Source organism: Maylandia zebra, linkage group LG20, assembly GCF_041146795.1.
Source record: "Maylandia zebra isolate NMK-2024a linkage group LG20, Mzebra_GT3a, whole genome shotgun sequence".
Classification (NCBI taxonomy): domain Eukaryota; kingdom Metazoa; phylum Chordata; class Actinopteri; order Cichliformes; family Cichlidae; genus Maylandia; species Maylandia zebra.
In genome coordinates, this window is record NC_135186.1 from 27,362,654 (window position 1) to 27,620,933 (window position 258,280).

At 38.7% G+C, this 258,280-nt stretch overlaps 16 protein-coding genes across 37 annotated transcripts; 10 read left to right on the forward strand and 6 right to left on the reverse strand.

Moving 5' to 3' along the window:
• Nucleotides 1-10,039: 10,039 nt before the first annotated feature.
• LOC101471538 (immunoglobulin-like and fibronectin type III domain-containing protein 1) lies at nucleotides 10,040-28,955 on the forward strand. 2 transcript variants are annotated; one of them, XM_076878118.1, is made up of 27 exons: nucleotides 10,040-10,171; nucleotides 10,666-10,741; nucleotides 12,018-12,077; nucleotides 14,504-14,626; nucleotides 14,741-14,880; nucleotides 15,008-15,107; nucleotides 15,386-15,428; nucleotides 15,564-15,735; nucleotides 17,025-17,229; nucleotides 17,595-17,867; nucleotides 17,977-18,237; nucleotides 18,676-18,780; nucleotides 18,890-19,042; nucleotides 19,834-19,956; nucleotides 20,123-20,239; nucleotides 20,701-20,825; nucleotides 22,181-22,322; nucleotides 22,456-22,749; nucleotides 22,986-23,282; nucleotides 26,374-26,553; nucleotides 26,686-26,814; nucleotides 26,919-27,227; nucleotides 27,499-27,584; nucleotides 27,691-27,883; nucleotides 27,978-28,274; nucleotides 28,361-28,687; nucleotides 28,796-28,955. In XM_076878118.1, the coding sequence occupies exons 2-27, from the start codon at nucleotides 10,696-10,698 to the stop codon at nucleotides 28,798-28,800; spliced, it is 4,305 nt and encodes a 1,434-aa protein (XP_076734233.1). In that variant the 5' UTR covers nucleotides 10,040-10,171; nucleotides 10,666-10,695; the 3' UTR covers nucleotides 28,801-28,955. The 2 variants fall into 2 exon arrangements, with proteins under 2 accessions (XP_076734233.1, XP_076734234.1); XM_076878119.1 differs by having other exon boundaries at nucleotides 17,028-17,229.
• Nucleotides 28,956-30,480: 1,525 nt separating this feature from the next.
• zgc:66479 (uncharacterized) lies at nucleotides 30,481-36,992 on the forward strand. Of its 2 annotated transcripts, none has more exons than XM_004546264.3 (5): nucleotides 30,481-30,966; nucleotides 32,394-32,881; nucleotides 33,279-33,342; nucleotides 34,294-35,308; nucleotides 35,444-36,992. In XM_004546264.3, coding segments are annotated over exons 1-5 (1,848 nt in total). In that variant the 5' UTR covers nucleotides 30,481-30,687; the 3' UTR covers nucleotides 35,446-36,992. The 2 variants fall into 2 exon arrangements, with proteins under 2 accessions (XP_004546321.2, XP_004546322.2); XM_004546265.3 differs by having other exon boundaries at nucleotides 32,397-32,881.
• A 1,385-nt stretch (nucleotides 36,993-38,377) lies between these two features.
• LOC101471341 (protein phosphatase 1 regulatory subunit 12B) lies at nucleotides 38,378-58,346 on the forward strand. 3 transcript variants are annotated; one of them, XM_076878586.1, is made up of 12 exons: nucleotides 38,378-38,484; nucleotides 39,743-39,833; nucleotides 39,918-40,112; nucleotides 40,231-40,306; nucleotides 41,534-41,643; nucleotides 50,141-50,157; nucleotides 50,270-50,399; nucleotides 51,865-51,969; nucleotides 52,128-52,178; nucleotides 52,312-52,362; nucleotides 54,068-54,135; nucleotides 58,239-58,346. In XM_076878586.1, exons 1-11 carry the CDS (start codon nucleotides 38,465-38,467, stop codon nucleotides 54,104-54,106), a joined length of 885 nt encoding a protein of 294 aa, XP_076734701.1. In that variant the 5' UTR covers nucleotides 38,378-38,464; the 3' UTR covers nucleotides 54,107-54,135; nucleotides 58,239-58,346. The 3 variants fall into 3 exon arrangements, with proteins under 3 accessions (XP_076734701.1, XP_076734700.1, XP_076734699.1); XM_076878584.1 differs by lacking the exon at nucleotides 54,068-54,135 and adding an exon at nucleotides 55,805-56,054 and having other exon boundaries at nucleotides 38,382-38,484; XM_076878585.1 differs by lacking the exon at nucleotides 54,068-54,135 and having other exon boundaries at nucleotides 38,381-38,484.
• A 2,220-nt stretch (nucleotides 58,347-60,566) lies between these two features.
• Nucleotides 60,567-127,163, reverse strand: LOC101470284 (synaptotagmin-2). 5 transcript variants are annotated; one of them, XM_012917803.5, is made up of 11 exons: nucleotides 127,145-127,163; nucleotides 126,860-126,924; nucleotides 93,851-93,920; nucleotides 76,246-76,452; nucleotides 75,751-75,911; nucleotides 70,270-70,407; nucleotides 69,873-70,040; nucleotides 69,187-69,354; nucleotides 68,552-68,669; nucleotides 68,078-68,211; nucleotides 60,567-67,007 (listed from the first exon to the last, which is right to left on the reverse strand). In XM_012917803.5, exons 4-11 carry the CDS (start codon nucleotides 76,436-76,438, stop codon nucleotides 66,792-66,794), a joined length of 1,296 nt encoding a protein of 431 aa, XP_012773257.1. In that variant the 5' UTR covers nucleotides 76,439-76,452; nucleotides 93,851-93,920; nucleotides 126,860-126,924; nucleotides 127,145-127,163; the 3' UTR covers nucleotides 60,567-66,791. The 5 variants fall into 5 exon arrangements, with proteins under 5 accessions (XP_012773257.1, XP_012773260.1, XP_004546325.1 ...); XM_012917806.3 differs by having other exon boundaries at nucleotides 70,270-70,398; nucleotides 127,026-127,151; XM_004546268.4 differs by having other exon boundaries at nucleotides 127,026-127,151.
• Nucleotides 127,164-128,524: 1,361 nt separating this feature from the next.
• On the reverse strand, nucleotides 128,525-131,275 carry oard1 (O-acyl-ADP-ribose deacylase 1). Its single transcript, XM_004546275.5, has 6 exons — nucleotides 130,834-131,275; nucleotides 130,590-130,698; nucleotides 130,315-130,480; nucleotides 129,175-129,233; nucleotides 128,945-129,057; nucleotides 128,525-128,810 (listed from the first exon to the last, which is right to left on the reverse strand). The coding sequence occupies exons 1-6, from the start codon at nucleotides 130,896-130,898 to the stop codon at nucleotides 128,663-128,665; spliced, it is 660 nt and encodes a 219-aa protein (XP_004546332.1). The 5' UTR covers nucleotides 130,899-131,275; the 3' UTR covers nucleotides 128,525-128,662.
• Nucleotides 131,276-131,366: 91 nt separating this feature from the next.
• Nucleotides 131,367-133,086, reverse strand: guca1b (guanylate cyclase activator 1B). The gene is made up of 4 exons (XM_004546276.4): nucleotides 132,624-133,086; nucleotides 132,055-132,204; nucleotides 131,815-131,929; nucleotides 131,367-131,605 (listed from the first exon to the last, which is right to left on the reverse strand). The coding sequence occupies exons 1-4, from the start codon at nucleotides 132,825-132,827 to the stop codon at nucleotides 131,481-131,483; spliced, it is 594 nt and encodes a 197-aa protein (XP_004546333.1). The 5' UTR covers nucleotides 132,828-133,086; the 3' UTR covers nucleotides 131,367-131,480.
• A 1,758-nt stretch (nucleotides 133,087-134,844) lies between these two features.
• Nucleotides 134,845-140,441, reverse strand: LOC101473203 (serine/threonine-protein phosphatase 4 regulatory subunit 2-A). 2 transcript variants are annotated; one of them, XM_012917827.3, is made up of 9 exons: nucleotides 140,303-140,441; nucleotides 139,302-139,383; nucleotides 138,948-139,118; nucleotides 137,789-137,882; nucleotides 137,629-137,666; nucleotides 137,381-137,455; nucleotides 137,069-137,215; nucleotides 136,537-136,823; nucleotides 134,845-136,077 (listed from the first exon to the last, which is right to left on the reverse strand). In XM_012917827.3, coding segments are annotated over exons 2-9 (1,104 nt in total). In that variant the 5' UTR covers nucleotides 139,304-139,383; nucleotides 140,303-140,441; the 3' UTR covers nucleotides 134,845-135,787. The 2 variants fall into 2 exon arrangements, with proteins under 2 accessions (XP_012773281.1, XP_004546335.1); XM_004546278.4 differs by lacking the exon at nucleotides 140,303-140,441 and adding an exon at nucleotides 140,038-140,179.
• Nucleotides 140,442-140,554: 113 nt separating this feature from the next.
• LOC101472902 (eukaryotic translation initiation factor 4E type 3) lies at nucleotides 140,555-144,478 on the forward strand. The gene is made up of 7 exons (XM_004546277.5): nucleotides 140,555-140,721; nucleotides 141,575-141,647; nucleotides 141,948-142,042; nucleotides 142,127-142,187; nucleotides 142,273-142,339; nucleotides 142,463-142,618; nucleotides 142,710-144,478. The coding sequence occupies exons 1-7, from the start codon at nucleotides 140,555-140,557 to the stop codon at nucleotides 142,754-142,756; spliced, it is 666 nt and encodes a 221-aa protein (XP_004546334.2). The 3' UTR covers nucleotides 142,757-144,478.
• Nucleotides 144,479-145,620: 1,142 nt separating this feature from the next.
• On the forward strand, nucleotides 145,621-158,135 carry LOC101473495 (forkhead box protein P1). Of its 3 annotated transcripts, XM_004546279.5 has the most exons (17): nucleotides 145,621-145,777; nucleotides 148,382-148,522; nucleotides 149,733-149,765; nucleotides 151,539-151,676; nucleotides 151,763-151,852; nucleotides 152,589-152,709; nucleotides 152,956-153,061; nucleotides 153,164-153,271; nucleotides 153,544-153,631; nucleotides 153,947-154,024; nucleotides 154,138-154,333; nucleotides 154,495-154,571; nucleotides 154,662-154,763; nucleotides 154,888-155,015; nucleotides 155,855-155,909; nucleotides 156,053-156,216; nucleotides 156,302-158,135. In XM_004546279.5, the coding sequence occupies exons 2-17, from the start codon at nucleotides 148,397-148,399 to the stop codon at nucleotides 156,462-156,464; spliced, it is 1,773 nt and encodes a 590-aa protein (XP_004546336.1). In that variant the 5' UTR covers nucleotides 145,621-145,777; nucleotides 148,382-148,396; the 3' UTR covers nucleotides 156,465-158,135. The 3 variants fall into 3 exon arrangements, with proteins under 3 accessions (XP_004546336.1, XP_012773296.1, XP_076734276.1); XM_012917842.3 differs by lacking the exon at nucleotides 149,733-149,765; XM_076878161.1 differs by lacking the exons at nucleotides 148,382-148,522; nucleotides 149,733-149,765 and having other exon boundaries at nucleotides 145,655-145,777.
• Nucleotides 158,136-160,015: 1,880 nt separating this feature from the next.
• On the forward strand, nucleotides 160,016-166,376 carry LOC101474832 (2-epi-5-epi-valiolone synthase-like). Its single transcript, XM_004546285.3, has 5 exons — nucleotides 160,016-160,209; nucleotides 161,597-162,227; nucleotides 163,411-163,644; nucleotides 163,990-164,242; nucleotides 164,358-166,376. The coding sequence occupies exons 1-5, from the start codon at nucleotides 160,082-160,084 to the stop codon at nucleotides 164,444-164,446; spliced, it is 1,335 nt and encodes a 444-aa protein (XP_004546342.1). The 5' UTR covers nucleotides 160,016-160,081; the 3' UTR covers nucleotides 164,447-166,376.
• Nucleotides 166,377-166,397: 21 nt separating this feature from the next.
• mitfb (microphthalmia-associated transcription factor) lies at nucleotides 166,398-194,615 on the reverse strand. Of its 7 annotated transcripts, none has more exons than XM_023154865.2 (10): nucleotides 194,375-194,615; nucleotides 182,941-183,178; nucleotides 173,752-173,967; nucleotides 173,395-173,490; nucleotides 173,020-173,137; nucleotides 172,605-172,697; nucleotides 172,452-172,505; nucleotides 172,226-172,301; nucleotides 171,159-171,306; nucleotides 166,398-170,652 (listed from the first exon to the last, which is right to left on the reverse strand). In XM_023154865.2, the coding sequence occupies exons 1-10, from the start codon at nucleotides 194,476-194,478 to the stop codon at nucleotides 170,260-170,262; spliced, it is 1,536 nt and encodes a 511-aa protein (XP_023010633.1). In that variant the 5' UTR covers nucleotides 194,479-194,615; the 3' UTR covers nucleotides 166,398-170,259.
• A 5,971-nt stretch (nucleotides 194,616-200,586) lies between these two features.
• On the forward strand, nucleotides 200,587-226,084 carry frmd4bb (FERM domain containing 4Bb). 4 transcript variants are annotated; one of them, XM_004546287.2, is made up of 24 exons: nucleotides 200,587-200,755; nucleotides 214,218-214,283; nucleotides 215,041-215,135; nucleotides 215,261-215,353; nucleotides 215,567-215,651; nucleotides 215,985-216,041; nucleotides 216,133-216,155; nucleotides 216,941-217,024; nucleotides 217,717-217,782; nucleotides 218,051-218,108; nucleotides 218,194-218,280; nucleotides 219,694-219,770; nucleotides 219,988-220,126; nucleotides 220,199-220,340; nucleotides 220,593-220,726; nucleotides 220,882-220,998; nucleotides 221,549-221,777; nucleotides 221,855-221,908; nucleotides 222,005-222,152; nucleotides 222,380-222,547; nucleotides 222,760-223,544; nucleotides 223,987-224,125; nucleotides 224,419-224,538; nucleotides 225,171-226,084. In XM_004546287.2, the coding sequence occupies exons 2-23, from the start codon at nucleotides 214,218-214,220 to the stop codon at nucleotides 224,534-224,536; spliced, it is 2,964 nt and encodes a 987-aa protein (XP_004546344.2). In that variant the 5' UTR covers nucleotides 200,587-200,755; the 3' UTR covers nucleotides 224,537-224,538; nucleotides 225,171-226,084. The 4 variants fall into 4 exon arrangements, with proteins under 4 accessions (XP_004546344.2, XP_004546346.2, XP_004546343.2 ...); XM_004546286.5 differs by lacking the exon at nucleotides 200,587-200,755 and adding an exon at nucleotides 213,033-213,195; XM_004546289.4 differs by lacking the exons at nucleotides 200,587-200,755; nucleotides 222,380-222,547 and adding an exon at nucleotides 213,021-213,195.
• Nucleotides 226,085-226,869: 785 nt separating this feature from the next.
• lmod3 (leiomodin 3 (fetal)) lies at nucleotides 226,870-229,773 on the forward strand. Its single transcript, XM_076878128.1, has 3 exons — nucleotides 226,870-227,411; nucleotides 227,511-229,112; nucleotides 229,307-229,773. Exons 1-3 carry the CDS (start codon nucleotides 227,124-227,126, stop codon nucleotides 229,352-229,354), a joined length of 1,938 nt encoding a protein of 645 aa, XP_076734243.1. The 5' UTR covers nucleotides 226,870-227,123; the 3' UTR covers nucleotides 229,355-229,773.
• Nucleotides 229,774-231,390: 1,617 nt separating this feature from the next.
• On the reverse strand, nucleotides 231,391-235,649 carry LOC101476305 (PRA1 family protein 3). Its single transcript, XM_004546291.6, has 3 exons — nucleotides 235,404-235,649; nucleotides 234,291-234,508; nucleotides 231,391-232,777 (listed from the first exon to the last, which is right to left on the reverse strand). Exons 1-3 carry the CDS (start codon nucleotides 235,583-235,585, stop codon nucleotides 232,602-232,604), a joined length of 576 nt encoding a protein of 191 aa, XP_004546348.1. The 5' UTR covers nucleotides 235,586-235,649; the 3' UTR covers nucleotides 231,391-232,601.
• An 841-nt stretch (nucleotides 235,650-236,490) lies between these two features.
• Nucleotides 236,491-241,504, forward strand: LOC101476589 (NEDD8-activating enzyme E1 catalytic subunit). Of its 2 annotated transcripts, none has more exons than XM_004546292.4 (18): nucleotides 236,491-236,590; nucleotides 236,692-236,730; nucleotides 237,363-237,486; nucleotides 237,636-237,716; nucleotides 237,838-237,920; nucleotides 238,025-238,105; nucleotides 238,214-238,257; nucleotides 238,337-238,401; nucleotides 238,663-238,818; nucleotides 239,496-239,598; nucleotides 239,689-239,799; nucleotides 239,882-239,935; nucleotides 240,282-240,318; nucleotides 240,437-240,518; nucleotides 240,611-240,711; nucleotides 240,796-240,859; nucleotides 240,957-241,011; nucleotides 241,111-241,504. In XM_004546292.4, exons 1-18 carry the CDS (start codon nucleotides 236,571-236,573, stop codon nucleotides 241,197-241,199), a joined length of 1,389 nt encoding a protein of 462 aa, XP_004546349.1. In that variant the 5' UTR covers nucleotides 236,491-236,570; the 3' UTR covers nucleotides 241,200-241,504. The 2 variants fall into 2 exon arrangements, with proteins under 2 accessions (XP_004546349.1, XP_004546350.1); XM_004546293.3 differs by having other exon boundaries at nucleotides 236,556-236,590; nucleotides 236,692-236,753.
• An 850-nt stretch (nucleotides 241,505-242,354) lies between these two features.
• Nucleotides 242,355-251,997, forward strand: LOC101477062 (chemokine-like protein TAFA-4). Its single transcript, XM_004546294.3, has 5 exons — nucleotides 242,355-242,737; nucleotides 243,592-243,716; nucleotides 245,754-245,909; nucleotides 246,140-246,264; nucleotides 248,343-251,997. Exons 2-5 carry the CDS (start codon nucleotides 243,602-243,604, stop codon nucleotides 248,352-248,354), a joined length of 408 nt encoding a protein of 135 aa, XP_004546351.1. The 5' UTR covers nucleotides 242,355-242,737; nucleotides 243,592-243,601; the 3' UTR covers nucleotides 248,355-251,997.
• The last annotated feature ends 6,283 nt before the right edge of the window (nucleotides 251,998-258,280 follow it).

The following is a 258,280-nucleotide window of genomic DNA, read 5'->3' on the forward strand; positions in this document are numbered from 1 at the left end:
CAACATGTAACAGGAAGAAATTCGAGTGAGACAAAACATTTTTTTGAGCATGCCATATATTGGCAACAACACTTAAACTGAAACAGACTGTTTTAAAGCTGATCAAAAGTTTAGGACCAAGTCTCCAAAAAACCCTGTAAACCCCCCAAAACAGAAATCAAAGTCCCAAACATGAACTCAAAAGGTTCTCCGTTGGATTTAGATCAGGGGAACACGCAGGATGGTCCAAAAGAGTGATGTTATTCTCCTGGAAGAAGTCCCTTGACTTGGCCAATGTGTACTGTAGCGTTGTCCTGTTGAAACACCCAGTCATTACCACACAGACGAGAGCCCTCAGTCACGAGGGATGCTCTCTGCAACATCTGGACACAGCCAGTGGCCATTTGACACCCCTGCACCTCCTGAAGCTCCATTGTTCCACTGAAGGAAAATGCACCCCAGAGCATTATGGCACCCCTCCACTGTTGCGCATAGAAATATCTTAGGTGGGATCTGATTGTCATGCCAGTAACATTGGAAACATTGGAAACCTTCTTCCACCTTTCAGTGTCCGATGTTTGGTGTTCTCTTGCAAAGTCCAAACAGTCAGTTCTGTGGCGTTCAAGGAGACAAGGCCTTTGAAGACATTTCTTTTTGAAGCCCTTCAGTCTCAGTTGCCGTCTGATGGTGCAGCAGTCGGCACCAGTAACAGCCTTAATTTGGGTCGAAGATCATCCAGTGTCTTGACGGACAGCCAATTAAATCCACCAGCTCAGTGCTGGTGAATTTTTTTTAGGTCTTCCACTTGACTTTTTGTTCCATAACCCTCAGGATCATTTAAGAAATTCCAAATGACTGACTTACTGCATCCCAACACAGCACATTGGCACGTTGCAAGAGACCCTGCTTATGCAGTTCAACAACCACATTCAAGAAGGGAAGGTTTTTTGACTTGGCCATCATGACAGTGTTACTACCTGACAGAAAATGAACTTAATCTAAATTTTTGAACAGATTTGGCCTTATAAAAGCATGTGGTCCTAAACTTTTGATCAGCTGTAAAACAGCCCGTTTCACTTTAAGGGTTGTTTTCAATAAATTGCATGCTCAAAAAAGTGTTTTGTCTCCCTCCCATTTCTACTTTGTGCATGTTGAAGCTCTACTTGGAACCCTGTTAAGATCCAACCATGCAAAATATGATTTTTTTGCCGTTTTTCAAGTGGTCTTAAAGTTTCGAACTGGACTGTATTAAGGCATATTGGTATAATCCAGCAATATAAATAATAAAGAGAAAATGTTCTATTGAATTTATGTTGTTAACCTCCTAGGACCTGGCATTCACATATGTGGACATCACATTTTGGGTTGTCTAGACCACAATACTAAATGTTGCTCTACAAGGGCCTGATATCCACTAAGGAGGACATTATACTGCCATTGTTCTAACAAAATTTAAAACGAATGTCCTCATACGTGGATATGAGGCCCTTGTAGGGTAAAATCAGGTAAAAAGATAATTCTTTGTTTTTACATCAATCAGGTCCCAATCAGCCCAAATAGCAAAGAGAAATTACAAATGCATGCCATGAAAGAGTTCAGGTCTTAGGAGGTTAAGGAACCTATTTTCCACTTTATTATATGGTGATTGGCACAACATAATAAAATTCTAGCAGGATTACAAGACTGTCTTTTCTCTTGAACAAAATTCTGCTGTAACTGCTTCTTGGGTGGATTTTAGTAATATCCTGGTCCTGGTTAGTACCAGTGTATATATCCTTCGTGTGTACGCTGGTTTTGCCACTGGAGATGGTTTACTCATTAGTCAACACAGAAAACTGCAGACCTCATAGTGTGTATTCACATTTAATGACCCAAATGTAATGACATTTATAACTTTTTTTCCATGCAGCCAATATCTGAGTCACTTTTTTTACTCTGTATTCAAAAAGTCTTTGATTCTGGAATCCTAAGAGATGTGGACAATGAGGAAGCAACTAATTACTGTATTATTTTTGGTGAGTTATTTTTATGGTGAATAGAATGCTGGAAACTAATATAAGTGTCCACAACAATTTTTCAGACACTTCTATGTTTTGATTTGTCTGGTCAGCAGTTCAAGAGTTTAAAATACAACCAAAAAAAAAAAAAAAGAAAGCTTAGCAACAAGCTAACTGGCATATATCCAAAAGAAATTATCTGGATTATATAATTTTATAGTGCATGAAAAGAAAAAGTTTGTTCTTCTTTGTTCACTTTCTTTTTCTTTTGTCTATGCTTTGGTCACAAGCTGTTTATACTGATAGAATATCAACATTGGGTGTATTATGCATTACGTTAACTGCCAATGTGGGTCTAATCTCATGGTCATAAATGCTGTGCAGATGTCATACAACATCAAGAACAGAAGGTAGACGGTGCTTTAAAATTAGGAGGAGCCATGCATAGAGGCAAGCAGCCTTGCATGAATGCATACTGCAGACTCCTAGGGTTAGGGGACAATGGTTCATTTAATTTTGAATTTGAAGTTTTGAGTTAGTTCAGAAAGAAATAGTTAAGGAGGTGATGATACACGATGCTGTAGTAGTTTGATGCTTTCCCATACAAGCAACATTTTGAGGGCCATTTGTCAAGGAGTGTCACTGCATATTAATGTATGTTTCAAAGACCAAAAGCTCCCTGAAAGATGCAATCCCAATCCCTTCCATACATGTATTTATCATCGGTATTGTAATACAGTTAGATAAAACCTATGCAAGTGCTAATAAAATTGACCAATAAGTAATATGAATTCATTAAGCGCAGTAATACTTTTTTAATATTGCATGTCAGAGGGTGGGCATGATTATTGCTCAGCTACAGTCTCCTGAGAACCCTTTTCATTTATCCCACCAAGATAGCCTGGGCATATCATCATATAGTGATTTTCATATCCAGTAAAATGAATCTATTCAGTGGATGGGAAATTCAGGGAAGAAAATTACAGTTTAAATCTCGACACACACACACACACACACACACACACACACACACACACACACACACACACACACACACACACACACACACACAGTACTTATTTATATTTTTATTTTACAGTTTCCCTTGGTAAAACAGAAAATAACTAATAATAACTCCATATTTTTAACTAGTGAAGTAAGAGACATAACCTGAACATGTAGGAAAATGGGCTTTGTCACAACACAATGTCAAGAGGTCAAATGCCAGAAAAACATGGAATTGTCCTTGAGTGCCTAATAACTATACAAATGTTTTGTCACAGCTTTGTCAGAAATTCTTGCTGTAAAAAAGGATTCACTTTGATTCTTCCAAAAGACTGTGACTATAAACCAAGGAAATTTACTGCCATCTTGTGGAATCAATAGTGAAAAAGACATCCCAAATGGCAAGGGAGTCTAATAATCTGAAGTACTGGTCAAATAATTAACCCTGTGGGATACACATCACTCTAAAAACATAAGAAGATGCTTGTAGGAGTTTCATTTAATCACAAGTGACAAAAAGAGATAGCAGCAACCTTGTTTGGCATTAGAACAAACTTTCTAATAGTTAAAACAATACGTTTGACTGTACTTTACTCTTGTTTGCTCCGTCTGAATTTACCTTATTATGTAGAGTGAAGGCTAGAGTTAGACCTGTATTGTAATTAGAATGCTCATATCACAATTTGGACTTAAAAGTAGGTGAAACCAGTTTCATTTTAGTACTTCTAAATAAAATTTGCATAAAAGCAGCTGGAGTCAATCATTACCAAAACTGCCCAGTGATATTCCAACAATCTCAACTGAACAGTGTGGTGAGACCACAAGCTCAGTATTGTCTGCTGTTGAAGACTGTGCCATATTTATGTCAGTCCCAGGCTCTTTAATATCACTGTGGTATGGTGTTGATCCTAGATGGATGAAGACTAAGGCCACCTCTTAGACACATGTTTAAAAATCTTAATATTTTTGCAGAGGGAAACTGCCCTGAATGCCATTCAGGCCAAGTATAAGCTCTCAGTTTTGAACAGCTTTGTTGTGATTGGTCGGATCCTAAGTACATCGATTCAAATGTAGCTTTACTGACGGAGTACACAGGGAACAATCAGAAAGCCGGAGTGTGAGTGTTTAAAGCACACAGATTATTTGTCAGCCGGGGGAATTAATCAAGCTTGGAGCCTTTGGAGCTATGAGTAATGAGGATGGAGATGGGCCACCAGGAAGATGTGATGAGGATTTAGAATGCAATTCATGGCAGGGAAGTACTATCTCAAAAAGATGAAGGCTTTTTCCCGCCTCTTTTTTCGCAAGCAGAGACTTTTAAGTCACATCTTGTTCCTGCTTGACTTATCTCATACAAAAGATTGTGCAAGTTAAATAAATTGTCTTACTACTCCTTCAAGTATATTTAATGACAGGATTAAAATCAAGATGGTAAGACAGTAAAATATTTTGTGTTTTCCCCTGCTGCAAAGCATAAGCCTTTAAGACTTTTACAGTTATATATTATATGGCAGTGTATGTGATGTCCAAGTCATCACTGGCATAAGAGAAATGGTAGATCAGATGATTAACAGTATATAGACCAAAGACAAATGCATACATAATGTATGTGTGTAATGTGTTACAGAATTTGTCTAAGAAACAAATGTTGCATATTCCAGTAGAAAGACAGCATCTTTTTGAAAACATAAAACTTCAAGTTTTATATATAAACCTTTTATACAAATCAACTGGAAAATTATCTTTTCCCTCCTTTTTCAGATTGCACTTCCAACTTCTTTATGGTAATATCTGACTCTAGATATCTCCTGTTTCCATCAACAGGTGATATACTTGATGCAATCAACAATCCATTCAGTTTTTGTGCATGTATTTCTCCACATTTTGCAATTTTTTTGTAAAATGCTCTGAAGAGAAGAAAACCAGATACTTGCGTTAGTTTGATATTCAACATGCAGACAGGATCTGGGTGCTGATCTCACAAGAGATTAGATCTGTTTTACATATGTCAAACCACTGATTTAACTGACACATTAATTTATAACTAAATCACCAGTTACATACTATTCTAGCGTGTTACAAATTCAGCCCTAGATGAAATTCACATGGCTCATAACTGATATATTATTTCTCTAAATTTAGCAAGCCACACTCTATATCTGTGTCCCAATTTTATAAGCATAAGCTTAAATCAAATCAAATTTGAATTTGTTTTCTTTTCTGCTGTGGACACTGGATCGCCTTAGGTTGTTAATCTCATCAAAAATAGCTTTTCATTACTGAGCAAAGATGCCTGGGCTGCTCTGGTCTGACGCCCAGATCTGAGAAACCCAGAATACATGGAACACATTTCATCCACCTTTCTCAACGCCTAAAAATGGCAATATACGCCATCCATATGGCAGCGCCTATTTTCAAGTAAGAACCATATAACATATGTATCACAATCACAGGATCTTCAGCATGTAATGAGTTCAGTGATTTACAGCCATCAGTGGTCAATCAGCACTACAGCGGCCATGTGAACAGCACCTATGTATCAAAGCAATACCAGGTCTTTGAGTCGATTCTTGGTCAGTTCCAATGGTAAAAACAGGATAACATATATTGATTATGATCAAGTGTCAGAGAGTCGAGATAAGATCTATTTAGAGAAACAGTGTTGAGAGGTCATCAATAAAATAGCTACTAATAGTAACTAAAAGACTGACTGGCTCTATTCACCAATGACTTTTTACTTGTTGCACCCATTCAAGCCTTGAGCTTGCCTTAACAATAACATGAAACATTCAGAAACGCATTCAAACCTGAAAGCTCACAATCAGAACCTTGACCAATGACGAAACAAGGATGGCAATAAAAACAGAAGTACCAGGAAAGACATGGAAGAAAAAACATCCACTGAAACCTTGTTAAACCTGTTATTAAAAGTCTGTAAAATTAAACCTACCTAAACGCTTACCCGAAATGTTTACTTACTGCCATAATGGGCTATTGGGAACAGAAATTGCTATTAAAAATGCCATAAATTTATTGCAAGGAAGCACTCATTTCACTGAACCACATAATTTTTTTTGTTTCACATCAAAATTAAATAAAAGCCTGATGTGTCCATTTACTTGTGCGTTTCAGAGATAATAAGAAATCTCCATCACATTTTTACCAACATAAAGTCTGGATTAGGTGCTATCTGATAAATATGGCCCCCAACCACTTCATAAAACAACTCTTTCCAAATGACCACACTCAAAGCCAGGATGGGAAAGCCAACCCTTACAAAGAGGAAAAACAATGCAGTTTAAATAGTATGGATGCATGAATAATATTCATGTATCATTTTTAGAAAAAACAAACAAACACAGGAGTAAGTTATCATTAAGGCCAATGGATTATACCAAAATGTAAATGAGACAAGAAGCTTACTCTTGGGAAACTGTCGGGGCGTTGCCCCACTATCAAACAGTTATCATATAAAATAAAACAAGGAACAAGAAAACAAATTCCATTCACGCTACAAATGTTGCTAGTGTAAGACATTCCTAATACAACTTCTCAGCTCATCTAGTAGTTTCTAGTTTCTCTTCTTTCCTTTTTTTTTTTTTTTTTTATTTACAAATAGATAATTAGACATCCAAGCCATTTAATATTCCTGAAACTGTAAGGCATACATTTGTTTATAAATTTTGCATATCGTTACATCATGTCATTATTGTGGAAAGTAACTATGTTTCTTTGTGAAAGATCCTTTATCATGAAGATGTGAAAGGAAAAAAAAAAAATGTAAACATCACTGGGATAGGTTATTTTACACCAGTTATTATCATTAGAAATAAATTCACTCCTTATTGAAAAGTGACTGACAAGACCTCTGCGTATGTCCTGTTGAGGTTTCCCTCAGAAGAGCTATCTACACTACAGAGAGTCAGGCCAGGCTGTCTAGTTAGCACCTCAGCGGCAGCTTTCTGTGGTTTCCCATGACTGGAATGAAAGCTATGCAGCATGACATTTCATCAATATAAGGAGGGTAGGCTGAGGGGGTTTAATTCCTAATCCAGCTGGTTTATGTGAGCTCCAGAGCCTATTTAGATATATTTGAAGTACTACATGTAGAAGGACAAGCATGACATAATGCTGGCACCAACTGGACCTTGTGCTAGTAGATTCTATGGGTACCAAGAAAGAGACACCAAATGTCTGTGAAGGTTCTCAGTCATCCAGGTCATCGTAGTCAAAGGAGCTTGCAAAGAAAAGCGTCTGGACTTCTTTAAGTTGCTTGAAGACGTTTCACCTCTCAACCGAGAAGCTTCTTGGCCCAGGATGTGAGTGGGCGTTAAGGCGTCTGGGAAGGGATCTCAAAACTGGATTATAGATGGCAGAGAGTTGGTGTCGTAAACCCCCGCCTCTGTTCAAAGATGGTCGCTCACAGTGGACATAGATGGCTTCTTTCACTCCTCTTTCAAACCATCTGTCCTCTCTGTCCAAAATGTGAACATTGGCATCCTCGAAAGAGTGTCCTTTATCCTTAAGATGCAGATGGACTGCTGAGTCTTGTCCTGTGGAGGTGGCTCTTCTGTGTTGTGCCATGCGCTTGTGAAGTGGCTGTTTGGTCTCTCCAATGTAGAGGTCTGAGCATTCCTCGCTGCACTGTACAGCATACTCCACCATTTGACCTTAGAACTGAAGAAGCTTCTCGGATGAGAGGTGAAACGTCTTCAAGCAACTTAAAGAAGTCCAGACGCTTTTCTTTGCAAGCTCCTTTGAGACACCAAATGAATTGCAAAATTGTTTTTCCCCCTATTATTTAATCCCTAGACAGTTTTTAAAGTATCATTTGATTAAATTAGAGGTGGTGGAACTATGAGTTAGGATTTGTTCAACACCAGAATATTTTAAGAACTCAGGGTGCATGTTTTAAGTGGCATCAGTTTTTCTAGAATTTAAATGTGGTGTTTACATAATAAAATATTGAGTTCACTTGTAGATACAGAAGCAACATTTTTGCATGGACTGAGTTAGTACCATAGGTAAGCCAGTGTTGTTTGCTACATCAAAAAGAGTTTATCCTCTATGCAACATTAAGATTAGGATATAACTGGCTTAACTTCTCAAGCTCAGTTATGCATTCGCAGATGTCACTTCATCAGTCTAATCTGGGCTTTGTCAGCCTTGACTACTGTACATACAACCAGCATGCAAATATTTGCACGATAACATAATTATGCTTGGTTTTTGGTAGCAGCACGGGATATTTATTTTCTACTCATGTTTACAGGGTTGTGCAAAAAAAGAAGTCAAGAAGTCAGACTTAAGCAGCAGATGAACAGTACCTGAATGCCATGTCCTTAAAAAATAGAACAGAATCTGGACCTTCTGTTGATCCAGCTACCTTTTGCTGAAGCCTCGTTGGAAATGGTCTCAGTGGGAGATGGTGAATTAAGATTTTCTTTAAGAAAAAGGTGAGGTAGGTTAAACTGCACAAGAACTGAAAATCAGTCACAGCAATCTGTAAAACATGGCAGACACTCTGTCATGGTTTGGGCTGCATTTCATCCAGTGTTGTTGGAGATGTCAAAACTGATGGAATTGTAAATGCAGAAGTACAGTCGGAGAACTATTCCTGAAGATTACTTCAACTAAGAGACAAGACAGCTTGCCTGAGAGAGTTCATACTGTGCTAAAGAATAAAGGTGGTCATTCAACTTTCAATCTGGATAGAATTGTAAAACGTCTGGTTTTACCTTATTAGTGTATTTCCATTTATGTTTGCACGTGTCAAGAAATCACTGTACTTATTTTCCAAGCAAACTATAAAGAAATAGGGAGTGGTCAAGACTTCATATGACTCTGTAAGTATAAATCTTAAAATACAATATGATGGTCAATGTTTCTTCAGTAATTGTTTCTTGAGACAATTATAGTGTACAAGACGACCAACAGGCTAATGAACTGAACAGCACTGCCATGCTGTTAGCGAGTCAAATAAACACATGGGTTTCCATGGAAAGAACATAACAGGAATTAAATATAGTTCCCTCCCATATGAAAATTAGATTAGCAACTGCACAAACAAAGTGTGTTAAATTCAGCTATTGATGTTTACAACCGGCTGGTGTTACATCTGTTTGAGTCATTAATTTCATGCACTGTAAGTTGTCCACATTTCACATTGCACATTAAAGACCCTTATACACAATTTAAATCGTTGTGTGACAAATGCAATGGACATTCTGGTGCTTGACCTTGAGACAATCAGAGTCTTGTTCTTCATTTGATCTTCCCTTTCCAAAGTCACAACTGCTTCAGAGCTATGCTGGGATTATAAATGTCATAACCTTGATTATGTAATATATCGTAACATAAGAAGTACATTGCAGACAAGGGATAAGTACCTTGTTCGCAACATGTGATCTTCACTAATATCCAGACAAGGGTACAGTTCAAAGCGGGATTAAACTGAATATGTTTCAACATTATACCACCTCAAAGTTTAATAAAAAGATATGGCTTTGAGTCACTTTCTTTTCATAGCTTCATAGGCCAAATTAATGCCTGCCTTTACCAGTTACCTGCCAGCCACCACTCAAATGGCAAATTTTATGCAACTCCTAATACAGTATGGTTAAAATCAGCCTGTGATGATAGCTCAAACTGAAATCTGTTTCTTTAAAAAAGCCAGTAAAATACATTTTGAACAATTACTTAACTGGAATTAAAATCCCCACTGATACTTTCACTGTGACAGTTACAGGTGTGTGTATCTGTAAGAATCAGAGACTACACAAACAAAATGAACTCACCAATCATTTTCTTGTCAGCAGCTGTTCTGTGAAAGATGAGTGTGCTGTCATCAGTAATTACCGCAGTGAGAGATAAACTTCACCACTAACTTGTCATTGGTAGCCCTTCCCTCTCGGCTATTCATCCTGCCTTACCTCATCCATTGACCCACCAGCTCCCCCGCTCCCTCCACCCACTCCCTCTTAATAATAACCCACCCGCTCTGAGCATCCATCTGCCTAATCAGAAGAAGCCTCTCTTTGACAGTCACTACCTAGGCACAAGCTTGCAGACAGGAAAATCAAACATTTTACCCCCAAAGGATTTAATATCCAGTGAAAACGAGGAGGCAGCAAGTTTATAACGCATCTATAAACCAGTCTCAGTGGGAGTGAACACAGAGCGGTACACAGGTAAAACACCCTTTTCTCTGTTTGTCTGTTTGAGACTGTGTGTGACCAAAGCTACATCCTGACCACAGGTTAACCTTCACATCTTTATTATATCCAAGTGGATTTCAGTTTATGAACTGACAGAAGCTAAACAAGTTGGGTATTTAGAGGATGCCCTCCAGAGGAGTATTAGGTTTCTACTGAAGAACAGTGGATCAGAGAGATGGTTTTCAATATTTGTTTGTTTTCTTTTATTGTTTGTTTGTTTTGTTTTTTGGCGTGCTTTTATAATATATGCAAAAGCATCATCTTCCTCATAACATAAGCTGTCATCACTTGTAAAGCAATGCCCAGAAAATGTTAACTGGGTATTTTCCCTACAGTATCCCTTAATATAATGCGTTTAGGCTCACGAGTTTAAAGAAATGCACTGGATTATCCTTGCTTATCAAATCAAACATTATGCAAAATAACACTCTACTGTTGCATTAATCATATTCACTTTCTATTTCTAGGTCGCCTTTTGACAGTTAACTCTTGCCAAAATGTGGAAAAGAGGGAAGAGCACGGGGACCACTGCAAACAGACAATGTAAAGGACTACAATTCTTACTACTCTTTCGTTTTGCATTACATGTATGCTTCTTAAGAAGAAAAATATCAATCACTATTAGGCACAATTTGCCGTCATATTCTCTTGGTATTATTTTTGCAATAGATAAAATGTTCCAAGTGTAAGAGATGGCTTTATTGTATCTAAAGAATTAAATATTTGTTGAATTATTTACAAGCTTAATCCTTGCCAGATTTAGGCCCTCACTTCAGCCAGGAATATTCAAGGCTGTGTTGTATTATTAAAAATTCTCCAAAAGCATTATATAGAAGAAAAAATGTATTTTTATATCCTGAGTGAATGCTTTGACAATAAAGTAGGCCTTTGGGGCAAAACTATTTGGCACCGACTATCTGTTATAAAAGCCTACATTAATCTTTGACACAGGCAAACTTAATTACTGTCTCATATATAGCAAACTGTGCACAAGTTAATTAATCACCAAAAGTGGTGGGAAATGAGCTGTCACTAATCCTGCCAAAACATAACATATTGCTACAGTCAAATAAACAATTAAGAAGGTAGAAAACCACCATATGGTGTACCTACTGATAGATTTATGGCTTTAAAAACACTTTGAAATTTGTAAGCAAAATGAGTAATGCTTAGACTTCAAGACAATAATAGAAAAACTAGAGGAAAACCCCTGGACAAGCCCTGCTTAGCACCAAATAACAGACAGACACAATCAGTGAATAGGTGGTGAACATAGGGGAACATTTAGCAGCTAAAGAGCCAGATATTTCCCTCAGGAGTTGGTACAGAACAGAAAGAGAACTGAAGGAAAGCAATTATTGGATTTTCAGGTGGCAAGAAACAAAACTTAAATAATATGTCGATGTTGTGTTCACAACTTTCTTGCACTGTTACCAGGTGGTGTCACATATGAAAACACTGGAACTACCCACAAGCTACATAGAGCAGTTTCTCCGTTAAGTTATAAAATGAACTAAGAATTTAAATTAAGAACTTAAAGACATTTAGCCAGTTAACTAAAAGTCTGTTCTCTAAGGCTTGAAACTGAGGATGAGAAGAAAACATCCCTGGATTAAAGTCACCTGTCTGCTGCCTTTTACTGTAACTCTCTTAGAGTTTTATTCAGGCATTTAAGAGTTTTCCTTTTCCACATTATGCCTTACTATGTCTTCAGCTCCTTTTTACAATTTCATATGTATACCACCTACTGTCCTACAAGCATAAACCAGCATTCCCTCGTGTATTTGAGACTGATCTAATGTAATTTCTTTTCACCCAGGTTTCTCCCTTGTTCATCAATATATTCAGCGTTTTAATGAGGTGTCTGGAAACAAGACAGGTGAAATGAACACTGTTTTATTTTCTGTCGGACAAACTTACTGTTTTTTGAGGTTGCAATGCATTGGAGTGCCGTATCAACATAATACTGAGAAAGAGCCATTATGCTGAATAATGGAAAAAACAATGAATAATACATTAGGCATTACTGAATGCTGTGTCTGTTTGTGACCTGTTTTACCTTTGTATTGATAACCTGAAAAACTACCTTGTCAAAGCAGTGACATGTTTGATTGGGTGGCAGCTCTCCTATTTCTGTCCTTGTCATAATAATCATTAATCCCTGGATTAATGTTGTTCTTTACTGACTCCTGTGTGATCCTTTGTCTTTGAACATTCAAAACCTGATAAAGAAATGTTCAGCTGCCAAGCAGGGAGGCAGAGGATCACAGAATTCATTCATGGCCTGAATTTTAAATGACTGAGTGAATTAGTCCATAGTCTAGTACAGAATGTGAGCTGAAGCTGACATTTGACTGTGAAGAGATTCACACTGCACATTTTTTTTGACGATAAATTGTCTGGGTCACTATTTTATATTGAAATTGCCGAACATACCATATATCAAGCTTTTCTGAATGTTATATACACTTATCAGCCACTTTGTTAGGTACACTTTTCCAACTGCTTGTTCATGCAAATATCTAATCAGTCAATCACATGGCAGCAACTCAATGCAATTAGGCATGTAGACATGGTCACTTCATAAACCAAGCATTGGAATGAGGAAGAAAAGACTGGCCTGAGTATTTCAGAAATTGATGAGCTACTGGGATTTTCTCCACACAACCAGGGTTGTATAGGGTTTACAGAGAATGGTCTGAAAAAGAATATATCCAGTGAGCAGCAGTACTTTTGGTGAAAATGCTTTGTTGATGCCAGAGGTCAAATGAGAATGGCTAGACTGCTTCAAGCCATTGTTACAGCTAAGGTATGTATAAGAATATCTCTGAAGGCAAAAACCATTGCACCTTAAAGCAGATGGGCTACAGCAGCAAGAGGACTACATTGGGTGAAACTCCTGTCAGCTAAGAACAAGAAACTGAGGCTACAAATCAGACTGGCTCATCAACATAGGACAGCTGAAGACGTGCTTCTCCAATGAGACTCGGATGGTACTGTATGTGCTGTGGAGGACATTTTCTTGGCACACTGTGGGCCCTTTAGTATCAACTGAGCATCATTTAAAGGCCACAGCCAATCTGAGAATTCTTGCTGACCATGTCGATCCCACAGCCTCCAGCTTCTAGCAGGATGATGCACCATGTCACAAAGCTCAAGTCATCTCAAACAGATTTCTTGAAAAAAGACAATGAGTTCATCGTATTCAAATGGCCTCCACAGTCACCAGATCCCAGTCCAAAAGAGGAACTCTGGGATATGGTCGAATGGAACCCATATGGAAAAGAAATAGTAAAAACTTATGTGATTACTCATGAAAGTGGCCACTTTCTCATTACTTTCATACATTGTTTTAGTAAGTATCCAAAACATACAAGTTTCATTATATAATTTTTCAAGTATCTTATATCTGTTTTCACTCATATATGCTTTTCACACATGACAGATACAAACTTTATAAGATAGATATATAGATATATAGATAGAGATATATCTCTATCTATATATCTATATATCTCTTTTCCATATGGGAAGATTCACATCATGGATGTTCAATCAACAAATTTGCAGCAATTGTGTGCTGTTATCATATCATTATAGATCCAAGGGTAATGTGTACAGCAGCTTGTTGAATCTATGTCACAAAGAATTAAGTCACTTTTGAAAGCAAAAGAGGATCCACGCTGGAGTTTAAAAGGTTTACCTAATAAAGTGGACAGTGAGGGGAATTCAACATGTAAGATATTTAAATTTTGGATGTTAGTCATGTTAAAGAAAAAAAAAAAAAAAAAAAAAAAAAAAAAAAAAAAAAAAAAGGGTATGGACATTGCCTTCAGCTTTGTGAAACTGGTGTTTTCTAAGAGTTTTTTTTTTTGTCCTAATTACCATGTAAAGTACCATTCTAAAGCAATACACATTTAAGATATCCAAGAAAAACATCATGTTCTTTTTCAAGCGATAGATGTTACCGTGAACCATAGCCGACAGACAAGATTTTGTACTATTCACATCTCCAAAATTAAGGAACATAAATTGATTACCCTACGTGCTACTAGAGCTGGTATAACTTAGAAAAACTGAAAACTAAACCTGGAATCAAAAGCAGTAAGATTTATGCACTGTACTTTCCATTTGCAAAGTTACTGTTGCTGTCAACACACTAATTGTCACTGGGAAAATGTTTGACATTTCTGACATCTGCTGGTAGCAAAAAAGAAATCCGTTTAGTTCAATCAAAACCAGCAAACTCATGATTAATTCTTATGATTAACTCAGTTTCTTATTTTTCCCCCCCATTTTGTTTAGCTGCTATTCGGAAGAGATCTAAGACCTCTGGAGTGATGATCACGCAGTATTTAGTAAACATGCCAGAGGGAAAAAGCACCCCTGATTTCCAGTGTAAACCAGTGGCAGTAACTATTGAGAAAGGTGGGTGCTTTAAATTATAACTGACCATTAAAACTGATCCATTAGTGAAAGATATTGTTGCTTTTGGTTTCAGCAATATCTTTCACATTATTAAACAGAAGACATGTCTTTTAGGAAAATTAGCTGTTTTCAAGGCTGTGGTGACAGGGGATCCAAAACCAGATGTGTCATGGAGAAGAGCTAAGGGAACTCTTTCAGATAAGGAAAAATTTCAGACTAAATATGATGAATTAACTGAGGAGCATATATTAGAGGTGAGTGAATAAATTATTCCACATGATGATCTTGAAGTATTTAGTACTGATACTGTTTTTTTTCTCATGAATGTATTGATCTATAATGTATTTGTATGTGAATTGACACATAAATGAATATTTCCAGATTCACAAAGTGTCTGTTGCAGAAACAGATACATACAAATGCTTTGCTGCAAACGAATATGGAAAAGCTGTCTGCACAACAACATTAACTGTGACTGAGGGTAAGTCTTGCCCATTAAATACTTTTAAAGAGGATTCTGTACTTTCTTTCTTTTAGTGTGCATTTGGAAGAGTTTTTCTATTGGTGGAGTGCTCTTGTAGATTTTAACATTTCTTATTATTTAAGCTTATAATGACAGACACTGAAAAACAAGACAAACACTGTAGGTCTAAGAGCCTAGTTCTGTTATTTTTTTATTACAAAAATGATATAGGACTCAATGTGTTTTTAAACTGGTATTTATTTAAATAAAACTTGAATTTCATTTGCTGTTTTCAGCTTCAACAAATCCAGCAGATTTCAGAAAACTGCTGAAGAAGAGGTAAGAACTGTAACCTATTAAAATACTTTTTAAAAGAGGACATTTCTGCAGGAGTATATAAGGATTAATTCCCTAACTGATCCTTTTTTTTGACAGTTAAATACATTACATTTAATATTTTCCTGTTATCTTCAGTAAAGTAGAGAGAGCAGATGGAGAATCTGATGAAAGGTTCTGGGATGCCATGTTAAAAGCTGACCGGAACGACTATGAGCGCATCTGTTCAGAATTTGGTGTTAAAGACTTACATTTGATTCTCAAGAAACTGGATGAAAAGAAGAAGGAGAAATCACAAAATAAGAGGAAGGTATAAAAACACCCAACTCTCACACTGGATACGATATCTTAATCTCTAAAACTCAGAATTAATAAGTAAATTCTTGAGGTGTCAGTCATGGAGTGCAATTATTATTTGACTCAGCTGCTGATGAAGCACTTTCTGAATACTCACCAAGCTCATACTGTGCATTGCAACAATATGTTGATAGTTCAAATGCAAATATGACATCAGCAGAATAACTATTAACTACACTCAATAGCCACTTTATTAGGTACCTTACTAGTATCAGGTTGGAGCCCATTGTACCCTCTGAATTATTCATGACATAGAATCAACAGCATGCTGCAGACATTCCTCAGAGATTATATAGCATTGGAGTTGCTGCACATTTTTTCGGGCTGCACACCCATGAAACAAAGCTCCCATTCCACCACATCTCAAAGGTTGTCTATTGGATTGACATCAGGTGACTTTGGAGGCCATTTGAGTAAAGTGAATTCACTGTCATGTTCAAGAAACCAGGCTGAGATGATCCGTGCTTTGTGACAAAGCCTGTTATGCTGCTAGAATCAGATGTTAAAAGAGTGGTAAACTGCAGTCATAAAGGTATGGACGTGGTAGGTTGTAGCATTTAAAGAATGGCTCATTTGTACTAAGAGCCCCAAAGTACACCAAGAAAATGCCCCCTTCACACCATTACCGGCCTGAACAACATGAATCAGTGCTCTCATGCTTTGAAAATCTGATCCTATACCATCTGAATACTGCAGCAGAAATTGAGACTCATCAGAAGAAGTAACCTTTTTCCGATTTTCTATTGTTAAACTTTGCATTAACCAAGGGCCAAACATCATTACCTACTAAAGTGAGTGTATACACTTAGCCATAGGCATATATCATCTTTTTAAGTGTTCATATTATTAACTGCATTCCTTTCACTTCTGAGATCTCTTCATTTAGGACCAAAAAAGGAAAAAAAAAAAAAATGCTTGTATTAATTTCCTAAAATAGTAACCAACAATCCAGGTCAGATATCAATTTGCTGATTCCTGTACTGTGTGTAAGTACTGTAAGTAATATACAAAGCAGTAAATGAGTCAGAAATACGCTGGAGCTGTGATTTCAAAACAACTGAAAAATGTTGATAATTTTGACTTTCATTAAAAACGCATAATACATGCAATCATAAAGTTCCGTAGTCCTTGATGAAAGAGTGCTTCCAGCACAGTGTACTTTTCAATTTTTATAGAAGTCGTATCATTATACCACATTGCTATTCATCATGACATGAAGGTTCTTTTTTTCTGTGTACCTAGCAGGATGATATAATTCCCTATGATGAAAATGAAACAGGGAAACACAGTCTAAAGAGTGTTGGAAGGACAACGAATTTCTCTATTGATGGCCTGATGCAAAAGGACACAGAGCTTTGTAAGGGGGATATTCAAGAGGCCAACCTTCGAAATGCAGGGCTGCCTCAAATGGATCCTGAAAAGTTCATACTCCCTGCAGAGTTTAAATGTAGGTTTAAAAACCAGCTATGGCTAGACCTGGAAAAAAAAAAAAAAAAAGAGTCTTCAGAACATAAGCATTTGGGCATTTGCATATTGTTTTTGTTGTACATTCGACTTTAAACAAATGTGCATATGCTAAAGCTTGTAAAAATTTACTGACTAGCCCATAAGCAGACAGTAGCCATTATATTTATCCAGTAACATAACTTTAACAGCTGACACTGAATGTACTGAAGCACACAATCATGTCCAAATAATAGTCTTGCAATGTTCTCTACATTCTCTAATTGAATAGAAGATGACCAACACTGATGATACATATATTATATCAAAAAGAAAATCACATGAATATAATATTTTACTTTTTTGTAGTTTCCAAAGTCGACTTTGTGATCAAAATTCAAGAGATTAAAGCTGAAGAAAGGGAGGATGCTTTGTTTGAGTGTGTCCTGACACACCCGCTACCTAACATCACATGGATGGGCAAAGGCAACATCCTGGAGGATGGAGAAAAATATAATTTAACTATGTCAGACCACAAACTCATCCATAGGCTCCTCATCAAGGACTGCCAGATGCTGGACAAAGGCATCTATTCCGCTGTGGTTGGCAATACATCCTGCAATGCCTGGTTGGTTGTGGAAGGTATCACTGTATAACATTACCTTAACCATTGCTATTTTCATATTATCATCATTATTATTATTACTATTATTATTAGATAACTAATTACGTTGTACTTCTAACTTTTAAGCTGACAGTAATCCTGCACCTGGTGGTGAGAGGAGACCCCGTAAAACTACTGTGGCTCGTGGAGCACGGACTGACATTGAGAAAGTGGCCCAAGAGCAGCAACTAAAAATACAAGGGGAGATGGAGAAGCTCTTGGCAGAAGTAAATGCAAAATACGGAGCAGTACATATAACCGACAAACTATCTTTAGAAGAACTGGCATTAGAAGAACTGACTTTAATCTTAAGCACAGGTGGAAAATACAGTAAAGTTACTGGACAAGGTAAAAACATGTATTTCTGACTCTGCCAGTACCCTCCCTGTCCTTTGGAGCAAAAACTCAACAAAATCTATTATCTCCTTAAAATTAACTCCATTAAACTGTCCTATCACTCCTATCAGTCCCATATTCTGTCTCACCCTTCACGTCTTACCAAAGCATTTCTACTACCAGCACTGCAGTGAATAGGCAGTGTGGCTAAAACTGTGCTGATGATAAAACATGCACGCTTACTGCTACTTATTTCAAAAGATTAACAGAGTGTATTAACTTGTGTCGTTCCTGGCTAATATTTGGTTACCCAACTATAAGCCATGGTATGACATAGTTGCTTACTGGTACTGGTGCAGGCTGGAAATGAAATCTTCTCTGAAAAACAAATATTTTTAAAAGACTTTCGACTTTAAAAAAATCACCTTTTTTTTTATTTCTAACTGGTAGGTGAAAATCAAGAAGATTATTCTGAGGAGACTAAGAACTTCACTGGACATGCAACTAAATCAAAATACTTAAAACAAAGTCGTGACTCAGAAATCAGAGTAATTGGTAAGAAACATACAAAGCAGTACGTGTGTCCATTCCCTTGTTATAGACCGAAAAGTCTAAATATGTAAATAAATATTTTGACCTTTAATCTTGTTTTGTGTCTGTCCAGAGTCAACTGACAAATTTATGGATGCAGACCAGTCTCAAATGCTTACCATTAGTCAACAAGAGCTGGGGGAATCTGATAGAAACAATAACTCCACTGGGTCTGTCAAAAAACAAATGAAAAGAAAGAAAGTCCAATGGAAACAACAAACATCTGGTAAGGGCTGAATGACTGCATGAAAATGCACTATATCTTATTCAAGATTTATACTTATGTGTATTAGATATAAATATGTAGATATAAATTATAAAACACTTTTCAACTGCACTTAAGCACTCAAAGCACTTTATACAGCATGCCCCATTTACCTATTCCCACCCATTCATACAGGCACTTTTTCCTGCACCTGATGTTTTGTACCTAACATTCACACACATTCATAATCTGATTAATACATCAGATCGCAACTTGGAGTTCAGTATGTTACCCATCATGCAGAGTGGAGCAGCCAGGAATCTAAGCATCAACTTTCCTCTTGAGCCACAGCAACCCCAATACACTGATGTACAGATGGAAAAACTGTTTATTGCTTTATTATTGTCAGTTTTTGTGCAATATTGAATTACAAAATGCATTTTCTTTCATTTGTATTTTTTTAATAAAATGTAACCAATATGTATCTGAGACTTTTGTTTCAAACCCTTACAAAGTTTTGGGCCATTTCTATTTGCACTTGTAAATTATAGTCGTGAATTATTATTGTAAAACAGTTTAAGTTTAAGTGATATTGCACCATGAGAATTGCTGTCAAAGCTTCAAATGACACAGTTAGCATAGAAGCTTTATCTTCAATAGTGTAAAAATTCAGAAAGATGTCCCTTAGCACTTTTTAAATTATATTTTTCTTAATTAATCAAAGAAAATAAAATGCAGCAGAACAAAATCAACATCAAAATTATTACTTAAAAATTCACTGGATAAAGTTGTGCATGTAATACCTGACACAGATCCAAAAGAACTAGCAAGTGAAAATGAATCAAGTTGCTATGATGAGGATGAAGACGCTACTGACCAGGACAAGCACACAATTTCTCCAAAGCAAGACCAAAAGCCAAAGGATGCACTCGATGGTAAGGGAGCACAATTAGTGTGGCATTGCAAGGGGAATTTGTATGATTCAATTTCCTCCATGAGGAAACTCAAGGATATATTCCTGGATATATGTTTTGCTTAAAACCATATATGGTATGATTTTGAAAGAACTCTTCTAGCTGAGAGAAGATTTGTGTTTTAAAGGTGAAAGTGCAAGTCTGAAAGACGACATTAGGTGTGACGAGACTGAGGATGAGACTGAATCTTCAACACATATGAGGCGTAAAAGACACGCCCCTCCGATCGAAGATTTGGTGGTTGGTAAGTTGGAGACAAAGAATTCTTCTAAACCAGAAGGGTTTTTCTTTTTTGTTTTTTGATGTTTTTTTTAATTAATAATCTGTTTAACTAAACTGATTAACACTTAAACATGTAAAACTCAATTAGCTGAATTATTCCACTGTATTTCTGTCTTATTAACACAGACATGACTACCTTTACCCGCATAAACATACCTGAACAACATTCTGAACTTGTTGATAGATAGTGAAAGAAACATTAAAGTTTCAGCTATTTATTTGTGGATGGAAAAGAAAAAAATAAAATAAAACTATTATATTAAACTAAACTAAACTGATCTACAGATAGAAAAGACTTGTTGTTGTAAGATTATACATTTATAATTTATTTCATCTACCAATATCCAAAATCCATTAAAGTGTATTGACTGGTGTCACACTTCATGTCCAAGATTTTCCAAAAATCATTTTAACTGTTCTTAGATCCAGGGGTTCAGTTCATCTGTGGTTTGACTGATGTCAGTGCGATCATCAATGAGATCGCTGAGTTAACATGTAAGCTTAGCAGTGAAGACTGTGAAGGAGCCTGGTTCAGAGATGGCAAACAGGTTAGTCAAACAAACATATACATGTTATATTTCTGTTCTGGTACAGTTCTGTGTTCACCCACACACCCAAGTTACTGTGACAGTGGATCAATAAATTGTCATACCATGCCTAACGAATTCATAACTGAGAAAAAAAAGAAAACAGGTCCATTGTAACAGCAACAAAATAATTTTTTTTTTTTTTTAAAGTAGCATTAGGGTCATATGTATTTGGACAGTTACATTTTTTTGGCAAACACTGTGATTGTCCTGAGACTTGTTTAGTTCTTTAGAATTCTGAGATACTGTCCTTGTGTTCAGATTCTTGAGAGCCTCTGAGTACTATATTTATATTTAAAGTTCTTGCTTCTTGTTCATCCCTGTTAGATCCCCTTCTTTTCCAGTCTGTTCTAGTCTTTTCTCTGTCTTTGCATCTCCTGAATGAAGTCAGTTTGTTGCAAGCTCGCTCTTGCAACAAACTGACTAACAAAATGCTGTGCATTGAAGTGCAAACTTTTAGCTTTGCAGTAGCTTTGCCTATAGCCTTTATAGAGGATTAAAGATATTTGGACAATTCACTAACAAGCAGTTTCATAGCCAGATGGAGCTTGTTCCTACATTTTCTGTGACAAATTAAGCATATAAAATATCTGGAGTTGATTTCAAGTGTTAAAGTTGCATTTGACAGGTGCAACAAGGTGCAAACCACTGGTTACGCTGAAGAACAAGAACACCAGATAAGACTGAAAACATCTAAAAGAGTTTAGGTGGGAAACACAGCTTTTGGTGATACCCCTCTAAACTTCAGGATAGGATGGGATATTTATCCAACTATTCTTATATTTTTACCTGTGGTAGTTAATTTTGAGTATCTGAAATAAGCTGACTATATATAAAAAAAAAAACAAAAAAAACAAAAAAAAAACAGTAATTCCAAAACATAATGCAACATTTTGCTGAACCTCTTAAATTAATGATGGAAGTCTCTACTTAAATTACATCTTGATTTAAAATCTACTTTGGTGGTGTACAGAGGCAAAATTACAAACACTGTCAGTGTCCAAATTCTCATGGACCTAACTGTATGTAAATGTAGCACTCTGTCATTCCTCGCTAAAGTTTGATTCCTTATTGATGTATTTTAAATTTTTTAAAAGCTCAAAACTGACATTTAATAAATAAAGAGTGTCATTACTGATGTCTGAAAATCATCACCGGTTTCACTGAACAGCTGTTCATCTTTAATTTACTTCAAATCTTTTGCCAGTGTTCAAGTACTTTAGGCCCATGTGGGAGACACACACAGCTGGACAAGAAGCCCCCTTTGAAAGCCTAATTTTTCTTTACTTTTAACTGTTTGCTCTTTTTCCTATCAGATATTCCAAGATGAAAGTTTCTCCATAACTAAAGATGGGCCAATTCATAAATTGGTCATAAGCAAGTGCACGGAAGAGCACTCTGGAAAATACCGTTTTGAGGCAGATGGCCGTAAAACAGAGGCAATGATAAATGTCAAAGGTTTGAGAACTGCTCATTAAAGCATGACATTTTGCAAACTTTAAATGGAAAATGTACAGACATACTAATAAAGAAATGTTGAAGCAGATCACGGATAACATAATACTTCTCCAACTCCTAAAAACTTCTTTAGATCCTCCCAGGTTTGACCTTGAAGACCTCAGTGCTTTTACTGAGCCAAAGACAGTTAAAGTGGGGCACAATGCCATCTTCAAATTGCATTTTCTTGGACACAAACCCATAAAGATTCAGTGGTTCAGAGAAGGAGAAGAGCTCCAAGATGACAACAATACAAGGATAGAAAAATCTGCAAGCCAAAGCCGGTTGCTTCTGAGCAGATGCCAGAGGAAGGACACAGGAGAGATCAAGATCAAGCTAAAAACTGAACACGGCTTCACTGAGGCACTCTCACGGCTTATTGTGCTTGGTGAGTGAATTATGGACAATGCAGAAGCTGAACAGATAAATATAGGTTTCAAACAGCAGTAAAAATCTTGACTGACATACCCTCATAATATATTTGACAACTGATTTGAAAACTTGTGCAAAGTTGTTTTTCTGTTAAAAAGTCCTGTAATTATTAGTTCTACGTAAATACTGTCTCTATTATGAACATTGTAAATGTATTTCCATACTTTCTATAAAACTTTATTGCCATTTCAGACAAACCAACCCCACCTCTGGGTCCTGCAGAGGTAACAGAGAGCTCAGCTACATGTATTGAATTTAGATGGCGCCCTCCAAAGGATGATGGTGGCTCCCCAGTGATTAACTACATAATGGAGCGTCAGCAAGTGGGGCGAAACACCTGGAAGAAAATAGCGGAAATACCAGGTGTGTCCAGTTACCGAGACACAGGCGTAGAGCGAGGGCGGAAATACTGTTACCGCATCCGAGCAGTGACTGCAGAAGGCACAAGCGAAGTTATGGAAACTGAGGAAATGCAAGCTGGCACACTTGGTAAGCAAAGCTGACTACTCACCAAGCTCAATCACACAGAAATAACAGAATGCAAACTTCATATATTGATTTTTATTGTGGGATTCATTTGTCTTCAACAGAAAAGGAAGCTTTTCATTATGAAATGCCAAATAGACGACCTTGTGACTGCTCACTGTCACCAGTTTTCAAAAAGGTTTAAAAATCTGCCAGTCAAAACTTCAGGTTGCTGACATACAGTTAAAAGCCAAATGTGATCTCCCAATCAGTTTACTTGTAAGATATATACAGTGTATATGTGATGATGGCACATAGGCTACAAAGTGGGTAAACTATACAGTGGGTAACTATAAAACGGTTAAAACAAGCATTCGCTCTCTTATAGCTCACAGCTAAAACATAACACACACACAAACCACTGCACAGCATAATGCAAAGAAAGTACTTACTGTTTGCAGATCTGCTTGAAAAATACTTCAAAGTGTCCCTCTGGACCATCTGTCTGTACAGCTTTGCAGAAATACTGGCTAGACTTGTCATTTTTGACAAGCCTGAAATGGTCCTCACCTGAATCCAGTTATTCTCACCAGCTGTTAAAACTAAGCATTTTTTTTTTAATTTATAAAACATGATCCTGGCAGTGTAGCCACATGACCAGCCTTTTCAGTCCTTTTCAGATTCAAAGTCAAATTCATTTCCACCTTCTAGACCAGGGGCAGGGAATTCCAAGCCTCGAGAGCCGATGTCCTACAGGTTTTAGATGTGTCCTTGATCCAACACAGCTGATTTAAATGGCTAAATTACCTCCTCAACATGTCTTGAAGTTCTCCAGAGGCCTGGTAAAGAACTAATCATTGGATTCAGGCGTGTTGACCCAGGGTGAGTTCTAAAACCTGCAGGACACCAGCTCTTGTGGCCTGGAGTTCCCTACCACTGCTCTACACTGACAGTACACTGTTTATGCTCTTTTTTCTAGATTCTATAAAGTGGGTATGAAGGTGGAATTTAGTTAATGAATCTAAGCATCATCTGCTAAAACTCATCTACAATTCTCTGCTATACTTGATCTAACCTTACTCTGGCCATGAAACCGACCATGAAACCGCAGCCATGGTGCACCAGTCACACACTTTTCCTTACTTTAAATTCACTACACTGCAAAGTATTTTCATACAACCTTTAAAATAACACTTAGTCTGTCTCAATTTCATTTGCAGCATTTCACAATATTAAAAAAAATCCCATGTACTGACCCAAATATCTGATATAAAAACATGACTTAAATGTAAGCTTTACATTTCTACTTTATACAATACAACTGAGCAGTCCTTACCTTTAATCTAACCTCTCTTCTTTCTCTCCTGTCCGGTCTTTCTTATCTTTCTCCATCTCTGAGTGAAGTTAGCTCTCTTTCTTTTCTCTCCCTGTGAAATACAGCAGCCGGACCTTTAGCTAGCAACACACTTTGTTGCTAAACTGCACACAAACAGTTTGTGTGTTTCCTTAGCTTACAGAAACGCTGCATTTGAATTTACCTCCGTCACTCCCTCTATGCTCGCTGATCTTCTGTAGGGCGAGTTAGATGCTTAAGGACCGCAACTTACAGACACCTGCAGCAGTTCCGATGTTTTCACACACAAAAAAGAAAGAAAAATATCCTGACTTTGGCACACGTCATATCTCTTTACGCTACATCCTCTGGTGATTAATAAACAAACTGCCATTGATGTGTTTCTGTGACTGTTTCTGTTTTTACTCTGAAATCGGTTTGATGTTTTTTCGAAATAACAACTCGATCCAAATGCTTTAAAACAAAAGTAACGAGCCTGTTTTGAAAATGTAAGGAGTACAAAGTACAGACACTTAAAAAAGTAGGGAGTTAAAGTAACAAAAAAAAAACCCTACTCAAGTAAAGTACAGATACCTGAAACAGTAACGAAGTATTTGTACTTCTTTACTCCCACCTATGGACTTAAGCTCGCCTGTTTTCTGTATTTCATAGAGGAATTTTAATGACACATGAAGTTATAGCTTAGGCTTTAGCTTAAAACGGATAGCTAAACAAGCATCTGTTTTATCAGTTTCCGGTCCTAAAAGACTCAAGTTTATACTAGTGGAATAATTTAGTGGCATAAGTAGCTTGTATCAATGCAAATGATTTTATAGTTAATTATAGAAAATACAGGCACAGGTACATATAACCAGCCACAACAAATTTTACCAGTGAATTTGTCCCTGTGTGCCGGTGTTCTGGGAATGGAGGCTTGTTTTCCCTCAGAGCAGCCTGGAAAACGCAGGTGTTACAACTGATAACACTAATGACTCTTCGCCTACAGTGTAACAACGAGCTAACAGGACCCTGAAACTGATGCAGCTAATCTAAGCAGCAAACGTCATTATTTAGATCTGCTCTGCCTCTCTGTGGCATGTCCAAAATATGGTTCAAAATGCATCAACCGGTAGGAAAGCGGCGTTACTGCCCCCTACTGTGCTTTACTGGCCATATTCTCCTTTCTTAATGAATCAAGTGATGCGCAGTAAACAACTACTCTTTTCATTATTAACCATTACTTCTGTCTAGGAGGATATGTAGTTGGCTCAGATTACCTGTTTGTGTGTCTGTTTGTTAGTGGTATTACTGAAAAAGTTATGAGGTTTCCATGAAATTTTTTACCAGTGATGGGGCTTGGCACAACTTAACTTTGGGATCCATCTGGATTACAGTCCACAGCCAGGAATTTTTGGGACAGTTTACCACCGAGAGAGAAACCTAGATAGGATGATATACATATATGATATACATATACTGCATTATGAAAATAAGAGACCTTTTTAGCCTTGGAGGAGGTGTGAAGCCTGGTGTTGTAAATGAAATTAACTTATCAATTATCAGTTTAGATGTTAATCATTTCAGCATAGTACACGTTGATAAATGAACATACATAGCTAAAACATTAATGTTTATATGTACAGTTATTGTTTTATCTACATAAATTACAGTGCTCTGATTCAAGGCTGCTTCTTCATTTTGGTCTCAAGTAACAAAAAAGCTTCTTTTTTTTCTGATTGTAACCATTACCAGCACAATCTATTTCGTTTCTGCATTTTTCAGCCTTCCCTGGCCCTCCAGCACCTCCAAAAGTGGCCAGCGCTTTTGATGACTGTATAAATCTTTCATGGGCTCCTCCAAGTAACACGGGAGGTTCACGTATCTTGGGCTATATTTTGGAGAAACGAAAGAAGGGAAGTAATCTCTGGTCTGTTGTCAATGCCAATGATGAGCTCATAAAAGGTGCGTATTTTTTAACTTACCTCAGTTTAATCTGATGGACCTGATGACATTAGAGCATAACAGGACTCTTTTTTGCTGTTGTTTTTCTCCCTTCTTCTCTTTCTGTCTTTCTCCATGTAAACTCTTTTGTAGAAAAGAAATATGCAGTGAAGGATGTTGTTGCGGGTATGGAATATGAATTCAGAGTTACTGCCATAAATCTCTCAGGAGCAGGTGAATTTAGCAGCCCTTCAGAGTTTGTTTTTGCACGAGATCCTAAGAGTAAGTGTTGCAACTATTCTACATGAAACAAAAGACTAAAAAAAAATGTATTAACAAGTATCGCTTAGTCAAAACTTAAATATCTGATGTTTGAACTACACCAGAGCCTCCTGGTAAAGTTATAGGCCTTAAGGTGACAGAAACCTCCTACAACCACTTGGTCCTAACTTGGACAAAACCAGAAGACAAACCAGGCATACAGGATGAAGCAAGAGGGTATTTTGTTGAGATTCGGCAAGCAGATTGCATCGAATGGTCCCGCTGTAATAGTACCCCCATCATCATGACTTCCTTCAGTGTGAAAGGCCTGAAATCCATGGACATGTACTGGGTAAGAGTGATTGCCATTAATGATGGAGGAGAGAGTGAGCCCGAGGAGCTGCCCAACTATGTACTGGCAATGCCTTCACCAGGTATGTCAACAAGTCTTAGATATTTCAGATTCTGTTGGTTTGTTGCTGCTAAGAATGATTTTTTTTTGTTTTAAATAAAACTTTTTACCCCCCCAGAAAATTCACTCGTTCTTGGTAGAATACAACATTTCTGTGATGATTTATCTTTTCTTATATAGTTTTGTTCATTCCAATTACGAACCATGATAAATTACAATATGGTACAAAACCTTTTTTTTTTTTGTTTTTTATTTATTTATTTATTTATTTATTTATTTTGTCACCACTACAGTGAGGCCAAGATTCACAAACAACAAGATGAAGAGTTTCTTTGTTGTGCGGGCAGGAAACTCTGTCAGGATCACAGTCAATTTTGAGGTGAGAATGATATTTCAGTTTTAAAATCAGGCAAACCATGGTTTCGCAAAACGAAACGGGTGAGGCAATAAAAGAAAACGTTGAAGATATTCCTTTTTTTAAACAGGCTTCTCCTCGGCCAGCAATTATCTGGCTAAAGGATAATGTGCCAGTTACAAAGCGGATCACAATCAGTAACTCTGATGGCTCCTCCCAGTTGCTGATTCCTTCTTCTGAGCGCTCTGATTCCGGCATCTACTCCATTTTGGTGAAAAATCTCGTAGGGCAGGAAACATTAAGTGCAGAAGTCAGGGTCACAGGTAAAATAAAACTATAATTGTATACTCGTTTTCTTTTGCAACATCTTTTCGTAACAAAAGCTGATGGATCTGATGAAAGTAAAACTGTTCGCAGATGATCCAAAACCACCTGGACCAGTAGAACTGGAAGAAAATGTGCCTGGTACTGTGACAGTAATCTGGGAACCTTCTCCTGATGAGAAGCGTGATGACCGTCTCCACTACACCGTGTCCAAACTGGACTCTACCAAGCGTTCGTGGGTCACAGTGGCTGACAGGCTCTTCAATAACAAGTTCACAGTCTGCAATATCATGCATGGAAGGGAATATCATTTCCGGGTCTATGCCAAAAATGACATGGGCATATCTGCACCCTCTGAGTCACCAACCTGGGAGGTGGAGAAGAAGAAAGGTGTGTTTGTCATCTCAAACAATCATAAAGTCCAAATACTCACTTTTTAAGAAAAAAATGATAATACTGTGTCTGCTCTTTCATAGAAAAGTTTCTAGTAAGTGTACCAACCATGAAGGACTGTGATTTGCGGTGTGCCCCATCCTTCATTGTTCCACTGAAGCTGCACACTGCACCCAAAGGTTATGAATGCTATATGAGCTGTGCAGTGAAAGGAAACCCCAAACCTCGCATAACATGGTATCGAAATCACATCAGTCTAAACACTAATACCAACTATTACATCTCCAACACCTGTGGAGTTTGCACCATGTTAATCCTCCGTGTGGGTCCCAAAGACATGGGAGAGTACAGCGTCATTGCAGAGAACAGCTTGGGACGAGCCGAATGCTCCACCATCCTTAATGTCAGAGGTGAGAAGAAAATATACTGGCTGTATTTACGGTGAGGGTTAGTTGTTGGGGGGGTGGGGGGGGGTGATAGTAAAGGTCAATAAATCTGTATCTCTTTCTCTCACACAGAGTGAAGACATGGAAGATGCCAGTACGGTGTGAGCAACATTTATTTGAAAGATCAACTGTGTAGCACAGGATGATTGGCAAGATTGTGCTCTTGTTTATTGAATTGGTACTAAAATAAAATAAATAAATAAATACAATTTAAAAAATAATTACATTTGTTTATGGTTCGACAAGGTTTCCTGTTTGTTTTTGGTCATGATTTAAAGAGTCTTGGTTGAGCCCTTAATCCAGTAACCAGCAGAATACCCATCACATATTAGATCAGTTGATGAATCATCTGAACAAATACTTGAGAGTTATTTGTAAAGATGGCTATAATTTATTGCAGGCATACACTTTAAATACTACAGCAGTGGTACAATCAGAACGTTTGTCAAAAAGCCTCGCAAAGAAATGTGTATTGTATTATTTACTACACATATAATCCCCTGATAGGTAACTGTGAGGCAAAATTTCTTTATGTCATATTTTGTAAAATGAATTAATAAAAAAAAATATGATGGAAACGTTTAAGTGGACAGGAAACATGTATATGTATTTATACGTATAAAGGCTAAATTATACCATGGAGCCATGCTCTCAAAAACTGTCATAGCTTTAATACTGTTGGTGAAGATGGCTTTAAGAAAGAAGTGTTTACAGTTAAGTTTTTAGATGTTTAGTGCCATCTTGTGTCAGTACAGAATGTCAACGGATTGGTTGGTGCTGGCTAATAGATTAATACTGTTGTTGTTGTTATCGTCATCATTATTATTAGCTTAATAAACCAGAAACAGAACCAATAACCAATAATAATAAATCAATGAGACTAAAACCAAAAATCATTCTAAGAAGATCATTTTGTAAACTGTCCCTGGCTGCAACAATGCGTTTTATGTTAACAAAAAAAATAGGGATAAAGTAAGTGGTTCCTTGTTGTTGGGCTAACTGCACCGAAACGGAAAATCCACCTGTTAGCGGTAATGTTAGTGTTTGCAAAATACGTTATAAGTGAGAACAGTGTATGTCAATCGTTTTTACTGTTCCCTATAGTTTTTAATTGTCAACCATTATTGAAGGCATATGTTTGGATGGGTGTTTAGTAGCTCTGCTAAGAAAAACAACAAGAATAGTTATTGGGGAAAATGTGAGAGACGGGAAGACAAAAGACAACACGAAGGACAAAAATAAATGTAGAAATGAAGTATCAGCTGAAAAGGAAACATAACATTCAAAAATGGAGCTGAACCTTTAAACTAACGAGGAAGACTGAAACAAAGCAGCAAAGACCAAGAAAATGTTGACATTTTAGAAACTGAAGGTGACCTTTACTGCAAAGGGGAATTTTACAGAGTCAGAGAGTGACACTGAACATGGCCTTTCCAAAGTAACATTTTATATTACACTTTCAATATAAAAGAAAATTAATTGTACTTAATGAATATTTTCTTATGGCACCCTTTTGTTAAATACTAGAGTGAGTCTGGTCCACAGTGGAAACGTGCAGACCTGCCATTTACACTTATGGCTTCTGAAGTAAAAAAAATAGCGCACGGCACTCCATCAGCGGACGTGCAGTGTTTCCATTAGATGACAGTCAACCACCGTGACTCAGGGCTCAGCCACTCCTGATGGCAGCCCGGCCCTCCGCTCCTCCTTGATCTTCCTGAATGGACAACCACGCTACCTACTGTTCACGCCTCCCTCTCACACCTCCCTCACTACTGCTTCGCCAACGACCCGCTGCAGCTTTATTGTGGAGTGATTAACCCGGGCCGATCGGTGCACCACGCAACTTAAAGGATCCATCCGAAGTAAATCACTGCTCACACCACGGCCCAAGCGTGCTTACCCACCGGGTCCTTGAATATCACCTCACTACCTGATTCGGACGTTGTGTCCTTTTTAGCGCAATGACAGCCAAGCACCGGAAAGCGAAAAACAACCACAAACATGAAGATAACATATTCAAAAATGAAGTTATGGAGACAGAAGTTCGCCCTGGAGGGAATAACTACACACTTCTATTGGTTTTATTTCTGATTTTTGTGATTGGAGGTGCCACCGGAGTGTGGTTCTGTTTCCAGCAGTACCAAACTTTAACCTACTTAACAGACAATCTCATGGGCATACAGATGAAGATAGTGAAACTACAATCCTCCCACGAAGAAATGCGACAGTCTGGCAACAAGGTAAGAATATATCCAGTCACCTAAAACTGCAAGCCACCAAAAGCACCAGATGCACTTATTGATAGCCAATATTTATAATGAACAACCAATCTTGTGAACCATATTTTCACGAGATTAGAATAAAAAAAAAAACTCTGTACACACACACACACACACACACACACACACACACACACACACACACACACACACACACACAGAAAAAATAAAATAAAATGCTCCAGCACACGTTGTCAGTTGCAAGTAAGGAAAGTTAGCTGCAGGCCTCTATCAGATTTCCACATGCCAACAGCCTCACTGGAGTGAGTACAAAACGCTGCTATTTCTAACATCCACACAGCTGCTGACGTTTGTAATGAGGATTATTCGTGACCTACAAATGCCTGTACCAATGACTCAAATGTAAAATAGATCTCTTTTAGTCTCTAGGTTCTGTGGAAAATTCTGTATTGTAATACCAGTCAAGAATATGCCCCCAAAGCTGTGCTGAAGATGCTGCCAAAATAATAATAAACAAGGCAGTAATGAGCCAAGGCTAAATTTAGTCTGTGATTTTGATACTGAACACCAGCTCAGAGGCTCTTTGCAGGCAATCTGAAAGACTGTAGAAAAGCAGAGAGAGCGATGTTGTGTGTGTCTGTCTATAAATCTGAAAGGACACACTTTATATAAGAGATAATTATATTTATAGTTAAACACATTACCATGAATGAAATTAACCTGTTATATCACAGTAAATAGTAGTTCATGACTGCCATGTTCAGTATTTTAGTCTTCTTCCATGTGTTTCAAATTCAATTCATGGTATTCCAAGAAGTATTAAGTATATCTGTATTTCCTTCCCTTAAGTATTTCTTCTATTCAGAAAAGACAGGGTTGCAGAAACTTTGCACAAGAACATTTCAGCTAGCTCAGTCTTGTTCGGCAAATATTTTCTGTATGAGTGGTAAATTGTTCTGTCGCTCACAAATGTGAAATGCTTCAGGATGTTGTAAGGAGAAAGCTTAATGAAGAATCCAGAAAAGGTTATAAAGAATGCAAAAAAGACAGTTTTAGCATAACTGCAAATAAATCAAAGATCTGAGGTTCATCTCTGTTAAGTGAGATTTCCTAAATGGCTTGTTCATGATCACGCCTGTTAATGATGAGATTTTGGTGTGGCTACATATTTCCTTCCCCCAAGCATTTGTTATATTATATTATACTATATTATACAGAATCTAAGCAAACAATGCAATGCAAATAAAGGTAAAAGAAAATTAACAAAAAACTGTCCTTGGTGTTTCCGTCCCTTTAATAGTAACAAAATCTTTTCCCAATAAGCATAATTGTTGTCCAGTGACAGTTAAGAGTCTATCAATCATAAAAATAAGTGAGGATAATAGTCCCTTAGCTTGACTCTGTGTCATTCCTGTGTCTTGTTGCAGCAGCATATTTCGGACAACGTGGAGGCCCGACTTAATGCCCTTGAGGAGTCCTATTCACTGGCCCAGAAGCAGGTGGGTATGGCCTTAGCTACAGCCGAACAGCTCAAGACATCAGACCTCCCCGCTCAGGTGCTGTCACTCCACACAGAGATGAAAACCCGCCTGGCAGAGATGCAACAAGCCACAGTGTCTCTGGAGCAACTGAGCCAGCTGCAGACCATGTTGAAAGGAAAGAGTGAGGAGTTTGAAGATGTTAAAATGAAGGTGGAGGTTTTAGCCACACTGACTGGTGAGCTAGCCCAGAAGGTCGACATCTTGACAGGCGGCCTGGAAGAAGCAGAATCTAAGCTGGAGGAGAAAGTTGGAGAGATTGCCACAGTGAGTGCCGCCCTGGATAGACAGGCTGCTGTGATGCTCAGACTGAAGGACCAGCTAGACGCCTACCAGACTCAGTTGAAGGCTAGCGTGGTCGAAATGACTACTGTCAGGTAGGTGGTGGAGTGGGAAAAAGAGCAGTGGAGGAAATAACTTGCCTCCTCTCACCCATGATTTTATGTTGTCTTTGCCAAAGCCCTGTTGGCTGCCACTGTCTGCAACTCTGTGTTACTCTAGACCAGAGTTGGTAGGCCTCTTTATCACACTGTGAGTTTGCCATGATCTATGTAAATATTTCTTTTGTATTCATAAGTTTTAAAGCTGAAAAGTCTTTGAAGCTTACATAACCATCAAGAGAACGTGGCTCACATGCTATTATTGTCATTTGAGCTTTGAAATAGAAGTGTTGTAATAAAACTAGCGGTATGTTTTGTGAGTAAAGCTTCATGAAGGTACAAAATAATGACCACAAGATCATAAGAGAAATTTATTCTGTCTTCTGTCTTTCAGAGAGTTGTTTGAACATGAGCAGTCGCAGTGGCTTCATCAGGCCAGAGTACAGGAACTTAATGTGGTACGTCACAGTCTGGAGGATCAGAACTTAGCAGCCCGTAATAACAAAGAAGCCCATTGGGTGATCTTATTAATTAAATGCAAAATGGAAAAAAATAAAATGGAAAAAAGGTAGCAAATCATGATCTTAGCAGTCAGGTCAAATTAATGTTAAATGGCAAATAAACAGATCAAATGTGAGGGCCCCTGCTGATGTAATATTTTATCTAATTTTGATATTTGTGTGTTAAGCACAACCCTTTTAGTCCTGACAGTCAAATCTATTAAATCATCATTTTGTTTTGCTTTATTCAGTCCGTCTAATAATATTTTTACTTTAAGTTTGTTGATGTTTATTCATATAGTACAGCTGCATGTGACATGTGATATTTACATGATTCTTAAACCTTAAACTTTTTTAAACCTGCCACAAGAACCTGAGAACTCATGATTAGGTAAGAAAAATATGGCCTAATAGCTCTCTAAATAAATCAGTCATTAGAATCAGATTAACCAGGCTAGACCAGATTTATCTTTAAAAGGAAAATAAATAACAACTTGGAATACAATCAGATATCTAGGACTATATGTTAGATTTATTAGTTATTAAATATGTACTGAAAGAACATTTTTAAGCTATCGCATTTAATTAGATTACATTTCAATGGCAGAACATGCTTGACATGGCTTAACACACATGCTGTCACCACACATGGCCTCTTTACTATTTCCGTTCACAGTGTGCCCATTAGGAACCATAATAACATTTTCATCACATTAATTTGAAGAAGCTAATTGCCTGGCATGGATTCCCCAATGGATTTACATCAGCATTTACACTCGTGTGGTGCAGTTTCCTGTTTTGTATGTCAGTTAATCACGTCACATTCACTGAGATACCTACGTAGATGCCTACATAGCTGAATAGTAAATATTTTGCTCCAGTTATTTGATATGACTTTGCTTATCTTAGTCTGTGGCAGAAACGAAACCTGAGACCAAGCCTCTGGAAAAGACAGAGGGAGAAACAATTCCTACAACTGAAGAAGAGGCGGAAACCAAAGAGGAAGAGGAAGCTGCAGGAAGTGAAGAAGAAGAAGAAGAAACACCTGTAGAAGCTGAAAAAAGAGTAGAAACTGTAGAAACTGAAGAAGAAGCCTTGGGCAGTGAACAAAAAGTAGAAAATGTAGAAACTGACGAGGAGGAAGAAGAAGAGGAGGAGGAGGAGGAGGAGGAGGAAGAAGAAGAAGAAGCCTTAGGAACTGAAAAAGTAGAAGACATAGACACTGAAGAAGAGACACCCATAGCAGCTGGAGAGGAAGAGGTAGCTGCACCAGCTGAATCAGAAGAAGAAGAGACTCTTCCCACCGCTGATGAAAAAGTTACATCCACCCAAGAGGAAGAAGAGGCAGAGTCTGATGAGCCAGAAGAACTAAATACACAAGATACAGCTCCTGTTGAAAAGGTGGAGTCTGCGACAGAGGAAACTGTTCCTACACAGCAGGCAGAGGCAGTAGAGGAAGATGATGCAAAACAAGAGAAGTCTGTTACTGTATCAGAAGAAGAGAAGGGACACACAACACTGACAGAAGAGGAGGGACCCAATGCTCAAGAGCAGATGCCTGAAGACGAGAACCGGAAAGGCGATGAAGAGGAGGCACCTGAAAGAGAGAAAGGTGAGGACGACTCAACAGTCCAAGATGAGAGCCTCAAAGCAAGAGATGAGGATGAGACGGTGTTGGAGAAAGAGGAGTCGGAAGACGATGAAAGGGAGAAGTCAGAAGAACACGTACCATCTGGAGAAGAGGAGCAGCTTTGGAAGGCAGTGCTTGAGGCAGAACAACCAGATGTAGAGGAAGAAGTGTCAGAAGTAGAGGACGAACAGCAGGAAGCAGCAGATGAAGAGGAGAACCATGGTGCAGAGGACCCACAGGAGGCTGATGAAGAAGAGGAGTTTTTAGAATTTGATGCTTTGCCAGAAGACAAATGTAAGATTTCACTTTCTTTTTTTTCATAAATAATGACTTGATTATCAATCCAAGTTATTAATTGACTATTCTGCCTTACTAAAATGTGTTTACTGATATATCCATTCTAATATCTTCTTTTTAATGTTTTTACAGAGTGCATACCACCAGGAAGAAATTTCATTCTTTTATGCTATGGACCTATCCATCAAGAAAAACAGGAGCTTTCTCCGACTTCCACCACTGTCTGCAATATAAAAAATACTGTTAGAAAGAGTTATTGATCGCTGTTGTCGAGGTGCATTACTCATTTGCTTTCTGAAAGGCACACCTAATCGAAAATTCCATCAACATGCAGAGCTGAAACCTGTACCTCAAAATCTAACATGGCTCGTTTTTGTAAGGAAATGAGTCATTCAGGGTTTACCTGCCAATAACAGTCTAACAAGCCTTAACCCATCAAATGATTATGTTTTTTAAAGAAAATAAATTCCACTTGTCATAACAATTTACACTATTTTCTACCAAGCTGTTAATGAAATAACAAGAAGCCAGTGCATAAGCTGTGACCTTGAAGCCATAAGTAATACCTGTCTTGGTGACAAAGTGTGCTGCTTTTTGTCACTGCCTGAAATGTATCACGAGAAACAACAATTACAGTTCTGTAATTCATTGTGTCCCTGATGTTGTTTACACAGGGGAAAAAAACTACAAGAAAAATGGTAGAAAATCAATAATATGCAATAACTGAATTAATAAGAGTGTTTTTTTAAAGGTATGGCAAAGTTTATTAAACTTTTTTTTACTCTTTAAAGACATGTTTGTTTTTTAGTGTTTAATAACTAGAGCTGTGCTTGCTCTATAGATTTGGTTATTATCATTTTATTTGCACTTTTTAACTGATTACAATTCCAGCCAGACAGAACACACTGGTGGTATTGTGAGATACAGGGAGGTCAAAAGGTTATTACTCTGTCATTACTCTGCTGCTTTTTAATTAATCATATGTTAATAAATGTTGTGTGTCTTTAACAAACAATCATAGAAAGACTATGCAACTTTAGAAAAAAAGCTTAATGATGCACCTCAGGGACAAAGTGTTCTGCATATGAGGGGTTGGAGCCTGCACTGTGCTTAAGTTACATTTTTAGGACAGCAGAAGTATTCACATGTCATTCAAAGCATCAGTCACACCAACTAGAGAACAAGTTGTCCACAAAGCCAAGAGGCGACTCATTTTATACATCATCTAAAAATATCTTTTGACGAAAGCTTAGCTTTATAATAATGTTGATGTAGTTTTCAGATTTAAGTGTTTTTCTGCAGCACACTGACAGCAAAGATGAATTGAGGGAGGAACAAATGGCGGTATTAACATGTTTAGCAACAGAAACAAAGCAAGAAACATGATTTCAAATAATGTGAGTTTTCCAATAATCAAAAATATTGTTGCTAAAGTGAGTGTAACCTTAGAGCAAAATATTTTAGTATCTCAAATGTCTTTTTTTCTTAATTTTTTTTCAGGAAATTACAAATATGTGTATTCATATTTTACAAATGTGAAATATGTTTCCAAGAAGTGATTTTTACTGTGCATTTTTACAAAAAAACGAAATAAAACGAACCTAGAGCACACTTTTTTTTAAAGGTTGTGTTTATTATCAGTATAACAATTATGTTTGTAAAATAAACTCTGGTTCTTTCACTTCTGTATACTTGATTAATTGCTGTTGTGTCGCCATGGTCGCCAGGAACACCTCAGTCTGTTTATTATCTTAAACAGTTACACATTTTTTTTTATAATTTTGTCTCTGTACACCACAACACAGGAGCCTCTAAAAATGGAATATTATATATGAAAAAGGCTGTAATTCTAAAAGAGTTAATGCAGTACTTTAGTTAAATTACTTGAATTAAAACTAAAAGTTTGCCCTGCAATAACATTTTGATTGTTTGATATAAAACCCATTGTGCAGGTTTACCGAGGAAAAATTCTAATAAATGCCTCATTGTCCAGAAACCTATGAACCTTATTACAATAAGTTATGCTGCTATCAAATATTATCTATGTCCCTAAAACTTAAGTGCATTCTTCTATGCCATATTAGTGCATTAGTTCTTAGTTTTATTAAAAACTTGAGCCTGTTGTACAGTACTGGACGACATTATAATGAGCACTGAAACTTTAGTTATTAACACTAAAAAATTTTACTCTCCTGTGCACTTAAAATAGTTTTACTCCGCTGTATAGAGAAATTATGTATCTTTTTGGTTTTCCAGTTTGCCACAAAATGTAACAAAATTCAGCTGAGCATGCCAGGTGTCACACCTTTCATATTTTGTTAAACATGTTTAATATGTAAGTGTGCTATCTCCGGTGCAGTGTTTAGGTATAAATCTACATATTATGCTTCTTTATACTTTTACTCTTCTAAAGGTTCAGGTGAAATATACCTTTGACCTCATTAAATATTAGTGTTACACAGAAAATTGTAAAAAACAAACAAAAAAAACCCCCAACAACTTTGATATTATCTGATATGCTGTAAAATATAATAAATACATATTTTCCACAAATTTCTGCTCTCATTTAAAGTTTTAAAATGTGTTATATAAATTAAAAAAGGGATTCCAATACTTCCTGTGTCTTGCTTATATCGATATCTATATTCATCTCAGTTTAGCAAACAACCTCAATAGTTATAGAAGCTAAATTTAGCCTTGACTTAACCATAATCGTACATTTAGTTATTAAGTTTCCTATGTGTAGATGGGATAAGGTTTAATCCTGAAGTAAGTGGATAAATAAACTAAGGAATGAATAACTAGATTGGTTAATGCACAATTCTGTTTTCTTTTTAGAATTCAAAGATTCAAATAATCCAGATAAAGAAAGATAATAGTCTCCTTATTTCTTCAAATAAACCGCTAAATGTGTTTGCTGCTCACATGCACAGCTGAAGTATGCATAGACTTGCTTGCATCAGACCTTGGTACATAGGAGCCTAAATTGATTGTGTATGCATCATTCAGGCAGGAAGTGCCCCCATCCCCCTCCTTTTCTCTTCCTCTCTCTCTCTTCACCCTGGCCAGTTAGAGTCCTTTTTTCTCCAGCCTCTCCCTCTCATCCCTGCAGCATTGTCTCAGTTCTTCAGTCTCTGACCTTCCACAGGGACCATGCAAGCATTTGTTAGCAGGTAGGTTTCAGTGGGGGGGCTGAGTCATGCTGGTCTATTCATGGAGTCTTATTTAGCCATTTTCATTTTTAGATTTATCAATCTGTCAAGCGACCATTTTGGCAAGGCTCCAAGGCCTGATGTTTGTTATCTTAATGTAGAGTAACTATGCTACTCTGTGCAGGTGCTGCAGGCCTCTAAGAACTAATGTGATGTGAGCCTTGGGATTGTTGCATAGGGGGCTGAAAATTCATATTTTCCTTTGATCTATTTGATTAGCTTTTAAAAAAATGTACATTAGTAATTACTGTCTTAAGGCTGTTATTCTTGCTAACTTCTCTAGCTGATTAAAAAGAAATTGTTTGAGTATGTTGCCTGAGAGGAATAATTTGCAGTTTTTTCGCTTTTAAGAGTGGGTGGATAAAACTGAAATGCAAAACATGTAATAATACTGGTTTTCCAGCATTCGCCTCTGGAACCCAGTATAGCAGAGATGGCTGCTATACTGGGTTCTAAATTAGTTTGTTCTTGATTATTTTCTTTATCAGTCGGTAGAATTATGCACATTAATGGTATCCAAGTCCTGAACTTTGCATAGACTACATTGTGCTGCTGTGCCGAGCAGCCCATTGAATCTCAGTGAACATTCAGGGTGACTCCACAACTGAAAGATCAATACCAGTAAAAGCATAGCAGAGGCAGTGCTAGCAGTTCAGTGGGTAAAACATGAGCCTCCCCACCGATGCTTGCTCAGCTTTTTATTTGTGTCTACGAAGACAGCCATAGATATCAGGCTTGCATCTTTTCAGAGCATGTTGATTCACTGATTTCCTGTGAAAGTGGGTAGAGTAGAATGCCAGGACAGACAATTAAAAAGTACAGAAGTGTGTTCAGCTATCACAGAAAAGCTGTGTTAGCAGCTTAACATACTTGCTGTTGTAACACTGGGTCACATAAAGGCCACATAATAATGGAATGTTTTTGATTTTATCTTATTATGCCGTGTACAATTAATACTAGACATTTTTACTGAATTTCGGAAGCTTGTGAGTAGATTTTGGATTTGTTAAGGTTTGTAATGCAAATAGTCTATTATTGCTCATATATGTAGCTTTGTTTTGTTAATAATACCTAGATAGTTAGATACTAAATTTAATGTCCCATTTGACTTGATTTGATTTTACATTTTTCAATTTAAAACATTGGTTCTTCATATGTATGACTGTGGCCTCGTGCAGACTAATTACACCTATGCATTTGTGTGTTTTTCCTGACCCAGGTCGTATCTGACCCCTGTCAGGGATGAAGAAGCAGAATCTCAGAGAAAAGCAAAATCTCGCCATGCGAGACAAACTCGCAGGTTAACACAGGTACTGAAATGGTTGACACACGTTTAGATTTTGAAAGATTTAACAACCTGTTCATATATGTGAAGCTGTGTGAATATCCTGCAGGGTATGACTCCGACTGACCTGAAAGAGGCTCAGAAGATCAGCAGCCTGGAAGATGGAAAAAATGAGGATAGCAGCAGACTGGAGGACAGGTCCTGTCTGCGGATGAGCTTAACAGATGATAGAAGAGTTCAGCCTGGAGTTACAGAGTACACAGAAACAACTGATGTCAGTCTAAACTGGAGCCAAATGGATGAGGTTACAAGACAGAATTATTCAGAAATTGTTTTCTGCCTCAGATGTGGCTGATTTGAAGCTTTAGGTGAAATTTATGATTTATCTCTGTATTCTTCTTTATTTTACTCCAAATGTGCAGGAGGGTAACTTTGAAACCAGATTAGAAATCCTGCCTGACCTTCCGCACCGACCTTACTGCAACAGCTCCTTCAGAGGTAAGAAAAACATCCGGATTTCTTTTGATTGTCGTGTTCTGTTGTGCTTCATGATCCATATGTTTTGTTCTGGGTTCCATAAAATATAATACAACAACATCAACAACAAAAAATGTGCTAGCAGGTCACTATGATCCAGACTGTTAGTCCACCCAATGATTTCTGGACAGTTTTGATATTCAGGACTGTTCTTTCAATGTCATTTCAAACATCTTAACAAAAACTGTTGTTTTTTGTTTTTAAGTAAAGATAAGTAAAAATGTACTTTGTAGGTAGTGAAGTATGTGATAAAAGTTACCCTGTAACTACTATCTGTTTAATCAGGCCTCCAGTTGACATTCTTTTGTTATTTATGTTGTTATGGCCTGTATTTATATAGCGCTTTACTAGTCCCTAAGGACCCCAAAGCGCTTTACATATCCAGTCATCCACCCATTCACACACACATTCACACACTGGTGATGGCAAGCTACATTGTAGCCACAGCCACCCTGGAGCGCACTGACAGAGGCAAGGCTGCCGGACACTGGCGCCACCGGGCCCTCTGACCACCACCAGTAGGCAACGGGTGAAGTGTCTTGCCTAAGGACACAACGACCGAGACTGTCCAAGCCGGGGCTCGAACCGGCAACCTTCCAATTACAAGGCGAACTCCCAACTCTTGAGCCACGATCGCCCCTATTTTTATTATTTTTGATTTCTATTTATGATTCTATTTTAACACATGTCTCTATTGATATTAATTATGTTTCTTTCTTTTTTTTACTGTTGTGCAGTGCTGTGTGACTTATATGTTTATAAAAAGCACAATATAAAAAAACTTTACTTACATGGTACAGTAGTACAGTTTGGTAGAAAACCTTTCATGGAAGGCTGGTGTGTGTGTGTGTGTGTGTGTGTGTGTGTGTGTGTGTGTGTGTGTGTGTGTGTGTGTGTGTGTGTGTGTGTGTGTGTGGTTTGGGAGTGGCTGTGCTACAAAATGCAGACACAGAGCACATGAATTGTGTTTTAAAACACTATCAAAGGAATGAAATCACTTTTTTTGGTTTTGAGTTGATAATGTTTAAGAAGTTTTTGAGCTCTGAGAGCTCTGAGAGCTCAGGCTCACGAAGACCTCAATCTGAACATTAGCCTTCAGTTTGTTAATCATACAGCACGTCTTTATTTTCCATTATTAGTATTGATCTAGTATAATAATAAAAACACACACTTCCTTTATATGTCCAGTTGGCGAGAGATGGTGGAGAGATGAAAATCAGAACATTGCAGATTCAGCACAGCTGACTCAACAAAGACGGCCCTGCTTTGACACTGAAGGCTCAGACTACATTGCAAAGGTAGGTGGAAAACATCTAGCCACTTTAATTGTAATAACACACACACACACACACACACGCACACACACACACCAAGAGGCGAATGGTGGTTTCACAAAACATTTTAACCATCTACCACTAGATGGAGTCAAAGGATAATCTAATCTATTTTTCATCCATAGCTTGTTCCAGAGGAGGCCAGTATTTACAAAGCTTTCCTGTGTGATACATTGAAATTTCTTGGGAATGATTTTAAACTTAAAAATGTGATAATCAGTTCTCATGCTTCACAAAATCAAAGTGGTTCTCTTTTTTGGCATTCATGACAATGTATTAAATGCATCACCACTCTAATTTAAATATTGTGTGCAAGTCAATATCTGTTGGCGCCGTTGTTTCATGTTCATATTCTGTTCCTCCCTGACCTGAAAGCTGAGTGTGCTTCAAAGGCAGCTGCGCTCTGATCTCTGATGCAATATTTTAAGAACTACTGCAATCACAAATGTCGAGCATGTGTTCACAGAGTACCGTAACTAGAAGTGCTGGATAATATCTCACAGAAAGATAGTCTGGATAGCCAGCCCCCCACTCTCTTTAAGTCATTTTGATTCTTCACATCACATGGCTGAGGTGTCTCAGCATTCCATACCATATTGGGCAAAACTGAGATGGTCTCTGTTTAATCTTACCCTTGGATTCAGAGTGATTGGCTTTGCTTTCTCCTTTAAATTCTTAACTATTACTGTTCTCCCTCCACCTGCATGCTATCAGTGAAACACCCCTGACAAAAGCACTGACAAATTTAATCACTAATTACTCCTACTGGGTAAAATCTGTCAATTCACTTATTAAGTTTCACTTTAGATAATCTAGCCATCTGAGAAATGGAAGCAAAGGGGACACATAGATGACAAGGCTTTGACTTATACAAGACGGTATCCTGATAATAGATGATTATGAATGTCCTAGGTGTAATACAGTATGAATGGAAAGTGGTGTCCATATGAGCTGACTCCAGGTCAGAGATTTGGCTGTAACCCTGTGCTGGAATCTGAAACAGAGATCTGTCAGTAATACGAGAGTATCTCAGCAGGTACTATATCTGTCTGTGATAATCATACAGAGCAGTGAGGTTTTACCAGAAGCTAGACAGGCTGCCCATCAATAGAGTCGACCTCTGCGTGACTCCATGATTATCGGAACAGATTTTCCGCAGTTCTTTTTATGATTTTTTCCAACAACCGACAAAAAGACAGGTGCAGAGTGAGACAACATAGAGATTCTGGTACTTAAGGGTGACAAGCAGAGATAGCAAGAATGCCGCTTCAAACATACCTCTTTTTATCCTGGAATACATTATGAAATTTGATCTGAGTGGTAGTCCAAACTTAACTTCCACATTTCTGCTATCACTCAGGGGATCTTTGGTAGCCACTTATTTTCTGCTTTACTAAAATGCATGAGCATAGCATCCCATATGGAATATCCTAAAGCTAAGGGTGAGGATCAGACAGAAGGAACTCCAGCTGGGCTAGATTCTCAACACAACTATCCAAAACCAGTGCCAGTGTAGTTTAATGTCTTATTTCCAGAGGGTCTCCAAGTTAGAATGTTTAATGTAAACATACTGCTAGACTACTCTAACTAATACCTAATTCCAATATCAGTTTTGTTAGAACTTACAATCCATGGTATTTGTCCTTAAAATTCAAGCACTGTAAAAGTTAGAGATGCAGGCAATGGTACTTGGGTTGGGAAATTAAGACCTGTTAGATTTCTAGTCTGGGTGACTTTCCAGCCTTAAACCAAAGGCCACAACACATCAGCTTCTCCGCTTCTCTTTGATTCTCCCCTGTGTCTGTGCTCAGTTTCTCGCAGTCCTATCTTGCCTTCTATCTATTTGCCCTGAGCAAGGATGGGGAAGTATAGAGAACCGTGAGGCGCTTGCGTACCTCACTATAAAAGGAAGACAGCAATGAGCCAGCTTGAGCTGACTATGAAATTAAGGGGTTACTGCTGGGTTGTTTAAAGGAACAGTTTGACATTTTGAGAAATACCCGTGTTCATTTTGTTGCCAAGAATTAGGTGAGAAGATTGATACCACCTGTATGGTCAACATGAAGTCAGAGCCAGCGCTGGATTACCTTAGCTTAGCAGGGAAAAGCAGGGAAAACTGTTTGGTTCTGTCCCCGCTGAGCCTCATTAGTTAAAAAATAAATTTTGTTTGTTTAACAACCAGAGAGAAAAGAGATTAACAAAATAAGATGTAACATGTTAATTAGAGAGTTTGAGAGATGCTGGGAGGCAGGTTTAGAATCTTTGAACAGAGCCAGTCGAACAGTTTTTCTCTTATTCGAGCGTTTTTGCTATGCCAAGTTAACAAGCTGCTGGCTGTACCTTCACACAAGTCTGAGAATTCAGTTAGTCTTTTCAAATAACTTCTGACAAGAAAGCCAAAATTTATATTTCCCCAAAAATGTCCAACTATTCTTTAATAAAATGTTGACTTTTTATAAACCTGTCTATCAATAGGCAGGTTTATAAAAATAAAACTAAAATCAATGCGGCTGTGGGCAAAATGAAACAAGATTTCTGTTTCAGGAAGAGGAGATGTGTCACAAGTGCTCTGTGTTAACACTGTGTAGCACTAATACTGGCAACGTCCCCTCTCCATCACACTGTAGGGCGCACAGAGTTACTTGACACTTTACAGTTGTTGATGGCTCCTCAGGTGATACCCAGGTTGACCTACCAGGACACAAATTGCTTCAGCCCCCTCCTGACTCTGGCTTTGTGCTCCACCTCCTCTTATCCCTCTTCACATCGGTGGACAATTTTTAGCCCTCAGTGCCGAGTCTGTCCATAGCAGAGCCTCTGGCAGGCTGCCACAGAAAGCTGCCAAAGCTGAAGAGAGCCGGGAGAAGCAGGGGGCTGGGGGTTGGGGAAGCAGAGGGACCGAGAGGGTGACCAAATAGTGAAAGGAGCAGAAGAGAGAGAGCAGGAGAGGGAGGGAGATGGCAGAGAGTGTATAACTTTGGGGAACTCAGGAAGAGGCAGCAAAGGGAACAAACTTTTTCTCTCTTGTCTTGTTTTGGACTTTTGTGCATTTCATAGCGGACTTCAGTGCTGACAGAGCAGAACAAGGGATACTCATTCGTTTGCTTTCTTCATTGAATTGCTCTTTTTCTTTAGATCTCCAGAGATTGTTTTGTTTTGTGGTTCTTTTTAAAATTTTTATCTGCTTGTTGTTTAACTGCCTGAGATTTGAAGAAGGCGTGACTGCACATTTGAAATCCTTCCAGATTTAGCAGCAACTGTGTCCACTTCTGGGACGTTTGTGGCTGCACTGAAACACCAAACAGACATATAAACACACACACACACACCTGTTGTTGCTGAGGATTCCCCAGGAGCACGGTCATGGACATCTGTGTCCCTGTTGCTTGAGGGAATCTGTGCGTGTGTGCAGCTGTTATCTGGTGGTGGCCTCGGTGAATGTTACAGTAGAAGCTGATCTGCCTGTCCGGGGTAGAGGAGGGAGATGTCATCCTACTACCCACGCACCAAGGACCTGACTCGCACCAGGAAGTCACTGACAGAATCGCCACCATCGTCTCCGTCCCCTACAGAAAAAAACTACAGAGTAAGCTTCATTTCTAGAGCGGTGCACCTTTGCAGGAAAAACTGAATGTGATACTTTTTTGTGATATTGTAGCAATTTTTGGTAATTTATTCCAGTGGCTTTAAATAACTTTAATATCACAACTCTTAGTTTATCTTACTCTTTATTTATCTGTAAAGGGACTTTATAGTATGACCCCTCTGTAAAGTCAAAGAAAGAATAGTATTTTCTGTAGATGTTGATGACTAATCCTTAGACCAGGCTGATTTGTTGATTCATCTAAGACAACTGGACGCATCATTAAGCAGCTTTTTAAGAGTTCGGACAACTAGGTAAAGAATTTGTCAGTTAATTTATTAGATTTTTTTACTTTGAATGATAGATATATATAGATATATATTATAGCAGTATATATGTTTGGACATCTGCTGTTGGGATACTAACAGTTAAACAAAAAACATCATTATATGATCAACAGGCTAATAGTTCATTTACTAATGTGTATTTGCCTAACTCTTCAGACACTTATCACAGCTTATTTGCTGGCTTGTGAAAGCGAGGCAAGTATTTGCTCTGAAGTGCTGAGAGTCTGACCACATTTTCTGGAAAAGACTTTTGGATTCAAGCATTCCTTCTGTAATTTCCTGTTATTTTTTTTCTGCCTAAGTGGCTTATTCTCACGGGCGTAGTTTGACTGTTTATGTCAGTGCATCAGACTGAGCTGAACTCTGTGTGACAGGCACATTTAAAGGGAAAGAAAGAATAGAGTGGGGGAAAAACCAAACACAATGGGATCCTGTCTGTTTGGAAGCACGTACAGTAATGTCACGCAACACTACAGACACACTCATTATTATTGCACTGTTGCCAGCAGCGAATGCCTCTGGTGGATGTTTGGATTCTTTTGCTCGCATTTCAACAAGTGTCACTCTCTCTCTGCCGGGGAAACTCTGGCTTTAATTTTCCATGAAGCCAGCCCAATCTGAATTGGCAGTGTGTTCCTGGGAGAGAAAAAGCCGTGGAGTCAGGTTGATGCAATAATTGTACCAATGTAATATGTGTTACAGCTGTGTGCAGCAGGAAGTCAAAGTCAACAGGAACACATTTGCATTATTGGCAGACACTCAACATTTGGCAGATGTTCACAGTGGTGAAATGTAAGTAAGCACATTAAGCCACGTGCTGTACAGAAGGAAGAATTTAGGATAGCTGAGATAATCAGATCAGATAGTTTCTGCTACTTCTGCTTCATTATGTTTCTGGAAATATGTGCTCTCCATTCCCCCGCATTCAGAAATCATAGCCCACTAGGTTTATTTCAAATTAAAACATGCTTGAATATGCAAACAAGTAATTGCACTAGATCCAAAACACTTTTCCTGTAAAAATCTCTGCAGGTCCACAGAAAGATAAAAAAATTACCTGATGTTCCACGAAAAGCAAAGACTCAAATTAGTCCCCCCATTAATAATTTCACACATTTGCTTTATCGTGTGATGCTATTGTGTGAAGAGATAGGCCACTTGAGTAGGACTCACTAAATGTAATCGTAATACATATGAATTAATGCATCGATAGTAACACATGTCGTAATAGGCAGTAATGTTTCCAAGTACTGTTACTCAAGAAAAAGAACCCATTTCCTCATTTGATTTGGTCATTTTGAAAACAAGGAAGATACTCTTGGTTGCCTGGAGCTCTGAGATGTTGTGTAAAGAGTTAACACTGTAGAGAAGTAGGGAAAGGTGAGTGAATGCGGAAGATTTTTTTTATGAGTTTATGTGTGTGTAGTGTCATTTGCACTGGTGTAGCTCAGATTTTCCTACTGTAGTCAACTAGCCTGCTCTAAAGGAGTGATGCTGTGGCAGAAAGTGGAAAGGAAGAGAAGGCAGTGAGAATGAGTGTGAAGAGTCTGCTAATTATGATTGTCTTGGCTGACGTTAGCATTATCATTTATACGCTCTAGCAGTGAGCTCATGCAGGTGGCTTGCGTGTGTATACTTCTGATGATGTTGATCCAGGCAAGCTAATAAAACTGGAAACGGTTCTGTTTACTGGGTGCCCATGGTAAAGCCAACACTGTTTCTGAGGCTGTTTTCACCAGTCTGACACACTGTTGTTCATCTCCTCCTCCTTCTTCTGCTCTGCCTTGCTAAGTTACATGTGGCACTTCTTCCTCCCTCAATTTTTCCTAACAAGGCAATCAGATTGGTGCAGCTGCCATCACAAGTAGAATTTAAACTATGGCTCATTTTCTGGCTTCAGTTCAATGCGGATGTTATGCGTTTATTGGTCGTATAAGGACTTGCTCATTTTTCCCCAAAAATCTGGCAGTGTAATCCCCACAGGGCCCACTCAAGGTTTAAAGTATTAAGTTTAAAAAAAGCCTAATTTCCCCAATTTCCTAATCCTTTAGTGTGAAATAAGTTTGCGTACAGTTTGGTTCATATCTCCAAAAGCAGGCTTCATGAAAATGTATTCTTACAACCTGCTGCTTAATGAATGATTACACAATCTGATTGAGGAATCTCCTTGCTATTGCACAAAGAGATCAGAGTGAGTGAGAGCTCTTCTTCACTCCATCCTTAGCCCTTTTTCATCTGAGGTCAGGGAGGTCTGTTTTTTCCTGGATAGCTCAGCTGAAGCACATGACCACATAAGGACAGGCAGCAGTGGCTCAGTTATGTAAACACTTGCTGAGGAACAGCTCCTATGATGCTGTGTAAAATCTCCTCTTAACTCACTAAATCTGAATGCAGGAATACCCACTGCTTTTAACATATACTGTTTTTCTAAATCATTCTTTTAACATCTGCTTCTTGTCTCAAACAGCTTAGACCACCACACTTGATGTTTATTGCCAAACATTTCTAAACACAGGTGTTTAAAGATTTCTTTGCCTGGCTGGAGATCAACTCCAAATCTATGAATTTAGGGAAGTTTTACGAGACTGCAGCAGAGATCACGGATCAAGCTGGTCTCACATCATGGCAGCCTCTCTCACTATATTACTTGTTGTTTCCAGTCTGATATGAACAGTGAAAAAAATTTCACATTTATCGGCTGAAGGCAGCAAGTGTTTGTTTAGTTCAGTTTTGTTTAGGGCTCTCAGCAGTCATTTGACAAACTAAGTATGGAGATTAAATATGGGGTGAAATTCCTGGACAGGCCAGTGCAATGCAAGGCTCAGTCAGTATGATAGCTGGTATCGACTATTTGAAAACAACTGAAGACGTATGGGTTTTGTTTTAAGGGTTTCTAGGAGAAAGCTCGTTCTTTCAAAAAAAGAACAAGGCAGCATCCAAATGTGAGGCTTTCTGTCTGACGGCTACAGCTTGGCCCAAACTGGGTCATACAACAGGTCAATGATCCCACACATGCCAACGAATCTGAAACAGAAGCACAGAATCAAGGCGTTTCAATGGCACCGTCACAATCCAGACCTCAAACTGATTGACACAACGCAATGGGACCTTAAAAGTGTTTTGCATAAACAGGTACCGTCCAGCTTCAGTGATCTGAAGCAACGGTGCAAAGAAGACTGGACAAGAACTCCTGCACAACAATGTGAGAGACTAATAAACTCATAGAGAAAACAGTTAGTTCAAGTTACAGCTGCTAAAGGTGATTCTACAAGCTACTGGATCATGAGGCGTACTTAGAACTGCATAGTGTCCCATAGTGTAAACGTTCTTTTTCACATGACTATGAAGTAATGCAGGAAGGCAGTCAATAGCCATAAAAAAATAGGTCCCTTAAAAGGGACATCTCTGAGGTAACGTAATTTCTGAAAACAGAAACCAAATACAGCCAAAGAACAGTATGTATACGCAACTCCTCATGTCGCACAGTGCCCAGGCTGCTTGGTGAAGTGGAAACAAACACAGAATGTGATCACAACAGGCAACTTGGCAGCCACTTAGACTGGGCTAGTCATAGCAGGGACCTGCCAGGACAGTTTGATATCAGACTGTTGTCTGAGGTCAGATGGCAGCCTGTCATGCAAGGAATACTTGACTTCTGATGTCATTATGTCATATTTGTGCTGCAGGCATGCTCATTGCAGCAGCGTATTTCAAAAGATTAAACAGGCTCACCGGGGAGGTTTGACCTCTGCGAACCCTGTCAGAGCAGTGTTGGGGAGAATTGTGTCCTACTTCTACATGCACTTCTTCCATCTGGGACCAAAGGCGTCCGAACATAGTTTATAGTTTATTTATTTATATAGCACATTTAATTACAACAGGAGCGTTGACCAAAGTGCTGTACAAGAATACAACATACCTAATAAAATAACCTGATGTATAGGGGTAAATTATTCCACAGCTTAGGCGCTACGACTGCAAATGCCCAATCGCCTCTATGAACCAGCCTCGACCTTGGTATGGCTAAAAGCAAAAGATCACTTGATCTAAGAGATCTAAAGGGGGTATAAGTCTGCAAGAGGTCAGAGAAATACCCGGGAGCCTGTCCATTCAGGGCTTTGCAAGTCAACAATAAAATTTTAAAATGAATTCTGAAGTGGACAGGAAGCCAATGAAGAGAGGCAAGCACCGGGGAAATGTGTTCACATCTTTTAGTACGTGTCAGAAGACGAGCTGCAGCATTCTGGACCAACTGCAGCCTTGCCAGGCAGGTCTGGCTAACTCCAGCATATAAGGAGTTACAATAGTCCAGCTGGGATGTAATAAAAGCATGAGCCGCATGTTGTGATAATTCAACTGGAAGTTTTGTTTTTGTTCTCTGCTGTCTCAAAATGGAAAATATTTCTCAGCCAAGCCTTTGTTTGGTGATATCAAATGAACAGGACTCGATCTAACCGTGACAGAATATTTTCACAGTGTGATGTTTCCATGCTGCTAGTCAAACTAACATGCCTTATTCCTTGTTTTTCAGCATGACAGAGTGTCAAGGTAAGATTTGGGCTTTTTTCTTCTGTATTACAGAACTGTAACAGGTAAGAGGAAAAAAAACACTGTAAATAAAGCTGCCTTTCAGACTGGCTAAGAGCTGTGTTGCCTCTAGATTTGATTCCATTGGAGAGAGTGCTACAGACAAGTCACTGGGCCGCACCAGCTCATACACACGCAGAGAGGCAAGGCTGGCTGCACTGAATAAACAGGAACAAGACTCCACTGCCAAAGACTATAAGAAGGTAGTAACTCTTTCCTCGGTTTCAAAAACACATTCTAATGTTACTGATTCAAAGCTGCAGTCCTGGATACAATTTGCCTTTATATTTATGCACATTGTATCTATTTGTCCCAGTAATGTAACTGGGCTTTCATGGGATGGGAGTGTCAGAAAGGAACTTCTGACCTGTAATTGTATTTTGCTATTGTAATATTCCCTCTTCAAGTATTTGCAGAAATGAAGGTATGTCTTACTGAGATTGCATCAAACCAGTATATGGAACTATGAACCTGCAATGCCACTATACAGTAAGAGTGGCAATACTGTTGACTTCATGTTGTCATGGCGGGGATTGATGTTGTATTTGTGGAGCGGACCCAAAAACAGACACAGGAGAAATGAGCTGATGATCAAACAAAAAGCGAGCCCTTATGCGGCTGATACAAAAAACTGAAAAACAAGGCGAGGCGAAAGTAAGCTGAAACCTAAACTGGGGCAAAACTAAACTAACTGTGAAAACAATGACGAGAGACAAGAACATGAAACTAAACAGGAACATGTGACAACGTAACTATGAAATAAACCAAACAGGAGCATGAACACGGACTTGAACAGAGGGAGGCAAAAACTCTGTGACTTGACGTGACCTGACATGAAGACAGACAGATGAACCAACAAAGAACAGAGGGAGACAGAGGACTTAAATACACAGGAGGGTAATGAGGGAAGTGGAAACACCTGAGGAGACACAGCTGACAAAAATGATCATGACGCCACAGGGAAAAGTAAAACTAAACACACTGAACATGGAAACACCAGAGCTTTCAAAATAAAACAGGAAACATGGAGAGACTTGAAGATGTAAGGTTTTTGAAGAAGCTAACAGTTCTATATGTACTTTTACTACATTTACTTAAATAGATGTTGACAGGTGATGCTAACCCTAACCATAAACATACGCGAACATTATTATTTTTAAGACCGACAGAGACAGAGACCCCCCTTCCCCCTCCTTGAAATTCGGAGACCATGCCCAAGTCGAAAGTGGCTCCATAGTCTACTGGTTTACACATTTACTGGGAGGAGGCACAAATTCCTTTGGGGTTGCATCAGGAAGGGCATTACAGTTAGTTTACAGTTGTGATAAGCGTTCATCACCATCATCCTTTTAGGTTAAACATAATCAGATATCAACAAAAAATGCACACTCAGTTTGGTCCCGTCACAGTCAGAAACAAAAGAAGTAACGTTGTGTTAGGTTTGGGGTTTTTTGAAAAAGCTTTTGCTATTGTGAAAAAAAACTGTATTTATGTAAATATAACCGATGATCTTACATATTGTTTGAGTTGTGTGGTTCAACTTAAACTGTCTGTTGTTACTCCTTTTATGCTTTGTATCTTCATTAATATTTTGGTTATCAAAATTCAAATACTAAGAATTTCTATAACAAATCTATTCCTATATTTGTCCTTTTCTTAACATTTTAGATGTATGCAGAAGCTTTGCATGAAAATGCAAAACTCAAGTCCAGGTTGCAGGAGAGCAAACAAGAGCTAGCCAAGATACGTTCCCAACTGGAGAAAGTCACTCAGGTACCTTTGGCCCATTCTACAGAAAACTCACATTCATCCCTTCACTTCCTGTGTGCTTGAAGAAAGATTTGACTTTTTACTTCTTCAGTGAAGTCATGATTAAAATTTAAACCAGTTCTTCTAATAAATTTCTCCCAATAACTTTACCCCTGTTTTAGAGACACGACACAATATCTGAAAGATCTTCAGCACTTGAATCAGAAAAAAGGGTAAGTGTCTTAACAACCTCCTTGATAATATTACATATATTTGCATTCTTTCCAATCAGTTTCCTTGTCTACTTCAAATTATAGTCTCATTTTTCCAGTAGAACTTACTTCAGTTTTTTTTCTTCATTTACAGGAAAAACAAACCCTTGAGAAAAGAGTGTCAGACATGGAGGAGGAATTAAAGGTCAGTCCATGCAAAACAGTGTGTACTCACTTAAATGGCATCTATTTTGTCTCAGACACAAGTTGTGCTTAATTTGTCTCATTGATGTTTTCTCCCCAAAAAACATTATAATACTGATAGTCCTTGCCGGTACCTCCAGCCAAGCCCCTTTCACTCATTCTAAATCAAGCACACCTAAAGTATTTTTACAGAGCAGAACACACATATCGCTCACTGCAGAGTTGTGGTTAGCCAGGTGGGTTTGGAGTCAAGGAGAGAGAAGGTTAGTGCTTCAGGCTCATTACCCACAGTGTTCTGCTGGGCCACTTCCTGCCAGGCTAAGGAGGAGCCTGTGCTGCTGCTCCCCTGCTCCACTTATCCCACTGTTGGGGTGAACATTGTGACCTAGTTCCAGCTGAATACCAAACCCTATCCAAGAGCAAAAGACCTGCTTTTGTGAGACATTCCTGTGTTGCTCTGTGTGTATTCTGCCTCACAAAGAAACACAGGGCACAACTACAAAGAGATGTCAGGCCTGAGTAAAAATGGTCTGCAATTTATGTGGAAGCAATTACAAACTACACGATAAGATTATAATTTGATTACTCGAGAGAACCAGCCAGCATAAAATAAACTGTGGAAAAAACTACACAAAACTAGTTCAAGTAAAATGTCAATAAAAACACTCTGCAATGATTTGCAAATCTTGTGAGCCTGTATTTTATTCACAATTGAACAAAGAAAAGATTTCCTATTTCATTAAAAATATTAGCTCGTTTTGAATTTAATGGCAGGAACACATCTCAAGACAATCTGAATGGAGCCAACAAAAGGCTGGAAAATTAAGTGATATTAAAATGAAACAGCTGGTGGAACAATTTGCAAACTAATTAGGCGACAGGTCAGTAACATGATTGTGTAAAAACGAGCATTTTAGAGCGGCAGACGTTCTCAGACGATGGCATTGGTTTACCAACCTGTGTCTGCAAAATGTGTGATTTCAGGTTAATGTTTCTCGACGTTAAAATTACAAAGACTATGAATATCTCACTATCTAAAGTACATAATATCATCAAAAGATTCAGAGAATTTAGAGAAATGTCTTCAATTACTGTCTGTGAACACAGCATGCCATGACTGGAAATGGAATTGGCAGTTTGCACATAGGGAAAGGCATCATCACTGCTGAATAGTACATACAAGTTTTAAAGCAACAATCAGGGAGCCCCTTGCATATTTCAGCAAGACAATGGTAAACGGCCTACTTCCCCTGTTACAACAACAACAACAAGGCTTTGTAGTAAAAACATCCAGGGGCTGAACTGAGCTGCCTGCACTGAAAACATTTGGTGCATCATGGAGCTAAAAATACCCTGGACTGTTGAACAGTTAGAGCCATATATCAGACAAGAATGGAACAGCATTCCTCTCCCAGAAGTCCAACACTGGTCTCCTCAATTCATGTTTATGGACTATTATTAAAAGGAGAAGGGATGCTTTTTTTTCATTAAAGTTGTCTCAGTTCAAACACTGACATGCTTTCCGTGTTCTGTTGTCACTAAAATGTGGGTTATGAGATTTGCAAATCTCTGCATTTTATTCTTATAAAACCCAACTTTTCGGGAATTCGGTTTGCATAACATATGCAGAATTCCAACGTACAACAGCGGCGTGGTATATAAGCAGCAGATGTTTGACCCCCGTATTGTCATGGTTCCTTCAGCAGGATGCCCCACTGCGGTTTCGCTGTGGGTACCAGCCCTGAGGGCAAGCTGTCTCAGGGAAGGGGGGACGGTGAGTGGTTGCTATGATACAGAGGTGTGACTGATACGTACCTATCACCTCACATGTTTCTGTTGTGCCAGAGATTGGGGCATGTTTACACATCTGGACTTTTTATCCTCTCAACAGTAGCTTAGAGCGTAAAAGCTTTGGGAGCACATCACCTCAGAGAACCGCCTTGCACTCTCTCACAAAGTCACTCCTTCACTTTTAGCAAGTATCAGATTCTCCACATGGGGGAGCTGTTTCATTGCTGCCACATAAGTATCAAATTGCACCACCTACTGGAAAGGGAAAATAACAGTAGCCTTTAAGAGGTATATAAATAAATAAAAGATGTTTATGCGGTTATTTAAAAAAATGCAATAAAATAAACAAAATCAATAAACTGCAGTTGTGACACTCAATGACCACAAGTGTCAGAATTCCTGAGCAGGTTACTCTCCGTTCCTATAAATGATACATAACAGCACATCTTCGCCTTTGCTTGCTGTAGTTACTTTTCTTGCAAATAGGGGTGCATTTTGGGTTTTTGGGCTACCCGCCCTGTAGTTCTGCACTTAATTAGCCTTAGTTATGGATTTTTCACATCAACAGCACTGTGTGTCCATCTTCCCTCTTAAAATAATGGGAATGTGGTAATACTCAAAGTGTCAGATTACTCTGCTGGGTTTTACATTCCAAATGGAAAAACTCAATTATTCTTGACAGCCTCTAAACCTAATGAATAGTAACTCTGTAGAAATGATCCCTTAGAACCTGAGAGTGTAGTCAGATCTGATTTAATATCAAACAGCTCAATATTAAAAGAGTGTAATAAGGGATACTGGTCATTATGCATCCTCGGCTCACTGTGTCCTTTTCTTCACCACAGCCAAGGGCACCTTTCCAAAAACTGCGCTGTTTTAATCCAAGAGAATATTTAATGCATGAACTGAAAAGTCCCCAAACCAGGCAGCTTTCATAAATGTGCGCAAGGCGAAGCTGGGTGTCCTCGTTTATATGTCATGCTTTGCCACATTCACCTCCACAAACTTGTCTGTCTGGGTGGCTGAAATGCCACAAGTGCCCTGAATAACGTGTATATGTGTGTGTGTCTGGTCTGCGGTTTACCTTCAGCAATGGTGTCAAACCACAGACAGCTATGTCGAACCACATTGAGGTTTACCTCAAAAAAGTCAGGCCAGGAAGAGGGAGGAAATGAATGATTTCCATTCCTTTGACTTTTATCTGGAGAGGCTCTTGTGCAAAGGCTAAAATATATCAGCGTTCATTATTTTCTCTCTTTTTTTTAGCTTTCTATGAATTTTATTCCATCTTCTTTGCAGTTCTATGAATATAATAATAAGTCAACACCTCACTTCTTCCCAATAAAGCCCACCTTTGATGAGCACAAATCCAAGTTGAACTGGCTTCATAACTTTCCTCGCTTTGTTGCAGCTTATGGTATTTTCTCTCAAAATATCTCTGTTGTGTAAATATTTGTTTATGTAAGTATTTCTGATAAATCCCTCAGCTCTGCTTCTTTGATTTCCCCTGTCTATGCTGCTGTGTGGGTGCATGCCTGTATGAGCGGATATGGCTGCAGTCTCTGTATGAGTATCTCTCTGTGCGACATGGCCTGCTCCCCGCATGCTCTCTCTGTCTGCCCCTCTCTGTATCTCTCTCCTCCTGTACGCAGGCTTTCCCTGCTCTGGCTCAGGTCCAGACCTTGCGGAGAGTGAACGAGTGTCTCCTGGCTGAAAATAGAGCCATGCTTCGCGTCCTCGCCCGCCTCTCTGAGACGGCCTCAATGCCGGAGACAGAGGACCTCTGATCCTCTGAGACCTTTTCCCCCTTCCTCTTCTCCCCTTCCTCAGCCACATAATTTCTACTTCTCTTTCCTTCTGGTGCCTCTACAGCCCCTTCAACCTCTGCTGTGTTCCTCTCAGGCAGGTCTTGCACTCTCTTGATGCTCATGCTTTCCTCCCACCCCTCTCCCCCCCCACACACACACACTGCAATGCATCCTCCTGTGCACTTTTTAAAAAAAAATCTAATCCCCTTTATGGTCTAGACCAACCCTGAAGCCTCCTTTTCTCCAAAACAGTTGTCACAAAGCCTTATTTGAAGTTTAATTTTAGGTAGATTTGTGTGGCATGCTAGAAATGAACACTGTGTTTTAAGCTGCATTTATTTATTTACATAGGAGTTGCCATTTTGCATAAACACCTAGGACTCTGCATCATGAAAAATAGAAGCACCTTGTGAGCACCTTTTATTTTCACAATTAAATATATTCAAGTCCTGCGCAATGTGCTGTGTAATCAATGCAAAGTTGTTTTCCAAGGTAATAGCCACTATTGAATCTTCCAAAGGAAATGAAACGTGTCAGATCATTAGCCTTGAAAATGAACACGTGCTTTGTCACTGGATGAGACAGGGGTGCAAACGTACCAATAATTTTGTATGATTTTGCTAATGAGCAGTGGATGTGAAATTAAAGGTATCATTAGGCATCTTGGGGAAATAAGCCCAATGGCCTTTTTTTGTTTTCTGAGAGTTAGGATCGATTCTACTCTAAAGTCTGTATGCCATATTTTCTGTTGGAAACAAATGGAAATATCTCACCAGCTAATCAAATCAAACCCCAAGAAACACACCCTGCAGTCTGATAATGGTTTAAAGATTTTTAGGGACAACAAAATTAACTTTAGCAAAGATTTGTTAAAGTTATTGCAAAATGTTTCGATTTAATGATTAAATGACTAATATTTGCAGAGCTTGACAAATTATTTGTTTTACTTACAGAAGAAAAAAACAAAGCCATAGTAGACTTGCTATAAATTAGTGTGGAATAACAAGGAAATACTGATTTATTTTCTTGTCCAATGTAGTTACAGTTTGGCATCTAGCCTGCAAGCTCATCACTAGCTACAAATACTGTATTTTTTTATTTCAAATTTGGGGTTAGTGACTAAATATTCATAGAAGGGTCTGCATGTGGAGGCTGGGGTGGTGGAGGGGTCAACACTAGCACTTATATGTAGGAGTAAATAATGGGAAATTTTTCTGCTTAAACAAAATGCCAGATTGTGAGGGTGTAATTATTGGTGCATGACACAAGGAGAGTGAAACACATTTCACTGTATATGATATAGCGCAGGGGTAGGCAACTCCAGGCCTCGAGTGCCGGTGTCCTGCAGATTTTAGATCTCACCCTGGGTCAACACACCTGAATCAAACGATTAGCTCATTACCAGGCCTCTAGAGAACTTCAAGACATGTTGAGGAGGTAATTTAGCCATTTAAATCAGCTGTGTTGGATCAAGGACGCATCTAAAACCTCCAACACCCGCCCTTGAGGCCTGTTGTTGGACACCGCTGCTTTCCTTCATTCTTGGAAATATTTTTCATGCTGTCTAAGCAGGTGTTTAATGAATAATACCACAACTTTTTCATTTCATCTTTTCTACAGATTGAACAGTTTTAAAGGTGCTAACAGGAAAATTGCTTGCCTTTTATTCATTAATGCTTATCTAAATTAACAGCCTGCTGATAATTTATTGGTCATCTCATCTAGCGTATTCCAAAACTATCAAACTATCATTTAATTTTTAACTTACAACATAGGATTGTCAGCACAGTGGGGCTTTCACTCTCACTTTATGGATTAATATTCAACATATTGGGCAGGAACATGTTGACGTAAGATGTCTCTGCTCACTCAACGTGTCCCAGCTAGCGCAGAAGGTTGTTGTTTGTCTCCAGTAGAGGGGAAATACTTTGACAAAGAGGGTGGTTATTTTTAGTCATTGCTTTTCATGAGAGACATGACCTAGATTTGGGGAATTGACCCTCCCTCACTTTCCTTCTCTCTGACTTCATTCTCTGTCACTTTTCACATTCAGGACATACTGTCACTGTCACACCACACTGCATGATCAAGTACTGTAGAGCATGTCCTCATTGCCTGACTTTAAACTTCAGTGAAAGATAACTTTAGTGGTGATTAAAGTTGCAGTGGATAGTCCTGGTTTAAGTCACAAAGATGTCAAGTAACCATTTAAATGACACAGCAAAAGCTGTATATTTCCCTGGTTTTCTAATATTGTTTTCTCCCTCTCTTTTTCTAGGTCTTAACAGAGCTCAAGTCAGACAACCAGAGACTAAAGGATGAAAATGGTGCTCTCATTCGAGTCATCAGCAAACTGTCAAAATAAAAAAAAAGATGTGCGATGCTCCTCTTGTGTGTCTGTGGACGCTCCAACCCTGAAATAGCAGTGTCATTATCCACAAGGTCCCGGGTTTTGACTCGTATCTGAGTTACTGTATGGTGACAGGCTAGTTTGGTTGCATTTTCAGAAACATCCTAGTAATTCCTGTTAGTACTTGTGAAGATCCAAAGAGAAGTGTTGGCAAGCTTCAGTTAATTTTACCATTATTAAAATTAAAGTTTCAACAATTTTTTTTCCTTCATTAGATGTTGTTTGTTTTAGGAATATTTGTCACGTGTATGAAATAGGGACCAGGTGTACTGTTGACATTTCAAATCCAAACTAATGCATCAGATTGCGTGAGGCTACTGTACCTAATAATATGCCATATAACATTTTGACACTTTTACTTTGGTTGTTACTTGTGCACTCCATAATCGTGTTTTAATATGTTTTTTTATTTGAAAGAGAAGACAGTCATTGACTTAGACTGTTTGGAACCGTAGCTTTCTCCTTTATTATGATGTGAGACGTTAAAGACGTTAAAAACTTATCACAAAAACACTTTGACTTGCTTTCACTATAGGCTAAAGATAGTGAAGCATCATAAAATGCATGTTTTGGGGTGTGTTTGCTTCAATTGACAACATTCTCAGGTTTGTCACTCAGCCGTTGCTGCTCGCCACAGTTGAGTGCCTCGCAGATGTGGATTTCCTTGGAAATCTGTGGGTGTTTTTCTACAGTTGCAGGGATGCATGAATGTGATGCACTTGACAAACCTTTGGAAAAACTATCATTCTAATAGATCAGACACAAATTTTAGTCCAATTTTCAGCTTTTTAAAAATTAGCTAATACACATTTGAGTTTAATTTACCTAGTATGCAAAAAAATGTAACATGTATATGTGGGCTTGTTAAAGGAGACTGTACAATAGGCATGAAAGGCTACTTTGTACATGCACATGTTAACAGTGCTGCTGTTATTAGCAGTCCTGTGACACATTCAAAATGGTACACTTTCAGAGGAGATGATATTAATATTTGCCACACTTTCCTTTTTTGTGTTTTCAGCTGCCTTGCTTTTTTAAATGCATGTTCTTCCAAGAGGATATTTTTATTGAGCTAGTATCTCATTTTGAAAACAAATGAATGCCTGAAGAGAGAGACACCCCGAGTGCAAATGAAAATGCCGTATATATTTTGTTTTTTAATAGATATATATTTATTTATTTATGGATGTGTTAGTTTTAATCTTTATATTTTGCCTAGTCAGTTTTGTTTCAGAGGAGTACACTGATTATTTTTTTAGCTGACCCGTTGGCCTTCCTGTCATTAGGCGATTAAAATACAAACACCAGAATTGTGCACTTCCTTGTTATCATTGCTCTGTGAGCCTTCACATTAATTGGGTGGCCTTAAAAATCAGCAAAAGGCAGCGCTGTGAAATATAAACTGTTATCAGCTCTTTTATTCTGCAATGATTTCTCACCATTTTAATAGGTCTGCAGTTGTTCAAAGACTTTGTTGCCAATTTATAAGGCACACCTAGCTTCAGAGCAAGCCTGTACTGCAGGCCTTTTAACAAACCAGAACTTTACCAAGCTTCTGTTTTTGATCTGGTTATTTTTGTAGGCTATATTTACTAGTTCAATATTAGTGATGTCATGTTTTTATTAGTTGCAGTATGAAGGCACTTCTTACTTCTAATGGTTATTTAAGAACTAAACCCACAATGCAACAAAGTGTAGAGATTGTGAGTTTGCTTTAAAATAGGGTTTAATACATCGTGATTTATAAACTCTGCATTTCAGACTAATTTGCATGAAATCTCCTTCTGTGCTGTACGTGGTGTGAAAGACACACCAAGGATTTTGGTATCAGTCTTTTTTTCACTTAATGGTTAAGTTAACCAAGGTCCTCAGTGTTTCTTATATTCCTTAAACCATGTGATGGTTTTGGAGTCCAGCCATGCCACATTACCAGTGTTATGTTTGCTCACATCCACTAATTGAACTATAAATAAGCTACAGTATGATTCTGCTCTCTCTACATGTGCTGTAGATATACTGATTTACCGAGTGATTGTATATTCAACAGTCTGAAATGTTCTGAGTGGTGGCTTAACACAGACACATTACTTAATTCACTCTACTTAATAAATGGTAAAAGGATGAAAATGTTTTGTTTTTGTGACATTAACACACAACGAACAGAGGAAGAGGAACTGGGTATTAAACACAAACAAGTCATGGTAATTAAAAGGCCTTTATTTCCTATTTGTTTTTACAGAACTGTTAACACATATGATAAATTTGTAATAAGTTATTTGGTTCCCTTGATAACTTTATAAGGATCCCCAACGTTTGTCCACATAAGGGTCAAGAGGAGTTTGTGAGCAACGTTTGTGTCCAGTCAAGGGCTAAAGCATGCGATCCACAGTAGGCACAAGTACTGACATGAACACGCGCACCACGACACTAGACACGAAGAAACACGGCTAGAGGACACAACCTGACTGTCCTCTGATGCTTTAAAAGAGGATGAAGAGAAAGAGGTGAAAATAAAAAGGGAAAAGAAGAGTCTTGAGAATACAGTTGCATCAGGGATGAGGGGTGGAGGACTAAGCGCTCAAGAGGGGAGTTTGGTACGCTCCTGCATGTTTGGCAGTATACAGTATGTCCATGTTGTAAACATGAAGGCCGGCATTCTTTACGCCCAGCAAAAGCAGCTTCAGTGGAGAAATCAGTGAGCTTGCTTCCTATTCAGCATCATGAAACCGACGGTACATGGTTGGTTACACGTAAACGAGACAAAGACGCAATGAGAAAGCAAATGTGACAGTTTGGTGGCACATCTCTATATTCTACATTAAAGGCATACATCACAAAAAATTAAATGGCAGAAGAAGTGATTACACATATGCACAAGAATACAAAGGAGAAGTACAGCGAGTAATAGAGGAGACAAGACATCATGTTTCAAAGTGGCGTTTTTACCCGCTGAGAGGCTCCTCGACACATTTTGACAAGGTGGTAAAAGATCTGCTGAACTTTGGATGGTTTCCCTTTTTAAATCCCAGCGTTTGCAGAAAAATCGAATAAAACAAACAAACCACAACTGTGTGATCGGTGCTCTTTCAGCTGTCTGCACAGCTGAAAGAGCACACAGCTTCAGATGCGGATGTGCATAAAGATATTACACAGTTCCACAACCAGTAAGAGAACAGATTCATTTCCAGGTTCAAAACACAACTAAGACTGTTGTTTGACCATTACAGTCAAACGCACAAAGATGCACATTTACAATGAGTAATGTGTCCCATGCATGCAGACCTGTACTGTATATTGTATAATCCAATGCTGTGGTTTTGCACCGTGTCTGCTAAAGGGCATACACCTCGTCTTTTTTTCCCACATACCCAAATACACACAACTACCAGTCCCCCATAGAACTTGTCCAGCGGTCATGCGACTGCAGTGACCCGAGCAGTAAAAGGTACTAAAAAAAACCCAAAAATATATCTCTAAAGTGTGCTATAGGTTTACCTGTAATCACCTTTGCCTCATCATCTGAAGTGTTTGTCACTGCTCTGCGTGTACTGTTATTGTGGCTTTGCAGATTCAAACAGTGGTGATGAGTGAAGGCAACCGTAATCAGGTAGTGGCAGTATTTTTAGAAATGCGCTGAAATTTTGTGTTTAAATTATTCTCAGTGCATCATTTGGTCACAGTCTATAGCGTTAACGGGACAGTGAGTAAAAACTATATTGCATTAGACAATGTGTAGCGTCACACAACACACTGCAGATTGTTACCAGAACAGGTGTGGCAGTTTGACAGATCTGGCAGGATTGAGGTGAACTTAAAGGAATAGTTCCACACTTGGAAAACTTGCTCATGCTCTTGCCTATTATTGATTGGCTGACACCACCCCTGTGTCATTGTTTTTTTTTTTTGCTTTTTTAAGTATAAAGCTCAGCACAAAGACTGGAAAAAGAGGTTGCCTCACTCGAAGTAAGAAAATATGCCTACTAGCACCACTAAAGCTCACAAAGTAACACATAATACCACTGTTTAAAATGTTCAAAGACAGAAAAGAAAAAAAAGGAATAAAACAAACTAGAGGAGTGTTTTTTTGTTCCATCAACAACTGATTTCAGGATGACTAAATAACACAAGCTTCATATTTTAGTGTGGACTGTGGAATCAGTCGTCTTTTCAAACTCTCTGCAAACTGGCAAGTCATTTCCCAAAATGTGAAACTATTTCTTTCGTTTAATTTTACGTGCATGACATCAAAATGATTTTTTCTGCCATGTGCCTGCGAAAATCATAACTCTATGCATAGTTCTATGGGAGGGATTCAGGTTTAAAACTTGGATTCCACTATTAAGTTTCTCAGCTTTTGCTCTCATTTTTGTTGCTTGAGCAGTTTGCTCAAATAAAAAAAATGAAAAGAAATAAAAAGAAAACAACAAAAACAAGGGTAACTTCTTATTAATTGTACATGTAGTCACCAGTACATTCTAAACTCTGCTAAACTGGAAGAAGAGAAACTAGAAGAGTGACCCAGTTTGGTTCATAAATTGCACTCGGCCCAAGTATAGAACACGCTCTCGTATATATATATACATATATATATATATATATATAATTCTTAGCGTTATTATTGAGAATCTATTGTGATGTCATATCTATTATTTATACTATCAAAACAAGGCTAATCACAATACTGGAAAATCAGCTACCTCTATGAAACAAGGACATCAACAGCTCCGAAAGTAGAAAAAGACACACTCACTCTACTAAACTCACAACTGTTCTCAATGCTCACATATACATTAAATGGATTTTTGCCCTCTTGATGAACAAAGACCTCTGAAAGGAATGTAAAAGAGAAACACTGGCCAAGGAAAATGAAGACATGTCAGATTTTTTTCTTCATAAATAAACTCTAGCTACTCAGCTGAGCTCTAAAGAGTTAGTGCTTGAGTTTTATGGCTTTAGTTTTATCTTATTCGTTTATCTTGTATACATGTACACGTATTGTATAATAAACACAGCAAAAGAGACACAGCCGTGAAGTATTTCAGGTCATTTAAATAGAAGAAAAAAGTAAAAACTTCCAAGTAAAGAAGAGACAAAAAGGGATTCCAAGTCATTCGCGTTCACTGGAATGGAACTATTTGTCTTTTGGCCCCAGGAAATGTATTTTCTATAAAGATATGATCCAACAGACATCTTTCTTGGTCAGTGCTGGCAGAAAACTGACTCCTACAATCCACCTACAAATTGCACATTTATTCAGCCTTTTCTAATAAGTTATTTCAGAATCACACTGCGTCAAATCTGCTATTAGAAACTGCTTATATCTTAGACTTGGAGATCCCCTTTCCCAAACATTAAAAACCCTAAATACATTTTTTGAAATAAAAAAAAAAAAGCAATAGCAATTAAAATTCAGAAATGTGTCAAATATTGGCCTTCAGAAAGGTGCTGAAACAAAACAGATGGCAGATAAAAATAAAAATAAAAATTCTGATCATACAGAATTAGATAGCAAGCATGCGGCTACATTTTCATCCTACATGAACTCACACACAGTACTGGACGACACACTTGCTTAAGAATTTCAGGCGTGGAAAGGATCTTATTAGTAATATTATTCTAATATCTGTATGACATTCTCTCCAGTGACCCTCATGGAAAATAAATACACATTTGTTTCATTTTAGAAAATATACAGTGCATCTTTTTTCCCTTCGTCGTGTTATTAAAATGACAAATGACACCCATTTACGTACACGAGATATTTTTGCTTCGTCTCTAAAACATGCTCTTATGTACAGTATTTTGTATAAACATGCAGTATCAACGTGTATGAACTATGTATATAGGCAAAACTACACACCAATGGGTTGCTTGATTGCTTCCGTGTTGCCTTTTCTTTAGTGTTGTTTTCGTTAACTGAAGAAAAGAATGATGGGACGTGAAAAACTCAACTCCTGTCAAAGTTTGAAAGAAAAACCTATGATTTCCAACATTCATTAAATTCCCAAAAAGCTGTGGTAATGTCTAAAAAGCCGACCGCATTTACTTTACATTGACTTATATTGCACGCAGTTAATGGGTAGCTTTTGCCGTTGGTGCTTTCAGACAGCAGGATTTGCTTTTTTTTGTATGTTTTTAAAAAAATTTTATTCATAGCTAGCTCAGCAAGGAAGTTTATTGGGGTCCAAACACTCTACACATATCAGGAGCCTTTTCTGCTTTATTCAGACCTGATGAGTTTGGGCTTTGTTCATTCCCAATATTTCTCTTGAACAGAATATTAATATACAAATATAGAGAGCCAAACTTGTATAGCCAAAATATGCACAATATCATATCATTCTTAGACATCTGTGTTGGGCTTGTCAAGCTGAGGACTGTGGGTATCTCATGTATGATTCAAGCTGCAGGAGACCAGGACTGTAGAAGTTTTTAGACCACAGAAACTTAAAAAAAAGTATTTTTAAGATGTGCCCTGGTTCAGTTTATAGATTTGGACAAAATAAGCTAAAAGGATTTAAAATATCTGCATTTTTAATTTTCAGCAGGACTTTTTACTTTAAATTATTTTTTTACACGACATTTTGGCTCTCTGTACTGGACCTAAAACATTCTGTTAAGAAACGCATTAAACTGAAGGATCTCTCTGTTATTATCAGGTTCATTTATATGAGGAGACCCGTTTGGCATGCCACATGGTGCCACAGAAAAAATTCAATCTCACAACATTTTATCACAGAAAAACTACACAGATCAAAGAACAGTTTTACCACAGAACAGAAAAATACCCGATAGTGCAATTATATTCAACAGTTTGGTAAGCTGTGTATAAAATACACATGGATCAGTGCCTTCTTCCAGACCACACCCTCGCAATCAAGTGAGAAATATAATATCCAAACAATTAAAACGCATACGCAAAAAGCCGAGGCAAAAAAAAAAGCAACAAAAACAACAACAACAAAAAAAGTCAATCACTGTCTTGCTGTCTGTTTGTTTTTCTTTATTACAGCTAGCAGTAACTACTAACGTAAATGATTAAAGCTCTGGTTTCTAAGTGTACTTAAATGTAAGATTTTGATTTAAAGTGCTTAAGGAACAAAAATGTTTGAAGTCAAATAGAAAAAAAGGAACTGAGATAAAAGGAAAAAGAGATTAAAAAAACAGGGGAAAGAAAGAAATGAAGAGAACAACACTGCTAACTGGAAGGCGTCCCTGGTAGTTGAAAATTGCTTATTTTGTTACTTGGAAGGCTTGTCTCCTTTATGACTGTAAGACGGTTATAGGGATTCCTTTGAAGTAAAACCCTTGTGTCAAGTCCATGACTAATGGCAGTAGCACTGAACAAGTGAGATACAGAATCAGAGGCGTTGGGAGGGGAGGTGGTAGACTGCAGGCGGTAATCGACACCTTGTAAATATCATGTCATTGGTGCTTGGAATCAGTCTTTGTTGTACCTGCTCTGATATTTCCACGCTTGTTGTTCCGATGACAGATGCAGCCTTTTTGCACGGTGGAAAAAAAAATATACACAAATACCCTTTTTTACTCCAAATCCATTATTCCCTCCCTCTCCCCTGACACACCACTTTAAGGATAAACTAACACTACTCGTGAGCCTTGGGTCACTCAAAAAGATCTTGAATTGAATATTTTTCTCGTCTACTTGAGTATCAGAATAATAATAACCCGTTTAGAAAAAAAGGCATGGAGTTTCACTTTCCTCTCAGTTTTCCTGAGACGATGGGCGGAAGGGTAACTAATCAAAACGGCAGTGTGTTTGTGGGTAACTGGATATGTGTCTATCCCTACTTTGCTACCCACCTCTAGGAATGTACTTTAAACTAACAGAATCATCTAGTATGATAACTGGCAGGTGTGGAACATGGTGCACAATACACCTAAGGAATGAACCTGCTTGTGTTATTTCTCTATCATATGGCAGTATAAAGCATTTTATTATTAAGCTCTATTCTAAGCAACATGTGTCACTAAAGGGAAAAGATAAGAAGTACAATATGAGTGAATGTTGTATGTTTTATCCCCTCTATGACCAGATTCCCATATAGCACTCTTACCCTTCTTCATATTCTACTATGTATTCTTATAATATAATGGAACCACAACCCCAATACAAAAATAGATCTAAAGGAAATCAACGGAGCATCTGTCCATCCTGTAACTTATCTTCTTTTTTTAGTGGCATGATTTTATATAACATGATGCTTTTTTTAAACTACTCCCTTCATGTCAAATGGTATCAGTGGATCTTTTGAAGGGTGGCAGTGGGGAAGGAAGGAGGAGAAGGAAAAAAATGTGGAGAGGGGAGCAGATGTGCAGTTGGGGTGTTTGTCTGGAATATACACTGGGAAATGATGGGAAATGCATGGGTGGGTAGGTGTGGAGATGGTGTAGGTGGGTTTACTTCTTGGCATTCAGGGCTGCGAGAGCGGCATCCACCTCTTCCTCTGGCTGCAGTGGATGCCACTGGGCAATGGGGCGACGGGGGTTGGCCAGCATGTCGGACCAGTGTTTCAGCCCAGCCCCTGTGGACTTGCTTCCTACCAAGATCTTCCCAATGGCATCATTCTTGCCAATCTTGTCGTAATCCAGCACTGTGATCACAGCTAGGATTTTCTGGGAGAGCAGGAAGAAAGGTTTACAAAATCTGAAGTGGACTGTAGAAATCTGACGTTACTGAAAGATATTTTAATTGGTTACTGGTGTCAGAAGCCTGGGGAGTGTTTATGCTTTCTGCAAAGTATGAGCAATGCTTAGTGTATAGCGTCCTACACACCACAGAAAGTCATCATATACAATGTTTTTGGTGCTAAAGTACATATAACTTCTATTTTATAACACACAGCAACATGTGACAGTCATGAAAAGAACATTTTCATCATAGAGTCACATGACAACTTTCTTTTTCACATGATAAAAATATGTTTACATGGTCAGTGGTCCCTTTGGTCACAAGTGATAATAAATGGGTGTTAGTGTGGTGGTTTTCATTGTTTGAATAAAGTTAGATGAGAATATTGAAATCACTCTTATGTCTGTACATGAAATATAAGATGTCTAGTACCTCCAAAGCTCACTAATCATCACACCGATCCCACTTCTTGTGTACTCTACTTCACAACTACAAGTACCATCATAAATTTCATGAAAGACCTGAAAATTAGAAAGCCTGTGTACACAGGTGGATTTACATACTCACTTAACTGGAAAATACCACATCATGTTCTCATAAAATAAAAGACAATTTGGGATAGTGACAATTTCATATAAATATAACTGCCACACAGTCGTTCGTGGTATGCTTGATCACAGATTACTTGATAGACAACATTTATATAACGCTCGTTAAACAGCATGTGTTGACAGGATGCAGTGTTCATTGGCGTAACTTTGTGCTGAACATTGATGGGGTGGGGGTGGGGTAAATTCCCAGATCCCTGGGTAAATTCCCAGATGATTAAACATGCAACTATTTTGCTGGTAATACCTGAAATGAGTAAAGAAAATCAACAGCCTTTTTATGCAAGATAATTCATAATTTTATTGGGGGGGTTACATTGGTTGGGTCTAAATATTGGGGGGGTCATAACCCCCCTAACCCCCCTGGAAATTACGCCCCTGGCAATGTTACTCTTTCTGCACCTACTAAACGTTAAAGATTTGACAGGACTATTCCGCATCCTTACCTGCATTTGCTCAAGAGGGATCTCAAAGCTGAATGACTCATTGTAATAAGGATTCAAAGTGTTCTTTTTCACTGTCGTCTTCTTCTTCTTCAGCCTCTTTCCATTCTGCAAAAGGTTGATTTTCACATATGGATCTGAAAACAAAAACAGAGGAAAATCACGATAGAGGCTGACAGAAATCCCTCGCACATGCACGCTTTAGTCGCACTGCTTTAATGCACCAACAGATGGGGCCAACGCTGAACCCAGAAGACGTGAGGGTTGCTGCATGGTGACTACTGCAGCATCAGCACGTGAGCAGAGCAGAACCGACCTAATGGCTGTGCTCACATGCTTTCTCCTCCGCACAATGCAGTTTGCTACACCTAAATGTCTCTTTGCTCCAAAGAAATTAATAAGGAATAAAATATTTAAGCTTAGTACAGTACATATATGTATATATAAATAAATAAATATATATATAGAGGAGCCCACCTGACAATCCACCCACATCCATTTTCTTGAGGTTCTTGGCCTCCAGAATACAGATGGTGAGTTTGCCGGCAGTGGGGACATAACGCAGGGAGATGCAAATGTCACCCAGCTTCTCCGGCTGTGAGGACGAGGCAGGAGGAGAGAAAGTTAAAGCAGATCTGAAGCAGAACCTTTTCTTTGCACAAATACAGAAACGGTGTCATTTATATAACATTTTAAGTAAGCATATTCATTAACAATAATTCCTGCTGCCATTACTTTATTTTTAATACTATCTATATAGCTGATGTATCCAAAGTTAATAACATATCAGCAAGAAATAATTCCAGTGGAAAAGAAGCTCTGTAGCGTCACAGCATACATTACTGCTGAGACATAGGAAGAAATACAGAAATGAAATTGTAGCTATGCTATACTGGTTGAAGGAGAACAAAAAGGGAAAGACCAAACTCTTGAATGAGCTGCACAAGAATCCCAGAGGGAAAAAAGTATTTTGTTTTAATTTATGCTTAAAGTGGACTTTTATTAAAGAGCTTTCTTAGAATAGCCTTTTAAATAGGCACCTGTATGGACATACAGCAGGTTTTTAAAGAGTGATATCAGCAGTGTGATAGAGGTAGTAACACTCTTCTTACCTCTTCTTGATCTGCACTGTCCAGGTCTCTCCACTCCTCAATTGGCTTTGCCAAGTCAAGGGTGTTCATGGGTATTTTAATCTCTCCAATGACGTCATGCTTAGAGAAGCGATCAAAGTCATAAACGGACATTACCAGAGTCTTTCCTCCCATCTCTTGGAATGGTATCTGAAAGATAACAACCCATTTACCTATTTTACTAATTTAAGTTTAATTCAACCGGTAGCAATGAGCACACATTTCTAACGGTTTATGACAAAAGATACTTGATGTATAAAGATCAGATAAATCTAGATCAGACCAGTATTGGCTGTTGCCCCTGGCCTGGAGCTCAGAATTGTCTAGCTTCATAACATGCTGCTTCAGCACAGCTGCCTGTCCCTGACTTTGACAAAGTAAAGCTGAGTTGTTTTCAGCACGCAAAGTGCACCAGAGGTGGCCCTCTCCTTTAATTTGATTCTCTACCATATTCTCCTTGTCAGACACCTTCAGTGTGTCTGCTGTTTTTCATCACTGTTGAAAAGAAAGAAGAAACATAGTACCTGCTCAGCTCTAGAGGACAGAAGAGGGAAATTAGAGGAGAAGCTGACTCTTATCAGGACCTGTCCACACATCAAATGACTTGACATTCATGTTGTTTTACTAAGTAATTAATAAAGGCCATTTAGCTTTTGCTAGTAACTTACCTTAAAGGTAAAGGTCTCATTGAATACAGGATTCAGTGTTTTCTTGTGAACCTTTGTGTCAAACTTTTTCTTCTTGTCTGGGAGGACAAAGACTTTCACGTAGGGATCTGAGGTGCCACCGCTGTCCATGGAGAGGAGATCAGCGGCTTGCAGGATTCCCACAGTCAACTAGGGAATAAGAAGTTATGCAGTTAAGGCAGGAAAGGTTGAACTAAAACTAAAAACCCAATTTTGGTTTCATTTTTATTTTGGCAAATCAACTAAGAACTACTACACCAGAAGATGTGCTAAAAAGAACATTTAGCATGTGATGCTTCACACATTAGTAACTACTCACAGGGTCTGCTTTGAGTTCATTTTGACAAGAAAATGTCAAATAAACTACTCAAGCACTTGCCTTGTTCTCTTGGAAGTCATAATCAATTGAGTACTGCAGCTTCCCTAACTTTTCCTTCTCCTTCACTTCCTCTTCTTTTTCATCCCCAGTCAGTCCAGGTTCCACATCATCTTCTTCATCATCGTCATCCTGCGGTTTCTGCAATGACAGAAGGGGGGACGGTGGCAGAAAAAGGAGTGAGATGACGGTTCAGCGGAGCCATCTGTGCTGAACACCAAACCTTGGGTATCAGCAGTCGGGTTAGTCACAGCACCTACCTGCCACTTACCCCCGTGTTACTAGTGCAATCTGCTCATCGATGACCACGGTTGCAACCTGACTTGATTTCACTATTTCTTGGGTGACACCATTTGCTGTTTTTCTTTTTTTTTTGTTTTCATGGGCGCTACGAGTCTTTTAAATCTGCATAAATCAAAGGCAGGGAACTACAAACTGTTGTACAAGTGTTGTTTCAATAGAAGTGTATGTTACGTAAAAGACTGAGAAAGAGGGGCAGAGAGAGATTGAGATTAAGGAGAGAAACAACAGAATAAAAGCAAATAGAAAAGGAGTGAACGAAAAAAACAGGAACAACTTACATTGCAATGCAATCTAGTACAACAGCTCTGCTAAACCCTTGGAAGGTCTCAATTTCACTTCTTAAAGTCACTGTAAAATCTCAAATTAATATGACTCACTTGTGTAGCTACCAGTAATAGTGATATTACAAGGAGTGGACAAAAAAACAGAAACAGAGCAGGGAAGAGGACTTTTACTTTGAAGGAACAGCATCACACAGGTAGCTGCACAAATCCCAAACATGACTCATTTCAAATGAGTCATGTTAAGTTGTTTAAAAAGTCTGAAAAATTGTGATGGCGTATCCCACACAGAGTAACGCTGTATCAGCAACGAAGAGCCAATGTCAAAAGCAAGCACGTTAAAGGATATCATGGGATGCTTTTCAAAAACAAGTTAACATTTATTACAGAGCTGCTGCATTATTGCATTGCAGTGCTAGGTGTCCTTGCTATTTAGTTGGCTCCGTGTACAGTGTTTCCAACAGAGGCTGAGTGTCCTCACTGAGTGAATGTGAAGGACAGCGCTATCAGGCGTAGATGTGATTTGATCAAAGCACTGACGCAGTACTTACTGACACTTCTTGAAAAGCTCTCAAACTTGCTCAAACCGCGGTGATATTGGCAGTCTGGCAATCAGTTTACTGTAAGCCAGACTATATTAATGTCTGGCATCTATCTCCTCCTGACAACCTTAAATCCCATTAATGTGTTTACATTGATATTGTTGTTATGACTTTGCTTCAATTACTGTACTCTGGGCTGACTGCTGTAACTAAGTGAATGATTGAAAGATTTCATAATTTATTCCAGAGTCCAGATTTTCGAGCTGATGCAAATTATTGTCCCACTTAATCACACGCCAGAACAACATTCAGCAGCTTACTGACATTTAACTGCTCCTGAGATAATCAGGGCATGATGAAGAAGATAATTCAAATCTTCTGTTATCGTGCATCTTGCTTTTACATTACACCCAGTGACTCTTCAGGGTCCCATATCTTTAGAGGCGGTCACGACTAATCTAGCAAGAGCAATTTGCTAAGATATGAATCTTAAAGTAAACTTTCATTTTGCTATAAGATACTGGGTAATCTCTCAGCGTGGCCTCCTTTTCTACGGCTCCCCTCCTGAAAAAACACTGACGTCTTCGTGAGATCCAGCTACTTACTGATCTGGAAAAGGAACAGGGCATCCACACAGATAATGCACTACCGCGCACACTCGCTGCACAGCATACTGAACCCCACCATACCCACACGCACGCACGTCCTTAGATGCATACAGCGGCATGTTAGGACCATTCTAAGGGGTACATGATAACTTGAGAATTGGGAGAAAATTCTGTGATTTGTAGAACTGTGCAAAACACTTGAGCCATCCCTCATTTCTTTATATTTTACTTCCAAGGAGTCAGTGTTTCTTGTAATCTTTAAAGTGGTCTTGAGCAATAATTTCCCAGGCATTCTGAGAGCCTTGCAAAGTTTTTCTTTGGATAATTGCTGCCAGTCCAGTCTTTAAACCTGATCATTTTCAGAGGACTGTTTTCTTTTTTGTTTATTAAGCTATTTAACACTGAAGTATGAATCATTTAAGCATAAGAAATACACTTAACACAAGGAATGAACCAGTGTTGTGTCTACACATAACAGACAACTTAACAAAGAACCAATTTTGTCTTGTATCTTTAGGGACTTTGTTACAAGGAGGAAGTTGCAACATCTATTTCTTAAGTTGAGTCTACAAAAAACATAACAGTTTCATAGGCATAAAATAGCATTTTGCACCAACAGGTTATACCCAAAAAGCTATTATCCAAAAACTTGGAATATATCAGGATGGTATGTAGCATTATGCCTGTGGCAGACTGACGACCTGTCCAGCGTGTACCCTCCCTCTCGCCCTAAGACAGCTGGGATAGGCTAAAGCCCCCCCGCAACCCTGACAAGGATAAGTGGAAGAGAATGGATGGATGGATGGTATGTGGTATGACCTTTAGAAATGTGACGAAACTGGACAAGTGGAGAACAAAAGAAGACGTGGCAGGCCTAAAAAAACAGTCTAGCGCAGATCAACCGTATCTGAAAGTCAAGTTCTTAAGAATCAAACTGTGAAATTTCTGAATCATGGATGTTTGAAAATAGCTCAATGCACCTATTTCCCAACTTTCAAAAAAAGGTGGCTCAAGACTTTTGCACAGCACTATAAGTCGTAAAGTTGATTCAATTTTTATGTTAAACAGGAAAAAATGTTCCTGTCAGGGAACCACATCGCCCTGCTCTCCAAGGCTGGAGCGACCTCACCACGCCACATATGTGTAGACATCATATTATTGTGATTATGAGACAAAATTTCTAATCTAAAAAGTTTCTAATCCGGACGCTAAAATTCATTTAATTTTCTCTACTGCAGCCAGCACGTACGGAAGGAGCAGGAGCATTGACCCAACCTTGCAAACTGAAGCTAAGTGGAGGGTTTTTAACCCAAAAAATAAATCTTTTTGTACATTATGGACATAATCTCGTACTTAGAGTATTTTTCCCTCAAAATATTACACTCCATACCCTGGCTCTAGAGTTTTTTATTTTATTTTACCTAGAACGGCCCGAAAATGCTGTTGAACATGCAGACTTACATGCATGCTTCACACCCCCACTCACCCATCTCCCACACACACGCACACACACACACACACACACACACACACACACACACACACACACACACACACACACACACACACACACACACGCACAACCAAATACACTCACATTCTCACACAGTGTCCTACGTGGCATTTTGTATCTTTATTGTTGTAAATGCTTTTCATTCAAGCATGCCAGGCCACACAATGCAGGATCCAAGATTATTTCTGATGGTAAATGTAAATGGTTTATCTTGTGATGTCTTAAGTGTGGTAAAGGTTATGCGTTGATGTTTCATTTAAACGTCGAGGCCCCCAAAAATCTATATTAATGTCTCGAGTGAAATGTACACATCCACTGAGGGATCATGCTGAGAATTAGCAGTTCCTCTCGAACTTTCAGAGGGGGTTCAAAGATAAAGAAATGGTACGTCTGAATGAATGCCCTTTCAACTCCATGGGTTGAAATGTAAGCTCAGTACTGAGTTTTTATTAAGCAGAATGTGTACTAAAGCAGCCGGTTGACTCGTGCGGCATTAGGTTTGGATCGACTAAAATCAGGCTTTTGCATTTGACTGAAGATGTGGGCAAACATTCTGGCCCACCATTTCTCTTCAATGGCACCCAAGTGCTTCGGGGAGAGAGAGGGGATCAATGACTGTCACCTAGTATGTCAGCAGCATGGGTCATCCAGGAAAGTTACTCTCAAGTCAAGTTGTGGCCATTCAATGGTACCTACTGCAAGGGCATATGCTGGTCTTTGTCAAGGGGTACAAACATCTTTATCTGCTGTGGAACTCGGAGCATGTTTGCACAACCTGGGGTACACCATATTTATTTTATAGCTAAGTTAGCAAATCTTTGAAGAGGAATTATTTGTAAGACATCAGTATTTTTGGTCGTGATACACAATAGAGGCCTCTAATAGTGGAAACATGCTCCAAGCTCTCAGTGAGGTAAAGTTTCAGCTAATATTTGACAAATATCCAGCTTACCCCTTGCACATGCATGTTAGTGATCTCTAGTGAGCTGCTCAGTGCACTCATCATTCAAAGGCTCAACCATAGGATGAGTTTCATGTTCATTTCAAACCATAGACAACTTAAACAGATGTCTGTTCTGTTTTTTGTTGTTTTTTATGCCAAAATTGCAATCTCTGGATATACAAGACATAGCATTTAGTGCGGCATATCAGTTCAGTGGGTTTTGCGAAGCAGCTTAATCGCTCCCATGGAGTCCTCAAGCACCCACAGCACCTAAGCTTGCAAAAACTAAGGAAGCCATAGCACTCATTGTCATCATCACTGCAATCCAACCCCTCCAAGCCCAGCCCAGCCCAACCCCACTCCCACCACCGCTCCCACCCTGCCCTGGTCTGTGCTTACACAGAGTGGCCAGAGAGGGGTGCCGCGTGCTATCAGACCTACCGTAGGCAGAGAAGTCCACCACAGTCAAGATACACGGAGCACACATAAGACACAAAGCAGGAAGGAGGAGAGCAGAGACAAAGGAAGAGATTGAACTCACAGCAGACACCAAAGAAGGGTAATCACAGCAAATGTAGTTAGCTACACTGTAGGGACTGAGGAAAATGACAGACGGAGAAGCCCCCTCATTAGCACAATCATATCTTGTGCAGCAAGTCCATTGGAGTTTTAAAATAACATCAATTTTAGATATGTTACTGCACCTCATCAAATTATCAATCATGTTTGTGGAAAAAATAATAATTATAGGCCCAAAACAACACCATTGTACTAACTAGTAATTTAAATAATTACTCTTTCAGGACGAGGAGAAAAACAATGGCTGTTCTGTGTGTTAAAGTCTTGTCATTTTCCACTCAAGTCCCAAAGCATAAGTGAGAGAAAGAGCAACAATAACATTAATGACAAATACATTAAATGAAAAAAAGAAAGAGAAACAAATAAATTAAAAAACATTAACCATGGTGGATAAAGAATGTAATTAACAACTGTGGAGAAAAACTGGGTTAGAAAACATCAAAATTGTAAAGAATCTCTGTTTTCATCTAGCCTAAAATCCAACACAATTCAAACAGGCTAAATTATTTTTAAAGCTACTTGAGCAAAATATGGAAAAATGCTTTTTGTTATTATTTTATTACAATGCCAAACACAACACCCCTAAGCCTTTATATAATAGGCCTATTATTATAGTCATATATAGGTTAAAGACATTTGTTGTTAGCTTTGCTTTATATTCAGTACAATTATAAATTATATCAGGCAGGAAACGTCCTCCTGAGGCAGAACATACCTCTCCACCTTTCAGGTTCTTCATTCCCATGTCACCCTTCCCCTTCTTGCCCTTCTTGTTCTTCTTCTTTTTGAAACAGCACTTCTTGACGATGCAGAAGCAGCATGTTAGAATGAGTAAAGCGGCGACCACAGCGATGGCAATGATGGCCCATGATGGCACTGAGGAGCATATACAGACCAGTGTACAGATGAACCCACACAGAAAAGCTACAAGTAAATACTGTGACATTTGACCGACCAATCATTAAGCCTCCTGTCACGTCCTGAGCCAAATATATTTAGTAAAAGGTGGTAGGTTAGCAATTAGATCTAGTGAAAATTAGATTTCTCTGCCATTAGGAAGAGCAGCCAGTGATCAATACTGAATAAAGACATTAAAGGCCTGCAAATGCCTGCAGCAAAAAGAGAAAATCTAATTCCAAATTCATTGCTTAGAGTTGTATCAATGGGAACTGATGGCTGATCGGATGATTGGGGCTTGCGTGGCACTCACGTGGGATCTTGTCGATTTCATTCAGGAACTTGTTTTTGATCTCGTCAAAGGCATCATTCTTGCTCACTGGTTCGGTGGAGTTGTCTGCCGAGACTAACGCGACCGGCGCTGGAGTCACAGTCAAGGCACTGGCTCCCGTTGGCTTAGCAGCGACCATGGGCGTTGTCTGATGCCTGAACAAGTTCCACTTCATTTAGGCTGCACGTACTGTCCGTGAAAAAAAAGGGGAGGGGTTTATTAGTAGGGAGACCAGACCATTCATGACTTGTTCTCAACCAGCATAATATATTCCACCTGTGTGTCACTACACTGCCAACATTCACAGGTGGGTATTAACAGTTTGACATTAAAGGGTGGAGTCATTTGGCTGATTTTCACATTTTTTGAAGATGTTTGAAAGAAAAAACTACATGAATAAATGCAAAAACACACAAGTTATAATAAAGCATTAATTTACCAGAAAACAATCAGAAAGGCTAAAACAGTGAAATACTTTGTTTGACTTAAAAGATAAAATGGATATATGGATGGAGCTGTCTTATGAAAGTCGTCTAAATCAGCGGTTCCCAACCATTTTTGTGCTACGGACCGGTTTATGTCCGACAATATGGTGTCGCGGATAAATACAACAAAATAAAACCAGTACCAAAAAAGGAAGATTAATTCATAACACACTGGAAAAGACCCAGGGAAACTGAGTTAACGATAAAAACGATTAAAAAATGACGATAAAAAACAATAAAAACCCTGAAAACCATAAATTTCACACCTGGGCCTCAACTCTTGCAGCCTGGTTGGGGACCACTGGTGTAAATGATACAAAAGGTATAGGAGAGGGATAGCTGATGTATTCGATTCATGGTTTTGATATTTACTCCCTTTTGTGACATATAAAAATGTGTTTGTTAGCCACTGAGCCCCAAAAATGTAAATCACCAAATTAAATACAGGTCATGACAGAAACAAAAGATTCATTCACAGAACTTGAACTTATAAACTTCTATGTAGCATTAAGTTGGACCAGTTGGATCTTGGTTTTTACATTTCTAATACTTGGTAAGTCCCAACGCTACTGATTATTTTGAGGAAATATACCTACAAAAAAGCAAAAAAAATGTTATTACGTCTGCTGAAGTATCACTGAGATCAATTTAGCTCCAAACTCTCTCTCTCTCATGCCTCCAGTTAAATATATATGTAGTAGTATGTGCAGAGGCTGCTTTAAAATCCATCTGCTGAATCCAACCAGAAGGAGAAAATTATATTTACAAAATAGTTTTGTGACAGTCGCTTAGAAGCCAGTTTTGATATACTATGCAATGCTGACAAATCAAATGCGAAACTTGAAATCTCCCGAGTGCACACAGTGAGTAGAGAGTGTCTGGTGTCCAGAAGTTAAACCTCTGAAATGAACAATATTTGCATGTATATAGACTTAAGATGTTTCAACTGGGGAAATGAGAAGCTGATCTGTGTGCATGTTTGTCTGTGTGTGTGTTTCTGTGTTTGTGTAACATATGCCAAAGTGAATATTTTAAATCTGACTTTTCTTTTCAAATGTCTGGAGAGGGCCCCGTGTCCGATTGGCGACCTGTCCAGGATATACCCCTCTCGCTCTATGGTAGCTGGGATAGGCTTCCTCTAATATAAGCTGAGAAAGGAGATCTTTGGGTTCCCAGAGAACCTTGGGTAAGGCTCTGTGATTTCATTTCAACTTTGTTCATGACGAGCTCACCAACAATTATATAACTTAACAACCATTAGGTGAATAGTATGGAATTTTTATTTTATTTTTATTTTTTTGCTTTTGTGCTATTTCCAACTCAATTTTTTTAGACATTCTCTTTATTTATCTTGCAGTCAGCCAGTTCATCCACTGTCTGAAACAAGCCACTGTATCTTTTAATTGGCTGCCCCTCACAAATGAAGTATTTGACCTGTGGCTAACAGGGCCGTTTATTGCTCACAGCATTTGTTTGCCTTATATTACTGTATAAGGGATATGCAAACTTTATTACATCATGAAGAGCTAAGAGTAGACAAAAACTAAAACAAAGTGTGTAGATGAGCCTGAATCTTTGGCTCCCAACCATTATTTGTACATAGGTTGACTTTATTATGTGAAACTCTGGTCATGGGTACTAAAGGCATTTGCTGCTGTAGAAGTATACATGACAGTAAAATCATAAGAGATCCATTTTAACCTATTTCATAAAATTCTGATTTGCAAAGACTTTACTTGATCAAGGCACTAACGCTATTTCTAGTCTGATGTTGCTTCCATATGTGCGCCAGCTGTGCCTGACCAGGAGAGATGTTTAACCACACACAGAAACAAAATGAACTACTACTAGCCATTCTCCTGTGGTGTTTCCAGAGGCCAAACAAATGTTCAATCAGAGCTCTTATCTGTTCCAGAAATCACAGAGTGACAAGTGCAGCTGAAATCAGCCTGCCGACAGAGCGATGAGTGATTGGGCAAGACCTTGATTCAGAAAGCAGAACGAGAAGACAAGCATAACAAGAGCAGACTTCTGCTGCTGATTTCATTAAAGTCATGGTGATATGGGGAAAAAGAAGGAATTTCCTATTTCTCAAGTGCCAATTCTCCAGGATGGTGCCAGAGATTCTGCTTCTATTTATTGCTACATATAAATTATTCAAATTGAGGCTGACAGCGGAAAGGATAAGCTTATATTATTCAGGGGCCAGGACCACTTTATACATCCCAAAATATATTATGTAAAATAACTTGTGCTGCTGTTATGCAGACTGATGTTACCAGTGATGAACATCTTGTGAATATATACATAGATGGGGAATTGAACAATTACACAAACATTGTCAGTTATTGAGAAAATTACTGAGGAATGCTTTCATCCATCACACATTTAAAAATGAGTGGGCTGTTCAATGAAACAGCAATCACAAGCCTCACTGTCTCCACTCTCCACTGTATTATGCATTACAGTAGATATTGTAGCGCTGTTAAAGATATCCACTTACATCTGAGGTTTATGGGCAGTTTTTCCTTTTTGTCCCTCACATTTGATCAAGCCAGACCAATCAAATTACTTTTCATGGTTATGTGTACAAGAATTTTATCTCCTCCACACTGAGGACGAACATAGGGGACACAGACTTGTTTTATGACAGACATTAGCCCTGTTTTACAGCTAGCTAAGCCCTTACTACTCGCTCCAATAAAATCAGATAAATAAACCATTTTTATTTTAAAGAATGCCAGCAAACACCAGACAATGCCTTTTAACAAAACTAAGATTTGAGAAAAATATCTCCTTGTGGAGGCTGCACTAAATACCAAATACACACAGTCTCAGGGGTAGAAAACTTAATCTTCTGAATAAAAAACAGGTCATATCAGACATCCAAGCAAATTGACCTTGCAAGGTGCTTGTTCCTTTTCTCTGACTAGATCTAAATATGCATATCCTGAAATAACTTGCAACAATAATGATCCACAATGCCTCGCTATCTAAATAAAGGAACATTTCTTAATGGGGAATTAAGCATACAAAAACAAGACTAAGAGTTACCAGCCATGCTAATAGCTGCATCAGTATGCTGTCATGCTAGCAGCTATGACATTCGCAGACATTCGCTAGCAGGCTAACATGTGCTCAGGGTGATTGGTATCACGTATGACGGTTTTGCAGGTATTTAGTCTAAAACCAAAAAGTTACAGAAGATAAATAAGTCTTCTAAGTCGTTACAATTAATTTTTGTTTAATAAAAATGCAAAGCCACCAATGTGAATCCTCAAGTGGCACTAGAAGTAAAGCTAAGTAATTATAATACATCATCTGGAATGATGAATATCTGCACAATATTTTGTGTATTTTGGAGACTTTAACTGGGTAAGTGAAAACTTTATCTTACTGATAAATGAAAAGTCAAAGGATCCACAAAGTCATTAAAATTCTTCCATTAAGGAGGATAAACATTTGTACCAAGCCTCAGAGTAATCTATCAAATAGTTGTTGGAACTGTTACGCCTCCTCTTCTTTCTGCTCTCGCTGCAGGGTTTCTTTCCACAGCAGTCTGTAGGCAGGAAGAGTTGCTGACATATTATGGGTATGCTTGTGTAGGCCTCCACAACAGCTCAAATAAGCCTGGCCTAACTTTTTTTTTATCTGTCTCCTTTCAAGGATCCACCTTTCATGTATTTTTTAATTTTTAAGAAATGAACTGATAATTGGCATCCTAACCTTTCTATCTCCTGTTTTCTCACTCGATGTGAGCTACAAGATGTTTCTGCCAGCACCAAAGTAGTATACTACCCACCAGGCTGACACTACTAAGAGCCATGTCGAAGTGCAGCTGATAACTACAAAGATCTGCTGTAATCTACCATCATAAATCACTACAGTGCATATATGTAACATATTAACGCAACATTTTCACACTTGTGCAGAGGTTCTAAGCAAGAAAACTAGGAGTCAGACTGGGAAGTTCAGTCCCTGAACCAACAGATTAAACCCTGAAGATAAGTAACAGTAACACTTGCCCCTTGCTCATTATCATCACTGAAAGGCCCTTGAGCAACACACTTAAGCTCCATCTGCTTCAGCGGAAATGTACAGTGACCAGTACATCAGACAGTATTTGTACTGGGCAGCTTCCAGATCTAAATGTGTTTAAGTGTTTGAGAGTTGAACAGGCCCTGAAACAGCAGCAGTTAGGGCCAGGAAAGCCCACCCTGGATGGTATAAATAGCCTTTCCATCCAATATATATTTAATATAAACCATGACTACTGGAACTCTGTGGGAGGTTTAAGCTCCATCTTTCAATGTGCGTCTCATTTCGTTAGAGTTTGAGTCATCAGAATTAGTTAAAACAAAATGGCTCAGCTGCACGGCACACAGCAGCACAGCTATGGGCATGATCCTTCCCTTATCACGAAACACACTGCTCAGAGTTGGATTGAGATCAAGCATATTTAGCTTTCCCATGCAAACAGACTTGGTATATTAACGCCAAGTACAAGCACAGCACTTGTAAGTGGTACGCAAAGGTTAAATATTTGTCTTTCAGTAAAAGGTGGGATAAAATAAAGGTGAAGGCAGGTGGTTTTAATTTAACTAACAATCACTGGAAATGCCAAAGGTTGTTTCTTTCATTAGTAAACAAATTAAAGACTTTTTTAAATGCATTCATCTTTTCAAATGCATTAAATAACTACTTCAATCCTTTAGTTGCAGAAATTAATATGCATCTTGTTGCATTTGGTGTCCTAACCTTTGCATCATATTTAAGAGCACGAACTGCATGTGTTTTATGCTGTAAAATAAATAAGATTAGTAGGTGATATTTAACAAAAAATACTCAAGGCACACTAATGGTTTACCACATCATATGTTGTCTTCATCATCATTAGAGGAAAATATGAGTCACTTAGAAACAGTCCAATACGTCTCCAGGCTTATCACTATTATTACCCTGCACCTGTCAAATCCTAATGATACAATCAGTGTGTCCTCGTGCAAACATAAAAAAAAAAAAAACATCACTAAGAAACATGACTAAGAAATTCTGTGCCCCTATCTGAGGTCATGTGCATGACATTTTGACCATTGTGACATCCTCTCCAGCGATGGGAAACCCCAGGCTGCAGATAAGCCAACTGCAAGCACGGCGACTGTGTTTAGTAAGGGCTTATTAGCAACCAGGTCAGATCTCCGAAAAAACAACCTAAGGAGAGTAAGCTAAAGTCACGCAGCTGTTTCACTGCACAACAACAGGGCAGCCTGAGTAGCAATTAATTAACAATCTGCAGCCAAAGAGCCAGGTCTGTTTTCCCTCTGCGCTGACGCTTTGCCTCTATAGCCTTTCACACAGCTGTCCAATAGTGGCCAAAGTATATCTGTGTGTGTGCAGCAAAATTATAGATCCATCCAGACTTGAATTCAAATGCAGCGCATGGCTTTAAACCCCAGAAACATCATAACATCTACTTTCAAAATGGCTTCTACAAATGAAAAGAAAACTGGTCCCAGGGTCATGTGACTGCAGCCTGGGGCAACAGTCAGGATCAGTGGGGCGGCAAATTAAGTATTGAATACAGTAAAGCACTTTGAAAAGATACAAAGAGAAAGGACAGTAAAGGGTGCTTGGATGTCATTGGCCACCAGACGACCAGGGCCCTAAAAGATACAAAGCAATCTGAATTACTCTGACCCCAGTGAAATCATTCAACCCCCACCGAGGCTCCTACCATCTGTGACATTATGGCTTCTGTCTGGGTGAAGTGCTTGGCCTCATACTGAACTAGCTGTGCATCCCATGCTGCTTCATAGCCCTATAAGCCTTCATAATGTGATTGTTTATACAAGAAGCTACATACATGCAAAGCCTTTCATACTAGACAGACCCTTAAATTTTGCAGAACTGACCCTCATGCAAAATAGTATTTCTTTCACAGACTATCCCTTTGTGATAAGTTGCATGTATGGGTGTGCTCTAATTTTGTACTTTTGCGCTTCATGCTGAGTGACTCTTTCATCTGAATCCCAATGAGCTATTTTAGGTTTGAGCCAAGTTGCGTTAGATATTGAGGATATCGTTTAAAGGGTAATTGTTCAAAGGCATCACGCAAATCTCGAATTCATGATAAACACACTTGAAGACACTGGACGAAGAGAATACTGGCTCAGCTAGCACTGAGTCACAGCTGACCTCTGACTCTCTAGGCTGGATTTCAGCTGAAAATGTGGACTGGAACATTAAGAGAATAAGGAGCATTGTATTTTATTAGATCCATCAGACAGAACAGCACTGTAGTTGGAAAGCTGAGCTGAGATGGTGGAGTTCTTTCAATTAGAGATAATGTGCAGCTTTGTTCCTGAACTCTTGCTACTTTATGGTAATTCACCCCTGCTGAAATGGACTCAGGGCTCCTATAGTCATAATGGGCTCATTTTGGCCAAGTTTTAATAGGATTACAGTGAGGATACTGATAGTTGCCTTGCGTGTTATTTACCAGCAAAGACACAGTGTGGACAAAATCTAAGATTGCAACTCACATGTCACTTTATTAGGTTTACCTTACTAGAACTGGATTGGAACCCTTTCTGAAGGCACTATTTATATTTTAAGTATTCATGTAATATATTAATGTAATATTATTCATGGATAGATTAGACACTCACAAGTCACTTTATTAGATACAGTTTGCTAGAACTATATTCTGACCCATGGGTCATACCAGCCCTAATTTTTCATAGCATAGATTCAACAAGGACATTCAAGGAATGTTGTAAATATTTCTTGGAGATGTTGGTCCATATTGGTCCACATATGATGGCATCACACATTTGCTGCTAATTTTCAGCTGGACATCTATTATGGAAATTTCCCATTTATGTTCAAGAAACCAGTTTGAGATGATTTTTGTGACATGACATCTTACCCTGCTGGATACATTCATTAGAGATGGGTACACTGTGGTTACAAAGGGATGGACATGGTCAGCAATGACAATTATATAGGCTGTGGCATTAAAAGGAATTTCAACTGGTACTGAGGGGCCCAAAGTTCCACCACACCTTTACCTCACCATCAGCCTGAACATGGATACAGAGCAGAGTAGATCGATGTGTTAATGTTGTCTATGCCAATTTCTGACCCTACCATTCAAATGTTGGAGCAGAAATCAATACTTATCAAGCCAGGCAACATTGTGAAAATTGGAGCCTCAGTTTCCAGTTCTTAGTTAACTGGTATGGCACCCACTGTGGTCTCCTGCTCACAGGATAGTTTCTCTTTTTTGGTATTCTCTGTCAACCTTAGAGATGGTAAGGGAAAAATCCAGTAGATCAGCATTTTCTGAAATACTCTGAATCATCCATCTACAAGACACGCCATGTCCAAAGTCACTTTAATCACCTTTCTTCCCCATTCTGAATCTTGGTTTAAACTTCAGCAAGTGGTCCCGGCCATGTCTACATGCCTAAATGCACTGAGTTGCTGCCTTGTGGTTGGTCGATTAGATGTTTATGCAAATGAGTTAGGTGCCCCTAACAAAGTGGGCAGTGAGTGTATATTCATTTGTATATGCAAAAACACAATTACACTGCCACTGGATTACAGTATTAGCAATAGAGTTTCCTGTATTGCTCTACAGTACTTGTAACAACAAGTTTAGCAGGGCTCCATGGGTATATCTTGTAAAGTCTTTCATGTTACTGCATCTCTGGTTCATCACATATAAAGTCCACGATTTCACCAGGCATGCAGAGTCAGATAACTGCTAATTGTATGGCAGAGGCAGATTTCTGCAAGGTAGCCTACTGGAGTTTTAAAGCACTCCCTGTTTTGCAATTGCATGGTAGACAGCCAACAGTCTGACAAAAGCACTTGCAAATCCAAAAACACAGCATGCAGTGTAAAATATGCTTCAGAGCCAGATTCCTCAGTTTATGACCAACAGCCTTCAAACTGCTAGCCACAATAAATGAGTATGCCAAGTGTCTGTCAGATGCTATATTTTATTTAACAGCGAATTGAACAATGAACTCCCCCAACATGGCTCAAACGTCAGTGTTAAACAGCTCTCATATAAGGTGTTTATGTCTCCTTATTTGTGTTAATGTGGCACATGATGGAAGTGGTGTTAGAAAAGCTGCTGTTAAAAAAGTGATGGCAAAGCATACAAAATTTAAATCTGACATTTTTATAACAAAAAAGAAAAACACTTTTAAAAGTGGACAGTAACGCTGTAAACATTACACCAAATCTGCACCGACAAAGAGCAGATTGATTGACATTTACATACTCACTCAGTGACTGATCTGCTATACAGTCAGTGAAACTGCGGTCATCTAGGACAGGATATTTACAGAGACACTAGGACTCTGTGTACAGCTTCAGGGCTGCACGAATACTCTGACTGCAAACATAAACAACACAAGCATCTACAGAAAAAAGTATGACCATCCATCAGCGAGGTCAGCAGGGCACTTACACTTTTATGTCAACAAAATGATGGAAATCCTGCTGATGATGTGAACGCACTGACTGAGATAAGGATGTTAAAAAAAAGGTGTTTTGCAGATCATCTCACTAAAGAGAATTAAAGAAGAGCCTCTTTCTCATCTATCGCATTGTGCACTGATCCAAAGGGTGGTCCAGAGGGCCTCATTTACAAACCTGCTTGGGTAGATAAAACAATGCTTATTCTCACCTGCAGCTGAATGTGATTCAGCTATTATCAGGAGGGATCCTTGAAAAAAGAGGGGGTGGGGGGCGGATGCCAGGGTTTGAATGCTGAGTGAGGAGCTGCGGGGATCATTTACAGCCAGTTGCCATACATTCTCCCTCTCCCCCTCAGCACATCCCCTTTCCCTGTCCCCTGATAGGTCGATTAATCATTCTGTCACAGAGACAGTGACCCAATCTGCATGTAAGGTTGTGCAGAGGAAATGTGACGGAGCAGAGGGCTTCTGCAGCACTGCAGATAGGCCGCATCTAATAACAGTTAAAAAGGGAACATACGCAGGCAGTAAGACTGCTAAACGTAAGGATTTACCCACTATGACTGCTCTGAAGAAGTGGCTTGGCTGAAATAAATAAATAAATAAAATATGCACAGTTATAGATAATGAAAATGAGTATATATAAACCTACCTAGACTAGCATAAAGACTGCAAACAATGTAAATAGCACTTCTTTAAAAGTTTTGGTAGGTCAAAAAAGTAATGCCTCTTTGACGCCAAATCGAAAGTAATGCCTGAGATGCTCAGCTTATGGCCCACAGGTAACATTGGGATCACCAAGTGGCTGACTGGACCACCATTTTCTAATCCACTAAGAAAATTTTACCTAGGAGGTCCCAGCTAAGTCAAGCCAAAGGATTTCCAATTAAAATGCAGTTGATGCTCCTGGATGCAGTAAAAAACCAGACGTATATATCCGAACCAAGACGATATATTCAGTAATTTAATGTAGACCTGCTTGAAACTTAACTGTTCAATGTTCATGTAACTTTTCAGACTACTAATCACTGGGTAAATTCAGAGGTTTTGCTGTAACACTGTTGGTGTTACACAAAACAGTATGATGAAACATGCTGAAAACCACATCACTAATTCTCCAAGTATGCCCCTTCTCTGTGATGTGCTCTCTCTGACCATCGCAAACTGTCTCCTCCAATGAAGCTAAGGGGCCAGAAAAGAAAGCTGCTGGAAATTTCGCCATGACTAGCATGTTTTTTTTTTCTCCCTGTAAAGATTAAAGAGTGGTGAAACTGCCCCGTCAGCACTGCAGGAGGCTGTGACTAGTGACAGTGTCTAACCGTTTAACACTGAATCTCCCTGCCATCTCCTGCCAGCGACACACCATCACATGGGCTTGGGCCAGAACTGGAAAGGCTTGACTCTCACCTGGAGTGAAAAACAAATGGCAACTGAGCAATCATGGTGATAGCTGTGTTAACGTGTCAGAGAGGAAATCACTGACTCATTCTTAGAGTCCAACATGGCTGGCATTATCATTTTAAACAAGCTTTTGCTTGTGGAATACTTTAAGATTCAAGCTTAGGGAGAAAAACAATTTAACCTAAATAAAGCTATGGTAAGTTGGAAAACAACAGTAATATGGGTGCAAGAGGGCACACCCACTCTAGCACTAACACAGGATACAGGCTGCACAGTTAGAATAAGCCTCTTTTCTTTGTGTTCCTCTTTAAGCAGTTCCAGCATTCGGGCACCAGCTGCCTTCTTGGTGGGAGCCAAGAGAAAAAAAGAAATAAGATTGGTGAACTTCAAAGCTTCCTCTCATTTTTCTAGTTATGTATGAGAGACTCTGAGAGTATTTCTTAGTGCGAGAGCCACTGGGAGCAGCTGCCTGAGGTTTGAACTTAATGAGCCTGCCTGAATGTTTTAGAGCTTGACAAAAAAAAAAAGAATCATCAGAGCATGCTCAGTATCACATAGCCTCTTGAATACTCTGCACTCTGCATATTGGACATGTAAATACACAGATAGAGTACCTACAGTTCTGCATGAACATATAATATGATCCCTGACATTCTACAGTGTACTTGTCTACTCGACTTCTTAGAATCGAATGATCATGTGACCATTTCAAATGCAAGCCATTGACTGACTTTGATCATTGTGACACCAGATACTAGGGGAGAAATAGACCTAGTTTAAATCCCAGTATGTTATTCAGAACAAGGCGGAAGAATAAATAATGAATTGATAATTAACAATTCTCTTTGTGCATGATGTAAAAATTGTGTTGTATTTGTAATTTGCTTTCAAAGCAGGATCAAAACTCCTGGCTTTCAAAAACACTGCAAAATAGCACCCTAGCTATTTTTAGTCTATTTGTTAAATAGAATTTTAATTAAATGGAATTTAATGATAACTCTGCTGTGATAATGATAGGCTCAGAATTGCAAGAGTCAGCATTAGGAATTAAGAAGTACACGCAGCTCATTATAGGTTTCGTCCTTGGTACTGTCACCTCAGTGCTGCCTATGCTATATGTCCCATGAGAGGCAGCAGAAAAAAAAGAGCATCCTGCAGCACTTTATGAAATCCCCACCCCTCCCTCTATACTCCTCAGCACAACTGTCAGTCTCTTTTTGTGTCTAACTGCTCAGTCTAAAAAAATAAAGAGTAGTGGAGCTTGTGTCTGTTTTGTTACATTGTGGACAGACCTGGGGTTTGTGTGTGTGTGTGTGTGTGTGTGTGTGTAGTGTGCTTTTTCTGGCTCCACTTGCCTGTTTCTTAGTATTTAGGGAGGTTATGAGAGAAACCGGTGTAGCTAAAGGGGCAAGCACAGCATCTGTCAGCAGGGCAGCCTCCTGGACACTCTCCAGGAAAGAGGTACAACATCCACCAGGCAAGCTAAATGAGCCGTGATCAATGAGAATAATATACAGAGCCAAAGCTACACTCCCCTTCCAAAAAAATTTACGTAACACTACCTGATTTGAAATGATTAATTTCGTGAACTCAAGGTCCTGTGGCTAGATCCCGGGGCAGATAAGGGCCCAGGAACGGTCTGTATTTCTTTTACAAGGAATCGTCTCGGAGTAAAGTTGGGAACACATGCATCGGTAACATGCACACAGCACCTGCGTTATTGTATAAGGAACGAAAAAAGAAATGCTGAAGTTGGACGCTGCAGGTAAAAATCCTCCAATACAGCAGCAACCATCAGCCCGTAACTCTATTCCAGATTCCACGAAGGAAGTGTTCAAGCAGAGCTGAGAAGAGACTTTAAAATACATCCTTACCTAGCACTACCGTAATTCCGTAATCCTGTTCTCCACAACAGGCAAACCCATTCACCAAATAGGCACTTAGGATTAATGCTACAGTGCCTTAATAATGTCCCTCGACTGCTTTCCCATCAGCACCAGAAACTGCAGTCCTCTTCGCACTGTTTCCACTGCAGCAATACTTGTTCTCCTATATACACACACACGCTCTCTCAGTCATTCTAGCTGTGACTACCCCCACCTCTGTTTCTCTCAATCCCCTCCTCCTCTCCCTCTCTTCACTCTTTCTTTCACTGAATGGAACCCCCTCCCCTTCTTTCAGCTCTCCCTTCCCCTCGCTTTCTCTCCATCTTCAATCTCTCTCTCCGTTCCAGCACTCGCTGCTCGGACAGCTGATTTGTGATGCTGCTCACAAGGTGCTGTATGCAGCAATCTGTGCACCGATGCATAAGGGCAATCCAAAAGCAGCCAGATGCTCTACAGTTTGACCGGCATCCATATCCTTATTCCAAAAACCACTGCTGCTGAAGGACTCAATTGGTTTCGGATGTATCCCTCAGCTAACAAGGCTGCAAGTGTTTGAAAAAAACAACAACAAAAAAAAAACGGGGAAATGAAAAGAGGACAGAGGAAAAAAATGATATATTACAGAAGACACCACTATCCAATAATATGCACACACTAAGATGCCTGCTTACCTCAGCAGTAGTTTGCTGCTTTGGCTCTCTTTTCATTTATCTTGTTTATGTTCTTTGACTAACACCCCTGCTACTGTCATAATAAAAGATTTATTCTAGATATTCATACCAACCTAAACCTTATATAAATATATAGATATATAACGTTAAAAACCTTTCCACCATGCTTTACATACTGTAAGCTGTGAAGCTTGATAAATAGAATCTTATCTGTATAATTCTTTGTGTAAATATTGCAAAACCATCGAAATCCACAGCTTTTTTTCCCCTTACAGTGGGCGTTTTATTGGATTAATGAGAAGATGTAATGCACACTTTCACTTGACGCCAGTGGTCAACCAGACAGTTTGGAGCCCTTGGGGCACTGCTGTGTGTCACTGGGAATTATCATCCTCCCCTAAGTGAATCATCCACCTTATTGGCCTGCAATGAGCGCTGGAACCAAAAATCAATAAAGTCTCAATCACTAAAAAGGGAAGGGGTAGGGATAGAGAGGAGGGTGGGTTGCTGCAATTTCAAAACATACATCTGGAAGGGAGGATCGCAATTTGCTCCCTTTCTGTGACATTGCCATTTCTCAGTGCTGGGTCGAGGCCGTAATAGATACTCGCTGTTTTTGAATTAGAAGTGATTTGGTAATTAAAGGGAAGGTAATGGTATTCCAATAAAGTTCACATAAAGAAAAATGAGTAGAGGGCTCTGTACATCTTTGTCCGCTCCATATATCCTCACCTTCCCCTTCCAATTGATGGACAACCTGCTTTATCTCCTAAACCACAGCCACCCCTTTAATAGTTTCTTTAATAACAAATTTTACTAATACCGTTAATGACAGTGGTTCAGTGGTTAGCACTGTCGCTTCACAGCAACAGGGTTTGATCCCAAAGTGCCAGATGGGGCATTTCTTTGTGGAATTTGCATGTCCAGCCTGCACTTTCATGGTTTCCTATCGGCTTCTTTTCAAATTCTAGGTGTGAATGGCCGCGAGTCTCTCTGCTTTAGGCCTGGCAGACCTTTTGCCTTACAACAGGTGCGATATTACAGTTGGATGGATGGATGGATGAATGGGTGGATCTTTAAAAACAGCTAGCAAATGTACAATTTGAGTTTTATTTTTAAAGGCTAATTTACTAACCAGCTGATTTTATGGTTTACAGCAAACTCAAAAAAATGTTTTTGCATCTTTGTTCAGCTGTACACTGATACACAATTGGTATTAGTGAGTTGTTAGAGCAGCAGGAGGGTAATTAAGGAATTGATTCAAAATGACTACAGTGCTCAATCATCAATCCAAGAGTGTGACTCACTAATATGCATGCATGTGTTTATGTCTGTGTCTGTGTGTGTTTAATTAGTAAGGAAGTGAAAGCTGAGGAATAAGCTGTACCAGACCTTGGCTAGACAAAGCACTTGCTATCATGATCTTTTTATTGTTGGTTTTGGCTTTATCTGTGTCTTCTGGTCTTCTGTCAACAACAACAACAACAAAAACTGAAATACGTTCTTAAAAATCACAGAGACACAATCCCTCCCTCTAGTTTTCCGTAGGGTGAAAGTAAAATGACAGCCTTCCTGTCTGCTAATTTACAGACCAGCTCTGCAAATTAACAAATGTGACAATATCCTGCCATCATCGTCGATCTATCTTTTTCACATTATAAGAGATATTTCATAGCCTTGTGCCCTAGTCTGAATCGGTATCTGAAGAGTGCAAACAGCATAATGATATGCTGAAGATTCATAGCATGCTGGATTCACCCGTAGTAAGCAAAAATGGCTTCTCTTCATTGAAATGTGAAACACAGAAGGGTTTTTAGTGGCAAATGTATCAACGCTCTCATCATAATTTGTTTGCTCCCGACTATTGCTGCAGCAGCAGATTCTCAATACAATAATAATCTAGTAATCATCTGCATAATTTCATTGAGTAATAAGTATTAAAAAAAACTCTAACAGACCTTACTTTGAACTAAGCAGGCCAAGTCTCCAGAGAGGTTCAGTGCAACTTAGAATCCATATTTAATAAGGGCTGCGTGTTGTGAAGACTAACTGCACAGAGCTCACAGTCATGTATTAGGAGCTGCTCAGTCAATAACTATAGGCAGCCATTAAAATGCACTACCCAGCCTTCTCTACAAAATCACATGTAGCACCATGTGCTTTTCTGTGCAATATTAAACTCACGTAGCTCCAAAAATGTGACTACATTCAGGAGGAAACCAGAATCTTGCAGTGACTCCGCTACAAACATTCACAACAATCCAAGTACAAATAAAAAAAATGAAAGAAATAGAAAGTGTGAAAACAAATGCTAAAAGAAAAATGCTACAAAAGCTCCCTAATATAACTAATAATTGTGTGTGTCACTGTCTCAAAATGATTTTTTCTGCAGCAGCTACGTCAATAGCAGCTTATCCAAAGTGAGCACATCATTACACCCTTGGCCAGGTCCAGTAGATTTTTTATTTTTCATGTGGATTCCCTATTTGTACGTGTATTTACTGGATTAGGAGTGTGTTTCTGTGTGTGCTTTTGTGTATTGCTTTTCTCTTTAAGTACTAAAATAGAACATCGAAAGGGAAGGGGAAAATAAAAAGCACATAAGGAGAAAGAAACCACGAAGCTTATTTTCTGTGTATGTGAGTAGAAAAAGGAAACATTTCCAGGCAACAATTATAGGTCCTGACACAGCACATACAGCAAATGTGCAAAAACACATGACATCATCTCATATTTATTTTATTAAGCGTAATCTTTGCATTTATGCATGTAGCTTGCATAAAGCGGTTCAGTGTTGTCGCTGTTGCCCTGTCTCCAAATCTTTTTAGTGACTGCTGCCTTCATGTTCTTGTGGTAAATATTTCATGCTGTGGCTAGCAGTCAAGGATTTAAACTGGGGGTTCTGTATCTTTGCTGACATGCGGTGCTGCAGATGTGAGATGAGAGCAACAATGCAACACTTTGTGTTTCATTGTGTTGGCTCATTTTAGATCCGACACAATGAGGGAAACCTCACTGCTAGAGCCATATAGATACATGTGTGCTTCCACGCTGCTGTTAAGAAGAAGCAGGTGAAATGATCAAAGATTAAAGGGGTACTGTAAGGGGGAAAAACATAATTTAGGACTAAAGGACATATTTTGGTAATGTTTGTTTTAAAAAATGGGTCTTTAACAACTCCACAAGTGAGTACATATACTTATCATATCTATTATTATTATAATGATTTGGCAGCTTTAAGTAAAACACAAACAATCTCAAAATCAAACTGATCAAAGTTAATCTTCGCATATATACACCGTTAAAAGGCGATATAAGTTATAATGAATTTCATATCGACCACTGATCACAACTGACAACTATTTTATTACTATTTCATCAAAACAACATCTTTTATCCCATTTTTTAGAACTTACTGGTGCTTTCATTTACATGTTCTCTCACATGTTCTTCTCACAGAATTACCACATGAACTTGAAGGTTTTTTACAGTTTACAAACCAGGTGATCAGCATTTAAATAATGGCATCAATCTTTGTTATTCGCCTATGGTGCCACATTCAATCCTGAAGCTGATCCCCAGCTCTTACTAACTAATTGTGCGCCACTGGTCCCCGGGGTATGAATTCTCATTCAACAGATGAGCTGATCAATATTAATAACAATGAGGCTGACACAGGGCAGTGAGGGCTGAATGACGGCAGATGGATAGAGCCAGTATAGAGGCAGAAGCAAGTAAGCATCTTTCAAGGCGTGGCTGTTACCCGCTGGGGTTTATTAGCTGTCTGTAGCCCCTGCAAGGCTGGAGCTTCCATCACTCATGGAAATGATTCTGATTAATCAGCTGAGTGCTGGAGTGTGCAGGGTATACTGGAGCCGGGCAAATCCTACAGTAAATCATATTTGCTCACAGTGGGCTGCGCCGTCATGCGAACCACGCCTTTCCCGCTCACTACATACTGCAGTGGGCTCCCTCCTCCCTGGCACATGCAAAGATTTTCTAAGAACAGATGGTAGAGCGGGGAAAGCCCGACTCACTTTTCATGCTGACATCTAATGCAGTCCAAAACATGTGATCACACAGGGCTAAAATTCGATTGACATATTTCATAATGCAGCGGTGATTTAATTTTTTTTGGACTTGCTGTGTAGCTCAAACATTCTACCGAAAAGAAATTTGGTGTGAGACAAACGCAGCCGTTCTTCAGAAAGAGTTATTTTCTATCTCTCAAATAATAAAATTCAACAGGACTTTTCTTTCGGGTCAACTACTGTTTCACCCCAAAGCTCTTGAGAATGTTATATTACCAGACAGTTTCAGAGAGCATCCAGCCATAGACAGCCTGCCATGTAGGCCGTGCTTTCAGTGGACAGTAAGGGCACAGAGGCAAGCTGGATTTCTGAAATGACTAGGAGAATGAATGATATTTCTGAAAGTGGAGCTGCAGAGGATGGAATCATGTAACAATGTGCAGTGATCTGTCTCTGCTTAAAAAGAACGGTCACAGCAATGATTCTGGACCGCTCTGCTGAAGTGGAGAAGCTTCTCCTCCCCCTCACTCCCTTCTCTCTTTATCCCTCTGTGAACTTTCCAGCTCACCCCCAACTAATGTAGTCAAATACATAGTATGCCTTTGCTTGTCTTATACTTACAGCCAAAAGCTTGAATCTTGAAAGGTATATCTGGAAGTAATCACAGTGAGAGTGTTGTCAGATGTAAATCCTGTAAGAGAAAGAAAATGGCATTTTTATCCTTGGAGTAAAAGAACAATCTATGAGGAAATGCTCTTGTTTAGTAGTCCATCCATCCATCCATCCACTTCTCCTTTTTCAGGGTCGCGGGGGGCACTGGAGCCTATCCCAGCTGTTATAGGGCGAGAGGCGGGGTACACCCTGGACAGGTCGCCAGTGTGTCGCAGGGCTAACACACAGGGACAGACAACCATTCGCATTCACTTTCGAATCGCACTCATTCACACCTAGTGGCAATTTGGATTATCCAATTAACCTATCCTCACAAGTTGCATGTCTTTGGACGGTGGGAGGAAGCCGGAGTACCCAAAGGGAACCCAAGCAAACACGGGGAGAACATGCAAACTCCACATAGAAAGACCCCGGCCTGATGGTGGAATTGAACTCAGGACCTTCTTGCTGTGCGGCAACAGTGCTAACCATCGTGCCACCGTGCTGCCTTGTTTAGTAGTTTAACAAAAATTCAAACTTGGCAAATTTAAGGTTGATGAAAAACTTTATTCGTCTTTTGGGTGATTTGAAAGCATTTCAAGATAATATATGACATTAAATCCCACTGGGTGAGCACATATTACTAGTGCACATTACAAAATCTTACTCCAGCAAATCATCATCATTTTGTGCCAATAAATACTGATAGCTGCCTGCCTTTTTTTCACACAAACAAGTTGATAAATCTTGTTTTGATCCCCAAAATGGCAGAATGAATGAATTATCCCTGACAGCTATCCGTTGCACACTACTGCTCAGCAGTTATTGAATTAATTCATTTTCATTACCGTAATGGCACTGTAATGACCTAAGTCAACAGAGCTTTGATTTCACAACACAGAAATCGTTGCTTAGTTTGTCTCCAAACCTATGTGCCACAACATCTCTAAGGTGTGGTTTACTATAAAAAAGCATTTACCTTTAAGCATATCAAATCAGATTTCTTGTCAAAAACAAGACAGTTGTTCACCACGACTCTTAGAGCTGGGTTAGACAAATAACAGATTTTAACACAGGCAACATGTCTCCCATTTGTGGAGTGCATTGTTTGCTGAATTTTGTGAAGAAAATCACCTTTGGTACCATCAGTGTCGAAAACAGGAAATGTCTGACATTTCCTTACTTTAAAAATAGTCAAAGGCTACAGGTGTTATTGATAATTTGGGAATTTCACTTATTACTTTTCTGGCCAAGAGTAAGCTGACAAAATCAATAACAGTTTTAGTTCTTTACTCTCTGCACACCCAGAATTGGTTGACTTCATATAAGCTGACAAAAACCTCCAAAAACATTTCTAAAGCTGTTTATCACACTTAATTTTCTTCTTCCTTTTTTTGTAAATCTGCACCAAAAAATGCAGATCAAATGCTAAGCTAAGCTTAGTATCTACGTGCATTTATATTTAGCATATAGACATGAAAGTCACATCAATTCACTTGTCAAAGAAAGCCGAATAAATGTTCCCCCATTACGATGCAGCTCTAAGATCATCTGTTCTTTAGTGATCTTGCAAATCAAACTTTGCTGACAAGAGCAATGATGAACTTCTACAATCAGTCAAATTCCATCTTTATGCTTAAACCTCAGAGGATATTTTATTTGGGGCCCAATTTCCTTCTTCTGTTTTGGCAAAACAATCAATTTCATGACTCAGTGGACTTAATTGCTTTATTGTAATTGTATCATGAAAGACATCCACAGGGAGAGATAACCAACTTCATTTTGTGCACTTCAGTGAAGGAGAACAATCCATACAATTTAAACCTGCCATCACCAAATCCAATTTTATTCTGTGAATTTCATGTATGTTATACATTCATTTGACTTTTCTAAACAGTAAAACTCTCAAGATCGCCACTGAGATCAATTCATCCTTTGGACCTGCTGAGACAAGAAAATCTAACACAGCTACAGTACTGAAAGAGATTTTTTTCTTATGCTGGTGTTTTATGGTGTTGTTTTTTTGTTTTTAATGTGAACACACCCAAGGCAGATGTAGACAACAAGATGGCTGATGAAAAATATCAGGACTACACAAAGGAATAACTTCAAGGTACATGGAAGAATACAGACTTTTTTATCTTTCAGCACAGAGAAATACCCGCAGTCCTCATAGAAACACTGTGAAAGTGTCAAAGTGAGCTGTTTGCAGCTAGCTGAGGGGCACTGGTGACAGTAAGGAGAAAAGCAGTGCTTCGACACTGCTTCACGCTGCAGCTAGAGTCCAAGAAAACAAGCGGCATTTTTTTGTACCCTAAAAAGACAGGTCAAATGACAGAAATGTGACAGAAATGCAGAATGAAAAACAAAAAACAAAAACATTCAATCTAACTGGATCTCAACCTTAAACCTTAACAGAGAAGTTGTTTTTTTGTACTGCATGCTTATATAATACCATAATCCAAAAGAATCTCAGAAATAAATCTCAAAAATAGATTTTACCCTGTAAGGACAAATAGAAAGTAAAATCTCACTCTACATCATAAATTAGCTACCTGACAAGAGAGACAGACCCTGATGTGCAGAATCACAGATACAATCATGTTAAAGGGAATTGCCTCGTGGTGAAAATAATTGGATCCTTCCTCACCTATTTATGCCCTCAAGGGACCAAACTACGCAGAGGAAAAATAACTGAATTTGATAATGACTTGGGGTTTTTTTGCTTCCCATATAAGCCCACATCAGTGAACCATACTGGCAGTGGACTCCTATCAAAATGAACATGACGACCCAAACTGACAAAGGTCAACTATAGTACAGATACCTAGGTAATTGCAATCCGTTTGTTTATCACACTACAACATGGCACAGAATATACATCATCAACTGTTATTTTTGTAGCACATGAACTTGAGTTACAGTTGACTAATTGCTAGATGTGACATGCAAGATACACAAAATACAATAATTCAGTTGCAAGGTGATTGCACAGGCCGCCTGGTGTCTCCAAACAATTGAAGTCTGACTCACACTGCAATCCCACTCAGTCCAATCAATAAAGGTTTGCAAATAATTCTAAACACAGACAGGTTGCCAGCACATTGCAAGCATTCTTCGTTGATCGCTGCAACTCAGCTGCAACGCGTGTCTCAACTCAGCTGGTTGCCAACTTGTATTCTGGATATATTCCTGTACATAAGTAAGTCAGGAAGTCAAAATGTCATTTTTGCTGTTAAATTATGACTTACAGTAACTATGTCGCTATTTGTGGAGGAATTTCTGTTTCAAATTATGAGGTTCTGACTGTACTTCAAACTGATATTAGTAGTTTAATTGATTGGCAGTAATTAATGAGAATTTCTGTTCAGTGTGAACATCTATGTTGACAACAACCAACGTATTATTACCAACTTCCCCCCAATCAGTCGCAAACTGATAACAGACTTTACCACCATGTCCATGGACAAAAGTCACTTTGAAGATGGCAACTAACAGCAAGCAGTCAAAGGTCTGGTCCCCATCTTTAAAGCAACCATTTCAAACAAACCATTTCAAAGGTAATGCAGTTCCAAGTTCATTTCACACAGTTGCAATAACTGTGTTTGTGCTGTGGTCTCCAACCACTTGTTTTTGTTTTCCCAGTGGGAAGTTAGCATTAGCTTGCTGCAGTGCTTACTAAAATACTTCAAAACATATGATAACACTGCAAAATTTCAGGGGCAGGATGACCAATCGGCTATTACATTAAGACAAAATTTTACTTGCGTTAATATTTCATACACCCAGCATCAAAATAGTTGCAAAATTTCCAAATCACGTTGATCAAATCTCACTGATGTCTAACACAAAGAATCCTCTGATTAGTCTTTTTCCCTGGATGATCTCTGTTTGGTAAGGATCACCATGTAGTCCAGCGACAACTGGAAAAGTCAAACAGTATGAAACTACAGAGCCTTCCCATTCTTTATCGAGATTACTGTGCAGCTTTTCAGACAGCACTTGAATTGCTCAGCCCCGAAGGATCCCATGTTTTCTTTTTCTCTCTCAGTCTCTTACTCTCTCTGTCTGTCTCCAAGACACGTGGCTCTCCATGACGGTTGCTACAGGAGACTTTTGGGTGCTCTCAGCTGCCCTGGGTCTCTGAAGCGTAGCATATGAACACTGGAAGATGTGCATGTGTGAGCAAGGAGCTTTCCACGCAGGAGGGATCTGGCCCAAATTTAATCTCTCTATTGTGAGGATGGTGGGTAAGTGAGAGAGAGAGCGAGAGAGAGAGAGAGAGAGAGAGAGAGAGAGAAGGGCCGTGCCTGCTGAAATCCCACTGGCAGTGCTGCAATGCAGGGGTTTAACAGTGAGCCAGAAGGCAGGCAAACACATTAAATAATTGGCCTTTGCATGACACACAAGACACACGAATTTACACATAAACATAAGTGTACACAGATGAATGATCGCACGCATGCATGCTTACAAAAGCCAATTTGATATGAGATAGCTGTGCAAATAGAATTTGACAGGCAGGAAATAATGATATTAATATTATAAAATGATGTCACATTGAGTTTTTAACGTACATTCTCTCTAAGTTCTGTCATTTGCAATTTCTTAAGTATCAGGTTGCATTGGTAATGCAAAGACAGCTAACTGAGATGGAAACTGTTAAAAAGACTGAAATGGTAAATGTTCAGAGCCTTCAGTCTTCAAGTCCATAATTGGAAATAGAAAAAAAGCAATATACATATTTTAAATATTTATAATTATTCATGTGTAGAAAAGTATATACTCTCACAGCCACTTTATTAGGTATACTTTGCTATTACTCGGTTGGACCCCCCTTTTACCTTCAGAACTGCTTCATTATTATTCTTGACATTGATTAAACACAGAATTTCAACAAGGAAACTGAAGGAATGTTGGAAACATTTCTCTGCGATTTCAGTCCATACTGACATGATAGCATCAGATAGATTTGTTGACTGCACATCCATGATGAGAATTTCATGTTCCACCACATCCCAAAGGTGCTTTATCTGACTCAGATCTGGTGACTATGGAGATGATTTTTGTACAGTGAACTCACTGAATGTTCAAGCAACCAGTTTGAAATGATCTAAGCTTTGTGATATGGCGCATTAAACTGCTGGAAGCAGCCACCAAAAGACTGGTAGACTGTGCACACAAAGGGAAGGACATGATTTCAGGCAGGTTGGGTTATTTAAATGAGGGGCTTAAAGCATTCCAAAAAATATTCTGCACACCATTACACCGTTCAACAGCACCCTGAACTACTGATATAAGCCAGAATGGATCCTTGCTTTCATATGGTTTATGTCAAATTCTGACCCTAAAATTTCAGCAAAATTTGGGCTCATCAAAACAGACATTGTTTTCCCGAGTCTTCCATTGTCCAACAATGTTCCTAGCTGACAGGAGTGGAACTCCGTCTGGTCTTCTGTTTCAAGGTTCAATATGTTATGCACTCAGCGATGCTCTTCTGCATACCTTTCTTAAAATTGGTTATTTGAGTTAGTTTTGTCTCCCTATCATCTTGAAGTAGCCTGGCTGTTCACCTCTGAGCTCTAGCAGCTCACTTGATATTTTTTCTTTTTCGGACCGTTGTCTGTAAATCGTAGAAATAATTGTGAAGGAAAATCCCACAAGATCACCATTTTCAGACCACCCCATCTATGAACACCAAATATGCCACTATCAAACCCAGTTACTCATTTTGATACCTGGTTTGAACTACAGCAGGTTGTTGTAGAAGTCTACATGCCTAAATGCATTGAGTTGCTACCATGTGATTGGATGACTAGATATTTTGTTAAGCTCTAGTCAGGTAGTTCTGCTGATCGGAAGATTGGTGGTTCGATCCCTGGCTCCCTCAGTCTGCATGCCAAATATCCCAAGTTGCTCTCCATCCATCGGCGTGTGAATGTTAGTTAGAAAGCACTGAAAAACATAAGAAAGTGCTTGGGCAAATGGGGTGTGTTGTATAAAGTGCTTTGTGTAAAGGAGAGTAAAAAGGTGCTATACAGGAATCAGTACATTTAATAAGCAGTTGAAGAGGCGTCCCAAACAATCATCTTAGGTGTGTTTGTGGTGGTAGGTGATGGTTTATAAAAGCGCATACCTTAAATATTTAGTTCTTTTAAGATTACATGTTTCTGACTAACTGACACTAAAAATAATTGTTAACGTGCACTAATTAAATTTGATTAACACTGGTGCAAAGATATACCTCCAAGATAACAACGAATCATTTATAACACGATTCCTATTAATAAGATGGACAGGAATATCAATTTTAAGGCCCTTAGGAATTTCTATGTTTAGGTTTTCATTCATCAGCTCAGTGGGCACAGTGCACCATTTTTCTGAATATAAAGGAAGGGGTGGAGGCAGCCATGGGCTTCACTTTTAGCCCATACTGTTTCCCAGAGTGTGAGAGGTGAAGAGCGTGATGGGTGGCTGCTTACATGACAGATTGCTGACTGCGGGAGGCTTTTATAGTCAGCAGAAACACAAAATTTGTGACTCCTTGGCTTCTTTATGTTCCCATTCAGTGAGTAGACAAACAGAGAATGATAACATTTTATATCTTTAAAAATATTTGATCTTGAATAAAAAATGGAAGTCAACATTAGTATTTGCAGGATACTCTAAAATAAAATATATTAAACAATGTTTTGTAATTTGTAAACTTACTACACCTGGCAATGTTTTTTTTCTTATTTTTTCCCCTTGGGCAAAGCCTCTGATCTCCTTTTTCTTGATATGCTGTGACCACTGTTGGTTTATCTATAAGCCCACCAAAGCTTTGCTGTCATCATGTCACCCCTCAAGAATTTTAAGGATTAAAAAACAGCTCCCACGGCTCTTCTGACACCAACAGCTTGGTTCAGTTGGGCATTTTGTTGCTAGTGGTAACTTATAGTGGTATAGTTTAACTGATGTTAACACATCCAGCATGTTGTCAGTTCATGAAAACCTTAACATGCGTCTTTTGTTCTATTGCCTAAATACTTTGTTAGATTATTGTCCAAATGTTGTACTAGCGCTGGTATTATAGTTTGTATGATTTGTGTTGTAAAATTTTATTTCCTATCATTAGCTTTCCAGGGGGCTAACAAACCAAGCTAGCAACTATACTTCCTGGACCTAATATTAAGGTACAGTAAAAGCTGAGTTAAGTAAATGTTGAATTAATATTGGGATAATTGCTGTGTTAGGGGCAGAGTTGTCCAGGACCAGTCAGTTTTGTAGTTGTTGTTGTTGTTTTGTTTTTTGTTGATTTATTGTTTTGTCAGAAATTTCTGAACTGAATTCTTAGTTCAATCCTAAACTATGTTTATTGATAAGTGAGAACAGAATTGCAAAATACTTCAAAAAATACTTCAATACATGCTAGAAATAAATGATGTTTATCCAGCAGGATAACAACTCAATCAATTTGTTTGTTGAAGGTGACAGTCAGTTCACTGTATTCAAACGGCCTTCACAGTCACCAGGGCCCTGTTTCAGGAAGCCGGTTTAGAAAACTCAGAGTGAAAAACGATACTCAGGGTTGAGTAACCCCGAACTGTCCAACTCGGAATATTCGGTTTCAGAAAGGCTGATAACAATTAGTTCAGTCAACGCGGAGTTGCTTTAACCCCAAGTGAAGCGCGCGGACGAGGATACATAAAGCCCTGATAAGCGGAGCACAGATTAAGCGAGTCACCATGGAGACGGAGGGAAAGAAGGCGCGGTCAATGTATTTCACAGCGCTTGAGGCCGAAATTCTGATGGCAGCATTATGCCGATAACATGCAAATTTCTCAGAAAAAAAGTAACACAGCCTCAGCTGCAAAACAAAGGGAGCATGCATGGCAAAACATAGCCGACAGAGTCAATGCGTGAGTGTTAATATAAACATTGATCTAGGGATTTCCACCCATTTAACAGGTTATTTTATCATATGTTATTTTATTTGTTATTTTATACATTTTATTTTGTGATGTGATGTGAGCGCAGGTGCAACCCAACAGGCCCCAAACGTGCCTGGCAGCAAGTAAAAATGAAATATAAAAATATAGTCCAAACAGGTAAGGTGTAATTGTATTATGAGCCATAGTGCTTGGTCTGTTTGTCCGATGTAAATCAATTGCAGTTAGAGGCTACATTAATTTTCTGTCTGTAAGCACTTATTGAAATTATCTGAGCACATTACAAGTACATATTTGCTTACTCTGTATGCTCAAATGTGGCCCGTTATAGCCAACAGAAAAAAAGCGGAGGCCCGAAAAACAGGTGGGGGTCCTCCACCACCACCACTCACAGAGGCTGAGCAGTTGGCCCTCAGCCAAAACAGTGGGCGCCCTGTGGCCGAAGGCATCTCTGCGGGGACATCCTCTGAGTCAATAACCCCGCAAGACACAAGTGCCTACATAGGGGGTAAATTCAAAATAATACATGATGTGCATACATCCTTTCTTCACAGTCACCTTTGCAGTGCTACTCATTCATTTGATAAACTCTTTACCATAATGGATTATTTTGTAGTGAAGTTATTTTCCTACTGATTTTGCCTTCCCTCAGTCTTGGTTGTCTTTGAGAGCATAATGACAATGAAGTGTAAGGTGATTGGTATGTTTGTTAATTGCCATTTGGTCCCTTGTAAGTTATAAGTGACCTGTATAAACCTCATATTCTATCAGTTGATGGTGGTGGTGTACTGCATCTGGTGCAGCCTCCTGTTGAGCCAGACCAACATGCAGTTGTGAGTAATACTCCACAGATTATATGAGTTTACAGTAGAACAGCAATGTTGTTAACTTCTTTACTACAGGAAAATAATGAAGAAACATTGACAGCTGTTACAGAGGAGGAAGCAACAGAGACACTTTATGAGGTTTACATCTTTTAATACTTTGTGTACAGGAAACACAGGCGACCAATAAAGCCAGTTGAACAAAAAATCTGTTTATTCTTCTTTCAACATGTTGAGGTGATGGGTCAAAGGAAATGATTGTGACATATGGTGTCTCTGACTGCGCTTCCATCTTGTATGTCCGTGGGAGGGTCAGGATGTTCATGGTTTGGATCACTGCTGATGTTTGGTTCAGAAGGACAGTGTTCTCCTCTAATTGTGGCAATGTTGTGAAGAATCACACATGCCACAATAATGTCACATGCCCTTTCTGGGGTGACCCTGAGTCTTTGCAGGCACTGGAACCGGGCCTTAAGCATTCCGATAGTCATTTCAATTCTGGCTCTTGTCCTGCAATTAGCCAGATTATATCGCTGCTGTGGGCCCGGTTCAGGGTCAGAGTAAGGGGTAAGCAAATAGGGTAAACATGGATACCCCCTATCACCAAGCAAGTAGCCAGTGAACTCTCCTAAGACAGAAGGATACACTTCAGTTCAAATGTCCCTGAAGCAATTGGTCTTTATATATTTTAAAGTATTCTCAACTCACCATGTCCAAATTTTGTGCTCAGTGTACATTCACGGAATATTTATGAGTCATGGACAGAGCCTGGCCACTTGGCTTCCACATTTGTGATAATGTTGGCAGCATCACATATGATCTTCACAGTGCAGAGAACACAAATTAGCATCCATTACTATAATGAAATAATTTGTTAGTTTGAAATGCTACAGGGAACTATGTACCTGCACATTAATGCTGTGGAAAGACTTCCTGTTCACATAGTCTCCTTCATTTACTGAAGGAGCAATGATTGGAATGTGAGTGCCATCTGTACAGCCAATCACGCCTGGGAACCCTGAAAATAAATGTACAATTTAAGTAGTAGTCCAAGTATCACCACATCATAAATTAAGTTTTGGTCATCCTGATACCTGCAATTTTGTGGCATCCCTCTTTGATAAATCTTGTGGGTCTATGACCGGGGAACACAAACGAGTACAGGAGACGTTTCAGTGCAACTGTAACATTCCTGACTGCCCGACAGACGGTAGCCTTGGAAACGTGCTCAGCGTCACCAATATTATACAGAAAGCTCCCGTTTGCAAAAAACCGAAGTGCAATACAAATAATATGTACAGAACTGAGAGGATGTCCACGATGTGTCACATGCGTAATATATGGCCTGAGGATGTTATCCAAATAACTTATAGATTGTGCTGAGAAACGGTAACGTTCACACAGAAAATCATCAGGAAATGATAAAATGTCCAAACGCGCTCTGATCACTCTCTCCCGGCGGAGAGCTCTGCGGAGAATTTGGGCTTCACGATCTACTGGCTCTTCAAGGAAGGGGCACGCCATGTCCGACACTTCCTACTGTCAGGTTTCCGACAAAGGGGCGGAGACAGTCAGGGTTAGTTGTAGTAAACCTGCTAGGGGGCAGGTTAGCTTCACGGAGTGTGTCGTCATAGTGACTCACTGAGGCTTCATCTGAACTCGCTTTGTGAAACCGAAAACCCAGAGTTTTCGTTAACTCAGGGTATACTTACTCAGTTTTTCCACTAAACCGGCTTCCTGAAACAGGGCCCAGCTTTCAATCCAATAGAGCAACTTTGAGATTTGGCACAACAGGAGATCGCCATCGGGGATGTGCAAACAAGAAGTCTGCAGCAACTACGAGAAGCTCCATGTCAAGTCTCAGAGGAATGTTTCCAGCACCTTGTTGAATGCAACAAGATGCTGGAAAGGCGCTTTGTGCAACAAAGAATTAAGCCAGTCCTGAAAGCAAAAGGGGGTCCAACCCTTTGCTAGCAAGGTGTAACTAAAAAAGCGTGTCTACTGTAAATCAAACACTTGTAGGAAAATGTGCTTTCATTTTCTTGACAATTTTTCTCAGATGAAGCTACATCTTTGGTGATTTTATCTCAAAACTATTTGAAATAAGTAAATTTGTCTTGATACATGGAAAAACTATATCTATATGATTTGATTAAAATTATTTTTAAATGAAATGAAGTGCATATATGAGACATCTAACGTTTATGTTTTTACAACAACGACTGCTATTCATGCTGACAAAAGGGGTCATTACCAACCCAGCAACCCACTGCACTCATGGTGTCGTAGCCCTACTAATCTAGCATGAAGTAAGGTGCAACATGAAAAACTGAATTATTGGCATAATGGAACAAAAACAGAAGAACTCAGCATGATATTTTAGTCCATAAAACCAAAACCATTATCTAAAACCAAAACTTTCTGACAAACTACAAGACCGTTAAATAAGTAATCTTGACTAAGCTAGATCTACTTTCACTTTCAAAATGAACATAAAATGCATTTAAAGTCGAGTTGCATGTAGAAAATTTTCAGAATAGGATTAATGCTTATGTTTATAACTGGATGGAGCTATTGCTTGATTTGTGAAGTACTGTATTTAGTCTAAAGGAATATTGATACAAATACCATAAGAGTGATAATAAAAGAATGAATTCAATTTGGGCATAATTTGCGTATGTGAAGAGATCAAAAATAAAAGATGCACATAATTTGAAAATCTGACTTTGACAAAGCTGTTTTGCACTTGTCACTGTTGATCAAACACCCTCATAATTCTGTTAATTCAAGCATTAAATAATTTAAAATGGGTAATACCATCTCAGTAACAAGAAATAATAGCTTGTAAAGCTAATTAAAGACAAACAAGTCTGAAATGAGTGAAATGCTTGAACATAAAAACAATCTGGTTAGGAGATATCTTGTCAGACACAAAGTATATATTACCTTAACCAAGTCTTAATTGCAGGGCACCGTGGTATAATATATGAGGATTCAACATTTCTGATTTGGAATCACAACAACATTTTACAACAATATTATAATGCCTCCATAGCCCATCTCTTGTCTTTGACTGCTGCTGAGTGATTAGTTTTCTGCATAGCTGTAGCACCTACACACATACAAGGATGAAAGAATAACCTAAAGATGTTGCTCTCATTATTGTGGACTGCTCTGCGTTAAGCCAGGTTATATCATATTTAATTTAGATGCATAGGTTGAAAAAAACTGCTGTGGCTACAGATCTATTTCAGTTAAATTTAAAATGGCTGCATCAAATCAATTTCAATGTCCTATCTGGCAGCAGTTAAAAAGTAATTGCTCCATCAACTGCATGACACAACTTAAACATCAACAAGAATGATTCGTTTTTTTGCACCATATTTTTCAGTCCTCAGTTTTTTTAGGAAAACAATGATCTGACTTCACATATTTGAAGCAAGTACTATTTTTCACAAACCCACTGTCCATACATCCTGGCGGAGAGCGCCTACTTTCCTCTGGCTACTAGCTTAATTCAGAGACAAGAACTGTGTTTATGTGAAGAAACAAGGCAATTCGTCATCCAGTCCCAAAGAAATGGTCAACAGCAGGGACAAAATGGCACACAATTCAGATTAATTGTTTCCCTACATATCTGCCCAGCGAATAAAACATAACACTACAGACCACATTAGACAGAAAGAGAGATCACAAATGGCTGAGGAATATAATGAAAAGTATTGATTTTCTTATGTTATTTTAGGTGGAACACCCAACTATAAAACGTTGTGATTTAATTATTGTAATAATTGGTTGACCGTTATGAAAGAGGACAATCTATGGAAAGACAAATGGAAAAAAGGATGAACCACTCAAAAGCCTCCAGACTTCAGTGTCTCTGAATTACGTGCTTCCTGAGAGCAGTGTGACGACAGAAAAACAACAAAGTCCTCAGGGGACCAACAAACTCTTATAAATGTCAAATAGATTTTAGTAATGTGCTCCGCAAGCGCTGATTTCTTTTGGACAAGGCCTTTCAACATAATAAACCATGTTACCTACCAAGGCCCATGTATAGCTGAGGGTACAATCTATACTCCTACAGTTCAGTGGGTCTGAACATGTCTGCAGAAAACCAACACAGCAGTTAACCATTATGTTTATTATATATCCTTTGTGCTTTGATCGTGTCCTATCATATAGGTCCGAAATGCTTGAGACTGAGGAGCATCCTGTTAAAGATCAACATTAAGATGCAGAGATAAACTCGAAACTTGTCAGAGGCAGGCAGATGTGCTTTTTTGCTCCTTGTAATGCGGTCAAAGGTATTGTAGGACAAGGGATAGACAAGCCGCAAGTGGCAAGCAAAGTGGCTGCTCATGGGGATCATTCACCTTCACAGCATCAGTGAACTCCATTACAAGTCAGGACCAACTGTTGGAAACCACTGAGCCATTAGTCAAACACAGATTGAGTTTGACAGCTAACCTCTTATGATGATCTCCTTGCACCACATAAAAACTTTTGTTGCCGCATAATCTAGTTGTTGTACTCAAGGAAGACTCGCTGCACTGCTATAGCTCAGAGCAAAAAGCAGAGAAATATCATTGTAATAATAATAAATGTATGTAGTAGAGACAATCAGAGTATTTGAACCATCTAATAAGCTGAATAAACCATAAAATCCTAAATGATGAAATAAAAAAAGAGATATTCTGTCGCCTGTGACTCAAACACAGTCAGGAAATCCTCTGTATAACAGCATGTTGAATTTAATAAGGCTCACTGCAAGTTGTTTCTTCCCACCATGGTGACTTCTCACTTAAAGTTTTTAATGTACACGTTCTTAAATTAAAACTCCTACATGGGTTTAAACAGTTCAATATAGTCTTGCCCTCCTGTGATGATTTATCCACTTGTGTATTAGAGAGAAATATTACTTACTTTTCAAAACTAATGCCATTACTTTTTTCTCAAAGTCACTGTCTCCACCTGAGCGATGGAAGATCTGACCTAAGAACATTGCAATATTTAACTGAGATCATCTGTAAAGTAGACGGAGTCTTTTTCAATTAAGTGTTCATTAAAAACTAAATTAGGCAATGACCTTTGAAACACAGTTGCAAAGGGAAGAGAAGAGAAAGGTAGACGTGCTCTTATAACATCCGTCACTAATTAAAATAAGAAATTTCAGTGCTGTGCTTCAAGGGTGTCGCTTCCTTCATTCTGTCAATAAAAACAACCAGCAAGACTTAATTACATGACAATGTATATGCTATTAGCATCATATTAACATTCAATTGTCACCTACTAGGTTCTAACCTTTTAAAATGTTTAAGCTACATGCCCTGAGAAAGCTTAAATATCTGGCGTGCTCACCTAAAAGTTGAATTATTCCACCGTAGCATAGCTTATATTTATGACCCATTTATACTTGGTTCATATACTTTGCATTTATTTTTTATTAAGCCCACATTTCTTCGTAATGTAATTAACATGTATTTATGAAAGAATTTTTAACAACAAACACAGAGGAATTCATAGATCAGAAGGCATACATAAGGGATGTGCCTGCAGCCAGACAGTAGCGTATTATCACCTGCCCTCGCATGGCCTCGTAATCTGAGAGCGAGATCAACAATCAATGGAAGGAGAGAAGGAGAAGACAAGACCAATCGATGCCTTTTAGAAACACTATGGTAATTTGCACTTATCAGTTTGGAGCAGCTGACTGCTATGAACTTCAAGGAATTGGATCACCAATAGATAGAAGTTCAATTTGAATCCCCAAAATGTTTTTAACATGTTTGTAATCATGGTATTTTAACTGACTTGTCTTGAAATTGCAGTTCTGTGCAGTACAGTGTGAGTCTGTTGTTGCTGCTTTTTATTCAAGTCAATTCAATTTTAGTTATATAGGGTCTTAGTAACAATCGCCTCAAGGCGCTTTATACTGTTTGGTCATGGCACTACAATCAGACAACCCTGATGAACAACCACCTGGCGACGTTGGAAAGGAAAAACTCCCTTTTAACAGGATGAAACCTCTGTCAAAATCAGGCAAAATCGCCCAGCAGCCTAGGCCTTTTCCAGCATTACTAAGGCATGGGTCTCCCTGATCCAACCCTAACTATAAGCTTTACCAAAAATGAAAGTTTTAAGCCTAATCTTAAAAGAAAATCCAAACTGGGATCTGCTTCCACAGAACCAGCTCCGGGGGCCTGTAAGCTGACGCCTCTGCCTCACATTCTACTTTTAAATATCCTAATAAAAGAAGGCTGCAATCTGAGAGCAAAGTACTCCACTGTGATATGGTACTGTGAGGTCTTTAAGATAAGATGAGGCATAATTATTCAAGACCCTGAATTTGAGGAGAAGAATTTTAAATGTAATTCTACATTTAACAGAGAACCAACGAAGACAAGCCAATATGGGAGAAATATTCATTCTAGACCCTGTCAGTTCACTCGCTGCAACATTTTGGATCACCTGAAGGCTGATACTTTATTATTGGTAAAGTATAATACTATAATAATTGTGGGAAACAATTAAGAATGTCTTTTGACTTGTGGATCTTTGGTCCTAAACTGGACTAATTCAAATTTTGATGGATGACACTGGGATATCTGTGGTCAGGAGGTAGACCTGAGGTAGAGGTAGAACTACTACTTGGAATATTGTTGTTTCGATTCCTGGCTCCTCCAGTCTGCATTCCACAATATTCTTGGGCAAGATACTGAACCCTGAGTTCCTCTCGGTGCATAATCTGAGTGTGAATCCATGTGAATTCTAGATAGAAATCTCTTTTGTGGGTAAGTGGGTGAATGGGACATGTTGTATAAAGCCCTTTGAGTGGCAATATATATATACAGTGGGGCAAAAAAGTATTTAGTCAGCCACCGATTGTGCAAGTTCCCCCACCTAAAATGATGACAGAGGTCAGTAATTTGCACCAGAGGTACACTTCAACTGTGAGAGACAGAATGTGAAAAAAAATCCATGAATCCACATGGTAGGATTTATAAAGAATTTATTCGTAAATCAGGGTGGAAAATAAGTATTTGGTCAATAACAAAAATACAACTCAATACTTTGTAACATAACCTTTGTTGGCAATAACAGAGGTCAAACGTTTACTATAGGTCTTTACCAGGTTTTCACACACAGTAGCTGGTATTTTGGCCCATTCCTCCATGCAGATCTTTTCGAGAGCAGTGATGTTTTGGGGCTGTCGCCGAGCAACACGGACTTTCAACTCCCGCCACAGATTTTCTATGGGGTTGAGGTCTGGAGACTGGCTAGGCCACTCCAGGACCTTCAAATGCTTCTTACGGAGCCACTCCTTTGTTGCCCGGGCGGTGTGTTTTGGATCATTGTCATGTTGGAAGACCCAGCCTCGTTTCATCTTCAAAGTTCTCACTGATGGAAGGAGGTTTTGGCTCAAAATCTCACAATACATGGCCCCATTCATTCTGTCCTTAACACGGATCAGTCGTCCTGTCCCCTTGGCAGAAAAACAGCCCCATAGCATGATGTTTCCACCCCCATGCTTCACAGTAGGTATGGTGTTCTTGGGATGCAACTCAGTATTCTTCGTCCTCCAAACACGACGAGTTGAGTTTATACCAAAAAGTTCTACTTTGGTTTCATCTGACCACATGACATTCTCCCAATCCTCTGCTGTATCATCCATGTGCTCTCTGGCAAACTTCAGACGGGCCTGGACATGCACTGGCTTCAGCAGCGGAACACGTCTGGCACTGCGGGATTTGATTCCCTGCCGTTGTAGTGTGTTACTGATGGTGACCTTTGTTACTTTGGTCCCAGCTCTCTGCAGGTCATTCACCAGGTCCCCCCGTGTGGTTCTGGGATCTTTGCTCACCGTTCTCATGATCATTTTGACCCCACGGGATGAGATCTTGCGTGGAGCCCCAGATCGAGGGAGATTATCAGTGGTCTTGTATGTCTTCCATTTTCTGATGATTGCTCCCACAGTTGATTTTTTCACACCAAGCTGCTTGCCTATTGTAGATTCACTCTTCCCAGTCTGGTGCAGGTCTACAATACTTTTCCTGGTGTCCTTCGAAAGCTCTTTGGTCTTGGCCATGGCGGAGTTTGGAGTCTGACTGTTTGAGGCTGTGGACAGGTGTCTTTTATACAGATGATGAGTTCAAACAGGTGCCATTCATACAGGTAACGAGTGGGGGACAGAAAAGCCTCTTACAGAAGACGTTACAGGTCTGTGAGAGCCAGAGATTTTCCATGTTTGAGGTGACCAAATACTTATTTTCCACCCTGATTTACGAATAAATTCTTTACAAATCCTACCATGTGAATTCATGGATTTTTTTTTCACATTCTGTCTCTCACAGTTGAAGTGTACCTCTGGTGCAAATTACTGACCTCTGTCATCATTTTAAGTGGGGGAATTTGCACAATCGGTGGCTGACTAAATACTTTTTTGCCCCACTGTAGCAATATATAGCAATATATAACAACCAGTCTATTTGCTCATCAAGTCATCAGCCAATGTTATAGCAATCATTTCGAAATAAAAAAAACCAACAACAAAAAAAGCAGTTACCAAAATCATTGGTCTTTAACCTCTTGGCTAAATACATTAAATATTTTTTCAGACATTTCAGTCAGGACTGGACAAACATACAAATTGATGGACAGACTGTAGTATAATTACCTAAAAACAAATCTCTTTTACAAGATATGAAAAAATGACTTCTTTCATAAAGCAAATTACCCAAATACTGTGCTGCAGTAGAACCGTCAGACATTTTTGGCAGTCAGAGTCAGCTGGCAAAAAAAGCCTCAGTACTTTTCAGGCTTGGCAGGTAGATGTTACCACAAGTTGCTTTACTTGTTAGCCAAAATCATCCTGAATTTTCTAAAAAGCCAGAGCTCGCTAACACGGGTGTATTTTATGAGTCCATCAAATTATCCCAGCGTGATGTTGTAATGCTAACAAGGAAGCAAAACAGTTGTGAAAGGGGCTTATTAAATGTCACTTTTGAAACTGCAAACAACAACTGCAGGGCCCAGTGCTGTAGTCATTCCAACTAGAAAACATTAGGGACTAAAAACAGTGATGCAACAAATTTATCCTCTGTCTGAGATGAAGAAACTAATGTTAAAGCATGCTAGTGATTACAAAATGAAATGCATCAAATCCACTTGCAATGTGACTGAGTTCCCTTAAATAAATTAAATCTTGTTGCTTAAATGCCAATTTTACAGGTAGCCTTAGGATTGAATTCAGTCCACAATAAAAACAACCATCATTTCTACCTTTTACTGCTTCCCAACAGATGTTAGCAAATGCCCCAACAATTAAAAACCACAAAGCATTGAAGAAACACATGACACATACCAAATATTTCCACTCGATTGGCAATATTTTAAATCCTACACAGGCATCTGACAGTATTCCATCAATTATTCAGGAGGAGTAAAGACTCACAAAAAGTACTGCACCCCCGGCTATGCAGCAGTAAATCACTGTATAGCACACCATCTGCTGCCTGTCAAAGCCAACGGTTGCTGTGTGCACAGGAGTGTAGTGCAACACTGATTCATAAGTCCAGGGTGATTTCCAGTGCAGGTAAAACAATGCTTTTTCTCTAGATATTTATTATGCCTACGCTTGGTATTAACAAATGATTTCACAATATACACAATATTAGCAGTCTGACCTGAGCTGAAAGCAGTGCAAAAAAGTGCCAACATTTCTCTGGCTGTAAAAGGGTATTAAAAAAAAATATGTCATCAAATATTTATCGCCCACAAGATGGGATTTAAAGATGATTCTCCATCTCGTTGCTGGTTCCTTCACCTTCATTAGTGTTGCAATGCTTAACCTCCTCCTGAGACAAAATATCCCATATTCAGACTTCAATAATGCAACGCCTTCATTCTTAGGGCTGAGGGCTGGCTTGCCTGATGTCTGACTAATCGCTGACAAAGCTATGGCTTCACTGGCTATTTTTGGGCACATAAACAGTGGAGTTTACAACAATATTCCACTACTTTGATATAAACCAACACAAACTATCTTGTTACCAACTGAATCTTTCAAAGTGAGCTTGGTTTCTGTGGCTTCTTCTTTAATTAACTTAATGTCTCCATGTAGTAAAAATAGCATCACTTCCATTAGTTAACTGTCAAAGTGCAATGACTTGGTTTAGTATTAGCTGAGGCTTTCCAAAAACCCCACATATTCAAAAAAATCTGTTGGAAAATGTCTAAAAGAAAACGCCCTGTTGTGAACTGCATTATGTCCCAAACTGAAATGCACAGAGTCAATGCGGTTCTCATTATGTTGTTGATTATCAGTTATTCTGCATGCCAGACTCAATATTCTGTTTTGCCATTCACCCAGTCAAAGAATGACAGTCTAATTATCTGCTGTGTTTACATTTCCCGATGTCTTCATGTAAGACACTGGCTGCATTTCACCCATTCCCTCTCTCTCAGGGAATCCTTTAAAATGTTGATTTAAAGGATTCCCCAAGGCATGTCTGTACATGAAATTACACTGCTTTGAAAAGAATAACACTGCTTTGTGTCTGACATAGTTTTTGCCATAAAAAAAGCCTGGTTAGACATTCCTATTATGGTGCCCATTTCTCCAGTCTTTGAACAGAAAAATCTATGAATATGCAAATGGATTTAAGAATTTGTTTGCAAGATACAAGATGACTCATGTACATGTGCGTGTGTGATGAGCTCTTTAAGCTAAACTAGTTAAGTTGTCACAAATCTTACTAACAGGTCGATGCCTCAAGCTTATAAGTGCCAGCGGAAAAACTGCTCCATTTTCAGCATTAAAACATCCAAGTGAAGCAACATTAACTAGAAGAATTAATGCCCAAAGTTTCCAATGATAAACTTTTACTGTTCAAATTTTATATCTAAATTCTGCTACATTGCTCCCTTTTAGTTAAATTAAGTAATAATGTTTTACTTTTTAGTGTCTGAAACCAAGAGGCAAAATTATGTCTCCCACATTAATTCAGCAATTTATTAAGCAGTGGCCCTCGGAACAGCACTGTACCTCCAAACAGCAGCACTAAATTATTAACTCCACCACATTTAACACATTGCATCATCTCAAAAAAGTGCCACTGGCAGAGCTTAATGTCAACCAATATTTTCATTAAAAATTGATATCTGTGAATGATTTTGGCTTCAAAGAGTTGGAGGAGATCTAATTCCAGCCAGTATGTCCTCAGTGTTTCATGCCTGTCTGATCTGTACTTCCTAATGCCTGTATCTAGACATAAAAACTATGAATTTAAAAGGCTCAGCTAACAGAGACGTGCTTCTTGAAAGGCCAAAACAAACAAAAACTAAACAAAACAACAAGTAGCAGATGCTGTAAAATGCTGCACAACGCAAATGTTTCACAAATCAGCGGTTCAGTTTTGCTCTTCAGTTTTGCTCCAACATTGTGTCCTGAGAATCCCACAAGCGGTGGCAGCTTTACCACGAGCTTTATAAAATCTGCACAATACAAACTGCACAGTTTAACTTCGATTGCAGCTTAACTTTCCAATTTGGATTCACTTCTTCAGTTTGTAATATGAAAATGGTGAGACTGCAAAAATGAAAAGAGCGTTTGTAAAGAGATTCTTCAACTTTTCAGCCACATGCTGGGAACTAGATAAGGAGAAAATGTCAATTTCAGTATATGCATGAATTACTCTGTAATTCACAGTTTCACTTTGCTTTCAGAGTGAGAGCAGCGCAATCAGCTAGTCACCATTAATTTCTCATAGAGCTCAGGCCAGCATGGAGTCAGACAACAGGCTTGACAGCTCAGATAAAGCCAAGCTGAGACGTTAACCACTTTTTGCTAACAACAAACAAATTTCCATAATTTGGTTTCATTTTATATATGTAAGACTTTATAACGTTCAAGACATGATGCGGTTACCCCCACTGTGGGAGTCGGTTCCTTTTTTTTGATGGGGGGCACTTTAATTGATTGTACTTCATTTTTGCTTGCCACTAGAAATTGTACTACCTGTAATGACGATCATGACAGTAAATATTAAGGCAGAAGTATTTAATTTGTCTATTTTTAAAGACAGAGGTAAATTCAGAGCATTCTGCAGTAAACATATGCTTAGACAATAAAATGTAAGTGACGAAAACAACTGATGTCAAACAGTTCAAATATGAATATTTCAGCTCATGTATTTAAGTGCTGTATTGTTGTTCGACTATAAGAAACTTGTGTAGTTATACACAATCAAGGTCCTTTAAAAAAGGAACCTTGATTATAATGATTATGTGAATTACAGGCCGATCTCTAAGCTCCCGTTCCTCTCTAAAATCCTTGAGAAGATAGTTCTTTCACAACTCCAGGCGTACCTGGATGAGAACGACATTAATGATAAATTCCAGTCTGCCTTTAAACCACATCATAGCACCGAAACAGCATTGCTTAGAGACCTTAACGATCTTCTTCTAATTGCTGATACTGGACGCTCTGCGGTCCTAGTTTTATTGGATTTATCCTCGGCCTTCAATACGGTAGATCACAACATCTTATTAGCGAGGCTTGAGCATACTGTAGGCATTAAAGGTGTTACCCTTGACTGGTTTAAATCATATCACTCCAATAGGTCCTTCTTGGTCAACCTGGGCACCTGCTCTTTCTCCGCTGCACCTGTCTGCTGTGGCGTGCCTCAAGGATCTGTGCTGGGCCCTATTCTTTTCTCCCTCTATATGCTCTCTCTAAGCGCAGTCTTTGAGAAATACCACACCGCTTTTCACTGCTATGCTGATGATATACAGATCTACTTTGAACTAAATGATGATCTTGTTTGTCCTTGTACGGCTTTCAAGAGTGCATGCGTGAGGTCAAAGAGTGGCTCTTAGGAAACTCTCTTATCCTAAATGATAAGAAAACTGAAATCGTGGTATTTGGCAGCAACGTTCCCCGTGGCCAACTTCATGATGCCTTTGGTTCCCTTACCAGTTCCCTCTCTGACACTGTTAGCAATTTGGGCGTGTTGCTGGACAGCTCTTTCAAATTCGATAAACAAGTGTCTGCTGTAGTTAGATCTAGTTTCTACCAACTGCGTCTCATTTCCAAGGCTAGGCAGTATGTTCCACATAAGGACCTGGAAAAGCTCATCCACGCCTTTGTGACCTCTAGGCTGGATTACTGCAATTCACTTTATTTCGGTCTTCATTCTGCCCTTCTTCATAGACTGCAAACAGTTCAAAATACTGCAGCACGCATTCTGACCAGAACTGGGAGGTTTGCCTCTATTACTGTTCTAGCTGACCTGCATTGGCTACCCATTAAATACCGCATCCAATTTAAAATACTGCTGCTTACGTTTAAAATCACCAACAACACAGCACCGAGCTACCATATCGAACTCCTTAAATCGTATGTTCCCGCCAGAGCACGAAGATAATCTACTCAGTTACTCTTGGTGCAGCCTAGATCTCGGCTGAAGTCTAGAGGTGACCGTGCGTTTGCCTTGGCTGCACCAGAGTTGTGGAATAACCCTCCTCATGCTATCCGGGCGTTCGATTCTATCCAATCATTTAAATCACGGTTAAAAACCTATTTGTTTAATCTCGCTTTTCCTGCTTGTTAATGCCTGTACCTGACTCTTAGACTTACTCTATTTTCCTTTATACATATCTTTTAAGGCTTGTGCTTTTACATTGTTTTTACTTGATATGTATTTTATGCTACCCCTGTGTATTAGTGACAATGACCTGTTAGTATATTTGGTACTTTGCTAAGGCCTTATAATACTCATGTTACTTTCTGTCTTTTATGTTAAGCACTTTGGTATACAGCTAGTTTTTAAATGTGCTCTATAAATAAAGATGTATTGTATTGTATACACAATTATTATTATTTAACATTACCAATGCCAATTAAGGTGAAATAACATGGAGTTCTAAAAATCCAAAGACAAAGCTTAAATTCGAATTGCTCTCTGCTGCATCACAAACTTATCTCATGGGTAAAAACTAATTCAAAGAGCAAAGTAATGCCCAGACAGTGATCAAAGAGCATGACAAATCAACAGTGAAAATGGAGCTGGGTAAGAGTTATGTCAATAAGAAGGGAGGATGTTTTTGGACCCAACTTTTCACGAAGCCTTCAAGTGTGATAAATGTGCTGCGGACTATAGTGTCAGGAGATAGTCTGTCATGAAAGACAGCAACACTGGCCAGATGACGTGGAAAACAGCGGAACACTGCATTTGATCAGGTTTCTTTTCCGAGACGACACTAATCTATCACATTAGGCTGAAATCAGACATAACCCTGATACACTCCAGCTAATCTAAATACGTCATCCATCACTGATAACAGCTACCAATCAGCAAAATGGGAGACGATAACAATAACATCTATTTCTACATCTGCTTCTACATTCCACCTCTGTCCCTGCAGGCACCCAAAGTAACCACCAGTGTGACTTGTTAGAGTTGCCTCTACCCTGGTCTTTGTGTGTTTTCACCATCTTTCTTAAGGCAGAGCAGCTAACCAAAAAAACTGCCCACTGTGTCAAGGACATTTTCATAAATCTGAGAGAGAGAGAGAGAGAGAGAGAGAGAGAGCACACCACCCTTCAAAATATCACGCTTTCTTTCACAGTGTTTCAAATGCATTCCAATGAGGGGGCACAAACCAGCCATGTCCTAGATAAACAGTGCCCTGCACTGCATTGAATGCCTCTCAATTGCAGTAGGGTTTACATAACGGCAGACAATGCACAAGGATGCGCATCACTTCCAGAACTCAATATGACAAAAATACAGACTGAAAAGCAGAATCCTTGTTATTAAAACAAAAAACAAAAAAAAACAATGGATGATCTCCAAGATGACTTAGAACACACTGAAAATAGAAGCTGTAGAATAACGTGAAGGTTTTAGTTACTTTTTTAGGGATGTTATATTGCTCCTGTTTCTGGCTTTCACTGTTTTTAGTTTCTCCAAGAAGTGATGTGATCCTAATCTAATTGATGACATTAAAGATTCATGATAGAAGACACGTGGTTTAGAATTAGTGTATTTACTCAACAAAATGATGGTTCCCTTGTAATGAATAATGCCATACTGAGACTACTGGTTAGAGCTGTGTATAGTCATGTGAGAGTGTCCCTAGTTTAGGCTGAGGCTAAAGAGTCAAGTATTGACAAACCATTGCTTACAGCAGAGAAACACACAAGGGAAACCTGGGGATGGAGATGATGGTAAAATAATTCTTGAGTGGCCCTGGATGTCTATTTGAAATATCACATTAATAAGGTATAAACAGTAATAACAATTGCTTGGCATTCAATAATTCAATAAAGGAAGAGAATGGAGTAATAAAATGTTTATATTTTTGCAGTTAATCTCATTAAAAAACAATCCAAAGAAAAATTAAACACATTAGTCCATGGTAACCCCCAGCTTTCAGCATACAGCATGCCACAAGATCATAGCAGTTGCATCTTGATGTTTCTCCCCATTTTGTTTACCTGTTTTTCCTCCTGAGTTGTCAGATATTATACAACCACTTGCACGCACGCAGCCTCTTGGCGATTAACACAGCTAAGATTCACAAAGCATTCTTGTTTAATGAAAAAAGACGCACAGTTTGTAAGACGACGTACAGTGTGGATCTCTGTGTCTTGAGGCTTTTTGAGCAGTGATTCAGGAAGACTCTCCAGATAAGAATAGAGACCGTGAAAACTATATATTCACAGATATATATAGCTCTCCACATAACAATATCGTGAGAGGGTTTAGAGAACTGGACAAAGCATGAGAGCAATAATTTTGATCAATATAGTCCATTGAATGTCTTGTCCCTCGTGCAAAATAGATTTTGCAGCCCTCCATCATGATCTTGGAGGCACCATCCAATTTGCTGTCAAGTCAATAATCTCTTTGGGAGAGATCGAATCTGCAAGATTCCCTCAACTTGGCAGTAAGACACAGCCAAAACACACAAGTACTCTTCACTTCACTCTTTGTAGAGGGAAGTTAGATTAAAGGCATTTGTTTCTGCTTGTTTCTAACACCTCTCTGAAATGCAGCTTCACTGAAAACACATTAGCTGAATACAAATGAACACCAGGAATCTTTTATTCTGGGAACGACAGCAACACAATGACCTGAGTGGTGAATGAGTGAAAAGGATGAATCAACACCCAGTGGAGCACCTTTAGCTTTATAAAGCACCATAAGTGACCTGCCACTCGCACAACTTTACCGGTGCACTGAAGTTACAAAACACAATGGTAATGCACTTGAAGTCAAACCCAGGCATCATTTGCTAGTATGGCTAATGTTATATACAGTGCTGTGCAAAACACTCATATATCTTGCTTCCAAGAAGCCAAGTGGTCTTAAAGCACAGTTTTCCTTTGCTTGTTCACTCAGAGAGAGATGGAAGTATGCCAAACAACACAGGGACTGGTCTTAATATCAGTCATAACATGTCTTATGGAGTGATGAATCTAAATGTAAAATGTTTAAATCATCATCAATGTACAGAGGAGATCGGGAAAGAGGGATAACGATGAGTGTCTACAGCTATCTGTGAAACACGGTGGAGGCTCTGTCATGGTTTGGGGCTCAAAAATTGATCAAACAATAATTGCAGAAAAGTACATTCACCTTTTGATCCACTTATCATTACATCTGGAAAGGTGTTGGCATGGTAACAGCTTCATTTTTCAGCATGGCATTGATCCCAAACACACCGCTGCTAATACAGTAAAAGCCTGCAAGCATAGAAGGTACAGTCATGGACTGACCTTCCCAGAATCTGGACCTCAACATTACTGAAGGTGTGTGGGATCAACGTGTGTGGCTATTGATTATATTTTCATAGTACAATACATTCTGTATTGTTTTCTTTTGATACACAGTGATCATCTATAAATTACATAATGGCAAATGTATGCTGTACAGAAATTAAAATGCATATATTCATGTAAAATACACATGATAATATGACGAGTAAAACATGTTCTTGCTTTCATTTTTTAAGCGTATTATTCTTTCTTATCGCCTACTCTAACCAACAGGTACGCGTAGCAATACGCACATGGATTTTTGATTCTGTATTCTGTGTCCTTCGCCTGCATACCGGCCTCAAAGAGAAAGAAGCAGCTCTCATGCTGAGCACCTACTCACGCAGCTAAAATATTCTCTTTCCTTCTTTCTCTCTCTGACTGATTATATTTCAGTATTCCTCTAATGAAAAACACAAATTCTTGTACACCTAATTTTTAAACAAACAGATCACACAACCTTGCAGGTTACATGGAACAACAAAATTCTAAAACTCTTCACAGCAGCCTGCGGTCTAAATTCATTTCAAGACATTTCAGACTCAAGAATTTCAAAGCTTGGGATTATTTTAAAGAGGAACAAAAAAATCTTTTTTTAAGGTTTTCTGTTGATGTTTGCACCGCTCCGAGCGTTCTGCATGTCAGATGGGCAGATCTTCACTTGGCAACACTGAGAAATGGCAACTCGGCTCTCCCACTGCAAAACCCCGTGGGAATGGAGGGGGAAGGAAAACAGAAAATGTCTCTTCATTTCTAAGATTTCAGGGGCCAGAAAAATATATTTAATGAGGCTTTGTGTTGTTTCTCTGAGGAGCAAAAAAAAAGAGAGAAAAACTTCAGATTGTGCTGCCAAACGCCTTTTGGAGTAGACTCAGATGAAAAAATATAGATGAAAATACACACAAAGCCCTTAAAACTGTATTTTAAACACACACAGACCCTGGGGGTGTGTTACCATAAAAACAACTGTTGACAGACATTTATAATGTCCACTGTCATTATTTGGGCAGATCAAATCATGGCTCCAAAGCAAAACTGTTATTGCAGTGATGTGAATAGTCTTGTACCTTTCTCTGGTTTCTCTATTCAAAGCTCAATTGAATTAATTTCAATTCAAAGGCTGTACTTGCACCACATATTGTCGGGGTTGTAATCTTAGTGTTATTTTCTGACTGAGAATGAAACTCTTGTTAATACCAGCTTCCTAAATGTATATAGAGAGGCCTGGAGCCCAGGGGATGCATTTCAAATGCCTCTGTGCAATCCCTTAACCCTCTTGACAAGGACGGATCTCCAGAGTAGCTTTTAGCAGAAGCACTTCAAAAAAGAGTGTCACTATTATGAGCAGAAAATCAAAAAGGATATAAAATACAACATATGGGCAATACAGAGGACACTTTCATATTTATTTCACAAGACTGTAAAGATTTACTTTAAAGCAGTGAGGCCATAACGGCTGGGAAATCTTCAGCAGAATAGTTGCCAAGAACTCTGAGATGTTGAGGTTTAGGTGCAAGCAGAGTGTGATATAGATCTGGTCAATAAACAGCCTCCTGAATAGAGTGAATCTAAACAGGTTCCTAAACTCTGACAGCACCCAAGACTAACGTATTTATACATGTCAAAGCCTGAGGTTATTCAATCTGGGAATCCACTGAGCAGTGTGCTTACTTAGCCCTTGGGGCCAACAGTCAGCTTTTTATGGTTTCTGGTATAACCTACAGATATCCAGGCCATGACTCCTGTGTTCATCTGCTGGTTGCACATATAAAAGAAAACAAAAAGGATACAAAAGGCAAAGTATTTTAGCAAATACAATCCCTCTTTCGTACCCCCAAAGAGTAGTAGTAGTTGGCTGATTTATATTCATGCAACTACAAGAGAACAACATCAGAAACCAGAAGGTTTCTGCCATAAAAAATATTTCCCTTCCTACAGATTCTACAAAGTCATATGCACAATATGTTCACAGACTTTAGAATGCATTAAATGTATGCCTCCACAGACATTCATTCAGTCTATAAGTACCTAGCAAACCTTCATATTCCATGTACATTAATGTAAATGAAGGTCCCGTGTCTATGTGAAGTGATTAAATGGTTGAACAGGCAGATGATTCTAATGCAGGGAAGCTGTGTTTAAAAATAAAACTACGGAGAGAAGAATAGAGGATGTCTCTGAATACAATGAGGCTAAAAACAGCAGGTTTTCTGAAAAAATGTCAACACAATCTCACCATGTTAAAAAGAAAAAAGCCCACAACACAGAATCTGTAAAGATGATGACTTAATATGGAAATTAAAGCAACTCCTCCTCCTTCCTCAGTCCCATTCAAACAGAGAAGATAAGAGCTACACCAGATGTGTCATATAGGAAGGTGTTTTTCTACAAATTGGATGATTAACAGAGCAGTGCAGCCAGCATTGAGACATTTGGCTGTGGGACGCAGCTCAGTGAAGAATGATTGGCTTTGAGGGCCAGGGGAGCAGATGAGACAGGGACATGGAGCATGGAGCTGGACTAAAAGACTGAGTGTGCCCACTTGGTTTTCCATCAGGATATCACTTCCATACTGGTCTGCCTGTGCCTCTTAAAGAGTGACTCCACCTATACAAAAGGGGCTATTTCTGTATCGGCAGTGTTACGCCGACTTGCTCTTCATGGGACGTTATCTCTGTCTTTAGCTCCACCCTCTTAACATTAATTATGCAGCTCAATGCAGCACTCCAAATCCCTACTGCAGCTCACCCACACTACAATACTCCACTGCTTTCTCCCACTCTCTGTCTCTGTCACAACCAACCCACAAATGAGTGTTTCTCTCTTTTTCTCTTCAAGACTACGTTCTCAACGCTCCCTAGTCAAAGACAACATTTTCCTTCTGCGAATATAGACACTTTAGACAGGACAGAAACAGTTCTCTCTTCCCTTTGTCCGACTTCATATTAAAAGCTGAAATGATTAAATGTGTGAAACATAAGTAGGTTGAACAATCGATTTCGAAACCACTGTTTTGATTTTTTGTACCAGATGGCCTCATGAAGGAAATGTTTCAATCCAGAAATAGAGTAAGCAGCTGATGTTAATGGGTACATTTATAATGATTGCGAGTTGTATTACTATCTTTAGTTGCAGTGTGACTCACAAGCAGCTCATATTTATATTGTGTCATTTCCAAAGCCTAGTGCTGATTTTTCAGTGCAAATCAGAAGCAAACAGTCTGATGTGGCGAGGAAACACACTTAACAGCTCAAACACCTGTCTGGCAAGGTGTAATTGACTCAACCACTCCTGAGCACAATCACTGTTGTGTCACAGGAAGCAGAGAGAGTCCACACTACGCAATCTGAATCAGCCACATCAGCAAAGTAGATGGAAACCAGAAAGCGTAGAATAGGAGAAGCTCTCACACTCCAGCCAACCACCCCCCAGGCAGGCAGTGGGATGGAAACGTTGCAACTGTTTATGGAAGCAGAAACAAGCTTCTCTTTCGTTTCCTAGAGCTTTTCACATGATTAAGATTCATTTTACATTTGCATGCATGTGTTTGCATGTGTGCACGTGCATGTGTTTGAGAGTGACAGTGAGAGAGTATTACTTGCCTGGCCAAAAGCTGAATAATTAATCCTACAGAACTGAAGTGTGAGGCTACAGTTTAAGGTATTTATGCATAATGTACTCTGCCTGACATTAAACTGACTAAGGAGTGTTTTGTTTTGGGTTTTTGTTTTTGAGCCCACATCAAGTGAAGGTCTTGGAAGTTGTTTGTGGGACTGTTACTTCATATCTGCCACACATGCCTTCATCGAACAAATATGAAGCCAAAGGTATGCAAACTCCAGACATTTAAAGTTTTATCTGGCTTGCTTCCCTATACATGCATTTAAATAAATTGCTCTCCTCTGTTTGCAAAGATGCTAGCTCTTGAACAAAAACAAACAGTGAGGCAGATGTTCCTAATGAGGAAAACATGGCCAGAGAAGGTGGGATCATTTAGTCAGTACCCAGCAAAGTGAATGTGCTATATGCTTACATAATCCAGGGACTGACTGTGAATTGACTACTCCCTCTGTCTACAAGGCAATGCGCTAGCAGGAGCAGGTCGGCTGTTTTGTCACGTTCACCATGTTTCCATCGCTCTTTAAAAATCCGTGCATCACCAGACGTCAAGAATGAACACCGAAGAGTGAACAGCATTTTCTTAGGTTGAGGTTGCCGTTCTCCAGCAGGCAGCCCTCTATGCTGTGCTGCTCTGCTGCTGCTGCAGGGGTCTTTTCAGTGCATGGAACCGGATGGTGAACAGAGAACACAGCGGGGGCTGGGCACTGCAATGTACTGCAGTGCTCGTAGCTCTGCTATGCACACCCACTCTCTTCCATTCTTGCTCTGCCTCTGACAATCTCTCAATCTCTTACTCTATCTCTCTACCCTTCTCTGGCCAATGGTTGTATCATTTGTCTTCCCTCATCTTTTCTCTTCAGATTCGTTATGTGCTTTTCCTGCCTGCTTCTCTCAACACTCTTTATGGTTGACTGCAATCGATATTTCCCTTGCTGTCTCTTATATTGTTCTTTTAAACTACCCTACCCTCTGTTTCTCACATGGACATAGACATGCACATCTATAAGACTAATACATATATACATCAAATAACCTTTACCTGGAGAGTTATCTTAGCCTGCTTCTAACCCCATTATTCCAGACTTCCATTTTTTCTCCAAATGGAGTAGAATATCTATAATTTACATCTCTATATTAGCAGTACAAGTACACATACACGCAATGTCATTGGCACCACTTGCTGTGTTTATCAAGGTGTCATTATAGCATCCCCAAGAGAGACTGCTCGGCTAAAACATCTGCAGCATCCTCTATTTGCATCGGAATAATCTAAACAAAATAGCCTGGTGAGTTTTTACAGCACCTCTTCTTATCCTGAGATGGGCAGTTTTGAGATTGTTGCTAAATGTACAGTGACAGCCGTTGTTGCTCCGCTATGTTGCCTCCACCATCATTTACAGGGGCACACTAAACGCCCATGCCGCACAGCATGGGACAGAGGATGTCACGCTTGGAGGATGAGCAATGACAAGCCCAGCAGCTGGTCCCTTCCCCCAGAAACTTCACAACTGTTAGAAACAGTTACGCTAATGACTTACATGCAGTGTTTACAAAGTTATCGAGATAAACCTTGCAGGCAATTTGATTATGAAACAAGAAACCTCTTTCAAAGCGCTTACACAAATAAATACAAGAACATGACCGCAAATGTTTTTGGCGTGACTCATTCCATCTACATTCCATCTAACAGCAAAAGCTTAACCCTCCTCCATCTCCCACACTCTGCATTTATCTTCAAGATGCTGTCTACTTCTTGGAATGGTGAGGGGTTTCATATCTATTTCCCATTAAAGAGCAGAGGTTTCTGATCATCACTTCCTGAATGAGTTTTACAGTCTGGCAGCAGCATCCTGCAGAGACACTTTTGTGGTCGCTTCATAAAACAAAGCTCTGTGTCACAGCAGGTGTCAGAGCCGTATGAAGAAAAGTCATTGCATGTAATTTTCATTTTTTTTTGCAAGCGATTTGTAGAAAACATAATTAATTGCTAGCCACTGTTAACTGGAACGATGTGTTGTTTCTCTTTTAATAACATTGTCATTTGGATTTTGGGTGATCACTCAATAAGTCCATGTAAAACCCATTTGTCAAGCTTGAAATATCTTGCTGCTGCAGTCGGATTGATGGAAGGAAAGCTGAACAAAATCTCAGCGCTGACACTCCCACCTAGAGCATACAGCAATAATACAGGTAGACAAGGCCGGCCAAAACATTCTTTTTTCCTTTTTGTGTGTGTATTTTCTTTTCAAAATGAAACTGTGAAGAAGCCACTTTTCAGTTCCTTCACAAAAACACAGCTCTTCTTAAGGTAAACTGTGTTCCAGAAGAAGAGAGGTGTATGAATAATGAAGAAGCAAAGCCACACAGCCATTGCAAACGTCATATAACAATTTAGAAAATTTAACCAGGCAGGGTATTACATCAGCTAACCAAAGATAATTAGGAATGCCCATTAGCCTTCACTAAACATTGGTTTGCTTCAAACTTTATAAAGGAAGCTCTTGCAAAAGGTCCCTGCTATGTGCACTGTCCATGGTGCTGAAACAGATTACATTTTCTTCCCAACCTTCTTTGTACCCCTGTATATAAGAAAGTCTTGAAAACTTGAAACACAAATCTACATTACGATCGGGTTTAGATGTATGTCTCGTGCTTATAGCTACTATCAGAGTACAAGGTACGAGCTTCACTTTTAACTAATATGAAAACACAAAAAAAAATGCTCATCCAGTATTTTCAGCATCCTCATAAACATGTTAAGTCCATCTATTATTTTTCCCTGCTCTGCAGCAGGCCAGTGTTCACAGACATTTTCAGCAGAGAAAACACATAGTGCCCACTGCTGGACAACATCACATCTTCATTCAGAAATGATCAAGGTCAGATATACAGAACAGAAAGGAGGATATACTAAATTACTGCAATTTCTCTTAAATAAAAGAATGAAATCATTAATATAAAAACATATAATTATGAATAACCCTTTTAACTGTATGTCAACTTACTATCCTTTGTTGTTTGAGCTAATTTTTAACAATAATAATAATTCATAATATTATTTCTATCTTTTTGTGTTTCTTTAGTACACTTTAGTCAGTTCAGCCAATCAGAGAGCCCACTTTTGCTGCAGGCTTAGACTGGAGGAAGTCCCAGAGCACCGGATAAACCAAACAAAAACTAATCGCCGGTCTCAAACACTATCAGAGCCAATTCAAACAGTTATCTAAGCAACCCCACTGACACTCCGGGTACACAACGAGAGCGTGCAGGATAAAATTATAATGGGCTGACGTAGTCTTTTTACCACACTAAGCTTATCATAGTGTACCTATTCACAATATAAGTAGCAAAACTTCACTTATCCCAAACTGGGATAGGTGAAAACGAGGTAAAACTGTGAGAGCAAATTTGGGAAGCTGGTAGCTGGTTTGGGTTGCTTCATCCTGGCACTGTCTGGATGCTGAGGCAGCTCTGCACAGGGATGTAATGGGATACTGCAGCACTAGAGAACCGTGTGCACAGAAACTTGCCTAGGAGCATCAGGGAGTCCCACACTAACCTTCCCCCTCCCTCTTTCTCTCTCCTTCTTCGTTTTCATCAAATATTATGCAAAAAAGAAATGGAAACAAACAGAGATCCATGTATGCATTTAAAAGGGAACTGTGTGTGAAGAACTAAAACAAGGAAAAGAATAAGTACACTCACTAACAGTGAACACAGAACACAACTTCAGAAGTGAAATAATCCGGCATGCTTGCAGGAGAATGCAGCTGCTTACCTTTTGTGCAGGTTGCTCTCTCCTGGACACGGAGTTCTTCCCCCTTCTCTGCAGATTCCCAGACACTTTGAGATAGAGAGAGAAATAATCAATCTCTTCTTACTTTCTCTTATTTCCAATTTCAGAATGAATAAGTCAGGAGTCTAACATAGCAGTGTAGACACACCTTTACTCTGTAAACTCTGACACACACACACAGACTCCCATTCAAATGCACCCCAAGACTGGAGTACCCAAATTGATAAAGATCTGCTCAGGGGAGGGATAAAAACTACACACACTCACACACTGCAGTTTTTTTTTCTTTCTCTTGCTCAGCCGCTCTGCTGCTTTTTTCCTGCTGTCTTTGCCTGCACTGCTTCCTGATTGGCTAAGCTGCTCTTCAATAACATAAGCTCTCCTCTTTAATTGGAAGGGAGCCAGTTATGTGGTGCACCAGAAGCCCTCCCGCCCAGCTCATCTCTCTTTTTTTTTTATTCCTTTTTTTCCCTAAGTGCCTGTGGAAAAGAATGCTGAGCTCTGCAATTTCATACGCATTGAGCAAAGAAAAAAAGGGACGAGAATGGGGAGAGTTTATCAGTGTTTGTGCGTGTGGGGGGGGGGGGGGGGGGGGGGGGGAGTGGAAATGAGGGAGAGCAGCGGAGGCGAGCCAGTGTACTGCAGTGGGACAAGCAGACGTTGCATGGGAACAAAGAGACAAGGGGGCTATAGGGTGGGGTGAGAACAGATTTCACTGCACCGTCCAACACCGGCAGCACGTTGACTGTGACAGCAGGTCAGATGAAGGGAGATTTCCCTGTGCTCACTGCAGCACAGCTAGGTGGCTGTGCTGCAGTGTGGAGTCTAATTCCCAGGCAGGAAGGGGGATGGGAAGGAAGGAGGAGGAGGAAGAGAGAGGAGGCTGGTTGCAGTGATACCAAAGTCTCCCAGCCAGCCTGGATATATGGGAGGAAATGGGCAGCCATCCGCAGTGTGCACAGCGGTTAATGCCTTTTCTTCATGAATTATTGAAAGTGCCCCAAAGGAGAATGGGAGGCTACCAGGCAGCACACTGTTCAAGCAGTCTCGCCACTACTGACGTTCGCGTTAATTACCAGCACCTGAAGTGAATATCATCGCACAGTTAGATGAAGCCCCCTTTAGAGATTGCAATAAAATATCTTGAATGGAAAATGTATGTCATTACCTCTCCCCTTTCCACTTGAATTTCATCATGCGTTAAAAGGCTTTCCCATACTGGAGAAAATGGATGTGCAGGATTGACTTTGTGGTGTCAAATTCCCTGCTCTCTTTCACTCACATCTGGTCCATTGTTCCTCGGCTGCATTAAAGCACAATACCCCAGCAGATCAATAAAGAAGCATACAATACCTTGAGCATTTGCAGTGGCCATGATGAGCACTCCAGAAGTTATATGATGACCAGAGAGAAAGGTACTGTTTGCTCAACCAACAATGTAAATGCTTAGTGAAAGAAGGGGGAGATAAAGAGATAACTGACGCTTTATACTCAGTCCCGTGGTATAAAACACACCATATGAGATATTAAACTGAGTTCATCCGGGTTCATCTTAATTTAGTGATGAACACAGATCAAAATATTTTGGAAGTAGTCCCAACAGTCATTACAAAAAGGTTCTATAATAATACCACTACTAGTTGGATATGAGCTTATGTGGGTTCTTTTATAAAAAGAAAGCTTTATTTTATTTAACAGAGAAAATAACATGTTTCCAACTTTGACAAAAAAAAATCTCCTTGGCTTCATATACATCAGTATTTCAATAATTAACATTTCCATGAATCATCTGCGTCTGTTTTCCTTCATCACTGTGGTCTCTTCTTTCTGAGGAAGACTGTAAACTGTGATGGAGATGTCTGTGTGTTTGAAGACCTGATCCAGTATCTCTGACACGCTCGTCCACTTGAGTCGATCCAGGCCACAGCCGATACTGTCAGAGAAATAGATAAAGAATTTAACTACCACAGCAACTTAATAAATGCCACAATTAGTTGATTTTAAAATGAATTTGTTTATTATTATTTCTCTCAATTAAGGGTCACAAAAGAGAAAAATTATACAAACCGAGGCATCGATATTCTTGATACTTGGTTCTTCAGGCAATGTGACCTCATATCCTCCAGGCTCTGTCTCAGGCTGTCATAGGTGGGTTTCTGGCTTGCCTTTTTCTTTGTGATCTACAATAAAGTAATAGAAAAACAACATTTCATTGCACTAACCACAACAGCTTTTGGATAAAATCTCTCGATTTGTCTAAAAGTGTACATCTAGTGAAGTTTAATCAACATGTGTACCAGATAGTAGACAAAGCGTCCATCGCTTTTCAGTACGGCACACTGTCCTGTCACTTTTTCTGTTTGGATTATAAAGAATAGAAAGACAAAAAGAAATATAATATCCACATTAGAACAAAGCTTGATAAAAAAAAGATTCATAAATCCCTAGACCCTTAATAACACACCGGAAGACACACACACACAAAAAGTTAGAAAGTAGAGTTGTTTATCAAAAAGTTTACTAGCCTGAGAACCAAACAAATCAAAAAGCAAAAACTCATGTGTCATTGCTGTGGCACAAAGTGTCTGGCCACTATCCTGTTCAAACACATCCTCCCTCTAATCTGCCAAGACATTTGATGTAATACTAGGCCTTGTTTGACACAAACATTTTAGAGAAAAACTGACGTGCTATCTTTCTATTCAGAGACACTGAATCTGTTGTTAATATCCTTTTATAACCAAAAATAAAGCTTCCAGACTGAAGCGTCCACATGATCTGTCAGTGCCTTGCAAAGCATTTGAGTATCTTCGTGTTGTGTTTAGAGAGACCCTGCACCAAGTTGGCTGCTATTCATGCGAATAAAGTTGTGGGCTAAGCTTCTTTATGCAAAATTAGAGGCATCAGGTCCAACGTCGCCTCTGAAAACTCCCCAAAACTTTCACATGTTAAGGCAAAATTATTCAACCTATTCCTCACTTCAAATGTTCTCAGAAACAAAGTTCAGCAAGTTATTTTTGAAACATAAGACAACGTTTCCAAACGAGTCAGCAGATGGGTGTTTGCTCAGTTTTAGGAGGTTACACAAGAGAGCGAGCACCTGTCAGTCATCCATTATGACGCTGGTAAGTGGCACGCCCAGCAGGATACAAATACAAAGTCACATTTACACATTTGTCATACGATACTACCTTGACTTTCTGTAAGAGTGAATGTGTGTGGAAGAATATGAGTTAATGTGTACACAGAGTCAGACAAAATTGATACAATGTGATACTCTCAGACAGTGTAGAAAAAACTCCTAACCGAGGCTGTTACAAAAGGAAAGCGAGTGAGGAGGAGGTTAAAGGCTTTTAAAAAAAACTGTGTCCATGCTGGTAAAATGATCACAAGACATCTTCATCCCTGATGAATCTTTAATGAAAGGGTTGACTCACTTTGCTCTTTTAACTCAGTCACCCCTTGAAACCTCTTTCTGAATTCCACAGCTATGCCTGCCCCCATACGGATGTCCTCGCTGATGCAGTGGGCCAGAGCTTCACGCGCAGGGCAGGAGAACAGGTCCCCGGTGACATAACTCAGCCTCCACTTGTGTTCTGCAGGCTAACCAGGAGGGGGCAGCATTAGACAATGTCGTGAAGCATAACGACGGAATAACAAATACAGTAAACACTGGTGTCTTGACGGAGAAACCCCAGAAACTGAACTTTACCTTAGTTGTGTGGGTGCTGGCCGACATATGAGGTTCGGACGACATTGACAAGCGAGGGTAAAGCACTTGCAGGGCGATTTGATTTGCTGTTAAGTATCTTGAACACACACTACAAACACACGGAAGTATCGACATTCAATTTCTGCTGGAAGACCTGTTTGCTAGTTTGCACAGTACGCTGTGCGCTACTACAGTCGCTCGTATGACTTAAAAACTGCTACCTGCAGAAAGCTGTTTAACTTACGTATATAACACCGTTCTCGGAAGGTTAGTTGGTTTGGAGGTGTATGAAAAGCTGCTACGTAACATATCGTCTCGCGAGAAATAGCGAGACCTTGTGGACGATCACGCCTTCGGAATGTGAAGGTTTGTCAGATACATATGCAAAACAAATATTTTAACTTTTTCATTAGAATAATTGCAAAGCATACTTTAATAGAACCCCATTTTTAACACTATACACTAATGTTTGTGTTTAGAAGTCTTTTATTCAACGCCTATCAATAAAAGTTGGCTACTTCCTGTGGTCTCCTAAATTTATTTGGTGTTTTATGTTTTAAGAAATTCACATTTGACATTTATTGTGATTTATTAATATGTTTATTGGATAACTCTTTTTTTTGCTTATATTATTACATATAAGAAAATAAAGCAAGGGCAGACAAACAAAACCTACATCATCATACGCAGCAATAAATGAAAGCTTGTGAAAATCTCAGCACTGATGTGGACATGTATCTAAATATGATACAACAGCATATAGCACGTTAGCAGTCAGACAGTATCAGTGTTTTATTTTATATACATATAAACTGCAATATACACAAAATCACAATATGAATAGTTACACATCAGGATTGTGCATGACAGACTGACGGTCTGTGCTTCCCCCTAGAAGTCCGCACTACGGCGTCGCTCATTGAGCCAGTCTCCGGGGTTCACATCCATCTGCAGCATCTTCATCACCCACTTGTCCCTCCGTGCTCCATCGATGAACTCATCCAGTGAGAGCTCCCCTAAGTGACGCAGGACAGTTATTCTTAGTATACATTTCTTCATTCCTGATAGATGACCATTGTAAAGCTTGCACCCACCTATCCTTTTAATATAAACAAGCAATAACGAATACGCATACAATTTTACAATTAGTGCTTCACAATGCCACAGGTGTTTTAAATCATCCATGGAACATTTTAAGCCGTTAGGAACCATTGCAAACACTCACCATCCCCATTTTCATCAACCAGCTCAAATATCCGGTCAACCACTTGGTCTGGGGTCAGCAGATTACATTCTTCATCCAGCTCTCCATGGCAGGCTTTCTTCAGCCGATAAATAGACTGAGAGTTACAGGAAAATATGTTACAGTGACTCCTTCACTGACTAAAGTTCATTAGTCAGTCAATTCAGCTGCATAATATCAACTACGCAGAACGCATGGAGACTTTAAAATAGTAAATATTACCTCCACAATTTCTAGAAGCTCTGTTTTGTCGATGCACCCGCTTCCATCTTTGTCATACATTTTGAATGTCCATTTAAGTTTATGCTCCAGTTTTCCTCGAAGGACTAAGTTCAAAGCTGCCACATACTCCAAGAAATCAATGGTGTTGTCCTGTGTGCACACAAGGTTCAAATGTTGTGAAGGAATACAAGGATGTGACTGAGAACCTAAATGTTTACTTCAGTGTGGACTTTAACCTGTCAGAGAATAGGGAAAATTATCCATTATTCCTAGAGCTAAGCTGAAACATCCAGTTTGCTTGCTGTGTATACCCTGAAAACCCAAGAAGTATTCTCAGTGAAATTGATACATGAGCATTTATGACATTTTTCCTTACTTGTACAAATTAAGTTAGCCCTCAAAATTGCTGCAAATGAGTTTTCTGCCCTTCAAATATTTAAAATGATAATGGGCATCAGCTGAAACAGCACAAGCAACCTTCCGAATCAACAAATGTGTATTAATATCTTGTCCTGCTGTGTAGTTTGGTAACAATGTTAAAATGAGACAGAACTGAAGTTTGTACTTACTCCGTTTTTGTCAAATGCTCGAAACATGTTTTCAATGTAATCTGCAGCTTCCTTGTTATGAGTAACGCCAAAAAAACTCTTGAACTCGTGCATGAACAGCGTTCCACTTGGGCATTCCACAACAAATTTTTTGTACCATTCCTGCAGCTCCGCCACATCGATTTCCTTGTCTTGGTCACTCTCTTCACTCAGGCGTTGACCCATGTTGGTAATATTTTTATTCTTGCTGAAAATAACAAATATTATCTCTTACATTACACAAATCTGGTTTGACCTGGTTACATTTTTTAAGCTTCCACCTACATTACAAAATGAAAAAAGTGCTCAGTTACAGAGTCAGTGGCTGCGGCTAAGTTTGTGCAAAATCAGCAAAAACCAAATTGACCAATATGGCATGAAAGTCCATAGAAGCTGAATTGTTATTCGGCTCTCAATTGTGGCAAATCCTTACTGAAAGTGAGGATGAGACACAGACTGCTATGGATCACATGATAAAGGATTAGAAATGAACACTTGTCAAATTCAATTAGTCCACAGCCAGATTATGAGAAGATTGTGCTGCTGCTTGTATCTATACTAAACTAGAAGAAAAACAATACTGTGTGTAAAAGTTGTGGGGGGAAATGACATAAAAGGGTTTTAAGGATCTCTGATTTCATTCAATTTTCACAAATTAAAATGTATTATTATTTAATTATATGATTTAAATTTACTTTAAGGCATAAAATGCCAAAGCTAAGGCCTAAAGTCTGTATAGTGTATAAAAGTTTTGAATCGAGTGATTTAAGGCTTTACAAAGCAGAGCTAGAATTCAAATTTTAGTTTTTGAGGTTATATAATTGAGGGGAAAATCAAATGAATTGATAGAATGATCAAACAAAAGGTCAAGCACATTAAAATAAAGTATTACCTGTGGACTAATAAGTAATCTATTCCAAAATAGAAAGCTCCTGACCCGTCTGATAATTCACTCAGCTCAGTCCTTTAGTTATCCCTGGAAACCCTGACCTTCAGGTGCCAGGTAATTAACTGGTACCCTGATTACTCTATGAATGCCCACTCTAGTCTTACTGAAGCCTATAATAAAATTGTTGTCACTAGTGATGTGCATTTAAATCCACCTCATATCTCAAAATAGAAATTCTATTTTGGAAAAGGGTCAAACATCAAGCAGGCTTTTGTTGTTTTGGTTTTTTTTTAGTAGAAAGCAGACTTGGAAACAGCTATACTTTTTCAATAGAGCACCAGCGTTAGCAGGATCTTATCTTTTGTTTATAGGTGAAAACATGGCTTGGCCCATTTCCTTCCTGGCTAAAATATGCGCTGACAACAGGAATAGTGATAATCTTAGCTTAGAGGTTTCAAGGCCATTGAGGAGTCACTGGATGATATCCTTGCACGATTAAAATGATTCACACCTGTCTTACACGAGAGATATTCCCCCTCAGTCATCGTACAAAGGCTTTTACCTGTGCTGATCACCCGTTTCTACACCCATGCCTGGCAGTTTTCTGTAATGTATTATATATATATATATATATATATATATATATATATATATATATATATGTGTGTGTGTGTGTGTCATTGTTACTTCTAGAGTTTTAGCTTAGTAAAATAATGTCACAGAGAACTGCTGCAAGCTGGTTATTTTCTCTTTTTTATACCTTTCTCTATAAACTATAAGACTGCAGGGGAAGATCCCAGTAGATCAGCAGTTTCAGAGCAGCCTGTTTAGCAACAAAAGTCAGTCAAATCACCCTTTCTTCCTATTCTGAGACTTGCTTTGAACTTTAACAAGTGTTCGTGACCAAGTCCAAATGCCTCAAAGACATTTACATTAAACATTTGCACCTAATAATGTGGCTGTTGAAAAACACTATGCTATCAAACTCATGTTTTGGCTAAGGTTATGGTGTACCACCAGCATATAAATAAACTATGCTAACATTGACATATATATCGCTGAAAGCAGAACGTTTGAGTGGAATGATTTCACAAGTGTGACTAAAATGCTAGATATCAACAGATAGGTGATACAGACAACAACTGTACATAAAATTTCGTATTTTTCTCTGGGCTAAAATTTTATAATGTCAGGAAATGTTTCTATTCTCATAACATTTTGAGTGCAGCTAAACAATAATTCCCTGGACACAATTGTTGTGTTAACATTAACCCGGATAAGCAACTCCTTTAACACCAGCTGGGCAAAGTACGGTACACTTCAAATTTCAGCATTTATTGCTTTCCATGAATACTATGATACAAGCGCAAGCCTTCAGTTTCCAGCGATGATCAGTTTTACAAAGGCAGTGGACATTTATTACAAGTCTACAAAAACTGATTTACATACTGATACATACTGTAAAAATTCCTAATTATCAAAAGTGACGACTGTAAACTAAGGTATGACATACATACAGTGTAAAAGTACCTTGTATTCTGTTTACAGGGCTTGATGCAGAAATGGCTACCCTTAAGCAAAAGCAATATTCTATCTAACCAAACTGGTTACTACAATACCGTTTTATACTGGCTTCATAGAATGAAAACCAAAACTATAACATTTTCCACATCCTTCAAGGGGTCAAAGCTGACAAGTGCAAGATAATGTTAATAAGAAATATATTTACGGTATGTGCTTCATAGAAAAAGCAAACAGAAATATGTGAAGCATTGCTTCACATTCTATATGGCAGGTGTCCTCGTTCACCTTAAGAGACACATTCATTAGTGAGATAGTCAAAACAACTGTGCTTAGGCTAAAACAAACTCTATCAAACATATCTTTATGGAAATACATGCCGAATGAATAATGAAAATTCAGAGTACATCAGTTACATTAGTTATTAGGGTTCAATTATTACGTTCAGATATAAAAATCAGGGAAAAAAGATTAGAAAAACTTTTAGTCAACAGTGAAAAAGGCAGTCTCCATAATCTTCTTTTACATCCATGCCTTCCAGTTTAAAGACCAGGTGATGTGAGGCCTTGAGAATTGAAACTGATTAGGACAAAAAGATCCTTCTGTGAGGAATCTAGAGGTTCACATCACTCTTGGTCCTTACAGGTCCACAGTGCTACAGATATACCCTTGGTGTGGTATCATACAGTGTAAAAAAAGAAGAAAAAAAAAGTCAGATGGCAGACAGGCCTTGAAGTTAGTCAAGTTCCCCAGGCTCTATTGCAGTCTCTGCACTCTTTGAAATGCCAGCAACGCCCTCTGTTGACAAGTCTGGTGAATTACTGGAAGAGGGTATCTGCTTGTCACTGCTTAAGTCATCTCCATCGCTGCTGTTTCCTTCCCCACTGTCCAGCTCAAAACTTTCCTCTGATGGAACAGGCTGCTCAGATTTGTCCACAGTGCTATCGCTCTTCAGACTGTGATCAGCCGTATCCTCAGATGAGTCTTCTTCCACCTCAGAGGGTCCTGATTGTGTGCTTTTTGGCTCTGGAAGCAAAGTAGAAGGTATTTTAACATGATGTTTTAAGTGACATTCTGCGGCAACTAACTGGTAGGCTATCCAGCTGAATATGTCAATTTAAAGACTAGTGCAATAATACTTTAATATGGAAAGACACATCAATGCACCTTTATCAGAAGCTAAGAAGGTATAAGGTGAGAGATTTTCACAAAACTATTCAGATCATTTGCCTGTTTGAAGGGCACAGAAATCTTGCTTTAACTTTAGGCTAACTAGGTTTTAGTCAGTTTGCATTTATGTTCTACTACAGAGAAATGGCAACAGCCAAGAGATCTGTACTAAAAAGATCTATGTTGTCTTTTTTGTAACACGTATAAGCCCCTGTGTATTTGGATTTATAAGAATGCAACTATTATGAAGACACTATCAATTACTGTAGTGTCAGAAGTCATAAAATAGCCTAAATAAGGATCATGAACACATACCATGATTGTCCGATACACTAGGTGTGTCACAAGATGTTCCACTTTTGTATTCTTGACCACAGGAGTGTTTTGAAGACTCTGGTGTCTCTGGCGAGCTCTCTGGCGAGCTCTCTGGCCCTTGATGGCAAGACGACTCATTTTTTTCATTTGTTGTTTCATTCTCCTCCGTTTCATCAAATTTCAGTCTCTTCACCTCTTGCTTATCACCATCAGAATCCTCTTCTTCTGGGTGTTTATTCTTTATCCCACTATTTGGCGTCATCTCACCTTCTGATAGTGAGGTTTCACTGAAACAAACACAGTAAAATCTGTTAAACAGATTATATACTGAAATGCCAGCCAATGAGTTGCTCTTTGTTTGTTTTTTTCTTAAGGCAGGGTCTTGACAAAACCTAATTATAAACGAGAGGTCAAGAGAGGAGATATAAAAAAACTAACAAAAAACTAAAAAGCAGGAATTAGTGTAGTGTAGTAGTGTGTCAAGAGTATAAAACACTCTTGTTAGGACATATTACCAGATCAAACAACTTACCTTACGCACTGCTCCTCCACCTCCTCTGTGGCTGGCTCTGGTTCTTTGCTGACTGGACAATCAGGAAGCCCGTTGGTGGAAAGTGATGTTGGCAATGACAGCTTTGGTCTGTTAAGTGGTTTTGGTGTGTCTGGCCCATTCACATTTCTACTCCAAAAGAACAAACTATTATTTCTGACAGGCAAGATAGCTTTGTCTTTACTATACTGTGGTTGTCCTTATGTAATACGGCTTTAAAATGTTCCCACTTGCTAGCAGTTTATGAAGCAATTTCAAATTTGTATAAATCAGTCACTGACATTTTGCACCCACCTGTCTGTATACAGAGAAGAGTTGCCAGGAAACATCACCCCATTCATTCTGTTTATACTGGATGCCCCATTTTTCCTTTAAAGAGGTAGAAAGGCACAGGTAACTGGCTGTTAATTGCTGCCGTAAGTGTGACTCAATAATAATGCATAAAATCTCAGGGGACCATTACTGTCAACAGAAGCAGCTTGAGAAAAATACAGCACACAGAAGAGCAAAGGAAACAGAATCTTAACAGCCAATGTACTCACTCTGATGTGGGGTAGATACAGCTCACCACCATTACATTCTGAAAAGGAGAAAAAAATATAAGCTTTTTTTTCAAGCCATGAAATGTACATTTACATTCTGATATGCTAATATTGTTTATCTTTTTGTTCAAATACTAAGATAATATGGTTTATTGCTCACCTTCTCCAAACCCCTGAGAAACTTGTCTGTTCCTGTGTAGTTTCGCTTAGGGTCCATAAGGAGTTCACACAGACGCTGAATGGTGAATGGGATTCTGTAAAGTTAGAGAAATATTTAGGATCAGGGAACAGATGATGATGAGTATAAGCAAGTAAGAGTTTAATACATGCAGCAAAAAAGAGAGAGAGAAAAAAAAAAAAGAATAATCTGCATGTATCTGGTCAGCCACAGTCATAAATGATCACAAGCTATGATGCAAATAATTTAGTGAGATTGCTTATTAACATAACACTTCATATAGTTTGTTTTAAAGTGTTAAAAGTGTTCCCACGCACACACCAATTGCTCAAATACAGATATTTGAGAGCAAGGCAATGATTTTAGAACCTAAAAAGGCTGCTTCCAACTAAATACGTTACTTTGCAAAATATGCCCAAAAACTATTCTCACTGAAGGTGGAATCAATAGATCTGCTTCACCAAACACTGTTGAATACACCCAGGCTACTAAGCAGGAGACGCTAGCAGTTAGTGATGTGAGGCCCAAAAGTAAACAAATGACTCCATCCAGCATTGCTGGAGCGCTTGCTAGTTGTACTCTATATGATAGCAAGATCACATCCCATTGTTCATTTTTTATATCACAATATTGTGCAACCTCCCAAAGAGTTATAATGTTAAGATACCTTGGGTATTGTTAAACACTTCTTTTATTCTTTTAATTAAAATTTCCAGGGGAAAACACTCGGTATACTACTGTGTCACTGCTATTGCACTATAAGCCTGCTGTTGGCATCTTGTTTCAGTAGATTCACACTGCAGTCACACTGCCTGCAAGATTCAATTAGCAATTCAGTATTTTTTCACCTATCAGAAATATCATTATTGCAGATTTTCTTAAAATATTGTGATATAATTTATGAGGGTATATTGCCCACCCTGTTAGTCACAGTGCAGCACACAGTGGGCAGAATAAAATATGAGTAAACCTTGTACATTTTTTATATAAAATGCATGCTCAAACGTTTTTGTGGTTATGTTTTGATTTAACAGACAGCATATAAGAATACCAATAATAAAAACTATTGGTTAAAACTCAGTCACTACTGAAGTTGTGACTAAGGATTTGTTTACCATTGCTCATTATAATCTCAACTCACCCATTGTATCCATCCACTATTTTTAAGATCCTCTTCCTCATTTCTTCAAATGGGACAATATCTACATTGGGATTATGTGGTCCTCTCTGTTCTGGTGTTGCAGCATGAAAATCATCCATGACTTTTTCCAATTTAAACATGAAGTATGTTTTGAACTGTGACCATGGGATCCTGTAAGACAATGCAAGTTTGCTTTAAACAAATCTGCTAGGGCACTGCTGATTTTATTTGCAGGAAAACTGATGTCAGTATTTCTGTTTGGCAAAAAGAAAAGTGTAAAATTGTTAAGTGCAGTTGTGTAAAATTTGAAAATGGGTGTAGCCATCGTTCTTGACATGTACCCATGGTACTCACATCGGTTGCCCCGTCTTGGCAATATGACACAAAAATTGCTCCAATGGGGGACAGGTGTCTTTCTTCCCTTTCTTCTCAAAATCTGCAAAAGCCAACATTGAGGAAAAAAAAGAAAGTTTAACTTTAATAACTTTAAAACAAGCTAGGAAACAACGCTGATCCCCAAGATAATAAAACAAATGCATGCGGCTGCACTGAACTAAATATGAAACTTGAATACTTTTAAAATAACCTGAGAAGATAATGTTTGGTTTCAGGCTTCTCCAAATTACAGTGACATCAATTAAAATATTTACTGCTGCATCAAAAGACAATACATTTATTAAAGAAGACCAAATATTAAGTGCAACTTCATAAAATCCCCAAACCGTTCTCAGTTAACTATATGGAAAGTTCCCACAAGTTAGTTAGCTAGCATTTTATTGTTAGCAGCATGTTGTGACGTTATCAAGCTAGCTGTTTACATAATCGCTAAGCGTCCGTGGGGAAATAAAAAGGTGTAAAGTGTGTGAAGACGAAAATTTTGCATGCAGAAGACAGCATTAAAATGGTGAAATCATGCAGAGACTGAATTCAGAGACGCTAGATGCTTCTTCTAAACGCTAGTTGTTGTTGATAAGCTAAGTTACGAGATAACGTAGTTAGCAAACATGAGACATTTTGCTCAGGGCATTAAACCAAACATAAAGGAAATAATTAAGCTAATAATAACTCATTTAACAACTGCAAACATTGCCTTGAAACGCTTCCAACAATGCGTCGATGTCCATTGCTGTGGCCAGTCACAGGCAAGAAATACTTGCAGGTTAGTATCACGTTAGCAGGTAGCAACCCAACAAAGCTGGTGGCAGTGACGACTGCGCATGTCAGCAATTACGTATTCACATTTGCGGAAGACGCGAAGATCAACAAAGCAGAGCTCTACCCCCCGCAAAGAAATAAGTTGCTAAAATTAAAATACTTGTTATTCTCGCCGCGGAGGTATTAATATTTTCATTTACTGGATGTGCAGGATTACGTGAGGGAAACTTCTCGATCGCTCTGGCGCGCTGTAGATGCCGCAGGCAGTCAGCGGGGCGTCATCGTTTTGTGTTGTGACGGCGCAAACCGGTGAAGCGACCAATGAGTCAGCAGCTGATCGTGGTTAGTTTTACCTAAGGAGCCTATATATTTACACCGCGGACGACGGCAACAGTGAAAGCAAGACATCGGCTAGTTTTTAATACGTGGTCACTTGGCTTTCAGTGGTAACGATGGCAGTTCCAGTAGCTGCATTACAACTGAGCTCATCATCCAGCCCGAGTCTGCTGGAGCACAACATTCATATCAGTGACAGAAATTTGGGAGGGATTTCTAATAACAATAACAATGGAAATGACACCCTGCCTTTACATTCTCCGTGGACATTCTGGCTCGACAGGTAAGAAACTGTTTAATTTCACCTACTCCCGCTTGTCTTAGCAGTTGCTGTAGTTGTCTGGGTGAACTCTTTGTTGTTGACCTCTTATGGAGAACAAAGAGGGGAAATGAATTTATCAGGCCTCTACTGTAAGTCAGGCATTGCAGCTTAGATAATATAACAAGTGATCTTAACAGCAAAACGCGGATTGTTGTTGTTTTTTCTTTATTTAATCAGAAAAGAACATTGCACGAGATACACATACAAAATTTTTGGTAATGGTGATGCAGCTTATCTGCCAACTGTTTCCTGTCTGACCTACATAAACAATTCCTCTTCTTGGAAGGATCTTAAAATAAGCAAAGGGTGTAATTATGACTGGCTACCTGAATATTAATAACTCGGTGTGATTTCAGATAAGGTCACTGTACGTTCTTATTAGCACAGGTGTTATTCTGTTGCTGCTCATGTGATTGTTATTGTTTAGTGAGTCACTACTTCTGTTTAAGTAAAATTTACTTTTACTTTTCAATAAAGTTTCTAGTTTGACACTAAGTAATCACACTAAGTAAGCAACACAGTTACACAAGCCCATCGTCCACCGTGTGCACAAATCAGAGGGTGCAGTGTTCAAACGGGGTCAGTGTTGTTTACTGTTTACTGGCGTTTTTTGTCATCTGATCCCCCCCCCCCCCCCCCCCCCCCCCCAAAAAAAAAAAACTCTCTACCCCATCCTGTCTGCTCAAAGGGCATGATTTGGACACATGTGATTAATATAGCTCAGAAAAACGGTTTATTTAGTTGATCTGACATATTTATAAGCTTGAATTTAAAAAAGAAAAGAAGGTAGAATCTGATTTTCTTTTCATGATAGATCTCTACCAGGAACAACAGCAGCTGAGTGTGAGTCAAACTTGAAGAAAATCTACACTGTGGAGACTGTCCAGGTATGATGACTACACAAAGTTGTTGTACATTTGTTGGTGGTTGGTGTTTAAAATGTTTATGATTGATGTCCTTGTATTTAAAAGCAATTCATAATTTTATTCAAAGTACTCTCAGCTCTTGACTAAGCGTCTTGTAATAGGAATGCCAGTTTATCAGTGGGTGTGTGTAGATAAGAGTAATGAGGAAGTTCTTTTTGGCCACTGCAAAATATCATCAAGGCCAAATGTCTGTACTCTGTGTGTTGGTAAATGGTTCAATAAAATGACCCATTTCCTCTGTTCACCTTTGCTCTGGAGTAGAACTTTTGGAGAGTTTACAACAACATACCTGGGGTCTCCAGCTTGCCGCTGAGATGGAGCTATCATCTGATGAGAGGAGAAAGAAAACCACTCTGGTGAGATGAACCTCAAGAACAACATTTGTTTTCACATGATGTCATTTTTATCATTTGTAATGGCACTTCCTTGTTTGCATACAGGGAAGAAGAAAGCAATGCCAAAGGTGGTGTGTGGAAAATGAAAGTACCCAAAGAATGCACTGTAAGTTTTACAACACATTTAAGCGTTTGTTTTGTACACTATCTACTTTCATGATCATTAAATAAAGCTGTCTTCTCATTTATAGTCTGCTGTGTGGAAGGAGTTGCTTTTGGCTATTATTGGAGAGCAGTTCAGTGATTATTGTGCTGCAGGTAAAATTCTTTTAAATTCTTTTAAATATATATATATATATATATATATATATCTATCTTGCAGACACTATCTCTTGCAAACACTATGAGTCAGAAATGCTTAATAATTATTATTTTTTACAGGGGATGAAGTAGTTGGAGTCAGCGTTAGTATAAGAGACAGAGAAGATGTCGTTCAGGTCTGGAATGGAAATGCTTCTTGTGTTAGCGAGTCAAACATCATAGGAAGGATCAACGAGCTCCTTCCACAAGTACCTTTTAAAGCGGTGTTTTATAAACGTGAGTATTTTCTTCTTTTCTTTGGGTGCGGTATTATCATTTTTAATGACTGAAATCATGAGATGTGATAAGATCTTCTGTTATATTTCAGCCCACGAGGAGCACCATGCTTTCGAAGGAGGTAGATCAAGACATTAGCAACTCTCAAGAACCTTTTTTTGTGTGGGTTTGTTTTGTTTTGTTTTGCTCATGAACGTGTTTTAATTTTCTTTTGGGAAGGGGGGGTGATAATACTGGGGCAAATTTTGGAGCATTCGATTTGCTTCATGTATCATTTTAATTACCTCAATGTATTTCACGTATAAAGCCTCAAAGTCAAGGAAATTTCACATCTTTTAAGTATTATTGTCATACATGATAAAAAATATCATTGTTTTAGTCTAAAGTAAAGCCATTTTAGTTTAAATATGTCTACAGGAGTATTTGTATGTTTTAAGTATTTTTTTATTTTTATTTTTTATTTTAATACTGCACAATTTTACAGAATTGTAACCAAAACAGTAATTTGTGTAGATGTATTCTAGCTTACTTTGTGTAGTTTACCAAGAACATAAAAAGCTAGGTCTTTGAACTACATCTAATTTTGGGGCAAATTTGAGCAAAGAAAGTATCACAAGCAAACCTTTATATTAACAACACATTACACAGCTTTTCTAGCCAACAATTTTATCTTTTTGTAAATTACAGTAAGAAAATACTGTTGTCTGTTCAGGACAAGATGAATAATTAGTATTCTGTAAGGCGACTATGTGAATATAAATTGCACTTTTTTTTTCTTGTGTAGAATAAGAAGAATGGGGAAAAGAATATGTTAGTGTTACAATAAAGTGACCTTGGTGCACAAGACACCTTGAGTAGATGCTGAGAAATATATGCAATAATTTCTATTCTGTAGGAAATTTGCCGTGTTGTGGTTGTCATTTTTATTTAAGCCTCTGCTCCATATCAAGCACTTTGTACTGTGTATATAAGACGTCTCATAATCCCTCTGGAGTTAACAGCATATGGAGTTGTGGTAACTGAGACCAAATACAATTTGGTTTTGTGTCACCTATCTAATCAAGTGCAATGTTTTTATGTATTCTCTTAAGTCTGAAGTACATAAAACTGCCCCCAGAAAAATATGACCAATAAATACACAACACAGAGAAAGCTATCACGAGGGCACAAAGAAGCTGTTGCTGTTTGGAGCCAATTTAAATATTTTTAAGAAGAGATGTTATTGTAGCAGCAATGCCAAAACTACAGGAAAAAAGTTCATTAGTGATAGTTTATTTCTGTTGTACTAAGGTGGTTTTAGTTTCTCGAAAATTCGTTGCCTCTGTGGTGTCATATGAGTAAACCTATGTGCAATTTAAAATCAGCCATGTTTAAGCATTGTCAAAATTCATGTTAAAATGTCTCACAAAAGGCGCCTTTTCAACAGAGCTTTTTTTTTCTTTTTTCTTTTTTAACTGATACTGCAATACTCATACAATTGACTTGATTTCCACAAAATTACCATTGACACCAACAGAAAGACTGCTGCTGTCATTTATCAATCAAATGTTGACGTATTTGTAATGTGGCTCAGCTTCAGTACTCTGCTAGATGAATATAGCACTTGCCAAAATTGCTTTCTTTAACCCGTAACGTTCCGTTTTTATAGTAACGTTAAGAGCACATACTCTAGGATAAGAGAATAACAATAGCGTTTCCTTGCACATGTACAGCTGACTAGTCATTGCAGATCTCAGACCTTGTAACTGATTGTTGATCTTGGATGGTGCCTTGTGTTCATCAGCAGTTTACATTGTTAAAGTCTTCTGTTTGTATGATTTGTATGATGATGTTTAAAAGAAATAAAAATGTTCAAACTTTCATGTTTTTTCTTTCTTTTTATTGATACTTTTCTGCTATAGTTTAATTAAACTGAATATGAAAGAATATACTGAAATTTTAGGTGCTATCATAATAGAAAAACACTGTCGACAGGAGTCCCAGAAAAGGTCATGTTTTAGAAGTGTCTTCCCTTCTTCTTGCCAAAGATCACTGCCAGAGCATTTAAGGTACTGTAATATATGCAGAGCACTGTCCACTTCCTGCTGTGACAAAACAAATTTCCCACGTGTGGGACTAATAAAGGTTATCTTATCTTAACCCTACACCCTACGGTACAGCGAATGGGGGAAAAAATGATAAACTACTTCGTTTTTTATTTTTATTTTTTTTTCATTTGTAACGTGGCTGTCGGTTTCTTAAGAAACAAAAATCAAATGTACTTATGGATCCGATTTCATGCCATCCACAGGTAAAATATCTCCCTCTTGCGGTCACATAGAAGCACGGGTATGCAAATAGAAGGGTCCATTTTCATCTCTTAACTCTAGTTGTCTTTGCTGAAGATTTGGCGTTTTTGTTGCGATTATCATTAAGCCTTGCGGAGTTTTGTCACCCGTAAGGTCCATATTAACAGCCCTGCCAAAAGTACTGAGACAGAATTTTGTATTAATCGACATTTAGAACGTACTAAAATAATATATGGCGAACCTACCTTCATCAGATAAAGTGGAAATAGCGCCCTTTTGCACTAGACTGAGTAACCTCAGTGCATGCTAATGGTTAAAAACTACATAAATTAACACATCCTGTCACATATACTACGAAAACAATATGATTATTACTAATCCAGTTTAAAACTGTATTTATTTATTTATTTTTAAATATCCTTTAAATTCTGATACAGTAGAAGTTTTTTCTGTTGATTGACACTTGAAGCCACCTATGCAGACTTTATAAAATGAGTGCATACAAGCAAACGTTGATAAGCTTTCTTTTTTTTTTTTGGATAATATTCGAAGAGTGGGTTATTTATTTTTTGTTATTTTATTTTAAATATTCACATTTGTATAAATAGGCCGTGGACCTGTACTTCAGAATGGAGACTATTTCTTCTATGGACAAGAAACTATGATTTTGTTTCCTGATAAAATGCGTCAAAATTTAAGCCGCTCTCAAACAGTCCGCGTGTGAACCTGACGTCACCATTGTTTACTTTTACCTAGGCCACGCCCTCTGTTAGCAACTTGTGGCTAGCTCGGTACCGAGGAAGGCACTGCTCCGAGGGATCTGCTTCAGACACCACCCCGAGTCAAAGACTATCCGCGTGTACATAATTCTGTGAGTAAGCGTTAATTCACCCTAGCGCGTTCACCCATTAAATGAACACAAAATGTAACATTACATGTATTGTTATATTAGCGTGGGGAGCGAAACGAAGAGGAGAGACAGAAACGTTTCTTGCAAGCTAGCGTCAAGACTGCTGTTAGCTTTTGTTGTAGCAGCTACTTTGAAGGAAAATGCTTCCCGCAGTGTTGGCCGTTTTTCTGCCTGTTATTTATTGTTATTCGATAAGGCTAGGTCATGTGTATAGTTAACATGCAGACTTTCTAACCTCCCGTTTTCTCCGGATGCGTGTTTTATATTAGCTTATGGCTCAAGTCCTTAACGGAAATCTCAGATTGCAGTGGTGATGTTAACGGATATCGATTCCGTTCTCATTGATAATTACATTGCTTTAATTAACAAAATAATGTCTGTTTCAGATAACGTTCATTTGTCTTTTTAAGCTGATATTTTAGGTGTTGGGTGGGTGTTGAAATTTTCGGCTGTGCCCTGCGCTCTGGATGTAGTTAGGCGTGACGCTGAGTTAACTTCAGACAATACAACCTCAGCTTGTTAAATGTGGAATGACTATATTATTAAAACAGTCGTATGTCTTGCACAGACCAGCCTATCGCTTTGAATGCTTATACTTAAGATGGGCAGTCGTACCTCGTAGACGAAAGCAAACTGAAACCTAGACTTAGCAACTGGTTCAGCTGGTACATGTAAATTGTAATGGGTTAGATTTAAGCGCCTTGTAATTCATTTTAAGTAACAATACTATGTGTAGCCGGGTGGAAGTTCGATATTATGTAACAATACTATGTTAAAATGTACTGTTTGTTTTTGTTGATCTGAAGCTGATGCTAGCAACATTTTCTGGCACAAATGGATAAAAATCCACATTAACCTTTCAGCAAATTGCAATTCATTCGACTGGTCTGAGAGGAAACTAGGTTTCTGCACCACAGCAAGGCTCAATTTTTAGGCTTATAAAATCTACCCCAGGTTTAGCATGAAGATTAAAAGAAAAGTCACTTTAGAAAGTAAGATCCATATGTAAAGGACTACCACCCGGTTCCACCCAGATTCAAATCCACTACAAAATCAAAACTCAGCACTGTCTTTTTCTCTCTCGTTTTTTAAGCACATGCATGTGTCTTTTATAGATTTCTCACAGCAGTCTACTAAATATAATTCTGAGAAAATGGGTATCATATAGCTTTGTCAGTATCACTCTTACATAAGTTAACAGTTAAAGAGTATATTATTCAGCTTTAGTTACTGACTTTTACTGATACGACATAGTAGTTCATCCATGGAATTAGTCAAACTATATTCATGTACAGGATTTATTTCTTTATGAAAAGCCCATTTGCAGTGTTTGCTTACGTAAAAAAAATAGTATTGGTTTTCATTACTAGAAAGTTGTCTTTGAGGCAAGACCAGTAAAAATGAATGCACTTGCTGTTCAGTCCATCTCAAAAATGCTGGCACTACAGCACAGTTGGATGAAATTCTGTTTTGTTGCATGCATAACAAAACATGTGAGGAAATCACACTATATTCGGCCTGGATTTTAAAACTAAGAGCAACCCCCAACCTTGTTTAAGACAAAAAAAAGAAGCTTTTTACTGGAAGCACTGCCCTCTGTCTACAGAGCTAATCCTGAAAGCAGAAGCAAACTGTGGATGTCTCATCAACAGCTGTCTGTTTTAATCAGTTATGTTTAATGTTATAAATTGTAGGAATTACCTACTTTTTACCAGCAAGTTTTGACTCGTCAGTGAATGACACATCACCACTGTTAGACACAGCTTTCTATTCTACGAACCCCCACGTTTTCAAAGATTTTTCTTTTTCTAAGCAAGGTGTTGCTACTATTTTGTTCACAACTTTATCTGAGTGTATGTAATCTTATCAGATTGTCTGTCAGATGTTTCCAAAATGTTGACATTGACATTCAGTCGTGCCTAACTGATTGATTTGATTAACAGATTAAACAGACTTGAATATGTGGCTGTGGGTATTGCTGAAAATAATGGCTTTATCCTTGAAGCTGCGTGGTCTGTTTCATTTCGGGTTTTCTGTGTAGCTTTCCATCTGCTTATAGTTGTTTGCCTACTTTATTTATCTTTGTTTATGCTGCTTGGCTTTTGACTCAAACACTCCCAAGCTGTATACATAAAAGCCTACTTGTGCATTGTACTACCTGCCACAGCCGTTTATGGCACCACCTGGTTAATGGTAAATTGTTCCAGAAGGAAGATATGTTTGCACATAAACACGAACCCAGGGCCCCTGTGTTTACAGTAGCCATGGCAGCACTCAGTTATTCAACAAATAGACCTACCGTCCTTCTCTCTCCCTTGTAGAAGAGCGTGTTTGTATTGCAGGGTAGGGCTGTAACAAAGTACTTTTTGACTTTGGTAGAAGTTGAGTTTCTCTAGCATAGTAATTTTAAAGACTGCTGAATACTGCTTAAGTTATCCTGAAGAATGGGCTTCTTATTATCTTGTGAAATACTAGCTTTGACAAAGGTGTCCAGACAGTTGCATTCACCTTGTCTGCCCTCCTAAATGTATTATAATGGTTCATATCCCCCCCCCCCATTTACAGGTCATAGAAGTCCAGATGCATGAATCTCGGTCAGATCCAACAAGCCACACCATTCAAACAAATCAGACAGAGAACGGGAATCATACTGAGAATGAATGTCGACTGAGGAGTAGCCAAACTCCTCCTCCAGAGGCACCCAGGGTCAGTCACTCTCAGCTGCATTTGTTCAGCACATCAGAATATCTATCTATCTATCTATCTATCTATCTATCTATCTATCTATCTATCTATCTATCTATCTATCTATCTATCTATCTATCTATCTATCTATCTATCTATCTATCTATCTATCTATTGATATGACAATATTAATGGATCACAATTATCCATTAAATTATTTAATTTATTTTCTTTGTTTGTATGTTTGCAATGTGATTTACAGATTAATCTGTAACTTTGTGACATGTGCTGCAGACAGGTCTGAGAGTATGTTAATTAAAGTCAGTGCTGCTTTAATATGTAACTGACCCGATAATTACACTATTTCCAACTATTTTCCCCAAGAAATTTTTTCAGATATATGTAATCAATAAATATACCAATATAGGTCACCAACTAATGGGTTGGTCTGGATAATTATCTTTGGATATTGCACTGTTAGACCAAAATTTCGTTGTACATGTACAATGACAATAAAGGGCTATTCTATTCTATTCTATTCTATTCTATTCTATTCTATTCTAACAAGCAAATGACATGGAGATACCACTAAATGCTTCAGAATCTTGATTAAGAGATAATCATTTGTTTGTTGCTGCCCTGAAGCAAGTTGCATTCTGTTCAGAAATGCTTAAATGTTTTCTCTCTTCAGTGTATATGTGCTACTCTGTAACAAAACCATGGAGTTGTATTGGGGATGTGTCAAGATGTTTGTCCACAATGTTACAAATTTGTCCTGTAATTGAAGCAGATGTGTTTTCTTCTCTACACGTGAATATTTATTCTGGATTTGATTTTATGTATAACTAGCCTGGTATCCAAGCGGCACACACTCATTTGGACATACCAGGTAGATGATGCCATCGAACTCTGTGCACAGCTTATTGCTATATGATAATTTGAGGTTCTTTGTTTTGCCTTTTTAGCACATAAACCTAAACCCTGACCGTCTTGTTTTATTTGTCTCTGTTTCTGCAATCTGCAGTATTTTATGTTTATTCTGAAGGGGAGCACAAGGGTGGGGGAGCTGGTGCTGAGATTTAGAATGGGAATGGAGAGCATAACTCCTGTTTGGCAGAGGGATCAGTATTGCATTGTTAGTTTTGTTCACGCTCACATCATGTAGGTTAGAGAGGCTGTGTTAGATTGTGAGGCAGAGCCTTGTTGCTGAGCAGTATTTTTCTTTTTTCAGTGCCCAGATAAACGTTTCAATGGAGATTATCAGGTTTGTTGAACTAATTTTTTTTTTTTTAAATTGTTCTGTAAAATTGTGGTGACAGAAGGCTTGTTTCTTTCAATTTGTGTGCTTAGTTAAATTGTGTCTGTATGTCTATGCATGAGTTAAAGCTTTTTTTTTAAAACTTGAATTCATTTGAGTTTCCTTTTTTGAGCCACATCTATTAGGACATTTTAGTAAGCAATACAACTCATAAAGGGAAGCATACTGTGTTTGTTTTTCAGCAACTTTTTAGCATTTCTATTTGCTGTCAGTCATCTCAGAGTTCACAAGACCAGTCTTGCGGGAACAGATCTGTGTTTACACTCAGTTGCTCACTGGTATGACTTTCAACAATAACAACAACAGAAGATGTTTGGACTTGCTGGCTACCATGGCAACAGGGATTAGGCAAAGGCTGTTGTTGTGTTGATGGTGTCCACAGAAAAATAGAGGGGCCAACTGGCTCTGTCTATGGGATAGACCTGTTTTCATTGCTTTGATGGCCACCTCTGCAGCATTGAGTTTCATAAGAAAGGACAAACTAAGAGGCAGTCATCTGTTATTGTTAGCCCAAAGCCTCTGTGAAATTCACTGTCAGTTTGTTTACCCGATTCAAAACAGACTCTGCCTTGGAGAGAAATGTTTGTTTGTGGTTCAGACCTTAATTAAAATACGAATCTCAAGTTCTGTTTTCGTAAACAGGCTCTGTATGCTTTTTTATTCATTATTTATATCTCTGTGCAATTTTGATTACTCTGTTTATGTTTACTGTAAACATCCCCTGAGCTGTGAGGCTTGACAGTGAGGGGGAGGGTGTGGTAATTGCTGCATGCCTAGCACAGGATGTTGTTGTTGTTTTTGTGGTACTGGTTGTTGTTGTTGTTGTTTTGATGGAGTTCTAATTCCCCTAAGCCATCCAGTGCTGCTGTTGTTTTTGTTGGGTACATTTTTGGCTGAAATAATTGTTAAACCATTTCCCAGAGACTGACCACGGTTGTGGGAATAACAAACAATACTAGTACTGTGAGTAACTCTAAATATTGTTTTTAATTTGATCAAGGTGTGTGTGTAGCTCCAGTTGTTTGCTGACAAATTGATTTTGATTTATTAGAAAAAAACTGATTTAGGCATTGTAATTGACATCCAGTTCATTTAAGAACTGAAATACAGCCTCTCTCATTTGCACTATCGTCCCTTTAAAAAAAAAAAAAAAAATCATACACGATACCAAAAATGAATTATCTTTGCATTTCAGACAATGCATGCGAAAATGTCAGCATGGATTTTAGGAATGTGTCATATTTTTCCGCTATTATTTGAAGTTTTATTTACAAAGTAAACCAATTAGAGGTGCAGTCATGCACAACAGTAGGTTTGACAGTATGTCCCTTTAGTGGCCAGTTTTCTGCTACAAAGCATTAACTTCAGATAATACAAGAAAATTGCTTTATATGTGGATTGGCCAAGCAATCGGGTGATCCTAAACAGACATGCTTTGTTTGAGCAGCGCACAGTCTTGTGAAGAAGTCGGATGGGAAAATACACATATGGCCAAAAACAATAAACTTTTTTGTTTACATGTAAGTGCACAGATGGTTAGAACTTGCATAGATTTGTTGTAGCATGTATGCACAACCATAGAAAAGAACATCCTTTGTGTATTATTATACTTGCCTGTCAGTGCAGCAGTATGTCCTTCACAGGCTTGATTTCCTCATGTTTTTCTTTTTTTGTGTCCCATGTATAGACTTTAACCTTTCTATTTTGTCTTTGATGAAGGTTCCAGTGTCATTGTCCATGATGACCCCACCAGCAGAGGCTCCACAGCAGCTGCAGCAGACATCACAACAACAAGTCCTCAGTCCCCAACAGCTTCAAGCCTTGCTCCAGCAACAGAAAGCACTCATGTTACACCAGGTAATGTATGCTTAATATTTTTCCTCTTCTACACTGAGCACAATTTATTTGTGAGGTTAACTCCAGTTGTATGAACATGTCTGCAGCAACAAATTCAAGAGGTCTTCAAGAATCAGCAAGAGCAGCTTAATATACAGCTGCTGCAGCAAAAGAATGCTGGGATTGTTAGTCAAGAGGTAAGATTTGTTTGTTAAGCGTTATTTTTTATTTGCTATAGAGACCACTGTGTATAGATATCAACATTAGGGTATTTGGTATTACCAAGAGCTCATATTGTTTTACCTGGAATAATACTTTTACAAGTTCTAGCTCTGTGTTTGTAGATTGTAACTGATGTATAAAACAGCACTAAAGCTAGGCTGTAACAGCAGCAGATTGAGGTTATATCTGATGTTTTATAAGCTGTGAACGATTTTTATGACTCCCAATTAGTTTAAAGGCTGCTGTATACTGTTTCTTCTCTAAATATATCAGGATTATATGTTTTATATACGTCACATCTTCAGAAAGTATACGTTGCTCTTTCCCAGTATTTACACTTGAAAGCCTTGTGGACTTGAGTACACACTTTGGTACCAGCAAGTGTGTTTGTGTGTCCCATTTACTATCAAAAGCCACACAGCTTGTGTGCATGAATTTGTATAGCAGCAAGGCATCATCAGTCTGTCCTAAAATCATTTATCCATTGCCACTCACAATATGTACTTTCTGTTGGCTCTTAATAGAAAATCGTAAGATAAAGTTACGCTTGTCTGAGTGCACAAGGCAGCAAGTGTGGGTTTGTTCTTGCTCAGATTTGTTCTATTTCAGTTTGCAGTTGCATTTCAATGCAAACAATCAGTAGAAAGAGTTCATTTGGCAATTACAATATTGCAACAGATAAAGAGTTCACTGACTGATGTTCTGTCACAGCTGACAGCCCAGCAGATTGCCATCCAGCAGCAGCTCCTTCAGGTGCAGCAGCAGCACCTCCTCAACCTTCAGAGGCAAGGCCTGCTGTCTGTGCTTCCTACCAGCCCAGCTACACCCCCAGGTATGTGTCTTAACACTCCCTGTTGCAGATTCATTTACTGCAGAGCTCAAACACCTAAACAGATTGTTTTCAGTTACAGTGGTTGGTTTTTGCTAGTGATTGCCAGAATGTTAGGTTTTAAGTAAACAGTGATTTTTTTTTTTATCGTGATCTTAATCATCTCGAGGAAATTTTTCTCTGTAAAATGCAGTAATATCCCACTGTATCATACAACAATTTATCTATAGTGTACATGTGCACTTTTAGGCTGTGAGAATGGTAGCATCCTGTCAGCTGGTGGAGACACCAGAGAGTCTTCCAGTCAACAATCTACCACCAATGGTCATCAAACTCTTCTGAAGAGAAAAGACAGGTGCTTTTGAAATTTCCAGTCTTGTCTAAACCTTAGTTGTTTTTTCATTTATTTGTATCTAGCTTTCAGTGCACTCACTCTGTTGCATTATGTGTTTCGCAGTGGTCCGCTGGATGAAAATACACAGAACAGCCATCCTCTGTATGGAAATGGGATGTGTAAATGGCCTGGCTGTGAGACGGTCTTTGGGGACTTTCAGGCATTTCTCAAGTGAGTGTTGAAATCTAGCATTCCTCTAAACTGGTGTTCATTCATACATACTTGGATATACAAGGATGCGCCATTGCAATAAATGATAAAGTAATATATTTATCATATGAGCAATGATATAGTATATTTAATGTTTTGGTGAGGAGCAGTGAGTGCTTTTTTTGCTGCATTACAGAAGCATACTTTAGCATTGTTTTGTTTTGCTCCCTCCTGTTTGTGCAGGACATTGTTTCCCTGAAGCATGCCATGATTTTGAATTTTCTTGTTTGCAGACATCTAAACAGTGAACACACACTGGATGACAAGAGTACAGCACAATGTCGTGTACAGATGCAAGTGGTACAGCAGCTAGAACTGCAGGTACAACATGTTTTCTTTTACCTAATACTTTTAGATTTTGTTGCTTCGTTTTCCCTTTCCCTCTCTAACTTTAAAAAAATGAAATGCAACTATGATGATTAGTGTTGTGTTGAGTCTTTTTTTTTTTTTTTTTTAAACTCTCAAAGTGTATGTGAAAATTTTTGCAGTTGTGGTGTGTTTTCACACCAGCGTTTTATATTTACACCTCTCAGGAGGCCTGGAAAGAAGTAGTTTCCACACCAAACTTCACATTGTCATGTAACACAGAATTAACCATCCATAAACTTCTATTTTTGCCTTTCGTTTTTAACACAGCTGAAGAAGGACAAAGAACGACTGCAGGCTATGATGGCTCATCTGAAATCCTCTGAACCCAAACCTGCAGCACAGCCTGTAAGAACCTGCCACAGCTGTTTCCTTCAATTAAAATAAATAGTGTTTTGCTTTTAGTTACACCAACATTTTGCTGACTTAACTGCTTTGTTTTCTGTTCTTTTTTTCTTCAGGTTAATCTGGTGTCTAATGCATCTTTCTCCCAGGCAACATTGCCCAAAGGCCCTCCTCCTATGAGCATTTCTCAGAGTGCCACGGCCCCATCCACACCCTTGACACCACTCTCCGAATCTCCCTCAGTTCTCACTCCCAATAGCATGTTCACTGGAACCCCTGTAAGGAGGCGATACAGCCGCTCTGTAAGCCAAGGTAACTGTGAGATCACAAGTCACAGCTTTTAATTAATAATGTTTTCATGGGGCAAAAGTGCTGAAATATGCTTCTACTGAGATATAATTGGAAATATTTGCTATATGTTTCACTTTTATTGTGCATATGTGTAAATATGGCTTGTTAATGTCTTTACACAGATATAATTGATAATAAGGAGTTCTACTTGAGCACAGAAGTTAGGCCTCCATTTACTTACGCCTCTCTCATCAGACAGGTAATGTGGAACTTTTTTCAGCCACGTAAAGCAGATCACTACATCTTTTCTGTTATTTGGAGCCTCTCTTACATGTTCTGTCTCTTTCAGGCTATATTTGAATCACCTCGCAATCAGCTGACATTAAATGAAATCTACAACTGGTTCACAAGAAACTTTGCATATTTCCGGCGTAATGCAGCTACTTGGAAGGTATTGATATTTATATACTGTATATTAAATGTCATTAAAGATTTCAATTTGAAACGGGAAAAGAAGCTAATTCCTTACTTGAAGTGTGGAGTTCCTAAATGTGTGATTTTCTTATATTTTGCAGAATGCAGTCAGACATAACCTCAGTCTCCATAAATGCTTTGTACGTTTGGAGAACGTGAAGGGAGCCGTGTGGACAGTAGATGAGATTGAGTTTCACAGGAGGCGGCCCCAGAAAGCTGCTGGTAACGGGTATGTACACTTTAGACGTGACGGCCATGCACTTTCAGATGTTACTAGAAGTCAGACGCTTGGCATCAAGGAACTTGACCTTGTAGCTTTACCTCACAAGTAAAGAGTATTTACTGTCAACAGGTCATGGAGTTTTAAAGGCTTGGGACTGTGCTATGATGAAAATGGAAAAAAACTGGGGGGTTAGAATTGCAGATGTTAAATGATTAAATGCTAAAAAAAAATACCCAACAACAACAAAGGAGATCATCTAAATTGTGTTAAATAAAATATGAACAAAATGTTGTTTTCCACAATGTTTCACTCCGACCCATGTGTTTGTGAGCAACAATAAATGGCCTGCTTTTTGCCGTTCACAAGAGCTAAACTTGTACTTTTACATGAAATCAATAATAGTAAAAAAAAATCTGTAGTGTATCAAAACTGTTACGAGGCATGTTTCTGATTGCATCATCTTGCAAAGATGACTCAAACTCTTAGCTATTGTGGACTTTGCTAAGTAAACAGACCTGGAGCGCCATTGTATATTTTGGCAGTACTCGTAGTTCCTTCAGATCGAGAGAAATGTAACTTAACACTATCACCCTTAGTTACTGTTGCTATTTCAGTTAAAAATGTGCGTTTAAGATGAGCTTGCATTTCTGAATCCCTCTTAAGTCAGCTCCATGCACACAGCTTCTGCAAACAAATACACTTTTAAGAATATTAGAGGGAATTTACACATTCAACAACATTTGCCTTCAGTAAAATTCCAGGACAGAAGTATGAATATCGTTTTTGACCATTTAAGTATTCATACTCAAATGTAATAATGTGCTCTTGTATTTATATGCTAATAGATCTCTGCTGAAGAACGCCCAGAACCGTACAGGCCTAGCTGGATCTGCCCTTCAGGTAACAGAGAAATGTTAATTATCTTGTTGTTTGTGTGTATTGTATTACAAATAAAAAGATGTTTGATGAATGAATTATCCTAACATAGTATATGTGTTTAAGCAGTGCTATAAATACACCTCTGACAGTATTTCTTTTTTCAGGGTGGTGGTCTAGAATGCAACTCTCTATACAACCCAGCTTCTATGGGCAGCATCCCATTGCACTCCTTGCCTCATGTTCTCCAGGAGCAGATGAATGGAGCTCTCGCTAATGGATCTGGATACCAAAGCGACAGCAGTGCAACACAGTCCCCACCACAGGCTTTGTAAGTGTCCCTATTCACAGTGCATTTGAATTACCTACTATTTAAAGTCTGATCACATTTTCGTTCTCCGTGTTTACCAAACCAGCATTAAAGAAGAGCAGGAGGATGAGGAGATAAGCGAAAATTATCCCTATGAATCTCCGGAGAGCACAGACGAGCACGGCCACAGCCCAGAGATGAACAGAGACGATAACAACGGTAGCCCGGAGAGGCCCAGCCTTCATCTCGACCGTGTGCCTTCCCTCTGACTTTGAAGTCCAACTTCTCAATGGCAAGGCTGCCAGTGTGACTTTGTATTAAAAAAACAAACAAAAAAAACAACAACTTCAGCTTCATCTACGTAACCAAACACTCTGTTCTTTGGAATCTTTTTCCGTTATTTTTTTCTTTCTGTATTTATCAGCGTCTCTTTATTTTTTTGTTTTTAATCTAGCTCTCAAATGTTTTTTGTATAGTTAAGTGAGATCACAAACAACATTTGTGAAACTGTCTGTCTGTGATTCTTCTTCTTAATCTTCTTCTTTTTAAAAAAAAAAAAAAATACATATATATATCTGTACAGAAAAGGACCATAATGAGCAGAGGAGCCAAAGGCAAGGGAAAAGTGATGAGCCCCTTTCAGACATGGGATAAAAAAAAAAAATGCTGGCTTTATCAGTCATTCATATCTGGATTACTTTCATGTGTTAATCATCTTCATGGCTTCACACATACAGTACCTGACGGTGACTTGAGAGAGCGTGTGTGTGCAATATTCGCTAATATTCAATATGCGTTGGTGGCAGTATTATTATTGGCTCAAGTGAAGTGCAAACACACCTATGGAATGTTTAGTTCTCTTTACTCATTACAAGCACTGTGTGTGTGTGTGTGTGTGTGTGTGTGTGTGTGTGTGTGTGTGTGTGTGTGTGTGTGTGTGTGTGTGTGTGTGTGTGTGTGTGTGTGTGTGTGTGTGTGTGTGTGTGTCTCATTTTTCATTAGGAAAAAATCTAGGCATATAAAAATATCCTTGTTTATTGCATAGGGCCATTTTCAGCAAAAATATCACTCTGTTTTCTTTAGAAACTATTTGACTACTTTTCAACAGTCACCCCCAACCACAATGACTGTGCATGTTTGCGGCAGACTTATGACATGCTAGTTTTGCTGGGCAGACCTTGTAGTCATCTTTGGCTTTGCATGTTTCTCTTGTTTGCACAGTACCATCTAATCCCGCCATGTCGCTCACGTTTTTTTGGGGGTTTTTTCTGTCTGGGAGTTAATAGTGCATTCCTTTTTTAAATTTTAGTTGTTTAATAACAGTTGGTAAATGGTTTCTAGTTGCATTACCACTACTATCTTGATTAATTGTGCATTCTTAAACCTTAATATGACTGAATGAATTCAACCTTCCACTGTGTTCAAAGTAATGCGTGAATGTTATTTAGTCCAACCTCTAGACTGCAGTGGTGACTACAACAGAAAAGTGACCAAGATGTTCACACGAAGATGAAGCTGACACGTTAAAATGCCGTCAGGTTAATGGTTCATGTCTGAAAGGGGCTGAATTAAAGGGGCTGAAGTAAGCACTTCACAATGATAGTCCTACTCTTTATAGCTACTTAATGCTATGCTGGGGCCACACTACCTGATTTTATTTTAGTAGTCATAGTATATAAAAATTTGTAGAGGAATAAAAAAAAAAAATGTTGCTTTAAAAATGAAAATGTTCACTGCCAACATGATCTGATATATTTGTATTTAATCAAATGATCAAAGGAACACATAGCGTCTTTATACTTGTTGGTCTTTTTCACCTCTTCCATCAACATTGAAATTTGCTCTAACTGAGCTTGTAAGAGTAGATACTATAGATTTACCATTATTGTAAACCAATGCATCTCTATGAATAATAAATTCCTCATGATATATGTGAATAATGTATGTGTCTTTGATTTGATTTTCTGATTGTTATTTTGGGAAGAATTTATTGTTTCACATGCAAAAATTAAAGCTAGGTGCATTTTTTTTTCAAATGCTGACAGCTCAACTTCTCAGCAGTAAGGACACTTTTTTTAACTGTAGTATTGTGATATGTCAGTTTTAAATATATGCAAGTGCATACTATAAGCAAGTGTTGTTTACAAAAACCAATGTAGTGTTAGAAACACTGGTTGAGGCAAGATAATAAATGTTGCATAAAAGAGCATTTTATGCAAGTCTTGTCTTTCTTTACTTAATAAATGAAGGGGTTAGATAAGTGGCTTTTGTTGACCTTCCGTTGATGTAATACTGTAACTGAACTGATGTTTGGTCCCGTATGCCGTCACAGATTTGTTGCGCTGCTTCTTGATTAGAAGTTACTGATGGATCAGGAGTGTTGTCACAAGGTGTGTGTGTGTGTGTGCATTATGATGTACTCAAACTTAGAGGGCCTGCAGATGAAGATACTACAGATTAAACCACTGGTTGAATTAATACCAGCACATACCGGTAATCACCTTTAACAAGAACAGCATGCAACTTTGTTATAGAGCCCCTTGTGCCATTGCTGAAACAGTGCTTTGCATTTTTGTTTTTTTACAAATGCCAACAATAAAGTGAGGACATTAAATGAATGACTGAATAATGTGGCAAAAGGAGTGTTTTGACTCTGCACAGTATATAGAGTGTCCCTAATCACCTACTCAACCCAGCAAAGTTGAGCCAAATTACAGAGTGCAAATGAACTGTTGCTTGTTGAGTCTGAGCAATTGTTCTCTATTATATACTTTTAAATGGCACCTCCCAGGCGCTTTGAATATTGCAAACTGCCTGATAGAATAACTTCGCTAGTAGGTTGTAAAACCCATTAATGGTTTTACAGTTGTATTGTTTGTGCATTAAAAACCTTTCCTCTGTTCTTTATATCCTTTCTCGAAAGGAAACACACCTGTGATGGGCGGTCTTTAAGGAAAGACGTTGGGCAAGTTGGTGAGTGGGATATGTAATCTGCCACCAGTTTGGAGAAAAGTTAGGGTGGCAGAAAAAGGGGTGGATCCAGCTTTTCCCCGTGTTCTGACAAGTTCAGCAGCAGCAGTCTTTTTTTTTTCTGATGATTCATACCTACTTGACACTAGAGTGATTATGTAGCACTAAAGGAAGAATGGTTGCTGTAATTAAACAGCTTGAAACTGTTGTTAATTATTAAAATTGTAATTGGGGCAATGGTTTGTGGTGAGATATGCAGTAGAAACAACTTTCAAAGGGTGTAATTTCCTACCGTGCAATTTACATACCTTCTTTGAATTTCCTTTGTTGTATTTTACTTTTTTATCTCCAACAGGTTGCTTTGGAGCATTTACGTTTGCCTGTCTCCATTGTCATTTCCATGAGGTAATTATTCTGTAAAAGGTACATGTCTGAGCCACGATTTTCCCATGCACAAATATATCATGCCATCCAGAGGAGGGGGGCAGTTTCAAACAAATGGACTGTAACTGCTGTGGTGCCTGCCAGGATACAGGAGAACTTACAAAGCTGGGTATGTAAATGTAAGAGGCATGCTAAAAAAATCTCTCTTGCCTTGAATTTTTGACTTGCAGACTTGTGGACACAAACATTCTTTAGAGTCATCACATTCATCAAGTTGTTAACTGCTTTCTCACCCCAAAATAGAGTTGGTTAGATTAATAAAATAAGAAAATAGCCCTCAGTTGATCCCATGCTCACCCCACGCAGTCGAGTAACCAAATGCCAACATGAGACTCAGTCCAGCATGCAGGAGTGTAGGGTGGGGGTTTACGCTATGTTGAGTAATGTCCTCCACACTGACGCCCTGTATGCCATTAGCATGAATAAAGACATAGTAGGCTGAAGACACTTGGCAGCCTGGGACTCTGGGAACATGATTTCAAATAACAACTCCAGTTGTTCACAACAAACTAAGTTTAATCTTGTTCAAGTGAAGGGAACATGGATTCGACAAAGTGACCAGTTCCAGCTGGCAGAGGGAAAGTTATCAGATGCTAAAATGTAAGTATAGAATGGAAAATTATTGATATCTCAGTGATGTGCAATAGGAGCAGGCAAGTTGCCAACCGTAATCGGCAAATACATTTAATCAGGTTGTTTTACAAACTAAAAAACTTTGCTGAAAAATCTCAGATCTTTAAAAACAAATAATGATTTAAAAGATATTCGTGCTCATCGGTCATGCTGTATGTTCACTATTTATACTCTTTGACTATATGCTGATTAGCATTCTCCATGGAGCAGTGAATGCCTTTCTATTTTAAGCTACAGTCACCCATGCAAAATATGTACAGCAGTGGTGGAAGAAGACCTTTTAAGGCCCTGAAATGATATTTTCTCAACACTACAAGCTCAAAATTTTAAAGAGGTTTTTCTGTTTTCACATGCAATAGTTCTTTGTTTTTCTTTTGCCGTTCAGACTACACTGAAGTAGATGAGTCTCATTTATAACAATGTTATAACACCTCATTACACCAACCAGAATGCAGCACCTTATTAGTCAGAATGAAAGAGTAGCTGGATTGTGTTATCACTTAGAGTTAAAGCTGGTCAAACCAGATTTTAGCGCTAATGACGTAGGTTAAAGAGTAATTATTATAGGCAATAACAAAAGCAGCTCTAGAAAAAGCAGCTTTGATAGTTGTTTATTGAGTTAGTTTTTAAGAGTAAATGTAACAATACTGACTTGTCAAAGTGCTGCATTGAAAGTTCTTGTTAACACAGACAAAAACATTTGCAAAACAAAATGTACTTGGAGTTTTTTCAAAAAAAAAAAGCCACATTTACATTGGGTCTTACTCATCAGTGGGTGTATGTTTGAGGTCTAATCTATTTAGGTCTTGCATGCATTTCCTTCATCATAAAACATTTACAAAGCTATTTTCCAAAGACTTTTTAGTCCTGCATTATCTAAATCCACTGGTTTTTGTGGCACAATTTCAATTCTAAAGGAGTTGGGGCACTTTGTAAAATGTAAATATTTTGCAGTTGTAGTTGCACATTGAAATACTTCTTTGTGCATTATTCCCACATGTCACTGGGATAGTACTTCAAGTAATATACTGCTTCGTAGGGCAACTAGAAGTCAAAACCTCTGACTTTTAAATGATTTAAAAATAAATGCATTCATTTGCAGAATGGTGGTTATTATTGTGTTAATATGTAATGTTACACATTTGCTTTTATACAAAATGTAACTTCAGCTTTCAAACAAAATAAGTCAAGTAAATAACAGTATTTACCCACATAAAGTGAGGTAGAAGTGTAAATTTGTATTGAATGGAAGGTATAGGTTAGTATTCTAGCAGGTGTTTTGAATGGAGGCAATTAAATGTTTTTCCCTTCTTTTTCTTTTTTCTTTTTAACTTTATTGTGAAATTATCTCTAGCTATGAGAACAAGTCAGAACATGGGGTTTCCTGGACAGTGGTCAGCCCTGTTGTGTTCACCTACAGAGTTATTCAGTGCAAAAACATACTGGATCCCACGAATGACACACTGCTCTGGGGTCACTTAGGAGAAGAAGAACTTAAACACACCTTAAGTAACTGCAAACCACCGAAGCGATTTGTTGTCATTGATGAAAATGTCAATAAGCTGTATGGCTCCCAGGTTTCTCAGTACTTTAAAGCCAGAGGGGTCGTTTACAAGATTCTCCCTCTGCCCACCACTGAAGAGAACAAGTGTATGGAGTTAGTGACCAAGATCCTGGAGGAAGTTCATGAGTTTGGTATCGACAGACGCTCCGAGCCAATCGTAGCCATCGGCGGTGGAGTTTGTCTGGATGTGGTGGGCTTGGCGGCATCTCTCTATCGCCGAAGGACCCCGTATATTCGAGTGCCGACCACTCTACTTTCTTATATCGACGCAAGTGTAGGGGCAAAAACAGGAGTCAACTTTGCTGGCGGGAAAAACAAGCTGGGAAGTTATGTCCCACCAGTGGCAGCCTTCTTAGACTGCTCATTCTTCCAAACTCTCCCACCACGTCAGATCTCTAATGGGATGGCAGAGATGTTAAAGGTGCTCGTCGCTGCATGATGGCTGATCAAGAGAATGAGTTTCCTGATGGTCTTGCATGTATCAGCCCATTAACTCCTTAATGTATGTAATTTGCTTGCAGCTCACAGTAGAATGATCTTATTGTTCAAGCCATTGTTGTTGATCTTCTTTGGTGTCAGACTTTTAATATTTTGTGGGCAGGAAGTAATAACTGGCGAGAACAAGATCCATACTATTTGCAAACAAGATAATAGTTGTGTACAACTTCTACAGTATTCCAAAAAGCACTGAAATGTATCAATAAGACAGCTGATACTTCCCTTGCTGCAAGTTTGTTGTCAATATTGGAAATGAAAATGGTGCTTGTTCTTAAGAGATAATGCTAAATTCATTTTTCCCACTGATTTTGTGTTTTGATATTATTCAGAATTTTTTTTTTTGCTCATCAATAATGCATACTACCATTTTCTCATCTGGACACAGAATACACAAAGCTGATTCAAGCGTCATAGTTGGATGTTTTGACATTTGGCTCATTGCAACTAACCCTCTTGTAACCACAATTTAACCACAGAAGTGTTTACTGCATTTACTTACTCACAAAAACCTAGATTTAAGCTGCTACATTTTAAAATATCCCTAATAAGATATACAACTTTAAGTGCCCATGCTACTGAAAGCCAGCTCCTTTTAAACCTGAAAGTCCTCATAGTTTCTAGTGTCTGTCTATCACCATGTGCTGTGAAGCATGCAAAAGAAAAAACTAAAGACACCCCCACCCACAAAAAATGTGCTTTGTTTGTTGTTCCTTCACTCAAAGGAGCTCACACAATGCTGTGCAGACAGATATGGTATGTGCAGCTCCGCAGGGGTAAGATTTCTTCATGCTTATTTTAAAACTGAGTTAAAGGATTAAAAAAAAAAAGAAAGAAAATTATGTGAACAGGTTCACACATTCTGATACTTTCAGTGATGTAGAAGATTTCAGCTTACTGTTTAAGAAAGTTTTATCTGGTATTTCTATTAAATACTTTTATATCTATTAAACATGTCTGGAGGGAATCTTTGAAATTCATTTTCCCACAGTACAACAATGCAATGCATGTGATTGTTTATTATTAGATATTCCAGTTTAGAATAGAGTGTGTGTCTTCTCTTTCACTTATTGCCAGCTATTAAGTGTTATTCTACTGATACACTTTAGATGGCTCTGATGAAGCACCGGGGCCTGTTTGAGTTGATGGAGACTGAGGGCAGGAAACTGCTGCATACCAAGCTGCAGGTTTGCAAGACCAGGCCTGAACAGGAAGACAGCGCCACAGCCATCATCCGCATCGCTATAGAAACAATGCTTGAGGAACTGGCTCCTAACTTGTGGGAGGATGATCTGGACAGGCTGGTGGATTTTGGTCACCTCATCAGCCCAGAGTTAGAAATGGTCAAGTAGTATTTTCTATTGTAACAATATTCTATAACAATATTGTAGCAATATTTGAGAGTATGAATTCACTCATTAAAGGGGACCTACTATGTTAATTTCCAGCTCAATATCTTCTACTCTTGGAGTCTTTTATAGTATCTTTGTAAAACTCACAGCTCAAAATAATCCTTATTTAAGGGTTTGCATATAGCAACCCAAGTGATGAAAAAGAAAAGCATAATAGGTTCACTTTAAATGTGAATTACTGTTACAGAGTAAACGTATTTAGATATTATTTTATTAGCAGTTACTTTTTGGAGATTATCTGCACACAATTAAGTGTAACCTCCATGTTTTGCACAGAGAATATTGCCAGCACTGCTTCACGGAGAGGCAGTCAACATCGATATGTCCTTCATGGTATATGTGGCCGTCCAAAAGGGACTTCTCACAGTAGATGAGAAGAATCGTATTATCCAATGCATGCTGAGTCTGGAGCTTCCTGTGTGGCACCAGGACTGCACTCTGGAGCTGGTGCAGAAATCCCTTAAGGAGCGTCTGAAGCACTCTGCTGGCTCTCTGAGGATGCCTCTTCCCACAGGATTGGGAACTGCAGGTAAAATAATATATAGTAAAACTTTTCTTTCAATAATCAATTGACATTACAAGTTACACTCTCTCTGTTACATAAAGGATGCTCATTAGCATGTCTTTTTTTTCTTATTTTGTAGAAATCTTTCATGGTATGATTGGTGATGGAATTCTTTGCCAAGCCCACAAGAAATGGACTGATGAGCTTTCTTCATCAGGAGACAAATGAATTTTACATGACAATATGGACAGTATAGACATGATATAGATACACAACTGCTGCTGATTTCTCAATTGCATGTCCACCACATCCCCAAAGGAGGGCTACAGGACTGAGATCTTAAGATAAGATAAGATAAGATAAGATAAGATAAGATAAGATAAGATAAGATAAGATAGAACTTTATTAATCCCTCGGGTGGGTTCCTCTGGGAAATTCGACTTCCAAAAAAAGCACAGCAACGACCGAAGTTAGTTACAGAACTGTTATATATATATATATATATATATATATATATATATATATATATATATATATATATATATATATATATACACACACACACACACACATATATAAATACAGAGACAAATATAAATAAAATATACAAAGGGGATAAATAGAATAAATAGGAATAAAAAATAAAAATACAAGTGAATTGCACATTTCAAGTATTGAGTCTATTGCACTGTTGACTATTTACAAAAAGTATTGCACAAGGTATTGTACAGTGAGGTGAAGAGGCACTACAGCTTAGTTGTTCCCCCCTCCTTTGTCCTCCTGTTTCCCCTCCCTCTCCCTCCAGAGAGGAGTTAAACAGTCTGATGGCGTGTGGGACAAAGGAGTTTTTAAGTCTGTTAGTTCTTGTCTTGGGGAGAAGCAACCTGTCACTGAACAGACTCTTCTGATTGTTTATGGCCGTGTGCAGAGGATGCCCAGCATTGTTCATAATGTCCAGCAGTTTCTTTAATGTCCTTTTCTCTGCCACTGTCACCAGAGTGTCCAGCTTCATGCCGACCACAGAGCTAGCCCTCCTGATCAGTTTCTCCAGCCTGGATGAGTCCCTCTTTGTGACTGTGGAGGCCACTGAGTACAGTGAACTCATTGCCATGTTCAAGAAACCAGTTTGAGCTGATTTAAGCTTGGTCACATGGTGCGTTATCTTACTTGAGGCAGACATCAAAAGATCCTAAAGGGATGGACATGGTCAGAAACAATACTTAGGTAGACTGTAGTATTTAAACAATGCTCAGTTGGTACTAAGAGACCCAACGTGTGCCAAGAAAATATCCCCCACATCATTACACCAGCCTGAACTGTTGATACAAGGAAGGGTGGATCCATGCTTTTATGTTTTGTACACCAAATTGTGACCCTACCACCCGAGTGTCACGGCTAAACACAAGATTAGATCAGGGAATGTTTTTCTATTTTTCTATTATGTAACTTTGGTAAGTCTGTCTGCATTGTAGCTGCAGCTTCCCGTTTTTAGCTGACAACAGTGGCACCTGGTGTAACAAGCTATATTTGGGTTACTTTTGCCTTCCTATCAGCTCAGAGCAGTCTGGCTATTCTCCTCTGACCTCTGGCATCAAAAAGGCAATTTTACTGCTTTTCACTGGTCATTTTCTCTTTTTCAGACCATTTTCTGTAAACCCCAGACATGGTTGTGTGGGAAAATTCCAGCAGATTATCACTTTCTAAAATACTCAGACCAGGTCTTCTAGCACCAACAACCATGCCATGTTCAAAATCACTTAAATTGCCTCTCTTCCCCATTCTGATGCTCATTTTGAACTCAGCAGGTCGTCTGGTCATTCAACTCAACTTTAGTTAATGGTTTACAACACACCATAATATAATGCAAAAGCTTCAAAAAGCAGTTGGCAGAATAAAAAAAAAAAGAAAATATCAAAAGCAATGCAATAATTTTTGTATATACAGAAGAGGACTTTATCTTATAAAAAATATACATGTGTTTAACTAAACTTACTGTGTTGCATTATCCCTTTTAATTGAAAGTGTAGCATTCTAAATGACTGAATCTTTGTAAATTAAGTAAACGAGTAAAACTGAACACAAACCAAAGATGTTTGTTTATGTGAGTTTATTATATTATAATAAATTATAATAAGTATAATTAGTATCGAGAGCGAAATAAAGGCAAACTCCACCAACATTCAAATAAAACTTTTAATATTTCTCACAAGATAGTTTCCACATTGAGTACCATCGAGTTTGAGCTCACTAATCTGAAACCAGTGGGTACAGTAACTACTGCTACATTCATCTCTTATAAACTGTAACAATAAGAACAGTAGCAACATCAGCAGAGAACATTGTTTGTATGAACCACAGGAATGACAATTAGAAGACAAGGCCTAAATTGAGCTAACATACCATAGTTTTTCATTAGTGGTTTATCCATAACATGCCATAACAATTTACAGCTCAGAGAGTCATTATGAGAAACGAGTTAAGTGACAGCTTTAAGTAACTGCCACCACATAGTGTAATGTTTATATCTTTTCTTACAGTCACATTTTAGGGTTATTTAATTTATCTGTTCTACGTTTAGCCACAGATCCATGTTACAGGTATGTGGGTGTTGTACTGTTTCGAATCAGTCCCTGGACCTGTGTCACCATAAGAAACAATCTACAGTCCACTGAAGCTTCATCAATGACAAAAAAACCAAACAAACCAACACATTAACTCAAGGTTCACTTCTCAGCTTGTTCAAGAACTTGGATTTCATAGTTAGCATCCTCATTGGATGGCAACACTGTAAGATAGCTGAGCTGCTGTTGAGTAAATCTTGAGTCATATTCTCTACAATGTTCTTTCCACATACAAGACTGAACTCTAACCGTGTACTTATTTGCATTTTACATATAACCTTTGGGTAACGATCCATATATTGCTTAAAACAAAAGAGGTTAAACACCACTAAGAAAGGTGGCTTTGTTTTGCAGGTTGTGTCTTTGTAGAAATGTATTGCCTTCATGTGGCACACAATTTGGCAGTTATTACTGAGACCTACATTCAAAGTTGTCACCTAGAAACCTAAGAAACACTGCCTTCAGTGTAAAATGTCATTTGAAAAAACTAAAATGAAGAGCTAAAAATATGGCGTTCCAAAGTGTTCGGTACTACATAAATATATATAGTATTTGAATATTAATCATAGGTATATAAATAAGTCAAATATAATAACACTATTAGTCTACAGCATCATTACTGGCTTTGTGAACCTGTAGCACTGCACAACGACACTTTCAGGTAAATGCAGGACTGGGATTAGTGGCCATGTTTTTTTGGTAGCGAAAAAAAACAAACCACTCTAGAAGGTTAGCATGACAGCCATCTTTGATTATTTTCCTAACAGAAATCGTGTGAATATATTCACTGTATATATTACCCTGATCATCCAGGTTCCCCACTAGAAGAATCAGTGGCTCAGCAGCTCATTCTTGTTCATATTCAAAGCCTCTACTGCAAAGGTGGCTGGCATTAGCTCTGCTCAAAAGGTCATTGGTGCCTGTTGCAGTAGCAACCTAAGGACCTGGTGGCACTCTTGAAGAAAGGCTCGCCAATTGCACTTATAGAGGTTACTTTGGTAGTTAACAACCAGATCTGTATTAGATCTGTATTTGCAAGCAAAGTATGGTTGGCTGAGCTCAGCCTTAGAGACAGGATGATGAGCATGGATATCTGGAAGGAACTCAGAGATGTTGAGATGAAGCAGTTGGGGTGGATTGGACATCTACTGGGAGCTTCACTTTGGAGGTTTTCTGTGTACACCCATTTGAGAGAAGACCCTTGGGCAGACCAGGGATTATTTATCTTATTAAGCCTTGAAACACCTTGGTGATACCAAGCAGAAATTGGTAAGCTCTGCTGGGGAAAGGATATCAGGTATCGCCTGCTCAGACTGCTGCTACCATGACCCAACTTCAGTGGAGTGGAGTCAACGGTTGAAGAAGTCAGTAGATTTCTAAGTCAATCAACATACTAAGTAATTAATGATAATAATACAGAACACTATTTCAAATATTATGTCAGGGTATAATTATTAATTACTTATATATTTTACTCTGCATTTATAATGACTTATTTCCTAATTTACTTCCTTATTTAATGTTGAACACTTTGGCGTTCCATAATAACAATACTCGTGGTTCTTTTGTTTGAGGGACTTGTAGTGTAGCTCTACGAAGCTCAACACACCAATATAAACATCAACAAAACATTTTTTTTCCTTCTCTTCCATCTTCAGGGTAAAAAACAAAACAAAACAAGTTTAAGGCACTTAAATGAAAAGATAATTGCCTCGACACCATTTCAGACTCATTCATAAAGAGAAACCCCTTTGAAGACATGATGCTGCTTTACAGGCACAACTTTAACCATTGCATAGTTTGACAAAATGGAGGCTGTGCTGCAACAGGGCTCGTAGTATATGGCAGGTGGTTATTAAAAAGGCATACCTATGGAACATGCTAGAACTGTTCAAAACAAACTGTGGAAATATACAACAACCATCCAAGAATCCACAGCTTTTCACAAGATTCTGTATGCATTTGAAATAGTTAGTTTGTGCTCAGATTTAAAAGAAAGACAGGCAAACAAACCAGGTTTCAATTATCAGAAGTCATTCCAGTGTTTTGACAATGTCACGCATTTCATACAAAATCCCAAAGCAGTCTCCTTATACTCCTTGGCAATATAAATGTTCACATCATGAAAAAAAAAGTCCTGAATGTGAAATGTCACTGATGTGGTATATCAAAAAAAAAAAAAAAACCCCAACAAGAATAATTTAGGAAATCAATGGAAATTTGTAAAATCTGAGATTAACAGGTCTGCAGTATTACAGTATGGAGTCTGTGCTGGGATACTCTAAGTTTAACCAGTTATGTCTGTCTGATCACTAAAGATAAAAAAACATTACAATAATTGACTAACATCTATTAGATTAAAAAAAAAAAAAGATTTCTATAATTAAGAAATCTAGAGCTATCAAGAGACAACAGCTTCTTGTCAGACCATTTATAGCCTATTTTTATTCTACTAGTTTTGAGACAAATTTGGGGGTATTTTGGCAGTTTTGGCAATGAGGAATGTACTGGTAACATACTGGGTCTGTAATTGGCACTGGCTAGTTAAAGAGTGTGTGGTGAATGTATAACACTGAATAAAAGACTAAAAATTATTCTCGTGTAATGAGTTCATTGTAATTATCTTAAAAGAGAGATTCTAGCTTTTATTTATTCATTTCTTAAATGTGCTTTCATTTATTAATAATGGCTCCATGTAATAAATTAGCTTTAAGGGGAATGTATTCATAACATCTTGTTTACACACGCGTGTGTATTTATATAATCTACAGATGATTTCATATTTGTCAAGCAAGAAATTTCAACTGGAAGACTGACAAAGACTCTAACAGCCAACACGTGCATAGCAATACGACAACGATGTACACACATCTTAATAAGGCATTGGCACATTCAAGTTCAATCTAAGACACACAGAGTGTAAAGCACTATAGTAATAAATAGATCTTTTTCCTTCTATTATTGCTATTGATTTAAAAAGCAGTGCTTATCTCACCACAAAATATCTACATTTCTGACCATGATTTATAATTTCCCTAGATTCTTTGGAATCAATAGAAAAAAAGGATAATCTAGCCTCTATCCAAAGATAAATGCATATTTTTTTTTAAATATAAAAACTTCTATTTTTTTAACTCATTGTCATCAAAGTATTGATTAAAGCAAACACTTAAAAAAAATCAGTCCTTGAAATCAGGGTCAAGGGCTTGAAAAGACATAACACGAGAAAACAAACAAACAATTTGGAAAAAGATTCAATACATGTAAACACAGGTGGGAGAGAGGAGGAGTAAAACAAACAGAGAAAGGACAACAAACAGAAGAAAGCCTTTCCAGCAGCTCAAAGTGTGTTTGCCACTGACTTGTAGCAGTAGGTGGAGGGGCTGAAAATGCAGGTGAGGAGTGTTCCAGTAGGGGGTGCTAACAACCCTCATTCTCATCCATGCTTACACTGCTCTTGCGACTGCTGTCCTTTGAGGTGTCTGGGGAGACGGATGAGAGCAGAGGGTCGCCCCCCCTCACCGGTGATAAGGTGTCTTCCATGAGGATGTCGCTGAGTTTGGAGCCCGACTTACTGTGAACGCCGTAGTGGCCCTCGGAGAAGTTGGAGTGGCCTTCGTTTAGCTCGAGGTTGCTGGGTGTTTCAGGAGTGCAGGCGGGGTGTTGTTGGTGATGGGGATGGAGTGTGTACAGGTCCTGGTGACAGTCCTCCAGAGCAGGTTCTTGCTTGATGGTCCGTACCCCAATTTCAGCAGAGCAGAGCGCTGAAGATGCAATGGCCAGACCGTGAGCCCGCGCCTGCATCTCTAATTCCTGTAAGCCAGAGAGCGACACAAACACGTGCAGGTTAGGCATTAGGTTAGTGAGCACTCCTAATCTTCTAGTTTGAGGTTTGAGGATGAATGTTAAAGTATTGCCTTTTCTTTGCTGAAAAGCAGAGTGGGAGATAGTTAGCAAAGCTGCCAAGTGAAGGTTTTTAAATATCCAACTGACTGTAACAGAGTCATTTAACATTTAAAACTTGCAGAAGGTTTTCTTTTTCCTCCTCTAATACACCGATGTGCAACTCTAATTAACTACAAAGAGCTCAGTGTTGATCACAGATTCAGGCTCCTCTCATCTTATGATCAATTTGTTACAAGATGACGATCTTAACAACTTTGCAGTATGAATCTGTGCCTTTCCTCGTTTTCCCTTAAGCTATCTCATAAAAGTGTATTCATTTCTTCCAACATTAGTATAAACGTTTTTCTCCTCCCCTTTGAAATCCCTACACGTGACACATTTTTGAATTTTCTCATCTTCATCAAAGCTTTTACCTGTATTCTCAACATCAGATGCCGGTTGGCATGCTCAAGCTTCTTCTGACGATTCTCCAGCTCCTTGGCCCTCTGCTGTTCCCGCTGCAGCTTCCTGATGTAGTCCACTGATGCCTTCAGGATAGTGCCTTTGTTCCAGCGCATATCTCTGATATTTAAAAAGGAACCATTATTTTTACATCCAAACGTTTAAATGTCAGTAGATAGTCTAATGTACGCCTCTGCAGTTAACAATTAAGAAAGAAGAGAGAATAAGATTGAGGAAAAATGAGCAGAACTTTTGCAGAGGTCATAAAGTTCTTTGCAGAAATTGTTACTACACAAGACGTTTATGCACAATAGGTAGCCTGAGTCACAAGCAGTCATAAGGATGACCCTGAGCTCCCTGAAAAAAACATGAACGTTGCAGCAGATGTTTTGCAGGAATAAAAAATGATCTTTAGTCAACTTTATGGGAAAACATCCCTCCTGAGGATTTCATTTGTACAGTTAAGGTTAAGTTAGGTCAATTTGGAAGTGGTACTTACACCTTACAGGCAACTAATAAAAATTGGCAATGCTAGAAAGAAAATGTGTGCCTGCTTTTTCATAAATGTGTACTCATTTAAACCAGGTCTGCTGGTGAGAATCTTGAATTTGTGCATGTGGGTGGAGGAACCAGCTGGACTTAATCAAAACAACCAGGGCTGAACAGACATAACAAAAGCAACTGGGATCTTTTTAGACCCACAGGCGAGGTCAAAGGGCACAGCGATGAGAGAAGAATATGGTTAAAAGCTGAATTTGACAGTGTAATTATTATAAGCCTCATATTACATTTACAAATTTACAACATTTGCCTAAATCGAAAGATCTGTATAACTACAAACTGCATATAACTGAATGACCAGCTAGAAAAATGCAATTAAAACACAAATCATTTCCGTTTGCTATTTCATAAGCAGCAAATCTCTCCACTAATCTTGAACACTGAGTTATTAATCTTGCATTAGACTGGCTGGATGTTTGTGGTTGCCATTACATGTATTTTTAGAAGAGTTAATGTAAGAATATATTAAGTAACTTACGGGTCATTTGATTTTGGAATTAAAGTTCCCAACTCCTTAATTCGATCATTGATGTTAAACCGTCGCCTTCTCTCAACTGCAGAAAAAAAACAGAAAGGGGAAAGTATAACTAGGAATATAAGTATAAATATATAGATATTAACAAGAATTTGCTAATGTACTTAAAAATGTAGTTTAATAGTTAACCCTGTGACAACCAAAAGCACATTTAAATATTCTCACTTACTCAAATTGTGGTTGTCCTTTTTCTGCCTCTCTTTTGCCAGGGCTCTTACCTCTGCTTCTGAACAAAACGCATTTTGGTTGATCGACTAACCCGACAAAGCACGTATACAAAATGTGCAGCATCCACATTTTAAAGCTGAATACTCAGACGTACCCACAGGGAACCCTTCAGGCCTTTGATAGGTGTCAAATTTGCCACAGGATCCTGACTTATCCAGCATATGCATGATGGCCGGGGATTGTGAAACTACACGAGTAATAATGTTGTTTTCATTATCACAATGTACAGAATTGAAATGCAATACAAGACAATAGAAGACATAATCATGTAAAGTCAACATCGCCACACAGAGGAGGATTACAAAAGCTGGACTGGATACAAAATGCTATATAATGAGCTGCGCAAAGGCCTGGAGAGTAGAACGTTACATTATCATATGTTGTTACAGAATTACTGTTGCCTGTGCGATACAGAAGCTGAACAGATATTGTTAAATGGCACAAGTTAAACATCTGTAAGAACTTTATTTATTTTTATTTCTATAGCTCTGAGTAATTTTCATGCTTACCAGAGTATTCCCTTTTGATGTTTGGCAGGTTGGCAGGGCAGGAGTTGCTGATGGGCAGACCTTGCTGGGGCATACCCTGATTGCCATACATGTCAATGAGGTTAGCAGGCACAGGGATCTGGGGAATTGAGAATTAAAAGAATTGAGATTTAAAACAGAGAGAAAAAGACGTAATATTATGCATATTATTGTGTTAAAAAATGACAGTTACATATGAAGCGCAGCACAGAAGAGATAAATTACAAGGTCAAAGTATTACACCAAGGTTGAAATCTGACATCATGGAATTTGCTTCTGTTTTACCCCAAGACACATCAAATGAAACGCAGTCATGTTGTAAACTGGCTGGTATGGATAAATCATGAGCATACATACCGTGTTTGCCATCTGAAGTCCTGGGTCCATTAGACCGAGGATGTCATCGCTGTAACTGGACTCCAGACTAATAATGTCATCAATTACATCGTCCATCTAAAACCAGACAAAGTACAAATAAGTCCAGCATTACTGATCAATTAATGTCCAAGCATCATTAACCCTCTCAGGCTCAAATGAAACTTTTTGTTGCTAATGCACAACCAAGTCCTGCAGTGGTACTTCTGAGTAAAAAAAACCTCATAAAATATGTATGTGGGGTAATCAGGTTGTTAGTTTTTAACTGTTGCAAATCGGCAACGCCTGCCTTGAGAGGGTTAAATAAAAAAACAGCCTAAAAAACTATGGAGACCTCACCTCTTTCTCGCAGTTAGAGTTGAGGGTCAATAAGGCCATAGGGCTGTTAGGGGCACTGTTGCCCGGCCCTGGCGGCATGCCCCCGTGGTCAGAGGACTGGTTGGGGCAGGGCAAGCTCAACGCCTGAGAACCAAGCTTTCCCAGGTACCTCTTCACCTGCTGCTGCTGGGACCGTTGGATATGGTACTTGGTTGGGTTCTCCAGGTGAGTCTGAACCTATGAGTGGAAAGATGAGTGAGGAAAATGCCAAGAAAAATGAATATGTATGTGAGAGGTAGGATATCTGATCTAAAGATTAATGGGTGTGTTGATGGTTGCAGGAGGCTCCACAGAACTGCTCCAACTACTGAAAGAGAAGTTATGCAAATATGCAGCTTGGCCACAGTAGCAATGAAATAGCACCAAAAGATGGAAGCTCATTTCAAAATGAGTGCTGCTTTTTATAAGTGCTGTTTCAAAGTTGTCTTTTATTAAAAACAACTCTAAATATAGCTCAAAGTCTTGTCTGTTCTTTGTATTTTACAGTACAGAATATAATATTAAAATCAACTTGACAGAGACTTCAAATCCTACGATGCATTATGCATTTTTCTTTTGAGACGCTGTCAAGAGTTGTTATCTCAAAGTCTCAGGAGTAAACAGTTTCCACATATTTTTCTTCAACTCCACTACTTTCTGCGGCTCCTCAGTAACAGTCCACATATTTTAAGGAACAAATATTGCACACGCTCCTATCTCTGCACTCGCCGCTTAAGGATAAATTTGATTTCTGTAGATCATTAATCCCCACACAGCATTAATGATCCAGAAAAGCTTCTGCAGGCAAATAAACAAACTTCAGAGGCAGTGTCTGTCTGGCTGTAACATTTTAAATTGAGCAGAGCTGCTCCAATCCCCCTCGCCTTTCCAAGTTTATATTTAAACCTTCCCGTCCTGTGCTCGCTTACGTTTGATGCAATTACGAATCAGTTTCAGGATTGCAAAATGTGGACGCTGTAGTTTATGATTCAATTTAGATACATAATGCAGTATCATAAATGGCAAAGACACATTTGTGTCAGTTTAAGACGAGAAATTTCAATTTAACCTCTCACATTATCTTTGAATCTATATTCATTTTTAAACATACCTCACAAGGTTGATATCCAAGCATCTCAAGCATCATTTCCTGTTTTAGATGTCCGATTTAAAACAAACAAACAAAAAAAAACAACAACTCTAAACTGAGGAGTGCTCTAGCTGTTTCCTTCTTGGTTGCACCAGACGACTAAGGCTGCTAATAGGAGGACAGACACACCAGCTCATCTTTTAAAAGGCAAGAAACTTCATTAGTTATGCATGTCAGGGAATCTCTGTCAAATACAATGAGCCTTTTTAAATGTGTGTTGTTTTATGTAAAATCTGTATTTATTACTTTATGGTGTATCACTTGATGTCAGGATGTGGTGCAAACAGTTAGAGCCTTTGTTTTGGAAGGGCACCTCTTTTACTGAATCTTGCCCGGGGTGCTTACTCTGCCCTATCCACTTTGTTAACCCATGTGGATGCTTGGCGTGTGCTCCCTGTTTAACACAGCACAAAGAATAAAGTCTATGTCATCCTTAGTTGTCTTCAGCTTTTTAATTGACAAGAACAGGCGAATCATAAGCCCAAAAGAAATTATGCATTTTGTTGTGCATAAACTTTAAATGTCTATGCTTATTAACAGACCTGAGGAGGCCACGGGCTGTAGATGAACTCTAAGCTACCCCTGGCATTTTCCTCTGCCTATGTGAAAACTTCCTCAGTTTGCACACTGCACTCAAGAGTTTCAATTACAGCGAAAGGTTATAAAAATTAGTTGTTGAGACTGCCTTATAGAGTATAGATATTACTTCGTCCCATCTGTTGAAACTGATTCCAAATAAAAGTGTGATAGTCATTCATGTGTGCAGGTTTGCAATGTTCCAGATGTATATTTTATTATTTAAAATCATTGGTATTTTCTGTACACTATGGACATTCCCGTGATCGGCCTTATAATGCATAACCAGTATTCTTATTAACTATGCACTCACTGAATGCAGATTATTGTAATCTAATATAAAGGTTTTCACCCAGCACTGTCATAGAGATCATATATGATGTATATATTTTGTGTATGTTCTGAAAATCAACAGAAATGCCTCTCAGTATTTGCAGATTTACACATTTTAATTCAATAAACTCTGAAATATAAAATAAAGCAGACTAGTTTGAATGACTTAAATCACTTTTACAGGTGTATGTAAATAAAGCCGAGTATAACCATTAGGTCAGGTGAGGTTATCAATCTTATTGTCTCTCTGTGACTGTCAAATTCTTCTTTCCAGAACAGAAGCTCTTTCAGAGCCTCTTTTCCATGTTCATGTACCATTGTTCTTCAGGGGATACTCATGTGAGCCACATTAACATCCTCTACAACTGGCTATTAAAAATTGACACTATAGCTAGTTTTACTTACAAGAGCTGAGTCACATTATCTAGTCACACTTTGTATATCCTGCAGCTAAGACTCAGATCACCTTGGGCCGTAAATTGTCCTCACAAGGTTGTAAAGCTGACACCACAGAGGGGGGCACATTTACAGTCAGTCAATGACTCATTAACAAGAACGACATCACACTCTGGGCAAAAGAACGAGGCTCATTAGTGATGGTCACTAACAACATTCTTTATTCTTTACACTGCCTTCACCGTTGGTGTATTGTTATGCAAATGACGTCACCAGAAAATGTATAAAATTTGATCCATAATTGGATTTTATGCCACTTACTTATATATATGATGAAATGATTACATTTTAAAACTGCAGAGGCTCCGATCCTGATAATGGACTGAACCTAATCAAGAGCTATTAATGAGCAACACAATTATTTGCAATGCACGCATAAATAATGTGTAAGCAAACAGTGAATTCTTGTTATCTATGGTATTTATCAAAGACACAGGCTGATTTAAGTCAGTCACATTTAGAACAGGCTCTTAATTTTTCATTTCGATGCTGAAACAACAACCTTTGTTGTCCTACATTTTAATAAGGCCCCGTAAAGTTTTGAAAAAGAGAAATGTGTTCTGAATACATATCAACTTGATGTATTTATTTATTTATTTTTTAATAATTTTGCTTTAAAACTACTGTTAACACTCTATTTCAAAAAACAAATCAGTATGTGGGAAAACCTGTATAATCCACAGCATATGCCACAGCACAACCAGCGGCGTTGCAAATGTTTGTTAATTAGTGTCTTATTTATTCATATGAACTCTTATCTCAGCTTCTTTCAGCTGCTCACTTATTTGCAGGGGGTTGCCACAGTGGATGGATCCACATATTTGATTTGGCACAGATTTTGATGTCCTTCCAGATGCCCTTCCTCCCAGGGATTTATGTCTTCTCCTAGTCCTAAACGTGTGATCTTCTGCTTTGTAGGCAAATGCTTTAACCCCTACATTATGGAGCCTCTACTAATACATGTTTAAGCACAATGAAGAATTCTTTCAAGTAGTAATTACATAGACAGTGAGTGATTTTTCTGAAAAGTCTCACATCTTAGTTATTTCTTAATCTCAGAATCGAGTTCAGGTCAGATTCAGTTCTCAAGTATTGCAAATTTTGCTGATAATCAACCCCAAACATCAAGAATGGAACTGAAACTCCACACTGTATACTGCTTAGTGTATCAATTTGTATTTAAACAATCCTAGTGGCACAATTAATGTTTGTCAGATTTCCCAAAACAATTAAATTAAATTAAATTTAAATTTAATTAAATTTTTTTCTCGTTTTTGTTAACCAGGCAGGTTCTTCATGGTCTATTTAGTCTTATCAGTTGTTTTTTTGCAACACTTGGAAGTGCTGAGAACAAAGTGAGATGTCTTTGCTTCTTTTTCAAAGTTGTATGTTTTGAGTAAAGGAGAAATCAGAAATGCTGGACAGAGTCACTGGATGTAAAATTTACAGCTTAAAAAATAAAGCGCTACTTTTTAAAATCATGGCAACTGTTTTGCTTTCTTTCTGATTCATGTGACTAGTTTGAGGCTAAAATCATGCCTTTTGATAATTTGTAAAGGTATTTGGAATTAAATCCCACTCTTAAAAACATGCTATAACATGCTGCCTCTGTGTCTTCAGGCAGATGATGCCGTATTGGACAGAAATATGACAATATACAGTAATATTTCTAATACTTGAAACTCTCTTTTTCATTCCCTGTTTTTCATTTTTGTAATATTTCCGTTACAGTTTGAGATGACTTGCCCAGTCCTTTCAGCATAGATACAATGATGAGACACGTTTCCTCCTCCACAGCTTTTCTTTCCCAGCCTGTAGCGTTTAGCCTCTCACATTTATCTTTTGGCCCTCTGGGGAGGTCCAGACCTCCAGCTTGTAAGCCACTGCTGTAAGCATAAACGTACAGAAAGACTGTTTGTTATACACACAAAGACACAAGTCTTGTGTGTGTGTATAACAAATCACACGCACATGGGTATTTTTGGCCTTTCTAGGCTTCTCGGCCTCGTGTCCACGTGCAGACACAGCTTTTAAGTTTAAGTTGAAAAACTAATCCTTTAGAAAACTTGCATGGGAAACTTTTTATGAACACTGTTTGTCAGTGATGATGTTTAGACAGAAAACTCACAGTGTCAGTGCTTCTTATTCGCCAACAAGTCTTTGGGGTTAGGGTTATATCACCGTCTGTTAGTTTGGCAAGCTCTTGGCAGTAGAGTGTTTTTGTATTTTCATGCAGACAGAGATTTGTTTTATAAAAAACAGTGATTGTGTGATTGTGATTTTTCCTAAAACTATTTTAAAAAAAAACACCCATGTACGTGTTAACTAATCCTCCATCCTTGTCTCATGCATTTTAACACACCCACAGCTGATAGCTGGCACTGTCTAAAGATAGAAACAAAAAAAAAGTTTATAAGGGATTACTGTAGGAAGCCTACGCCACCCCCTCTCTCTCCCACAGACACACAGACACACACACACACACACACACACACACACACACACACACACACACACACACACACACACACACACACACACACACACAGAATTCTAATATAGAAACAAAGAGGGCATTCAGGGCATTATGTGCACAAGACAAAGTATAAAGGTGCCCTAATTAAAACTACAAGCACAACTGCATACACCCATTAATACAGCACATGTAACACTTGGCTTTGAGTGAGTAAAAGTCTTGATTCATTTGTGCTACATTTACACACTGCAGGGTTAGGGTTAACTAAAATGATTGGCCGATCAATGAAAATGCTAAAAAACAAAATAAACAAACTAATAAACGAACCTATTCTGATAACTTAATTTGTCATTTGAGTGAATTTTAAGGTGAAAGTAGTTTCTAGATTCAAGTGCGGTGGAGCTAAGAATGTAAGGACTTGCTGCTTTTCTTTATCCATGTGATAGTAAACCGAAGATTTTGTGTATTTGGACTACTGCTTGTAAAAACGAGCCTTTTTTAAGATATGAAGCTGGAATTTAACCCTTTAAAAAAATGGTGACTTTCGTTTTTCACTAAAATGTAGCAAATGAATGAATGACGCAAACAACAATGCAAACATAAAAATAAGATAATTTCGAATGAATCTCATTCTAGTACATGTAACTAGTAGGTTTAGGCAATCTGTGACAAAGACATGTTTAGCAGGTTGAAATCTGTTTGTTCTGTCTTTACATTGAAATGAGCACAGGGGCTTCTTCTAGCTTGTTTTGTCCTCAGGGATTTCCTAAATTATCCCACATAATTAGATGATCTCACTGTTTTGGGTGAATTCAATGGAGCCCCTGAAGGCTCACAGATCCCAGCCTGGAACATCTCGACCTTGTCAAGCCATACGGCTCCTGTTGTTACATGGAAATAATTTTAGGCGTGACAAATCATTAGTTTATAAGCTGGAAAAAGGATCATTTAATGGTGTGCTTACAAAGCTGGCACACTTTGTGGAAGCACAGAACATACATAGAGTGACAAACATCTACAGGACTGCTGCTGCATATAAACTACGTGCAAGAAGTTTATTGTGGTGATGTTCATGATTGATTTAGAACAGATACATCACGTACTATTGCACACATCTACAATTAATCATTAGGTTTTCAGTTTCTGTAAAGGCCCAGCACGCAGAATAATGAATTATAGAGAGATCTTAGTGCCAGCAGCCAGCATTCAAACTTCACTTAACAGTCTTTCCAAAATACAGTTTAGAAATGTGGCATCAACTACTAACTCTTGGCATCTGTATCCATGGAAAACAAAAAAAGCTTGTTGTTTATCATCTCGTTTTTAGCCACCAACAGGCCCAAGGGCATAAGCAACATAACCCCCAAAGAGTCAGAAACACTGCAGAAATGAGCACAAAGCATCCAGCTGTACTAAGAGAGGACGTAGGGTTAGTGCAGAATGACAAACAGTGATTTGTATTTTTTTGACTTGCATGCTACAGGCATTCCATGATGGGCCAACCAGGATATATTAACAAGACTGCCCCCATTTTCTATGCAGACTAGAAGAATAGGCCACTTTGTCTCACAGTTAAGCTGCTAATGTGCTCTGCAGAATTTGCAGACAGCAACTGTGATGCTAATGTGAGCAGCAATTTATGGGTTTTCCTCTGTACTTTTGTAATGCTGTCATGCAAAAGCCCAAATTACCACCGAATAAAAATCGTGTGTTGTTTGTATAAAACTTGGGTTAAAATGAGCAGGAACTGCTAAAAACAAAACAAAAAAACTCCAACCAAACAAAAACAGAGATTATGATCACGTGAATTTGCTCATCATCTACAATCATATTGAGCAAAAAGGTACTAATAACTAACGTGATTAAAGTGATTAATCAGTGTTGGTTACTGCGGAGAGAAATGTTATTAAAGCTATCCTGTAATTTCATGAAATGAACACTGAAGGTTTTTTTTACATGTCATTGTGTGCTGAATCAGTTCTGAAATCCAAACCAAACTGAAACATCTGTGTGGTACTTCTGTGTATTTTCTTTTGTATATCGGTCACGAGCCGTCATATAATCCACAAAAATTGTACAGGGTACTTTGTTCTTTTTGTGGCGCCATAAATCCTTTGAAAAAGGAAAAAAAAAAATCAGAAATCATTTTTTTAACCCTTTCAGAAACCTATCCTTCGTAAATTTCAAAGCAGTGTTTTTTTTCTCTAAAATATTCCATGGAATGAAAGGGCTGGGGGCTAATTACAAGCATTCTTCACTGAATTAGCGTTCGGTGTGTGGTAAGGCTGTGCTCGCCTTTTTCTTGATCCCCAAACTGATCCCCTTCTTATTCCTAAAAAGGTCAGAGGTCACTTGGTTAATTAAGGGTCCAATCAGTCTTTACATAAACTCATCTGAGCTTAATGTTTGCACTTTTTGAGGTCCAGCAGCTCTGCCTGGTACCCCTGAGCTTTATGTGGACTCTGCTAATCTACCAACAGACAGGAGAGCAGGTTAACCCAGCTCAACAGCACCAAGCTGGAATGGCCTTTTCATTTTTGAGGACTTCAGTCAATGAAGAATTTCTGTAAGCTCTCGCCAAAGCAGAAAAATGACTCTAACTTGATGTATTGTACACAAGGTTAGGGTTCGGGGAGGGGGCGTCCTAAGTCTTTCAAAGAGCTGCAGATTATAGAGAATAAGTAATGTTTATACAGCGTGAGAAGGGTAATGTTTTCAATGGCTATACTGTTTTTGTCCTTTACTGTTGGCCCATGCCACACACATCCAAGGGTGATGAAAGTGTGGCTGGGCAAGCAACCATGAAATCTCAGAGAGTGTTGTGGGTGGATTTAACTCAACAAAGATTATTCAGTAAATCACAGTTTATCGGCATCGTTACTACTCTGAGATTAAACAGTGCAATTAAAATGTAGTAAATGTCTAGGTAAAATTATGACTAAAAGCTTTTAGCATACACACAGCTGAAATTGTTTGCCAAACATAATGGATAAACAGCGTGAATAGCTTCATACAACTGTCAGCTAACAGTATGGGTTAACAGTTGAAATCGCAAGATAAAACCACAACTAAACTGTTGACATAGTACCGATTAACTGATTAAACTTTTACCTAACAAGCACAAATGTCTGACATAGACAGATTTTTAGACCTTTAACTACAGGCATTATTAAACATAAGTATTTGTACGAGATCCTCTTATGTGTCACATATATTTTTCACGTGGAAGACTTGTTCCTGTTATTGCACAATTTTCTAAAAGAGGAAGTCAGAGACAAAACCAGCTGCTTATTGACAATCCATGTTAAAGAAATGCAAAATCTAAAAATGCACAAAAAGGCAAGTGTCCTCGTGAGTAATTACACTAACTACACAATATCTTAACACCTCGATATTGATATTTTTTTCAGAAATCACAAACAGAAAAGTTGAAAAAAACGCACTAAGTTGATATGTAAGGAAGACAAAATTCTCATAATTTGCACAAAAACACTTTCCAAATCACTACCACACAGTGTTTTTTTTATAGGGAAAGCCACTGAATTCAAGGTAAAATGCCGGAACAAAAACACTACAAAAAAACCCAGCAATTATACCAAAATCCTCAGAACACGACAAGTCGAATGAATTTCTAAAGATGTTTCATCAAGATTGCAACCTCTGAAAGCACATGCTGTGGACAAACAGAAAGACTTACCGAAATGCGTTGTTAAAATGTGCTCTCGAACACTACGGTCTCTACTCGTACAGAAAATCTTAACAGTCTCCTGTCCCTCAGACTGCCAAGGAATCAAAGCTATGAAAAGATGTGAATGTAGCTGAGCAAATAGGATTAAAGATGGCTAAATCCAAATGGCTGGAAGCACAGCATGCATTAAAGAGGAATTCTCTCAGGAAAGATAATCCCCATATACGCATTTTAACACACTTCACTCACTCCTGTTTTTTTTTGTTTTTTTTACACACAGTCATAGTAAACCATGATTGCCCGACTATTCATGCACGAGTCACTAAAATCTATAAATACATCTGGACCATTCAGGCTGCACCAATGACACATACAAAGTTTAATTCCACAAGTGGAAACTTTACACAGATACCGTAACAGCCTTCTAATAATACACACCACCCCATTCTTTGTTGCTCCCTACCATCAGAAACTTGAACCATGCTTTCTTACCTTTAGCACCTCCATTGGGACCTGTGCAGCAGGTGGTAAACTGACCGGGACACTGACATTGATGGCAGGCGTTTGGGCCTGTGTAGTTTGTGTGTACTGGGAGGCCTGTTGTCGCTGCTGCTCCCGCCGCTCCTGCTCCTGAAGCTGTTCCCGCATCAGCTGTTGCCGCAGCAGGATGCGCGATGTCATGGCCGAGGAGCTCAGCGGGGGCTTGGATGAACTGTGTTGGTCTGACGGACTGCTGCGGAGGGGAGAAAGGGATGATTGGATAAGATAAGAGAGAAGGCAGAGGGTCGATTAGAAAGATGAGGTGAAAAGAAAGAGTGCTAGAAAGGTTAGAAAGGGGTCAAGAAAACCAGAAAAAAAGAAGAAAATTGAGGGACGATGGATGTAATAAAAAGCCAATGTTAGCATGAAGAAAACTGGCAGAGAGGATGACTTCAGGGGAAGAAGTCAAAAGGGAACTATTAGCTTTTGTTCTGCAAAAATTAATATTAAATGACTGGTTGATCTATGTTGATAACCTGTTATTTTAACCTTTGATGATCAGCCATCGTCAAAAGCTTGTCAAACAGAACAAGCAAAGCTATGGGAATTTGCAATGAGCACTTTTTGTTGCTATTTTTTATTTTACAAAGATAAATAATTAAGCAGCCCTGCTTATTTGCTCTTAGAAAACAAATACTTGAACCTCCATGAAATCACTTACTATCAAGATCTATTATCAATTAAGATGTCCTTTCAAAAAGGAAAACAATGTTGTGATTTTAATGACTTTGGAAGGCACAGGCATTTTGCATTTGTAGACAAAACAAAAAGAGGAACATTTTGTCTGTAAAGGTTGTTTCAGTTTTCCCACTCTTTTAAATTTAGATGGCTACTCCCCAGACAGAGTCCTGAAGTCCTAAAATAGAGAGTCTCTGCTGAAGCAGAAGTTGTCGGGACAAAGCCTCCATCGAGTGAGTGATCCTTTTGATAAAACTCAGTAAAATGTCTGGCCAATCCAGCTGTGCAGTAATCGCACTAATTAGCCAGCGGAGTCAAACAGCCTCAGCTTGCAGCGTATTCAGTGGGTGTTGAGCCCTCAACATACCATAAATCTCCCCTCAGCAGTGGATATAATCTCATTGTCTACAACCACACCCACTGAACCCTGCACCAGATATTAGACAAAACAATACTGTATAACAAATATATATAATAAAATATATTATAAAAGCAAAACACAGGCTGAACTCTGGCTTTTCTCTGGAAGCACTTCAGTGGTTTGGGTGTCTAAATTCAACAGCTACGTTTCTTCCTTTGTTCCTTTGTGCTTCACCCAATATATGGAATCAGGTTTAGTGTTCAAAAGAATAATTCCTTCTGCTGTGTGACTTTGGGCGATTGTGTTTCCTTTCATCCCACAAATTTCATAACAAAAGTCACTAGATCTAAAACTCTTGATTTCCTCTGCCAGAGCCAGAGGCTTTGATTCTTCTTTTTTTCCTTTAATCTACTTCAGTGATTAAATGATCAACGGTTTGTTGCAAGAACAAATTCGTTTTTGTTCCCTTTCTTTTGGTTTTACAGTTCAAATGTGACATTTGAATTGATTTGGAACTACAGATGGATTTATTGTTACATTCTTTGGATAAACTAGAGCTGATTAATAATAATAATAATGATAATAATAATAATTAGTCATGTTTGTTACATGTTGAATGCTTTTGGTTGGAGAAATCAGCTTTTGTTAAAATGAACAGGTTTTTTTTTTTAAATGAACGCTTAAATAAAAAAACATAATATACACTGAATAGTTTAAGTACATAAATGTACTGGATAGTACAGTACCTTTATCACCTACTAGAAATCAGTACTCCTAAAAACTTGAGGAACTTTCTGCTTAATTTGGATTTTCACGTATCTGACAGCTACATTCATGGAGGTTTTAAAAACACAATGAATTTAACAAAGAAGCTGTAATGTGTGGAAAGAATATAAAAAGGGCAACACAGTAGCATACAGTTTAAACTACCACTTACTTAAGTGCTTGCTTTTTACTACGTGCTTCTAGACGCACAGAGTGGCTTGCTCAATTTCTGACCACCAGGAGTGCTACTGAGCAAAGTTTTTGGGTGGGTCCACAGTTTGTATGGCATTGTCTGAATTTGTGTTGTGCATAAATGTCAAGGTTATAGTTAACTTCAACTAAACTCAAAGCAAAAACTGGTGTGAAAAGAACTTTATGAACCTACATAAAAGTGAAAAGTTGGAAAGAAAACTAAAATTACATGATCAGTTACAGGAAATGTTTTTTGTTTTAGTCTTTGTAAATTTGCTCACATTTGTCAACACAACCAGCCTGAGGAGGCATTGGTGCGTGCTTATTGAGAATACAATGTGTACATAACTCTTAAGTCAAATGTTTGCATAGTAATAGCCATTACAAACTTCCTAAGTCTTGCCCCTGGCAAATAGCCCACTTATTAAAATAATGCAGTAAAATGAATACTGAAACTAATAAAAAGTAAACTAAAAGGAATTATTTTTAACTAAGAAAAATTTTAACATGCAAACCTATTTTGAAAGCTAACTTAGCTTTACTGAATTAAAAAAAACAAAACAACTAAAAATAAAGTAAGTGATGAGTGACTCGGTGAAGGTACTAATGCTTTTAGAAACCTGTCAAATAAGTGAAGCTAAACCAAGTAAGCCTCTATTCTGCTCACAGGCCTTACAATGCTACAAGATTTCTCTTTGTGCATCCTTTTGTACTAGTGTATATGGTCCTCAGACTATCAGTATAATATTCCTTTATTTTGATGTTGCTTATGGGAGAGAAGATCCTGTATCCTGTTTTTGCTTGTATATGCTATAAGTTATGGTTCTTAGAAAGCATATAAAAATAGTAAAAAATTGACATTGGCAGAAGTAAAAAGTCAGAATTGCTCAAGAAAATTACAATCGACAAGTCTCTTATAATTTTATAACTTATAACCGCTTTGCAATTGATTAAGAAATAATTTGTAAAGATGATGTGAAAACCACACTGATTCTGAAAAGCTTGCTGTCCAGGCTTGAGCTGAATTAAACTTGTTGCACATTTATGGTGGAGTTTAGAGTTTTACAGCAGGACAAAAGTGCATTACCATGTTATTCTTTATTCATAATTGTTGGAAGAAATAATTGTAACCGAATTAAAATTCTGATACAAGTGCGCAACACTATGTAATTCAAAGCATTGTAGGAGGTAGCATTTTAGGCTAAAAATTTGATATGACATGATCTAGGGGTAGTGTTAAAATAAAATAAAAGTATGACTTTGGAGAGTTTTTTTCTCGTAAATTTTTATGTTCTTTTTGTTTTTTTGTAAATGCACCTGTTTTGTTTGTGTAAATTTGCTATTTTTTCATAAATGTGAAATTTTTTCTTATAAACTTTAAGAAAATTGCAAAATTTCTCTTTTCAGAACCCTGAAAAAACACATTTATTTCTTTAGCATCTTTAGCTGCCCTATTACAAAATTGTACAACATATGACCTCATGGCGTTTTTTTAATACGCTCTTAATAATTTGATTGACTTGTGTTTGTGTATACGAATGACCAGAAACCTCTCAGAAAGGCAAGGCTGAATGTCTCTGTCTCTTTCTCTCTGTTTCTTTCTTTTGACTGTTTGTTGGCTCTTTGCCAAACAAACCCATGAAAGACATAAAAAGCTCTTTTGTCCTTTTAAAATTTCATTCGTGTGTGCGCACACCTCCTCTTATGTTCGTGTGTATCTCAAGGGAAAAAAACGGAAAAAACAATGGTTGTACAGTCTTGAAGAGTCCCACCCACTCAACTCATGATTCCTCTGATTCTGCTCACTACTGTGCCTTCATCATACTTCACCATTAGTCAAACTGTCAGAGCTGAGACTTTGAAGCAGAATTCAGTGACACACTAAAGACAACAAACAACCAGGAAAATTCAGCTGCAATACTGCATCAAGACAGAAATCAAGTAACATTGTGGAGCGACAAAGTCTGAGAAGAGTCAAAACACTGAGCTGTTAAAGGAAAATACTCTCCAATAAAGATGCACTGCAGCTGTAAAACTGCTGGTAATTGACAGGCGATCATTCTGCAGACCTAATGACTTCTGTGTGACTGAATAATAACTCTACCATTACAGTCTCATCAAAAAAAACAAATAACTAGCATGCCAAAACATGATACCTCTTCTGTTATTAACTTTATGTCTTAAGTATGAGATTTCTAAGCTTTTCAGGTACTCGCTCCCTCGCTATAAGTGACCAGTGACCAGCTGCAATTAACTATAATAGACTGATAAATGTATATCCTGACATACAAAAACTATTCAGCACATAAAAACACAAGGAGAAATCTTCCAAGACTACTTCCCACATATAGCCCAGTGCATGGTGCCCTTCATGTGTACATAGTGTTGAACAAACATATAGATTCCAAAATAAAGCCCAAATGCACTGCAGCAATACCACAGATGCTGAGGCGCCATACTCACAGACAATCAAATGAACAGGGTCTGTACACTTGCACTCCTACAGCCTCCATATTTGTTTGTTTTTCCCTGAAGGTGCACCACCCGCCCTTGGAGAGCAGTGAAAGTCATGCTGGTGGTGCAGCGCTGAAAGTGTGTCAGAGAGGGGAGGCTCCAGGGCCCGGCCTGGAAGCTCCAATCGCCACGCAGAGTCCCAGGCATAGGACCAGCCCCGTGCAGAGCAACAGCAAAGCAGAAGAGAGGAGCGTGCAGGCGTCCACTGGAAACACACTGTCCATCAATATGCCGCTTTAAAACCACGCAGATAGTGTTACGCTTAGAGACATGTGCCGACACGTGTTGGGTAGATGGGCTACAACCAAGTAGGGGTCGCTGTCCTGTGAAAATCTTGTATCTCAAAAGTATCATAACTCAAAAACGTGTTTGCTTTTGCCAAGTGACACTGCATTTTAGAGAAACTGAAAGGATTTCAAATGGTTTATTTAAACCTTAAAGTCTCCCTTTATTTGTAAAATATGCTGCTTATTGTTTCCTCTCATGTTTGACCTTCACAGTGCATAATAATAAGTTTGACACTACCAAGCTGACTTCACATTCATCTGCTGAGACATTAACCTTAATTTGAACTATTTATGTGTACATATTAGCATGACTTTTTTACAGCTTTCATGGCTGATACAAATACTCACTTTCAAATGACAACTGCAAAAAAAAGAAATAGTACTAGAATGCAACATATGTTCTGCTGCTGCAAGAGGCTGGCACACTACACAATAGAAATGAACTGACATGAAAGAAAAAAAAAGACACACTATGTGCTTATTTTCATTAGTTTAAACATCACTCCCCAGATTAGGTGTATTCTAAAGAACCACATTAAACTCATTAAAGCTCAACTTTTCTCCCGCTGGTGGCCGTTCAGTGTGTTTTTCAGGAAGCAGACAGTGACTTACGCAGACCACACTGCATATAACTATACAGTGAGCACAGGATAAGAGCAGTGAAAATAGGCAATCTAATCAAAACACAGGCAAACTGAGTACTAGTAACAATCCTGTCTCCTATTTCTTTCTCTCTACCAAACTGCAGGAGTTGCTGCCCTTCTAGCAGACTACACAACCTCTCTGCTGGAATACAAATGAGTGATTATGACCCTACATGACAGTGTATTGATCTACTTGGACTCCTGTGCTGATCAAACATGCGCAGCTTGGTGCAGCTGGCATGATAGTATGAAGTCAGTCACAAGCAGGCAAATCATAGAAAATAGAAAGCATCTGTATGCATGTCTAGACCGTCAATTATGTGGGGTTTGTACACAGGGAATGCAATAGAAGTGATTTTTTTTTGTTTTTTGTTTATTTGTCTAAACACCAAACAGAAAAACAACTGTACAAATGATTTAAATTAGGTAAATAGTTCAACCCTGCAAATATCTCGGTAAACATCTGGGTAGAAACTTTGTATTTACTGTGCATAAACACTGCATAAGCACAGGAAATGCCTTAGCATCATCAAACACAGACAAAACAGCATTTTGTTGTATAGCCTATAAAGTTATATATAGCAATGCCTTTTTGGAGATATGGTGGGGCCCTACGCATTATTAGGTACATGGTTTTAATGTTGTGACTCACAGATATCCTGACCTGTAGTAAAGCAGCAACTGTCACTGACTGCTGCTATAATAGCCGTTTTAAAAAAATCAAACAACCCAATGGTCTACAAAACAATGGCTATTCCATAAAGAACTGTTAAAATAAAATTTATACATAATTATTTCACTCTCAAGTACAAAAGCACAACAAAACAGGGTCAGTCATAAAAGCATCTAAAAAGAAAATCAGGTACTTTGCAATGTGCTTCCAGGAAGCCAGGACTGGATGGAATAACTAGAACTTGCTGGGTCTTATTTCTGTAATTAGGCTCTGTGCTCTTAGTAATTCCCCTCACTTGTGTTCGGCAGGATGGCCTGCTCTAGCTGCAGCTCCCTCTCTTTCCTGTGTGCTTTAACAATGAGTAAGTAGAGCTTCCAACGACAGTAAGGAGGAGCCTTTGATACGTTTCCCTACAGCAGGTTGAATGAGTGCAGAAGATTTTCAAGTTCATTGATATAACAATGATGTGCAAGCACAACATAACAGCTTTTCATTGTGAGACTGATTTATTCTCGGCTTTCCTTGAAGGTGATGACAGACAATCAACACATTCTTTCTTCGTAAATGAACCATGGTAACGATTCGTTGCTGTAAAATATGACTCTGAAAAAAAATAAACAGACGCAATTATGTGCGTCTTAACCACAAGTTAAAATTTAATAATTAAGTCACCGTGTAAAGGTATTTGTTTTAGCTGTTTAACAGTGAAGTGTGTTTTTTTTCAACAGCTAATGCATGCAAGTAATTACTTGTTATAACCTCTATATATCCTTGTAATAACAACTTACTGCTTAAATAGTTAATGAGTCATTTCCGTCTTTTTTCAAGCGAACGTGCCAAAGATTCACTGGTTCTGGTTCTTCTTGCATTTTATTGAGTAAACAACGAATTAATTCTGCACTAATCAATAATGAATCATCTAGTTGCAGGCTTCAGACGTGATCATGCCTGAAGGCTACATTTCTTTTAACTGTTAAGAATAATGACTTGTGTCAATAAAAGCGACACTCAAAGGCCTCCTCTGTTATTGCAGTTCCTTCTGGGCACCAACAGAGGCAGACAAAGATCACACGTCAGGAATATTAAAACTGCAAACCCAAATCAATCAGTAAATAAAAGATGTAGAGTTTATGATTTTTCTTTATTTTTATTTTATTCTTTATGAGGAAATCTTAAGCAGATGTGCTTGAAAAGCCACATAAGAGGTGAGAATGCAGAAAGATAACCATGATTACAGGACAAGTTGTTCTGACTGTATTTTACTCCAGCCTCAACACCTGCCTGTGTCACTTAAGCCCCTCGGTCTTTCTTAGATCATGGATGAACCTTTTTGGCATCTCTGTCTAGGACACCTCGTGGGAACAAGCTGCTCTGGACACATAGTTTCATAACCCTCAAACTCTGACTCAGCTCACGACCACTGGCTCATTGCTTTGACCTTAAATGCCTATTCTGTACTTCAGTTCTATTGCAGAAGAACTTAAATTGATTTGTGGATGTCTCCATCATTTTACTAAATTCTCTTTCCCTCTTCCTTATTTTAATTTGAAAGGTTTATTTTCTTACCAAAATATTACTACAAATGACCAAGATCTTCATTTGCTTGTTAGACACTAATAAGTTGTGAAAACTACAATATTTCTTCTGTATTTCTCTGCATCCTTGTCATTTTTAGGTAAAGTAAAATGTCTCTTCCAAAGAACTTGATCCACATTCAAGGCCCATCATCTTTCCAAACATGCCTGTAAGGAGTGTGCATTAACAGTAAGCCTGAGGTTATTTTCTTCTCTCAGCTATCATTATTATGCAAAGTGCCCCAAGGTTCATTATAATTTCTTCTTTACCAAAAACAAAAGTAAAAAAGTAAACAGAGTTTTGCAGCGTTAAAAGTTTTGACCGCAGTCTTTTTTTTTTTTTTTTGGGGGGGGGGGGTGTAATTTATGATTCAATTTTTGCTGACTTAAATCTGACACTTCTTTATTTTCAGCTGTGTAAAAGAAAGTTTTTTCAGGAGACTTTGAGTTCCATTCATGTTTTACCCCCCAGGCCAAGATCCAAGACAGAGAACCCAAAGTGTAGACCCGACCCACAAAGACCCATTGCGAGCTATTAAAACAGATATTTACTGAGCAACATAAACCAAGTCCCATTGTAAAGTTTTCACATTCATTCAATTCTTTATTTTCAGCTTTGTATGATTTGAAGAAAGATTTTGAGGAAGTCTTTATATTTAAACAGACAGAGATGCGCTAACAACAGTTAATGAAATGATTAACACTGACAATCTTGCTAGCAATTGCAGTTTTGCCAGAAAACCTTGGGATCCAGCATTCATGCAGGTGTAACTTTGATACATACTTCCACGCCAAGATCCCAAATGACAAAAAGTTCAAAGCTCCATCCGCAAAAACCCAGTCCCACAACCCACATGACCAAAGGGTCTGCCAATAAAAAGGTTCAGAATACCACAGAATACCCCCAATGTCTTTGCTCCAATGGGCCACAGCTGTTTTTGTGGCTTATAACAAGCAGGGGTTTTAATGTTGTGGCTGAAAGATGTACGTATGGCATTAAATGTTAAAAGTGATCATTCTGGCATAAATTGTTACGGAAACATGTTAATTGAGCAACAAGAAAATTTCATTGTGAGGCTGATACTAAAGCAACACATTTGTTTGTTTGGTTTCTTCTGCCTAGTGTCTGCTAATCTTTACTGGCCGGGGATCTTTCTGTGTAAGACATTTGCATATTTATTCATCCATATGGATTTAATATAAGCTATGCTCAAAATCTAGTCTGTTCATTAGAAAGCAAAACTTTCAGCCTCTGTATTGACTGAGGGTGCAAAAAAAAAAAAAAAAAGATCCCTAGACTCACAGTTTCTGATATAACACATTCCCTGCTAAATTTATATAGCTTATTTACACTGCATAGAAGACTAGTTTTGCCGCCTGTCTCACATCTATATTAGGCACAAAAAGGTTGGCACGACGTCAGCAGCAGTCTGTGTGCTCTGTCAAACTGATACGCAGACAGCCAAAAAACAAATAGATCTATGAAAGCTAAGATGACATTTTGTCGCACACAAAACTTCAAATTTAGAAACTTCTTAAGCAGCTATTAGGAGACATCAGACAACTCGGTAATCAATCAAACTAATTATAACCATTTTGCACAAAACTGTCTTATGGCACAGTCATCGTGATTATTTATTATGCTGGGTCATCTTCATGTGATAGAAAGGGGAAGTGGGATACCTTCAATCAAAGCCACGGTTCAGACGACTTCACACATTCAGGAGAAAAATGACATAAAGAAAAACAAACAGCAAAGATTCAGAAACCGTGCTGATACTTTGCGTATACTTGGAATGGCTGCTGCTGCTGCTACACCAGCGACGAAAACAACACAGCCTCAGATTCAGGCCAAGGGTGTATAACAGTGTAATGACATTTCACTAATGAAAAAATTGAAGACATTAGTTTAAAAAATGCAGAACTAGGTTAAAGGCTAAGACTGTCCAAGATGACAGTTCTTCCTCAAACAGTTCTTCTAACTGGTGTTTTGATTGAATTTAGAGAAAACGAGAGAAACCGCAAATCTGCAAGAAAATATCAAGAACGAGAGGAAGGAAAAAAAAAATAACTGGAGTCTAGCGAACGTCTGCAGCAAGAGTTCTGTCCGAACACAGTGGCGTACTGTCCTCTGGATGTCTCGCCCTGACAATGAGGCCATGTATCACCACCTCTAAACTACGTAACAGAGAGGAGCAGACACAAAATACAAAACCTCTGACACCATCCTGGTAATAGATGCATAATCGTCATCACCATCCTCATCACAGAGGGGCATGAAATGTTATAACTTACGACTTATATTACACCCCAACAGTATTTCATTGTGATTTGAAATCATCCATAAAGGTTGATATGCAATCATAAATTGCATAGAAAAAAGTTTATTATTTATTTAATAGTAACACCTGCCAAGGGATCTGTGGTTGTTACATGTTTTCTTACTTAATTTAAATTGAATCAATCACACCAACTGAGTATTGAGAATACTACAGTTCACTGTCAGTGAGGTGTTTAGAATAAGAACAAAAACATGGTCCCCTAAAATATTAAAACAAAAAAATAAGTCCACCTTCCAGTCATCTCATAGATTTTGCTTCATATTTCCCAGCTCTGGGATCAGTTTTCACTCTTAGTAAGAGTGAAAATTGTAAGACAGCAAAAAGGGCATTTTCTAAAGTTTCTCAGTATTGTTTTGATATGCTACACAGTAGACAGGAAATCTGTCATTTCATTGCATTAAACACGTGTATAAGACACATGTATAAGACATCAACCTTGCTGTGCATTACTTCCAGAAAAAGGGTGAAAGGTGAAACAACACATAGATCTGACTCAGCTAAATGTTTCTGAGGCCTCAGTGTGTCAAAGCTGAAACTAAATTAGTAAACGTCAGTGCTGCAAGCTGTTTTTTGTTTCTGTTCTGTGTCCTTACAAGAATAAACTGTTGTCAGGACTTGGAGCACTTTGTCCAGTACTACATGCACTTAAGTTATACAACTTTTTAATAGGCCAACAACTTGCTGAAAACTAAATTTTGTCTGCCTCTTTGGTTGCTGATTTATTTTATTGGTGAAACAACTTTAGAGCATTTAATATTAACTGTGAACTTATAAAGAAGGCAACACTCCTCCACTGAAAGAAACATCAGGTTTGATTTATTTATTTATTTATGTTACCACAGCTTATCTAACAGTTAATACTTTCTTACACACTTTTGACACTTCAAAGCTGTTAATGCACAAGGTGTAGTGCCATAGTAGACTTATGGCACTTTTTACACACTTGTTGTTATGCAGTTATACTTAAAAAATAGGTAGTTCTCGGGAGATTTAAAGAAAAATCTCATAAATAACAATAAGTCACCATTCTGCTTTAGGAGCACCTGAATATCAGCCATCAACACAAGACAGGCAGAGCATCACCTTGCTAAACTCTGACCTGTCTGCTCCTCTGTGAGCTAATATTTGAAGTTGATGTTGACAAGACAACACCCATGTGTTGCATAACTTCATGCAAGCAGGATGACCATAAGGAACGAGGGCTGAAACCCGGGACCAGCTTCAGTAACATCAATGAGGAAGCCCACACATTCATAGACTTTGGACAACACTTTAAAAAGTCTGCAGCCTAATTATTACCTTAACCCCCAAAACGCTCCAGCGTGAGAAATAACTGTCCACGGCAAAAGAACTGACCTGTTTTTCAAGGGCTGACTCTTCAATTCGTAATACGTTTTAGGCTCCTCTTGAAAATCCTCTCCGACCTCGAAGTCGGGAACTATTCCCGATTCCGACTGCATACTTGCAGATGTCAACTTTTGGAGACGCTAAACCTTCTTTTAAAAAAAGCAGACGGGTGATATTCGTGCCCCAGTAGTCCGCACAGTACCAACCGTCAACGCAAGCCGCTTCTGCCCAGGATCCGGAGCTCTGTAGTCCTTCGCGGCAGCGGCTAAACTGCAGCTAACGGGCTGAAAATGATCCAGAAACTACAACTACCAAGATGCTCCGGGGATGTAAACGTCAGCACAATTCTGATTGGCTGCAGTATCCGACGGGATTTTTACCCCCCCCCCCTTTTTTTTTTGCTCGACCAGTGAAACTGAAATGTCAGTTTCATTTCCATAAGCAATATTTATCCCGCAATGTGGATTTCGTAATAATTGGCTGTAAAGACTTATTTTGAATTAGTAGCGTCTGCTCCAGTGGCCGTGCGTCTTTGCGGTCTTAGATTTTGCATTTAAAGAAATGGTCTGCACATTTTGCCTGAATGCAGATACATTTAATATTGGTTAAAAATAATGGAGGGCGTTAATTTGCTATCACGATAAAAATGAATTATTTTATACCATGCCCACCGCCCGCAAAAAAATAAAAAAATAAATAAATGAAAAATAAAAATCCAGCCTTTGTGACCTGGGCATGCTGTTCAAGCAAGTTTGCGAAAGCATAACTACATTGTTTGCAAATAAAAATAAAATATATAGTGAGTTGTTTTTAAGCCTTTAAAGCACATATACCCAGAGTGACCTTGAAGTAAGTAAGAATCAGACTAGCGATGTGAGTTTCTAAAAATAAAAAAACAACAACCCAAAAAACAAAAAACACTGGATGTAGCAGTCAGTTAAATGAGTAAATCTGGAAGCAATCGCACAGAAACTGTTCAGAAAATCTAAATAAAAAACATAAATAACGGCACTTCTTACATTGCAGGTCATTCACAGCCTTGATATTTAGTGTTTTAAGTCTCTTATTGGGTCATGCAGATATTGCACCCGACTTTAGACCAACCTCAAGACGAGCCTCATGTCTCTGTTTTTCCCCGTTTCCCTGTGCAGACTGACTGACCGCTCGTCTCCCACTCTCCCCCACGCGCTGTTCTCAGCACACCAAGTTTGGTCTCCTCAGTTAAAGTCTTGTCTGCCACTTGGGGGCAGTATAGAGCTAGAAAACAGTTTCGTGAGCCCGCGGGGGTGTGGGGGGGGCACCCTCTATTATAAAATGGAAATTTAGAGGTAGTTCAATATTTGCATTCACCCTCATCCTGTTGAACTGGTTTAAAGTCTGTATTTTATCAATGCAAATAGAATGCAAATATGATTCTGCTGGAAAGCACATACCCGGAGGCTAAAAATAAAGCCATAAATAAAACGATGATAGCTGAACAGAATGAGAAATGGGATCAGAATGTTTTTTTCTTCTTCTGTATTTCTGCAATACTATTTCTGAGACACATAGCAGAAAAAAAAACACTCACATACAGCCAGCCAAATGACATGACACAGGAGCTGTAGAGAATCCGATCTACAATATACAGATAAATTACTTTGGATGTGGTACTGATTACCCAGGCCCTCCAACTGCATTAGACCTGTAACATTTGTAGACTACTACAGCTTTTGTAATTACTTCCAGATATATCTTTTTAAGATATATTTTAAATAATAGTACTTAATGACACAATAAAGACTAGCAAGTACAAATTTTGTTCCACAGTCCAAAATATAATGTTCTCTCAAAAAATATTATGAAGTCAATTTATTTTGAAAATGATTCCAAGCACAGTGATCTTTCTATCTTTGAAACATCGTTTCTTAAATACCTATAAGAATATGCTGATTTTGCAAATTATAACACATAAATGAATATTCTTCAATAAGCCCAGTGAAGCAAGAACATATAAATTTAAGGACCTGAATATGAGAAGAAGAAAAATCACTGTGAGAAGAGTCCAAAATTCTTAGTTTTAATGGCAGTGCAAAAGCCTGCTCACCATCCATCCACCCATCCACCCTTCCAGCCATTGTATTACACAAGGGGACCACAGTATGATGGGTGAAAGACAACACGCACCCTGCAAGGATTGTCAGTGTCAGCACATTAGTAAATAAACTTGATTCAGTGCCCTTAGGTAGAAAACCAATGTTTGTGTTCATGTTTTCCAAGTTATCCAAGTGTCAGTGCTATATCTCTTTTTGGCAGAAATGGTTTGTAAATAAATACTTACACACCTCATAAACTTTTGTGGCAGTTGCACGTTTAATTATTTTTTTTTCATTTTGCAGAAAAATATAGTGTTTTATGGCTTCCCATTTTCTACCTATAGCAAAAACCGAGTTTGCATGGACAAATATCTGGTCAATTGTTGAAATAAAGTTATTATAAATTGAAAACCTTCACAATTTATACGTTTAGCTGAACTCTTAATCTTCAGCTAAAAAATTTCTACTTCACTTAAATTTGAGTTCAGGACTGATTTGTTAATAATATTTGTTTAATATTTGAATATCTGAATATACACATTGTTTTGTAATGCCAATAACATCTTCAAACCCTGGTACTGGGAGAAAATAAGAATACTTTGGTATCAGTTAATTAGCTAAACAAACAACGACAAACTTCTTTAAAACAACCCACATATCTTGCATCATCCTGGCTATGTGCCCTGAGATAAGTGAACACAGGGATAACTATTCAAAGACTAACACACTATTATTTACTCAAGGATGTGCAGATTTGAAAGGCATTGGCAGCCAGTGCAAACATTTCTGCCATATAAAATAACAAGAACTGCAGTGGTGGTCATCGATAACGTCTCAGGTATGAAAAAACACTCTGGTTTACCTTTGTTTTCAGTCACGGCTTTTAACTTGAAGTCTGTCAGCCAGTCATCAGTGACTTGCAACCGTTTGCCAAACAACATCCCGGAATATGAGCCAAAGGTGTCCGGTTGCTTTAGTAAGGATGACTATCAGCTGCTGATCAGCTTGTCTGTTGAAAAACACACCAATTCAAGAGACAAGGACTCATTTTAGCAAATTTATTACCATAATGAATGTCGGATCACTTGATAAACTAAGTATTATTATTTATTATAAGAATGTTTATTTGTGTTTCAGAATGACAGTTTAAAAAAAAAAAAAGTAAGTAAAAGCTTGTGTATATGTCACCTTTCAATATAAATATAACAAAGTGCTTCACAACATAAATGATTGAACATAAAAACAAAAGAAACATTTTAGCTGCTTTTTAAAAGAGTCCACAGTTCAGTGGGAGAGAGTTCCAGAGTCTGTGGGGGACTGCTGCAACAGCTCTATCTCCTTTAGTTCTTGAACTTATATGAAGCCCAGCTACCAAGCCCTGATCACATGACCTCAAGGACCTGGTGGGAATCTATGGCTGTAAAGATTCACTGACGTATGCCAGTGCTTGTCCATGCAGCTCTCTAAAAGTCACAAGCAGAATCCTAGAGCAGACAGGAAGCCAGTGAAACTGAATTATCAATGGTGTGGCATGTGAGTACTTAGAAGACTTAGTCAGATGCCTCGCAGCGGCATTCTGAATAACCTGCAAACATTCAAAGGAAACTTTGTTAAGACAAGTGAGCAGTGAATTACAATAATCCGGGTGTGACGAAATAAAGGCATAAGTAACATTTTCCAAATAAGGGGGTGACACGCTGAAACTCAACTTGGCAATACTTCTTAAGTGATAACGGCAAGAGCAAACCAGAGACTTAACATGAGCATCCACAGTTAAAAAGTTACCCCAAGATTCCTGATAGAAGATTTACCAAAAGGGGCGAGGAGAGCTTTCACTACCTTAGGCACAAATCGGTCAGGGACACAAACAAGGGCTTCATTTTTCAGGGAAAGCTGTCAGCCATTCAACTTCTCAAGTTGCTTAGTAGTCTAAGCACCCATGCAAGGTCTGTAACTTAGAAAACTCATGCATAACAGAGATATATAACCGAATGTCATCTGCATAGCATAGATAAACAATGTCCTTAACAGTGGTAGACATATGCTGAAGAAAGCACAGTTATAACAGAAACAGTAAAGACCCCAAAACAGAACCTTATAGCTTGGAAGCAGCTACAGAGAAAGATTAACTTGACAGATTTGAAGACAGTCTCAGCAAAGCAGACCTCTATACACTCTCAGAAAGAATATTTTCAGTCCGCGTCCAAGTGTCGAAACGTTTCTCCCACTGAAAATGTAACGTCCAGATGAACAGAATCAACTTTGTGGAATTTCCTTTCCTGCATGATTGAGCATGCATCAGGACACCCCCATGCAACCATCCAGTATTTCAGCCTGTTACACATAATGTGATTGTCAGCAGTCTCAAACATCAGCAAAACAAAACACTATCCAGCACATGCATCAAAACAGCATTTGAGAGTACAAAAATAGCTGTTTTGGTTTAATGAGCTTCAAGAAAGTCATAGTTTATCAGTGATGCTGCATTTCTCCAGGACTTTATGAAAAACTGAATGGCAGTTAAACACAGTTAGATGTGCATAAAATTTGATGCACACCCCTTAAGTAAATATTGTGTTTTCATTGTTCAATGAAAATGATGAAGATTGATAACCTGGAGAATACTTTCTGTGAGCAGTTTTAATAAGTATTTTTGGGGTTTATTGACTGAATTGCAAAATCCGATTATAAAAGGAGGAGACATGCTTGTTGCTACCAACAAAAATACAGAAGGTTTCTTAATAAGAATCCCGACTCCTGGAATAAATTAAAACCACAGCTTGCCAGATGATAGAATAATTTCTAATGAGGGTAACGAGGGTAATGAGGGAATCCTACTCTTTTGTTTATGAGAGCATTTTTCCTGTAAGGAGGAGACTCATTGGGCAGATGGTTTTGGGGGATCTTAATGAGATACTTATTCATGTCTGATGTCAGAAATCCAAGAGCATGGGGGTGGGGATACCTCGCCGTGCTGGCAGGCAATGGAATTTACAGCAGACTGCAGTGACACTAGTGTTTTTGTTTTTTGCTAGGGGTCTAGGGTCAATGAAAAAAACAAAACAAAATAAAACAAAAACAAACCCAAACCAAACAAGAATTTGTTAGTTTATGTCAAAGAGTTTCTATCTAACTTCCCCTTTGAGAAAACTGAATGCTATATGTGACTTTGGTGCCTGTTTCCTTTGAAGAATTACCAGATGAGCCAGAGTAAAGGCAGTAATGAATATTTTAGGGGCATCGTCACTCCGGAACAGAAATGAATAGCACATGTGAAACACACACCAGTCCTGTGTCTTCTATGTTACACAGGTCCAAGATGTGTACACTTAAATTACACAAAATGTGCTTCTGTGAATATTTTTAAGACCAAGATCAACTTGTGGTGTATGGAACAGTTGTAAGTATGTTTGATGTCAAAGCACTTATATATAAAATAAATATCAAATATCAAACTGATCTTTATCAAGAAGTGACCCTGAATATGGCAAGTAAAGGGAAACATATATAGCCAGTCATATATTCAGTAAAACATATTTATAGTAAATCTATTTAAAAAGAATAAATCAATCTTAAAACGGTTACTGGTGAATGGTTTGTTACAATTTCTTTTGGTATTGGTTTTGATTTTGTTCATTTTATTGATCATATTATTGATGCAGTTGTATCAGTAAAGACTTGCTAGTCGCACTGTGTATTTTTTTGATCGATTTCAAGAAGGTGTTGACAATAACTAATGAGAATTCGACAATTTGATAAAATAGGACCTATCTGAACTTACCACTGAGTGAACAATATACTTCCGCTTGTGAAGAATGTAGAAATTTTGAAGATAAAAATTCGAAGATCATTTTATTTAAGGGCTACCACGACAATATAAACACATATGTGTGTAGAACACTGTGTGTTTGTTGGGGTTTTCATGATATGAAATCAAGCATAAATTTAAAAGGTTCTTGAAGATGCAACAGAAAGCCAGTCTCTCTTCATTGTTATGGGGATCCAGTGTGAACCAGGCCGGCCGGCATCTGCTGGATGAGAGGGAAGGAGGGGGGCAGAGCAAGGGAGGGAGGGTGGAGATGCTGGGCTTGTTCACATAATAGCCGGCGGGTGAAGGCGTGGTAACTGTGGCTCGATACGAGGCGTGTGTGTGTGCTACAGTATCCTAGTACCGGAGGATGAACATGGACAGCGGCTGCACGGCGGCTCTCCTCCCTGGTAAAAGCGGCCGTGGAGAAAGCTGAACGAAGCTGATCAATATGCAGGGGAAGCCTCACGTTATCAATACCAAAAGCAGGATATAAGGAGTGCAAAGGTAAGGCGATATGTGGTGCGGTGGGGCAGATTGAACCAGCGTCAATGAGCTGTGAGGAGACAAAAGTAGACTGAGTCATGCCTGCATGTGATGTGAGGAGGGAGCATCAATGAAAATTACAACAGCATGGGTTTGGCTCTCAGCCGCGACTGGTGTGTTTCCTCAGTAAAATAGGGTGTAGTTTTTTCCCTTTTTTGACACATTAAGCTAATCATGGGGCTCAGGTGGAAACCACCCATGTACAGTAGCCTACAGTAGCACATTCATTGTTCTCCCTGCATAGAGGAAACTGGCCCCGGTGGGCTTGTCTCATTATTGGGTACTGTGGGCCATATAGGCTGCTGATTGTAGAGGATAAGACGATATGAAATGAGATCGTTAGATGCATGTTTAAGTTTAAAAAAAGTAATTTATTGGCCACTGGACTGAATGAATGCATCACGCAGAAACCTATAGCACACTGATTTAGGGAGTGTGACTTGGTGAATAAAAAAATCCTGGATGAATCATCATTTTACCCAGAACAGCAGCAAATCATGCTTGACCAAAGCAATTATCATTATTTGATTTTCTCATGTATAATTATCTATTCTCCTGCACATGTGCTACAAGGGGGAAATTTAGCGTGGATTAACAAGGACAATAGACGGTTTGCTACAGTTTCATTTCAAGTATAAGCCGAGATATCTTCCTTGACGCCTCCATGTTACCTTCGAACTTTTTTCGTCTTTTGACTCGAACACTCTGGCTGGAAGATAAGTACAGCTAAACTTGACATTGACCTGCAGATGCTATGTCAGAGGTGAAGGAAGAGATGCGTGTGTGGGCGTATTTAAAGCTTCAAACAGTGTAAACAGGAATTGTTGTTGTAATGGTTGTGTCTGTATGACACACATGTCCAGCATGAAGCTTTGTCGCTTTTCCCATTTGCTGAAGAGGAAATCCTGTGTCGTTTATCACCAAAGTTGGTGGGGTTTGTGCATTTTGAACAACGATTTGAAAGGTAAAAGTGTCATAAGATGCCTGGTAAAAACCGACCTGTTTTCTCACATCCTTCTAACTTGTTACTTAGTATGAGAGCCCAATGTGGATGAGATGCTCTTTTCTGCATTTAATGCTACTAAAAATGTCTCAGCCCTCAGTTGGCAGCTTTCCATTTAAGAATCATAGCCTCCTGAGACATCCTGAGAAATGTGCTAAAGACAAAGTGGGAGAGACCTATTTTTGGATGGGCCTTAATCTTATATTGATATGCTTAACACAGATGGACCGAATTTGATAGATATAATATGGTAAAGTATAGAGCAGCAAAATGATACAGGTCAGCAGGTGAGGTTTTGGGACTTAGTTTGTCCTATGAATAAGTACAGATGGATTAATAGATTTATAAACAAAAAAAATCTTCTCATCCTTGGCATACTGTGCCATTAATTTGAGATAAAGGTAACAAAACACAGTCCGATTGCATCTCAGCCCACGTTGCTGTTATATGGTGATGTTCAAAGGGTTACTTTTTTTATCCAGATCATTGAAAGTTGGTCATGTTCCATTTTCTCCACCCATGCATGTCTGTGCCTCTGTGCCACATTCCCGTGCTCTGCAGAAAGTCACTGCAGTAGTTTGCAAAAGAAAAGCTCTGCAGTTTGAGATACCAGTGTTGTCAGTGGGGACAGCCTCAAACGAGGGCAAATATAGGAAACCTCACCAATGTTCACCGCTCACAAGCTAGTCTTTGCTTTTTCGGACACTCTGTTATGATCTATCTTAAACGCAGAACTGAATTTCTGCATTCAGATAGTTTTATGATATCTGTAACCTGAGTATGCAAACTATGATTAGGAAAAGTGTAGAGCTTTTCAAACCCTGGGCACAAACAAATGAATTTACAAGATAAAGGGCACAAACTAAAAACACTATCTCAAAAGGTAATATTGCTTCGTTATCTTCATTTGACATTTACATAGCAAGATATTCCAACAGACACTTGACAGATTGCATTTAAATGTAGGGTTTCTAATTATTTTGCTGGCCTTCTGATCTTTTCTCTGACACCTACATAAAGTAACGAGCTCAGATTTTAAGCCAGAAATATCCACGCTCTTTTATTTCTAATGAAGCTCTTTTGATGTCTCTTGTCTATGTCTATGTGACCCTGTAGTGCTTTACTGCACTAATTTCCTGCATTCTGGTGAAATATTAGACACCAATATGTACCATTTCTCATGTATGTACCATGTATAGAAAAATAATTTTGCTTATACTGCAGTATAACACTGATATTAGACCAGAAAGACAAATGAGATAATGTAGATTCATAAGCCTAAGCAGTGATACAGATGGCAGTATGTTTCTGTCCTAGTGTTTATTAGATAGACTGGTGCAGGCATTCATACACCTATTAATATGAGTTGTTCACTTTGCTCCAGCTGTTTTTTTCTTTTATGAGCAAATACATGCAAAATAGTATTACATATGTATTCATATATACGCCTTTTTTATCTGCTTGTTTTGTATTGGTTAGTAAATCTGAGTATGGTACCTACTAGGCATCGGCTTATGGGATGTGTTTATTTAGGTGACTCTTTTAGTTCAGCTGCAAAGAGCTTTCAGAAAACGACTTGTACACTTATAGCTTTGTTAAAATACAACAAAAATATGTTTAATGCAGACGTATTAATATGTTCAAGGATTGTTGTGGGGTTTCGGTTATGATTTCAAGCACATCGAGCTAGGTTTCAGTTATATTTTACTCATGCACCATCAAATGAAATGCAAATGCTGTCTCGTTTTGAAATTGTATAGCTTTTCTTCTTTTTAATAGACACAGTCATAATTAGTCAAAATCAGTTCTTGCAATAGGAGATGGAACAAAATTTCAAGCACTCTGAGCTCTGAAGAGCTTATGAAAGGACAGGACCCGAAACTAAGATTATCCTGGATGTTTAGTATGCTAGTTAGCTTTTCTGCTGGCAGCTTTACCCTGCTGCAAAGAATGCTGCTACTTGTAAGAATGCCAAAAAATATATATATCACAGTCTCCTTCTGTAGATGTCCTTTATGGGTTGGAAATAGAAATTCATGCTGCATGATGACATCATTCACATGAATCTGTCCCCTGTGATGCAGCCCGTCCTTGTTGTATCAAAGACATGCTGTGTCATAAAAAAAAAAATAGATATTTATCCCAGGTTTTAATAGATCCATAATATCATAAGCCCCATTGTGTTCTTGAATTTCCCAGATACCACAAACAGCCAGACAGGTTCTCTTTGTGAGAAGACGTACACAGATACCATTTGACCACTGACAGCATGAGTCATGGTGAGATAATCCTTTGCTGTATGCTTCGGCCCACTGCCTCTATAACCAGGGTTCACTGCTCTGTGCTTGGACCTCTTCTTTTTTGACTGATATAAATACTCATTAAAAATCCTGTCAGGTTTGTTTCTTTAGGAGAGTTCAGAGAATACTAAAACAAATGATTCCAGTGATGTATTTTTAATCATTTAATTTATCCATTTCTATTTCAGACAGTCTCTGAAGTCATCAAGGGTCATCAACAAGAGTACTTCACAGATTTAGTATTATATGTAACACTATCATATAGCAACAGATAACTTTGCATTCTTTCCCACTGACACCTACATAACCCACCTGCTGGTTCTGTTAAAGATCCAAGTATGACATGCTGGCAGTGGGCTAAAGGAGCCCAGAGTAAAGACAAGAGGTGGGCTACAGATGTCTGGTCACTTCTATTTAACTCCCCCCACCTCCCCTGCCCCCAGATTCTCTTCCCTTTCAGACTTGTACTCTTCAGTCCCAGACGATGCTGATTCAAGTCAGTGGAAGACATTTATCCGACTTGACACACAGCTCTCTAGGCGTGACTTTTTTTCCTATATATGCCATAACATTCCCCAAGTCCCGTAAATGGAGATTATCTGTAAAGTCAGTAGAGTCCTCAGCTGCAGAAAATGATCTGATGATCGTACATCGTCATAGCATTACAGAGGAACTGTAAGATCTCTTGAATTCAAAACACTGAAGTTAGTGAGTTTCCCTTTGCTGCTACATTGTATTGGATGTCACATCCTGTTTGTAGCCACTTGAATTCACAGGCAGATTTCATTTTTGTTCCTTTAGGCTTCATGTGTCTGTACCTGTACCTGTAATTGTATTTTGGAGTTCATAATTTTTTTCCCTATGTTTATATGCAACACATATGAAGTAAAATAGTTTGGAAAAAATGCACATAGTATAATAATTTCTGTCAATTTACAATCGTACCAGGTGGCTTCATGTAAACACAGACACTTGTCTGTGATACCAACCTTCATCAATAATGCATGAAGACAGGAAACTAAGATAAGATGTGCTGGAGTCGGGACATGACATTTAACCAGTGTGATGTATTAAATACTGACGGCCAGTTTACTCAGGAGGCAGAGAAATTCTCCTGTTGGCTATTGTACAACTTGCAAGCTTGACATTTTCACTGTCGAGTATATAAGACAAAAATTAACAGCATTTATTTTCAGTTTCTCATAACCAGAAGGAGCTACATCTCATCATCTGAATGTCTTGCCGCAACATACATGGGTAGTCTTTGTTAACAGTTGTAGCAGCATATAAGACGGAGGCCACATCTGCACCATCTCCAAGTCTCTGCTGGGACATTTCATTGTAGCACGCATACATCTGAAAAGCTGCCTTTATACCAACCTCAGGCTCCCAGACTAAAGCAAAACCTGCAGCCTGCGGCACCATGCTCAGCCAGTGCCTGTCCAGTCTCTAGAGAGACAAACAAAAAGACTGACAGTTCTTTGATGTCTGTCTGCCATGCCTATTTTTACACAACGGTTCAGTGCTTGTCTTAGCACCACGGGGTTCAAGGTTGCCCTTTTATTTGATTTTATTTGCTGAATGGGTTACGTTTGGTTGACCTCATAGAGCTGTCTCCTGGCTCATAATAATGTATACATTACAGCATGAAATGTCAGATAAAGGTTTGTGCATATAGTTATTTCATAACCATTGGTTTGAAATCACAACCCTTGCTGTATCTCAGTTGTGTTTAATTCTTGTTTTGGTAGCTCTCGTGACTTTAATAGCAACGCCATAAACGACACTGGGACAGCTCTGTCTTATCGTGGCGACTCAGTTTATTGTCAAACTGCAACATACAATACACACGGCACAACCACCAGAGGGTGCTGCATGAACCCTTGAGTTAGTCCTTACCATAACATCCCCCTTTCTGAGTACATTATAACCATAATGTTTCCTGTGCTAATCCACATTTATGTCAACACTACATTCACTGCAACTTAACTTGTAGCTGAATATTTCAATGCTGTTACGTTAACTTTTATTCTGTAATGGACATTTATTGTTTCCACTTTATAACAATTATTTTATTTAACTGTGTGAACTTATCCAACTATGAAGGTGGGGTAGACTTCCCAATCCTTCCGCTGAGTGAGGGGATTATTCTGCCCCTGGCTGGTCACTCAGGTGCTCGAGAGTACCTACTACCTACTTCAAAGTCTTTAAGGTACCTCGGTGGGTTTCTGTCTCTGGTGGGATATCTTTTTTCAGTAATCCGGTCATTCGGTGGTGTAAGACACTGCTGTGCCTGGTTCGAAACCGGGCTGCTGCTGTCTTCTGGTATGACAGGGATTTGCTGTTCTGTCGGTTCCGTCTTGGTCTCTTTTAGTGTGATGAGATGGCTCCTGTTTCGATGTAGAAGTCCTCTCGGGGTCTCAACAAGGTAAGAACGCGGCGTCTCTGCTCTGCCTGATATAGTTCCATTTGTTTTCATGTCTGTTATCCAGACTTGATCTCCTGGGTGTAGTCCTGTGAGGTCTTGTGCTCTGTGTCTGTTGTTGAACCATTTCCACTGTTTTTCTCTCTCCTTCCCTTCTCTCTCTCTCAGTTTAGTGATGTTTGTCCAGCCTGGGTTGAGGCAGGATGGAAGTATGGGAACTGTGGTACGAAGTTTCCTCCCCATCAGAAGCTCTGCAGGGCTATGTCCATTGGCAAGTGGTGTGGCGCGATATGCCATGAGAGCAAGATATGGGTCTCCTTCTTTCTGTAGAAGGCTCTTTACTGTTCTCACTGCTCTTTCAGCCTCACCATTGCTCTGAGGGAATCTCGGGCTGGAAGTGGTGTGGGCAAAGCCCCACCCTGAAGCAAACTTTTGGAAATGTTCTGAGGAGAATTGTGGACCGTTATTCGACCTTAACTCTGTTGGAATGCCGTGGCGTGCGAATATGGACTTTAAGTGGTCAATCACTGCTGCTGATGTGGTAGAGGACAGCTTAGCTATTTCTATGTATCGTGAGAAATAGTCCACTGCAACCAAATACTGGCTGTTACTCCACTCAAAAAGATCAGCACCAACTAACTCCCACGGCCGTGTAGGAAACTCAGTTGGCATGAGTGTTTCTCTGGGTTGCTGTCTCACCTTTGCACACGTCTCACATTCTGCTACCAGCTGTTGTAGTTGAGAGCTCAGTCCTGGCCACCATACCGACTGCTTGGCTCGTTCCCTGGACTTTACAATGCCCTGGTGACCTGTGTGCAGTCGTGTCAAAACATCTTTTTGTAATATTTTTGGGATAACTATACGCATACCTTTTAGGAGAAGTTCATTTTCAACAGTCAGGTCCCCTGCATGCTGGTGGTATGGGAAACATGGACCTGGTATTTTGAGTTTGTCCGGACAGCCATTCTTGCAGTAGAGTTTGATTTGTTTTAGTGTTTCGTCTTTGTCTTGCTGCTCTCTTATTTGTTGTAGTCTCTCCTCTGTTGCAGGAAGACCTGAAATCACCTGATGTGCATACAGGTTCATTTCGTCTCTTAATGTCTCGTCACAAACAGTTTTTTCTGGTGCTCTGGACAGCACGTCTGCAGTTGCGATGTGTTTGCCTGGGACATGTGAGATGGTGAAAGAGTACCGCATTAATCTCATTCTCAGTCTTTGTACTCGTGGTGGCAGTTCGTCTAAGTTCTTGGAGCCCAAAAGTGGTACTAAAGGCTTGTGATCTGTCTCAACATGGAACTTAATGCCTATAAGAAAATCAGAGAATCGCTCACATGCCCAGGTTATGGCTAACGCTTCCTTCTCTATTTGAGCGTACCTCTGTTCCGTGGGGGTTAATGCTCTTGAAGCGAAGGCCACTGGTTTGGTTGTGTCATCCTCTTGTTTCTGAAGTAGCACCGCTCCTAGTCCATAGGAGGATGCATCAGCTGATACTGTTGTTTGTGCTTTGGGGTTGTAGAGTGCCAAGTTCGGTGGTTTACTCAGTTCTGCCTTAATGTTGTCAAATGCTGTTTGTTGAGCCTCACTCCAACACCACATGTTTTTGGTACTGAGTAGTAGGGCTGAACGATTATGGAAAATAATCTAATTGCGATTTTTTGCCCCAATATTGCGATTGCGATGCGATTATTTTTTAAGGTATTTGTCTTCTGTATTATTAAACAAAGACAAGCAATACATCATATAGTATGGCCAATACTATATTACATTAATTTTAAACTGTTCTTTCCTGGAAGACAGACCTCTGTTATGATGACATGAGGTGATGCATGAATTGATGACTGACATTTTTATTTAACTTCTTCAATCACAACAGTATATTTGAACATACACAATAGTTTATTTTTAGCTTAAAACATCTGAGCATAAAGTGCTGACAAGGAACCCTGGTGTAAACATTAAAATGAAAGTCAGTACAATGTGCAGATTGCAGAAATATACATAAAAAAAAATCAGTGGCTTTACCACACTCAGTTTTTCGACATCTGTGAACTACTAGACAGTCATTCAATTAAAAAATAATATTAAATAAATAAAACTAATAAATAAAAAATACACACATCTTACTGATCTCTGCAGTCAGTAACATTACACATAAAGTGCAAACATAATAGCAATTGTATAAACACACACACAAACACGCCTTTAAAGTTTAAAGGCGTGAAATTGGACGGTCTAGCCTTCTGATTAGCTAATCAGAAGGCTAGTTCTGATTAGCGTCACCGCTGTCTCGGTGGAGTTTAATAAACTCGGCCGTCTGCTTCTTGCTATCTAAAATATAACCAGACACTGGTGTAAATTCTCGACTGTCTCATACTTCTGTTTAATAAGTTTTCTGTTTGACGTTTAGTCAGCTGTGTGAAAACCAAGGAGGAACCCACCCGGGGGATTAATAAAGTTTTATTTTATCTAATCTAATAACTTTAATCTCAGCCAAACCGATTTACTCACGAACAAACAAAACACTGAAAAAAGCCCAACAATAACATTTTTAGGTTGTCTAAGTGACTTATATATTACGTTTAACCCGAGCAGCGAAACTCCGCGGTGATCCGAAAATGATGTGCAGGGAGTTGTGCCGTTCTCGGCCGCATCAGTAACCCTCGAGCTCCCGGCTAGCTGTCGAGCTGGTGGGTAGCAGACGCCTCTGAAAACGTCGAAGCACTTTTGCAAATATGGGATATCTTGATAAACCGAGCAGATATTTGATGTTTACACAACTACTTTCTCGCCTGAAAATATGTTAAAAGTTTATTTTGTGACCCAGAAAGATTAGTATGAGTAATTTTAAAACTTAGTAGCGGCCGCCATTGCTGGAAACTGGAGTTTGGCTGGGCCGCGCTATGAATTCTGGGATATGGTAGTAATTTGGACAGCCTTCGGCGCGTCGCTGTGACGTAATCGGTCTACAAATGCGGCCTCAGGAGGATGCAGCCCATGAATTGTATAATATAATCGCAGTATAATCGCAGCCTTTGCGGTTAGAAAATTGCACTTGATCATGTCGCGATATTATCGCAAATGCAATATATCGTTCAGCCCTACTGAGTAGTTCTCTCAACGGCTGTGTTTTCTCTGCTAAGTGGGGAAGGTACTTGCCTAGATGATTAACCATTCCTAGGAATCGTCTCACTCCACCCACATCCGTGGGCGCTTCCATGTTGCTGACTGCTTTCACTTTCTCCGGGTCTGCTTTGACTCCTGCAGCATCGATGATCTGTCCGAGGAACTTGATTGAGGTCTTTGCAAACTCACACTTCTCACTTTTCAATGTCACCCCAGCTTTTGTGAGCCGTTCCAGGACTGCGATCAGTCTCTTGTCGTGCTGGATTTGTGTGTCAGCATAAACCAGAATGTCATCCATCTGGCAGACGACTCCTTCCAGCCCCTCTAAAAGCTGAGACATTCGTTTTTGGAAGTGTTCGGGGGCCGAAGATATGCCAAAACAAAGTCTATTAAAACAGAACCTTCCGAATGGCGTGATGAAGGTTGTGAGAAGAGCTGACTGTTTGGACAAAGGTATTTGCCAAAACCCTGAGTTAGCGTCGAGTTTTGAGAACAACTTTGCACCCTCTAGCTGTCCTAGGGTGTGCTCAACTGATGGCAACATGTGTCTTTCTCTTTTCACAGAATTATTTAGTTTGGTCAAGTCCACGCACACACGCACTTCATCTCTGTTTGGTTTAGGTACTGGAACCATTCCTGCACACCAGTCGGTAGGCTGCTCTACTCTGGAGATTACACCTAACTCTTCCATCCGAGCAAGCTCTCTTTTGACTTTGGGTAACAGGGGAAGCGGGACTCTTCTTGGAGTTGACAGGGCAAACGGTTTGGCGTCTGCTTTAAGCTCAATTTTGTATTCCCCCGCCATCCGGCCTAACCCACTGAATAGTGTTGGAAACTGCTGCTTCACTGTTTCTACTGAAGTGAGTGACACAGTTTCTATTCTAGCCACTAACCCGAGTGCTACGCTCGCTATGCGGCTTAGTAATCCTTGTGCCAGGTCTGCTACTACATACACAGGCTGTACTGTAGCTTTGCTTGGAGTGCTCAAGTTAGCAGTAAATTTCCCTCTAACTGTTAATGGAGACATTCCCACCCCATATAGTTTCAGATCTGTGGGTTGCAGCTGCGGTTTTTGTGCTAGAGTGTTGTACTCTTTTTCAGGCAAGACGGTTACGTCCGCTCCTGTATCAATTTTTAGCCAGCAGTCTGCATTGTTAACTTTTACTTTAGTCAACCACACATCCTCTGTTCTATCTGAGGCTACCGTTCCCAGAAATGCTATTTCTCTTTCTTCTCTGTTACCACCCGCTGCACGTATTTCTCCCACTGCCCCAGACCTACATACTCTTGCGTAGTGACCTTTCTTTTTGCACTGATTGCAGAGTACCTCTCTGGCTGGGCACTGGTGTTTGCTGTGAAAGGGTGTCTTTCCACATCGGTTGCATTGGCTTTTCACATTCCTCTCCGTGGTTTGTGGTACAGTCTTTCGTGGTTTGAAGTGTTTCGTTTTTGCTTTAACGATGTCCACGTTGCAAAGATTCTCCTGCTTGAAGTTGTTTTTAAGAAGATCCTGTTGTTTCTTAACAAGTTCACTTTGGCGAATCCGTATCACTGCTTTTTCTAATGTGAGCTCCGCGTCCATTTGTAGTTGCTCCGAGGGTCTCTTGTCTCTTATTCCGACAACGAGTCTGTCTCTTATCATTTCACTGTGCAGCGCCCCGTAGCCACAATGCTCAGCCAAGGCATATAGGGATGTAATAAACCCGTCTGCAGTCTCTCCTGCTTCTTGCTGCCTTTGGTTGAACTTTGCACGTTCAAAGATAACATTTCTTCTGACTACAAAGTGTGCCTCGAGTTTGTCTTTGAGAGTGTGGTACTCACTCGCCTCCTCTTCGGTCAGGTTCAACGAGGTGATCACGTCTTCAGCTTCATCGCCCATTGTATATATCAGAGTGTTAACCTGGTTTTCGTCCGATTGTAGCTCGAGTCCGGATGCTATCCTGAACCTGTCGAAGCGTCGGATCCATTTCGGCCACTCTTCCGGCTTTGAAAAATCAAACTTCGACGGCGGTGATACTTGAAAGGCTGCTGGTGCGGCCGCCATGTTGCTAGTCGCGAGATGCTAGTTAGCGCTTCTTGCTAATTTGTTAGCTTAGCTCTTACTGTGGCTGTTATTGCAACCTTGCAGGGCGAGTTCTCTCCGGTGAGGAAGTTTCCGTGTTCCGTTATGTTCTTCTTCTCTCCCGAGCACTTCTGACACCATGTTTTGGTAGCTCTCGTGACTTTAATAGCAACGCCATAAACGACACTGGGACAGCTCTGTCTTATCGTGGCGACTCCGTTTATTGCCAAACTGCAACATACAATACACACGGCACAACCACCAGAGGGTGCTGCATGAACCCTTGAGTTAGTCCTTACCATAACAATTCTCTGAAAAACTGAAGGGTTATCTGGGATTGCTGGGTTGGATTTAAATAACAGTTCTTGTACTGATTACAGCTTTCAGATGATTAATGGTGTAGATTCCTAAAAATAATCAATCCTCCACCCAGTCACTTCATTTATATTCCATAATAAGTGTATGCCATCCCAAATGAATTTGACTCTCAGCTGCTCATCTAATAACTGCTCATAAAAATTCCTCTGTGAAGCATGGCTGTTTAAGAAGCTGTTTTCTACTTATAAACTTCTTCACATTAAGCCATGATATTTCTTGCACCCTCTAGTGGTCAGTGCCTTTACTGTACATGTCAGCATACAGTAATGTCATGCTTATTACAAAGTGCGTGAACCCCCCCCCAGTATGATATAGCCACAACCTAATAAAGCTTCGATCAATGCAATAATCCCCTCGTGGCTGTCACAAGCCGCACACTCCAAATTAATTGGATTTATCGAATGTGTACTTTTACTTCAAGCCATGAAAGACAATTTATGAAAGTCACATTATTCAGGGGCTGGAATTGGCAAAGCAGTCTTTAAAAGACTAATTTAATGAAGTGACTTGGTGTATGCTTGTCATTCAGAAATCAAGGCACTTTTTTTGGGTCTTGTGAGAAAAAAGCATCCAAAGGAATGAGAAAGAATGTAAAGTAGAAACTGGCACTTTGGGGGAATTTCTCCTGCTTCTATTGGCAGATAACGTCTCTCAGTTACAATGTAGTGGAGAAGGATGCAGGAGAAACCTGATATCTAGATTCAGACCCCTTCGGGTAACAGACACAGTGCTGAAATAACAATAATATAAAAGTGAATTAGTCTGACTTAACAGACGATATAGACGTGGTTAACCGCTTATAGTTCTTGTGTGACCCATTTTGTTCGTATTAAGAACCAGAGCGTACTAAACTGTGGTCAGCCATCTGACTCAGCCTTCCCCCCCTTAGGTCAGCTGTTGATTTCACACTCTATAAGCCCACAGTAGAGGCCTGGCTCCTCACTCAAATAACCTAAGGAACAAGTTGCTGTTTACACCTGATGATCTGCTGCTGATGCTCAGTCAGAGCCAACAATTTCATGGTCTGGATCCACGAGAAGAAACGTATTAAAGATGATATCTAGTCAGGGATGCATCCACACCTGCACTCTCCCTGGAGAGGTTTACCAGGTACAGCAGCTGCGTGTTTTGCTACAAATGTTAGAAGTTGCGATCAGCCTCATTCTGTCAAACAAGGAGGCCGCTGGATCTATCTAGTGTACCTTTTTCAGTTTCTGAGGATGTTTTGTTGAAAAACTGGTTAACCTCAATCTGTCATTTTTGTGTTGTTTTTAATTTATCAAATGCACAGTGCTTTCAGTGTTTCCTGGTCCAGGTCAGTCTAACTTTATCTTTACAATAAGGGTGGGTTTTTGAAGCGCAAAAATGCTATTAAGTCAAAATATGATATGAAGTTGAATTAGTTTTGCTATGATTTGCTGTGAACACATTTTTGCTGTTTGGGACTTGATTTCACTCTTTTGGCAAAAAGGTAGAAAATTAATTATAGTGGAAGAATATGTAATTTCTATTTGCTGTCAAGATGGTAAAAAATGTAATTAGATTTCATTTGAAATCTTTATAATTATCCAAGAATGTATCAAGTCATCATTCAGAGAAAATGCCCTGTAGGACTTTTATTCTAATATATGTTGTATTTAAGAGTTATATTAGTGTTGTATAAGCTTGACGTAAAGAAGTAATGTGTGAGATTTTGTAAATTTGCAGTAATTGTAAAACAGAAGTTGATCTTGGTAAGTGGCACAAAGCAACAAGAAATAAAAATACTCATAAAAAAATGATTTTGTTGGAAAAGCTGTGCGACTAAAAGCTAAATGTGAAAGGTTCAAAATGTAGGGACTTCAAATCCCTCATTTGGTTACTATGGCAACAAATCCTTGACACAATGGTTTTATTGTAACAAACAACGTCAGTGTCATGTTTTTCTTTTTTTTCCTTGAGATGGATCATTGTGCTTACTACCTTGGCTTTTGCTCACTTTGTCTTTTGTAAATACGTTAACTGTTAAATGCCAGATGCCATCATGGTAAAAAACAAAAATTCTACTAACACATGAATATCTTGATATAACTGTCTCTTGTGTTTATGAAAGCTTTCACAGACCTTGAACTTCCTTTTATCTCCCCCTACAGATGACTGAGGGCAAACTGTGCCAAGTGCACTTATTGGATGACAGGAAGCTAGAGCTGCTGGTTCAGGTACAAAAAACTAAAATCAATAATTAAAATGGATCCAAGAATTCTGTGATATTTATGCATAATGTTAAAAGGACTTTGGGTAATCACCTATGCTTACTGCAGTTCCTATTAGCTCACTGGAGTGCTTCATCATCTTAACGTAGTGAGTAGAAGCTGAACATAATGAAGCATTTAGCAGCTGAAAAGCTGAATATTTTTCTCCTACGCTTGTGAAGCTAAAATTTGAAATAGTGTTTAAGGTAATGACAAGTGGACTTATATAGTACAGGTGGCCCAAAAGAGTCACAACTGTCAACTAAAATTTTCCTTAAAAAGTAATGACATATCAAAGGTGTGTTCACAACTTATTTTCCGCTGCCCCCAAGTGGACAAACTCCAATTTATTGCATGTTCCCTGAGCAGTTGGACTCCCTCTTTAGCTAAATAAGCTAAATATCTGTACTGTGAAAACAGCCAGGGCATAGCAAATGCAGGGTTCCTCAGGATTGTGGTTTGATACTCAGGTCTGGATGTCAGTGTCCTTGTGAAATTGTGTGTAAACCACTATGAGTGGTCAGTAACACCAAGAAGGTGTCATATAAACGCTGTCTATTTACCATCAAATAGTATAGTGTCTCATCAGCACTATTCTTTTCTCTGTGTACCCATTTCCAACAGACTTTTCAATGAATCAAGTGTATCTTTGACACACTGACTTTTAAAAATTGTGTATAATTTTGATTAAAGTAGTTGTTTATATCTACGACTTCCTTCTCAGCCGAAGCTTCTGTCTTATGAACTCCTTGACTTGGTTTCCTCCCACTTCAACCTCAAAGAGAAGGAATTTTTTGGTCTGGCCTTTTTTGATGACAAGTATGTAAATTGCAGTGTTTCTTTTTTTTTCAGTGATATGGATATTTTTACATGTGTGCAAGTGTATGTTGGCAGATGATTACAAAGGGCAGCTTTCTGATGTTACAGTTTGTTTACTTTTGCAGTGGCCAGTGTAAGTGGTTGCAGATGGACCGCAGAGTCCTTGATCACGACTTTTCAAAGAAGCCCGGGCCCATTGCCCTGAATTTCTTGGTCAGGTAAGAAATTCTTGTTTCATGCAGAACCCAGGTTCCCCAGCAGGGTGCAGTACTTTGTTAACGTTGCGTTTTATAGTTTAGTCAAGAAACTATCCAGAGATTTTTATAGAACTCATTTGTGATAAAGCTGATGGTATAAATCAGTGTTTGGAAAGTCTTTGACTGTCTTTTATGGGGTTTTTTTGTGTATGCATTTGATTTCACCCTTCATAGGTTTTATGTGGAAAACATAACACAACTTAAAGATATCATAACAGTGGAGCTGTTCTACCTGAATGCCAAATCTGCTGTCTACAGTGTAAGTGCTTTCTCTTATTTTTACTCGATTTTGAAACAATGCAAAATGATCCTGCTATTTTCATCACAGTTTGTGATGATTCATTGTCTCTGGACCCTCAGCTCAGCAGACAATAGCTGCAGGGCACACTTTTCTTACTCTGCTAGCTGGAATGTAAAACACACAGCGTAAGAGAGTAGGATAATACAGGGGTTGATTTGGAGAATAAGCAGAGGTTACAGTAGGGCAACGCAGAGCAGATTCTATGTTTGGATCTGGAAAGCTTTCTCTCCACAGGCTTCCACTTCTGAATCATATTTATTTTTTATTTTGTTTGTCTATTATGTCTCTCAGGGGATTATTGAAGTGGAAAGTGATAACGTCTTCAAATTAGCTGCAAATGCCTTGCAGGTTAGTGCTTTTAATAGCCTCGTAAACATGCATTAATTGCCACATCTAAAAGCATGCCATCTAATAAGATATATGTTCTGTTCATCACCAGGAGGCTAAAGGAGACTATACAAGGTAAGAGCATCATCATCAGCTGGTTAAGAAGTATTTAACAGCAGCAGGAGGAGTTAATAGTAAGCTCTTAGCGAAGACATTCAATAGGTCACTTGTTTCTCCAGTGCAGACAACAAAAATCAATAGCAGTGTTATGTGAGGCTCACCACATAGTGCTGAGCAGCTAGCACCAGGCAACTAATGAATCTCAGAGTGCTGATAGAAGCTAAGTATTGCAGAGTAGATACACCTTTACAATGTACACAGTAACGGGTAGCTGTGTTTAACTGTGGTGGCTTTTGCTATTATACTTGGTGCTTTCAGAGGTAATACTGCATGTTATTGTGCATGTTGGCACTGGTTTTGGTCAGCTGATGAAGTATGATGGTGTAGAAATATTTCTTCATGTCAGTATGTTCTGTATTATAGTTGCTGCTAAGGCCACAGCTGTTTCTGAGGACACAGTGGTTATATGTTCACTATTTCCTCTGGGATTTAGGGTGGATTTAACTTTTAGGGCAAATTTCATACTCACTTTAAAACTTGACATGGGTATTGGGAATATAGTATTTTCTAGGTAGATCCCAATATATTTAGAGCTATTTTGAAAATTTGCTTTGTCGATTAAAAGAGATTATATATATAAATATCACCAAAAACAAAAATCAAAAACACCACCGCGTTCAGATCCTGTACTAGAATAAAAGAGATACAGTGAGAGGTGTTAGGAAGGTTCATTACTACTTGTGTCAAGATTTTTAAATCAACTTCCAAAACGGTTACATTTGTCTTCTTTTCCGTTTTAGTGATGAAAACACTCGAGCTGATTTGAAGAAACTACCTACTCTTCCCACCAAAGTACTCAAGGAACACCCATCTCTTGCATACTGGTAAGTTCACAGGAAATCATGTTTTTACATTCAGCAACAAAGTGCATAAAGCCCGTAAACAGAGAAAATACTGTAAGACATTAGTAAAATCTTAAGTTTACAGGTAATAAAAGGAGACTTATGCTAATTCCCAGCTTCATATTTTCATTTTGGACTCTACCTTTGCATGATCCTTGTATACATTATACTGGGCCTATTTGGACACTACTGGTTCATCCTTATGTCTGAAAAAAAAAATCAATTTTAGCTCCTCTCTGTTTAAGGTCTTCTTTCCTTTAAGCAAGCTTTCTTCTGATTGGCTACCCCTCACAAACAGAAGAACAGGAGTTGGGCGGGACTCCAGTGTTCTCAGCCAGAGCTGTGTGCCTGAAATGACCATATTACGGATAGCTGCTGTATCTTATGTCATATAGAGCCACAGCCAAAAGTCTGAAACTGTGTTTATGTATGCTAATATATAGCATATAGTATACATGCCAACACTGTTAAATATAAGCATCCAATACAGAACATGATAATAAACATAATAACTCTCCTTTAATTAAATTGAATGTGTAAAGAAACTTGTAGAATACCATATATACTCGTCTTTTAACAATCAGTTGATCAATTAAATTAAAACAATTTGTTTACACCTCAATTTATCTTTCCCCGGCTAACTATATTGCCTTCTCATTTATGCAACATTACAGTGAGGATCGAGTTATTGAATATTATAAGCAGCTGAAAGGTGTTTCTCGAGGACAGGCCATTGTGCAGTAAGTAATTAAATTGTGTTGCTACACGAGTAAGAGGAAGACAGTGAATCTTTTTAGGCTTTAAATTCATTAATCTTACTCTCACCTCCATTAGCCCTCTCCCCATCCCTTTCCCTCTCTGGCACGCCTTTTCTCATCATCTGATAGAAATCAATAGCTCCCCTTCAGTTGCAGCGAGATCACACTGATTCACTAAACAGAGATCAGATTCCCACATTTGAGATGTTCAAAAGCAGCTGGAAGTTTGAATAAATGTTTTTTGTTCCAGGTATTTGACGTTGGTGGAATCACTGCCAACGTATGGCGTCCATTATTATGAGGTTAAGGTAGGCCTTTTTGTGATTAATATGACATGACAGCTGTTGCACCTGGAACTGTGTCAACCATAGGAGCTCTGTTCTTGCCTTACAGGATAAACAGGGGATCCCATGGTGGCTTGGAATCAGCTATAAGGGCATTGGCCAGTATGATCTCCAGGATAAATTAAAACCTCGGAAGGTAAACACTCCCTGGAGCTCGATCTTTAAAATGGCTGCTGCTTTTTCTCTGCTCCACTAATCTGACTGTGAACATGATAGCACAAGGCATGTGTAAGGACTGCTGCTGTTGCACACGGTGTGTTAATTCACGCATCATCTGTTTCACTCGAGCAAAAGGCTGAGCTTCAGCTGTGCCAGACAAGGCTAGACTTGAAAAGAAAAAGAGCAAACTCTCAGTGTAGATGAGGCTGTCACTTATCCTTAATGAGGTTAGTGAGTTTTGAATAACTCTGGAGAATCATGGAGACATTGCGAACTTGCTTTTCCCGTTTCATTGGTATTGTTTTAGCTTGTGGGTTGACAGGAGAAACACCCATATGAGTGATTTGTCAGCTATGTCTTCCACTAGGTGACTTCAGTACATCCCAGTGCAGCGGGATGCAGACATGCACCGAACTGCTATTACGATAGAATGTGAAGGTTCAGTGCAATTTGCATTAAATCACTAGCAATGCCTTCCTGTTAAACCTCTGTATTGCTCAACATGATGCAATCCATCGCTGCCTGATGCATTGCAAAACTGTGCAAGCTGACAGCTGCAGGGTGCGCTTTCGAGAGGGAAAGAGAGTGTCAGCTCGTGATGTCAAAGAAAGAAGGGGTTGGATTTGGGCGTTAGCCTGCATGTTCGCAGAATACCTGAGGAGGCAAGTCAGGAGCTGACATGAAGACAGTACAAACTATGTTTTTGTATTGACAGCAAAGCCAGGGAAGACTTAATAACTTTACACACAGGACGTGTGAGGATCTATTATTCTGGTAAGGCTAAATACTACACGTCTTTGTCTTGCCAACTTTGAATGTATTTTATGACTTAAATATTTATCACCCTTTGAAATTATTTGGTTTACGCAAACCTGAGCGGACAAAACTCTGTGTAAGCTTTTGTTTGTGTCTCATTCGGATCTTGTCCAGACGTACAGTGAGTCAGAAACCTAAATGGATTGATCATATTAAGCTGTTGTCAGTGAGCACCTGGGTGATAGGGGGATGGAAATGATGAGTGTTTATATGACGACCCCTTATGGTATTCGTATCTCTCCAACACCTGCATTATTGCAGACTTTGCATGCCAGGTAGACAAGACTTTAATCACAGTTTATGTTACAGTCTGGCTTTTTAATAACTGTGGTTGAAACAGACTTGAGAAAACACCTGCTCAACATAGTTTTTTTGATATTAGTCATGACCATCATGGTTATCGTGTTCTAGGTGTTTTTGGAAAAAGAAATACATGAAGAATTTTTTTATATGAAGATACAACTAGACATTACTCTGCGCATTATCCAAACATCCAAGGTGCTATATTTCAGAGTGTGAACAACACATATGCTTTTCTCTCATTGGGAATGGTTTTTCGTGTTTTTACCACCAGCTGTACCAGTGGAAGCAGCTGGAAAACTTGTACTTCCGTGAGAAAAAGTTTGCCGTAGAAGTTAATGATCCACACAGGTGAGCAGCGGGGGATCCTCGTGTAGAGATGCTTGTTGCTATTCTTACAATGACTGTTTTTACAAGTTGATTATTATGTTGTTTTCATTTTTGTTTAGCTCTTAACACTGATATCATCCATCTTTAGAAATGTATCTAAAAAAAAATCATCATTTTCACTGCAACTTTTAGTTTAACTGTGACCAAAAAAGCGTAATGTTTTCCGTGGTTTGTTTAGGAGAGCAGTAACCAAACGAACCTTTGGGCAGACGGGGCTACTCATCCACACGTGGTATGCAAGCCATTCTTTAATCAAGACCATTTGGGTCATGGCTATTAGTCAGCATCAGTTCTACTTGGACAGAAAGCAAAGCAAAGTAAGTGTCAGCTATGAGTCACTGCACGTTTTTATTGCTCTTTGTTTTACATCGTTTTCTTCATTCTTGTAGGCTAAACTCGGAACAACAAGAAGTTTAGAGGAAATTGCAATGGACCTCACAGAGCATGGAGGGGCGAAAATAAACAGACTGGGTGATGTGGGCCTTAAGAATAACTTCATAACAGCCAGCAATGGGAGTTTGGTATCTACAGGTTGGTTATAATTATTTTATATAACGAAAGCACATTTCTGTATAACTTGTTTGTATGCTTTTACATGTAAAACTGTAACTTCAGATCAGATTTATCGTCACAAAGAGCTATAAACATTCAGCTGAATGAGATTTAAAAAGAACAGGTGACACGTGAAGGAGTCACACAGTACACATGCCATGGGTGTGATTTTTATATTAATGGGTGTGGTAGGCTATGTTGGCAATTTCAGTTAGAATTCTGTTTTTCCAGGTTCAGCAGACTCTGAAATGAGTGAAGAGCAAAAGAAGGAAAAACTCACTGAACTAAGAAAAAAGGAACAGGAGATTCAAGATATTTTGGCTAAGAAAACAAAAGAGCTGAAGAAGATCTGCCTGAGAGAGGCGGTGAGAAATCATTTTGTGCTACAGTTATATCGGTCTATTTTTTCTCAAAAACTCCCTTTAATAAACCGCTGCTCTGCTGCTGGTAGATTAATTGTTTCTGTTGTTGCACTCACCTCATCTAAGCGTCCAGAGGATTTGTTGTTTTGTGCTTTCAGGAGCTTACCGGCAAACTGCCAAAAGAGTATCCCCTTTCTTCAGGTGAAAGACCACCACAGGTCAGACGGCGAGTTGGCACTGCTTTCAAGTTAGATGACCTTTTTCCCTACAATGAGGTGCGTATTTAACTGCATTTTAAAGCATAAACGATTAGTGTATCTTTTTTCAACGCTGTACGCTGGAATTGTTTCACTTTTAGATTTTATTTTTTAGATTTCTAATAATGTCAGCAAATTGCACAGAAAGATAACACCAATATTAACTGAGCGAGGAACGCAGCTAAAGTCTGACGGAGCTCAGTTTTTTTTTCTCTACGTTATTACAAACCCAACTGTGTGTTACACACTGCAGTGGGTGGCTCTGTTGTCTACTAAGACACAGATACGCTATTTTAGTCTATTCTATTATTTTTTTTAAATGAAATTATAATAAGGAAAACATCAGCAGCAGTCAGAGCATTACACCTGCAGCGTTTTTTTAAATAATAATTTTAATTAGGTCGACCTGATATGAAACTCTAATTAGATCTATTCTGTAACATGTTCAGTGAGCACATGTATCAAATGGCAGTGATTTCTAATTTACTTACATGTACCTGCTGAATATCTGAATGCTTGCTCTCTATTTTTATCTCTGGTTATCACCTACGTTTTCTGATTTATGCAGGATCCCATCCTGAGAAACCTGGAGAGCAGATTTGCCCTTCAGCAGAAGATTGTGGAGGCGGCTAAGAAGCTCGCAAATGAACCAGAACTGTGCAAAACTGTTAAGAAGAAAAGAAGGAGAAACTGTTTGGATGCTATGCAGAAACTGCAACAGATAGAGGATGAGATGAACCAGTACAGAATCAAGAAGGGGAAAAAGCCCACACAACGGTCCTCAGTCATCATTGCAGGTACGTTGGAAGATATTTGTTACTGAATGTGTTAGATCGAGTCACAGCAAGCACAAAGTTGTTTTCTTTTCCTGCAGATGAACTCGCTCGTTCAAACTGCAGCTCTCTGTCTAGTCTCCCACTGGATGATGGTGAGTCAGACATCTACAACACAGGTGATGCTTTCTTATTATGACCAAACCCAGAAAACAGGAGTGTCCTTTTTTTGTCACTGTGTTTGTAATCAGATGATTCAGACAGTCTCAGTCAAAGGCCACGCTCACGGTCAGTCCAAGGATCCCCTCAACTAAGTCCAATGCGATCACTGGGAGCAGAATTTGATTTGGAGAGACAGGCATCTCCACGGGATAATCACCACAACAAGAACCACAACAGGTTGGGATTTTCTGTTCAAACTGTTTATTGCTTGTGTGAGTCGTAGAGTGGAATCTAATTCGTTTTACAGCCTTATATTTTATTTTAAGCTGTTTTCAGAATGAGCAGATGACATCATGCATCGGTAGAGCCCATAGTATTTGTTGTGTCATGTTTGCCTCATTCCTTTCCTCACATTTTTTTACTTCCTTTTTTTTAAATCCTGTTTTGATACTGCACCCATTTAGATTAGCTGTTGATGGCCAGGAGGCTTCAAATTACTACCAGAATCCAAGAGAGGTCTCCTCCACCCACAGTAGTCCCTATAAAACCCTTCCCAGACCTCCTAGAGATCCTCGCAGCATGCCTCCCACCCCGGTTATGACCCGCAATGCCTACAGCAGCAGTCAGCTCAGGTGTGATCTTTGTTCCCCTGCCCTGCCAAGCCAGTGTTTATCCTTCTTTACTTTATTTAATCCAACCCTTGCTTCTCTTAATACCCTAACCTTCTACCATGCTTTCACATAAAACCTTAACTTTTATTTTAACACCTAAATCCAAAAATAATATCCCGTATCTTAATCGTGATCTTCTCAAAGACACTTTGAAATTGGTGTCATTTTCCCAGGTTGGAGGGATCTCCTCATTGCTTCAGGCATCGCAGTGGAAGTCTGGAGTCTCAGCCTCGGCTGAGAAAAGACAGAGATTCAGAGAAGCCCGTCTTTATCTTGTCACCGGCCCACCGCAGCAACAGCACAGAGGTATTAGAAGATTGCTCCTCTTACACGAGCCAGTCAAGTCTGGACTACTGCGGGGCTGCCAACTCCCACTACAGTACACTGGACTCCCGTACCTCAACCATGCATCGTCTTCACAGAAAAGTAGAAGTGTATGGTAATACTGGGAGCATGCCAAACTTGGTCCAGCACCATTCTGGTTGTAGTTATTCATGTGAGCCCTCACCACACTATGCACCCAGTGCCTACTATGTTGCCGGCTACCCCTGTCCGGACATGGAGCCTTATGCTAATGGTGCCTATGTATATGAGAATGAAGTCGAAGGCCACTACAACGTCAACCCATCCTACCAAATGAATGGGTATCACGGACATGACAGATTCAGGCACTACAGCAGTGATGGGGCGGATAATCTTTCTCAGAATCCGTACGCAACAGTGAGGCCACCACGGACCAGAGAGGGGCCTAGAAATGAGCTCTTGGCCAAGAACATGCAGAAGGCCCTGGTTGCAGAGCACCTGAGAGGCTGGTACCACCGAAACAGAGGCCACAGGGAAGGAGGGAGGGGATTACTGGCTGGATATGACTTTGACAGTGGCTCTCAGCTCAGCTTGGGATATCAGACCATGCCGGCGGCCTTCAGCCACTCGAGCCGAGCCACCTCTTTCTCTTCAGGTACAGTCAAACGCATTAGCGTGAGGGGAATTGTCAATAATAAAATAAAAATCATTTTCAATGTTTGTAATTTAGGGAAACATTAGGCTGCTGTTCAGGTTTAATAACATGAAAAAAAAATCATAATTACAAGTTAATTGGTCATGTTCTGTAGTGTCACTGATGTTAGGATGCGTAGGCTGCTTTCCTACTCACAGGATTTTTATTTATGTGTTGTTTGTGTATATTTGAGGGGTTTCATTTATTCTATCACAGGGTTTTCTAGGCTGCCATGTGAGAAATAGACACAGTTTGTGGGTTTAAAGATATACATTCGTAAACTATCAAAGTAATAAGTATCACATAGTATTTTGTGTGAGAGAAATACTATCGTTTTTGAGGCTTTTGAGATATTGTGCACTCCAGCGTTATTTGAGTGTTCATGCTTTTCTCTTCTTTTCAGTTTCCTCAGCAGAGAGCACAGGGAACTGGCGCAACCAGCTGGCAGTCGGCCTGACAGAGTTTGATGCACCTGACACACCTCAGTACCCTCATCCTGGAGCTTCAGCATCCCTGTACAACCGCAGTCCCACACATAACAGGTGAATGCTTCAGTTCACTGAATCTCCACACTGAGGCTGTGGTTATAAATAAAGTCAATAAGTTAGAGACAGTCATAATCATTGGATTAAACTAAAATGCTGATTGTTACTTTCTTAACACAATGGTAGGCGGGTACCCTGCCGCTCCTCTACATCTGGATGATACGTGTATTTTTCTGCATTCTTTTGCTTTTCTTTTAAAGAGCGGTTTTATTTTATGATTGTATTCTGCCAGCGTGATCTGTTCTCCTTCCTCTCGTTACTTGGCTTACGCTCTACGCTCATGTGTGCAGAAATTCTCCAGAAAACAAAGAGTCTGACACAATGCCCCAAAAATGTGAGTCAGTAGATGTGGTTGGCGCTGAGGCCACTATTGCAGCTGAACCATCAGACAACCTTTCTAGCACTTAAGGGTGAGACCAAACACAGCGGGCCACTTTGTGTCGTGTTGCCAGTCGTCTCCATTCAGACATCCCGTCGTCATCCGTGTTATTCGTGTACAGCTCATTCATATATATCATCTATTTTTTTTACACTGTGTTTTGCTGTTTTTGAGGCTCCATTTTTTCAAAAATGCATCAGTCATCATGATCAAGGCCATGCACCTAATATATCAAGGCAAAGAAGGATTATTACATGTTTAGAAACATACTAAAACCACCCGAATGCAGAAAACAGAAATTCAGTCTTTTTGTAGCAGTGAAGGAAACTCGGGAGATAAAAGCTTAGCAAGCCTTATCAAGATGAGATTATGAACATCTGAAAGGCAGTCCATCCTAACAGCTGAGATATTTAAGTCTGGACAAAAGTGACCAAACAACCAATACTGTCCCTCCTAAAGTTATATTGCCAGAGTGAAAAGGCCTTGCCATTTACTCCATAAAGCCCTGGTCATGTTGTACGCCTTCAAAAATATGGTGGACTTTAAAGTGCAATGTATTTCCATTTCCATCCATCAGCTTTATTTAAAATGTCAGCCTTGTTTCTTGTTCTCAAATAACTACTGCAGTGGATCTTACCTAGTCTTGTGTTATTGCCTGTACAGATTTTACCTTGATGGGAGCTACATGAGCATCCACTGAAGAGGACCAAACCAAACTGTGGCACAAATAAAGCCATAGCCAGCAGCACATGAAGGGAATGGAGTGGAAACGCAGGCTTTACACAAATGTTTTTGGCTGCCATAACCTCGTCTTTGAAGGTGTTTTCTCGTTTTGGTTTTGGCAGAGAGGTGTAAACCGTCCTCATGTTGTCGTAATCTCTAAACACAGTGATGACACTCTTGAATGATTTTCCCATGTGCCTTGGATTGGATGAATTGTACAGGCAGATGAGAATGTGTCAAGAAACTTTAAAATGTTGCACAACCACACTGGATTCAAACCATACTGTGTATTAAAAGATAACAAAGCTAACAAACGTGTTTTTACTCAATCCACCACCATGTGTTTTAACAGAAACTAGCTACTGCCTTATACAAATCAGTAGGTTATAGAATAAAAACAAAAAACAATTGCCACTTTTCTCTCATGATAAATGATAAAACTCATCTTAAATATAACATCGAGATTGAAGGCAAAGCTTGGGCATGTTTACAAGTGTGACATGACAAAAGCTGGGTTAATCATCATTAGAACAGGCTGTGTATTTAATGACGCTCCATTTCTTTAAATCAGAATGTATCATGTCAATATTGTTTATAGAACCATTAGTCTTTGTTAGTGCTTTATTGTGTTTTAAAATGCATGGTGAGAAAATAGATTTTTTTGGATTAAAAAAAAACAAAAACAAAGTTCAGACTTTTTTATATTAACAGAAGACCACTGCCATAAAACATATCCATTTCTCATTGTTTTCTCACACATTTGTACAGTCAGTGTGTAGTTACATGTTGTTAGATGTTGTCATAAAATATTTTCCACTCAAATAAAAGGTGAATAAACATATGTGTGACACAAATATGCCTGCTGTCACTTTCTTTGTGAAGCTTGCACAGTTCTTAATGGTTGAGTTCTGCTAAGAAAAACTTAAAGAAATCAAACTATTTACTGAGAAATTATAATGTTAATGATAATGAATGGTATTCACCAAGCATCATAAGGAGACTAATCCCAGCCTCTTATCTGTCCAACAAACATAGGCTAAAACCAGGCTGTTAGCTAACTGCAAATCAGCTAGCCAGGAAATATCTGTATCCCAGCACTTGTAAAGATTGGTAATTACTTTCATCGTTATTAATGAGATAGTAAACTAGCTCAACATTTTGAGTTACTCCTGAGTAAAATTTAGAAATTTTGAGTTAGTAAGCTAGAAAGCTGATATTTAAAGATATTAACCCAACATTTGCTCGAGTGGGAGAAACAAGTTTTTCCTTACAATAGAAAAACTGTCCATTCAAAAGTGTACAAACAACAAAGGTCTCTTCAATAAAGAAGATAACTGCAAATCTTCACTCTAAAAGGAGTTTTTATGTTTACGTGTGGATGAAAGGCCCAAACATATAGAAAAATATACTACCTAACTGTGGGTTAGGTGTATACAAGGCCTAAAGGGATTGTGATAACGAACCCCTGAAAACAAGCTAACTCTTTTTGCTCATGGTTTGTTTGTTGTGTAACTCTGGGAGGAGCTCTGTTTGCATGGGACATGTTAGCCCTCCCGCTAGGCCTGTAAAAACATCGCACCTGCTGCAGTCAATCCAGCGTTTTCCTTTTGCCTGAAGCAACTGTCATCTCAAAAGATTGTGATGACCAGGGCAGCTGGCAGAAGGGTCTGAAAAAAGAATGTTAGCATGTCTTTCCCCTGTTGGTACCGTAAATATCTTCCATGTAGTTCACAGGGTTTATTTTAGTCCGTGAGGCAGGATCAAACGGTTTCTAGCTAAAGTCAAAGTCAGAGGCTTCCCAGTTTGCTCTGTGTTGAGTCAGAGATTGGATAAAAAGTTGTGTTTTGCCTTGATATCGACAGGAAAACACAACTTTAAAACTTCAGTGCAAATATGTCTAACGGCAGAGACCTTGAGGATCTCAACGAAGAGGACATTGATGAGGATGAAATCCTTGCAATGCTTTCGCCTGAGGAGCTTAAGGAGCTTCAGAGTGAGATGGATGTTATTATTGCACCAGATGAGAGTGTACCAGTAGGACAGAGACAGAAGGACCAGACAGAAAAACCTCCGACAGGGACGTTTGACCACAGATCCCTAGTTGATTACCTCTACTGGGAGAAAGAGTCTAAACGTATGCTCGAGGAAGAAAGAGTGCCTGCTACTCTCCTGCCCAGTGAGGTAAGAGATAACTCTAGCAAAGGTTCATGTACAATTCAGTTTTTGGTGCATACCATTAATGTCATAGTTCTAATCTTAATGTCCTAATGTACTGTTTAGAAAACCTTGAGGGAGGAATCTGAAAAGAAAGAAAAAGAAGAAAACGCAGGATGTGGCAAATATGAGGTGTATGAAGTGATAGAGGAAGTCACTGAAGAAGAAGCTGCAGATTGTGAAACTGGAGAGGAAATTATAGAGGAGATTATTGAGGAAATTGTTGAAGAAGTTGATGAGAGGGATGAAAAGGACAAAATAATAGATGTGGGAAGAGAGAAAGAGACGAAGCAACTTGTTGAAGTCCAACCTGAAAATGTAGATGAACACGCAGAGCCTCTGGATATCACAGAACAAGCACCAGGAAAAAATACAACTGGCAGTCAGCCTTTCTCAGGCACAAAGGAGACTACTGAGACCTTAGCTCTGAAACACAACACTGAAGAGAAAGAAGGAAATAAAAGTACAAAATGTTTGCCTCCCCAAGAGGCTCCAGAGGAGCCAGAAACAGTCGAACCCAATGAGAAGCTTCCAGAGAAAGAAGAGAGAAAAATAGGTAAACTGAAAATCCCGAAGCTTTCACTCAATAATATAAAAATTACATCAAGACCTTCAGGAAATGATACAAACTTGGAGTCGACACTTGATAAGATCCGCAAAAACAACCCCTCTATCACTGAGGTAAACCTCAACAATATAGAAAACATTCCCAAAGAGATGCTCGTGGACTATGTCAACGCCCTGAAGAAGAATAAATATGTTAAAACATTCAGTTTAGCCAACACTGGTGTCGATGAAAATATTTCTTTCAATCTAGCCAACATGCTACGAGAGAATCGGAGCATTACGACTTTAAACATTGAGTCAAACTTCATAACTGGCAAAGGCATCGTTGCCATCATTCGCTGCCTCCAGTTCAATGAGACTCTCACAGAGCTGCGTTTTCACAACCAGAGGCATATGCTAGGTCATCACGCAGAGATGGAAATCTCTCGCTTGCTCAAGGCCAACAACACCCTTCTGAAGATGGGCTACCACTTTGAACAGCCAGGGCCCAGGATGGTAGTGACCAACATTTTAACAAGGAATCTGGACCGTCAGAGGCAGCTGAGGAAGGAAGAGCAGAGGCAGCAACAGCTAAAGCAGCAGAGGGAGCTGATGCAGATGTATGAGAGCAGTCTCAATCTACCTCCTGGTTTACTTGAGATGCTGGGATACATACCACCCATAGAATTCCTACAGGAGCATGGACTTGCCCCACCCTCATCAGAGCTGAATGCTGTTGTGCAAACACAACACCAGACAGAACAACCAGAGCCCCAGAAGAAGATCAAACACAAAAGCATTCCCAAACAACCCAGTGATGAACCAGCAAACCCATTAAAGGATGTCCAGCTGAGGAGAACTCCAAAAAAACGGGATCCTATATTCGAGCTGGACCCAAGAGATGATAGAAGATCAGAGAGGGCAAGCTTTCAACTGAGGAAGACTCCCAAAGTGAAGGATACAGGCAGTGCAGGGAATGAGGATGAAACGGCCAATCTGACTGACGTGATCAAGTCTTTAAAACCTGTCCCTCGCAGACGATTACCTCCAAAGGTTGACGTCACACCTCGTGATCAGCTCCTAAATGATATCAAAAAGAGCAACGTGGCTTATCTCAAATCTGTGAGTACCTTAGAATCAGTATTACCTGAAATTACATTTTTTAATTGCTCAAAAAGTGGAACAGTGTTCAAGCTCACAAAACAGAAGAGCATTTATCATAACACTTTCATTTTCTGAAGGTGTTTTAATAGAGCATGCATTGTCCTAAAAAGCAAACTAAACCTGCTGTTCTTTTCCTTTGTTGCTTCTCACAGGTGCCTCTCCCTAAAGCCCTGGAATCAAGTGAAACGAGTCTCCTGTAAGGCGCTGCTGTTTCTTCACCATAGTATTTGTTTTTATTACACATGCTCAGTATTAGTCACTTCACATGAACAGTACAAATTGCTACTGAACTTTAATTACCTAGAGAAAAATACTGGTTAGTTCTGTTTTATTTCAATACGTGATATAGTCTTTGCAAAGTCACAGCAATTATGAACACTGACTACAGCCAAATATTGTGTATTAATTCTACAGTAAAGCGTGTTACCCTTTCATAATTTGAAAGCTCTTCTGAATACAGTGCATGGTTAAGAAAAAAAAGTGTATTCACACAGTATTTGTTCATGATGTCTACATATACAACAATTTCTCTAATCTTTGTGCTTAAAATGAATTAGCAAGCGTGTTTGATTAAATGTTTGTGACTTAATCATTTTGCTATTAAATAATATAAACCTTCCACTCTTTGCTGGGGGATGTTTTTTTAAATTAATTCAACATCACTGGTCACTGTAGAGGTGCCATTAGCTGTAACGCACATCCATCCCGAGGGGATCATTTTTTCATCCTGAAATGAGCGCTGGATATAGAAAATAAAATTACTCATATAATCTGTGTAGTAAATTCATGCCTCCCAGACAGTTTATTCAAAAGATATAAATATCTGCAAAGGTTTTATTTCCCCCACTAATCCGCCATTCAGTAGTCGTTTTTCTCTCTCTTTTTTCAGTAAAATCCTACAGTATACTTTTTGTTTTAGACTTATCTGGAACAAAGTCTGCATCATAAAGTACTTTGCAAAGGCCATTTATTTGAATATAACAAAAATGCCAAAATTAACACAGTTTGAGCTGATCATCTACAAACTGTAAGGTCGGTAGTTCAATCTCTGGCTGCTCAAGGCTGCATGACAAAGTGTCCTTAGAGAGGACACTGAACCACAACTTACTCTCGGATGTGTTCATCATAGTGTCAATGTGAAAGAAAAAAGAACTTAGGTATAGCAAAAAAGTTTGTATGAATATGATGAATAGTAAATTGTATTAAGTGCTTCGAGTGCTCCTGCAGAGTAGAAAAGCACTACCGGTATATAAGAACCAGTATATTATCATTTACCAATAATTTGGTTTAAAATTGTGCAAGCAGAGGATGAAAGAAGAAGTGGGAAGCTGAAAAAAAAACTGTCTACAACAGCATGCAAAATTCATGTTCTTAAGAGATTCGGGGAAAAATCCAGGCAAGTCCTGACAGAGGAATTGAGACATTCATGTGGCCGTTCAGTTGATCCATCTGCTGTTTGCTGAAGCTTCATCAGGTATCTTCTGAGTGGAAGGGTGGATGTCAAGAAGTCTTAAATAAGGGAGACAGGGAGAAAAGGCTGAGGTATGCAAAATTACACGAGAACTGGACTACAAACCAGTGGCAAAACATCTTGTGCAGGGAATCTAAATGTGAAATTTGGTTCAAATCACTTTCAATGTCTACAGGGTGGGGGTGGGAGGGGGCACAACCATGACTGTCTACAGCCATCTGTAAAACATGGAAACATCTTATCAAATTTGTTTCATTTTGAATGCAGGAAAGTACAGTACTGTCAGGTTCTGATCCACTATACATTACCATGTGGAAAGCATCTGATTGGCAACAGCTTAATTTTTTATCACAACAATATTTCCAAACACACCACCAATGTAGCAAAAACACTCCTTGATAGGAAAACACACAGAGAATTAGTACCAGACATGATTTGACCTCTCCAGAGCTCAGACCTCAGCATTAGTGAAGCCATGTGGGATCATCTTGACAGAAAACAGAACAAAAGGCAGCCAACATCCAAAGAAGAGCTTTGGATGGATGTCCCACAAGAAGCCTGGAGATCTATTCCTGAAGACTACTTAATGAAAAACCCTTTCATTTTGCCTGTGTTCAGGTATCATAAAGAAAAAAAAAAAGAAAGATGGAGACTCTGTTTTTACCTCATATGCTGTATTTGTTTGATGTTTGCACATTTCATGAAATTGCTTCACCCACTTCTTATTTTCCCAGCAAAATATAGATATGAGCGATGGCTTGAGACTTTTGCACTGTAAATCAAATTACATTTATTTTTTATAGAGGACAGCCAATTTTTATTTCTATTCATCACTTTTCAAGAATGGAAATGTCACCAAAAAACATATAACACACACACACACATAATGCTGCATCCCAAACCAATTAAAAATGAACTGACATTTGAGTAGGTAGCAGTACAAACTGCGTTCAGTGTGCATTTCTGAACAGATCAGTATAAGTATATCAGTATAAAATAATAATTATTGTAACTTTTTTCAGAATTCCATGAGATGTCGACTAATGAACAGGGAAATGTGCTAAAAGTCAGTTGAAAATTTATTTTTAAAATACATTTCTGCATGCTAAAATAATGACACATCAGAAATAACAAAAATATACATAACCCTAACCCCTAACCCTAACATATACTCAAACGATAAAGCTGCACTTGCCATTCATTTTTCCGTATTGCATAGCTGTGAACAGAGGGGATGCACTCAGGCCACCGTGTACAGTCAGAAACTGTATGCACAAATCTTGTGACAAATCGAATATCCACACTGCATTATTATTTTGAGTAAGGACAAGTAACAATGTCTATGCAAGAAGCAAACTTTTTTCAGCATTCATAAAGCAAGCTCCTGCAATGACAAAATTGGAGTTATTGCGGTTTAATAAGCAGTTCACTTGGTGGCAGCGGTGCGTTTTGGTAATCTGGGTCTACTCGGTGAGAATAAAGATAAACGTGCTCATTTTGAGGTAGCAAACTGAAAGGAAATGAATTTTTTTTTTTGAACAAATATAACTGGTATCTAATCACTGTTTATTCAGCTCAAACATTCTATTTTATTTGGATTGAATAAATACTTGATTACTGTGTAGAACAAAGTGCACTGTCAACGATGGGGAATTATGCGTCTGTGGACATATTTTGACACAGGAATGCTAAAAACTTTGATCCCAACATCCAATCCATACAATGATTGTGCGAACCCTGTTATAATGACATGATTCACCTTTACCCCTTAGATATTGTGAACTCACACAAACATGTAAGAGCATATATTAAACTAAAATGGGTAAAAAAAAAGTGGGAATGAGGGGAAAAAAAATCTGTAACTTTATTATTATTATTATAAGGGGCTTAAACTGGAACTTATCAGACAATTCTACAGAAACTTTAATCCATACTGTATGACACTGATTTCTTTTGGCACACTCTTGGCTGCACTCTTACTCCTTCAGTTTGTTTTCAATGAAATCCTGAATCTTATTAATTTTCTCCTCTTGTTGGTCCAGGAGATCCATGATGATGCCCATGGGGGTCTTCTTTAGCCCAACACCTTCAATCTTGTTCTCCAGCCTGTTTTTCATGTTGCGAAGTCTCAAAGAGGCATGGATCAAGATTACTACGGGATAAACAAGAGCAGCCTATTAATATTGTTTCAGTAAGGAGGGGATAGAATACATTTAAGTATAGCAAGATTAATGTTTTTACTGAAACACATGTTGAAAATTGCCAAAACAAAATGTGATACTCCTGAAACGCAGACATTAAGCAGGTGTTAGGAAAGGTAAATCTTTTATTTCCATGTCAGACAGATACTGAATGCATGACATCAGCTAGTAAATGTGGTCCTGTCAACAACCCATAGCAACGAGTCAACACAAGCAGCAGTGGGCACTCCTCCTGGGAAGAATCAAACTGCCTCATCTGTCTGCCACAATGTTAGAGCTGCTACATTTGCTCGAGGAACCTAACCCACCAATTGTCTGAACCACTCTGCTGATGGTCAGAGTCTAAAAATATTTAGAGAGAAGTAGCCTGTAATACTGACTTTATTTTACAATCAGCGTCAACAGGAAATGCGCATCAGCAATTCTGCACATACTGTTCAAATGCTTCAGTGACTCATCGCCACTCTCCCTGGCAGTTTTCATTGCATAACATTAGCCAGATGTTAGCAATATACTATAGGGAACGGTCTCAAGTCTGTACAAGTTGCAAAGTTCGAAAAGGTTCTTAATGTAACAAAGTTAGCACATTTCCCTTTCAAATGTCAAGAAACTGTGAATGAACCAAAGAAAATTCCAAGCTTGATTAATCAGAATCTGAATACTTTTATAATCCCTAAGGAATGATTTTATGAGGAAAACTGCTCTATTAATGATATTAATTATCATAGAATGAGTCACTATTTTTTATATAAAATGACTAAGAGCTCAATTAATTCCAATATTATAAATTACAGGATATACTGTGTTTTATTTTTAAAGTGAGTAACCAGTGTAACAGATAAAATCAGGTTAACATTAGAAAGAAATTCACAATATCTTTATTGGGAAGATTTCAATCAGAGCTACTCTAATAGCCAGAATTTTTCTGTTGTATATACACTAACAAATATTCTTAGATACACAGCAGTCAGGCATAACATTATGACCACCTGGCTAATAGCATTTGCTGATCTGTTGAGGCCCTGACTTTAGGCCCTGAAGGTGTGTTATGGTATGGTATCTGGCACCAGGTGTTTGCAACAGATCCGTTAGCTCACTGGCTAATGCCTTTTGATCGACAAGTTATTGGCCAGTCAGCATATCCTGGATGCGCTTCCTTTCCTTTCTTAGAATGCCCCATGGAGCAAAAAGCAGGTGACTTGTGAGTCTTTTGAATTTCAATACTGATGCTTTCTCTGCTACATGCGCTGAAAGTATTAGTAACCACTGAATTTGGAGCACATTCTGCTGGACAAACTGTTTAATTAAACTATTTCTAATTAACCCCAAGCTAAAACAAAAACAATAATTAACTGACGCTATAATCAAAAAGTAGTGTACTTGTAGTGTTGTGCTGGGTGTTGACAAATTATCCAACATGGTGAATATCAAAATTAATGGAAAATGCTTGTGTAATATACTTACAGAGCAAAGGAAAGGTGATTCCAAAGATGAAGACCATGACTCCACCACAGAGTGAAAGCAGAAAGTAGCTGGTGACCATGACACCAATGACAAACAGAGTGGGGTTCTTCCTTTTGAAGTTCTTGATAGTGGCCTTATTTTCTCCTGCCCAGACTGATCCTGCAAAGACCAGTGCCACCACAGCTCCACCCAGGAACATGCCAAATGGATTCATGAACCTGAATATTGGAACACACACAAAGGAAACTGAAATGCTGTGCATTAATTTCACTACATATATGTTGTGGTAAGAAGTTTACATACACTCATCATTAGCATGAATGTCAAGATAATCTGGGCTTGTAATGATTTATTTGAACTGTTCTTTTTTCCAGACTGGAATCATTGTACAGCAAACATCATTACTCCATCCTAAAAAATAAATAAATAAATAAATATATATAACAGTTCAAAGAAATTATTAAAAACTTAAAATGACAGTGACATTCATGTTCATAACGAGTGTATGCAAAAATTCACATAGACACATATTATATGTAATTTAAAATTCTTTTAAACAGCACAACCTGCTGGTGGTGGCAAAAATTAGTAACTACCACTTTGCTGTACACCAAAAGCGGCAAGGCCTGCAAGAGGATGTCGACTCACGATTTCCACTACATCATCCTGCATTCAAAGCAGCAGCTTGTATGCAGGAAACGGCAACAATGTTGGGCGGCCGATGGTCAAATTTAGCATAACTTTTAAATAAGGTTAATTTTACACAAGTTTTTACTGGATGTGTACGACATGCGTACAGTATAAAGCACCAGCTCAGCATTTAGGCCATCTAAAAACTTACTTCCTCTGAATGTTTTAAATGTTGGAAAGAGAGGACTTGTAGGCCAATAGAGGTTAAAACATCTATATGGCTAGTGACCATCTGACGACTGGAAAGATAGAAAAGAGCTTCACCGTATTAAACATTAGTAAACATAGCAACACAGTGCTAAATGCAACAAAAATAGCCTGTGTGGTCACAATGGGTGTGGATAAAAGGTATGCAAGAGAATTAAGCTCAGAGCAGCAGATGCTGGCCTGTCTGCGTTAGCCTGCTGTCAACCCAGGACTCACCCTACAATGAGGAAAACCACCATAGCCACGGCGAAGTAATTCGTCTGGTAGTACATCAGATTGCTGATCACTCTGTTGTTCCACTTTGCTAAGTCTCCGAAATCGGGCTTGCCGAATCGGTCCGTTCCGGGGAAAAAGTCGTCCCACGGTCTGAGGGGTGCGAGCTCCATTTTGGCTGCCATATCTTCGGCGTGTCGTTAAGCGACGCAAACAAACACAACACCACAGCACACGCTGTTTGACAGGTCAGCTGATCACGTCAGCGGCCTGGAGGAGGTGGCAGTCCGAAAAGAGAAACGCTCTCGCGAGACTTTAAACGAGGCTCAGTCTGCAGCGGCAGTTAACGGGTTTAGGACTTGTGTTTATAAAGTGCAGCAGTGCCATTAAAAAAAAAGATAATTTTATTTTTGATTAGTTAGTACCTAATACCAAAAATTTTAATTCAATTATTAATACAATATATCCCTTTTGCTTTGCTGTTTTGTCATCTTCCTTTATATTTATATAATTATAATCTTATTTAAATATATTTCTGTTCTGAATTTTGTTTTTTCAGTGTTTAGTTAAATTCTCTAGTTTTTCTATTATCTGAGTCCACTGTAATCAGGTACATCACCAAGGGGGTCAGAGAGGGCATCGGCCACCCCCCAAAATTTGCTGCCTCCCCAGTGCAGCGGCCCTGACTGTTTTAACATCCTTTTCTCAGTCGATTAATAAGTTCTAATCTCTATTTTACTACGTGCATTCTCTCTATTGTTTGCTATAGCAATAATAATAATAATAATAATAATAATAATTACTAGGAAAAGAAACAGATTTAATGTAGGCTAAAACCACAAAAATATTGCATTGTTTTAAATAGTGTACACGCTCTTTGGCAAATGCGGCATTTGTAATGTCCTTTGTCTCAAATTGTGTTCAAATTATGAAACGCAGAAAGAGAAGAAGACGTCACTGAATATTGCTATTCACCTATGGATAATTATTATCTCTATATATGGCTCTTCAAAGACATGCAGATACGCACATATGTGTGGGGAAGGAACCTAATTTCTGAACCAGGAGAATTATATATCCCTGTATGCGCAGTGAGGAGTCGGGGCTGCGGCGCAGCTTTGACACTCGTGAATACAGTAGTCTCAATCGAGGACATGGGACCCTGAAAGTATGGCGGATGCCGAGGAGCCGTAAGTCGTAATTGATGGAAATTATTATTTTAACGTAGTTAAATGCTGCACCTTTGTCAGCAACCCAACATGCCTAAAGACAGCTTTATTTTTTCTTTCAGGGAGAAGAAAAGAAGGCGAATAGAGGACCTAACTGAGAAGTTAGTGACGAATCTAAATAAAGGTCTCTGGCAGCAGGTTTGCGTTGCTAAGTGAGCAGCGACTGCTGGGCCAGCAGATATGATCAAATCAAACATTTTACCATGCACGCAGGACTTACTAACCCACCATTATATGTTTCTATATATCATCCATGTGAAACGTGAATCCAGTTAAAGTCTAGAGTTTATTGCAAGGGTCGAAGTTGCATTGCTCAAATCAGCTTTCTTGCAAGACCTATTCGGTCTGTTACAGCCTTGTGTCTGCTTCATATCGCATGCATTTTTCTTGCAACCCCTATATTTTTCTATCTATATCTATCACCCCTCACCTGGGTAATCACTGTCCTTGTAGTTAAATGCAACATGGATATGCAATCTTGAGACACTGATAGAGACCACTTATTATGTGTTCATCAACAAGCCTATACAGGAAATATAAGTGCTGTAATCTTAATGCTTTAGTAGATTGAAACCTGCTTTATGACTTTTATCTCTATCAGGTTTCTTAATATGAGAGTCCTATTCATTTTGGCTGCTCTTTTTAGTCTTGAGATAAGTTAGAAGAAGTGTAAGCATAAATTGTGTTGTAATACAAGTCCAGTGCATCTTGTTGTGTTGTGTTGTTTGCCCAGAATGGCTGTAGATAGTGGACACAGAGATGGTGGCTGCGATTGGGATGGTCGTTGGAATCATGTGAAGAAGTTTTTGGAGCGACCTGGCCCATTTACGCATCCTGACTTTGAGCCAAGCACTGAGGTTACATGGAAATGTTTTTTATGTGCATGCTTCATATATTTGACTGAATAAGCCAAACAAGATAAGGCTATAGCTGCACTGTGAGGTTAGAGGGTTTTTAAAAATCTTAAATACCATTCTTTAAATATATAATATTTTTTTCATACCAGTCCCTGCATTTTTTGTTGGAAACATGCAAGATTCTGGTGATCGGAGCAGGAGGACTTGGTTGTGAGCTGCTGAAAAATCTGGTAGGAAATAGCAAGCTTGAATGCACGTTTTGTTAAGGTTCATCATCAAGTGTAAATTGAACAAATGCAAAGTCTTTTTAGTGGTTTAAATAAGTTCTTACATAGTCTTTCTTTGCTTCAGGCCTTGTCTGGGTTTCGCCTCATTCACGTGGTTGATATGGATACTATTGATCCGTCCAACCTCAACAGGCAGTTTCTTTTCAGGTAGGTTTTTAGCTTTTTTAAATTTCACCATGGTTTAATACCACACAAGTACTGATTATGCACAGTGTTTCATATATAATCAAAACTGACGTGTCTCTATTTAGACCCAACGATGTTGGACGACCAAAGGCGGAAGTGGCTGCTGACTTTATTAACAGCCGTGTCCCGGGTTGTAAAGTTGTTCCGTATCCTTTTATTGACAATTTTCTTTAAAAACAACACGGACTGTGTTTACAATATATGACATTTACTGTGTGCTGCTATCATGTTATCACCTTATAAATGATCTGCAGTCACTTTAAAAAGATCCAAGACTGTGACGAGTCTTTCTACAGGCGTAAGTGTGCTTTTCTTATAACGTGTAAACTTTAGCAGGTCTTACTAAATAGACGCCTGATAGTTTATTTTATTTTCAGAGTTCCACATCATCGTTTGTGGACTGGACTCCATCATTGCCAGACGCTGGATGAATGGGATGCTGGTACAAAATATAAATTAGTTGCAGTTTGTTTTTTGTTTTTGTTTTTTTTCCTTCAGGTTTTTCTTTACTCCCTTAAAGGGAGCAGCCAAAAGAAAGAGAGGAATAATAGTTATTTAAGAATTAAAATAGTGTGTTATTCAAATTTTTAAGTACATTATGAGATAGTGTCATACTTTGTCAATGCTGCACCGTGTATGCTTTCTCTTCTGCTGATAAAACAGATTTATGTGTGCAATTTATGATTGATTTGACCTTTTATAGATCTCCCTCCTGAGCTATGAAGACGGAGTCCTGGATCCTAGCTCCATCATCCCGCTCATTGATGGAGGGACAGAGGGCTTTAAAGGAAATGCTCGTGTCATTCTGCCGGGAATGACTGCATGTATTGACTGCACTCTGGAGCTGTATCCGCCACAGGTACTGCTCCCTTTCTTACAGATATTGATTTTCTGGTTTCACCTTAAAGATTTGTATATATTTTTCTGTTTTTAGTGTGCTCTGTGACAGAATTGTCTGCCAGCCTATTAACTTTTTACAAAGTTACATCTGGTGCTGTGTTGAGTGTGTCTGGGTGTGAAAAAGCAGTTGTGGGGAACAGGTGGTCCCTAATATTCCAATCTGCAGCAACAGCTGTTTGTTTGTTGAGGCTGAAAAGAACTATTTTAATTTGGAGAAAACTGTCACTTACATTCAGAGGATATAAAAAAACAGCACTTAAGTAAGGTAAATAGAGATGTAATGGTTAAACTGATGGTTTAACGGTTAAACAGCTGGTAGCTAACAGTTTTTGACAATGTAGCTGTCTTAGTGTTGCATAGCGCATTTTAATCCTCGTATGCTTTTACTGATACTTGAAGTTTATTTTTGTTATAAGTCTTACTTACTTACCGGTGTGTTTTATGTGTTTTACCTCTTCATATCTTTCCAATGGTATATTTTTATCTTTGTAAAATCATTCTTCTTTAGTGGACTACTAAATATGTCCTGGCTATTCTGAATTCGCTTCATAGTACCAGGCCCATAGTAACAGCTTATAATGATCCTTTCAATGACTCGTTTTTGCATAGCATTAAATAAACATTTGTGATCCACAGATTAATTTCCCCATGTGCACCATTGCTTCAATGCCAAGGCTGCCAGAACACTGCATCGAATATGCCAGAATCTTACAATGGCCCAAAGAAAAGCCATTTGGAGGTACGCTAATATATTGACTTGGTAACCAGTAACACGTCATATAACCTGCCTTTGTTAAAATGAATACTAAGAACATGGGTTGTCTAATAGAAACAAGCTTAGATGGAGACAATCCAGAGCACATCCAGTGGGTGTTCGAAAGATCCAAAGAAAGAGCAGCAGAGTTTAACATTACAGGAGTGACATACAGACTGACTCAAGGTGAGCCTGGGAATCATTTGTTCAGCTCTATTGTGCTACATTTGAATTGTTATTAAAGTTGTATCTGTTTCTTATGTCACAGGTGTCGTGAAAAGGATCATTCCTGCTGTGGCTTCGACTAATGCTGTTATTGCTGGTATGAAAGTCCAACTTTTTAAGCTGGTAGCAGTGAAAGTGTTGTAATGTCTGGTGATGTAAAAGCAGCAAACATTCCTTAATTAAACATGCAGTTGTTAAAATGATGGTATTGGGAGATGTAGCGCTTGAAAAATGGTGGACATTTTTTAAACAACGTGTTTTGGTTTTTTAAACATATTTAGACTTGCAGCTAACAGACAGCTAATTGCTCTGCAGTTTTTAACACTGTGATCATTTACTACTGTACTTGGGTAGCTTGTTAACCTTAGATGCTAACTTTGCAGCTTAACTCGTTCACGTTTCATTCATTCACTTCTTTTGTTTTCTGTTTCTGTTCTTCGTAGCTGCCTGTGCAACAGAAGTTTTTAAGATTGCTACGAGGTTGGTTGTAAAAAGACATTTTGAGCCATTTATTGTAGTTAGCTGTTGATATATTTTTTTCTATTTTTCTCAACATAAACATCTCTTATTGTTTTTTGTTGTTGTTTTTTTTTACCAGCGCCTATATCCCTTTGAATAATTACATGGTCTTCAATGACGTGGATGGACTGTACACCTACACATTCGAAGCAGAGCGAAAGGTTTGTTTTAGCTGTAACTGGCTTTTTGCCAGCTGTGTAATGTATGCTCACCGAGAATATTCAGTGTAATCTGAATTTTCATTGATTGACAGGAAAATTGCTCAGCTTGCAGCCAGGTGCCTCAAGATCTCCAGTTCCCTCCTTCTGCCAAATTACAGGAGGTTTTAGAGTACCTGACAGAGAACGCCTCTTTGTGAGTACTCAGGAAGAACATTCTGCTTTCGGATTTTTGACACAAATAATGATCGCATTAAGATTTATTTCATTTCTTTCCCAGACAAATGAAATCCCCTGCTATCACCACAACTCTGGAAGGAAAGAATAAGACGCTGTATTTGCAGGTAATGTATTAAACCAATTCTGGGAGGAAAAAAAAAAATTCATGACTTGTATCGTATTATGCACCACAGGTAACCTAGGATTGTATTTTTATTCTAGTCTGTTAAATCCATTGAAGAACGAACCAGGCCAAACCTCTGCAAAACTTTAAAAGGTAATAAGAAGCTGATAAGCTCAGATTCTTAGAGTCCATTAAGTTGCATCTATAACATGTAAATCATGCTTGTGTAACAAGTCTTTTTTTCTGATGTAGAGCTGGGCTTGTCAGATGGACAGGAACTGGCTGTAGCTGATATCACCACACCCCAGACGGTCCTCTTCAAGCTCAATTTTACAGCTTGAACCTCCATTACTACAAGCAGCACTGATGCAACTGGATGCAAACTGGTCTCATGACAAAGTTACTGGGACTTTTCAGTAGCACATTTGATATAATAATGTAAATATGATCAGTAAGTTCTCACTTGTCAGATAGTGTTGATGCTATATGAATATGGCCATTAAATAACATTGTTTTTCTATTAGTAATGTTGTTTACTACTTTGTCAGTTTGTCCTGTGTTGACCTACCCTGTAGCTACTTTCCCATCAAATTAAATAAAAATAATGATGTGCACTATACTCTAATAAAGTTTTATTATCATGTGAGACTACAGTTTCATCTCATTTATTTGATTTAGAAGTAAATGGCATTTTCTTTGGCAGCTTCTGGGTTTTAATTTGATGGATTTCTAACAACTGAATTAGATGACAACTATCACAGTATATAGACATGGTGCATTAAGCTTTTTAATCTAGAGGCACTTGGATTGTCATGTGTTTTATGATTAATTCTATAACAACTGAAAAGTTCATATGAAATGCAAAAATTTGTTTAGTATGTTTATTTACGTTTTAACTCTCCCTAACTATGGAAGTGGTTGTTGTCTTTATATCTTTCCCATGTAGTAGACAAACTAAGACATCAACACTCATCACTGAAGGGAGTTCACGCTCTTCTTTACTATTGGCTACTATTAGCAGTACTAATAGCCTGGCAATAGGCTAACATTTGCAAATCAATGATTGCGCGACAAAAAGGAACAGTCATATACCGTAAAACTCATTATGGTGTTGATATAAACACAAACTGATAGCTGCTCCACTTAATCGTTATTCTTATCTTAATCACTATCCCGTTTTTTTTTTTAAATCTCGGTTTACATTGTAACATCGTGGAAAGACTGTATAAATATATATTGTGGGATGTTTTACCCTTTGCAACCTATTAATTAAGAATATTCTTCAAACCTAAGAAGATAATATCCTGATAATATATTTGACAGTTTTTTTTTCTAGTTAAAAGACAAAAAAAGGTGGAAACGAATAAAACAAAAACAGGACTCTGCCCTCCTCAGATGCAGTTTATCCTCTCCGTTCACTGTGTGACAGGATGTCGATACTCACTTTAAGCTTCTTATGGCGCTAATGAAAGTGGCCACATATTGCTCGGGAGACAGATGGCTTGTGTCTTGATTAAGATTTAATTTTCCTGACGGGAATAGCTGACAGGCTTGTCCCGCTGTGTTCACAGAGCAACACATCTCTCACATCGCATCCTGGCTGAAAGGTACAGTGTAACTCCGGGGAGAGCAGATGATGTGTGAAGGTGCAGCTTTTCACTTAGCCGGTGTGTTGACTGTAATCTATATCAGCTGCAGGCTCCCCCCCTTCTTCTTCCCTTTTCTCGCTCTGATTCGTGCCTCTTCAGAAAGTGGAGAGTAACATTTGCAGCGAACTTTACCAACCTCGCTGAACCGATGTGATGCGCTTGCTTTTAACACCGACACTGATGATGACTTCAGCAGCGGTTCATTATACACATCAGTAACCTGAGCACAAGTAAGTAGGAGAATTAAGAATTTATCCATCAAGGAAATTCAAATTCCAGAAGCAAAACTGATGTAGATCGTTTATGTGAGATCGCATCACTAGCAGTGTTGGTTCAAATACTAACAGGAAGAAAAAACAAGTTGAGTGTATGAATATATAGATATTCGTTTGTTTGTTTGTTTGTTTTCAGAAATGATGCATTAAAAGACACGACTTAAATGGAAAAAAGGGAAATTTCCCTCACTAAACTAAAACTGATTGCCGGTATTGTAGTGTTTACTTTTCCCACACATTTTCTGTAGAACATTTTAAACTGTCTACTTGACAAATGAATTAAGAAAGTAATCCACAGTTAAATCAATGATGAAAATCATGCTATAATGGCTATAATTGGAGCCTTAAACTTTATATGAGGGGGTTTAGTGATGAATGAAAATGCCTCAAGCCATCTAGCGCAATGATGCATTGCTTGATGCCACATTGCTCTGTATAATTTATTGCTGTAATTTGACATAAAAGTCCATGTCCCACTTTATTTTTTTCTGTGCCTCATGTGGAATACAGCTTGTTTTGGAGGAAGTGTTTAGCTTTGCACACAGAGCCGTTCACAGCTGAAAGGATAATCTCAGAAATGAGTGCAAGGACCTACTCTCATCTTCCTCTCATCAGGCTTTTGTTGGCATTTCTTTGATTTGCCTTGGCTTAGCTTGGTGATGTCAGAGTCATAATCGAGCAAATAGATTCTATGATCTGGAGGACCACTTGTCAGAGTGAGAATATATCAAAAGAGTTTAATATTGTATTTTGAATTTGTTTAATGAAAATTGTCTCTTAAAGTTTGCATGAATATTTTTTTTGTGCAGACACTTGAAGATGAAGATGAACATAAGGACACAAGCATTACACTGGGGTCTCCTCCTTTTGTGTATAATGAGCCTCTGCATCCAGCTTGTGTCCAGTGGCAACCAAAGCTCCCGAGGAAAGACAGGTAAGACCCAACCAGACCATTGGCACCCCCAGAGGAACTCATTATGGCTTTTTGGTCACTATTGTGTTGGTCTGGTAGACAGTTAAAGGCCCAGTGCCACCCTAAGGCATGAGTGCTAAACCCTCACAGACTTAATTGTTGTCATCTGGTAAGGAATTGGAGGCTGCACATGCTCAAATACAATAATATTTCATACTGTTGTGAGTGGGACTTGCTATTTCACATTCTTATTTTCTTCATCACAAAAACAGCCATAGAGAGTAACTGCCTGATTTGAACATCTTCCAGTCTTTACCGTTTAGAAAGAAGAAAAGGCAGTTCTTGCTCTGCTCTTAACACAAGCATAATTGGGAAAAATTGAAGTTAAAGTATTACAAACAAATAAAGTAAGTCTTATATGGTATATGTTTTTAATGCCTATTTACAGTCTTTTGTTGTTGTTGTTGTTGTTGTTGTTTGTAATGTTAGGGTATAACATCCCAACACGTTGGACTATTGGTAGTTCAAAATCTGCGGAAATGCAGACTTGTGGAAAGTTTGCATAAAGGGATCCAAATGTCTGATAGGAGAGAGCTCCCATCTACTTGATGATTTCAAATTGGGACAGTCCTAAACCTCTCACGGTCTGAGCAGGAAGGTGCATCAAAGCCTGTGAGTCTGTGAGTGTAGAGACTGGGACTAGGCTAAGCTTTTGCAACGAGATCCAGAGAAACATTTTTGCTATTTTTTTTTTTTTTTTTTTTAGATGTAAATATGTTTTCATGTCATACAGAGCTTCATAGTATGTCTTCAGAGTTCTAAAGTAGTGATTCTGTAGAACATTCCCTCCTGAGGTTATGAATTCGTTAAACCATATCAGCCTACTGTAGTTTGACCAATTTCCAACCTAGAGGTCAGACCCCCTCTAAGTGGTCAAATGTGTGGTTTGTGAAACATATTAGATTTAATTTAATTTTAAGATTATGCTATAACATTAATAGTCATGTAAACAAAGATTACAATTAGTCTTTTTTTATGATAGCAGATCATGGATCTGACCAGGTACAAGCAGACAATTATACAGTTGAACTGCCACATAGAAACTGTTTTTGTGAGGGCTCAAATGAAGAAATGATTGGGAAGCACTACTTGAATCTAATTTTTAAGCTTATACAGTGTTATTCAATATGATGTAACAAAGAAGTAACTATTGACCTCTAGCTGTCAGACAAATGCAGCTGAATAAAAAGGGCATATTTGTGACTGAAATGCTATGGAGTAGAAGTCCAGTACAGAAGAAAATGGATACATTTCAGTGAAGTATATGAATTTCTACTTAAGAAAATACACTCACAAACAACTGCAATGTTAAGCCCTAAACCCATCTCTATGTTTTGAATAATTTTGCATTTGGCATGAGTGCTTTAATTGTAGTCTGATTTAAAACACCGTTTAATTATGAATTTCCAAATCCTGCAGGTATTGTTGACCATGGAGCCAGCCTGACACCTTTGTTCAAAATTAGCAATATTCATGCCTTTTTTGTAGGCTTGTTTCTCCTGCTCTCTAGCACCCCTTAAACTGGAAGTTCAGTTTTAAGTGCAGCAGAATGACTCATCAGTGATAATCCCTAAAAGCAGCATTCCTTTATGCAGATTTCTGTGCAGAGATGCAGATGCTGCTTTGAAATGTCTGCTCGTGTTCTTTATTATGCTAATTTCTGATAATGTGAAACATGAAATTAGCTTACTGAACATAATGATAATTGCTGCTAATATGTTTGCAGCATTTGAAACCCCATCCCCCTGCCTGGCGCATGAGTGCTGGTGCATTTCCTCCACTTGGTGGTGCTGTAGCTTTAAAAACAGCAAAATTAGGTTTAATCAATAAGAACTAAACTGTTTTCTAACTGTAACAAAAGATTAGATCTCAGATGTCATTAAGCCTAGAAGTGATTGCTTATAATTCTGTCATTTTTAAAAGATTAAAATCAGCCAACCTGCACGCAAAACTCAGCGTAGAAGATTGGTATCATTCCCTTCAAAATTTCTTTCTCAGGGTCATCACAGGAGAGGACAGGGACTTGTGAAGTGGTTGCTGCTCATCGCTGCTGCAACAAGAACAAAATTGAAGAACGCTCTCAAACTGTCAAGTGCTCCTGCTTCCCAGGACAGGTAGCAGGGACAACAAGGGCTCTGCCCTCTTGTGTTGAAGGTAATATTACTAGGACCCTCTTTCAGCTCTCTTAAACTGAAATATTTCCTCATGACATGCATGTATTACAGGTCAGAGTAGAGTTAGTTTCACTGGAGTCCACTAATACTGAGGCATTTAAGAATCATAAGAGTGTGACATTTGACTGAGATGCTTTTTCCAAACAAGGCCTTTTTTGAAGTCCTTTTGTCTATAAAGTGACCTTTTGCTGTGTTCGTCTCCCCCTCCAGCCTCTATTGTGCGACAGAAATGGTGGTGTAAAATGGAGCCGTGTCTGCAGGGGGAGGAGTGCAGAGTCCTCCCTGACCTCACTGGCTGGTCATGCATCTCTGGAAATAAAGTGAAGACCACAAAGGTGAGCAGAGGGCCTGCAATAGTCTGAGGTTACATCGACACAATAACTTTTTCATCTTAAAACAATGTTTTAAACATTATTCACCCAAATCAATATTTTAGTACAAAATCAATTTCACTTAATGCATGCATACTTGTATCACACTGATTAGTTATATACATACTGGATATGTATTTTGCTGGTGTAAACAGGAAGCAGAGGATTCAGAGGAAAAAGCAATGGCAAAAAGTTGCTTTGACTGATAATGAAATCAGTCCAACAATAATGAAAATGTTACAGAAAGTTGTTGCAAACCTAATATGGTAATGGAAAATTAGTCCATCTTTAGTGGAAGCCATACCAAGCCAGGAAAGATCCATCCATCCATCCATCCATCCATCCATCCATCCATCCATCCATCCATCCATCCATCCATCCATCCATCCATCCATCCATCCATCCATCCATCCATCCATCCATCCATCCATTCATCTTCTTCTGCTTATCCAATTTAGTGTTGCGGGAGAACCAACATATGAAGGATGAAATCCTATTATTTTGGGCTAACTGTAATATTTTGACTTAATTTTGTGATGTAAAAACCCACTCAGTAAGTGTACATCTATAATATTGTTTCTGCCAGTTTAGGACTATTCATAGTTCTGGAATTTACAAACTAAAACTGAGTCTGTAATGTCTATCTATGTTCTCAGTCATCCAGCCATGTTAGTCTTCAGCGTTTGAAAAGAAGGCAGCCGGACTGATTCTGTATTATTTCCCAAATTCTACATTTACAGCTCTGTAGAGAATGAACCAGTTCGGACATGAGCCCTAGCGGTTGTAAAAATTACATATTTTAAAATGAAAATAGATTAGTGTGGGTGCACCCAGAGTCACAGTGGAAGCAGCCCTACAAAAGAAATAACACATAGTGACTTTAATTTCATACATGGTATTTATAGATGCTTAAATACAGTCACACAAAAAAATCTTCTCCATTTTCACTGTTCACTTTCATGCAAACAGGGTCTGACAAACTTGTGAATGCTCATCATAAAGCTTTATTTTAGTAAGCACTCCTTTGATGCTCAAAGATTCCAGAATCAAGCATAATCACAGTGCCCATATCAACCCCTTTGCTTGCACCAGGCACAGTGGGCTCAGAAACCCTAATTCTATAATCTGGTGAATGATGGGGCCAAGAGGACAAACATGAAATAAGCTGGGAACTAATACCAAAGCAGTAAAACCCATGTAATTAAATCTGACGACCAAAGGAAACCCCACTGTATTCAAATAAATAAATAAATAATTAAAATGCACATTCTCAGAAGTTGCCTTTTTGATCAGCTGTATTCTATAAATGATTCATAGTAGAGAATATTTTATAGTGAGACAGGGAAAGTGAACACATGCAGCATATAGAAAGTGATCATTGTCTACAGAAGTCATGTGATCATCAGATTATACTCCCAACAGAATAGAACAAAAGCACATACTTTTGTCCTTTTTGCTAACCCCTGCATTTGTTACTGTCACTGAGCTTTTTGAGCCTTTTGCTCACAGATCGGGCATACAGTTTAAAACACTTTACTGGCTGCTTTACTTTAGACAGTAAATAAAAACACACTGCTCACTTCTGGTTTAGCACTGTGGATTTTGCTGTGGAAATTAACAGCTGTCTCAAACAGATTTTTATCAGCAATATGTAGTGTACGCTAATGAATTTGCTTCCTTGTTCACTCATTCACTTCTCTGCATCTAATGGATGCTTAATAGCTTAGTAAGCAGTAAATTGAAATTATGCGCACTTAACATAATTTTACATCATCATTGACAGCTGTTTGCAAATTCTTGAGATAGAGAGTATTTCTCTTATCGCAGCACCACACGCTTTCTTAGAATTTGGAGAAATTCAATCCCTCACAAGCCATTACAGATACTCAGCTATGATTGGGGTAATGAGCGGAGTTTAACGAGGGATAGATTGAAACTAGAACAAATTCGACAGTATTTAATTTTCTTTTCAGATGTACTGAAATCATTGTGATGGAGAAAAATCAAAATGTAATTTTCTTTCATTTATGTTTCATTTTCAGGTGACACGGTAGCAAGACAGAAGCTCCAGCTAATCAGTGCAAGCCCATACTGGTCTGCCTCGGTCAACTTAAATAACATTACACTGTGAGGATAGTGAATGCCCCGTCAGATGGAGCACAGAACAATATAGATTTAATTAGATATGGCTCAGCTTTGCAGAAAATCATCATTTTAATTTGCTTTGTCTTGGAACAATTTTGGTTTGTGTTAATGCCATGGCATAGAGAATCTATTAGCAATTGACCTGGGATAAAATGATGCAGCACCTTTTCCAATCCAAATGAACAGCTTTTGCAAAAGTCTATCATTGTGTTTTGCGCTTGATATTTTGGGCACATTGTGATGCACTCAATCAAAGTTTGGATGGGTCTGCTGGCAGACACTTAAAAAGAGATTTTGTGGATTTTCAGGAGGCAGAATGTGAATCCAGTCAGTGGCCTGTGACTCTCTCAAAGCAGAAGCCAACAAATTCTGAGAAATTTATTATTATATAGCATTTGTAGACAACCCTGTCTCTTAACTTACTCTGAGTTTCATAAGAGGTCCGCTCCCTTTCCACAAAGAAGCACTCTCTCAAACACGGCACGAACACACACACACACACACACACACACACGCACACACACACGCACACACACATGACTATGCATACACAAAGGCTGCTTTTTGACTCCACTGGTTGGACAGGCCACCACCTGCAAGGCTGTGATGGCATGCACACAAGCATGAAGCTCTGATGCAAAACAAGGACTGTTTGAAATGCTAATCATGGGGAGAAAGGGGAGAGAAAAGAGAAGAGGTTCTTCTTCACTGCTGAGAGTCTTTACATCATGCTTTTTTTTGTTTCTGTTTGTGCTCCTGTGGAGGGGACTGTGCTTATAGTAATGATGGGAAACACTGACAGTTCTCTGCCTTGAAGCAAATCGTAGCCACTAACACAACACAATGTTTACCTTTATTACCACTTCATCACTTGTCCTCTTTATATAAATAATATTCCTTCTGGACCCACCTCGATTGCCTCTCTTTTATCTCTTGAGTTCAGGCAGATACTTTGCAATTTACCTTTGAAATGAAGGGACCAAAAAAAATGAAAATAAAAACACAAATACAGCAGCTGCAAATCATTCCAACTTCCAGCATTAGACTTGCATGCATAACAACCGCTGCAAGTTGAAAGCAGCTGAACTCAACATAAGACGTTTATGCATGATTTATATTTTACATGTTATTGTTTTAGTAGTGACAAGAGTCTTCACTGAAAGGTCTGAAACTCAAGTGTTTACACGTTGGCTATTTTGTAAGCGTTCAGGTTTAATTCTTCCTTAACTCTTGCAGTGCTGTGAATTCATTTTACGGGATGCAATATGTAAATCTAAGATCATGTAGCGATACAGTATTCAATCACGCTGGATGTTTTTTACTGGTTTTAGATGACAGTAGTATCTCATGGAATCTGTAGTTCAAAAGTTCATCTCCTTTGTGTTTCTTCTTTTCCTGGAAATTGTTTTTATAGCTCAGAAAATAATTCAGAGGATAGCAGTGAGAATAGAAACATAGGGCCTTTGCAATGCAATGCTTTCCAGATGTAGATTATTATATGCATACATCTTAAGCAATGAATGTCGCATACAGAGCTCCATATAAGATAACCTTTATTAGTCCCACACTAATAAATATGCCATGTTTATGTTGATCTCATCGAGGTATTTAGGGAATACCACCTTTCTTTCTTTCTCAAATTGTTCTTTTTTCATGAGCTTGCACTTAAATGTGCCTGATGGGACGTTTTGAGATTCTTCTGATTTTGAGATTTAGATTTCTTTATTTGTGACACAAAACCCTTCTTCTAAATCACTCTAAATGTGATATGCTTTTGAGTATTTTGTAGGTTCACTGGCTAGTTTTTAACCATTCTGACAGCAGTATTACAAAACTGCAGACCTTGTAAACTTGTCTGACATAGTTAGGACAAAGTAGGGTGATGGTGCTTTAACATTTGCACTGTTTTTGTATAAAAACTATAGGTGCAATAACAGAAACCATTTAAAATGTAATGCAATCCATTGTACAACTGTTATATATGGCTATACTGAATGAATATACTATACAGTCGTGTTGGGATTTAGTGCATTTGTTCAAGATATACAAAAGAGTCCTACAGTGATCTGCAATATTTATTTGTTTAATTTAGCTGCACGTATAACTCAAAAACTCCAAACATTCTGTGGTAGTAAACACAGTATCATGGGGGTTTTGGAGTGTCAGACTGACAATATATGCAATCAGAAGCTACTACCTCAGGCATTAGAAACAGAAATTATCGTTGCAGTCACAACAGTTTTTAATAATTTGTCACTCTTGATTTTGTTCAATTTTGACAGCCGACGCTTCTCTCAGTGATGCAAACTCTGGGAATAAACCAAAAAATATTTATTTACTCTCAAACCCTTCAGAAATATGGATTGTGAACGCTATCTTGTTAAAGATGCTTCTCAGTGACTGATTTAACTCCTCAGGCTTGAACTGAAAATGAAGTTTACTCACAGAAAGATCACTGGAAGTTAAACCAAGGAGCTGGTTGAGTCCCACGGGAGTCTTTTCAATGTTCTTGCTCATTGAACCACATTGTACTTTTTGAATTTAAAATAAAATTGTATTTTTAAAGTTCCATAATTCCCAAACTGTTCTTGAACTGTTTGTGAATAAATATTTAGAATGACCAGGAATTAAAATGGAAAAAAAGACACATCTGCTGGGAATCCCTACAATCTGCTGCATCTGTACTTTTTCAGAAAAAATACAGGATTGAACTGTCATGAGTTTACATTGTAACATAATGTTTTGTCACGTACTGTTTGGTCATATTTTGTGAAGTAAGAGATTTGGTTTTTAAAAATTTCAACAGGAACTAACTTAGTGTAAAAAAAGTTTGAAGTAGGTAACAGTACTTTATACCCCAGGGGGTTTTATGTCAACGGTGACAGCACACATCCTCAAATTTCTGCCTATATTCCTAAAATACCAGTAGCACTCACAGCTTTATTTTCTCTGATATATTTTCAAAGGAGCTGGTGTGACATTCATTAGGTAACTTTCAGATGTGTCTCAGATAAACTGTGATTCATACACACACTCACACAGGGTCTTAGGAAATTTCAGCGCTGCTTGATTACCTCTTATCTGAATAAGTAAAGTAAAGTCAGTCACTTTATTGCTATGCTTTTTCACAAATTAAGTCGAAGCTCTCTCGGCACCTGCCATCTAAACAAGAATCACATCCCCCCCAAAATAAAAATGAAAGCAGCCAAATGAGTTAATTAAGGCGGGTGTTATAGGATCTGCACTCTTAGATGGGAGTAGCTGCACACACGAAATAAATGCTCTAAAAGCTGAGGCAAATAATCAGAAAATTATAACAGATGAGAGGATTAAAGATCCACAAGATGAGGGGGAAAAGTAACCTCACTTTTGAGATGTTATTCCAAAGGAGTAAGAGAAAGCTCGAACATTTCTTTACACTTGATTCTCACAATTCAAACCAGACTCACAAATAACACGTTTCTGACAGCTTATATGATGGGAGTTTCCGGATGATATGTGACGGGGAACATTTCCTCTCTTGTGGCTGTCTGTTGGGGACAGTAGTTCATGTTCACTAATAGAAAATAAACTGTCCTGGGGCTCATGAAAAACATAATGGAAACACTGTTCTATTCCCCTTTAACAACTTTCACCTCATCTAGAGTTGACAGTTATAATAAAAAATGTAAACACACTTCTCATTCTCTGTGTATAACTGCAGAGTGTGTGTGTTTGTGTGTGTGTAAACTGAATTAGCCTTCTTTAATAAGAGACAGCTATACAGTAAAGGCGACTTAAAGCAATGGTCTCAATGTAGTCTGGTCACAGCTCGAAGCTTCCATCTATTTGCTGTGTCGTTATGCAGACATACTATCTCCAAAAGAGATTATATTCGTGCTTAATTAAAACAGACAGCTGAACAATTACACTTTAATGAACAAACATTAATTGGACACAATTGATGTTATCAGCTGTGTGTGATGTATAGGCCTTTAAGCCTCTTGGCTGCATGTTGCAGTATAGACTGTTATGCACCCATAGTGAGAATAGAGAATTACACTGGTGATGCTGATGCACTGTGTTGGGGGTATAACTTTCTTATTTACAGGTTTTATTTCTGAGAAGGAAGGTGGAAAAATCATCTACTGGATTTCACTTTGTCATTGCTTGAACCCAAGTGATAATAAGACTCAATTACAAGTTGCCAGTCAAATTTTGTTTCTCAAAAATCTTTCCATCTCCTTAACTCCTTATCCAGTTCAGGGTGACAGGGAGTAAAAGTTTATCCTGGCTGTCCCAGGGTGACTCGCAGGGTACACCATTGACAGGCCAACAGTTTATCGCAGGTCTAAGACAGAGGGATGGACAAGAGTTCACACTAAGACCAATTAAGGAACACCAAATAACTTAATGTGGGTCTAAAACCTTTCGACTATCGGAATATGCTGGTGAGAACAAATAGTGGTCTAAATTGACCACTGTTGTAAATGGTTGTCTTTCTTACCTAACAATGGCCTTTTCTAGTATTTATTTAAGTATTTATTAGATACTAGATAATAGATATTTAAATAATAGAAAAATGTAATACTTAAATACTACTTCCACTAATACATTTATTAAGGTTGATATCTAAGAAAGCAAATAAGTGTATTTCTGTCATAGTCCAGCTCTTTACATAAATGTGAGAAACAGTGCTTTAATCATGGTTTACCAATTTATTAACCAGACAAAGCAAAAACCATTATTAACTTTATAAGATGTGTTAGTCAGCATTGTCAGTGTGTCAGCAGTGTTTCAGTGTAAAGTGAATGTCAATTTGTAGCGTAAACCTAAAGTAACAAGCCTGATGCCAAGAAAACAAATAACATGGTGCTGAGTGAAGGAAGAGAGTAAGCAACTGCTTAAATGCTCCAAGGAGACTGAGCAGGTGCTCCCGGTTGCTCTAATTAACTCAGCCTACCAGGAACCTGCAAGGCAACAGAGAGGGACGGGCAGGGCCATGTAGCAGGCCCTGGCCAAGGCGGCGGGCCGTCACATTTCTAAAATGTATGAAGTGTTCTTTTAGAGACACAATTAGAATAATAAGAGAACAAAACATAGTGTCATTGTATATTTGCTTGAGTCAGAAAATGAAGTTTTTTTCCCTTTACTTGCATCTTATCGTCATTTTAGGGGCAAACAAGGACAAAAGTGTAACTGTGTAATGAGCGCCTTTATCCCCTGTCTGAACTGTCGACATATGATGTCCCCACTGAAAACACACTTGAGCAAGGACCATGTGTTCAGCTTTCATATCACGACAGCCTAATTTTCAAAACTATTTTTAAAGTGTTTTGTATGGGTAATTGTGATTTACTGTCACTCTCCATTAAAGTCAAGAATAAGGGTGAGGCCAGGGTGCTGGGGAGGAAAATAACCCACAGCAAGACACCGCAGTCAGGGAGAAGGATCGGAGACGAGTTGGTCGCTGCTCATTTCACGTCCTTTGTCTCAACGGATGACGGTCACATTATGTCACTGTCTGCTTTGAAACATGCAAAACACAGAAATCTTCAGATACGCAGATATGAGCGCACTATTATTCCTGAATAAAAAAAAAAATATATATATATATCAGTTTGAGGACCAACACTGTGAATGGGGGATTCTAACTCATTTCACTGTTAACATGAGAAGTCTTTCCAATATCTCCCAAAGGCACAACAGTTTTCATTTTCAAGGCTCAGACATTAGAAACTAAACCACCAGCCCAAATCCAACATAAATAATAAGAGCACACAACACTCTTACTCAGCCTGCAGGCAGTTCCAAGTCATGGTAAGTCTGTTCAGCTTCCCCACAAAGCTAAACCATTATACTAAACCTATTTTTGCATACCTGTAGTTATTGTGTACTATATGCTGTGGTGTTCACAATAGCCTGACAAAAGGCAAGGGAAGCTCATCTTTAATTCAAGGGAGGTTTTCTCTCACAAAGATAAATCCTCTTCCCACTTATAAGGGTGTATGAGTGGGGGTGGGGGTGGGGGCTCCAACTATTCATCTCTCTATTGAGCAATTATTTAGCCTACCTGTATCTTCTGCAATTTTAGAGAAGGATTCAATTTTATGTTTCTTTTAGCCATTTAGCTGCTGCTCTACCCAGAGTGACACTGAATTGCTAGAACTGATCCTCTGCCATAATGACGGTGTTCCAGCGTGCAACATATGGCCAACACTTGTCACGTTCATTTCCAGACAGTCATGTAGCAGGTTGCACCCTACTCACATAAGCACACCTGGAAACCGAGCATTCTGTCGTATGTGTCACCACAACACAACGTGATTCTGCTGGAAAAACATTTTTACGCCTCTGATTTAATTTCCTCTTGTTTGCCAGCATGAATACTTTAAAAAAGTCATCCCTGCAAAAATGTAAAATGTCAGCCGAGTGCCTCTGCATTGGTTTGATATAACTTGATATAAGCTAGTGGAACAGACACTGTGCCAGTGTCATTGTAAATCTGTCTATGTTTTCTTTGTGTGATCAAGTTGTTATTCCTTTGTGAGGACCTAACGGCTTGAAAGGCCTGGTATTCTCGGCATGAATCATTTAGATGAAAGCCTGAGGAGGAGGGGGGAAGGAGCATGAGGCACCTGATGTCAACTTTAATTAGAATCCAGTTTGGTCCGCGTTACCTTGACTTTGAAATCCTAGAGTCCTGCAGGGGAAGTGGAGACAGTTCCACGGTTACAGGATGTGATTAGACTGGGTAATCTCGGCGATTGCTCGATGCCACAGAAAACCACTGCAAAAACGAGTTAATAACTTTCACTTTGTTAAATGCTTTTTTCCACAGTATGCACTCCATGCCCCGCAGTTTCTCGTATATTTACTGAGTGCAACAAGAGCTGCAGTTGGTTTTTCTAGTATTAATTAACAGGCAAGCCCTGCACTGATCTTCACACAATCAGATAATTATTGGTGCGTGGGGGTTGTCTTGATAGGAATTATTAAAAATTTAAAAGCCTATCATCATTCCCAGTTGTTCAAAGTTGCACCTTGATATTCATGAAAACAGAAAAAGTGACTTCCCAGTGCAGACAGTGGAACATGACTAGACTCTCTGAGTGTTTTGAATGAAATGTGTCTTTAGAACAAACCCATGGGAGCTCTAAATCCCAGGATGTCCCTGGTGCGTCATAAAAAGAAGTCAGGGCACATCACCATCACTTGTGTCTTATTTCTCACTGTTCTGCTGCATGATGTGAGACATCAGGGCCTACAGCTTTAGCCCAGAGAGCCACTCCACAGACAGACAGAAAAAAGGAGGCTGCTGACATCGTCCACACTTTATGCCCGTTTAGCAATCCCATTTTGGACATGCAACATTATTTCAAATGCTAGTTAAAAGTCTGGCAGCCTGGGGGAAATAAAAGAAAGACCTAAATAATATGTTCATGAATTCAGAGGGCCATGTATAGCAATCACTGCTGGCCCTGCTGCATGTTGTAATTTCAGTACAATAAATGATGGACATTGTGCTGTAATTTGGCATCTGTGATTATGCTGCATGAGTCTCAGTGCAGACTGAGCCAAAAATTAACATGTGCAAGGAAAAAAAAGAGATGTCTCTCTTAATACAGCCACTCCTGGATTTACAGTAAAATGCTGTCCCTTTAAAAAACACATTCTTTGTATAAAGGTCTTCACTGAATCAAATCTCTGCTTTGTATGGCAATGAGTGCAAATTCTTGTCAAAATCACAACATGTAGCAACCACTATAGCTGAGTGTAGTTGCTATGCAAACAACCTCTCCATGTTTTTCATTGAGAGTCAAACTGTTGTCTCCCTTCCTGGCTAGCTTGTATTCAACCTAATTTTATACTGCATTCTTGCATAAGTCTTTTAAAACATTTTAAATTTAGTTTTGGTTTGTAAATTTGACTACTTAGAAAGTCAAAGAATACATTTTTACTGTTAACATTGGAAGCTGTATTTTGTTTAAGGATATTTACAAATACCTTCAGGCACCGGGTAAAAGAAATCCCAAATAAATTAATATTCCATAGATTGCAGTGGTCACTATTGTGGTGCATTCAGCTACCTTTCAGTGTTTTGTACCTGGGCAAACTTGATCTTTTCTAGACAGAAAGTAGATGTCTGTGAAATATTATAAAAATACCTTTGATATTGTGACCTCCCCTGTCTAAAGGGCAAAATATAAAGAATTGTTTTAAGTAATTTATAAGGGGCTAAGGCCTCAAACGGGATAAGGATTTTATGTAACTCATGGGAGTGATTTTTGTTCAGTGCTACATGAAATGATATTGTGTGTTTTATCTTATTTAAAGTTCAGATGAAATCCTTCCTGAGCTTAAAAGTCAAATAAAACATCTATATATTAATATTTTTATCTAATAGATGAGTGATCCAGAGTATTCTAATGAGCGCACAAGCTGTGCTTTTCAAGAGAGCTGAATATCAGTGGAAAGCAGAAAATAATGAAACAAGTGGAAGGTCCAGGAAAAAACAATTTTTCCTGAAGATGGATGACACACTGCACAGCGACAGCAGCCACGAGTTCCTCCTGGAGTAATTCCTGAGGGAGCGAGGCTGTGAAAGCAATGGCCAGTGTCCCACTGAGTGCTGCATCAAAATGTTGTAAATACAGGGGAGCAATGCTTGTTTGCCATTTATTCATGCGCGATTGTCTTGCCTGTACAGGGAGCAAGAGTGACTCCAATTAATGACCTGTGTGTTGAGCTGAAAGAGGCTTCTGTGAAGGGTTGAATAGCACATTCTCAGAAAAAGCAATTGTGATTAAAGAAATAATATTAGATTTTGGAAAATATGCTTATTCTTTTAGATATCCATAAAGCTTAAATAACTAAAATATTCATGGGCTGTGGGAGGAGGACCTACCAAGCAAATAGGGATCATGATAATCCCAAATAGCAACACAGGACATGCTGCTTAACTTTAAAAAGAAATGAAAACTAACCTGTCTTTATTCAAAAGTAAGACCCTCTGCTAAGCAGCATCTCCAAAAAACTAAACACTGAAAAGAATGTCAGTGTCCCTGAAAGGTCACCATGACTCCCGATGTGTCTTTGTCAATGCCTGTCCATATGCTAACACAATCTAACAAACATTTTATTAGAATTAAAAAACTTCTGTTGTTGTAACCAAAAAAACTTAAAATCATTTGACATCTAAAAACATAGCAATCTGGAAACTTATTAAAAGAAAGCAAAACCTGAATTTTTAAATCCACAAATGCGCAAGCGAGGTTGAAACAAATGAACCTCAGGACTAGTGTTTGAATTGCACTTTGGAGAATATAGAAGTATAATGTTGCTGTAGAGTTAGTTACGCTGTAGGCTCAGAGACTGTATATAAAAGATGGATGTAGGTGTTGTGATTATCGCTCAGAAGTTTAAAGTTTAAAGACTTGAGATAAGCATTATGCTTATTGTCTAATTAACTTTTTTCTACTCAGAAGAGAAGAAACTGAAGTGTGCTTACGTCTTTCCATTCCCTAAACGACACCCTGCTTTACTTTACATTTGTGTGCAGTTTACGAAATTACATCACACTATATTAAATAAGACATAAACTAGTGATAGAGGCCATAAACCCATCAGCTAAGCGGTTACTGAGGCCATAAATTAAATTGGAAATGCAGTTAATTTCTCCCAGACTCATTTCTTCTAGCCTTATACACAAGCACGATTTCTTTTTGTTTCTTTCTTTTGCAGTTGGAGGAGCTGCCCCCTGCTGGCTATAAGAGCAAATGCCCTATTGGCTTCACTTTTCCAACCTGTGGGTTACATCCATCCTTTTATATAAGTCAGTGTGTGGGTTACAGCT

Bases quoted from the DNA above. Each gene is read 5' to 3' on its own strand.
- LOC101471538 (XM_076878118.1), top strand. From the start codon at position 10,696: ATGTGGAAAAGAGGGAAGAGCACGGGGACCACTGCAAACAGACAAT. The intron at 14,881-15,007 runs GTGAGTGAATAA...GAATATTTCCAG, and splicing joins CTGAGGAGCATATATTAGAG to ATTCACAAAGTGTCTGTTGC. The intron at 20,240-20,700 runs GTAAGTTGGAGA...AACTGTTCTTAG, and splicing joins GATCGAAGATTTGGTGGTTG to ATCCAGGGGTTCAGTTCATC.
- zgc:66479 (XM_004546264.3), top strand. From the start codon at position 30,688: ATGACAGCCAAGCACCGGAAAGCGAAAAACAACCACAAACATGAAGAT. The intron at 32,882-33,278 runs GTAGGTGGTGGA...TCTGTCTTTCAG, and splicing joins GTCGAAATGACTACTGTCAG to AGAGTTGTTTGAACATGAGC. The intron at 33,343-34,293 runs GTACGTCACAGT...TGCTTATCTTAG, and splicing joins GAGTACAGGAACTTAATGTG to TCTGTGGCAGAAACGAAACC.
- LOC101471341 (XM_076878584.1), top strand. From the start codon at position 38,465: ATGCAAGCATTTGTTAGCAG. The intron at 39,834-39,917 runs GTACTGAAATGG...AATATCCTGCAG, and splicing joins AAACTCGCAGGTTAACACAG to GGTATGACTCCGACTGACCT. The intron at 50,400-51,864 runs GTAGTAACTCTT...TTAACATTTTAG, and splicing joins CTGCCAAAGACTATAAGAAG to ATGTATGCAGAAGCTTTGCA.
- LOC101470284 (XM_012917803.5), bottom strand. From the start codon at position 76,438: ATGAAGTGGAACTTGTTCAGGCATCAGACAACGCCCATGGTCGCTGCT. The intron at 75,912-76,245 runs GTGAGTGCCACG...TATGCTCCTCAG, and splicing joins TGAAATCGACAAGATCCCAC to TGCCATCATGGGCCATCATT. The intron at 70,408-75,750 runs GTATGTTCTGCC...CTGTCATTGCAG, and splicing joins AGAACCTGAAAGGTGGAGAG to AAACCGCAGGATGACGATGA.
- oard1 (XM_004546275.5), bottom strand. From the start codon at position 130,898: ATGTTACGTAGCAGCTTTTCATACACCTCCAAACCAACTAACCTTCCG. The intron at 130,699-130,833 runs GTAAGTTAAACA...GTGTGTTTGTAG, and splicing joins CCGAGAACGGTGTTATATAC to TGTGTGTTCAAGATACTTAA. The intron at 130,481-130,589 runs GTAAAGTTCAGT...CCTCCTGGTTAG, and splicing joins CCAGCACCCACACAACTAAG to CCTGCAGAACACAAGTGGAG.
- guca1b (XM_004546276.4), bottom strand. From the start codon at position 132,827: ATGGGTCAACGCCTGAGTGAAGAGAGTGACCAAGACAAGGAAATCGAT. The intron at 132,205-132,623 runs GTAAGTACAAAC...GTGTGCACACAG, and splicing joins GAGCATTTGACAAAAACGGA to GACAACACCATTGATTTCTT. The intron at 131,930-132,054 runs GTAATATTTACT...TGTAACTCTCAG, and splicing joins AGCTTCTAGAAATTGTGGAG to TCTATTTATCGGCTGAAGAA.
- LOC101473203 (XM_004546278.4), bottom strand. From the start codon at position 140,071: ATGGACATCGACGCATTGTTGGAAGCGTTTCAAG. The intron at 139,119-139,301 runs GTGAGTACCATG...ATTGTCTTACAG, and splicing joins GCCAAGACGGGGCAACCGAT to GATCCCATGGTCACAGTTCA. The intron at 137,883-138,947 runs GTGAGTTGAGAT...CTAACTTTACAG, and splicing joins ATAGTGGATGGATACAATGG to AATCCCATTCACCATTCAGC.
- LOC101472902 (XM_004546277.5), top strand. From the start codon at position 140,555: ATGGCAGTTCCAGTAGCTGCATTACAACTGAGCTCATCATCCAGCCCG. The intron at 140,722-141,574 runs GTAAGAAACTGT...TTTTCATGATAG, and splicing joins TGGACATTCTGGCTCGACAG to ATCTCTACCAGGAACAACAG. The intron at 142,043-142,126 runs GTGAGATGAACC...GTTTGCATACAG, and splicing joins GGAGAAAGAAAACCACTCTG to GGAAGAAGAAAGCAATGCCA.
- LOC101473495 (XM_004546279.5), top strand. From the start codon at position 148,397: ATGCATGAATCTCGGTCAGATCCAACAAGCCACACCATTCAAACAAAT. The intron at 154,572-154,661 runs GTAATGTGGAAC...TGTCTCTTTCAG, and splicing joins ACGCCTCTCTCATCAGACAG to GCTATATTTGAATCACCTCG. The intron at 155,910-156,052 runs GTAACAGAGAAA...TTCTTTTTTCAG, and splicing joins TAGCTGGATCTGCCCTTCAG to GGTGGTGGTCTAGAATGCAA.
- LOC101474832 (XM_004546285.3), top strand. From the start codon at position 160,082: ATGATTTCAAATAACAACTCCAGTTGTTCACAACAAACTAAGTTTAAT. The intron at 162,228-163,410 runs GTGCTCGTCGCT...GATACACTTTAG, and splicing joins GGATGGCAGAGATGTTAAAG to ATGGCTCTGATGAAGCACCG. The intron at 163,645-163,989 runs GTCAAGTAGTAT...TGTTTTGCACAG, and splicing joins TCAGCCCAGAGTTAGAAATG to AGAATATTGCCAGCACTGCT.
- mitfb (XM_004546280.4), bottom strand. From the start codon at position 194,478: ATGCAGTCGGAATCGGGAATAGTTCCCGACTTCGAGGTCGGAGAGGAT. The intron at 183,182-194,374 runs GTCAGTTCTTTT...TCCCCTCCGCAG, and splicing joins AGTCAGCCCTTGAAAAACAG to CAGTCCGTCAGACCAACACA. The intron at 172,302-172,451 runs GTAAGTGAGAAT...TTTTTTCTGCAG, and splicing joins AAAGGACAACCACAATTTGA to TTGAGAGAAGGCGACGGTTT.
- frmd4bb (XM_004546286.5), top strand. From the start codon at position 213,139: ATGATATCTAGTCAGGGATGCATCCACACCTGCACTCTCCCTGGAGAG. The intron at 215,354-215,566 runs GTAAGAAATTCT...CACCCTTCATAG, and splicing joins GCCCTGAATTTCTTGGTCAG to GTTTTATGTGGAAAACATAA. The intron at 220,727-220,881 runs GTGAGAAATCAT...TTGTGCTTTCAG, and splicing joins AGATCTGCCTGAGAGAGGCG to GAGCTTACCGGCAAACTGCC.
- lmod3 (XM_076878128.1), top strand. From the start codon at position 227,124: ATGTCTAACGGCAGAGACCTTGAGGATCTCAACGAAGAGGACATTGAT. The intron at 227,412-227,510 runs GTAAGAGATAAC...TGTACTGTTTAG, and splicing joins CTACTCTCCTGCCCAGTGAG to AAAACCTTGAGGGAGGAATC. The intron at 229,113-229,306 runs GTGAGTACCTTA...TGCTTCTCACAG, and splicing joins ACGTGGCTTATCTCAAATCT to GTGCCTCTCCCTAAAGCCCT.
- LOC101476305 (XM_004546291.6), bottom strand. From the start codon at position 235,585: ATGGCAGCCAAAATGGAGCTCGCACCCCTCAGACCGTGGGACGACTTT. The intron at 234,509-235,403 runs GTGAGTCCTGGG...TCCAATATTCAG, and splicing joins GTGGTTTTCCTCATTGTAGG to GTTCATGAATCCATTTGGCA. The intron at 232,778-234,290 runs GTAAGTATATTA...TTTATCCCGTAG, and splicing joins AATCACCTTTCCTTTGCTCT to TAATCTTGATCCATGCCTCT.
- LOC101476589 (XM_004546292.4), top strand. From the start codon at position 236,571: ATGGCGGATGCCGAGGAGCC. The intron at 237,717-237,837 runs GTAGGAAATAGC...TCTTTGCTTCAG, and splicing joins GTGAGCTGCTGAAAAATCTG to GCCTTGTCTGGGTTTCGCCT. The intron at 240,319-240,436 runs GTTGGTTGTAAA...TTTTTTTACCAG, and splicing joins GTTTTTAAGATTGCTACGAG to CGCCTATATCCCTTTGAATA.
- LOC101477062 (XM_004546294.3), top strand. From the start codon at position 243,602: ATGAAGATGAACATAAGGACACAAGCATTACACTGGGGTCTCCTCCTT. The intron at 243,717-245,753 runs GTAAGACCCAAC...TTTCTTTCTCAG, and splicing joins AAGCTCCCGAGGAAAGACAG to GGTCATCACAGGAGAGGACA. The intron at 245,910-246,139 runs GTAATATTACTA...CTCCCCCTCCAG, and splicing joins TCTGCCCTCTTGTGTTGAAG to CCTCTATTGTGCGACAGAAA.